At 42.5% G+C, this 288,358-nt stretch overlaps 1 protein-coding gene, 4 long non-coding RNA genes and 1 other non-coding gene across 8 annotated transcripts; 3 read left to right on the top strand and 3 right to left on the bottom strand.

Annotated features, from left to right (window-relative positions):
- Positions 1 to 3,327: 3,327 nt before the first annotated feature.
- Positions 3,328 to 95,538, bottom strand: LOC114019090. Its single transcript, XM_027820544.3, has 5 exons — positions 94,932 to 95,538; positions 64,569 to 64,784; positions 16,267 to 16,342; positions 5,259 to 7,363; positions 3,328 to 5,071 (listed from the first exon to the last, which is right to left on the bottom strand). Exons 1-4 carry the CDS (start codon positions 94,998 to 95,000, stop codon positions 7,164 to 7,166), a joined length of 561 nt encoding a protein of 186 aa, XP_027676345.2. The 5' UTR covers positions 95,001 to 95,538; the 3' UTR covers positions 3,328 to 5,071; positions 5,259 to 7,163.
- On the top strand, positions 8,574 to 177,749 carry LOC114019092. The gene is made up of 10 exons (XR_005224706.2): positions 8,574 to 10,815; positions 11,626 to 11,992; positions 12,721 to 12,792; positions 30,641 to 30,805; positions 64,594 to 64,693; positions 167,372 to 167,471; positions 174,942 to 175,085; positions 175,268 to 175,441; positions 175,734 to 175,827; positions 176,876 to 177,749. It is a non-coding gene; the product is annotated as an uncharacterized LOC114019092 (long non-coding RNA).
- Positions 159,544 to 159,616, top strand: TRNAV-AAC. Its single transcript has one exon. It is a non-coding gene; the product is annotated as a tRNA-Val (tRNA).
- A 3,619-nt stretch (positions 177,750 to 181,368) lies between the features above and the next one.
- LOC119565787 lies at positions 181,369 to 239,570 on the top strand. 2 transcript variants are annotated; one of them, XR_005224712.2, is made up of 3 exons: positions 181,369 to 181,563; positions 196,992 to 197,122; positions 238,485 to 239,570. It is a non-coding gene; the product is annotated as an uncharacterized LOC119565787 (long non-coding RNA). The 2 variants fall into 2 exon arrangements; XR_005224711.2 differs by lacking the exon at positions 238,485 to 239,570 and adding an exon at positions 197,338 to 198,950.
- Positions 191,858 to 194,323, bottom strand: LOC122465056. 2 transcript variants are annotated; one of them, XR_006289608.1, is made up of 2 exons: positions 194,190 to 194,323; positions 191,858 to 192,861 (listed from the first exon to the last, which is right to left on the bottom strand). It is a non-coding gene; the product is annotated as an uncharacterized LOC122465056 (long non-coding RNA). The 2 variants fall into 2 exon arrangements; XR_006289607.1 differs by lacking the exon at positions 194,190 to 194,323 and adding an exon at positions 192,972 to 193,218.
- On the bottom strand, positions 216,074 to 220,629 carry LOC122465055. The gene is made up of 3 exons (XR_006289606.1): positions 220,237 to 220,629; positions 218,778 to 218,888; positions 216,074 to 216,748 (listed from the first exon to the last, which is right to left on the bottom strand). It is a non-coding gene; the product is annotated as an uncharacterized LOC122465055 (long non-coding RNA).
- Positions 239,571 to 288,358: the final 48,788 nt, after the last annotated feature.

Below are 288,358 nucleotides of genomic sequence, written 5' to 3' on the forward strand. Positions count from 1 at the left end.
CAGTATGAATAAAAATTATATCCCTTCTCAGGTACTCAGGTTTCACTCTCATGGTGTCTCTGATGTCATAAACCAGCCTTTCTCAAACTTTTGAGAGCTGAGCTCTGTCACAGAGTCACCGGGGTGCTGCTCTGAAACTACTCCGTATGAAACCAGCCAGGACTCTGGGGGAGCGTGCCTCCTCTCTCTGAACATATTTCAGAGTAACAGCCGTGTTAGTCTGTATTTGCAAAAAGAAAAGGAGTACTTGTGGCACCTTAGAGACTAACCAATTTATTTGAGCATGAGCTTTCGTGAGCTACAGCATCCGATGAAGTGAGCTGTAGCTCACGAAAGCTCATGCTCAAATAAATGTGTTAGTCTCTAAGGTGCCACAAGTACTCCTTTTCTTTCTCTGAACATACTGTCTTTAGGGCAAGAAGCTTACACAGCTTCGACCTTCCTGGGTCTGACCTCGGAGCATTCAGCATCCCCTTCCACACTGTGCACTTCCCGCAGTGAGTCTGCTCAGGCAGGGCTCCTGGAAAAGCCAGAGGACCCTGCACCCCAACTCAGCAGTCAGACGTGACTCTCAGCCAGTGTAAAACGGAAGGTTTATTAGTCAACAGGAGCACAGCATAGAACAGAATTTGTTAGCATAGAAATCAGTGACTTTCACCCAAGTCCATCCTGGGGAGTCGTGGGTCAGAAGCCCTGGACTCCCCCTCTTCCAGTCCCCCTCAAGCAGACTGACAGCTTCCAGCAACCCGACCTCAGACACCCCGTTGCTCCTCCTCCTTGTCTTTGTCTTGCTTCCTGGGCAAAGGGGCACCTGGTCCTCACCTGGTTGCATCCCCCTCCTGGGTCTCAGGTTACGAAGGGCACCGGTCATAGCATATGTACAGGCAGCTGGAGCAGCTTTACCTGCCCCAGAGGTCTTAGCTAAAGTCACACGCCCCTATTCCCACCACCAAGGTATTGGTGCAGCCCACAGGGAAACTGAGGCACACACAGTATTCATGCAAACCAGTAAAACCCACATAGGCTCAACAGTAAGATCATACAACATAACAAGGGACAATCCCCACTTTGTCACAAGCTCCCTTTCAAGAAATCTATCTAAGGCCCCCATAAATATACATAGGTATGCACACCATCACTGCAGCGTCAACACTTCACAATCTTTAACGTATTTATTCTGACAACAGGTCTATGAGGTAAGGGAGTGTTGTTAGCCCCATTTTACAGATGGGGAACTGTGACACAGAGACTAAGGCTAGTTCTATACTAGAAACGTTGGCTGGGTATAGCAGTGTTGGTTAGGGATGTGATTTTTTTGGTGACATTTCTATATTGGCACAAGCCTTGGTGTAGATGCAGTTATACTGGCATAAAGCTTCTTTTGCTACTAGAGTTCATTTGCTGAATCAGTATAACCCGTTCTGGCAAAAGTACTTTTTTCCTGATGTAAACTGTGTCTACGCTAGGAGAGTTTGTCAATCCAGCTATACTGACAAACCTTTTCTAGTGTAGACCTGGCTTAAGCAATTTGCCACTTGCAGGCCCCCTGTGCAATTCCACCATGTTTTGGAATTGAATGGCGGATGTGTATACATCTTCCGTGCTCTATCCTGGATAGTTCTTCACTCCTCCTCCTTCTACGCCAACCTTTGAAAAATGCTGCCATAAACCTAACTGTCCTACAAAGACTTTTCCAGGGAAAAACAAGGTAGACAAGACTTGAATTTATAATGTTTTTAGGCCTTCTCCATTGTAAGGAAGCCAAAAGGGCGCTCACTCACTTTCGTTTCCCTGACACATTGCCTTTAAAAGAAAAAGAATTAAAAGATACAAAATATTGTACCCAATGATTTTTGTTTCTGTTTTTTTCATTCAATATGTCCTTTATTTTTATGGAGTTTTAATAGCTCACTTTTTATGAATTCTTCAGTTCCCTATAAAATACATTTTAGAATTGCAATAGATCATTTTATGGCATCAGTTATGCAATTTAACTGACCATCCAGGAGACTCATGGCATTAACCTTCCCTCTGCATCACAGTTCTCCAACAGTCATTGCATATTTCTCTTGCATGTGCCTTTGTGACTGATTGCTTAGCTACACACTGCACAGCAGGGTTACTTATGATGCCTGTCATTCTGCTCCTAAAAAATGTAACATCCTCAAATAACGGCTGGAGCTTTATTTACTGGTAAGCTTCCAGATCTCAGCTGCCTTTCCAATAGATTTACCAGAAGAAGTGTGTGTGGGGCGGGGAGGGAGGGGGGGAAATACCTGTTGGGGAGACACAACCTGGGTTAAAAAAAATAAATGTTTAATTCAGATACTGGCTGGAAAAAATAAGATTGCTAATAAACATTAGAACTGGAGCAAAGTTGAGATCTGGATCTGAATATCTCCCAAATGTGGGAGGTTTGGTTCAGAACCATGTCTATAATTAAGATGAAAAGTAAAGTCTTCCCTTCAGCTCTTCACTTGTAGCTGGTTGGTTTCACCACTGATAGTAAAGCAATATAGATAACACTTTATTATCAGTTATCGTTACACCATTCTGGGTCTCTGTTAAATAGGATCAAAGCAGGAAGAAAGTGATGGAACTTTACTCTACCCATGTCCTACACTCTAGACCAGCGTTTCTCAAATGCGGCCACCAGTGGATTTCCCTGCTGCCATGGCAGTTTCCTGGGCAGTGGGGAAGGGGAGCATCAGCTCCACTCCTTCCTCCTGGTTGCTCCTGCATGCGCCACCTCTCTGGAGACACAGGTGGGACACACAGGTGAGGAGGTGATGCGGGGGTGCGAGGAGGCGAGCGGCGAAGCAAGTGGTGGGCAGGAGCTTGGCGGGGGAGTAAGGAGGCAAGTGGCGAGCGAGCAGCAGGGTGAGGAGGTGGGCGGGGGAGCTGGCTGCGGGGGAAGAGGCAAGCGGTGAGGCAAGTGGTGGGGGGGGCCTGGTGGGGGAGTAAGGAGGTGAGTGGCAAGCCAGCAGCAGTAGGCAGGCAGGGGGGACTGGCTGTGAGCAGGGAAGTGAGGAGGCGAGTGGTGGGTGGGGGACTGAGGAGGGATGCAGGAGGCAAGCAGCGGGTTGGGTGATGAGGAGGCGAGTCGTGGGCACATGGACAGTGGGTGGAGCCCCCCTTTGGGGAGGCTAGCCCCTGACTCCACCCCTTCTTCTCGCACGTGGAGCCCCAAGACCCCTGCCTCACCCTGTGGCTGGAGCCACAAGCCCCTCCCGCCCGAGAAGCCCCAAGCACGCGCCCCTCCCCCCCTCGGCCGGAGGAGCCCCAGGATGGCCAAAGCCCCAAGGCTGTCCCTCCCTCACACACATACCCTGGGCCGGCTGAAGCCCTGAGCCCCCGCACCTGCCCAGAGGAGCCCGGGGCCAGCCGCAGCTGTGCCTCCCCTCCCCTCCACACCTTCCCCAGATCCAAGCCGCCCAGATGTGTTTTTCATTATTATTTGGACTTCTATTATTTCAAAGCATTTTTAAATTTACTTCAGAATTGTTGTGCAGACAACCACTTTTACCAAAAAAGCAAAAGAAACAATAATGAAAAAACTAAAAACGTGTAAAGCACTTTATTTGTGTTTCTATTCTGTTAGGTCCAGTAAAGAATAGGGAATACTGTGCATTATTTTTATCTACTGAGTCTGCAAAAAAAAACCAAAAAACCGTTCATAAATAAATTACAATGATTATGATGTATATATGTGCATATTACTTTATTAACTTTACGAAAAATAAATAATTTTAGGAAAAAGTGTCAGTGCGGCCACCAGCAAGAGTTGGTGGCTGCAGTCTGAAGCCACCAAAAAATTTGTTGTGAGAACCCCTGCTCTAAACGATCTTCTTTGGCAACTTCTTTTCTCTTCCCTTCTTCCCACATGCTGCTGATTCCCCAGAAGGCTTGTTTTTTGATCTTCTCCTTCCTTCAATCCCTTAGGCTATCTCCACCCTAATGGACTGCTTTACTGGTACAGCTACTCTGGCAAAGCACTCCTTTTTCAACTCAGCTATACTAGTAAAGCTGTGCTTTGACCAATATTTTAACTCCCCCTCGGCCACTCCCACCCCCCACACCCAACAAAACCAGCTATATTGGTAAAGTGCCAGTAAAACTGCATCTGTATTAAGAGTTTTTGCCAGCTCAGCTACGTTGCTCAAAGAATTACAATTTCTCCTGATTTAAGGTGTCTTCACTAGCAACATTAAGCGCTTTAATGGGGCTGTGTAGTCGTGGCACCAGTGCTGGGAGAGAGCTCTCCCAGCCCTGTAAAAAAACCACCCCCATGAATGCATCTGATGAAGTGAGCTGTAGCTGACGAAAGCTTATGCTCAAATAAATTTGTTAGTCTCTAAGGTGCCACAAGTACTCCTTTTCTTTTTGCGAATACAGACTAACATGGTTGCTACTCTGAAACATGAGGGGAGTAACTCCCAGTGCCGGTGCACAGTCTACACTGTCACTTTACAGCACTGAAACTTTTTTCACACCCCTGAACGAGAAAGTTGTAGCACTGTAAAGTGGCAGTGTAGACAAGGCCTTTGTCATGCTGGCAGAAGTCTGTAGTGTAGACCAGGCCTTAGATGGTGCTTCCTTCCCATTCATCGCAGGCTTGGTCTACACTTGAAAGTTATACTTAGGGACTGCAGGTCTTGAACCCCAATCCACAGAGTTCTTAGGCACTAGGCACATCTAACCTGCCAGTCAGTGACCTGCTAACAGATCCCAGAATAGAAGCTGAACTCTGACGGCGGACTCCAGTCCTGGGCTCTGATTGATGGAACACTGGAGGTCCAGACAGGTTTCCAGCTCTTATTTAAACCAAGCATAGGAACAGGAAGTTGTCTATGCAGCTGGGTTCCCGCTGTTTTGGACTGCTTCCCTTACAGTACCTGCTCCTACTGCCTAACTCTGATCTCCTCGTAACCTGACCCTGCCCACTTCTTCCTGGCATCTGGCTCCTGGTTTGCCCTCTGGCCTGTCTCAGATTCTGATCTGGTAATCTGACTCTGGGTGCTTACTGATGCCTGACTCCCGGTTTGCCCTCAGGCCTTTCTTGGACTCTGACCTCCTAAAAAGAAAAGGAGTACTTGTGGCACCTTAGAGACTAACCAGTTTATTTGAGCATGAGCTTTCGTGAGCTGTAGCTCACGAAAGCTCATGCTCAAATAAACTGGTTAGTCTCTAAGGTGCCACAAGTACTCCTTTTCTTTTTACGAATACAGACTAACACGGCTGTTACTCTGAAATCTGACCTCCTAGTATCTGACCTGGCTTGACTCCTTCTCTGACCAGTAGGTCAGACTGTCTACATCTTGGTTGTGACAGTCAATCAGTGGTGTGGAAAAAAACACACCCCTGACCAACATAGCTCTGCTCACCTACCCCCCAGTGTAGATGCAGCTCTATGTCAATGGAAGAATGCTTCTGTTGATGTAACTCATGTTGTTTGGTGAGGTGATATTCCTGCACAGACAGAAAAATTCCTTCCATCGGTGCAGGCTTCATCTATGTTATGGGCAGATGCCAGCATAGCTATGCTGGTATAGTCTCTGTCATGTAGACACACCCTCAGAGTCCTAAGGGATAATAGGAGGGAAAGTAAAAAAACAGGGTGGAGAAAGAATTATGCTGTAAGGTATATTGGGCTGTAGAACAGGCTCTCAAAGATAGTGGGACATTTAAAGCTGGACTGGAAAAGCACAAGAGGACTGGCCGTAAGGAAAAATCCTTATGTGGCCTCAAGGACTGGTTAAAATGACCTAATAAATCCTTTCAATCTCTAATTTGTATGACATATCCTATCACATTGGATGAGTATGCTAGCTGGATGTTTATACTAAAGCGCTCAGCAGTGAAATAGTTAACAATTCTAACATCTGAACTGTTTGCATTAAAACAAGGAGGAGTCCAGTGGCACCTTAAAGATTAATAGATTTATTTGGGCATAAGCTTTCGTGGGTAAAAACACCACTTTTTCAGATGCATGGAGTGAAAATTAGAGGGAGCCCTTCTCTTCATGTGCTGGTATATTTATGCTGTATCTGTATTTTCACTCCATGCATCTGAAGAAGTGGGGTTTTTACCCTCAAAAGTTTATGCCCAAATAAATCTGTTATTCTTTAAGGTGCCACCGGACTCCTCCTTGTTTTTGTGGATACAGACTAACAGGGCTACCCCTCTGATACTTGTTTGCATTAAGTAGTTAACATGCAGTTGAGATGAATGGGGCAATTGACACCTTTGATTGAGCTTTTTGTCCGTAGACTCAAACATTGAGTTGGTTACTTCTGGCACATAACTGTAACACTTTTTTCCTCCCAACTACAATGGCTAAAACCATAACTTTTCAAATAAAAACCTAAATTGTTTAGAAACTGACAAGTCTCCAAAGAACTTCACTTCCAGACTACAGTTTCTGGCTCACTTCAAGCCTTGCTCAAAACTGATCAACAGCTGATCAGCATGAGGCACATCCTAAAACCCCCTGAAGCTGCAAATTCAAAATCACTTCTCTCTCTTACATGCACACCTCTATCAGAATTTCTTTTTTAGCATGAACAAACTATTATATACAACAAAAGCTTTATAGTCGTTGCACTTAAACTCCATTAGACCTTTGATCTGCCACCATGTTGGTCTGCATGAATGCATGAATGAAGAGCAAATTAATTAAAATATGAAATAATTAACTTTCCTAAATTACAAAATCTGGATTCAAAATGGCATTTGATCTGGTTTATTACATTTTAATTGTTTTTTAAAAATATGGGAGAAAATGATGGAAAAAATAGCACCCAAATGCATGGTTAGGAAAAGGGATATCACTGACTTGAAAGTATGAAGAAAAAAAAGTGTCCTAGGGAATCAGAAAAGCAAACTGTTAGTTTGAGAAGTGAAATGGTAGTGTTTTGGAAATATGACAGATTGGCAATAGAAACAGATTTCATTGGACTAGAGCACTGTGTTGAAAGATATAGTTTGCCAAATGAGAGCTCTGCTTATGTTTGGTGGGTGGGGGGAGGCAAAGGGGACTTGTTCCATTCTGATCTTTAGTCTGAAAATCAAACTCTCAATTTCCACAGCCAAATTTATCAGACCAGTTGTTCCAATGCAAAGAGATAACTTGTTTTTTGTTATGTTTCAAGCCCTGTAGACTGTCACTCCACACTTCTGGAAATGGAGGAGTTTAGGAATATTTTATATCTCCCACAACAAAATGGAATGATGACTCTAGGGTTTTCCCCATTACCAGTATTTGTGGGAGCATCCGAGTTTTCTCCGAAGTAAGCTGTATTGGTGCAAATTCTGGCTTTCTTTGCATACCACAAGGGCTTGCACTGTGGAGCGTCATCAGAGGCTGTAATTGAAGCAAATCCTCAGTTTAGATAAGGCCTCAAAGTATATCACCTCCCTAAACACTGTCTGCAAGTTGTTCATGAGTGCCTATGGCATTTTCAGTGCACGAGTAGAGTCTTCAAGCTATGATAGTTTGCCAAAATACCATCACAAATAATCCATCCCAGTGCAGTGACGCAATGTAAGGAGGTAGATGTTTGTCAAAAGGCAGGTGCCCGATGGCCTGGTTTGCTTTCATTAGTGGGGGAGATGCAGCTTTGGCAGATCTTGCTGTAGGTGTACAAAGTGGGAGTGCTTCTTCTATGGTGAGTATATAGCCCCTTTTCCCTGATTCTCAGACAGATTGCTGAAAGATCTATCTGGCTTTAAAATTAAACCCAATAAGTTTATGGAGGAGATAGTATGATGGGATAACATGGTTTTGGTAATTAAATATTCATGGTAAATAGGCCCAATGGCCTGTGATGGGATATTAGATGGGGTGGGATCTGAGTTACCCAGGAAAGAATTTTCTGTAGTATCTGGCTAGTGAATCTTGCCCATATGCTCAGGGTTTAGCTGATCGCCATATTTGCGGTCGGGAAGGAATTTTCCTCCAGGGCAGATTGGAAGAGGCCCTGGAGGTTTTTCACCTTCCTCTGTAGCATGGGGCACGGGTCACTTGCTGGAGGATTCTCTGCTCCTTGAAGTCTTTAAACCACGATTTGAGGACTTCAATAGCTCAGACATAGGTGAGAGGTTTTTCGCAGGAGTGGTGGGTGAAATTTTGTGGCCTGTGTTGTGCAGGCGGTCAGACTAGATGATCATAATGGTCCCTTCTGACCTAAATATCTATGAATCTATGACACCCCACACACATTATGTCCATGTCAGTAAAACATCATGAAGGTTTTTTCTTTCTTTCTCTGGGGCTCCTTGAGAGAGCCTGGAGTGGTCTGTCATGTCCCAGTCCCTTCAATCCGTAGTAATGTCCTGTACATACGCTGAATGGTTCAAAGTTACGTACCCCTGCAGTGCCTTTATAAATTCCAGAGGGCAGAGTGTAAAGTGTCTGTATAATGTTTAGAAATTACAATTTGCCTGGCAGACAGATATGAAATAGAGCCATCTGATATGGTGCAGCACCTGTGGAAAATTTCAGGTGTTACAAAGTAGCAGTCCCTACTGTTCTGGGATTGTGCTCCAATTATTTGCTCTTCTTTACAGAATACAAACATTCAATTCAAAAATGGAACATTCCATACATTCACATTGTAAAGGTAACCTTCCATGTGTGCTAGAGAAACTGTCCACAAACAGATGCAAAAGTGGAAACTACGTCCCTCTGTTCAGTGGGCTGTTAACTTCAAAGTCTAGTTGGAATGGGAGCATTAAAATGCCAAGGTTATCAAGCAGTCTATGGAACAAACCCTCAGCTGGAACTGTGGAAAACGGACACTGGAGCTGGCTTGCACCTTCAGTCGTCATTGACACCTGTGCAAAGTGACTACAAAGCAGATGTAAAACACTACCAAATTAGGATAGCAGCATTCTGCACAGATGTAAATTATTAGGTGCCAAGTATTGGAGAATCGGGCCCTTCCTGGGCAAATGGATGCAAATTATGCCCATTCGGAGTTGCCAACTCTTCTGACTTTTGTCATGATATTTGAGGTTTTCGCTACTGAGATGAACATCAGAAACCCTCTGATCACCATAAACTGGCAGAATAAATTGTAACAACAAAACAAATGGAGGGATGCAGTGAATAAAAGAGTGTACACTTCAGAGCCATGAACTGATCACTTTGGATTTTACAACATGGGCCAAAAATTCTTCCTGCTCCAGATGCACACATGGAATTCCCATTGTCTTCAATGGGATTTGCACACACATGGCTGAGAGCAGAATCTGGCCCATGTGCATTCTTTCTTTCTTTTTTCTTTGATTTATTGTCTCATGCTTCTACAGCTGCTTTGTTTGATTGTTGCTTAACTGTTCTTTACAAAATCCTGATAGCTCTGAGGCCATCATTTATAACAGGTGAAGTATTTGCCTCTAACATTTGCTTTGTTAATGAAACAACAGGGCTAATTCAATAGGGCAGAGTAAGCCACCGATGGCCGGAGAGGAGGCTTGGCTCCAGTCCTGTGTCCAGGCCCTGGTATAGGAGTTGGCTGAAACCCCTACCCTTATCACAGTTTGACTACAGGAGTGTCACTTAGTATATAATCATTGCCTTGATTGTTATGATCAGACCTTGATGATTTTGTTTGGGATAGTTCTGTCTGTACTACACAACTTAGATTTAAATGTTTATGTAGGTCTTGATCCTGCAAGGTGTTGAGCACTCTGTCCCTGATCCAGCAAAAGCACTTAAGTCAATAGGACAACTCACATGCTTAAACTTAAGTACATACTTAAAGTGATTTGATGGATCAAGCCCTTAGCTTGCAATATCTTGGGTGCAGGGACTGTATCGTTCATAAGTGTCCATGGCCTGGTCTACAGTACAAAGTGAGGTTGACGTAAGGTGCCTTGCTTGCACCAACCTAGCTGTGCATATGTCCACACTTAAATTTGTCGCCCACCAGTGTAAGATCTCCATTATGCCAACATAGTAACACCTTCTGCCCAAGCGTTGTTGAGCCATGGTCAGTGTACTGAGGTTGGCACAGTGCAAATGTAGACACTGCATTGCCTATGTTGACCCTAACAGTCCTCCAGCAACTGTCTTGCAATGCCCAACACTGACGGTTCTGGTCTCGGTTGTGAACTCCACTGCCTGGGGCTCACAGAGACTGGAAGCCACACCCCTCCTTTAAAACCATGTGAATTTTTGATATGCTGTTTCCTGATTGTCCATTGTGGCGAGCACTCCTAGCAGCTCTCCATTGTTGTGTGCAGCTGCCCAGCTGGCAATGCTGGCTACATGCTCCAGGTGTGTTCTGGCCTGGAGTAGACAGGAGTTTTTGGATCTCCTGGGCCTGTGGGGAAAAGAAGTTGTAAAGGCACAGGTATGGACCAACCATAGATATATGGCCATCTATGAGCAGATTGCCCGGGGACGCAGGAGAAGGGTTACAATGTGGACCAGCAGCTGTGCTGTGTGAAAGCAAAGGAACTGCAGGCATATCAGAAGGCCAGGGAGGCCAACAGTTGATCTAGTGCTGAGCTGCAGCTCTGCCACTTTTACAAAGAGTTGCTTGCCAGGCTTGGTGGAGACCTCTCCCCACCCCCCATTAGCCCACACAGACCTCTGTGGATACCTCTGAAGAGCCTGAGTCACTGGCCCTTGGTGTGAACAGCAAGGACGAGGAGGAGGAGGTGAAGGAGGAATAGGAGAAGGATGGAGGAGATGTGACAGAGGGGTCTAGCTATGACACTAGCCGGGACCTGTTTGAGACTCCAACACAGTCCAGTCAATCCCAGTAGTCGAGCACCACGAAACTGACTGAGGGGAAGGAACCTCAGGTAAGTGTGCACATTTAATTTCCATTACAATGATATAGTTGGGGGCACCATTACTGCTCTTCATTCCCCTGTACAGTTAGGTGGTGAGGGAGGAGAGTACGTGGAGCAGTTTGTTTATGTACACTGGAATGTCCCTGGAACCCTCCTGAATGATCTTGATGAGACTCTCATGGAAGTACTCTGCAATGCTCTGCCAAAGGTTTCTAGGGATGGCAGCCTTATTTCTTCCTCCACGGGAGGATGTTTTCCCATGCCAGTCGCTGATAACTGCTGCAGGCACCATTGCAGTAGACAGGTTAGCAGCATGCGGGCTTGGGCGGCTGCGGGACGCCAGCACCAGCAGCTGTGCTCTCTGTGCCTTTGTTACCTTCAGGAGTGAGCTTTCACCGCCTGTGGAAAATGGTGGCAGTATTCAATGCCATTGTCCTATACCCATAGTTCTATGCAACTGAGCAATTCCCTCCTCCTTCCTTTCCCTCACCTCTGGTGGGCCATACTCACCATGGCTGTACTAAAACAACAAGGATGCATCCGATGAAGTGGGTTCTAGCCCATGAAAGCTTATGCCCAAATAAATCTGTTAGTTTTCAAAGTGCCACCGGACTCCTTGTTGTCATTGTGGATACAGACTAACACGGCTACCCCTGATACATGGCTGTACTGTGAGTGGTGCTGTATACAAGCACTCAGAAGCAGAAGTCAATGTCTTGTTTAAAACTTTAGGGGAACAAGGGAAAGGAGTTCTTGATCTTAACTTTCACTTTTCGTTGTTACTGTACTGACAATGTAACTTCTGTGTTTTATCTGCAGCTGCTGCTGTTGCAGTCTTGAGGAGTTCCCCCTCCACACCCACAGAATGCCTGAGCTAGATAAGGATGAAAAAGAAGAAGCTCAGAATGACATGTTCAGTCAGATCCTGCAACGCAGTGCTGCATCAGACCATGAACAGAGGGCCTGAAGCATGAATATTGCAGGCTGTACAGAGAAGGAAAGAGCAGCAGACAGGAGAAAGGACCAAGAATCCCAGCAGGAAAAGGAGAGGGAGGGACACAATGGAGCTCCTTTGGCAGCAAACCTACAGATTCAAAAATCCTGGGTTTGTCTCCCTTTGCAGTCCATGGAGAATTCCATTACAGCAGCTTCCTACACACACATACATCAACTGTGGTTCTCACAGGTCAGCGTGCTAATCACTTTAGATAAGCTATTGCCAGCAGGAGAGTGGAGTGGGAGGAGGTATTTTTTCATGCTTTGTGTGTATAAAAGATCTTCTACACTTTCCACAGTATGCATCCGATGAAGTGAGCTGTAGCTCACGAAAGCTTACGCTCAAATAAATTGGTTAGTCTCTAAGGTGCCACAAGTACTCCTTTTCTTTTTGCGAATACAGACTAACACAGCTGTTACTCTGAAAATTGACATGAATGTTCCTTCTCTTTCTTTAAGTTCTGTTCCACACATGTATTAAGGTTTTAATGCATTTGCTTTTAATTTGCACAGCATTTTTGAAGTGTTTTTATCACTCAGTATAGAGTATGGTTTGGAAAATAATTCACGTGCATTAGTTTCCAACATGTGCGGCAGCATGGAAAGCACCCACTTACTGGTTACTTTACACTGTGATGCAACTCGTAGGATCAGTGACAAACACAATCTAATAATCAAAAATTAGCACCACAGAATTAATAGGTGCCTTGTCAGCATCATAGTTGTGCACCAAGCACCAGGTAGTGCAGGGCCAGGTAGCGCATAGTACACCACAAGGCATTACTGTGGCTCACTGGTAAAGTGCTTTCTCAAAGTCTCCCTGAGCCATATGGCTCTTCTGATAGCCTTGTTTGGCTGTTCAAACTCAGCAGACAGCTGATCCACCCCAGTGGCAACTTTTCCTCCTCTGCTTCACAGATATTGTGACACAGCATGACACAGTGGGAAGCCATAACGAGTGGAATATCTTTGTCACTGAGATCCAGTCTTGTGAGTAAACAATGGCAGTGCACCTTCAATCTTTCAAAAGCACATTACACTGTCATTCTGCACCTGCTGAGCCGGTAGTTGAATCTTTCCTTGGTGCTGTCAAGCTGTACGGCTTCATGAGTCAGAGGAGTAAAGGGTAGGCTGGGTTCCCCAGGATCACTATTGGTATTTCAACATAACCAACAGTAATCTGCTGCTCAGGAAAGAAAGTCTTTGCCTGTAGCAGTTTTTGCCTGTAGCAGTCCTGTGTTCTTAAAGATGCAAGTGCCATGCACCGTCCTTGACCAGCCAACACTGATATCGGTGAAACATCCCCAGTGATCCACCAATGCTTTCATAACCATAGAAAAATAGCCCTTTCTGTTGATATACTCTGTGGCAAGGTGATCTGTTGCCAAAGTAGGGATATGCATTCTGTCTATTTTTCCACCATAATCATAGAATCTCAGGGTTGGAAGGGACCTCAGGAGGTCATCTAGTCCAACCCCCTGCTCAAAGCAGGACCAATCCCCAGTTATTGTCCCAGATCCCTAAATGGCCCCCTCAAGGATTGAACTCACAACCCTGGGTTTAGCAGGCCAATGCTCAAACCACTGAGCTAGCCCTCCCCTCTCCTCCAGTCTAGGAACACCATTGCTGCAAATCCATCCATTATGTCCTGGACATGGACGAGAATCACAATCCTGTGTAGCAGGAGATGATTAATGGCCCTGCATACTTGCATGACAATGGCTCCCACAGTTGATTTTCCAACTCCGAAATGATTTCCCACCGACCTGTAGTAATCCGGCAAGTTTCCACAGTTTGATTATCACTTGCCTCTTTACTGTCAGTGCAGCTCGCATTCTAATGTTCCTGTACTGGAGGGGACTTCAGCACGCAGATCCAGGAATGTGGCCTTATGCATCTAAAAGTTGTGCAGCCAGTTCTTGTCATCCCAAACCTGTGTTATGATGCAATTCCACCAGTCAGTGCTCATTGCTTGGGCCCAGAAGCAGAGCTCCATAGTTTGCAGCTGCTGTATAAACACTACTAACAACCTTGAATTGGTTCTTGCTATGTCCCACCGCAATCTGCCCTCCAGAAAGTCTTCATGTTCCCTGCAGATCTTCTTGTGGCTCTGCAAATACCAGAGGATCGTGCTGCATCTCATGCAGTGCTCATGACAATAGTGCAGAGCTGTGCAGGCTCCATGCATCTGTCAGAGATGGCAGACAGCAACAAGTCCTGGCGGGTTTGTGGGATTCTCAAAATAGGCATGAAAATTATGGATTATAGAGGGCACTCTGGGGTAGAGAAGGTTGCATGCTGGGAACCTGACCCCTTGCTCCCAGTCAGGCCTGTGTCACTCATTTCTGCAACACCATGCATTGCCATAACTTCCCGAAAGACAGAGTGCTGGATGGTGGCAAGTTGCATACTGGAATACCTAACAATGGTGCACTGCACTATGCATTGAAACAAGCATTCCTGGTGAGTATGCGCAGTGCCAAAGTATGCAAGTGCACAAGCGATATACTAACTGCAGCGGCTTCATGCTGATCAAACTTCCGTCAGCAAAAGTTTGTAGTGTAGACGTGCCCCAAAGTAGCAATGGGCAGACATTCTAGTGCAGCCTGGGCACGACTGTTTTTATCATCTCACCTTGCCTAGAGCAGTTCCAGAGGAGACAATGGTAGAAACACTGGTGGCTGGCCTGCAGAAGTGTTTCTATTTGTAGCAGTGGTGCAAGACCTCAGATGGGAGAATTCCCTACCATTTTCACAGAGGAGATCGCACAGTCTCCACTTAAAAAGAATGTAGAAAGCATTTACTGCTACAATTAGTTAATGTTCATTACAGCTCCCCCATTTTCATATATACTGAAGAGTAGCAATTGTCCAGCCCCATAGCCAATTAACATATGCCTATAAAAGTGCCACTGGAGGGCTGAAACAAAATAACCCAAGGATCAGGTTAAAACAGCATCTCTTTTCAGGTTGCTTAGGTACAGCCCTTAACAGACAGTCTTGTTTAACAGGTGAATAGAAATTCCCATCAGACAAAGCTGAGATGGTTTCCCAGATAAGACCAAGTTGCCTTAAAACAGTTGTGCTCCTCCCTTCACAGCTGGAATCCTTAAAGACAGCCGTTTCTGTAGTGCAAACAGAATGTAAAAAGACAATGCCATAGATCCTGTCTACGCTGGGCTTGGAACCACAGCGGAAAGCAAGAGTTCAAGCTCTAGTTTTCAAACCCCTGGTTCCAAGTCCTAAAGAGTAATCAAAAGCTAATATGTAACTAGAATCAAAGCAGAGTTACATCAGTCCTGTCTTAAGGGACTGGGAATCTTCACTCAGGTGTTAAACGAGACTGCCTGATATTTGTTGCTCTACCCAAGGAAATGACCTGAAAAAAGACACCGCTCAAATAAATTGGTTAGTCGCTAAGGTGCCACAAGTACTCCTTTTCTTTTTGCGAATACAGACTAACACGGCTGTTACTCTGAAAACCGTTTAACTTGTTTTTCAGTTTTCTTAGTTCTAACCCTCTGGCATTTTCACAAGAGTGTGTTGATTGGCTACAGGGCTAGACTTTTGCTATACTTTAATTGATAGGAAAAGGCAAGTGGGTTTTAATAAACTTTAGCTAACTGAAGCGGTGAGTTATTTTTAAGGTCTTATTAAATGGAACCATTGGTGGCTAGAGAACATTTACAAATTAAAAAAAAAGTTTTAACATAGTTGTTCCCTATCCAAACTGTCAGCAAAATCTACTATCTACAGTATCATTACTCTAATCATCACAACAGCTTTCTCCTGTGGACAAGGCCTATGCATATGCCAAGACAACAGGTAGAGAGGACAACAAATCAAAACAGAAGGTCAGACAGGATAACAGTGACGAGATTGTGAGTTTGGTCTAATAATGATTGGCATTCAGAGCACACCAACTGCCTGGCTATCTCACTTTATTCAGTTTATACCACCTTCACTTTCTTTCTCTTTTTGAAGCCAGTGGGGCTATTTATGTGCTTAAACCTTAACACAGTACTCTGATGCTTTGCTCAACTGGGGACAGATAGTGTCTAATTTTGACTTTGGATGTATCCTCATGACTCTTTATAGAAGTTAATGGGAACTGTATTTACACAGTGGATCAATGGTAGAATTTGGCCCAGAGTTTGTAAAACAGTTTTGCTGTAGTAATTTTGTTTTGCATCATTATGTTATGGCATTATTCCACGGGAATCATTATGTATCCAACCACATAATATGCTAAATCCTATTTTCTGGAACATTGTTTTTACCAGCAAACACTATGTGTGTGAGAGGATGTCTGTTACACTTCATTTCTGTATTAAAAATAATTGATTTTTGCTTGGCTTTAGTACAAAGTACGTAACCCTTGAAAAGAACTGTATCAAAAGGGAAAGCCCTCTTTCTGCAGAATACATCCTTGTGTGTTTACATGTACTTTGAGTTCCATCCTTACCTGAGTCAGCTCTATTCCAGAAGGTTCTTGGATCAGGTTTAGCCAGCAGGTCTCCTTTGTTACAGGACTCCTTCATCTATTAAATGGAAGGAACAAAACAAACTGTAAGAACTTCTTTTATTATTTTCAGTGTTTAAGACTGCGGCTTCCTTTCCGTTCAAAAGAACTCACTCACATGGCAATGCCAGGCTCATTTCCAGCTGTTTATAAAATCATGGGCAAATTTGAGGAGTTGGGTACAACGGTTCTTCAAATTGAAGGAAATGCTTTCTCCTGCTTGGACTTACATTTTCCACTTAAAATGTGCATGTTGGGCTTTACATCCTTCAGCCAGATTCTTAGCCCAGCTCTGCTCCTTTTGCCCTGCTCAGACAGTATAGCGTGAAGGAAGTGGAAACTGCCTGCAGCTTCCCAGCTGGGGGTGTTAGGGAGCTGTAACTGGTTTGCTGGTGCCTCCCAGCCCAGCTGCTGTGATGAGCTGACCGCCCCCTGTATTTTGACTATACTTGTACACTATAGGCTTGATTCTCCTCTCACTTAAACTGGTGTAAGACAGGAGTAGCTCCCTTAAAGCAAAAGAGTTACAGTGGTGTAAAACAGGCCTAGTAGAGGAAAAGTAAGCCCCATGTAAATTTTCCTTATACATCCATATCTTAACTGGCCTGTGCTATGTCAAAGAATGCATCCTCGATTTGCTACTGCTAAATGAGTCTTTCTTCAGTAGCAGGTCACCAGAAAGGCATTTTCCTTTATAAGTAACAGGGTCGATTCTCCTCCTGCACCACTTTATAAGGTTATAAATTCTACTGACTTCAGTGATGTTGCTTCTGATTACAACAGTATAAATGGGGATCAGACCCAATAGTATTTTACATTTACGTACCTTTCCATTTCAGGGATCCCCTACTATACATACTGAACCATTGAAATGAATCACCCAGCTCTGGGGTGGGAAGCAGCAATCAGGCAGTGAACATGCTGCACAAGTGAGGGAGGAGAGTAAAAATTTTCCAGTGGTTGCAGAACAAACCCTTACAATGAAAGGTGTCATGGGATCTTTAATGTCCACACTGAGCAGACAGTACCTTGTTTTTTAAGGTCTGATCTTAAAGAGGCTCACACAGTAAATGGCTCAATTTATCTACTTTGGAAGGATTAAAGGCCTAATGACTTTGAATCTGAGGTTCCAGTGAGTCTAGTAGCTCTTTCAAATCGGGCATTCTTCAACCAGTAAGCTATTCTTCTCCAGTTTAAGAAATGTTTTCCATCAAATGATTCCCAGTACAAACTTTTCTTTGAAACTTTACCTGCCAGTATATTTACATTGTATTACAAGTACTACAGAAGGCTTTAAAGTTGATTGGTGGAAGATTTCCAAGGTTCTAAAACTAAAGCCCAATACCACACTGAAAGATAGGGTTCTGCTTATTTGATGGGCTATTTTACAATTCGAACACCTGATTAATTACATAAAAGATATTTGCATTCAGGTCAGCTACAGCTCTAGTTACTGTATAATCCTGTGATTAAAGTTAGTACTTAGGGTGAATATAGAAAAGAAGAAACATAAGTGGGGGGCAGGGGAGCAGAGAGAGATAATTTTATTTTGCACATTCTGGGCTGAATTACGATCATATAAGAAAACATGCACGGTGAGACTGCTCCCAAAAACATGCAAAAAACAAAGCTCACAGTACACAAGAACCTCTGCCTCTGAAAAGCATGTCTCTAAGCATGTGCACAATAAGGAATGGAAGTTCATGTCAAGGGATGGAAAGAGATGTATTTTAAAGAATCCTTATTGAGGTTACATGGACAAACCATCCCGATGTGTAGAAAGAATAGTAAATATGGCAGGCGACCAGCTTGGCTTAACAGTGAAATCCTTGCTGCTCTTAAATACAAAAAAGAAGCTTACAAGAAGTGGAAGATTGGACAGATGACCAGGGATGAGTATAAAAATATTGCTCGGGCTTGCAGGAGTGAAATCAGGAAGGCCAAATCACACTTGGAGTTGCAGTTAGCAAGAGATGTTAAGAGTAACAAGAAGGGTTTCTTCAGGTATGTTAGCAACAAGAAGAAAGTCAAGGAAGTGTGGGCCCCTTACTGAATGAGGGAGGCAACCTCGTGACAGAGGATGTGGAAAAAGCTAATGTACTCAATGCTTTTTTTGCCTCTGTCTTCACGAACAAGGTCAGCTCCCAGACTACTGCACTGGGCAGCACAGCATGGGGAGGAGGTGACCAGCCCTCTGTGGAGAAAGAAGTGGTTCGGGACTATTTAGAAAAGCTGGACGAGCACAAGTCCATGGGGCTGGATGCAATGCATCTGAGGTGCTGAGGCAGTTGGCTGATGTGATTGCGGAGCCATTGGCCATTATCTTTGAAAACTCATGGCGATCGGGGGAGGTCCCGGATGACTGGAAAAAGGCTAATGTAGTGCCCATCTTTAAAAAAGGGAAGAAGGAGGATCCTGGGAACTACAGGCCAGTCAGCCTCACCTCAGTCCCTCGAAAAATCATGGAGCAGGTCCTCAAGGAATCAATTCTGAAGCACTTAGAGGAGAGGAAAGTGATCAGGAACCATCAGCATGGATTCACCAAGGGCAAGTCATGCCAGACTAATCTAATTGCCTTCTATGACGAGATAACTGGCTCTGTGGATGAGGGGAAAGCAGTGGACGTGTTGTTCCTTGACTTTAGCAAAGCTTTTGACATGGTCTCCCACAGTATTCTTGCCAGCAAGTTAAAGAAGTATGGGCTGGATGAATGGACTATAAGGTGGATAGAAAGCTGGCTAGATTGTCGGGCTCAACGGGTAGTGATCAATGGCTCCATGTCTAGTTGACAGCCGGTAACAAGTGGAGTGCCCCAGGGGTCAGTCCTGGGGCCGGTTTTGTTCAATATCTTCATAAATGATCTGGAGGATGGTGTGGATTGCACCCTCAGCAAGTTTGCAGATGACACTAAACTGGGAGGAGTGGTAGATACACTGGAGGGTAGGGATAGGATACAGAGGGACCTAGACAAATTGGAGGATTGGGCCAAAAGAAATCTGATGAGGTTCAACAAGGACAAGTGCAGAGTCCTGCACTTAGGACGGAAGAATCCAATGCACCGCTACAGACTAGGGACCGAATGGCTCAGCAGCAGTTCTGCAGAAAAGGACCTAGGGGTTACAGTGGACGAGAAGTTGGATATGAGTCAACAGTGTGCCCTTGTTGCCAAGAAGGCCAATGGCATTTTGGGATGTATAAGTAGGGGCATTGCCAGCAGATCGAGGGACGTGATCGTTCCCCTCTATTCGACATCGGTGAGGCCTCATCTGGAGTACTGTGTCCAGTTTTGGGCCCCACACTACAAGAAGGATGTGGAAAAATGGGAAAGAGTCCAGTGGAGGGCAACAAAAATGATTAGGGGACTGGAACACATGACTTATGAGGAGAGGCTGAGGGAACTGGGGATGTTTAGTCTATGGAAGAGAAGAATGAGGGGGGATTTGATAGCTGCTTTCAACTACCTGAAAGGGGGTTCCAAAGAGGATGGCTCTAGACTGTTCTCAGTGGTAGCAGATGACAGAACAAGGAGTAATGGTCTCAAGTTGCAGTGGGGAGATTTAGTCTGGATATTAGGAAAAACTTTTTCACTATGAGGGTGGTGAAACACTGGAATGCGTTACCTAGGGAGGTGGTAGAATCTCCTTCCTTGGAAGTTTTTAAGGTCAGGCTTGACAAAGCCCTGGCTGGGATGATTTAGTCGGGGATCGGTCCTGCTTTGAGCAGGGGGTTGGACTAGATGACCTCCTGAGGTCCCTTCCAACCCTGATATTCTATGATTCTATGATTCTATGTACTGATGTGCATAATGCTTGTAGAGGAGGAGCAAAGGCATTCTGATACACCAGCTGCAAAACCCTTGCACTGTTCCATCCAATAACTGTTTCCTTTCAACTTGCTATCTTGGTTCCCATTCCGTGGAGTTGGAGGCATCACAGTGACAACTCTGCAAAGTCAAGTCAGGAGTTCAGGGAAGTTTCATGGAGCAGAAGCTGCAGGAATAATTACAGCCCTACCAAATTCATGGTCCATTTTGGTAAATTTCACGGTTGTAGGATTTTAAAAATAATAAATGTCATGATTTCAGCTCTTTAAATATGAAATTTCACAGTGTTGTAATTGTAGGGGTCCTGACCCAAAAAAGAATTGTGCGGTGGTCACAAGCTTATAGTAGGGGGGGTTGCGGTACTGCTACCCTTACTTCTGCGCTGCTGCTGGAGGCGGCGCTGCCTTCAGAGCTGGGCAGTTAGAGAGCGGTGGCTGCTGGCCAGGCACCCAACTCTGAAGGCAGAGCTGCCGCCAGCAGCAGCACAGAAGTAAGGAAGCCATGGTATGGTATTGCCATCCTTACTTCCGCGCTGCTGCTTGCAGAGCTGAGCCTTAAGTCAGCAGCCACCACTCTCCAGCCACCCAGCTCTGAAGACAGCAGCGCAAGTAAGGGGGCATGGTATGATATTGCCACCCTTACTTCTGTACTGCCTTCAGAGCTGGGCAGCCAGAGATTGGTGGCTGTTGGCCAGGCGCCCAGCTCTGAAGGCAGCACAGAAGTAAGGGTGGCAATACTGCAACCCCCCTAAAATAACCTTGCGAACCCCCCCTGCAAATCCCTTTTGGGTCAGGACCCCCTAGTTTGAGAAACATTGGCCTCCCCTGTGAAATCTGTATAGTATAGGGTAAAAGTACACAAAAGACCAGATTTCATGGTCCATGACACATTTTTCATGGCCGTGAATTTGGCAGGTCCCTAGAAATAAGATATAAAATTATCCAGAACTCCTTGGTGCCTAGATTCTATGATGTTATGGTGGTGGGTACACTGGAGCTACATGCAGTAGTGAGAGATAGGCAGCTCAGATGTAGAAAGTAATACCCATGAGGAAGCAAAATACATGCTTAGACATGAGAGGCATGGCTTGGGCACGTAGTGAGCTGTGTAGGGTACATACCCCTGTAAAGGGTACATACCCTAATGTTCTAGCGTGTCTGCACTCTACTCACTGACGTAGTGCCTCACTGCCTACACTACCATTTGTACCCACGCCAGCTGGGTGTGCAGTGTCTGTACTTTACATGCCACCATAAGTGTAGACCTGCCTGTAATGTACCTGAAAGTGGCCTCTGTCAATTTTAATTTACCCTCCCCTTTGTACCTAATGGGTCACTTCAGTACGAGAGATGTAAATCTGGAGTTTGATAGAGTTATATCTGATTTAACAAGGCAATGTAGTCTAGTAAATAGCATGCTACCCTAGGACTCAGAACATCTGGGTTCTACGCTTGGCTTGGCTGGTGACCTTGGGCAAATCACTTCAACTGTCTGTGCCTCAGTTTCCTTGTCTGTAAAATGGGGATAATGATATTGTCCTCCTTTGTAAAGTACATTGAGATCTATGGATGAAAAGGTAGATATTATTATGTATATGTTGGCCCAATATCTACACATGCATGGAGTTGAATGTTCTCAGAAAATGTTTGCTTTTCCTGGTACTGTGTAACTATTCTCACTTTCTCCAGTGCGGTGTTAGAGTTGCATGCACCCGTGGCATTGTCTTGCCTGCAATTCAGTCTGTAAAATGGAGTATAACAGTCTTGTTTGCTGCACAGTGTGTATCTTTTGACAGTGCCTACAGTGATCTGTACCTTTCTTTCCTCTACTGTACAATGCACTACCAAGGCCTCTCCAGATGTGAGATTCTACCTTTTTCCTGAATAAATGCATCCATTTTTTGAATTGGTAGAATCCCTCCTTTTGGCTGATCCCATTCCCACTTCTAGAATATTCACACTTCACGGGAGAGGGACCAAAGAAAGAGGAATTTTACCCAGTGTACTGGGACTTTCTGACTATACAAATACAGCAGTGATTTCAGTGCCTTCTGTGTACTGAGAGAGGAATGGAGGTGGAATCTAATTTGACCTTTGTGAAATTGCCATGTAAGTGCTATACAAATCATTTTTCAATCAAGCCCATAAATGGCAATAGTAATATGCTCCATCTTCAATACTGACATATGTGATCACTGCTGAAGTCCAGCTATTATGCAGGATGCCTGCTACAGTGCCTTACAAATTGTTCTATTGTATGTGAAACATCACTTTCCAGTACAGATTAGGGGGTTCATGAAGTGTTAGAGGGATGAATATTCCATTTAGGGGAACGTGTTCGGCACAGTGTTGATATGAATAAGGAATGATTCTCAGCGTGGGAGAGGAATGAAAGAAAGAAGGAGGCATACTAGCAATCTCAGTGAATACTAATACAATCGCAAGTGTGTTTTATGAACGCTTAGCATGGTCTGGATTGTCACAGAAGGTTTGACGACCATGCAAAGTGTCCAGTTGCAACTGGAAGCTCCCTCAGACCTTCTGAGTTGACAATAAATTGCTTAATAGTTACAGGGTTGGCAATCTGATCCCAGGTTATTTTTCACCTCATTAGAAAATCAGGTTTTATGGAACTCAGAACACTCTGGGTTGCAAACTGTCTAATCTTTCCCCCTACTCAGTGAGTGCTAAACATCTGTAGGAATGGTTGCATATGCATATAGCCAGGTAACTAAAAATAGTGTTTACTTTTCTGTCTATATCTCTATGAGGATTAGATATAGCCAGAAGAAACTTGGTGGGTGCAACAGAATTTCGCTTTGGCCATGTCTATACAGGTAAAATAAAACATGTTTTTTTCAATTGATAGTTCAATTAAGTTAACTCGTTTGAAAATTCCTCTTAATGCTCCTGCAGACGTCTATGCTACAACATGACCACATCAAACCATCTTTAAAGTGATAAGCTGTGTCTACATGGACATTAAGGCAAATTTTTAATTGAGTTAAATTAACTCACTCAAGCTACATTGATCAAAACCACCCCCTATTTGGGCTGTGTAAATAAAGCAATCGGAGACTATCTATCAGGTTTGTCTACACAGGGCAATGAAATGGAATGGCTATTGCAGAATATGCTATTCGGAAGCAGCTCTCCATGTGATTCCAGAATAATTAGTGCACTTCAAAAGCAATGTAATTATTCCAGAATTCCGCACATGGAGAGCTGTTGCAGTCAATTTCCCCATGTAGACAAGCCCAAAGGTACTTACGTGGTCCCCATTATTACCATAATATTTGAGCACTTCACAATCCTTAATGTATTCATCCTCACAAAACCCTTGCCAGGAGGATTTTATAGATGAGGAAGTGAAGCACAGCAAGACTAAGGCTATGTCTTCACTGCCACAGTGGTGTGTTTTTACAGTGGGATAATCATGCTGTAACTCCCCCATCCCAACACACACTTGTTTGGAAGCAAAGACGTAGCCTAGATGGCTTGCCCTAGGACACACAGGAAATCTGGGGTGGAGCAGGGACTTGAACCTCGACCTCCCAAGTCCAAAAATAGCACCCTCATCTCTTTTGAGTTCATTTGACACCATTCTTTTGGCAGGCTGTTGTCCAAAGGGATGGCTAGAGTTTTTGTTCTGGTTTTAACTCAATTTAATTTATTGCCAATTAATTCAGGTTAAAAAAAACACCTTTGCAAATGCAAATGTCAGATACTTCACTTCAGAACCCAGTTTCAATGGCCCATTAGACTGAGGATCCACCAGTAGCCTAGCTGGCAATATGCACCTTCTTCTTTCTGCAGCCTCAGCATAGGCTGTGTAGCTGAGGAAGAAGGGGTGTGGCTGGAGTGGGCACTGGTGATCCTTGGCTGCCTTAACAGCTTGCACAAGTTAGAGTAGCCCTAAGGCTATCCTAAGTTGCTCCTCTGGACTGGTGCAGTGTACAGTGCCATGAAAATCAGAGACCTACATCTTCCCTCAGCTGCACTGGGTGCCAATTCCTGAGAGGAAGGATGGTCCAGTGACTGGAGTGCTGGCCTGGGACATGGAGACCTGCATTCAGTTCCTGTGTGGCCCCAGTCCTCTGTCAAATGGGATAATAGCACTTCCCTGCCTCACAGGGTATTGTACCTTAAATATTGTGAGGTACTCAGATACTACAGTAATAAGAGCCAAATAAGTAGGTTCCCCCCCTCCCCTGCTCTGCTGCTGGTAATAGCTCACCTTACCTGATCACTCTCGTTACAGTGTGTATGGTAACACCCATTGTTTCATGTCCTCTGTGTATATAAAATCTCCCCACTGTATTTTCCACTGAATGCATCTGATGAAGTGAGCTGTAGCTCTCGAAAGCTTATGCTCAAATAAATTGGTTAGTCTCTAAGGTGCCACAAGTACTCCTTTTCTTTTTGCGGATACAGACTAACACGGCTGCTACTCTGAAACCTGTCATAAGTAGATAGCTAGAGGATCTTGCCCAATAGGAGCCCTGTAGGGAGTGCTTACAGGACTGAGCACAGAGGATTTTACTATGTTTTAATTCATGAAATGACTAAATATTTATACACAGGATAATGATTTTTCCTTGCTCAGTTCCACTCTTTTTCTTCTTTAAAATGCACAACAATTATCCATCTCCACAGTGATACGGAAGAAACAAAGAGGAGTTTTTAATCTTTACTCACAATTTTTTTTGTTTTTTGTTTTGCTTTCATTGAATCAATGAAAGCAAACTCAACTGTGTCGCCTCACAAAGGAGACTCCAGCAATTCCTAAAAAAATAAAAATAGGGGATTTTTAGTGTCTGTTTTATTTTATTTACTACCTATTGAACTGAACAATCCATTATAATGATACACTGGCTATTCTATAGGTACTTCAGTTTTTATGACTCCCAAATAGAAATGTCCTAGCAAGCCAGAAAAGTTGCTATGTCCACAAATATAAAATATTTTGTGGGTGCCTTTCCTTTTTCATATTTTTCCCTTTAAAAATGTTTGTGTCCCGAAAGCTCTGCTTTGTGTTTGGACCTTAATGGAGGAACATGCTTATCACAGTGTGTGTTAAACCCTGGATTAGCTCTATTTTCAGATCAACAGTGTTAACATAAAGTTCAATTTAGGTAATCAAAGCAAATTGCTTTACATCAATGACCAAGTCTTTCTCCTTTGTGCTGTCCCAATACACTTAAGCTTTGGCAAAGAACACCTTAACTTGTCAAATATTTTTAAATAATGTCCATACAATAGTCAGTTAGACAAGAAAAAAATACAGTCTAAGAGATCATAAAACTTAATGTATCCATTCTCCTCATTTCTTCCACTCAGATGGGGTCAAGAACAAAACAGGGGCACGACCCTGAAAACCGTTCCTCACTGACTACAATGTAACTACTCCCATGAGTAAGGGTCTAGAGGATTAGGCCCTGGAATAAAAGACAGCAGTGGAAAACTATGGCCTCTACTGTGCTGGAGATAAAACCATGTTAGTGGACCCATTTCTTAATCAGAATTTAATAGGCGCTAGTCTATGTTTCTGGATAATTCTGGCCTCACTGCATAGAGACTGCGATGTTTAGGAAATATGGTGAACTGAGATAGAAAGAATCTGAAACGCATGGATTTCCCTACAAACAGCACTTGACTTCAAATGCTGATCTTAGCTTCATTTCAAAGTTTATATATATATAGTATTGTTTTACATTACCTCACTTTTGCTTGTTTTACAGGCAGAGGAAAGCTGAAAGTCTGTCCTCCACAGCACCTCAAAACCTGCATTCGCCTCATCTTCTTCCCCATGCTTACATCTGTCTCAGGCACATAGCGCTATTCAGCCCCAGATATGCCAGCCTCTACTGGCATATCCCAGGGCTGCCGGATGCCTAGGGCATGGGGAATGGATGAGTCACAGTGCTGCAAAAACACACCGAATTCCTGCTCTGTGGGGACTTGGAGCTGGCTGGAGTCAGTGTTTTACAAGTTTCAGAGTAGCAGTCGTGTTAGTCTGTATTCGCAAAAAGAAAAGGAGGACTTGTGGCACCTTAAATTGGTTAGTCTCTAAGGTGCCACTAGTACTCCTAGTGTTTTACAAGAGTGAGAGAGACCTTGAAACAGCTGATCTTCTCTTTAGCTTCCACCATTGACTCTTATGGAGCCCTGACTAAATTAAAGTTAACACCCCATTGTGGAACCCACAGGGGATGCAGGCAGTGCAAACATCTCTCTCCTTCACTCCCACCTGCTGGGGGTTCATCTTCCCTCAGACATAACTGCCCTTGTTGGAAAACAGGGCTGCAGTTTGCACCACCTGTACTGAAGGAGGGGAAAAAGAAAAGGAGGACTTGTGGCACCTTAGAGACTAACAAATTTATTTGAGCATAAGCTGTCATGAGCTATAGCTCACTTCATCGGATGCTGTAGTTCACGAAAGCTTATGCTCAAATTTGTTAGTCTCTAAGGTGCCACAAGTCCTCCTTTTCTTTTTGCGAATACAGACTAACACGGCTGCTACTCTGAAACCTGAAGGAGGGGAGAGGGTATAGGCAGGCTCTGAATTTATCTCATGGAATATAACTATACCTATATAACAATATTGGTATAGCTGCTAAAACTTTCCTCAGTAGACAAGGGATTCAGCAAAGCACTTATACATATTCTTTTAATGGGAATGCTCATATGCTTAAATGCTTAAGTGACTGTATACTGATAGGTTTCAGAGTAACAGCCGTGTTAGTCTGTATTCGTAAAAAGAAAAGGAGGACTTGTGGCACCTTAGAGACTAACCAGTTTATTTGAGCATGAGCTTTCGTGAGCTACAGCTCACTTGATCGGATGCATAGCTATGCTCAAATAAACTGGTTAGTCTCTAAGGTGCCACAAGTACTCCTTTTCTTTTTATGTATACTGATAGAGACCTACTCACATGCCTAGAGCTAAGCAAGTGCTAAAGTGGTTTGCTGAACCCAGGCCTGAAAAAAGTGTGAATTGCCCTATTCATGTCAAGGGGACTTAAACTCTGAAGCCTAGTAATCTAATGATGACTATTTTCATGTCAATATTGTTAATTTTTGCACTGTTGATGATCTTAACAGGAACATCTTGTTAATAACTGCATATTCTGTTCACTTGAAAGACATAAATAACAAGAGTGTACACAGAATACATTATCAGACCAAATACTATAGCCACTTTGTACTAAAAGGAAAAATGTTCCTCACAAACAGAAATACATTAATCTATTAAGGTTAATATCTGTCTTCCCTGCTGAAAACATCATGCTGTATAGAAAGCTACACTATGCATGTGTACATACACTGTGCCATGCACCATGAGAATTCAGTATTGTTTAGCTCATGTGCTAGCACTGTATACAACAGTTTTACCCTTACTTTTAAGGACAGTAAGAAGCGCCTCAAACATTTATATAAGCCACCGAATTCTGACACTTTGTTTATTCAAAATGTACAGCTTTATTCCTATAGACCATCCTTTCAAGTGAATTGCATGTCAGAATGCGACAGGTATGTACAGATACTAGATATGCGCATGATGTTTGTGGAATGCTGGTCAAAAGTGAAAAGGCTAATACCTGGATGACTCTTAAAAGACTGTAACTAGGCTTTAAAGTTAAAAGTCCAATCAGATAAAATGTGGGCTGGTCACATTACTCTTGATGCTATTGTTCACTATCTCTCAGACTCAAAAGCCTTGTTACACTAGAAAATTGCACCATTCGAACTTGCACCTGTTTCCAGTCTTCCAATTCCACAAACAGCCTGTTTGTGCTCTCCTTAGTTGCCACTTTCTCATGCCAAAATGCCCTTGCCAAAATGTGCACCACATCATCTCATGCCCTGTATCAACTTCCTGTCTCAAATTAAGAAATAGGTTACATTAATGCCAGCATTTGGCACAGATCATTGCTCAAAGTAGGATCCATACGTGGCATAGGGTTGCCAACTTTCTAACCTAACAAAATCGAACAGCCTTGCCCAGCCCCTTCTCTGAGGCCCTGCCCCGTTCATTCCATCCCCCTCCCCCCCCCCCCATCGCTCGCTCTCCCACACCCTCACTCCGTCACCCATTTTCAACGGGCCAGGGAGAGTCCCTTTTCGACCAGGTGTTCAGGTTGAAACCCAGTCCAGACACCCCCGGGAGAGAACAGAAAATTGTCAGATCTTTTATAAAAGCTTGTTGTATTCTGAACTTGATGATCATTATGATATATGCACAGAGACCATGAGTAAGAATTTATTTATTTGTGTATATAGAACACTGTGTTCATAAACTTCAGCTCCACCTCGCAGCAGGGCAGTGAGCAGGCAGGCGGGGTTGGGTACTTCCCAAGCCAGTTGTTTACATGAAACCAGCTTCAAGTAACTATCCAGTGTCCAGTCCAGGAAAAGATAAGGTTGGACTATTAAAATTAATGGAAAGACATTGAGACATTTCAAAAGTGAAAAGAACATTTCCCCATCTCAGAAGTCAGGAGATAATTCCCTCACTCTGATTAAGCATAAGTCATCATGGACTGGCAGAAAAATAAAAAGGAAAAAGACTTTTAAAAGAAGACTTGGAACTGAGATTTTTATCCAGAACTGGAGGGACAATCCTGAGACAGGAAGCTATCTGTGAATGCTGGATCCCTCCTATAGCTAGGAAGTAAACTGAGAAACTGTTTTAAGACAATAGGCAACCTGTATTAGAAAAGGGATTTTATCGAAGGCCTGGTCTAGCTCAACCCAGCTGTATCTCTCAGGGGTGTGAAAAATCCACACTCCTGAGCAACATAGTTAAGCCAACGTGAACCCTGGTGTAGACAGAATAATTCTGCCATCGGCCTAGCTACCAGCTCTCGGGGCGGTGGAATACCCACGCTATGGGAGAGCCCCTCCTGTTGGTGAGGTAGCGTCTACACTGAAGCACTACTGCGGCCCAGCTGCAGCACTGCAGCAGTGCCTCTGTAGCATTTCCAATGCAGACAAGCCCTAATATGGAAGTGTAAAGCCTGAGGTTGTATCTTTATGTTTATTTTCTGAGTAATTTGTAGATGTGTTCTTTCCTTTACTATTTCATCTTTGAACCTGTATTTTTTTTCTGTTAAATAACCTTTTTGTTTATTTTCATCCTAAGCAGGTCTCTGGTGTGCAAAGTGTGTGGATTGTGTGCTCCAAAGTAAGTTGGTATCTGGGAGGCTGGCTTCACACCTGTGGGGGTGACAAACCAGAAGGGAATGATCCAAGTGTCTGGTAATTAAGAACTCAGGGAGGATGTATTTGGGGAGACTCGGGACTGGAAGTGTTGTTGGTATCATCCTGCAAAGAGTAACTGGGTTGGTGAAAGCCAGTGTGAGACCTTATGTGTGTGAGCTGGCTACTGGTATCAGGGAATTGAACCATAGTTGCACAGCACGAAGGCCTCAAAACTGTGATAGAACCCATTACCAGTCTGGGTGGTCCCCAAAACATCATGCCATGCTGTGCCACTGGTCTGAAATCTGGAAACTGCTAGGCCTGAATTTCCCACTCATATGACCAGAAAAGACAGATAAGTTCTCCCACAATACACTGCAAAAGAATTCAGCTCAGATTGGTCCAGTGCAAAGAACCCTGGGATATGCCCCAAGAAGTTCTAGCATAGCACACAAATGAGGGCAGTACCAGTGTGGATGTAGTAAATTGAGTATGGTTTTGCCGTGTGGCCACTGACTTCCAAAGCCCACCAACTTGAGTGGTTGCATGTGTGTGACTTGTGTAGTGAAGGTAAGCCCATCTACTGAACCACACAAGTTTGCTGCAGTGTTTCCAGACTAGTCATCCTGTTTTGTGTGCACGCGGCTCACCGCATCCGCACACAATCCCCTGCAACGGCTGCTGGGCCTGTGGATTGTTGTGCCTATTCCACAGTTCCAGACACATCTCCTTGGATCTCCACTGGAGCAAATGCATCAAGTCAATGATATTTAACATACCTGTTTACACCTGTTCCCTCTTTTGATTTTCCCACTTCAAATGTTTATGTTCTACACAAAGATCCACGCATGAATCATGAGGAGCAAAGGCTACACCTGCCACACTGTCTCACTTGCAGGTGCTATCATAGGTGCTGGAACTAGGGGTGCTGCCACACCCCTTGAAGTGGTTTCCATTATATACAGGGTTTACAGTCTGCTTCAATGGCTCTCAGCACCCCCACTGTACAAATTGTTCCAGCACCTCTGGGTGCTATACTGGAGTATCAACATCTATGATCAGATTTGCTGCCAGAGTGACTCTGGGCAGAGAAGCCTTGGGGTATTATGATGAGCACCCAACCTTTGGGTGGTTGTGGTTGAGTTGGCAAGGAGCTGGATTTTATTATTTTCATTGCTTTATTCAGTATTTTGTCTCATGTTATTATTAATTAATTATTATAATTATTATTATTATTGGTGCTTTCCCCCCCTCTTTTTGTTATTTTTGAATATTTTGTGCTCTGTTTTCAGCTGAACTATTGGTTTCCTATCGACTGCATCTCCCTCTAGGATCCAGAGATAGGAGTCTCTGGGCCTGGGTCTGGAGAGAGGGAGGACCTAATGCAATGGGGGCTTCAAGGGATGTATCAGTCCTTGAGAAGGACTGAGGCAATGAGACTGGAGCTGCATGGAGAGGTGAATGAATTCATTTGAATGCAAGGGTTGGGGGCAGCCTTGCTTTGTATTCTTTAACTAGTACCCTTTGTTTTCTGTGTTCTTGGAATTTCTCCAAAGCAGCTTCCATTGGCAGGTCTCATATGGTGCTCCAACTGGATTTTAAAGGTGCTGTACCCTGGTTGAACCTCTAGGGAAGGCAACAGTAGAATGCCTTCCACCGGTACCTTACCTCCTCTTCAGTCATTTGCTCCAGTACAGTAATAAAGTATTTGGAACAGGGAGTTGTTGCAGGATAAGGAATTGCTCATTCAAGCTGCAACATTTATTGTCAGTAAATAACTTTCCTGCACCTTGTCATTTGTCAAGCAGCGGGAGACCATTATTGTGTATTAACGCCTAATTCCACTGACATTATTTCCTAACTAGGGAAGAGAGAGTGGTTATTACTGCTCTGAGAAATTAAACTTAAAAGAATTTCACTGGCCCAAAAAAGAGTTTTGGCCCAAACAGGAGAATAACTGATTACATAAGATTTTGTAAACATGCTATTGATCAGCATGGTGCTTGTCATATCTTAACTAAGTTAGATTTTGTCAAAATGAAGCCTGACTACAGACAGCTCCCATCTACAAAATTCAGCCAGGTTCCAGAACTGGTTTTACAATACGTTTATTCACTGCACAGCTGAAAAATCGATGGTTCTGTCTTTCAGTATAGAGAGGACTTACCTGTATTTTGACAGTGTCCTCAAACTGGGGGACTATATCCAAGGCTTTAACCAAATTCATGGACATTGTTAAAATAGGGCCAAATACCTCATGGTTCATTCCCTTCAACAGTGCAAGATAGAACTTTGTTTTAATTATGTTGAGAGACAATGAGGTTTTAACTGAATATACTGGCATAGCTTCAGAGAGCTGCGCTGGAAACCATGGGATAGGCACTCACAGGGCAATGGAACTGCAAATGCTGCTGTACAGTGTGAATGCTGGCTAAAACTGCAGCATTTTCAGCATTAGTGTGGACACACTGCACCGCCACCAGTCATACTTACATCATGGATACCCCATTGGTGCAAGTATGAGTGGTTATCAATTCCGTTGATGAAAATCATGGCTTTTCTTGTCTACACTTGGGGTTATACTAGCGCAGGTTCATCCGTGGCCAGTCTACAATACAGCTCCACTAGTGCAAAAAAAAAAAGGTTCTGAATTTTCATAGCACAGCGAAGCCCTTGCTCTGGTTATTCATTATAGAAACAGCAAGTCATCTATAATACCATTAAATGAAGAAACAAGGTGGCATCAAAATGTCAAATAAAATCCAATCTATATTTCTTCCTGATAAAATAAATTATTATTTTAATTCTGGAAACAGACCATAACCAGAACTCCAGATCCAAGTCCTTCCACCCTAACAATTTGGAGAGTTTGGATTTGAGAGAATTTGGATTAGGACTCAGATTCAGATCCAGATCTGACTTTTCCAGTGTGAGCCATTCATTAATCAATTCCCTGTCACTATAGAGGCCTTAGGCACTGGTGCACCTCAGTCCCTTCTGTTCTTTGCCTGTGGCATGCAATAGTTTAGTCTCTTGAGGGTTGTAGTACTTTGATGTACTTCTGGTTGTAAGGATTGGTGTGGGCATGACTGGACTGTGTTTAGTGGCCTGGGATGTATGGGATGTCTAGGTGGTCCCTTGTGACCTTAAACTCTATGACACTACATTGGGTTGAAAGTATTCAACCCCCTTTGAATGTTGATGAAGTTCAGATTCAGATGTGAACCAAGGTTCAGAGATTCAGTGATTTTAAGGCCATAAAGGATCATTATGTTAATCTAGTTTGACCTCTTGCATAACACTGACCATAGACTTTCACCCAGTAATTTCTGCCTCAAGCCCATAACTTCTGGTTGAGATATAGTATAGCATGTATTTTAAGAGATCTAATCTTCAAGTGATAGAGAATCCATCACATCCCTTAGTAAATTATTCCAATGGTTAATTACCCTCACTATAATTTTTTTTGCACCTTATTTCTGGTTTAAATTTCTAATCATTGCATCTTGTTATTAGAGTTAACAAATAACAAATAATTGGGGTTTTTTTTGTTTCATGCTCTGATCTGAAAAATAAATAGTTTCTGATTGACCCAAAATGAAAAATGTTTGGTACACCAAAAAGACAAAAAAAAAAATGAATTGCAGGTCGAACAAAACAGTTAATTCAAGCCAAAACCAAATGTTGTATTTTGTTTTTGAAGGCTTTTTAACCTTTTCAAAAAATAAAAATGAAGCAAATTTTGAAATGAAAAGTAACTTTAAATCCAATCATTTTGTTTCAGACGTCAAATGTTTTTATTTTTTCTGATTTTTAGTTTTTGACTGAAACAATTTGGCAAATTCTACATGAATTTGTCAAGTGTTCTGGTCAACACATATTTGCATTTTTTGGCAAAAAAGTTTTGGCTGAAGAATTTCTTGCAGTTCTACTTCTTTTGCCTTTTTTCTGCTACATCAAAGATCCCTGCTCTGTCAGAAACCTCATTCCTATATAGTACTTGTAGATCAATTAAATATATTGAGCTTGTTAAGTCTTTCACTGTAAGGTACATTTTCCAGATATCGCATCATTCTTATAACTCTTTTCTGAACCCTTTCTGATTATGCAATAAAATCTAAATTATGTGGTACAGGCTCACCTCTAGATCACCCGTGTCATTTTTATACCTGTATTGATTAACAGACAAAGATGAAGGTCTGACTTAGGGCCTGATCCAAGGCCCTTTGAAGTGAATGGGAGTTTGGCTATTAATTTCAGTGGGGGCAGAAACAGGGCCTCAATATGTGTGCATGAATGCAATTAAAATGAATGGCATGGCATCAGCACACATTTCCAGATGAATATAAAGGATGTCCTAAATCTTAAACCGGTTTGGGACTGGTCTACCTGCAAACTTGCACTGATTTAACTAAATTAGTTTCTTAAAACTAACTATGAACTGCATTGAATTTTGCCCCTTTTGTTCCAAAATAATAGTGTCCACACATACCCTTACACCAAATTATCTACATCTGTTTAAATTCATATCCATTGTAGCCCAACATTTAGGAAGTCAAAGCCTTGTATGCAAGATGCTTTAACACAATTTAACACCCTTAACTAGATTTTCAGCCTTTAGATTTTTAGATCGTTAACCTGCTAAAATGGAACTATTCTGTAACAAATGTGTTATACTTTGTCTGCATTGGTGTTAAGTGGGGTTTTTAATCAAATTAAAATAATTTGATTGAGATAACTAGATTGAAAAGAGCTCCTTTATTCTGAGTCTAGACAAAACCCAAAAAATCAGAGTATATTAATTAGTGGTGGCAGAACTTTCACAGGTTTTCGATCAATTTGATTTGTGCCTGTGTCCTAAAGTTCAGAACATGCTTCACTGAAATAGATTTTGTCTAGAAATCAGCCTGGAAATCTCATAACAGGTTTTCTGGTAGTTTCTGGTTCTGACTAGAACAGAAATGCTATATGTAAATCATCCTTTTGGTATATTGTTCCAGTCCCAGCCACCAGAAGTAAGTGCAGAAAAACAAAAAACAAAAAAGTGCAGAAAAACCCACGCAATGTTAACTGAACTTTTCTGAAGTTTAAAGAAAAGGTTCAGGTTTGGTTTAAGGCTTGGGCAAAGGTTGGAGTCACTTCTTATTGGTTCTCTGTCCCTGTGTTGAATCTTCAGAAATAGTCAGTGACCTTTGCATGCTCCTGGTTTACACTGGATTGCTTGTTGGCTACCCAAGGAGCATTCTGCCATGGCTGAACAAATTAAATGTACCAGTAACAAAAATGTACCTGACATGACTCACTTGTCATGCTCTGTCAGTTCCAGAGACACGATTCATATTGCCAAATGGATCAAAGCCTGCAAGATTCTGCTTCAAATATTAAGTACATTAACTCAGTGGGCTTTTTACTAGCTTTCTAAACAGTGTCTTTACACTGGTTACAATCATAGGTAAAATGATGGGACATAGCTGCACCATTGAATCATTCCCACTGTCTTGTTGGATCCATGAGGAAATAAGGACAGTAACATAGAACCTGATCACATGAGATGCTGAGTGCCTCCTGTGAGGTGCTGAGTGTCTTCACTTCCCATTGATGATGTTCAATACCTTGCAGGATCGGGCCCATAGAGTACGTTTTCAGCGTTAGATCTCAAAAGCACATGGAGATGGGTAAATATTAGTATCTCCATTTTACAGATGGGGACAGAGAGCCTTGGAGACTTGTCTAAGTTCACACATTGAGTCAGTGGAAGAATCTGGAATAGAATCCAGTTCTCTGTCCCCCCACCTGCTCCTCATAATGATACCATATCCTATAATAAATTATTACAGGAGTAAAATACTCTATATTTGTAGATATCTACATTTAAGAAAAGCTAGAATATCTTACACTCAAAATAGATTTTATTACTGGTAGAATAATTCTCTTTCCCGACCCTTTTTTAAAATTCATTTTTCTTGACATTCACCGAACTAGTTAGGGATTGGTTTCTTGCAGTCCATCTCCTCCCATTTGATCCTGCAGTGAATTCATATAGGATGAAACTGGCCTTCAGTCAGAGGCCCAGCACAAGGACTCAAAACAGGGTTCAAGTGAGATTTAAATAGTGCATAGGGTTTTGTGCTGGCCTTCTCCCCAGGAGTGAATTTTGACTACAGTGCTGAATTTTATTACATGACAAATATTTCTGTGGCAGCAGACTGACTCCATGGATTCATGACTGCACAGCAGGATCTAGAAAAAGAAGGAAGAAAACTTGGCTATAAGAAATAATGTCTGAGACTGTGTGCTATGCCTCATAGGGTGTCTACACGCCAATCAAAGGTGTGACTGCAGCATGCATAAACATACACAAGCTAGCTTTGATATAGCAGTAGCAGGAAAGCCAGAGCAGCACAGGAGGCAGGATGGACTGTTCAACTTCAGAGGTCCAGGTGGGGTTGTACATCCCTTGCTGGCATGGCTTAATTGCTACTATTATGTGAGCTAGCTAGATCAAAGCTCCCTCAGGTATGTCTGCGGGTGCTGCAGTCACACCTCTGATGGCAATGTAAGCACACAGCACCCACAGGCACAGCTTGCGGGAAAGTGGGGGCAAAGCTGATTTGAAGCCTAGTTTGTGCCCCTGGTATTCTGGGCTGGGTGGGGGCCAATGCAGCGTCCAGCACAATTTAGAGCGGCCCCAAGTGTGCTCTAAGATATAGCAGTAATGCTTGAGCTACCTATGGACAGTTCTGAAAACTGGAACTGCTGAGAATCTCCATTTCCATGCTCACTACAGGGCTCTTCCTCCTGCCTCCAGTCCCACCCTAACAGGCCTCCTACACAATAGGTGGCCCTGCACAGTGCCTGAACTGGGAGAATTTTCCCCGGCCCCTTGGAGCCCTGCATACCTCTGAAGTGGCATACAGGGATTGGAGTGGGCTGGTGGTGGGGTGGCTGGATGGGAATCCTTTCTATCATCTTTGTTGAAATACAAATACCTTTAAAACAGCAAAAGGAGCAGAGGAATGTATTACCCAAGTGCTTTATATTTCATACTGGCCCTTAGAGCACTAAGGCAAATATATGCCTTATTGACCAATGGAAGATGAGATTGTTGGGGAGCAGAGATGGGACTGAACTCAGGTGTCCTAATGTGACCTCTCTCCAGTGACTTTTAGGAATCTTCCACCTTCCCTGGCAGAATGCACCTAGTGGCCACTTCCAGGTCCTAAAAACAGTAGAATATGGGCACCTTCCACCACTGATGGCCATTAAGCGACATGTATCCTGAGGTGGCAGAATACAGCTCTCTCTGTGGATCAGCTATATGTGCTATCATCTTTTAAAAGGTTTATCCACCGGCAGTGCTATATTTTCTCAGTGTTTTAGTTCAGTATTTATACGACAGGATCAAGCCCATGTTTTTATAACAATGGAGTGAATTTTTGTATGAGATAACAGGCCCAAACTGTAGCAATTTACTTCCTCCACATCCTTTTTCATTTCCATGGGTAAGGAGTCACATGACCTGAAAACACAAGGCGGATAAGGGCATTTAGTAGACAAGAGATTCGATGTCTACGTGTGTTATATTTTTCACCCTGCTTCCTGCAATTACTGGCAGCACAGCAAGGCACAGTAAGGACATGATCCTGTTTTCCATTCAAGTCAATGGCAAAACTCCCACTGACTTCAGAGGGAGCAGGATCGTGCCCTAACCCTTAGGAAGAAGAAAAATGAAATGCCACATTCTAGATGGGACTGGCAATAGTTTCATTAACAGAAGGATGTGAAAATCAGTTGGGGTTTTAGCTGTTTGACCTCTGCTACAAATACCTACAGGGAAAGAAATCACTTTAGCAAAACGTCCCCTTTTTCTGTCCAGGCTTGAGATTTCAGTTTCAGGTTTGTTCAGAGAAATACATTAAGCAAACTTTATTTCTGCCATTACAATGTAGTTCTACCTGGGATGCCAACAGATACATTAGTAGTTAGTCTGTATTTAGTGTGCATGCACCACTTGAATGAAGTGAAATGAAACAGGCCAATGGCATTTTACACCCACATTTTAAAAGAGAAGATGGAGGAGAATTGATACTGGCTCTATAGCTCTCTGTGTACCAGGAATGAGTGTAGGGATTGCTCTTTGTTATTTAGAATGAGAAACAGAAACGAAAATAATCTTAGCAAATATTGACAGGTTTCAGAGTAGCAGCCATGTTAGTCTGTATTTGCAAAAAGAAAAGGAGTACTTGTGGCACCTTAGAGACTAACAAATTTATTTGAAGCGTCACTTCAGCTGTAGCTCATGAAAGCTTATGCTCAAATAAATTTGTTAGTCTCTAAGGTGCCACAAGTACGCCTTTTCTTTTAGAAAATATTGCATACTTTGGGTGTGTTTACACTAGGGAAATGACCCATTGTCAACAATGGGTGTCTCCTGGCTCTCACAACTGGGGCTGAAAATGGTTTGATAACTTGTGTCAATGAGACCAACCTAGTTATTTTACTTCCTACATAAAGTGTGCTCATTCCACCAGTCACCAGAACTATGTATATACATCTAGCCCAGCATCCTGTCATCTGACAGTGCAGTGGCCAATGCCAGATGCTTCAGAGGGAATGAACAGGGCAATTATTGAGTGATCCAGCTCCTGTCATCCAGCTTTTCGCAGTCAGAAGTTTAGGAATGCCTAGAGCAAGAAGTTGCATCCCTGACCATGTTGGCTAATAGCCATTGATGGACTTATCCTCCATGAACTTATCTAATTCTTTTTTGAAGCCATTTATAGGTTTGGCCTTCCCAAAGTTCTCTGGCAATTAGGTTGACTGCATTGTGTGAAGTCTAGTACTACCTTTTGTTTGTTTAAAACCTGCTGCCTATTAATATCATTGGGTGACCCCTGGTTCTTGTGTTCTGTTATGCGGTAGATAACACTTTCTTATTCACTTACTCCACACCAGTCATGATTTTATAGACTTCTGTCATACCCCCCTTTAGTGGTCTCATTTCCAAGCTGAATAGCCCCTAGTCTTTTTAATCTCTACTCATATGGATGCTGTTCCATACTCTTAATAATTTTTATTGCCCTTCTCTGTACATTTTCCAGTTCTAATATATCTTTTTTGAGATGGAATGACCAGAACTGCACATAGTATTCAAGATGTGGTGTTAGGATATAGATATTCAGGCCTGTCTGTAAAGGCCTATACTCTAAGAATTTAGGTGTATTCTTATCACTTGGCTACTTAGAGGTATAAAAGAAAGAATCAGAATCACTGTCTGCCAGTGTAAGGTCCTTCTCTTACTGTGACAGTCTGGGGCCCTGGTCTTAGGCTAAGGCCTTTGGCTAAGCAGCAGAGGCAGCCATAAGCTGGGAAGTGACCGGTCACCTCCTCACATTCCAAACTAGTCACATTGAAATAAAGTGGTATTGGGCTGTTAGGAATACAATCCTGTCCTGATAATGCCTATCACCTCGAGAGAAAGGGAAGTGCCTAGAAGATGTAAAAGGAAACTTAGTTTGATAGCATCCTGTGTGGCAAGAACTCACTTATCAATAGCTGGGATGTGAAATCCTCACTTCTGTATTGTTTTGTCATTATAGTTCCCACTTTGCCATTGTTTGTTTGTATAATCTCTGCCTGGTTCTGTGATTGTTTCTATCTGCTGTATAATTAATTTTGCTGGGTGTAAACTAATTAAGGTGGTGGGATATAATTGGTTAAATAATCATGTTACAATATGTTAAGATTGGTTAGTTAAATTTCAGTAAAATGATTGGTTAAGGTATAGCTAAGCAGAACTCAAGTTTTACTATATAGTCTGCAGTCAATCAGGAAGTGGGTGGGTGTGTGTGGGGGAAATGGGAACAGAGAATGGGGGTGGGGAAATTGGAATCATGTTTAGCTAAAGGGGGAAATAGGAACAGGGACACAGGTAAGCCTCTGTGGTGTCAGAGCTGGGAAGGGGGACACTAAGGAAGGAAACTGGAATCATGCTTGCTGGAAGTTCACCCCAATAAACATCGAATTGTTTGCACCTTTGGACTTTGGGTATTGTTGCTCTCTGTTCATGCGAGAAGGACCAGGGAAGTAAGTGGGTGAAGGAATAAGCCCCCTAACATGTGGGTGTACCATAAATTTATGTAGTGGCATTATGATATTTACTCTCTTATTTTCTATGCCTTTCCTAATGGTTCCTAACTGCCGCTGTACATTGAATGGATGTTTTCAGAGAACCAACCATGGTGATTCCAAGATCTCTTTCCTGAGAAATAACATCTAATTTAGCCCCTATCATTTTGAATATATAGTTGGGATTATGTTTTCCAGTGTGAATTACTTTGCATTTATCAATATGCAATTTCATCAGCCATTTTGTTGCCCAGTCACCCAGTTTTGTGAGATCCCTCTGTAGCTCTTCACAGTCTGTTTTGGACTTAACTGTCTTGAGCAGTTTTGTAATCTGCAAATTTTGCCATCTCACTGTTTACCCCTTTTTCCAGATCATTTATGAATATGCTGAATAGGACTGGTCCCAGTACAGACCGCTCAAGGACACCACTATTTACCTCTTTCCATTCTTAAAACTGACCGGTTATTCCTACCCTTTGCTTCCTATCTTTTAACCAGTTATTGAACCAGGAGAGGACCTTCCCTCTTATCTCATGACTGCTTACTTTGCTTAAGAGCCTTTGGTGATGGACTTTGTCAAAGGCTTTTAGAAAGTCCAAATATATCATATCCAATGGATTGCACTTATCCACATGTTTGTTGTCCCCTCAGAGAATTCTAAAAGACTAGTGAGGCATGATTTCCTTTCCCAAAAGCTGTGTTTACTCTTCCCCAACATATCATGTTCATCAATGTATCTGATAATTCCTTCAGAACTCTTGGGTGAATACCATCTGGTCCTAGTGACGTACTACTATTTAATTTATCAATCTGTTCCAAAATCTCCTCTATTGACACCTCAATCTGGGATAGTTCCTCAGATCTGTCAGCTAAAAAGAATGACTAAGGAGCGGGAATCTCCCTCACATTCTCTGCAGTGAAAACTGATGGAAATAATTCATTGAGCTTCTCTGCAATGGCCTTGTCTTCTGTGAGTACTCCTTTAGCACCTCAATTGTCCAGTGGCCCAATTATACTTTTACACTTGACTTGCGGCGAGAGTGTACGTTCTTTTCTAATTTCCTCATTAGGATTTGACTTCCAATTTTTAAAGGATGCCTTTTTGCCTCTAACAGCTTCTTTTACTTTGTTTAGCTATGGTGGCATTTTTTTGGTTCTCTTAATATATATTTTTTTTCATTTAGGGTGTACATTTAATTTGAGATTCTATTATGGTGTTTTTAAAAAGTTTCCATGCAGCTTGTTGACCCCTCAACAAGGCATTTCACTCTTGTTATTATACCTTTCAATTTCCATTTAACTAGCTTCCTCAGTTTTGTGTAATTCCCCTTTCTGAAGTTAAATGGTACTGTGATAAGCTTTTTCGATATTTCTCTCACACTCTCACCCTGCAAGGATGTTGAATTTGATTATGTTATGTTTGTGATTATCAGGCTGTTCAGCTATATTCACCTCTTGGATCAGATCCTGTGCTCCACTTTGGACTGAATCAAGAATTTCCTCTCCCTTTGTGGGTTCCAGGACTAGCTGCTCCAAGAAGCAGTCATTACTGGTGACTAGAAACTTCATCTCTACATCCTTTCCTGAGGTGACATATATCAAGTTAATATGGGGATAGTTGAAATCCCCCGTTATTATTGAGTTTTCTATTTTTATAGCCTCTCTAATATCTTGGAGCATTTCAGAGTCACCATCCTGGGCAGGTGGTCAGTAGTATATCCCTACTGCTACATTCTTATTATTCAATCATGGAAATTCTATCCATAGAGATTGTATGGTACAGTTTGAGTGCTTTAAGATTTTTACTATATTTAACTCTATGCTTTTCTTCATATATAGTGCCATTTGCCCTCCAGCCAGGGCCGTCACTGCGCATACGCAGAATACACAGCTGTGTAGGGCACCATGAAATTTGGGGTAGCAAATTGCCCCAAATTTCATGGTGCCCTAGGCAGCTGCATGCTGCTTTCACAGCAGCACCAGCTCCGGCGGCCAGCCCTGTCCCCCGACCGGCCCTCCGCCCCGCCTCTTAGTCCTCCCCACTGCTCTGCCCCCGGCCCGCCCCCATTCTACCTCTTCTCCCCAAGCCTCTTCCACCAGCGACCCCACAGTCACCAGCAGCAGCAGGAAGCAGAGCAACCTGGCCCCAGCCCGCTCCGCTCCACTTCCCGTTGCTGGTGAGTGCGGGGAGGAATGGACCCCTATCCCCAAACCCCCTCCCCCGAGCGACACAGCTTGGGTGAGGAGAGTGGAGCAGGCTGGGGCTGGGTTGTTCTGCTTCCTGCTGCCAGGGCCAGGCCCCTTGCTAATCTCCCAGGCCACTCTGGGCCTGTGGGGCCCCACAGAGCAGCCCCCCATAGCTCCTGCCTACCGGCCCCGCAGGTCTTGAGCACAGCCCAGACCCTCCGTGGTGAGGTCAGGGAGCAGATGCTCGGACTGCGTAGGGCACCATAATTGGTAGGGAGGGCCCTGCCTCCAGCACAACCATTGCTACCACTGGTTTAGTTCTCCAGGTGTTAGCAAAGTTGGGGCCACTAGAGTAGGGGGGCTGCTGGTGTTCTAAGCACCATGTCAGCTAGGTCTGTTCTAGGCAGTGTTAGGTGGTGCTTAAAACACCTCTTGTCTACAATGAGAAACACAACATTTCTGACACTGGTTGGACTGAACCAATGTTAGCAACAGCGGGACAATATTGCAGCATTTCCCCAGTGCAGAAAAGGCTGATGGGTATAGCACACTTTTTCTCCCTGTTTCCATTAGCAGCCCATCTGTTTCCAATCCCGTTCGGGTGAGTGAGCCAAAGTTGTGCTGTCGACACCATTGGCACCCATGAGTCATTTTCCTAGTGTGGGTAGAGTCTGGATGTTTTAAACATTCCCTAACGTTTAAGCACAGTTCTAGCTTTTCCTGTTTCTGACACACTTAATCCAGCCAGCTATATAAAAGGGCCTTTTTACACAGAAAATGTCATCATGCCAGGGGACTGTATGATAACTTGGTAGTACTTTGAGTCTGGTCTTCCCTATGGATGCAGAATCAAAGTGGATTATAATGATATGGTCACTTTGTAAGGATCATGTTTACATGGACAAGACCAAACCATATTATCTATGAACTACTTGGGGCAATATCTTATTATAAAGCAGTCCCTGAACATGATAATATTTCTAGTATAGTCAGGTTCTAATGTGTTCCAGCCTATGGGGAATGGAGACATTTAAGCTAGAAAGCATTATTTAAATAATAGTTCTGGCATGAGATGGTCTGAGCCAAGCAATGTTAATAACCAGTTTTGCTGGAACCTCATGTAAATCAGATTTAAACAGAGTCACTTAACCCTACTCCCAGCCCATTGTGGTTGGGGCTTAAAGGAGGATAGGATCTGTGTCCTTTGCTTTGGTCTTCGTAAGCTGACTTCCTGATCTGCTCATTCCTTTAACTAGTGCTGCTATTTCAAAAATGCAGCCATTAAAAAAAAAATAAAAATCTGCATTTGCAATGGGTCCAAACTCTGTGCACTTTGCAACTTGACATTTGGCTGTGTGATAATTAACAGGACTTGACCTTGCAGTAAATGGATGACACATAGTGCTGAGTTAGACTGCAGGGTAGTAGTTCAATATGTAACTATTTGCATTGCTACTAAGGAGATGGGCTGACCTTTAATCCTCTTCATCTCCAGACCGTGGAATGTCTGTGTAGCATTATATGGCCATACTGAGCTTAGCGAGTCAGAGTAGAGCAAGGGACACCTATTGCAAAGCTGATCAAACCTTTCAGATGGATTTTTTTGGAGAGTGTATCCATACTTTCTCTTCCAACATATTTTTTCCAACTTATATCACTAAAATGCCCAGCATTCACTTACTGTGCCAAAGAAAATGGGTATTATTCAAAAATTAGACACCTGTACGAATAAACAGGCACAGAAGCTTATGGGATGTCTGTTGCTGCTGCTTTAGGAGTTCAGATGTTTAGGATCAGAGGGGTAGCCGTGATAGTCTGGATCTGTAAAAGCGGCAAAGAGTCCGGTGGCATCTTATACACTAACAGATATATCGAAGCATAAGCTTTTGTGGGTGAATACCCACTTCGTTGGATGTTTAGTGATACTCAGGCCTGGTCTACATTAGGAAATTAGGTTGGTATAACTAATTCACACCCCCTGAGCGATGCAGTTAAAGTGACCTAACCCTCGGTGTAAATAGCACTAGGTCAATGGGAGAATTCTCCCGTCTACCTAGCTACCATGTCTTGGGCAGGTGGATTACCTGTGCTGACAGGAGAACCCCTCCCGTCCAAGTAGGCAGCTTCTTCACTGAAGTACTACAGTGGCACAGCTGAAGTGGTGCACCACTGTAGAGATTCGTGGCAGTTCCAAGTTGCAGAGCTGTCCATAGGTAGCCCAAGCAGGAGTGCTATATCTTATTTTGCTGAGTGCTGATTGGGCCTCACCAAGCTCAGAATACCAATAATGGTTAAAATGCTACAATGGCACAACTGCACCACTGTAGTGCTTCAGTGTAGACACTTGTAGTGTAGGTAATCCACCTCCCTGAGAGGTGGTAGCTAGGTTGACAGAATACTTCCATTGACCTAGGAGTGTCTACAAGGGGACTTTAGTTGGTTTAACTATGTTGTTCGGGGGTGTGGATTTTTCACACCCCTGATCAACATAGTTAAACTGACCTAATTGTCTAGTGTAGACCAGGCCTTGGATGCATTAGAAGATGCTAATTTCTGTCCAGAGAAGCAGGTGGTTAGCTTTTCCTAAAGCTCTATTGTACACAGGGCAACATTCTTTCAAATTGTTCACATAATTTTCAAACATATGTAGCACAACTCATCCAAGTGTTCCTCCACTGTTACTACTGAGGCCATCAAAGGGGTTAACTGATTTGCAGGCTTTGTATGTTGGTCTTAGAATGTTCTCTGTTTCTTCCAGTTTAATTTACATGGCATTCATACAGAAGTAACCAAAAGTGCTCTGAAAGCCTGCAATTTGCATAATCAAGCTGATGCCAAACTAAAAAGTGGAGTTAGATGTGTGATATTGATAACAATTCTATTTTCATCAGCCTCCACCAGAATTTTGTTGCCAAAATATGAAAAATTTAAAGTGTAACCAACAAGAGTGATATATTCGGTATATTTGACTTTTATCATTTTTCTGTGCGAGTTCATTTGAAAGCGTTGTGATTGTCCTGTTTCACCCACATTGTTGTTACTGGGGCATTTTATACTTTGGATGTGATGAATCATATGTTGTGATAAGCATGTGTAGGACCCATAGATCTTCAAAGGTATGTTGTGGGGGGTATTCATTACCACAGCAATGGAGATAGGACTGCAGATTTTGCATCTATTGTTCTGGCAGAGTCTGATGCCCCTTTAAGTTGGTGGGTCCTGGTCTGTGCAGAGCTTGCTTCTGATGATGAGCTTGGTGAAGTGTGTGGGGGGGGGGGGCAGGGGGAGGGGGAAGGGGGTTCTTTGAAGGCCAGAACAGGGAGTTTGGGAAAGATTTTTTCAGGCTATAGTTCCCATTAAATAAGGGTTGTAATTGTTTGATGATACCCAATATGGGTCCAGTGTGGCATGGTAGGTGACAACTTAGGGCGTGCAGTCAATAAGTTTCCTTTTCCTGTATTGAAGCAGCTTCTCCTGGGTCATTTGTGTGGCCTTTTCCATGAAGAGATCTACTTCTCTGGTGGCGTGTCCTTGTTTAGTAAAGGCAGTTTTAAGTGTGTTTAGGTGTGTAGCCTGGACTTTTTCTTTGAAGCAAATTCTGTGGTATCTGAGTGCCTGGCTGTAGAAAACAGATTTTTTGGTGTGTCAGGGATGGTTGCTGGATCTGTGAAGGTAAATGTGGTAACTGGTGTGTTTCTCATATTTAGTCATTTGTAGAGTTCCATTGTTTTAGCTAATCATAGTGTCCAGGAAGTTGATGCTGGTGAGGGAGTGGTCTAGAGAGATTTGATGGATGGGTGGTTGTTGTTGAAGTAGTGGTGGAAATCTCTGAGGGAGCTTAGGTTTTCTGTCTAGAGGATGAAAATATCATTGATGTATCTCAGGTATATCATTGGTTTCCGATGAAGTGAGCTGTAGCTGACGAAAGCTTATGCTCAAATAAATTGGTTAGTCTCTAAGGTGCCACAAGTACTCCTTTTCTTTTTGCAAATACAGACTAACACGGCTGTTACTCTGAAACCTGTCACTGGTTTCCTGGTGCATTTTTCCATAAATTCTTCCTTGAGGTGGACCATGAAGAGGCTGGCATATTGGAGAGTTATGCTAGTACCCATGGCTATTCCCATGCTTTGGACAAAATATTTGTTGTTAATTTTGATGTTGATGTGGGTGAGTTTGGTGGTGTGTTTTGGGTGGATTTCCAAGTGTTGTGTGTCATCTTGTATGTATGTATATCTATCTGTATTATATTACGCTGCTAAAGAAGTGTAAAGTAGCTTTAGTGTAAATGAGAAGCAGGTCCCTAATGTAGACACACTGCCCTGATGCATGCGCAGTTTTGCAGTAAGAGACTATGGTAATATCTACACTTGCCATTTTCTTCACATTTCTTCTGAGGCATCTTCAATGGCCAGCGTACTAGTTTAGATTGGCCAGCACTATTTTTACCAATAAGTCATCTAGATTTTCTCTCAAAAACACCAGTATGTAATTTACAGTAGCACTCCCAGTGTTGTTAGAATAGGTGCTAAGGGTGCTCCCAAACATTGCAAGTGTAGATAAGCCCCAAGATGACAACCAGGGGCCAAATCTGGAACAATGTTGATTGTCTTCTGACCAGGGTTATGATGTAATTCCAATGTATAGTTTAAGGTACTGTCTATAATAAAAGTAGGAAACATATTGTAAATGGATCAGGAGGCAACTGAGTCCCCCCTTTCAGTTGCATCTGTAGGGGAGATGGGCCCCTACAAGCCACAGATTGTGGAAGAAAAGTTAAATGGGCTACACAGCTTTTACTCCAGTGTTCGTGCATGTCAGGAAGATATGGATATTTATGAATATTCATACACAAATAAAAGACCTCCAACAGCTGTAGAGTGCTGAACACTTCTCTGGATGGAGGTCAGAAATTGAACATCTGTTAGTGCTGTGGATATGCTGAATGTGTGATGTGTCAACAATCATACAGCCTCTGATAAGAGCTCTGCTTAATGAGCTAATATTTCATGTGGCCCTCAGGAACTGATGTGCTGACAGAAACCCAGGTCTTCTACGGTTACCATGCAGATCAAGCAGGCATGCAGCTTCTGGTTTGAAATTCACATTCAGTGTATTGGATATCACAGTATTAGCAGAGATACAAGTGTTCCTACCATAAACAAGGTTGATCAAACTGCTAGGCTTTCTGAAAATATAAAATGTGCAGTTGCCGAGCTTTCAAGAAAAAATCTGAACCAAAGGTATTTTATTTTAGCTCTATGACATTGTTCTTGACAGTGGCCCATTCAACAGCTTCATTGTTTCATGCATTTCTCTTTGGTGTTCTGGAAAGAAAGACAGTTTTGTCCTTTCCATCTGTAGCCACTTCCTTACTAGCTATCCTTTATTATGAATAGAAGGACTGCCTTGTATTTTCATATGCATTTGACTTGATGCACAGATCTATTTTTCTTTTAGTAGATATATTCTTGGGTTTTGAGGAAAGGGGGAGTGTTTTAAGCAGAAATGTCTGTATTTGCTCTAAAGAAGTTTTGAATACTTCTCTCTTTTCATCTGGAAGGGTCGGACTTTCTCTTTCTCTTATGTTGCATAAGAAAAATACGTCTAGTCGTTGGTGATCCCTCGAGGTCAAGGACGATCTCTTTCACAGGTTTTGTTTTTTATGGGTCCTTTGGTGACTGAGGAGTCTGATCCTTAAGCCACAGGCTTGTTGGCAGACGTTGCAGGTGGTGTTGGAAGTCCGGGTTGGGCCCCGATTACTGCATGACAGTTGTCTTTCCTTTCTTTTCTGGTGTTTTTCTGGAATCAAGGCAAGGCGATTTTCCGCAAAAGAAAAATAAACCTGCATTTGTGTCACTTTTGCCTTTTGATAGCTAAATATTTCCTAATTAAGAAAACACAGATTCATTCTCAATTCCTTGAATTGGGCATTTCTAAATTAGGCATGGGACTATGGCCTAGAGCCTCAAAGGTACTTAGGCATATAGGTGCTGGAATTAGGGGTGTAGGGGGTACTGCAGCATCCCCTGGCTTGAAGTGGTTTCCATCATATACAGGGTTTACAGTTTGGTTGAATGACTCTCAGCACCGCCACGATACAAATTGTTCCAGCACCCCTGCTTGGGCATGTAACTTCCATTGATTTCAACAGGTTTTGGATCAGGTCTGATTAGTCTTTAATAGGTATGAATGACCCTTCCTGAAAGCTTATTATCACTGAAGAAAGTATAGGAGTACTTGTGGCACCTTAGAGATTAACCAATTTAGTCTCTAAGGTGCCACAAGTGCTCCTTTTCTTTTTGCGAATACAGACTAACACGGCTGCTACTCTGAAACTTGAAGAAAGTATGAGGCTGTTTCCTGCCTGCCCCCACATGCCCTGCCTTAATTGCCCAAATTCCTATATAATGATTTCCCCCCCATCAATCCTTTCCATGCTAACAGGGCTCCAAAATATATTTTGGAAATTAGAGAACGTTGCCCAATATAATTATTTCGTGGGCTTTTCTCCCCTGCCAGAATCTAAGAAGTATTAATTCCTTCCTTAAATTCCTTCATTTTGTTCCAAAACAAGTAAATTTGTTCTCATAGAAACTTTCCCATAAAAACTGAAGACTGATGCAGTGTTGCTGCCTTTGAAATAATAATCTTTCAATTAGTATAACTGGACATAAAGCAGACTTAGCCCTGGTCTACACTAGGACTTTAGGTCGAATTTAGCAGCGTTAAATCAATGTAAACCTGCACCTGTCCACACGATGAAGCCCTTTATTTCGACTTAAAGGGCTCTTAAAATCGATTTCCTTACTCCACCCCTGACAAGTGGATTAGCGTTTAAATCGGCCTTGCCGGGTCGAATTTGGGGTACTGTGGACACAATTCGACAGTATTGGCCTCCGGGAGCTATCCCAGAGTGCTCCATTGTGACTGCTCTGGACAGCACTCTCAACTCAGATGCACGATTGTTTGCCGTTGCTCTGACGCAGGGAGGGGTGACTGACGACACGGCTTACAGGGTTGCCTTACAGGGAGCTAAAATCAATAAAGGGGGTGGCTTTACATCAAGGAGTATTTCAGGCAGGCCTTCACGGAGGTTTCCAATAAGAAATGGTGCACCTAAGTTATTGTTCTTATTGGAACAAGGAGGTTAGTCTGGCCTCTGATTGATACATGGCTAGATTTACCTCGCTGCACCTTCTCTGTGAGTGACTGCAGTGTGACCTAGAGGAATGAGTCCCCTAGACGGGGGGGGGGGGGGGGGGGGGACACGGGGAAGGGGGGTTGCAAATGAGTACAAAGCAAATCTGGTCTATTTCTAGTTTTGATACACTCCATCTATCTTTTACATCTTTGGCTGGTAGCAGACGGTGCAGAAGGACTGCATGCCATCCACATCTCATGGCTGCTCGGCAGAAGATGGTACAATAGGACTGCTAGCCATCCTCATCTCTTGCCTGCCCGGCAGAAGATGATGCAGTAGGACTGCTAGCAATCCGTATCACCTGCCTGCTCACCATAAGATGGTTCAATAGGACTGACTGCAGGACTAAAGAGAATGACTTGATCAAGTCACTCCAAATTTAGTCCCTGCGCCCATGTCTGCCCAGGCACTCCTGATCGATCTCACACAGGCGACCAGGAGCACCTCGGACATGACGATGACGGCTACCAGTCCTATTGCACCGTCTGCTGCCACAAGGCAATGGGTTGCTTCTGCTGTGTAGCAATGCAGTACCACATCTGCCAGCACCCAGGAGACATACGGTGACAGTGAGCTGAGCGGGCTCCATGCTTGCCGTGGCATGGTGTCTGCACAGGTAACTCAGGAAAAAAGGCGCGAAACGATTGTCTGCCCTTGCTTTCACGGAGGGAGGGAGGGAACGGGGGCCTGATGATATGTACCCAGAACCACCCGCGACAATATTTTAGCCCCATCAGGCATTGGGATCTCAACCCAGAATTCCAATGGGCAGCGGAGACTGCGGAAACTGTGGGATAGCTACCCACAGTGCAACACTCTGGAAGTCGACTCTAGCCTCGGTACTGTGGAAGCACTCCGCCGAGTTAATGCACTTAGAGCATTTTCTGTGGGGACACACACACTCAAATATATAAAACCGATTTCTAAAAAACCGACTTCTATAAATTTGACCTAATTTCATAGTGTAGACATACCCTTATTTCCAAGTGTCTCTTAAATCCTAAGAGTGTATTATAGTAACTTGTTAGGTCACTTAAACATACTGTGCTGACTATCCAGAGGAATGGAATGTTTGACAAAATGGAATAAATATAATTGGTTACAGAACAAGTGCATTGTAGGAGGCACCAAAGACTTCTGGGATCTGGGAATTGCGTTAAATTACCTAAAATGAGCAGCATGCATCATATTAGTTAATACTCTAATAGGATTTACAGAATACATTACATTGCCCGTGACGCCTTAACCGATTATGACCTGCCTCGCAAAGGACAAAACTCTAAATGAAAGGTTACCAGGAAGTTTTAAGTCTCAGTAGATAAGCAACTACAGTAGATTATAAAGTGCAAAGGAATTCAATAACTATCACAACATAGTCCAAGAAGTGGAATGGATATTACAATGAGGACAAAGTTATTTATTATATTAACTATACCTATCACAATGTTGGGAATGCCACATAATCAGCTTCTGGGGTCTGACAATCTGGTAATTCCAGAGAATCTGGTGAACGATATAAAACACACACAAAATCTCTTTGAGTTGTAGGTTTACTTCTTGATTGAGAAACGACAAGTTGACACTTGAAGGATTTATACTAATTGATCAAAAAATTTATACTAATTGATCAAAAAATGTTAGTGTAAGAGGCCATCTATATGGGCTTCTGAACAATGTCTGACATGTTGGTCCCCTGACTGTTACAACATGGTTTAGCAAAAAGAATGAGGAGTACTTGTGGCACCTTAGAGACTAACAAATTTATTTGAGCATAAGCTTTCGTGGGCTAAAACCCACTTCATCGGATGTATACAGTGGAAAATACAGTAGGAAGATAGATATATACACAGAGAACGTGAAAAAAAATGGGTGTTGCCATACCTGCTATAATGAGAGTGATCAGTTAAAGTGAGCTATTATCGACAGGAGGAAAAAACAAAACAAAAACCTTTTGTAGTAATCATCAGGATGGCCCATTTCCAACAGTTGACAAGAAGGTGTGAGTAACAGTAGGGGGAAAAAATTAGCATCGGGAAATAGTTTTACTTAGTGTAATGACCCATCCACTCCCAGTCTTTATTCAACTCTAATTTAATGGTGTCCAGTTTGCAAATTAATTCTAATTCAGCAGTTTCTCGTTGGAGTCTGTTTTTGAAGTTTTTTTGTTGTAGTATTGCCACTTTTAGGTCTGTAATTGAGTGACCAGGGAGATTGAAGTGTTCTCCGACTGGTTTTTGAATGTTATAATTCTTGACATCTGATTTGTGTCCATTTATTCTTTTACGTAGAGACTGTCCAGTTTGACCAATGTACATGGCAGAGGGGCATTGCTGGCGCATGATATCATATATCACATTGGTAGATGTGCAGGTGAACGAGCCTCTGATAGTGTGGCTGATGTGATTAGGTCCTATGATGGTGTCCCCTGAATAGATATGTGGACAGAGTTGGCAACGGGCTTTGTTGCAAGGATAGGTTCCTGGGTTAGTGTTTTTGTTGTGTGGTGTGTGGTTGCTGGTGAGTATTTGCTTCAGGTTGGGGGACTCTCTGTAAGCAAGGACTGGCCTGTCTCCCAAGACCTATGAGAGTGAGGGATCATCCTTCAGGATAGATTGTAGATCCTTGATGATGCCCTGGAGAGGTTTTAGTTGGGGGGTTGAAGGTGACGGCTAGTGGTGTTCTGTTACTTTCTTTGTTGGGCCTGTCCTGTAGTAGGTGACTTCTGGGTACTCTTCCAGCTCTGTCAATCTGTTTCTTCACTTCAGCAGGTGGGTACTGTAGTTGTAAGAACGCTTGATAGAGATCTTGTAGGTGTTTGTCTCTGTCTGAGGGGTTGGAGGAAATACGGTTGTATCTTCGAGCTTGTCTGTAGACAATAGATCGTGTGGTGTGGTCTGGATGAAAGCTAGAGGCATGTAAGTAAGTATAGCAGTCAGTAGGTTTCTGGTATAGGGTGGTGTTTATGACAGGTTTCAGAGTAGCAGCCATGTTAGTCTGTATTCGCAAAAAGAAAAGGAGTACTTGTGGCACCTTAGAGACTAACAAATTTATTTGAGCATAAGCTTTCGTGAGGTACAGCTCACTTCATCGGATGTGACCATTGCTTATTAGCACTGTAGTGTCCAGGAAGTGGATCTCTTGTGTGGACCAGTCCAGGCTGAGTTTGATGGTGGGATGGATATTGTTGAAATCATAGTGGAATTCCTCAAGGGCTTCTTTTCCATTGGTCCAGATGATGAAGATGTCATCAATGTAGTGCAAGTGGAGTAGGGGCATTAGGGGACGAGAGCAGAGGAAGCATTGTTCTAAGTCAGCCATAAAAATGTTGGCATACTGTGGGGCCATGTGGGTACCCATAGCAGTGTCGCTGACTTGAATGTATACATGGTCCCCAAATGTGAAACAGTTCTGGGTGAGGACAAAGTCACAAAGTTCAGCCAACAGGTTTGCCGTGACATTATCGGGGACACTGTTCCTGATGGCTTGTAGTACATCTTCTGGAGCTGTGGATGGCATTGTGTTCTGCACGGCTGAGGTTATGGGGCAGGTGATGCTGCTTTTCCACAATTTCAGCCCGTGCACGCAGAACACAATGCCATCCACAGCCTCAGAAACAACTCTAACATCATAATCAAAAAGGCTGACAAAGGAGGTGCTGTTGTCATCATGAATAGGTCGGAATATGAACGAGAGGCTACTAGGCAGCTCTCTAACACCACATTTTACAAGCCATTACCCTCTGATCCCACTGAGGGTTACCAAAAGAAACTACACTATCTGCTCAAGGAACTCCCTGAAAAAACACAAGAACAAATCTGCACAGATACACCTCTAGAACCCTGACCAGGGGTATTCTATCTGCTACCCAAGATCCATAAACCTGGAAATCCTGGACACCCCATCATCTCAGGCATTGGCACCCTAACAGCAGGACTGTCTGGCTACATAGACTCCCTTCTCAGGCCCTATGCTACCAGCACTCCTAGCTATCTTCGAGACACCACTGACTTCCTGAGGAAACTACAATCCATTGGTGATCTTCCAAAAAACACCATGCTGGCCACTGTGGATGTAGAAGCCCTCTACACCAACATTCCACACAAAGATGGACTACAAGATGTCCGGAACAGTATCCCCGATAATGTCACGGCAAACCTGGTGGCTGAACTTTGTGACTTTGTCCTCACCATAACTTTGTCCTCACCCGGTCCACACAAGAGATCCACTTCCTGGGCACTACAGTGCTAATAAGTGATGGTCACATAAACACCACACTATACCGGAAACCTACTGACCGCTATACTTACTTACATGCCTCTAGCTTTCATCCAGACCACACCACACGATCTATTGTCTACAGACAAGCTCTAAGATACAACCGTATTTCTTCCAACCCCTCTGACAGAGACAAATACCTAAAAGATCTCTATCAAGCTTTCCTATAACTACAGTACCCCCCTGCTGAAGTGAAGAAACAGATTGACAGAGCCAGAGGAGTACCCAGAAGTCACCTACTACAGGACAGGCCCAACAAAGAAAGTAACAGAACACCACTAGCCATCACCTTCAGCCCCCAACTAAAACCTCTCCAGGGCATCATCAAGGATCTACAATCTATCCTGAAGGACAATCCATCATTCTCACAGATCTTGGGAGAGAGACCAGTCCTTGCTTACAGAGAGTCCCCCAACCTGAAGCAAATACTCACCAGCAACCACACACCACACAACAAAAACACTAACCCAGGAACCTATCCTTGCAACAAAGCCTGTTGCCAACTGTGTCTATTCAGGGGACACCATAGGGCCTAATCACATCAGCCACATTATCAGAGGCTCGTTCACCTGCACATCTACCAATGTGATATATGCCATCATGTGCCAGCAATGCCCCTCTGCCATGTACATTGGCCAAACCGGACAGTCTCTACGCAAAAGAATAAATGGACACAAATCAGATGTCAAGAATTATAACATTCAAAAACCAGTCGGAGAACACTTCAATCTCCCTGGTCACTCGATTACGGACCTAAGAGTCGCAATACTACAACAAAAAAACTTCAAAAACAGACTCCAACGAGAAACTGCTGAATTAGAATTAATTTGCAAACTGGACACCATTAAATTAGGCTTGAATAAAGACTGGGAGTGGATGGGTCAATACACTAAGTAAAACTATTTCTCCATGCTTATTTTCTCCTTACTCACACCTTCTTGTCAACTGTTTTCAAATGGGCCATCCTGATTATCACCACAAGAGGTTTTTGGTTTTTTTTTTCTCCTGCTGATAATAGCTCATCTTAACTGATCATTCTCATTATAGAGGGTATGGCAACACCCATTTTTTCATGTTCTCTGTGTGTATATATATATCTTCCTACTGTATTTGCCACTGCATACATCTGATGAAGTGGGTTGTAGCCCACGAAAGCTTATGCTCAAATAAATTTGTTAGTCTCTAAGGTGCCACAAGTACTCCTCATTCTTTTTGCAGATACAGAGTAACACAGCTACCACTCTGAAACCTGTAAACATGGTTTAGCTTTCCCTTTGTAGAGGAGATTGAAATGTATAACCAATACTAAAGCGTGTTACAGACCTGATATTTAATTGCTTGTTTAAGGTTCTTACACATGCATGAACGAGAGCGGATTTTTATGTTGTACCACTGTCATTCCTTTATAGGGAGGAGTATTAATTATCTGGCTGTTTATTTTTAATGAAGTATCACATGACATAACATGGGTGAGGTAATATCTTTTATTGGACCAACTTCTGTTGGCAAGAGAGACCACCTTTCGAGCATTACAGAGCTTTTCTTCAGGTCAGACAGAACTGAAGCCAGACCTGAAAAAGAGCTCTGTGTGGCTCAAAAGCGTGTCTCTCTCACCAACAGAAGATGATCCAGTAAAAGATATTACCTCACCCATCTTGTCTCTCTAATGTCTCGCGACCAACACAGCTACACCTACACTGCATACATGACACAACAGACTCATTCATCTACAAAGAACTAACCAAAAAAAAAAAAAAAAAAAAAAAAGCAGCACTACTCCAGGCAACAATGGAGAGACAGGCAATAAAATGATTAGGCATAAACTCCAATGCAAGAGGAGAAAAGCCCCAGTGGTCTTCATCCAACTGAATGCTTCAGGGAATAAGGCCAATGCATGTAGGAAGCTGGAAGAAATTTTTTCTCCCCGTGTACAGAATTAAACAAAGTGCTTTATGGTTTTAATTTTTTGTTCACCCTCCTCATAAGCATCAGGTACTGAACATTATCAGAGGCAGAACACGGAGTAGATGGGTCATTGGTCTGGTCTGTTATAGCGAATCATGTGCTTCTGTAGGGAAGGAGGCAGAACCACAAGGGTCATGTTTAGATCAAGATCCAAAGACTGCTGCAGTTTGGGGGAGACCATATTGACCTTACAGAAATCGCAACAAACCCACAAACTCTGGATCAGAACGTGCCAAAGTTCATGGCTATTCAGATCCGGGGGCTTTCTTTAATCTCATCCCTAGTTCCTATAATCCAGTCCTGGTTTGCCTCTGACCAATCAAAGACACATATCAAAGACCCATCACAAGGTGTAATAACAAGAAAAATAAACTAACATGAAATTAGTGAAATTTAAATAACTCAGTCTAAGAACAAAGGTTGATGAATCCTGGAGTTCTGTATAGACCAAACCTGCCCCAGGCCCCTGACTCAATCTCTGAAGTTAAAATACTTTGCATATGAATTTAAACACCTGCTCAGCATATTGAATACAATTCATTCAGGCATTTAGGCATCTCCCATTCGCAAACAGTCTATCTTACAGTCATTAAAGTGCCATTTTTACAGTCAGGTGGAATTGAGATTCAAATACTTTGGTTTAAATTTGAATATGTACATGGTAGTATTATCATGTAATTAATGTACACAGCGAATTGCTTTTAAAATATGATTTTCAATAGGACATCTCTGCAAAACGGCCATCTCATAGAATACCTAAAGGAAAACCGTGCCCATTTTTCTTAACCAGCAGCCTGATAGATCATGCATGGGCTTAGAAGCACTTATCACCACACCTAAACTGCGTAGGTCACATGCATACATATATTCCACTTGGCATTTCTGAACCTACTCTTGGTGGCACTCGAGGAGAAGGATGTAGTGTCAAAGCTAGTTATCACGGCTCAAGAAACAGGGCCAATGTTTTCAAAGTCGGATATTCAGGCTCCTAAATCAGCTGCCTGATTTTCAGAGGAATTGAGCATCTGTAGCGTCTGGTAAAGTCAACGAGGTGCTCAGCATCTTTGAAAATCCGCAAGGGCCCTTATTTAGGATCCTGAATATGGATTTAGGAGTCTGACTTTAGGGACCTAACTTTACATATTTGAGCTTGAGTTTTAAACACCTGTGCATGCTGAAACCATCTCTTTGTATCCAGGTGAAGTCATGACTTTTGGCTCAGCCCCTCATCCCTCCAAGTTGGATAAACTGAGTTTGACACAATTAACAGTATGGTACTCTTTCAACTAAGGACTTAAAAACTAGGGTCCTTGTCTGTACTTCATGACCATTAAAAAATCCCAAGGCATGTTTCAGAGCACCAGAAATTTGACCTAGTACTCCTGGTCAAAGTTTGCCCTCCCCATTGTGCTGTGTGCCAGCTGGTTGCTACTATGCCAGCTGGTGCTGTATGAACATCATTTGTCAAGTAATTTGCTATTTTACAGATAAAAAGGTGATCTACAAATATCCAATATTATTATCTTGCTAAAAAAGTGACATCATTTTTGATACAGGCAGTGTGGAAGCCCTATGTAAGTTACTGTAAATGGGTTTTCAACTTTCTGTAATACACTAAGGAGAACATGCTAGTGCCTGGCAAATAGTTTGTTTAAAATATTAAACCTTTGAATTATTTTTATGAGTGTTAAACTAGCATTCAAGGAGGAGGAAAACTTGTCTCTTGAAATTGGGCTAGTGTAGTTCATTTACTAAATTTATATCACTTATAAAGGTTCCAGGTTGATTTACAAATGCTTGGTGCTTCATCATTATTTATAAAGCAGGCGACTGGCATAGCACGTCACAGATTTGAGTCCTGGAACTGAATGATAAGCTCTCTTTAGTGTAGACATTTGCTTTGTCATTTAGAACTGAATGCCCCCCTCCACAGCCAATTGTGTGCTATTCAGTTTATGTTGAATGCTGACATTATACATAATTTTAGACTGTGCATTTGCAAATTGTTCTTTGCCATTTCCATTTCAAAACTCTTTTGTGCTAAACGTGTCTGACACGTCTAAATAAATATTATCCATAATAACCCTATATCAATCCATTATAAATCCATGAAAGTACATACTGTATTTAGATTTAATCCTTGAAACAAAGCCTTATCCCAGCTCACTTCCATGTTGCTTTCACAGCTGACTTTCACAGCTGCTGAGATGTCAGCAAAGAAGAAAATGGAAATTGCTTTTGCTCTTTCTAAAGCTATAGGATCTTCAATAAAACCACATTTTAATCAATGTTGTTCCTGTGTGCTCACACACATGCACATTCACAGGTACGTAACACATATGAGCAGGCATAGATACACGTGCACCCAGACACGTGCATCGGGGCATAGAGATGCACTCAGATGTACTTAGTCACAAATTCCATCAAAAACCTATTAGCAAGACATTTATATCAATAGCTAAAAAGCTTTCGTCCAGTCAGCTAGAAACCAACTATTTAGGAAATAGCTGTGAGCTATGTCTGGAAAAGTGAGTTTTCCATTTGCAGACTTAAGCCATGGCTTGCACTTATGATAATCCAGATAATGTAAATTCTTTGCAGCCAGGTTTATTGAATAAAAAGAAAAAAATAAAGTACTCTTATTGAACAGTCTAATTGCTTGTCCAAAAGCCTATTGAACACTTTACTCTTTTAAGTCTACTTTTAGATTTTATGCAACCCTGTAATATGTTTCTGGAGCACATTATTATATCTGATTTTACTTGTTGATGATAAAAGGTAAAATAAAGGCCACAGAATACGAGGAACATAAGGATTACCATGCTCAGATGTGCAATACCAGACCAAATTGTCCAGTATCCTCTCTTCAGCATTGACTGGTTACATCAGAGGAAAATGTGAAACCATCATAATGGGGAATTATTAAATTACATATTTATGGGAAGATTTTTTGCCCCTAACCTCAGGCAGCTCGGCATAGATCCTCAAAGGTATTGAGAATCTGGGCCTTAGTGGTTAGATTATGTCTTGAATTATGAGTGTTGATATCCCTTAGACATTTTCTGGCTAGTGTAACTGTTGATTATCATTTTTTTAGCCACATAAAAATGTCTAATTTTTCCCCCCATCCTACTAAATTCCTGGAGTCAATAATATTTGTGGGTCTGAGTTCTACAAGTTAATTATATGTTGTATAAAAAATATTTCCTGTATTGGTTTTAAATTTGTTCCTTTTAACTTTATTGGCTGTTCCCTTGTTCACGTATTATGAAAAGGGGCAATGGAAATGCCCAGTTGATCATCTAGATTATTTCACTCTTACGGGTCAGAGCTCTCTTTTCCAAACTAAGTAGTCCCAATATTTTCAATTTCCCCTCCTATAGCAGCCCTACGTCTGGTCTACACTACAAAATTAGGTCAACGTAAGCAACCTTGTGTTGACTTAGCTGTGCATGTGTCCATATTTAAATTTGTCTCCCACCAATGAAAGCGCCCTGTTTTGGCGATGCAGTAACACCACCTTCCCAAGTGGTGCTGAGCCATGGTCAATGTATTGATGCAGCATGAGTGTAGACACTGCATTATCTATGTGAACCCTAACAGTCCTCCGGCAGCTGTCCCACAATACCCGACACTAACCGCTCTGGTGACAATTGTGAACTCCACTGCCCAGGGCTAACAGAGACCAGTGAAGAACAGTTTGTTTTTGTACCCAGGGATGTCCCTTGAATCTTCCTGAGAAATCTCAATAAACTTTCAAGGAGGTACTATGCAATCCTCTCCTGAAGGTTTCTAGGGATGGCAGCCCTAATTTCTTCTTCTGTGGCAGGACACTTTCCCATGCCAGTCAATAATACATTGCAGTAAACAGGGTAGCAGCATATGGGTGACTTCAGGACAGCAGTAGTAGATGTGCTTTTGGTGCCTCTGTCACCCTCAGGTGTGAAAAATCAGCTAAAATCACCACCGCCTGTGGAAAATGGTGGCAATATTCAGTGCCATTGCTCTATACCCATAGTTTCATGCAACCAAGCCATTCCTTCCTCATTTCCCTCACTCCTGGTGGGCCATGCTCACCATGGTGGGTGCTGTGAGTTGCTCCATGCACAAGCACTCGGAGGCAGAAGTGTCAATAAGCACATCTTGTTTAAAACCTTAGCGGAGCAGGGGAAAGTTCTTCTGAATTTTAACTTTCACTTTCCATTGTGACTATACTGACATTGGTACCTCTGTGGGTTTTATCTACAACTGCTGCTGTTGTGGTCTTAAGGGATTTCCCCGCCACACCTGCGGAATGCGTTAGCCAGATAAGGGGGAGAAAGAAGAGGACTTGGGATGATGTGTTCAGTGAGATCCTGCAAGCAAGTGCTGCATTGGGCTGTGAACAGAGGACCTGGAGGGTGAATATTTCAGACTGTATGGAGAAGGAAAGACCAGACAGGAGAAAGGCCCAGGAGTCCAAGCAGAAAAAGGAGAGGGAGATGTACAAAGTCATAATGGTGCAAGCAAACACAGATGCTGCAGACTCTGGTGGACCTTCAGGTTAAACAATCAACCCCGGGCCTCCATTGCAGTCCACAGAGAACTCAATTACAGCACTGCCCCACACCCCCCCCTCAATATTCCATATGGCATCAAGAGGTCACCTCCCTTCCGCTACCACTCCACCCTGGGTGACAGTAAGGACAACCTCCACCCAGAAGGCGGCAACTTTTACTCCTTTGCATCACAGATGTTATACAGGACACAGCAGCAAGCTACAACAATTTTTTCACTGAGATCCAATCTTGTGAGTAAATAATGCCAGCATGCCTTCAATCTATCAAAAGCACATTCAACTGTCATTCTGCACCTGCTGAGCTGGTAGCTGAATCTTTCCTTGATGTCTCAGGGTAGTTGATGTATGACTTCCTGAGCCAGGCGAGCAATGGCTAAGCTGGGTTGCCCAGGATCATTACTGGCATTTCAACACCGCCATTGTTAAGCCACCACTAGGGAAAGAAAGTCCCTGCTTGTAGCTTTCTGAATAGTTCAGTGTTCTTAAAGATGTGAGCATCATGCACCTTTCCTGACCAGCCATTACAGTGATGTCGGTGAAGCATCCCCAGAGATCCAACAATGCTTGCAGAACCATAGAAAAAGTAGCTCAAAGATGTACTCTGTGGCAAGGTGGTCAGGTGGCAAAATAGGCATATGAGTGCCTATAGTCCAACTGCAGTTTGGAAACCCCATTGCAGGACATCCACTATGTCCTATGCATTGCCAAGATTCAGAGTCCTCCGTATCAGAAGATGATTAATAGCTCTGCGCATTTGCATGACAACAGCCCCCACAGTGGATTTTTCAACTAGAATGTTCTGGCATAAATGACGTGTGCCTGTCATTACCCATGGTTTGAGTAATGTTTACCTGAGCTGACCCAAGAGTGGTGCATCCTCACTGGAGAGATTTAAAACACACCCAAATTTTGCCACACTAGCCGTAGCCATGTACCAGAATGTTAAACTGGTTTTAAAACTTGTTTGGTCAGCTCTTTCAAAAGTGGCTTATTTACAATAACAGTTATTATACAATGCTGCAGACTCATTCTGAAAGCAAAATTATTAGTAAGCTACACTTGATTACATGATAAGCTTTATATTGATTAAAGTATGTAAAAGCATATGGAAAACTCAGTTCTATTAGAATGGATAAATGTGCCTACACAACCATTCTGGTTCGGTAACAAGAAAAACACGCACCTGTTAAAGTCTTATGTAATTTAGCTTGTTTGTCCCATGATAGTTCCTTGAGAATGATCTAGTCCACTCTGGAGTGTTCTCAAAGGATGACAAACCATTCTTGTGTTATTCAAATTATGGAGGCAATTTAGTGGTGTTAACAACAGTAGTCACATATGAGGTTCAAATGGCATGCGCCTTAGTAGAAAACCCAGGGGAATATTTAATCACTGAAATCTCAGTATTTTAAACATCCTGAGTCTCGATACTACCTCATATATGTGACTTAGCCTATAAATTATGTGGAGATAGGAACCTTATTTTCATACCTGTGTGTAAAACACCCATCACACAGTTGGCACTATACAAACAATGCACAACGTTGGTCTTTTTTTAATCTATTTTTGTGATTCGAATGGAAACAAAATACAGAACTATGTTCTGTAGTGCCATGTTGTTTACTCAGGTGTGCTTTTTAATAGCGACTTCTTGAACCTGATCAGAGTAGTTAGAGATACGGTAAAGGTATTGTCTTGAATAAGCCTTTATGGGTAGTAATTTTTCACAGCTGATCACTTTATTAACAAATTTGCCGTAGAGTAAAAGTACAGGGTGAATGGAATTCTTACTGTGTGTTTTACTGTGAATAGCATAATAACACTACAGTCATGGTTGGGGCATCTGCTAATAATACTGGGGGAGAGAGAAAGAAGAGGAAACAAATTAGAAGTTATTTGTAGCTGGCACATGACAAGCATCGATTTATACTGTTTGTAGAGTTAATAGAGACCAAGTTCTGCCCTTACTTAAACAAGGAGTAATACCATCTAAGTCTACTGGTTTAAAATCAGTGGAGTTATTCCATATTAATGCAGTGGTAAACCTGAACAGAATCTGACCCAGCAGCTTTATTTAAGCCTGAAAAGGAGTAGGTCAGATTCAGACATGGAGCTGCATGCAGCCTTTATTACTAAAAACTTACAGTGTGCTTTTGCTATAAGAAAAAGAGGCAGTGACCTTAGATTTAATCACATCAGACTCTGTGTGCAGTAAATTAGTTAAAAGACTCTTTAGGATAGCTTTATCCAAGGATTCTCTTACTGAACCACATGGTTTCCAAAGCAACATGTAAAATGTCCTTTTGCTGCAGACTCCCACTGCTGACTAAGCACCTTTTAGTGGTCTAGAGAGACAGAGAGGGCTGAGGAAATCCTCATTCAGCCAAATCTGTCCCATATGCATGTGCAAACCTAATGAAAATCAGTTGTGAGGCCCTTTCATGTAACTGCACAGGAATGCATATGATTCACTGCAGTCATAATGATTTGCACAATCCTGTCTTCATGCTTTAATTTTTTAAAGTTTCAGCCTGCACGAAATTCATTTTCAGCTAATGAAGGCAAATGAAGGAATATTTAATTTTTCAGCTTGTACATATGTTTCATTGTAACAGCCTTTGCTGGCCTTCTGTGGTATAGTATGCTTCATTATAGCTGTTATTTTAATTTTTCTCTCTCCCCTTGTCTGCATAAAGATGTCGTGCATCTGTGACGAAGAATGTTTCTGCTGTGAGCTTTTGTGATGGTGCCTGGGTATCTGCTAATCAGAGACATCCTTGTCACATTTGCTTAGCTTCCTAGTTGGAACTATGCTTATTTGTTTAGCTGTGGTCTCTGCTTTCAGATTCCTGCGGGTTCTAGGTAGTTTTTGAGTTCTGTCTGTGCAAACATTTTCATCAAAAACAATTGCTTCTGAATATGACTTTGTTTCCTGGTGTCTGGATTTTCCACATACAAATGACTTGGAACTGAAGGAGGGTCTAAATTATAGAAACTAATTTTTAATGTACTTTTCTTCACTAGAAAATAATGTTTTAAAGAAGGGTTGCATCTTTGACTGCCTAAGGTCATCTCGCTAAATCTCAGACCTACTTATTTCCTTCCCTCCTAAGCAACTAAGTACATATCTTGACAACAATCTGCACAAAATTCTACTCTCTGTTACACTGGCCCACCCCATTGCACTGACATAATTGAGAGAAAATTTGGCCCTACGTGACTACTCATTTTATCCTTATAAGAGTACACTGTATCATTCACCACATGCATTTTGATGGATAAAGTCAATTGGCAGATCATACAGGTGTGGAAAAATTCACCCCTTCTTTGATAAAGCAGCAATTTCACACAATGAGCCAAATTCTGTGCCGATTTAGACTCAGTCAGTGCAACGTTACAGTAGTCAGTGAAGTTGCATGGAGTGTAAACTACTGCACAATTTGGCACAGTGAATCAGTACATCAGCTTATGGAAAAACATCCTAAGCAAAATTCTTATTACTTATTGAATCCTGACAGTGCGTTTAGCGCAATACAGTCTATAGAGAAAATCACAGTCCCTGCTCCAGGCTGCTCAGGAGAGAAAGGATGGTCTCAAAATTAAGTCATCAGAGTGAGAATGAGGAAATCAATATTCCACTGTTCTGTTCCTAGCGCCACCAGTCTTTCCATATGAACTTAGGCAGGTTGCTTTATCTCTCCTTGCCTCACTTGCTGTAAAATAGGGAAATAGTACTTACCTAGCTTCCATGGACATTGTGAGACTAAATCAATTCACTTTGAGTTCCTCAGATGGAAGATGCTATACAAGTTTAAAGAATTATTACAATCCATGTTAGACTATATCACACAAATGTGAAATACAGCGAATTGACAGAATGTAACCTGTTGCAGCACAGATACAGGATAAAAAATTTCTCAAGTTCTCTGGGTTCTGTTCCCAGCTCATCCAAAGATGCTCTGGATGATCTTGGTCAAGTCACTTAACTTTGCTGTTCCCTCTGTAAACTGGGATAATTATACTTATTTATACCGATATCTATGGATGAAAAGTCCATATAAATATTATTTGCCTTTATTAAATAACCAGGAGAGTTATGCAATGTATGAGATCATTTCCAACAAGCACCCCCATCTTAATAATAATAAATAAACAAACACATTTCTGGAATTCTCTCTGGTCATTTCTTGTTATTATTATTCTTCAGTGTTATATCATGGGGATATTTTTAAAAATAGCCATTACAACATATAAGATCTTTAAGCACAAAAAGGAAAAGCTACTGTCTAAAATGTGTCCCTATGTATCACCACTAAATCCTGACCTTGTAAGTTTGGAGAGTCAGGAATTTGATTAAATCCTCCACAAAATTCCTGCATTTCAGGTGCTCAAATACACTTGTTCTCCTTAGATTTTCCTTAACATTTTCACAATGATAAATTATTATTTATGATTATTACTGCAATGTCTCAGAGCATGAGGACCCCAAAAGATAGTCCCTGCCCCAAAGAACTTGCAATCTATGACATCATTCCCAGTAGTTTACTCCCTTCAGTAACGAAAAAATACAGAGCCTGAGTCAAAATCCATTGAAATCTATTGAATGGGAATCTTTCCATTGACATCAGTGGTCTTTGGATCAAGCTCATAGTGACTCCTGAGTTTTGCACACACCAAATAATAATATCAGTTTGGGTTTGGTATATCAGTCCCACACCATCTACAATTGTAAGCACAATAATTGTAAGTACTCCAAATGTATTCTAAATTGGAAATTAAGATAAAAGGCTAAGATGCCACAAACCCTTCTTCCATAAATACTCTCTTGGCTTTCCCCATCAGAAATCCATCCTGCATATGCTGGATCATTATTTAGTCCTTAGTGAAGAAGTGGATAGCTTACTTTGCAACTTCTGTGGCTTTCCCAGGAACACGACTCTGCCTCCTGAGGAACAATTCCTCGTTGAAAAGAGTGGTCACCCAAGCATGTCTGGCATAGTGAAGACTCAAGTTCTGGCTCCCCTTGAGGTATGTGCATCACAGTGGACCCTGTGTATTTGAGGTTGGTATTCTGGTGCTTTTCCATGCTGACCATTGGGCTCTTAATCCATCTCCGTACCTGCAAACACAAAAGAATTTATGAGCTCCCTTCAACTTCTTTAACCTTGTAATTTCTCAGGGGTATCCTGATGTGGCTATATAGTTATCGGCCATGGACAAGAATCTGATACCATGTAGGATGTCTGGATTTTCTCTCTCTTTCTCTCTCTACTTCTATTATCTTGACTGATTCTTCTCTTTCCTCTCCTTATGACTCTCCATTACATTTGGGAGTCACTCTTTGTGCTGGCCTTTTAAACTCTGTCCCTGCCTCCCTCTGAACCATCCTCTCCTGCCTTCCTCCTTTTGTCTTTAGCTCACTGTGTAGCACTTTGCAATACTGTGCATCGAGGACCACATATAAAAGTAAATGATATTGTATTCTCAAGGTTCGATGTTTCTCATGCACACGCTATATTTACTCTACTTTGTTTCTGTTATTGCCTCCCACTTGACATGTGAATTATATTTGCAGTGTGTAATGGAATTCTTAACGTGGATTGATAAATTAGTTCTCCTTGTTGCAGAAATCAGGGATTTTTCTGGACTCCTTCCTAAATCGTTTTATATAACAAAACAAAAAAGAGTCAGCCACATGATCCATGTTCCTTTTGTGCTTGATCAGCTTAAAATACAATTAAGAGAAATGTAAAAACCCCACTGTTCCCTTTTTATTCGGCTTTTGAAAGCTTGAAGGAAATTAACATAGGAAGGTGGAAGTTTATACCAGAATTATTTAATCAATAAGAGGTTGAAAAGCTGAGACTGTCAGAGCTGACTAGGAGATTAAACTACATAGCTTCCATTGAAATTAATGGGAACTTTGTGACTGAATCCTTATTTGGCTTGGAAAGTCTCGACCCAGATGTCTGCAAAGAGCTGTAGCATGAGACTGTGCTGACTCACAACCCATTAATTGTAATCAGGTTCCACAGGCTGGAGGCCAGAATGGAACTTGGCCTCAACATAGAGATGGTTTGTAAGTAGAAGACCAGTCAAGTGCTGTAAATTAGAAAATAACACTTACATTAGTCAGGACCACCAGGCCTGTTGCTGCATTAGCAGTGAGAGTCTAAATCTCAGCAACTGGCGAATGGGTCACTTACAATAAACAAACATTATGAAACGCAGCTAGCCAGAACATCCTCTGGTAACTGGTAGGTGAGCAGTGAGCCCACAATTGCTCATGCTGTGCTAGTCTTCAGAAAATCATATGAACAACTCTCTTTCCTCTCTATGGAAACCAAACAAATAAGATGTCATTCTTGGGGCACATGTGGCACTTGTCATTGTGCTGTTTACATTTGTTTCAGAGACACTAATATACGCAGAATGTTGTAATCTATACTTCCGATACTTTGGTATTTCATTCAGACCTCAGTTACCCTCTTGTCCTTTACAATCCCTTGAATTTTGGTAGATGGCACACACAGTGTCTGCATGCCTTGGCAAAAAGGTATTAAAGTTTTAAAAAAGAGGTTAGAGTTGTTTGGAATCATTTTTCCATGATATTAAAGCCAAATGTGGTTTTGATTCAACTTTTTCTGTTTTTACAATTCTTAAATTCCTTAATAGGTAGAAAGACTGTTCTTCACCATTCTCCTTATTCATAGCTTTTCAGCTTCATGTTGCTCAGCTGGGGTTGTTGGTTTTTTGTTTCTTTTAAGAAATATATTTTGAAATTAATCTTTTGATGCTGGCAGATTTTCAACACATTTATTTTGCCAAACATAGTTGAGTCTATGATTGTTACGCACATCACTAAATATATTACTCTCCAAGTAAATTCATGGTTGTCTCAACCTAATTCCAGAACTTGACAAGAACAATTTTTTTCCAGGACAAAAAGTCATGCTTTATTTTCCAACTTAGTTTTATTATGGGAGGCAAGTATAATGTATTGAATTTCCTCTTGATGTGGTATATGTCACTTTATTTGACCTTTTCTTTTACTCTTCCAATCCTGCTTGGTGGTCAGTTAAATGTTTCTAGTGACACTCACCTGCAGTAGTTCTGTCTTTTTTCATTACACCTTTCAGCCTCTGTGTCATACGTAGGTATGAACAAATCAGTGTACATGAAAGAAGAACCTTCCTAAAACTTCTCCCCAAACATGAAACAAATCTGAAGCAGAGATGGACCTGCTCCAGATCCAAACTTCAGAATTCAAGGGTTACGTTCCAGTGCTTTGGTTCAGTAAAATATAAAGACATGGGCCAGCCAAGAAATTCAAATCTAGTTTGTATCTGAACTTTCTGTAGGTTTGACTAGTATTCAATTTTGGGATTTTGGTCTGCATTCAAAATGGGCTGATTCACGATGGCTCAGCAAGCCAGTTTGTTTCTGGGCTTCATTTTGTGCTTCAGAATCTATGCTTTCATTTAAAAAGAAAACTCTCTAGCACATGTGTTTCTAAAGAAAGTGTTCAAAATATGAACATTCCCAATTCAGCAACGTCTGCCTGAGCCAGCAAGCAGCCTGGAACAAGAGTTCCGAGAGCTATTCATGGCAATGAGATGTTCATTCAGTAGCCCAGCCTTGGGAATTTAAATATCAGCTGTCAATGTTGTTACCTATTTCAATGGCTGATTAAAGAGTGTAAGAAAGAAAGGGGACACTTGCATTGTGAAGTGCTGCACAATCTGCTGTTAGTAGCACCTCCTGATGGCCTCCTGAATAGGTGATTCTTGAATTATAGATGGCGCTTGGGAGAGTTTCACTACTCATTTTATTCCAGGCTGACTCCTGGTTTTGGTTCAGACTCATGTCACATACTGAACCTAGTTTTTACTGTTTAAAAAAGTTACATTAGCTTTGTTTTATTAAATATCTAAATAAAATTGTAAGTGCTCTTGGTAGCTACAGCCAGGACTGAAAATGGAAATACAGAAACATGATGACAAAGACTCTGCTTATAGGAATTCTTGCCTGGTTAAGACAACCAGGAAGTAAGGGAAATCTGATAAGAGAACCTGAGTGCATGAAATTTCCACAGGTTTCAGAGTGGTAGCCGAGTTAGTCTGTATCAGCAGAAAGAACGAGGAGTACTTGTGGCACCTTAGAGCAGGGGTGGGCAAACTTTTTGGCCCGAGGGCCACATCGCGGTTGCGAAACGGTATGAAGGGCCAGGTAGGGAAGGCTGTGCCTCCCCAAACAGCCTGGCCCCCGCCCTCTATCCGCTCCCTCCCACTTCCCGCCCCCTGACTGCCCCCCTCAGAATCCGCAACCCATCCAACCCCCTCTGCTCCCTGTCCCCTGACTGCCCCGACCCTTATCCACACCCCCGCCCCCTGACAGGCCCCCTGAGATCCCCGAACCATCCATCCCTCCCCCACTCCATGTCCCCTGAGCACCCCCTTCCAGAACCCCCATCCCTAACTACCCCTCAGACCCCCATCCCCTATCCAACTTCCCCTGCTCCCTGTCGTCCCTGACCCCCCGGGACCTCCGCCCCATCCAACAGCCCCCTGTGACTTCCTGCCCTCCCCCCTTCCCCTTACCATGCTGCTCAGAACAGCAGGACAGGCTTATTTGAAAGCCTGGGAGGTGGGCAAGTGCAAGCCACGCTGCCCGCATGGCAGTGCAACTATGGGGGAGGGACTGGAGACTAGCCTCCCCAGCCGGAAGCTCAGGGGCCGGGCAGGACGCTCCCGCGGGCCAGATCTGGTTTGCCCACTGTTGGAAATGGGCCATCCTGATTATCACTACAAAAGTTTTTTTTTTTCTCCTGCTGATAATAGCCCACCTTAATTGATTGGTCTCGTTAAGAGTCGGTATAGGAACCCCCATTTTTTCATGTTCTCTGTATATAGATATATCTTCCTATTGTATTTTCCACTGCATGCATCTGATGAAGTGGGCTTTAGCTCAAATAAATTTGTTAGTCTCTAAGGTGCCACAAGTACTCCTCGTTCTTTCTGCTGAAATTTCCACAGCATTCACATTTTGGTTTGAATGAATTTGCATTTTTTTTTCATCAAAACCAATTCATATAGATTGGCAGACCTTAAGGTTGGAAAAGGTCCCAATTTTTCCAAATTGGATTAGACAAAGTCCAGATGGTTTGCCATTTTGGTTGAACTAAATTAAGCTTTTCCCCACTGCTCTGTTGGAGCCCCATTTAAGTCAACTAATTCAGGGACAAATTTGGCTTAAGGTTCCTGGAAGCTGATCTGAAGACTGAGGCTTTTCTTTTCATGGGATCTGAAAAAGACATGTAGATGTAGAAATTTTTATTGATTTGTGAGTCGCAGGATGTCAGGGTTAGAAAAAGAAATATACCCTTAGGGCTTGTCTACACATGAAAGTTAATCCAGAATGAAGTAGGGTATGAATTTAAATATAAAATTAACTATTTCCAATTAACTCCATGTGTGGACTCTTTTATTCCAGAATACAGGTGCCTTATTTTGGATTAATTTAAACCAAGTGAATTAAACTGATTCAGAGTAAGGCACATTTAATCAGGATTAAGAACATCCAAAAATGAAGTTAATCAGGGATAGATATTTTGGAATAGCTCCCCATGTAGACAAGCTCTTAGTCTATTTTTTACATATCACAAACAATTCAGCATAACATGCACAGAGAAGTACAACTATTATTCCTGGTACACAGGGTGGAAAATAAAACAATTTAATATTTGATTTATGACATTTATAGCTGTCCAACGGCATTTAAAATCTTGACTTCAAACTAGAAATATGGACTGGCAACATATTTTTAACATCAGCTGTCGACTTCTAAAGAAAAAGTACTTCCCTGGGTTTAGCAGTGAAGAGCCTGGCTTGTACGAGTGAATCTCAGGTTTCCATAGAATTTTGTAAACTATATATTACCATTTTTCAGACTGACACAGTTAAGTTTATTGAAATGTTATGTATATATATTAGTCACATTAATTCTAAGTCAACACATAGGCCTTTGACCACCTATAATCCTAATGCATTTCAAAGGGTGACTATATAGTTACTAGGCTAATTTCCACTAAGAGTGTACCCCATATCTATTGTGCTTGGCTTGGGCTCTATAAAACTTTGCCACATTCCATTCAAAGTGCAAGGCACACTTCTTTGACCGTGCATCCCCTAATAAAAACACCTAGAACAGCACAAATAAACAAACTATAAAAAGAAAGTCCACAACCAATTATCTGCCTTGGTAGAGGAAGACACAAAAAAAGATTGAATCACAAGTAACTGATGCTAGCTAAATTGCCAAGTGCAGTACTAGAAGGCAGTCATATACCATGGTGCTGGGTACATTGTTACTTACATTGTAAGCTCTTTGGGGGCAGAGATTGTCTTTTTGTTCTGTGTTTGAACAGCGCTCAGCACAGTGGGGTCCTGGTATGTGACTAGGATGCCTATGCTCTAGGATAATACAAATAATAATAAAAAAAACATTGTTCTTCACATTAAAGGAGAGATTGCATTAAACAAATAGGTTCTTTTATTATTACTTTTTATCCACCTGCTCCAAACCGAGCTCTCTCTTCTGAATAATATTGACAGATCCCTGCATTGCCATGTGAAGAGTGACCCTTTGAGCTCTCCAGAAAATTTCCCTCATGCCTACATAACAGGAGCAACTGATCCACACAACTGGGCTGGCATCACTTGAATAGAATAGACCAAAATGAGAAAGTGCTCTCAGTTTAATTTTGACTAGTCTTGATAACAGGATCTGCATGCCTTTTCCTCATCTATTCCCCATCTCCACTGGAAAGTTCATAGAAATCTGGAAACGTAGGGCTGGAAGGGACCTCGAGAAGTCATTAAGTCCAGTCCCCTATGTAGAGCAGGACCAAGTAAATCATGATCATTCATGACAGGTGTTTGTTCAACCTGTTCTTAAAAACCTCCGATTTCATATTGCTACATGTCTGTAGGGGGACCTCGTCACAGTATTTGGATATAATGTTGTGAAGGCCAAAAGTATAACTGAGTTCAGAAAAGTATGAGATAAGTTCATGGAGTACAGGTCCATAGATGGCTGTTAGCCAAGATGATCAGGGATACAACTCCATGCCCTAAACCTCTGACTACTAGAAGTTGGGACTGGATGAAGGGATGGATCACATGATAAATTGTCCTGTTCTGTTCACTCCCTCTGAAGCATCTGGCCCTGGCCACTATTGGAAGACAGGATATTGGGCTAGATGGACCATTGGTCTGACCCTGTATATCCATTCTTATGTTCTGATGACATGGGTCATCTATGAAGCTTGCTTGATCACACTGTGTGATCTATATGGAATCCATCCTTCACATGATAAATCTATGAGACTTGCCAAATGTTGCCCTACATGTTTAACATTAATTAGCAAAAGATAGAGCAAATGATTTGATAAAATAATCCCCTTCGCACCTATGAGTCTTCATCCCCTGTCAGAACCAACCTTGCACATAATTTCCTTCTCACATTTTGTAATGTGTTTGCACCTCAAGGTCTGCTGGAACAGGAAATGCCATAATAGCTTGCCAAAAGCTGTTCTTGCAGTATTTCTGTAAGCAGAACTGACATACCTTTCACAAGAAAATCTTACTTATGCCAGGTTTTCAAGGTACAGATAGTTCTGGCAAACTTTGCATAAGCATCTGAGCTCCTGGATGTTTACCTGATTCCCACCTGAACTTTTGAGAGTCAGCCATCACTAACCCTAACCTGAATTAGAATTGTTCTAACCCTGACATAAACAAAATCTTTACTCCAAAGGAACTGTGCCAAACACACCTTTGTCAAGTATATTTATAATCTTACTGAAAGGTGAACACACAGTTATAAATAAAATAAATAAATAAATCAGACTCTTTATTTTCTGAGTCTAGCTTGCTCTAGTTTCTTTGTTTGATCTACTTTCTAAAAGCCTGATATCCAGCAGCGATAATCCCTCAGACTAGAATATTGCCAGATGTGATTAAATGAGGTTGCCAAATTCCAGGTTTTTTCCACTCTTGGCTTTTCCTCTTATGTAATAGTAAACAGATATAGCTTTTAATGTAATATGGTTCAGCTGTCAATGGCATCAGTTAACTCAGCACTCTTTCTACTGTAGACAGGTATTAATTCATAAATCAGTCCCATTTATTGTAATCACAAGCAATGTTTTCCATGAGGGAAACATCAACTTCTTCTACAGAGCACCCTAGCACTTACAGCTGCCCTCATTCTACTGGGCTCCCACAGGTGCCATTACTAAATTGTTACTACTGTATTTCACGGTGGTCTTTGGGGTCATCCTTGGGTTTGGGGAGTATTGATACAGTGATGCTCCTTAAGAGTCCTTCGGCCTGTTTGTTGGGTCTGCCTTTAGCCCACAGGCTTGTCTGCAAAGGGCTCCATTTTTCAGGGGTGCTGAAAAGAATGGGAGCTGAGGGTGCAGAGTAGCTGCCAGGAGAGGCTCAGCACCTGCTTCAGCCAGCCACTGTCCTGTCCCCTGCAGTCCAGATCCCCATCTTCCAAAATGAAGGACGACCTTTGGCCTCTGCAGTCTCATTGCATCAGAATGCACAACGACAGCTACTCTGTACACTAAGGCTGCCTACATTACAAGCTATGGGTGTGATCCCCCTGCCCACGTACACACACTTGCACTAGCTCCCATCAAGCCAGGGTGAGTATAAATAGCAGCGTAGCTGCAGTAGCATGGACCGTGGCAGTGGAGCCATGGCCTAGCCGTAGCAAGTACAAACCCACCTGAACCCAGTGAGTGTGTATGTCACTGTTTGCTTCCCTAAGACAACAAGGAATGGGGGGCTGCTGGACAGTTTTTTGGTGGGACTGAAAAAACTGCTTTAACTGTGTTGGTTGGAATTTTACAGAGTCAAGGTTCCCAGTACTGGTGCATGCTCCTCTTTGTATCATCTCATTGCCTTTTACACCTCTCAGTCAGCTTACTGCTTCCTCTACAGAGTCTCATTGCAGTGTCTCTGACATGAATATTCATTTTCCTACCAGACAGTATCTAATGCCTTAATTGTCATCTCATGCTGTTTGTGTGCTAGCTTTGTATCCCAGTTATATCAAATGCACTTTTCTCCTACTCCAGTTGCAGTTCATCTGATCCTTTCCTCCCTTCTCCTGGCATTATCTAATTACAACTCAGAGCAGGATTTGAATTTTCCTCCATTATATAAGACATACAGTGTTCACAGAGCTCTTGGAATCATCTCCCTGAAGCCTGGAGGGCAACTTTCAGGAAATCCATTTAAATTACAGTTATGGAGATTGTTGAATGAAAGGTTCATTGTTCAAACTGCATACAGTCAGCTAATTAAATAGAAGATGGTAAATGAGAGGGAAGCTGATTAATGTCCAAACGGAGATTTATCCCTGTTCTCTACTTGGCTTTGTCGTTTAATTTGTTATGTCCCATGGGAAAAGTAACAATGCAATAGAATCAGTTTGTCAGAGCACCTCAAACTGCTGTTTTCTTCAAAACTCTGTAATGCATCACTTTATTTATTACTAATCACATTTTATTTTAGAAAGTAAATGAAGAGCATCCCCCTTAGTAATTATCAGGTGCCATTCTCTGTGGCTGCATTACAAAAAGTGGGCTGAGGCCCAACTGTAGAGTCCAGCTGCCCTACATAAAAAAGGGAAGGGTCACCACTTTTCTGTCCCCAGTGCTATAAAATCCCTCCTGGCCAGAGGCAAAACCCTTTCACCTCTAAAGGGTTAAGAAGCTAGGATAACCTCGCTGGCACCTGACCAATATGACCAATGAGGAGACAAGATACTTTCAAAGTTGGAGGGAGCGGAACAAAGGGTTTGTCTGTTTGGGTGATGCTTTTGCTGGACCAGATCAGGAATGCAGCTCAGAACTCCTTAAAAAGTTAGTAAGTAATCTAGCTAGAAATGCATTAGATTTCCTTTTATTTAAATGGCTGATAAAATAAATTGTGCTGAATGGAATGTATATTCCTGTTTTTGTATCTTTTTGTAACTTAAGGTTTTGCCTAGAGGGATTCTCTGTTTTGAATCTGATTACCCTGTAAGGTATTTACCATCCTAATTTTACAGAGGTGATTCTTTTACCTTTTCTTTAATTAAAAGTCTTGTTTTAAGAACCTGATTGCTTTTTCATTGTTCTTAAGATCCAAGGGTTTGGGTCTGTGTTCACCTGTACAAATTGGTGAGGATTTTTATCAAGCCTTCCCCAGGAAAGGGGGTGTAAGGCTTGGGGGGATATTTTGGGGGAAGACGTCTCCAAGTGGTCTCTTTCACTGTTCTTTGTTTAACACCCTTGGTAGTGGCAGCATAGGGTTCAAGGACAAGGCAAAGTTTGTACCTTGGGGAAGTTTTTAACCTAAGCTGGTAAAAATAAGCTTAGGGGGTCTTTCATGCTGGTCCCCACATCTGTACCCTAGAGTTCAGAGTGGGGAAGGAACCTTGACACCAGCATTTCTATTCAGGCCAGGAGTATTGTTAACATGGCTCAGATTCATTAAAAATTGGGCCTTCCAAATATGCATCAGGAAATGATATGCATGTGAGAGAGAGCATGTTTGGGGGAAAACATATATCTCATGTCAACTGGGTTGAGAGATGCAGGCAAACGAGGTGTTATGGGAGGCATTTTGTACAATGGGCTAGGGATCAGGAGACTTAGAATTCTACAGCTGACTCTGCCACTGCGCTCCTGTAGCACCTTGGGCAAGTTATTTCACCTCTTTCAAGCTCTGTTTCCCCTCCAATCCTTTGTCTATCTTGTCTATTAGCTCTAAAGGGTAGGGGACGTCTCTTTGCAGGAGTTTCCTCAGTGAAATAGGGCCCTTGTTTTGATTGTGGCCTCTAGGTACTACTGTCATAAGTAAATATGATTAATAATAATTTACTAAAATTTATTGTTTTATTAAAACATGAAGGTATATGTGGATTACCTAAATGCAAGTGAGGGTTTCCTTTTGAGATGCTTTGGTGTCCCCTTCACAGCATAGAATCTGCTGAAAAATGTGAGAGCTAGTGTTGAACCACAGGGCCTGGATTTGTTCAATCCTCTTTTCATTAATTACTGTTCCTCTTTTGAAAATATTACCTGTGATCTATTTCCAGGTAGACGGGCTGGTGCCTAGCAAATAGTTTGAAATAGTTGTAAATTGCCCTAGAGCTATTGGGTCAGATCCTCTACCGGTATAAATCACCATCGCTCCATTGAGGTCAGTGAAGTGACGCTGATTTACTCTAGTTGAAGATCTGTTCCATTTTGTCTAATCACTCTGGGCAACCCCAGGCCATGTTGTAGTGTAAATGTGAAGACATCCATTGCATGTTTTTAATTCAGAACAAGATGTTTAACTGATTTTTTTCAATGTTTTGGCATTAAGGAGTTTATGGAGCTCAGCCAAGGCAGAAATCAAATATATTTGAAAAGTTTAAGAAGTAGCATATCATGTTACTTTATATCTATATATAAAATTATTTGAATGTAAGGTCAAAAAGGTAGCTATGTATATAAGAAAAGTGCAAGATATATTACTATTCTAGGGTCTGATTCAGCAAAACACTAAAACCCACACCTAGCTTTAAGCATGGGTTTAAGTAATTTCCTATTCAGTAAACCACTGAAGCATGAGTTTAAGGCACAATGAAGAGCTTTACACTTAGATGTTACAGTAATAAAACTAACAATAAATAATAGTGACACACTTCAGTGCTTTGCTCTTAGGGTTGATGCAGCTTCCAGTCAAGTCAATGGGAAAATTCTCATTGACTTGAATGGTGCAGGACAATGGTGCAGGACAAAGCATTAGTGCCTTAGGTTCATCTAGATATAGTACTCTTCTGGTTCTACTGACTTCAGCGGTCTTCTTGCTGAGCTGCTAATTTGTCTGAAATGTAAGCATACAAAGTACCCGCTCAAAGCTTTTTTCACATTCTCCTTGAAAAAAAGTGATTGTCTCAGTGGGTTCTTGTCTCACTGAATAAATAACTAACTAAACTAAACACAAATCAGACGTCAAAAATTATAACATTCAAAAACCAGTTGGAGAACACTTCAATCTCTCTGGTCACTCGATTACAGACCTAAAAGTGGCAATACTTCAACAAAAAAACTTCAAAAACAGACTCCAACGAGAGACTGCTGAATTGGAATTAATTTGCAAACTGAATACAATTAACTTAGGCTTGAATAGAGACTGGGAGTGGATGGGTCATTACACAAAGTAAAACTATTTCTCCATGTTTATCCCCCCGCCCCCCAGCTCTCCTGCTGGTAATAGCTCACCTTAAGTGATCAGTCTGGTTACAGTATGTATGGTAACACCCATTGTTTCATGTTCTCTGTGTATATAAATCTTCCCACTGTATTTTCCACTGAATGCATCCAATGAAGTGAGCTGTAGTTCACAAAAGCTTATGCTCAAATAAATTTGTTAGTCTCTGAGGTGCCACAAGTACTCCTTTTCTTTTTGCGAATACAGACTAACACGGCTGCTACTCTGAAACCTAACTAAACTTTAGTAATCAGGTAAGAGTTTCTTGGATCAATAGCAAGCACTGACAGGACTTGCTTCTGTAGGAGAAAATACAATAGATTCATTGTCCATATTGATATATAACACTGTTGCTGCAGATACCCTCTCTATGTGTATTATCTGAAAGGCAAAACAAAACAAAACAGTCTGTATTATGTATGTGCGCTAGCCTAATCTTTCCAGGCTACCAAGTTACAAATTGCTTTAAATCTAGATCTAATAAAGACAACATGAACACCACAACCCCAGATCCTTTGTATAGGGTCCTAGGTTGTTTGTATATTCTTTCTTATTCTGTGTTATATGAGCAGAGCATTGTACCTACATAATATTCATTTTAACCTCTATTCTTCTGGGCACTCCTAAAGTCCTGCCTGTAATAATAACTACCACTCATACAGCATCTTTCATACAAAGATCCCACAGCAATCTATAATAACTGAGGAATACTTGTGACACCTTAGAGTCACAAATTTATTTGAGCATAAGCTTTCGTGGGCTAAAACCCACTTCATCATGCAGTGGAAAATACAGTAGGAAGATAGATATATATATACAGAGAACATGAAAAAATGGGTGTTGCCATACAGTTAAGGTGAGCTATTATCAGCAGGAGAAAAAAAAACCTTTTGTAGTGATCATCAGGATGGCCCATTTCCAACAGTTGACAAGAAGGTGTGAGTAACAGTAGGGGGAAAAATAAACATGGGGAAATAACTTTACTTTGTGTAATGACACATCCACTCCCAGTCTCTATTCAAGCCTTTATTCAAACTGGTGTCCAGTTTGCAAATTAATTCCAATTCAGCAGTTTCTCATTGGAGTCTGTTTTTGACGTTTTTTTCTTGTAGTATTGCCACTTTTAGGTCCATAATTGAGTGACCAGGGAGATTGAAGTGTTCTCCGACTGGTTTTTGAATGTTATAATTCTTGAAATCTGATTTGTGTCCATTTATTCTTTTGCGAAGAGACTGTCCAGTTTGGCCAATGTACATGGCAGAGGGGCATTGCTGGCACATGATGGCATATATCACATTGGTAGATGTGCAGGTGAACGAGTCTCTGATAGTGTGGCTGATGTGATTAGGTCCTATGATGGTGTCCCCTGAATAGATATGTGGACAGAGTTGGCAACGGGCTTTGTTGCAAGGATAGGTTCCTGGGTTAGTGGTTTTGTTGTGTGGTGTGTGGTTGCTGGTGAGTATTTGCTTCAGGTTGGGGGACGCTCTGTAAGCAAGGACTGGCCTGTCTCCCAAGATCTGTAAGAGTGATGGGTCGTCCTTCAGGATAGGTTGTAGATCCTTGATGATGCCCCGGAGAGGTTTTAGTTGGGGGCTGAAGGTGACGGCTAGTGGTGTTCTATTACTTTCTTTGTTGGGCCTGTCCTGTAGTCGGTGACTTCAAGAAGCTGAAGGAACCAAAAGTGCCCAAACTTAGGAAGCCTTCTAGTAGTCACCTAGTTTTTTTTCTCCTGCTGATAATAGCTCATCTTAACTGTATGGCAACACCCATTTTTTCATGTTCTCTGGGTGTATATATACCTTCCTACTGTATTTTCCACTGCATGCATCCGATGAAGTGGGTTTTAGCCCACGAAAGCTTATGCTCAAATAAATTTGTTATTCTCTAAGGTTCCACAAGTACTCCTCGTTCTTTTTGCTGATGCAGACTAACACGGCCACCACTCTGAAACCTATAATAACTATGTAATTGTGTGGACATATAGGCCCAGATACTCTAGCTGAAGCCAAGAAATGCTTGGAAGTGAGGGGTTGCAAAGGTGGTTGATTCATATTTTTCAATATACATTTATCACTGTATTTTTTCCTTTTGAAATTCATTCTTCAGATTATCACTTGCAACAAATCATGTTTTGCATCCTTCAATAGTTTTGGTTGAAATAGCACTTCAAGATAAAATATAATTGCAGTATAATAATACTTGCTGCTGTATTATGTAATAATGCATGCAGAACATGATGAATTGTGAGATACAGTATCAAACATCATTTAAGTCCAATCGTTCGCTGTTAGATGAAAAGTGTTGTCATAATGAGACGCACAAAGGACATTTTGGGTGTTCTCCTAGTTTGAACCTAATGCTGCTTCTCTTGCTCTCCAAAACTGCAAAGGATAGATTTGTTATACAAGATCAGGCATTTATATCATCATAATGATTCATACACTTTAAAGCTGGAAGGGACTATTAGATCATGTAATCTGATCTTCTGTATATCACAGGCTATAAAATTTCACTCATTTACTCCTGTGTTTAGCCAAATAAACTGTGTTTGGCTAAAGAATATCTCCTGGAAAGGCATCCAGCTTTGCTCTGAAGACAGCAAGAGATGGAGTATTCACCACTTCCCTTGGTACTTTGTTCCAATTGCTAATCACCCTTGCTGCTGAGCTGATAAGAATGCTCTGAGATATACTGACCATAAGGCTTCTTCTACAGTACCTTTCAGTATTTTGTTTAGGAAAAGTTAAATTGATTTGCTTGGCAATGTCATATAAAACCAAAGAAGATTAATTTTCTGAAGATCATTCACTATCTTTTTCTTAACTATTTCCAACATGTGTGCTGACAGGTGTGAACTCATGGGTGCAGGGACCATTTGAGATTTACCTATCACTGCAGAAAAGCATTTATGAGTCTGAACAATTTGTAAAGACACTTCCACAGCACAACCTTCCCCCAAAACTTGCGTGCAGAGAGGCTGAAACTATTTAATAAGTTGACTTTATTAGGTTTGAATTTGTTGGATGGTTAAGAATCATGAGCATGACATCCTTTTCACGTTTGTGAAGAAATCTATCTGCCTGGAGGCTGGTAGATACGAAAGGGAGAGGTAGTGTTTGAGGTATTTCTTGATACAGAGCTTGATGTGACCTTATGTGCATTCCCAGAACAATGGAATATATATTAATACTTTCTAGTCACATTTTTGTCTGCTCTGAATTTTAATTCTGTTTTGACTCCCACCAAAATGCTGACTTTTGGTATACCAAGGACTCAACAGATAACAAGAATCCTCTCTGCCCCCTGTCCCTCCAAAATGACATAACCTGTAAAATAGATGCTTCAAGTAGTGAAACGTAAAGACTTTCTTTCACACCTCTCTAAGCTGCCTGGTATATCAATAAACGGTTCAACAAGTTGTTTTTCTTCACACTTTAACTATATCCCTTTGAGAGAGCTGCTCATTAAAGACGGCTAAGTGGACAAAAAACAAGTTAATAGGAGAAAAGCCACATTACATGCTATCACTCATTAACAGTCCTTCCTTTAAAAAAAAAAGTCTTCGGCAAGAGTGTAGCAACAGATACAACATGCACACACACACACACACATAAAATACGATAACAACAAAGACTTCTTCAGTTTACATGATATTCCTTCTTCTTAGGCTGGTATTTTTTCAAGGGCATGGTCACAAACCACAGTAAGTATACTGCTGAGCATTTTTATTCTCAATGGGCCTGCATATGCTTTCAGGACTATTAAAATAAAAATCTTTGTTTTGGAAACACAAGCTGAAGTGGAAGCGACCGACAATGACTCATCAGCTTCAGGGCTGGAGTCTCCCATATGTTTAGTCTGTTGGTTTTGGGATGCCTGTGACTTAGGGTATGTCTACACTCACAGGTGCCACCTTCCTCTGGGCCCCGGGGGTGCTCACCCCTCCGCTCCACCCCAGGCCCTGCCCCCAACCCTCCTTACCTGAAGCCCCCATCCCACCCCACCTCTTCCTGCCCCTGCTCCACCCCACCCTGCCTCTTTCCACCCAGTTCTTCCCCCTCCCCTGAGTGTGCCCCATTCCAGCGCCTCCCCCCTCTGCTCCAGCACCTCCTGCATGCCGCAGAACAGCTGTTCGCGGCGGGCTGGAGGAGCTGGGAGGGAGGGAGAGGAGCTGACCGTCAGGGCTGCTGGTAGACAGGAGGCTCAGGGGGTTGGGGGGGGTGGGAGAGGGAGGAGGGGAGCTGGCTGCCAGTGGGTGCTAAGCACCCACTATTTTTTTTCCGTGGGTGCTCCAGCCCTGGAACATGCGTGGAGTCGGTGCCTATGTCTACACTACAAATGTAAGTTGATCTATATTAGGTCAAATTACTGTCACCGCAATAATTACTGCAGTGGTGCTACCCTCCTTGGTTCAGTGATGTGTGTCCTCGCCAGGAGCGCTTCCACCAACCAAAGAGGGCAGTGTGGGGAACTGAGAACCCGGTCTGTCAGCTCTGCTGGAAGCTCCCTGCCGGGAGCCTGGCTGCCCCACAGGCTCCCGGGCTCCTGGCAGGCTGCTCCCCACCCGCTCCCTGTTCCCCGCCGGGAGAAGGGAGAAGCTACCCAGGGCTTCTCACCTCCCTGTTCCTCACTGGGAGCTGGGGAAAGCTGCCCAGGGCTTCTCACCACCAGGGAGTTGGGGCCAGTTGCCACGAAATTGACAAGGCTGGCTGGCTCCAGGCAGCGAGCGGGTGAGGAGGCTGCTTGGGCTTCTCACCCAAGCTCCCAGCTGGGAACAGGTCTGAAGCCACCTGAGCTTCAGCTCCCCTCTGGGCCCTCACTCCAGCTCCCAGAGGGGAGCAGGGTCCAGCTGCCTGGCTCTCCAGGGGAGCTGGGCTTTCTTGTCAATTTCATGACTTCTGCCATGAAATTGACAAGACAGTTGATGTAAGTAACATAAGGTCCACGCAGACACTGCCTCATCCTAATTACACCGACATAAACCTTTCGCCTCTCATGGAGGTGGAGTTATTACGTCAGTGTAGTACGGCACTTCTAGCAGCAGGAGGAAGGCTGTAGTTTAGTCACTGACATAATTAGGTTGACAGAAGCCGCCTTAGGTCGACCTAACTGTGTAATGTAGACCAGCCCTGAGGCAGCTTGTTTTGACTCCCTTATTCCACATGCTCAGCTTTTTTCTATCTGTGCAAACAAAATTTCCAAAGTCGTTTCGGTAAACGTCATTGGTGCTAACAATTTTTTTTTCTTCTTAGCAAGCCAACATTTTAGAAGGTCAAGGTTGATTAAGTTAAACAATGTGTATTACATCAGGGAAGAATATCCTCTCATTGAAAACCCTGCTGGTAGGCAGACATATGTGATTTCAATTTGGCAGCTGAATGATTTCACAGTCCTCATGGTCTTCAAATAGTATTTTACTCCATGTCAATGTGTGAAGGAAATAGGAAAGCAGCGGCCCACTTTGCCAAAAGAGTTATTTAGCTGAAACAAACAAAACAGCAAAGAGGGAAAGAGGCGGAGGAAATGATTGAGACAGACAAGTTACCCAGGTTTTTAAAAGGATTGGATAGCTTTCAGTTATGCAAGTGAAGTCAATGAAACAAAGGAAATCAAACCTCATACTTAAACTTATTGTTGTTGATTTGGGAAGGGAGCTTGTAACTAACGGTACCATTTTCAAAAGCACACAAGTGACTTAGGATCCTAAGTCCATTCCTATTTTCAAAGGTCACTATGGGACTTAGGTGCTTACGTCCCATTGACTTTACCCTAGGGGCCTTACCAAAGTTAATGCGAGTCCTGCCATTCACCTCAGAGAACTTGGTATCAAGAGCTACATGGATCCACCAACCAACCTGGGACTCCGAAGCCTGGGAAGGAACAGTCTGTTCCCTGGACCTCCATGGCCCTACTCAATGCACAACCTGTTTAACTGGGTGGGACCAGGAGTTAAACATTAAAGGGGGGAAATCAAGAAGAACAGAAGAAACATGAGTGGGCAGAAAATGATTTGTTTACATATTTTATTTATGGAGCACTGTCGGGGTGTTCAGAGCTGTACAAGAAGAGAGGCAGGCCTGGTTCTTATCCAATGAAGTTTATAATCCAAAATGGACAGATAATACAGTTTAGACACAAAATATCCTGGATGGCCAGAGAATGGACCATCCAGTCTCAAAATGTTTCATATGTATTTTTCCCCTCAAAGTTTCTTAATGAATCTTAAATAGAAAAGAATAAATTCATTTATGCTAAGAGATCCCACAGGAATCACCTTTGCTCCCTCAATAATCCATTCTAAATTGAAGTGGAATAGAAGAAACAAAGGCATATGGAATAAAGAAGCATATGGATCTAAAAAGAAAAATATTTCCCTTTTGAGAGGACTAGAGAAGAGTGTATTGTATAGGCCACAGCCTCAAGAAGGAACCAGCATTAAGTGTGTTAAAGGAAGCATCTAACAACATAAATCAACTCTTAGAATCCTGTTATCAAAACTGTAGTCATAGCCCATCTCCCCCAAGTGCATGGGAACCCCTGCTATTATGCACTGAGGAACCACTGTCAAACTGAAATGTACCAGCTAAAAGATAGGTCCAGGGTAATGAATTGAGAATCTCTCTCCTGAGGCTTGCACTGACGATTGGCTTCCTACTTCACAGAGAGGCTTGGTAATGATAGGGACCCTGCTCTGGGGGAGGCACTTAAGTGACACACTACATGAAATATTACTTTGAAAACAACCACAAAAAAAACTTTTCACAAATGTTTCTGAGTCTCCTTTCCACCTAGCATCCTCGAGCCCAGAGGCAATGAGACCAGTGTGTAAATTATCCTCACCGAACACATTACATGTGAACAAGTGCAGTGTTCAAACAAAGCTCGGAGTCCAATATAAGCCCCATACTGAACTCACTCCATTGTGCTCAGGAATTGCTGCACATACCATAGAGTATGAAAAATCATCCTATTGTTTGGGGCAGGAAGAGAAGTGAACGGAGGTTTGAAAGAGAACAGTTACCTATTTTGGCCCAGATCCTGTGCAGTTCAGCTAGCCAGGCTGTGCAGTGAAATTCTCCGTGGAAGGAATTCCCCAGCCCCCACCATGGAACATCTGAAATGCTGCACTGCAGCTGCTACTCCTATACTATAGGAGTCAATGGCTGGGTTGGTGGCGAATCCGTCGACACTGTTCCTGCTCTTCTCCCAGGGCTGACCGCCAGGTGACAACACAAGAGGAATCCCCATGGAGCTGGGCTCTGTGACTTATAAGAAGGTGCCGTCCCTTTGCAGGCTTCACAAATCTCACTCCATTCCTGCACAGTGGAACCATGCTGGTTCTGCTGCAGCGGGGGAAACTTCATGGCCATGGAGGGGGTAGAGGCGCACTTGCGTCTCATGCCATGCACATATTTTAGTTTGTAGGTGCAAGTTAGGTACAATGTTGGCCAAATCCTTAGCTGGTGTAACTCAACATCACTCCAATGAAGCCCAGGAGCTGGCAGCAGCGGCCACAGTGGGGTGACTCAGCGGTGCTATGCCCTGGCTCCAGGTCAAGGGTAAAATTCTTTTTCCCCAACCACATGTAGGTCCCTGTGCGGAGCGCCGTTGCTTGGGGAGGCTGGTAACATGGCTGTAAAAGAGCAGCAACACCAGGGACTATGAACTTGGTAGAGAAGCTACTGAAGAAATATAAGTAGTGGATGGATCAAAAGCCCTACTTCCACGGAGAGAATGGAAGCATCAGCATTGTTCAGTTCTTTTAAATTACCGTGAAACCAAATACCTTTTCAGCAATAAAGTCAGAGCACTTGCCTGATGATGAACAGCAAGGGAGTACAGTTACCCTGGCCTCAATCCTTAGGGAAACCAATTCATTTGCTTCATATCCCTCTGGGAACAAGGTTACTGAATAAGCATGTGAACCTGCTGATTAGTGCTCTTCTCTGGTTCAAGAACAAATCCTTTGAAAACAAAGCCCAAGTCCTCCTTAATATGAGAGAGAGAGAGAGAGAGAGAGAGAGAGAGAATTCTGAGCAGGCCGGAAAGTGAAATCTGAAACAACCTGGCTCTAAAGAAAAGAAGCTCGCTTTACACCTTCCTTTCCCTTTGCTCATCTTTTAAATCAGCTTGGATTAATTTAAAAGGATTTGGTTGAGATGAAAGTGAGCACCTGAGTAAATTAATTCAGCATGTGTCATTATGGAGGGGAACATCTGCCTGTGGAGTGGCAGAGATTATAAAATATATCCAACTCCCATATAAAATAAACCCAGACCTAGAGTTCTTTAAAGGCTTGTTCCTGATCTCACCTCAGGCTTGTTAGCATGTATAGCAAAGGGGGTTGGTTCTGAAAATAGCTGATTACTGGCATTCCTTTGATTTTATGCACAGGAGTTAAAAAAGTGCTAAATTACCTGAAAAGATTTACTGGGGTGCTCTTCACATACAGGTAGGATAATCCCCCATTTTACCCCATTGTTACGTGCTTGCTCAGTACTAGTTAGCATTTTATAGGTGCTTTTTCTGCATTTCCTTTGAGCTCATTCGTCAAGGCAAATTCTGACTTTGTGTGAGTAGTTATTAACGCAGGTTTCAGGCAAAATAAATGCATTTAAAATCTATCTATCAACACAATTCCAAGGCTCCATGCAATTGCATCAGATCATGGATTACACAGTCAGCCAGTTTGGTTCTGGCAGTGCCAACAGAATGGAGGAGTGAGATTGAAACACATTTGGAAAAATGATTTAGAGGTACATTCTGACAATGGCATATAGGTGATAATCTTAAGTATCTGATCCAAAGCACTTTAAAGTCAGTGGATAAGCTGCTAGTGATGTCAATGGTTTTTGGATCAGGCCTTTTGTGGGTGAATTTACCCCTACATTTAATGGAGATCTTGCCTGTATTTAAAGGGGAGAGGTGATTTTTTTGAGCACCATATACTGAATGATTATTATCATAATCATTTTTATTATTTAAATATTCGACACAACCTTTAATTTCAAGGATTCTTATAGGGGAAGGCAATTTTCTGAAAGTTTAAACAAGAAATACACCACAGTTCATAATTATTAGCTGCAGGTCCTAAAGTTCCTAACACTGGGCATTCTACCAACCATGTATCTTCAGTTGCAGCAGTGTCTTTAACTTTATTATAGTTTTTTTTAATACCACAGTGTGTCCTCCCTCCACCTTACTTTCTTATTATCTTTCTGTTCAGCTTCCTTTTCTTTGCACTGATCACAGTTGTGCAGTCTAGGTACTAGTCAAAAAACTTCCATACAGAGAAATCCAGTAGTGATTTTGTTCTAATGTGTAGCAACAGTCCTGCTGTGACTGTCTCAACACAGAGATTCAGTCCAAAACTCCAGCCAGGCCAGCCCATTTTACCAAATCTAGGGTGAACTATTAATTTTCTTTCCTTTGGTGACTTTTTTTTTAAACTGATCATTAATTGTACAGGAAAGATGGACCCAAAGATTTGGGTGATTCAGCCAAGCATAATGGCTTCATGAAAAGCCATTTACATTATCAGTATAAAATCTACCAATTACTTATCATTAATTGAATTCCCATTTTAAACTATTACAACTTAGTTACCATTAGGCTTGTTAAAGCTTTCCATTCTTTCATTAGACAAATGTGAGGCCATATTAGTACCAGAAGGATACAGAAAGAGCCATCTTTTCTTTCTCTAGTTCTGGGATTGCTCATAAGGTTTAACAGATTTTTAGGCCAGATTTTCAATGTGCTGAGACCTTTTGAAATATCTGCCCCTTAAAGAACAGCCCTTTCCAGCCTATTTAAGAATCTGCCAGCTGCTCCTCAACTTTGGAATGTGGCTTAATAATAATCGTTTGTTTTTCTCTCTGCCACAATTTGAAGGCCTCTTAGTGCCTCAACAAAAATTAATACACAATAACTAATGAATGAGGCAAAAGAGGCTAATTAATATAAATCCAAAGCAGAAAGTGAAATAAAAAGAACATAGCTAGCACTTCCTCCCAAACCCACCAGATCTCTCTCTCTCTCACCCCCCCCCCAACCCCGCAACCAAATTTTTTATTATTATAAGCTCCCATCAAGATTGGGGCCCCATTGTGTCAGACATTGTACAGACACATAGTAAGAGACAATACTTGCCCTAAAGAGCTTCCAGTCTAGGCAGACAAAGCTTGGGAAAGGAAACTGAGGGACAGAGTCTACGAAGAGCTACAAAAGAATCTCAGAAAACTGGGTGACAGGGCAACAAAATGGCAGATGAAATTCAATGTTGATAAATGCCAAGTAATCCACATTGGAAAACATAATCCCAACTACACATATAAAATGATGGGGTCTAAATTAGCTGTTACCACTCAAGAAAGAGATCTTGGAGTCATTGTGGATTGTTCTCTGAAAACATCCACTCACTGTGCAGCAGCAATCAAAAAAGCAAACAGAATCTTGGGCATCATTAAGAAAGGGATAGATAATAAAACAGAAAATATCATACTGCCGCTATATAAATCCATGGTACGCCCACATCTTGAATACTGCGTGCGGATGTGGTCGCCCCAACTCAAAAAAGATATATTGGCATTGGAAAAGGTTCAGAAAAGGGCAATAAAAATGATTAGGGGTATGGAACGGCTGCCACATAAGGAGAGATTAATAAGACTGGGACTTTTCAGCTTGGAAAAGAGACGACTAAGGGGAGTTATGATAGAAGTCTATAAAATCATGACTAGTGTGTAGAAAGTAAATAAGGAAGTGTTATTAACTTCTTCTCATAACACAAGAACTAGGAGGAGTCCGGTGGCACCTGAAAGACTAACAGATTTATTGGGACATAAGCTTTTGAAAGCTTATGCCCCAATAAATCTGTTAGTCTTTAAGGTGCCACCGGACTCCTCGTTGTTTTTGTGGATACAAACTAACATGACTATCCCTTTGATTCAAGAACTAGGGGTCACCAAATGAAATTAATAGGCAACAGATTTAAAACAAACAAAAGGAAGCATTTCTTCACACAACACACTGTCAACCTGTGGAACTCTTTGCCAGAGGATGTTGTGAAGGCCAAGACTATAACAGGGTTCAAAAAAGAACTAGATAAATTCATGGAGGATAGGTCCGTCAATGGCTATTAGCCAGGATGGGCAGGGAAGGTGTCCCTAGCCTCTGTGCTAGAAACTGCAAATGGGCAACAGGGGATGGATCAGTTGATGATTACCTGTTCTGTTCATTCCCTCTGGGACAGCTGGCATTGGCCATTGTCAGAAGACAGAATACTGGGGTAGATGGACCTTTAGTCTAACCCAGTATGGCCACTCTTATGTTAAATGACTTGCCCAGGATCATACAACAGATCAGTGGCAGAACCAGGAAGAGAACACAGATTGCCTGAGACCCAGTGTAGGAATCAATTTAAAAATGTCCTGAGCCCTGTCCTGAAGAAAACTAGAAATGTGCTACAGTGAATAGGCAAGGAGGAGAGAGTTCCAACATCACAGCCCCTGACTGGAAAGGTCTTTACCTTCCCTTCATGGCCATATCTTCTGCTGGTCAGCAGTGCCAATCTCAGACACTATAATAGCCCATGTGTGGGCCATCACTGGTCTTCTCTTATTTAGCATCTTACATTCAAAAATGAAAAGCCTTCCATGGACTCATTTTAAAGTTAAAGCTGCAGACATTTTCACTCAATGTTGTGTTACATAGACTCTTTACATGGTGAGATGCACCTGCCACTGTATGATGTGTGAACTGTATACACATACAGTAAAAATAAAAACATAATTATTTAATAAAAGCCTTTCTATTATTCATTTGAATTTTCTCGCCTGTTTGGCACATTTTAATATTAGTCCTTTGGGGAGATTTTTGTTTGGTTTTAATTTGCTGTAGCGTTGTTTTTAATCAACACAGTTTTCCCATTTGCAGAAGCTTTCTACTTATGTGTTTGCTTTCCTTCCATGTGCTCTGGCAAGGCCTTTCTCCCTGGCGTCAGAGCGTGTTTGATCCTACTAGTCAGACGGATGAAAGTTTCCCCCTTTGTATGAGTTCCCTGACTCTTGTCCCCAGAGACCCAACCTCCAACCAATCTGACTGAATGGCTTGGCTTCTATCCTCCAATAAAACTAAACTTAATACCGACCTATGGAGGAGTATATGCATCAAGGTACTACAAACCCTTAGCTCTCACCAGCTCCTGCAGATTACTTATCACTTTCACAGTGTGGCAGGGGAATCACATTGATTTTTTCAGGGGATCAGATGTTGCTGCCTGTTTTCCATCTGAAGCAGTGCCATGGTTTGCACCACCTCTTCTGACACAAGCTGCTAGAGATCAGAGCTCTCTCACTTTGTTCTCCCCATCCAGAACTTGTTTGGAGAGTCACATGTTGCCCTGGTTTGCAGCCAGTGCCGACCGTGTTGAGATGAGTTGTGATAGCAATGATATCATTATGTTAAGGAAAGAGCTACTCCAAGAATTTTGTCCCAGGCTCTATGACCTTTTAAAGAGTTATATCTATTGGCAGAAGACATAGACATCTCATGACCACCACCTCCCTAGATACATATCCTCCTCAGTAAGTCCCGTGACATGAAAGAGAAGGAGACCAAGGTGCTATTCAGATCCAAGAAATATCTAATCTGGTCTTCAAAGGAAAGAACCAAAGCAGGTTCTTGAAGAAATCAAAGAAATCTGCACCTCATCGTTATTCCATTGGTATTCATGTACAATGAGGTCTCGAAATGGTAGAATAACTATGAAGAGCTCTGAACGAGGAAGAAGGAGGAGAAGGAAGGGAAGATGGAGATAGAAAAAGGAGACTGAAGCTTCCCCCTCTTGTATTCTTTCTTCTCTCACTCTCCCTTTTGCTCTGATACTCTCTTTTTTTCTTTCCTGCTCTGCTTTTTCTCTTGAGTTGTTATCTCTCAAACCTCTTAAAATCCTTTCCCCTACCTCTGGAAAACCTCCATTCTTTACATTAAGCAGCAGCCTTAAAAACCCATCCTGGCCCTAACCTGACCGGTTCTGCCTCATGAAATGTTGTCCTACTTGCTACTCACTTCTCATTCAGACAAATCTCTCACTGACTTCAGGATTTGGTCCATTGTGTCTAATAAACAGGCTTGTTTGTCTGAAGGAAAGGTTAGTTAATAGCCTGTCTCAAACATATTTTGGTTCTGATTTATCTAGTCCCATTTGTTTAGTACATACAGTGCCTGCAGTAGCTGCGGTGTGCCAGACTTAGATATTTGGACTTGATCCTGAGAGGGACTGAGCACTCGCAGCTCCAGCCGATGTCGGTTCCAGTTCCAGATGCTCAGCACCTCTGAGGTGTCGAGGCAGAAAAAGTGAGATGGGAAAGAGATTTTCAGTGACATCTTATCTGGCTTGCAGTCAGCCAGATCATCTTCTCTGGAAAGCTGCTTAAAACTTTACTTACTTTTATTACACTGGCCCAAGCAATTAAGAAAATGGGCAGCTGTCCTGTAGAGTTGGCATTTTCTAAGACACATTCAGCTTCAGATCTTATTTATTTTTTCAATAGTAGAAGCACAATCATCTTAAAGAGCCTAATCTTGGAACCGATTCCTAGATCTGTGAACGTGGAGTACCAGAAGCGGGGTCCTCTTGGCAGAATTTGTCCGAAGAAACACTAGTTCACATGAAATCTGTTGTAACTATTTATGCTACAGCCTTTGGTGCTGCCCAATTACTGAAATCCCAAATACTGGCGATAGTTAGCAAAGAGGCATGTAGGTAATTCTGCAGCCTCATCAGCAGCCTGCTCCCCGAGCTATATCTTAGGCTCAGCTGTCAGTTTCATGTATGCTGCTGCTTGTGGTTTAGCCCTTCTGGCTTGTGTGCAGAGAAAGCCATCAGTGTGTTGTGAGGCAAAATATCTGCCTCGAAATGAGAAATGCACAGTTTGCATAAATACCAGTTTGAAAAGTTCATATAAACACGAAGCTGGGATTTTTCTTTCCTTCTGAGAAGTCTCTTTGGCTTGATGTAAATTATTAATTAATGTAAAATTTTCTCAGTGAAAAAGGATGATAGATATGGTTTCCCTTATGAGATTTCAGAGCCACCAATCCTGAATTCATGCCATAAACTTCCATTATAAAACATTCCCTAGATAGCTCTCTCTTTAGGATAGCGACTTTCCTGTTTCATTTATCATTCATTTATCTTCCTCACATCTTGAATAAATGTGCATTTGCTCTTGTTTCTAAAGTAATGGGTTTGCTGAGCTTACAGTATCATCAGCCTATAATTAATTGGGATGGATAGTTAAGCATTTGCACAACTATAAACTTCATTTTTTGTTTGTTTGGTTTGTTACACGTCATGTTACGTTATTTCATGAGATCACATGTCCTAAGATGTTGTCCAAAGTCTTTTCACAGAAAAGGTGGCAAGGGTAGGGGAGGAAAGCAATGCAAATACCCCAAACCAGCCCTTATTGAAACCATCTGGTAGCAATTTAGGCAGATGTAAATAAGAAGAAGGATAATGTGTCTCTCCTGGGAGGCCTGCCAGGTGAATTTCAATAGTTTATTTGTAGTTTTCAATATGCAATGACCTTATCAAATGATAGAATCAAATTCTATTTGTTATTCTGCTAGGTTCTGAAGCATAAAAGGGATCACACCTTCCACCAGGAACTGAATATTGTTAAGTCTTTATGTTTATAAAAGTTAAGATGTTGTCAGTATTGAGAAGAATGGATGTTCTTTAGTGGTATAGGCATTGCCTTACCAAACCAAACCAGTGGCCCACCTAACTGCATATCATGTCTCTGACAGAAACAGCCAGTGCATGGGTATGTCAGAGCAAAGTATAAAGTGCAGAGGACTTCTACATCCAGAGTGGCTAGGATGGTGTTTTCAGGAAGATCACCAATGGATTGTAGTTTCCTTAGGAAGTCAGTGGTATCTTTAAGATAGCTGGGACTGCTGGTAGCGTAGGGCCTGAGGAGGGAGTCTACATAGCCAGACAATCCTGCTGTCAGGGTGCCAATGCCTGAGATGATGGGGTGTCCAGGATTTCCAGGTTTATGGATCTTGGGTAGCAGATAGAATACCCCAGGTCAGGGTTGCAAGGGTGTGTCTGTACGGATTTGTTCTTGTGCTTTTTCAGGGATTTTCTTGAGCAAATGCTGTAAATTCTTTTGGTAACCCTCAGTGGGATCAGAGGGTAATGGCTTGTAGAAAGTGGTGTTGGAGAGCGGCCTAGCAGCCTCTTGTTCGTATTCCGACCTATTCATGATGACGACAGCACCTCCTTTGTCAGCCTTTTTGATTATGATGTCAGAGTTGTTTCTGAGGCTGTGGATGGCATTGTGTTCCGCACGGCTGAGGTTATGGGGCAAGTGATGCTGCTTTTCCACAATTTCAGCCCGTGCACGTCGGCGGAAGCATTCTATGTAGAAGTCCAGTCTGCGGTCTCGACCTTCAGGAGGAGTCCACCTAGAATCCTTCTTTTTGTAGTGTTGGTAGGGAGGTCTCTGTGGATTAGTATGTTGTTCAGAGGTATGTTGGAAATATTCCTTGAGTCGGGGACGTCGAATATAGGATTCTAGGTCACCACAGAACTGTATCATGTTCGTGGGGGTGGAGGGGCAGAAGGAGAGGCCCCAAGATAGGACAGATTCTTCTGCTGGGCTAAGAGTATAGCTGGAAAGATTAACAATATTGCTGGGTGGGTTAAGGGAACCACTGTTGTGGCCCCTTGTGGCATGTAGTAATTTAGATAGTTTAGTGTCCCTTTTCTTTTTTTCTTTTTCTTTTTCTTTTTCTTTTTTCTGATTATTGAATAAAAGGTAATCAAACATCTAAGTATCTATCTGTCCTCTGTCTATTTTGCTATGGATGGAATTGAGGTGCTGATTTTTCCATAACAATCGCCTTTTTTTTTTTAACCATTTCTCTACGGTTGGGCTATTTTTCTTTTTCCAATGAGAGGCTATCAATAGCCATAGCAGATGAGATTTTAATTCTTCATTTTCTTTTGTGTGACCATTTCCTCTGGGAAGTCCCAGGAGGATTACTAAAGGAGCATTTGGTAATAAATATCCAGCAATTGGTGTTATTTGGTTACAGATTGCAAATACTCTCTAATGACTGGACATATCCATCATATATGCATAAAATCTCCTCTTTCACCACAATTTTTCCAACATTTATCCCCACTCAGTCTCTATATATTCTTAACCTGACTGGTGTGAGGTACTATTGAAACAGTATCTTAAAGAAAATTTGCTTTTATCATGCTTTATGAGGTTGCTGGTCATCTTTTCCAGATCAAATCCCATTTCTCTGGGGTAATGTGTCTATCTGGGTCTTTTTCATAGCATGTCATGTATGGAAAATTTTTAATTTATGAAAGTTGTCTGCAAAGATTGATACCAATTAGGGTTTTTTTTTGTTTCCTACTTGCCCAGAAGCCATTGCTGCTATTAAAGTTCTCTTTTTATACACAACAGGGTTTCTAGAAAGTTCAGAAACATAGTGCCTAACTTGAAAGTACTGGTACCATGGGAGAGTTGGTCAGTCAAAGTTAATTTTGTCTCTAAATAAGTTAGAAAATTTTCTATGTTGAATAGCTGACCAGTCACCTGTATTCCATAGCTCTCCTAATCTTTAAAACTCTCTGGTTTGTGTTCTGGGTAGAGATCTAGATTATTTGCAATGAGGGTCCTCCAGTCCAGATGCTACTGAAATCCCAACAATAATAAATAAGAAAAAAACAGGATATCATGTTTGATTCAATGAACTTAACCCATAGGCTTCCCCAGATGTCTCATGTATTTTTCCCTTGCCATTCTTTGGTGGATTTCCGAGGATGGGTCCAGAACACCAGTTTGGCACAGAATTGGCTCTGCCTCTAACAATCTCCCAGCTAGTCAAATACAGTATGTTTAGCCAGTTCAGCATAACAGCAGCAGGTAATTTGCTGTAAGCCTGCATCATTCTCAACAACACATTCACATTAAGAACAGGCAGCTTTCTCCCCTTGTACTGCATCTCATTCAAGGACTGACGCAGGCACTTTGTAAGTGATATTTGTGTGCTGGGCTTTTTGTGAATGGGGAATGATGTGGTTAACAGACAGTTCAATGAGTACATTTACATATCGATGAAAATGATGGAGTTTTCTACCTTTGTTATTTTAAATTAGTTTTACTGATTTTTAAAAAGCCCTCATCTGGCTTTGTACCAGTAGTATCAAATATAAAACCTGATAAATTGAAACACTCAGTTATTGACAATGAAAATTTTCTGTCATTCCATTTTTCTGAGACTCTCACTGGGATATTTTCTACAGATACAACAGTCATAAAAAAAAAAAAAAAACTCCTCCTAAGGGAATTTTATTGAAGATCAGGAAGCAATAAGTTCATCCTGCAAAGACAATTCTCCCACCTCATAGACTGTAGATGCAGAAGCTTCCCACATTAAATAGTCTTATTACTGTACAGGGAAATAGGAGACAACCTGGCCGTGTTTAACTCAAATATGAACTGCAAGTGATTTCCCGCCCCCCCCCCACTTTAATAATATACTTGTTTTTATCTATAGACCTTTTGGAAGCTTTGGATCCCAGGAAAGCCTTACTAATGAGAAATGTATGAAATGTAAATGAATGAAAAATAATTTACTTAGCGTTTAAACTCTTTAGGACACAGACTTTTTTTGTAGACTGTGTTTGTACAGTGCCTAGCACCGTATCTACAATTTCTCAATACAATACAAATAATCATTAATAATAATAACAAATGTGAACAAAGATATGTTTTCTCCAAATGAGCCTTTCCATGACAAACTGCTTGTATTTTTTCCAGTTCTGCCCTTTAAATTTTGCCATTTGATGCACTTTGAATTTGTTGGTCTCTGCTCATAGTTCAGTGGTTGGGAAAGGCTTCGCTGTCTTTGATGGGAGGGTTAAATGGAGTGACCATAACACAGAGAGAGAATGAATGGGAAAGAATGAATGGAGCAGTTTATCTAGTTCTACTCCATTTCTTTAAAGTGAGAGCTTATATTTTTAATCATTCAGTAACTCCTCTCCAGTTCCTGCTGTCAGCCTGTCTCTGATGCTTAGCATCTTTGCTCCCTCTCTGCCCAGGTCTATTCAGAAACTCTATTCTTGTTGCCCATGGAAATGACTTTATTGCCATAAGCAGAGTTGAATGGAGCGTGAGCATTACTGTGTTCCTAAAGAGTAAGGGAAACACAATGAATGCTGTTAAAGTAGTGATGCGAAGCTTAAGACGTACATTTTCAAGAGGACAGTAACAGTCAAATACAGCACCCTGCAGCTTTCCACCTAAGAAATGAGCTGCAATCATTCTGCCATACTAACCAAAAGAGAAGAGGAAAAAAATCAAGAGATTTAAGTGACAGGTGTCCCGTAGATCTGCAAACTATCTGATACTTTCCTCCTGCCTTGAAGGTAAATACAGGCTGTGGCTATGTGGCAAATTATAGACTGACAGATTCTGCTGAGCACCTGAGCATCTTTATTCACAGTGATGAATGAAGAGCGTAATGCAGCACTTCAGACTAGTGAATGAAAGGTGTAGAGCAAGTCAAACCCATAAGTGGGTGTGGGGGGGAGGGAGGCAGAGAGTGAGAGATGCTGCAACATCCCTGGACTCTGATTCAGAGTGTTTTATTCTGTTCTGAATATCCAGTTCTATTACGTCAAGCTCTGTGGTACAGCTGCGATTGAGATATACGTTCCACAGCAAACATTGCTTACATCATTCGATCCCCCCCTTTGTGTACAATTTCATGGCTCTTGGTGTATAGTAAAACTCGCAGTTCATGCGTCCACTTACAGTAGGACATTGTGACTAAAACACTTTCCTCCTCCAAGGACTCCCCCTTACAATGGCATGTAAAAGAAAGAACAACCAAAAGAAAAGCCTTACCCTCTTTTTAAAAAATTGAAAGGCTGAGCACTTCTTGACTGGGAATCCATTCATGTCTTTGTTGACCATTTTCCACAATAAGGAGTACACAGTGATAGATCCAGTGTGGCACCTGCTTAGTTAGTGCATCTGTGATCCTCAGTATCTCTTCTCCAGACAGTTAATGAAGCCCGAGTAGGACTGGAGATTCACAAGCAGTGCCCAGGCGACGATCTGTCACACATTCATCCTGCTGCAACAGCTACTGCAGCAGCAGCAGCAGCAGCCTCTGCCAGCTTTCGGGTGCAATAGGCGATCAGCTGTGCTTAAACATTCCTCAAACGCATAAACGTAAACTCCTATAAAATCCAGTGACAGCCCACAAACCGCAGGCAGCAAAGCTCCGGCTAAGTGGGTCTCACATAAATCCTTGCCTTTCCTCTGGATGTGCTCCTCGTGTTCTATAAGCAACCAGGCTAGTGCATTCTTTTTGCTCCTCTTCTTCTTCAGGTGATGTGATTCACTGGTGTATGAGACAAGAGCTGTTTTTGATTGTGCAAGTTCCAGTGGGAGCTGCAGTTCAGCAACAGCAGAGAGAGAGGGAGAAAGAGAGAGAGAGAGCAAGAGAGAGATGCACAGGAAGGAGCAGCAGTGCACAAACAATCCTATCAGGGATGGGAGGAAGGCTCCGGGCACAAAGTACCAAAAGGCAATAGGATGATGCTGATAGCGCTTGTTTTACATTTGGACCACCTCAGTATACAAAGAAGGGGGGACCTGAGTCATTTAAAAAATGCTGTTCTTGTTTAGTTATCAAAGCATCAGGTTAGATGATATTATTCTGGAAAAAAGCCTTTGGATGACTTATGCCATTGCAGGGGGGGGGGGGTTAAATTGATTTTTTATGACAGGACACAATATAGAAAGAAAAGCCTTAAAGCTGCATGAGAAGTTTCAGTATAAAGAAAGCAGTGATTCCCATAAAATGCCATTGTCACATTTGCTGTAGAAATGCAGTAAATAGGTACATACAAATTCAATCAGGTTTGTGTTCCTTTCTAGATGCATAGATTCACAGACTTTAAGGCCAGAAGGGACATTAGCTCTTTGAGTCTGTCTTCCTGTAGATCACAGGCCATTAAATGACACCCAGTTATGCCTATATTGAGGTCCATAACTTGTGTTTAGCTAAAGCATACCTTCCAGAGAGGCATCCAGTCTTGACTTGACAACATCAAGGGACGGAGAATCCGCCCCTTTCCTTGGCAATGTGTTCCAATGGCTAATCACCCTCACTGTTAAAAATTGGTCCCTTATTTCTAATTTGAATTTGTCTGGCTTCAGCTTCCAGCCATTGGTTCTTGTTGTGTCTTTTCTTCACTGGATTAAAGACCCCTGTAGTACCCAGTATTCTTTCACTGTGAAGGTACTTAGACATTGTCATCAAGTCACCGCTCAGTCTTCTTTTTGATAAATTAAACAGATGGAGCTCTTTAAATCTCTCACTATAAGGAATTCTCTCCAGTCCTCAAATCATTTTTGTGGCTCTTCTCTGCTCCATCTCCAATTTTTTAACAAAAATTTGGACACTGGAGCTTTATGCAGTATTCCAGCATTGGTCTCACCAATGCTGTATACAGAGATAAAATCACCTCCGTACCCCTACTTATTACTCCCCTACTTATATATATATCCATGGATTGCATTAGCCCTTTTTGGCAAAGCATCACTCTGTGAGCTCATGTTCAGTTGTTTGCCCACTATGACCCCTGAATCCTTTTCAGAGTCACTGCTTTCCAGGATACCATCTGTGACAGTGCACTCCATATGATGTTATGAAAATATGCTTATGAGTGTGAATATAATATAACTGGAATATGCTTCATGCAGAAGGTCTCTTATAAGGTATCATTACAAAGCTTATAATCTACTGAGTGTGGTCATCCTATTTGTATAAATGTATAGTTCTTGTATCTGAAACTAAAAATATGAAATATAGCTCTGAGGTCCTATTGTAATTATGCAAAGTGTGGGCCATTAATGGTGGTTTGGAATCTTGATGGCTCCCATTAACCGGGACAATTGGTTATAAATGGCTCTGTTTACTTGTAAGTCTTCCTGTATACCTGTGTGCTGGCAAGTGGGTAATGAAGTCTTACAGTGACATGTGATCATGTCACCTGAACTGGAATCCATCTTTAACCCGGTGTTTTTCCATTGAAAAGAGGGGTGGGAACCCAGAGAGGGACAAAGGATTCCCGCCTTGTGCAAAAGATATATAAGGGGGTGGAACAGAACAAAGGGGGCTGCAGTCATGAGAAATCCCCTAGCTACCTCCTGAGCTGGAACAAGGACTGTATCAGGGGAAAGGATTGGGCCCAGACTAGGAAGGCATCCAGTCTGTGAAAGAAGCTTATTGAAACATCTCTGAGGGTGAGATTTTATCTGTATCCAGTTTTCTACTGTATTAGGCTTAGACTTGCGTGCTTTATTTTATTTTGCTTGGTAACTTACTTTGTTCTGTCTGTTATTACTTGGGACCACTTAAATCCTACTTTTTATATTTAATAAAATCATTTTTTACTTATTAATTAACCCAGAGCAAGTATTAATTCCTGGGGGAGCAAACAGCTGTGCATATCTCTCTATCAGTGTTATAAAGGGCAAACAATTTATGAGTTTACCCTGTAGAAGCTTTATACAGGGTAAAACAGATTTATTTGGGGTTTGGACCCCATTGGGAGCTGCGTATCTGAGTGCTGGAGACAGGAACACTTCTTAAGCTGTTTTCAGTTAAGCCTGCAGCTTGTGGGGGATGTGGTTCAGACTTGGATCTGTGTTTGCAGCAAGCAAGCATGTCTGGCTCAAACAAGGAAACATGCTGAAGTCCCAAGCTGGCAGGGAAAACGGGCTCAGAGGTAGTCTAGGCACATCAGGTGGCAGTCCCAAGGGGGTTTCTGTGATCCAACCCCTCACATCGTCCCCATTGTGTAGGTATGGCCTTCATTCCTTGTTCCTTGATGTATAACTTTGTATTTGGCTGTATTAAAATGAACTTTGTTTGAATTTGCCTAGCTTACCAAGTGATCCAGAACACCCTGTAGGACTGTCCTGTCCTCATCATTATCTACCATTCCACCAGTCTTTATGTTATCTGCAAATTTTATCAGCAGTGGTTTTATATTAACCTCCAGATCATTAGGAAAATATTAAATTGCATCTGTTCTTCTTCTAGTCTTTTAAACCTGGCACCCACCACACTAGTGGTATTGTTGGTTATCTTCATTATTATTATTATTATTATTAATTATTATTATTTATTTAATAATAATTGATTAATAATTAGTAGCATTATTTTATTTTACCATTCCTGGTGCCAGGGCTTCTGCCTTCAAAGTCTAATCAGAGACATACCTGACAGGTCTTTTTTTGCTCTTTATTTCTCCTCGGATTTTGGCGTATTTTCAACTGGACTTATTATCAGTTAGGCCAACCATGTTCCCATTAGAGAAGCAGCGGCTTTCAAAATAGCTTCATAGTTTTAAAATGTCTTAGGAGTTGTTCTTTTGAGCCAGGTGAGCTGCTCTCAGCTATGTAACCTGACACAGAGATGTCCAGATTTTGACAAGAATTCTTTTTATCAGAAATTCTTTTATCTCCATGGGTTCATGAGATCATATTTCCTAATGCTTTGCCAAGTTGTCCCAGGCTTCGTTGGTGATTGCAAGACTTAAAGCTATCATTGGAGTGTGAAAGTCATAAATGGCGATGGAAAAGATGCAGTTCACAGCTGTTTTTATACCAGTGTAAGCAGTGTCAGGATGAGCTCCACCCTGACATCTGGTGGTGAGGTGTGGCAAGTTGTGGAAAAAAAACTTCAGGGGCTGATCTCATTTGCATAGGCACACCCACCCCGCCTAGACTGAGGCCATAGCTGCCCAAATGGTCACTTCGGCTGCTGTGGGATCCCCAGTGTCTCTGTTATTGGGACAGGAAGAATAAATTGTTATTACCCTGATTAGGGGAACTGTGCTTGGAACTGTACTTGGCCTTTTGCTATGATGGAGGGACTCACCATCAACTAAGTAGCACTCGCTAGGCAAGGGTCATGGGTTCCAAAACTGTGTGAATGGAGAGAGACTTGAGACAGGTATTAGTACCTGGTGGTGTGGGCCCCTTTGTGAGGGCCTGAAGCACCAATTGCACCTCTGTCTCTCTCCACTGTAGAATGTCAGAGCTAATTTTGGGTCTATTAAGAGTCTTGCTACAGGTACTGTGCTGCATTCACTTTGGCCTTATGGTGCACCAGCACTAAGGCCCCCACTACTATGAGCTGAAATCACTAAGAGCTGAAATCACTGAGCACTGTGTCAAGTAGTGGGGAGCCGGAAGATCTAGAGTGCAGTGGTGCTGTTCGTGAGACGGTGAGCTGTGCAGAGCGGAGCCGTTCGTGAGACAGCGAGCTGAGCAGAGCTGTTTGTGAGACAGCGAGCTGTGCCGAGCGGAGCCGGTCGTGGTGGAGCAGAGCCGTCTGTGAGACAGCGGTGTGTTCGTGAGACGGCGAGCTGAGCAGAGCTGTTCGTGAGACGGCAGCTGTGCAGAGCGGAGCCGTTCGTGAGACAGCGAGCTGAGCGGAGCTGTTCGTGAGACAGCGAGCTGTGCAGAGCAGAGCCGGTCGTGGTGGAGCGGAGCCGTTCGTGAGACAGCGGCGTGTTCGTGAGACGGCGAGCTGAGCAGAGCTGTTCGTGAGACGGCGAGCTGTGCAGAGCGGAGCCGGTCGTGGTGGAGCGGAGCCGTTCGTGAGACAGCGTAGCAGAGCAGAGCCCTGTGGGGCAGTCAGCTTCAGGACACGTAGGGTGCCCCTTACCCCTTTCCCCCACACACAGGCACATTTCAGCCAGACTGGGGGAGTAACACTATGCAGATGAACTTTTGAACTCTGGGGCTGGACCTTTTGGACTTTGGGTGATTTGTGGATTGCTGGACTCAAGAGACGTTTGGGTGCTGGGACTCAAGAACCCGAGGGAAAGGGGCACGCCCCAATTTGCTTGGGGTGGTTTTTTTTGCTCATGGGTTGTGTTATGAATCCTGTTGGTGGTGTTTCCCCAACATAATGCCACATTGTTTCTCTCTGTTATTAAAAGGCTTTTTGCTACACTCAGACTATGTGCTTGCGAGAGGGGAAGTATTGCCTCTTGGAGGCGCCCAGGGGGGTGGTATATATTTGTCCCAGGTCACTGGGTGGGGGCTCGAGCCGGTTTGCATTGTGTTATTGGAATGGATCCCCTAGATATTGAACCCGGCCCTTGTTGCTGCCAGCTCTGATGGGCAGAAGGGTTACACCAGAATCCAGTAGTAATAAAGACTTAAGGCCCAAGAGTTTTCCTAAGAAAATCTATTCGGCTTTATTGTGAAGTCAAAGTACAGTTCCATAATTAAACCTGAAATAAACATACAACCCCTTGTTCACTGCATTTAACTTCAAATGAAAGGTATACAAATTGAGTAGGAAACCCCCTAAGGAGTTTGAACAAGTATAGTCGACGCCCTCTGCAGAGTTTCATTGTCAGTGTCCTAGAACACCAAAGCCTTTCATATACTTGGTGGCATGCCAGATGTAGCATAAAAGCAAGTACTGTAGGTACTTCAGATACTAAGCTGTAAGCTCACATGCTCACCAGCTAATAAGAGAGTTTTTATTAGGGTCGTCAGGAAAGAAATCCTACAAATACTCTAGTTACAAGATTTCAGTCAGTGAGAAAGTATAAGGTAATTCCTAAAATCCTGGAGGACAGGCCAATAGGTGGAGATCCTGATCTCTCAGATCTTCTTCAATTAGTCATGATTTATTGTTTGTATTACCATAGAACCAAGAGGCCTTCGTCACGGATCAGGACCCCATTTTGCTAGGCACAGCATAGACACAGAACAGCAAGACAGTCCCTGCACCAGACGGCTGACAGTCTGTGTATAAGACAAGAGACAACGGTAGATACAATACGGGATAAGGGAGCACTTGGAAACAGTGAGATGATATCGGTCAGCATGATGGGCAGAGGTCTCAGTACAACAGCAGCCTAACATTCTTCTTCTTTTTCGAGAGAAAATCTTAGGTATTTGGTCTAGCAGGCCTGGGTTTGATTCATTCTCCGTGTAGTGTTCTCAATGTTGCCCAAACCTATGATAAGTACAGAAAATATGCTTTGTACGCTAATGCAAATAGCTTGTCAATGTCAAACACTAGGTTCTTAAACAGGAGCTGTACAATAGCTGCTTATGGTCAACAAGCACTGTATCCTTTCCATTCCTAGTAGGGAAATGTTGATAATTTCCAACAGTTGATCCTGTACTTCCCCACTAGTCTTCATCAGCCAGAAAAGACACAGATCCCACTCAGAGCTCCTCTGAAACTGTGTAAGACTGAAACTCATACTGAAAAGACCAAACATTTGTTCCTGTAAGTCATTGTTCTGTCTCCCTGGAGTCAGATAGTTCAGTCTGACTACAGTCTCATCTTCTCAGCTCTAGGCCAGCTAATGACACATTGTGCTAAGGAGGAAGGAGCAGAGAAAGGGGAATTTCCACAGCTGTGAGAGGGAGAAATAACATCGTAGGGAGGGCTCAGAAGAGGAACAACTAGAGCAGTGTTGGGTTGGGGAACAGCCACAAGGGACTCTTGTCCTTCCTGTTCTTTAGGTGGTGATGATTTATTGACTATTCCAGTCTTTAGCAACCTACACTGGCTGACTAGTGAAGGAGATTTAATAGTTCTTTAGCACTAAAATAAGTCTTAAAATCACCTGCATACATTTATAACTGTTGCAATTTGAAGGTCTGATATTGCACGACCTTCTAGGCCTAGAAGCAATTGTTCTGTGTCTCACTGGAAATCTGGGAATCTCTTTTATTTTCAGTAGTATGTAGTTCATGTTTCCAGACTACCATGAAATATAAATATATAACATATTCTGCTGAAGGAAAACATCTCTCTATACTACAGGCCACCAAGCAATCCCCAGATGGTAATGAGCTTTGGTTGCTGCTGACCTGAACAGAATTCAGATGATGAAAATCTCCACATTCCAGCATCAATCAGCTGAGCCACAGAGTCTTCCTATTTGTATTTATAGCTGGTGTTTAATTTTTGTGTATTTGATTTCTTGTTATTTAATTACCTCAGGCATCTCTTTTCTTATGGTCCTATTTGCAAGGATTTAGCAATAATAAATAAAATAAAGTAGATCTTCACATAAAAAAAGACAAAAAAGGGCTAAATTCAGCCCAGGTGTTAAGCAGGCATAATTTTACTGAAATTGATGGAGACGTATTTACTTATACCAGTGCTGAATTTGTCCTAAAGCATTTAATCTAAAGAAACAAGGTAGAGCAAGGTCATCATTATTGTCACAGTTAATTAGATTTCCCTGCTATATCTAGATTAATCAGTAAGGTCTTAGGCTTCAAAGAGTGTGAAACCAATGTTAGAAAAAAGATAGCATTTTCTGGAAATCTTATCAGACCCATATTTCTCCTGAGCTTCTCTTTCATTTATAAAATCCATTCACAGAGAGAAACCATCATTCGGCAGCAGTCCCAGCATTCCGTATCCTTTATTACACAGGCTGTCACAGTCAACACTGACACTGAATGAATTCTCAGTGCAAACTCTGCAGCTCTGCTCCATTCATTCAGATTGTGTGTGTGTATGGTGTGTGTGTGTGACATTCCAGCATCAATGGGAATTTCATAGCTGTTAACAAAGTGCTGCTGGATGTGTAAGCACAGACTAACAGATGAAGCTAACTAAGGAGGAGGAAGCCAAATTAAAACCAAAGGGAAATACCCTACATGTTTATATATACTCATTAATAGGGTGTGAAAGTAAATATATAAATGATACTCATTAGTAGGGTGTGAAGGTAAATATATAAATGATAAAATATAATCAGCCTTGTATAAAAACAATATAAACCAATAGTGATTCCAGATGAAAAAGCACTCATGTTCAAATTAAGGTCTTATGATGAATATATTTTTCACACACACATGCAGGCACGCACACTCCCACTTCCACCACTCCCTCCCCTGGCACATTAATTTGGATAGGTCAATGTCATAACATTACTATAGAGGCTGGAGAGAAATAATGACATTATTAATGCATGGTCCATCTACAGAAAACTTTTGGTCCTTATAATAGCTGACTCCGTGGATATAGTAAATGACCTGAGTTTTGATGGATCAAAACAAAATATATGATGTTTATAGGGTTATAACAGCTGCCCAGGCTTGCAAAAAATTATGTCTGAAATAATTAATAATCATCTTTGACTAGTTGTCAACAGTATGATCACCAGTATGAAAGAGTTAATGGCTTTAGGAGACATAGGCAATCATATCCATAGATTGTGAGATGAACACACAGTCTATCATTCTGCCTAGATTCCATTTTAAGTTTGCTACAGAGATTTTGCAAGCTTGGTGTGACACTAAGAACCTCTTGATGCCAACTTGCAAAGGGTTCACTGTTGTGTAACAGGAACTTCTATCAGGCCTGACAAACTTACTACACCTAACAAATGTATGCAATGATTATATTTAAAAAGTTATGTCTGTTCTACTGAGAACATGTCCTTACAGTTTGTATTAAGGTGTTACTCCCCAGCAGAGGTAAAAACTCGTTTTGCCAGGCAGGGTGTATTTTCAGATGCCTACCTTGGTTTGTATGTAAATTAAGCATTGTAAAGCCAACACAGTGGAAGACCCATTAACATGTGCAATTCAACAGGAAAAACCGGTCAACAGAGGGATGTGAAACAAATAGGAGTATAGGTTTCAGAGTGTTGTTTCAGCTCAAACAGGAGTATAGGAAGGCACATTTGAGCCAGCACCACAGGGAAGGGACCATAGGAGTCCTTCTGTCTTAGGGAGGAGAAAACAATGAGTTTGAGGAAATATAAGGAGAAGCAAAAAGACATTTTATCAGCTTCACTGAGGAAGCAAAAAAAGGGCAGTGCTTTTTGCATTCATGAAGGTTGGATCCCGGCCATGTGGCCTAGTGAAGATAAGATGTTGCTTTCGGTTCGAAATTGCTTTAGACAAGGATTTTATCCTTAACATTAAGTGTAGTCTCTAAGAAGCGCATTATACCTATTGTTTTACCTGTAACCCATTGTTCTTATTATTCTTGGCCACTCTCTCTTAAATCTTAATCTTTGGAAATAAAATTATATATTTGTTTTTGCTATAAATAGACTTCAGGGCTGTTCTGTTAAAGAACCTGATCCTGAGTATTACCAGTCAAGCTGTGGATACACTGTCTCTTTGGGGACAGTATACCTGGTAACTGCTGTGAGTGTCCTGTGACAGTGGCTGGATACTATGGGGAGATGTTTCTGGGGAGTTCGGGGACTGGGATACACAAAGTATTAACTTACAAGGCAAAGGTGGGGCTGGCAGAGCCCAGAGGAGAGTGCGTGCGTGGCCGAAGGACTGGCCATTCAGGAGCTAACATCCAGCTACCGCAAGGAAGACTCCCTCATGCTGGAGGCAGGAGGATAACATGGTGACTCACAGTCCTGGACGCTCTGAGGCGAGACATGAAGCCAAGTGTGACACGTCGGTAAATCTGTATTGGTGACCACATTAGTCCTGACACTATTAAACAGAAGCTGCTCCATAGGAATTATCATATCAAGAGCCCATGTGGTCTATGGTAAATGCTGGCGGTTTTATGGGAGGGTATAAAATGCCCGTAAAGTAACCTTTGATGATTTCATCCATTTGATTTGGTAGGCCCAGTTTCATATTTGGCTGTTTTAGTTAACTCACATAGGTTCATTCAAATTGGCATTTAGTGTCCAAATACTAAAGATGTGGGAATCACTTCAGTAGATCTCAGAACAAACCTTAATGATCATTTTGGGGGTCTGTTATTTTCAAGAATTTCAGGCCAGGTCCAGGAAAGATTTCTGAATATAGGCTGGGGCTATCCAATTCACCTACCCACTTCCTCTAGTCCAATGTTTCTCAACGACCAGTCAGTGGACCAGCGCCGGTTCCTGAGATCTCCCTGACACAGTTTAGGAAAGCAGCAAACCGGTCCCTGGTATCAAAACACTGCTGTAGTCCAATTCCCTCAAAGAGGCAATCAACTAGTCATCCCCATGTCCTGGGCTCACAATGCCTTAACTGTCTTGTAATGTCTCTTGGAAGCCAGTAGCTGATTCTTTCTTTCATTGATGGCCCTCTCATTTTTTCGTCTGGATCATCAGAGGGCATCTGTTGACACAGGGATTTCCCCATCCTCTCTATTGAGCATGCCACAGAAATGCCTCATAATCTCTAACACTGTAATTAGAGAACCTCCAGTTTGTTTTGCAAGGGGGTATTAGGAAAGAGGAGGCAATTCCTGGGGTGTGTGAGGAGAAGAAGGGAACAGGTCTGAGTGGGTGAGCTGAGGCAAATATGGGAATGATTCTATGGGTATGTCTACACAGAAATTAAAAACCCGTGGCTGGCCCATCCCAGCTGACTTGGGATCACAGGGCTTGGGTTCAGTTAGGGTTCAGATGTTCAAACCTGGGCTCTAGGACCCTGCAGGCCTGAGCCTGAATTTCTATACAGAAATGAAATAGCCCCACAGCTGGAGCCTCCAGTCATAGGGAGGACATGGTGGATTCATTTAACCCATCTCATGTTTCTGCCAGTGGCAAGCTTGAGCTAGGAGTCCACTTGAGATTCCCCTGTTTATGCATCCCAGGATTACATTAGATCTTTTGGCCACAGCATCACCGTGGAAGCTCATGTTCATCTTATTATCCACCAGGACTCCCAAAACTTTTTTGTAGTCACTGCTTCCCAGCCTAGAGTCCCCCATGCTGTAAGTATGGCCTACATTCTTGGTTCCTAGATGTGTATATTTACATTTAATGATATTAAAATGCTTACCAAACAATCCAGATCCAACCACTACATTATCTTGTCTGGGATCGATGTCAGACTGACAGGCCTATAATTATCCACGTCATCCTGTTTAGTCTTTTAAAATATTGGCACAACATTAGCTTTCTTCCAGTCATCTGGAACTTCCCTCTGTTCCAAGACTGATTGAAAATCAACACTGATGGTGCAGTGGTCATTATTATCATTGTGAAATGTTTATAGGTGAAATTATGGGTACTCTGACATTATGTCTTGGAGACTGTGAACAGACAAAGGGGACCAAACAGCTTTTTCCATATTAAGGGGAAAGAATGTATGGTGGCAGATGCCCTGTCCAGGAAAGAGGATTCTGACCTGCTGCCTCTGGGACAGCCAGTGACTAAAACTCCTGCAGTTTTGTAAGGGGGGAAGTGTGACCCTAAGAGCACCCCCCAAATGCCAGATGGGAAGGGACTCCCTGGTATGTAGCAGTGAGTTTCAGTTGGTCTGACCAGCCTGATGTACCTCAACTATTGTCATAATCAGTATCTCAAATGTGTTGTGTAAGGTATCATATGCAAACTGGTGACACACTGGGGATTAATATAATGGTGAATTGTATGTATTAACACTCTATGATGAATTATGGATATTCACTAACTTTTACTCTTTAAAGTCTGTGAACAAAAAAAGGGAGAGACTCACAGACACTTGGGAAGTCAACCTGTGGAACTGCTTGCCAGAGGATGTTGTGAAGGCCAAGACTATAACAGGGTTCAAAAAAGAACTAGATAAATCCAGGGAGGATAGGTCCATTGATGGCTATTAGCCAGGGTGGGCAGGGATGGTGTCCCTAGCCTCTGTTTGCCAGAAGCTGGGAATGGACAACAAGGAATGGATCACTTGGTGATTACCTGTTCTGTTAATTCCCTCTGGGGCATCTGGCATTGGCCACTGTTGGAAAACAGCATACTGGACTAGATGGATCTTTGGTCTGACCCAGTATGGCCGTTCTTATGTTCTTAAAGACTGTAGCTTGTTATATCTTAGACACTAGAAAGCTCTCTCTTTTTGATTAAATAAACTTGTTATTTTTTATCTAAACCAGACTGGTGCAGTGTTTGAATTGAAGTGACTTTTAGCTCCAGTTAAAGTAGTAAGCCATGCTTTTGTCTCTTTAAAGGATAAATGAACTTTATTACTTCTCTGAGTGTTTCAGGAGAGGGCTGGCCTCTTCAGGGAAGTCATTTGGGGGGGAAATTTGAGACTGGGAGTGTGTGGGGGTTACCCTACATGTAGTAACCAAGGTTGGTGGAGACCAGGATGGGGCTGTTGTGTTGTAGGCAGGCTACTGGGGTCAGGGTGATAAACTAGCGCTGCACCACACAGACATTACAGGAATTGCATGCTTGTCTGCTTGCCAGTGTCTGGGCTGTGAGCCACAGCAGCAGAGCATTTAAGCACCCAGAATTACAGGGCAGATGGTGACACAACCCCTCACTGGGGGTTGGGTTGAAGCCCAGAACTTCACAAACCAATACTGCTTTCTTCCTTGATTGCAGCTTTTTGGGCACCTAATAAAGTGTTCTTTAAAAATTCCCAATTATCATTCACATTTTTCTGATTAAATTCTTCCTCCCAGCTGATTTGGCTCATAATTGTTTTCAGCTTTTTGCAATTGGCCCTTTTAAAGCATCAAGGATATGTATCACTGGTCTAGACTTTATTCTGTTTGTACATTATAAATATGATCCAGTCATCATCCTGCATCCTGCAGGCGCCTCATCCTGCAAAGAAGCGTGAGAGTATCTTCATGCACGTGAGTAGTGCCAGTGAACTCACTGGGATTTCTCATGTGCATAAATGTTGTCAGGATCCAGGTCTAGGACTGCAAACTCTTTGTTGCAGGGAACTCATCTTCTATGTATTTCACATGCAGGGTCTAGCACATGGTGGGGTGTATAAAATAATAATAATAAAAATCTGATCAGGGCACGTGTCTTTTACCAGCTTCCTCAGCTTCCTCTTCCTCTATCCCCGGAGAATACTATAGCTATGGAGTGACCTAAAAAGGCAACATCTCTTTAAAGCTGTTCCCAAACCATGGAAACCTCATTATGGTTAAGTGTATTTAAAACAGGGTGACTGGACCTTCAAACTGAGAAGTGTCCAGCCCCACCTAAGACCCATTTAGCTCCCCACCCCAGATGGAGAAAATGAACAATGTCAGATGACAGTCAGGTCATATGGCTAATGCAGGTCTTCTGGGGGTATAAATAGGACAGAAGTCTGTGGCTAGCTAAAGAAGACAGAAGGAAAGACTCTAGGTAGAAAACTTTGGGTGTTGCTGTTTGATAAAGAGCAGGGAGAGACTCAATGGAAAAGGAGGGCTGGATGAGGTGCTCTACACAGAGAGACAGTCCCCAGCTCACAGGTGGAAAGCCTGGGGAGTGCAAACTTGCCTGGAACAGGAGCCAGCTAAGAAGGCAGGAGTGTGGAATGCAAGTCTGGTAGAGGAAAGCCTAAGCAGGGACAGGACTAAGAGCCCTCCACCAAGGGTTTTTGAGCTCGCTATGAAGATGATGTGGGAGCTTTTGTGTTTCTTTTTGAACTTTGCTAATAAACCAAGACCCCAAGAAGGAGTGTTACCTGATGCATAAAAACCTCTGACAAAGTTTTTGGGGGGCCCAAGGTGGGGGAGTGAGGCAGTGGTCAGTCCAAAGCCAGACTAATTCTGGCATCATAGAGGATAAAAAGAGAAATATTTCTAATGTGTCAACAGATTTGGGATACAAACCAGAAGCCACACAACTTTAGCCCATAGCAGGGAGCCTAGCTGTTGAGAGTGAGAGAGGTTTTCAGTGTAATTGTTATCAATATTGTATTGCAAGCCTTATGCTCTCTCAAGTGAGCGGGATGGCAAAGAGATCTGATTTCCTCCAGAAAATCAGCATTCTGCAATCTGAAAATTTGGGGAATGTCAATCTTTCTCCATCTTCCTTTGCAAAAGTAAGGCAGAGATTTGTCCAAGATATAAGGAAAGTAATACCTGAAACTAAAGCTCTGGTTTTCAGGTTGATTTGGGTCTTTTCTTAGTTCCATTAGTCAATGTTCCTTGACAGGAGTTACATAATTCTGAATTATGGTTATTGGAGTCAGCAGGAGTAAGCTTTAGCCTTTAGCTAGCATTATTAGTCACTGTTATGTTTGATATATATCCAGATAGCAAAGATATCATGTAAACACAAAGAAGTGGAACTATTTTAGCATAATGAAATTGAAACTTTTCCTTTATAAATGTTTCAGTCTTGGGTAGCCTCATGAAATATGCACCCCACTTCCAAGATTCCCTCAAATCCTACTGATTTAAACCACACCAGCATATGTCAGTACAGTCACTTGATGGGATTATAAAGATATGTAGTTTTTAAATTATACTGTTTCAGAAAATAATTTGTTTCCAATTTTCAGACAAGGAGCATCATTTTTTTTCTTCTTTACGCTTTAGACTTAAGGTTGTCTGGTTATGACCTTTGTGACTGTGGTTGAATAGGTTTGACTTGCTATAGGAACAGACACTGAGAGTTTGTGAGTATTTGGATCTGTGTGTGTTTGAGAAGGTTATATAAGTAGGTATGTAGCTTTTCACTGTACTTCCTGGATTTTGAGGTTTCCACTTCTCTGTTATTGTTCCTTAGCAACCTTAACTAGTTCTCACAAAGTGTTTTTATTTTTGAATTTGTAATAACATCTGGGTTACAGAGAATGAATCAGCTACATCTGTGAAATATTAGTGGAATCACAGTAGGCAGTCACACATCATGAAGTTTCAGATAGGCCAGACAACTCTTCTGATCAACTACAATAAATGTCTGAGATTCAGAGAATGTTAAAAGTGGACTGTATATTAAATAATTAATATTCATGCAAAAGCACATTCAGTAACTAATTATGGTGCATCTATATTCTTCATCAAATGCATCAGGACATCCTGAAGATTTTGTATATTGGAAAAAATATAATTGGCAAATTTGGCCATAATCTCCTATCATCCAGATTAGCATACAGAGAAAATGGGTTGTCTCCTTCAACCAATATCTTAGGAATTCAGAGAGAATTCATTTTATAAATAGGGGTATCAGAATGTCATAAGCTAGGGAAAGTCTTGAGAACTGAGGGTTGGAGAAAGAACACCAAGATATCAAGGCTTGAGTATTCCAACCTTTGCCAGAGATAGACTTGGCTATGAGGGGTAAAAGAGAACCTATTTTTATAGAGCTGCCCAAAAAATATGAAATTCTGATATTTTTAGACAAAAAAGGGGGCACATTTTTCACAAAAATGTTCACAAAAAATTCATCCTATTTTTTCAACCAGCTCTACATTTTTTAAAAAAATGAAATTTTGAGGAATGTTTTCACATTTTTCAACCACTATTAAATTAATTATGGAATTATGATGTTGGGCCTTGTCTAGTGCCTCAAGTTAGGTTTTTGACTCATCAGTGTAAATTTTTAAATTTACATCATTTTGGTTTGCTGTTGTACACTTGTATAGCTAACTATGTGGATGTATTTATTTAACTATTTTGACTGTCCGCATCTTACAATAATTAATGTGTGCAATATCATATTAAAAACCACAAGTTACTAACTGAAAGGCCCCTTAAGAAGCCCTCATTAGACAATTCCTCAGCCTGTCCTCTCCCAAATGCCCAAGAATAATGATGAGGTTCACAGCTTGCTCAAAAGGATAGCAAATCTAGGCTCTGGTGAGCCATAGGGGGCTGGAGTTTCCCTCATAGAACACCCCCTGTGGGTAGGCATCTTCATTTGGAACCATGGGCTTCATTTCTTCCATCAACCTAGCTACCACAAGGAGGTGTATTAACTACAGTGATGGGAGAACCCCTCCTGTTGTGTTTACACTGAAGCACTACAGCAGTGCAACTGCAGTTGTGACACTGTAGTATTTTAAGTGTAGACATAGGTTAATTATCCAAGAGCAGATCAGAATCTAAATGGTGAATCTGTGTTATGAATGGCAGATGCAAACCTTTGGTCAGGGAGAATCTTTTCTAAGACTTCTGGTTGCTTTCTGCAGCCCACAAGTGTTACCTGAATTATAGCTGGCTGAGGCGCCATCCAGATATTTCTCAAGAAGTAAACCCCAAACCTATTCAGATACTGGGCCATTCCATTATATCAGATGGGTCTGATGAAATGGACAGAGGGAGCTAGGTCTCGTTAGCATATTGATGCATGTGCATATCTTCTTATTAATGGTTCAATGGGGTGGGGGTGGGGGAGTGGTGATAATACTGAATGTTGCATTAAGAGCTTTTTAGGGCAGAGAAACTATCTTCTGGAACTTCTCACCCTACTCGGGACAACAGTTGTATCAACAACACTTGACTGTGTTACAAAGTTGCAGGTGATACTGTTGACAATGATCATGAACACTTTTGGGCTGATTCGCCCTACACTTACAAATCAGGAGTAACTCCACTGAAGTCAATTGAGCTAGACTAGCGTAAGTGAGAGGGGAATCAAGCATTTGTCATCCATCATTAGGAGGAAGTAAATGATCAAAACCACCATTCAATTTCTGTTCATTTCCCAAACCTGACTGAGTGGGGTCTAGGAAAACTAAATTACCCTGAATACCGCAAGAGTTGTCCAGCTACATCTTCTTAATTATCTTGTCCAGAAAGGAAGGTAGCATATAGGTCTATAGCTAACAAGATTGTCAATGTCAATAGATGATTTCTTGAGAAAAGGCCTGGAAATAGCTTCCTTAAGACCAAATGGCATTCTCAAGGGAGGAATTGACAATATTATCCACCAGTGAGCCCAGTACTTCCCCACTGGCCTTCACCAGCCAAGGGTAACATATATCCAACTCACAAGTCATGGCCAAAAGCACCCCATTGCCTCCAGCATCTCAGTGAATGGCATATTAAATATTGCCTGTCCCATTGGCTACAAATCCAGAACAAACTGCATCATCAGCACCGACCTTAAGGTACAACTTCTGGCTGTCTGGGAAAGTTTCATTGAGATAAAGCAATGAATGGAGTGAAGCACAGAGAGGGTATATGGATAAGGGGGCATCTGTGTGGCAGAGTTACAGAAGATATACAATAGTTTAACACATTACTGCAGATTGTATTGTTAACAAGTGAATACGAAGCTGTGCGTCTTCAGCTTTGTACAGTTTCATCATTTGTTATACCCAGCTTCACCGCCAGCATACCAGATTGCTGTGATAGGCTGATAATGAGTCCTACTGGAGTGAAATGTGTGTCTACACTGTCAAATGTGGTCTAGAAAAACTAGTTCTAAGAGCTACTCGCGGTACCATAGAAATTATAAATGGCTTGGTATGCTCACTGCATGTCAGTATTCATAACTCACTTCTGGCTCACAGATGTTCTCAACAGAGATGAGCCTGACTAAAAACTTACTTCCAACGTCTCCCGCAACCCTTCAACCAAATTTTGGAAGTGTCTTGGGCTAGTCTAAACCCCACATCCAAATACACCAGAACTTTGAAATATTTGGATCTGGCCTCTGATCAGAACCTCGTGATTCAGTTCCATCTCCAGTGTTGAGATCCAAAGTGTGGAAATAAACAGAAAGGTCTGGGTATTTCTCAAGGGTGCACCAAGCTCTTTTCTGTGTTTTTTATATTGGATTGCAAAGCCAATCTCCCCTCTTTTTTGCTGTCCCTCCTTTTTTTAATGTTTGGTTTAAAGAGAACAACAGTGTTCCTTATGTCTGTGGGTAGGGAGAGATTCAAAGTGAAGGTGTGACATGATTGACACAATAAGTACCAAAGAGATAAGTAGACCAACATCAGATAACATGAACTACTGCTTAGGGGTCATAAAGAACGGTCCTTTTGACATTTTCTAATGTTATAGTTAAACTGATAGAATCAAATCTCTATACCTGGTTGGGTGAACTATGCTAAAGCTTAGCTGCACTCTGTTATTATGCACAGGAATTCAACTTAGCACTGATAAATACTGAACTATAAACCACTGCAGAGTTCAAGAGATTTCTTGGTTTCAGAATGTTCTTCTGATGTTCCAGCATTGTAACTTGGGACTTATTATATATTGCTGTTTCTTTTAATCTAATATATTTAGTTTCAATGTCAGTTTTAGATATTCTCTCTGGAACTACATAAAAAACCAAGGCTGGATCATCACCCAGCTTTATGGAAATTCAGTGTGAGCAATTATGAGCTGAACCTTGACAAGGTTGCATTTATAAGGCAGAACAAATAGGGGAGTTTATTGAGAGTGACTGTTCACTGAGCAGCACAAACAAAACAAAATGCAAATCTGCTCACTTAGCTGCTGCTTGCATTGTGCTTTCTGCACTGATGGCACATGATCTGAACTCCAGTATCTCTTCTACATGCCACTCGGCAGGGAATATTGCTAAAGACTTGCATATTATACTGCTGCTTCTCGTGAGCATAGTCAGTCAGGGGAACAGCCATATTAATGTAGCCAGGTTAATCCCCTTTTTAAATGAATGTGCTTCCATCCTACACTGATTCTTACACTGTCACAGAACGCTCGTGTTGGGCGGTCTCTCTCCATCCTTGAAAGCGTTTAGCTTTTTAAAAGTTTTGTTTTCTCACTGAAATGGATCGTTTTAAAATTTATCTCCTTTATCTCCCTTTTTCCTTTTTGTGCCACTGAATGCAATTGAAAGTCCTATGTCTGCTTTCTTTGGGAGAGGGTTGACCCTCTTCTTCTCCCCCCTCCACTTGTTAATTTTGACCCTATGGTTTACTATTTTGTAACTTGTCAAAACTTCCTCAGTTTAGGAACTCTTACAGAGAAGCAAAAGCAAAAGTGAAACATTGTAACTCTGCCAGGGTTTGGACCTTGCAGAAAAGGAAACATCTTTGAAATTTCAATTTTTTTCCATAATATTTTCCATTTTTGATGACCTCTACTGGAGACGCACACAGTTCTAACATAGCTCTTAAGTAAATTTTCAAGTTGAGGTGTGTAAATCTCATTGATTTTCAATGAGCCTTAAGCTTTTCAGTTCCTAAATCACTTCTGAAAATAGACTTTAAGCTCTTAAATCACATGGGCACTTTAAAATAGTATCCTTTGTCTACATGCAGTAGTTGCACTAGTTGGAAAAGGATGCCTCACAGTCACAGAACAGTCTGGTTGAACCATGAGCTTGGATTGAAAAAGATGCATTGTTTAATATATTTTTTGTCCAAATACAGAGAAATTAAGATTATCAATAGCTTTGTTATTTTCATTCTCATCTGCATTTTATGAGTGTTGTTTGCTTCCAAAGAGGCTCTAATGAACTGGATAGCAGACACAGGTATCACTAGTCTCTGTCAGATTAAATCAGAACCACTCATTTGTGTATCATAGGCCCTATCAAGCTAATGGTGATCACCATAGGCTCACTGGTGCTTTTAGAGTAGGAGAGTCTGAGTTCTAGTCTCACTCACACTGGGAAGTTCTCAGTGACCGTGGAAGTTCTAGGTGGCCAGGGATTTGTTGCAAATGGACCTTATTTAATTATGTCCATATTATACACAAAAGACCTAATTACATAACTGTCTGTGGGCCTGACTCCGTTTCCCTACACCTTGTCTTGTTGCTTACGCCCATGCAAAGTGAACTCAAAGTGGATGTAAAATGCTCCCATTCTGATCTGGAAGCATTTCTGTTACTAAGACTATATCTACACTAGAGAGCTTAGAGCAGCACAGCTGTACCAATGCAGCTGCCCCACTGTAAGGTCGCTCTATGGCAATGGGAGACAGCTCTCCCATCGGCATAATTAAACAACCCCCAACGAGTGGTGGTAGCTTTGTCGGCGGGAGAAGCTCTCCCACTAACATAGCACTGTGCACACTACCACTTTTGCTGGTGAAACGTATGTTGCTCAAGGGTGTGTTTTTTCACATCCCTGAGCAACAGAAGTTTTGCCAATATAAGTGGTAATGTAGACGTGACCTAACTTTTTATGGAAGATAAACAGAATGACTGACAGTCTATCTTATGGCATTTTGCTTAATTATTAAAAGACAGATTGAGAAATACAAAAAAAGTAAAGGAATGCAGTGAAGTTCAGACAGTATAGGTCGGGGTAGGCAATCTATGGCATGCGAGCTGATTTTCAGTGGTACTCTGCGCGGGTCCTGGCCAACGGTCCGGAGGGCTCTGCATTTTAATTTAATTTTAAATGAAGTTCCTTAAACATTTTAAAAACCTTATTTACTTTAAATACAATAATAGTTTAGTTATATATTCTAGACTTTTAGAAAGAGACCTTCTTAAAACGTTAAAATGTATTACTAGCACGCAAAACCTTAAATTAGAGTGAATAAATGAAGACTCGGCACACCACTTCTGAAAGGTTGCCGACCCCTGGTATAGATTATGAATTACAACAGGTATACACACACTTTGTAAACATTGTCAGCTATTCTATTTATAAATGCACCTAATTTGGCTCATTGTTCCTCAAATAGGTGAGTTGCTAATCTAATAGAGGAAGTGAGTCATTCCATCTTTCTTAATTGCAGTCAACTACACTTCTATAGTTGGGATATGTTTTGCCAGCCCTGATGACGAAATTGACTGAAGTCACAACTGTTCTAAATGGGAAACTCATCTTTGTCTCTTCTGTGATTTGTCCCACATCAAAAGCCTTTTGGTTTGATGTTCTACAATTGATTTGGAAGCATTTTACACAAGGTGATAAATCCAGGCCTGAGATTGACTGCTAAATAATATATTACATTTCCACCCTCCCCAATATACTCTCCAGATCAGGTATAATTTTGTAACAGGATGTGCTGCAGATATATATTTTATCATCATTAATGTCTAACAATGATCCTTGCTACAGCAATGAATGGATCTGCACGTCCTCTTTGTGCTATCTAAGCACTCCTTCAGATGTGTTCTGGAAAGCTATTACAAGAAAGAACTTTTTATTTTGTTTGTTGGGTTTATGGCTTGCTTCCCTTAGCCTTTATTTGATGTCACAGGGTAGTTATATTTGCCCTCTGTATAATAAACTGGGAATAGAGCTGATGAAAGCCAGGAGGGTATTAAAAAAACCACAGTGCTGTGGTACTGAAAAGAAAGCTACTAAGCAGTCCATTTGTGCAATATACTGAAAGGAAAACACAAAGTGTAATCAGAGAAATTAATGAGTTTTGACCAGTGGAATCTGCTAGATAAGACTCAAAATGCTATTGAAATTCATTGAGCCATGGTGTAGTGAACAAAGTCAAATTCTTAGAGTTAGATTTGGGCCTAAAAGGCTGAGCTAATTAAAATCACTGGGCATGATCTTATTCGTGCAATGCCAGTTCATTTAATCTTTATTGAAATAAATGATTGGTAAATTTTGCTGAGGTGACAAATGCTGAGATTATTTTATCAAACGAATAAGAACATCAAAGTACAAAACCTTTTCTTATTTCTTTTTAATTATTATTAATCTTTTCTCCCCTCTATGCAGTGACTGTGCCCTACAGATTTAACTCAGATCACACTGGTGGGATGAGGCAGCCATGAGAGTTAGCTCATTGTGTACCTGCAAAATACGGATGATACAAAGCTCTAGGCAAGTTCAGCAGATGTCTGCTAGCATTTGATGCATGACTGGGTGCACATCTCCATTGCAAACACCTCCAAGACACATCTACTCTTCAAATAACAGAAGGTTGCCTTTTTACAGCGAGCAGTGCTAAAAGTTTTGGCAATTAAATTGCAGGTACAAAAAACCAAGCAATGAGAAAACAGGACACTGGCACCAATAATTAATTCCACACCTTACAATTCATTCTCCTCTTCAGGCTTTTTGCAACAGGGACATTCACAAATAACCACACAGGCACTTCAACTCTGAGCTAGAAAGGACATTCACAGATATGTGTTCGTTAGGCATTCATATGTTTCCTTTAAACATGTTACCACTTTGTTCTGTTCATTCACTTTCAAATAGCTACATGTCCATGTGGTGTTTTATCTGACATGGTACTGGAGATTAGAATATCAGGGTTAGAAGGGACCTCAGGAGGTCATCTAGTCCCACCCCCTGCAGGACCAATTCCAAATTTTTGGCCTAGATCCCTAAATGGCCCCCTCAAGGATTGAGCTCACAATCCTGGGTTTAGCAGGCCAATGCTCAAACCACTGAGCTATCTCTCCCCCCCGATTGAGTTCTTTGTTTCCTGCGCTCAAGGATTGTCAGTTATGTTCATAGCCTTTCTGCCAACTAATGAGACAAAAAGAGGGATGGCTTATGTTGGCAACATTTCTTTGAAGTTAAAATCTTTAGTAGGGCCCTATCATTTCTAACAGCCCATAGGGTATGTTAATATTCTTGATTGGAAGTTAGGTTTGGGCTGTATTTCACTTTCTTCCTTATCATGCTCTTTCAGTGTAGTACAGGTAGCTATGAAACTGTGATGCTTTTGTTTTCTGTGCTTCACCTTTACTTTTAGAAGAACTCTTGACGGTGTGGAGTCTGGTGGCACCTTAAAGACTAACAGATTTATTTGGACATAAGCTTTCGTGGGTAAAAAACCCACTTCTTCAGATGCATGAAAATTACAGATGCAGGCGTAAATATATATAGTAGCACATGAAGAGAAAGGAGTTACCTTACAAGTGGAGAACCAGTGTTGACAGGGCCAATTCAATCAGAATGGATGTGGTCCACTCCCAATAACTGAGGAGGAGGGTGTCAATACCAAGAGAGGGAAAATTGTTTTTGTAGTGATCCAGCCACTCCCAGTCCCTATTCAAGCCCAAATTAATGGTGTTAAATTTGCAAATGAATTGTAGTTCTGCAGTTTCTCTTTGAAGTTTTTTTTGTTGAAGGATGGCTACTTTTAAATCTGTTATAGAATGTCCAGGGAGATTGAAGTGTTCTCCTACTGGCTTTTGTATGTTACCATTCCTGATGTCTGATTTGTGTCCATTTATTCTTTTATGTAGAGACTGTCCAGTTTGGCCAATGTACATGGCAGAGGGGCATTGCTGGCACATGATGGCATATATCACATTTGTAGATGTGCAGGTGAATGAGCCCCTGATAGTGTGGCTGATGTGGTTGAGTCCAATGATGGTGTCACTAGAGTAGATATGGGGACAGAGTAGGCAACGGGGTTTGTTACAGGGATTGGTTCCTGGGTTAGTGTTTCTGTGGTGTGGTGTGTAGTTTCTGGTATTTGCTTCAGGATGGGGGGCTGTCTGTAAGCGGGGACTGGCCTGCCTTCCAAGGTCTGTGAGAGTAAGGGATTGTTTTCCAGGATACGTTGTAGATCATTGGTGATGTGCTGGAGAGGTTTTAGCTGGGGGCTGTAGGTGAAGGCCAGTGGTATTCTGTTATTTTCCTTGTTGGGCCTGTCCTGTAGCAGGTGACTTCTGGGTACCCGTCTCACTCTGTCAATCTGTTTCCTCACTTCCCCAGGTGGGTATTGTAGTTTTAAGAATGCTTGATAGAGATCTTATAGGTGTTTGTCTCTGTCTGAGGGATTGGAGCAAATCTGATTGTATTTTAGGGCTTGGCTGCAGACAAGGGATCATGTGATGTGTCCTGGATGGAAACTGGAGGCATGTAGCTAAGTATAGCGGTTAGCAGGTTTCCAGTATAGGGTGGTGTTTATTAAATAAGTGATGGTCACATAAACTACAATTCATTTGCAAATTTAACACCATTAATTTGGGCTTGAATATGGACTGGGAGTGGCTGGATCACTATAAAAGCAATTTTCCCTCTCTTGGTATTGGCACCCTCCTCATCAATTATTGGGAGCGGACCACATCCATCCTGATTGAATTGGCCCTATCAGCACTGGTTCTCCACTTGTAAGGTAACCTCCTTCTCTTCATGTGTCAGTATAATAATGCCTGCATCTGTAATTTTCATTCCATGCATCTAAAGAAGTGGGTTTTTTACCCATGAAAGCTTATGCCCAAATAAATCTGTTAGTCTTTAAGTTACCACCAGACTCCTCGTTGTTTTTGTGGATACAGAGTAAAACGGCTACCCCTCTGATTCTTGACTGTGTGTGGACAGCAGCCATTTTGCTCTCAGAATTGGTGCAGCCTATGTAAAGGAGATGTGCGCGCACACAGTGCTTTGCCATGGAGATTTACTTTTGTGTTTGTTTTCCATGAACATTCTAGCAATTGAGTTGTATAGGCCCAAATGTTTGTGCAAAAGCAATTTACATGCACATAATCATGGATACCAAGTTTTAAACATGCACACTTTGCCCTTGAAATGCTTCTATCCCCCAGTCAGGGAAGAAAATCTGTGACTAATCTGACCACTCACAACTAAGTAGTGCAGTTTACAATTCTGCATGATCGATCCCTAATATACAAAATTTAATCAACTAAATCAATTCTAATATGTACAAATAACAAGTACATTTCAGGAAAATGCAAATTGCTGAGGATGTTCTGCAAGCCGAAAGAAAACAAATTAGTCAAATACATTACTACTTATGAACCATTCTCTCTGTTCTAATGTTTTTATGTACTTTAACACTTCACATCCCCCCCATCCATATACTTTATAATCATCTTCATTTGAGTAAAATCTGTTTGTAATGCTCAAAATTGTTTTGTGATGAACATAGTGCAAATGGTTCTTGTTACTATATAAACTGAAGGGTTTGTTTGGCATCAGAGCACATGTCTGGGGACATTTTCAGCAATCCTGTTGCAACCCACATTTTTTTTCACATAGAGAAACAAAGGTGAAATCCTGGCCTCCTTGAAGTCATTAGGAGTTTTTTCATTGACTTCAATGGGACCAGGATTTCACCCCAAGTCTTTATCCAGTTAGGTCATATTGCAGCTGTTCCTCTGCTGGAGAACAGAGTTGAAGAGTGTAGAAGACACCTTTTACCCTCACATAGTGCAGGGCAGTCAGGTTACTGATGCCGCTGCTAACGTTACACCCCAAAGTGGGGGTAACTGGATGACAGTGGGGATGGTCAAACCTTCTTCCTTTCAGTTAATGGATGGGAAGCGCATACTGCGTCCTTTTACAGATGGTTAGTATGCTACTTCCAGGACGCAGAGGCATTCTGCCTGCCTCTAAACTCTCCTTTGTCCTGTGACTGTAGAGGTGTTAATGGTCTCCTGCAACACGTGAAGGAGTACTTGTGGCACCTTAGAGACTAAATAATTTATTTAAGCATAAGCCTTCGTGAGCTACAGCTCACTTCATCAGATGCATGCAGTGGAAAATACTCACGAAAGCTTATGCTCAAATAAATTTGTTAGTCTCTAAGGTGCCACAAGTACTCCTTTTCTTTTTGCAGATACAGACTAACACGGTTGCTACTCTGAAACCTGCAACATGTGCTAACCCTTTATGATTAACAATCTGTCCCACCTTGTATTTAGCTGTGACACTCTGGATACCTTTCCCAGACCTGAAGAAGAGCTCTGTGTAGTTGAAAGCTTCCACCAATAGAAGTTGGTCCAATAAAAGATTTAATAATTTTATTAAGATGATTTTAAAATAAAAAGAAAACGGTACAGAGTTTAAGCATAGAAGTTTCTGGTTATCAGGGAAAAAGGTACAGATTATCAACGGGTGCGAAGTTCAGTTTAGGATCGTGTGGCGTAAGGAATACATAATCTGCAATATCCCCGATTGGGGGTAAAAGGTTAACGGGTCAAAGTACAGACACTGAGATATCGGGGTATGTTGTTCATATAATGGCTATGTTCAGGTGTGGAGTATAATGAGTGGATACGATGATGAGGGTGGATTTACCCTCATTTGGTGGGATTTAATGTTCAGTGAGTTTATGGTTCCAGTTCATATGGTCCAATGGAAAAAGTCACTCGGTCCCTTTCTCGTAGTCGATGCACGATGTCGTACCGGCTCACACCTCCTGGTACTGTCGGTGGCCGGTGATGTGTTCGCTGTAGATGTCCTTGGATCATCGGATGGTGTCCGAGACCATGAGGTGTCACATGAGCTGTGCGTAGTGTCGACCGATCCCACGGGTCCGCAGCACATGCTTGTTGCAGGGGTCTCAAGCCCCCAGGGCTCCGACGATCAGGGCATCCATCTGCACCTCATAGCCCTTCACTCTCAGGGTATCGGCAAGGGGGGTGTATTTTTCCATCTTACGAGCTCAGGCTTCGCGGAAGGCCGGGGTCCTGTTCTCAAAGGAGACCGTGACGTCAGCGAGGATGATTTTTTTCTCAGCCTCGTCGGTGACTACCACGTCAGGTCACAACTGGCTGTCAGTACCGGGGATGGCGCAGTTCACGACGACCTCCCACAGGCGCGGTGCGATGGCTTTCACCAGGCGGTTCTGGACGGCATTGTGGCGCAGCTGCCAGGCTCTGGAGTGGGGCTTGCAGCTGCACAGGACGTGGAGCAGGGTCTCGTTGGAGTAGCCGCACTTCCTGCAATGCTTGTCTCGGTTCCCATGGCGGACGGCTCCGTTGAGTGGGACGCATCTGAGCCGGGCACGGTGGATGAACCGCCAGTCAGCGAAACGGGTGAATCCGCCCCCAGCAAGGAAGTGGTTGCTGGCGTCCCACTTGCTGGTCAGTTCGAAGGCTTTACCCTGGTCCAGTTTACGCTTCAGGGTTTCCATGTACAGTGAGTGGATGGCTGCCTTCAGGGTCCTCTCCAGCATGCCCCTGGCACTCGGGGTGACCATGGTGTTGTCGTCGGACCTGATCTGCGGCACCAGGACTCCCAGCTCCTGGCGCTCCTCGCACCACTCCCAGCGGCAGCACTTCACCCACCTCATCTCTCTCTGTCCTACACAAGCAGAATGCCTCAGGCTACCCCTTGTCAGCAACTACTTTGCATGTTCCCATCTCACTCATACCCTGCAGCTACTACGCTTAAAAGCACAATTTATCTCTTAAAGAAGATCTTCCATGCATGTCACTAAAAGAATTAGCTTTTACTTTTAGCTCCTCAAGTGTTTCAAGACAAACACTCTATAGATAAGTACAAAGTACTATTGCTAATATTAATACTGACATGCATTTTCTGGTCAGCTGGCAATAATGCTGGGCTTGCTATTAAAAAGCAAAGCTCCAGGTTATGTCAGGAGGTGAGGAATTCAAAGCATGTAATATCGGTGTGTGACACAGCATGACTCTTGCTAATTCTACTGAGTAAATTGCGGGAGCAGTGGATGGAAGTTGTGGAAAAAATGGGCACTATAATCCTTGATCAATAATACCACAAAGCAATTGACAGGTAGCAACACTACCCACTTTTTTCACAAGTGTAACAGGCTGTTCAGATGACATTGGCAAAGACTCTACAACCTACCATGATGGAAGCATTGAGTGGCAATGCAATAAGATACTAGACAGATCTACTGTGTATGGAGGTGAGTCTACAGGCCCAAAGCCAAAGGGATGTTCCACTTCATCCATAGATTTCTGGCAATCCAGGCCTAGCATTTTGTATTTGTTAACATAACTTGAGCATATCCACCTAAATACCAGAACATGTTGTTAATTAATGATGAGTCCACGACATAAGAGTTAGAAAAAATTAAAGTCACAAAGAGAAGAAATTATTGGCCAGACCATGGCCTGTCCTGTATGTCCAAGGGGAGGAGAAGGGGGACCAAAGAGACTCTTAGCTCCCCTGCACTCATTACCCACATTGTGGATAGCAGCATGGGGTGAGGGATAAAAGGAAGCAGCACCCGTGGAGTTGCTGGGTGAGTGGGTGGGTGGAAATGGGGAGTGGACAGAGCCTTTGGCTCCATCCTCACTTCATGTCAGGGGCCCTGCAGCTGAGCCAGCATGCCAGGTAACATAAGTAGTGGAAAATATATGGTTAGTACAGGGTATGTTCTTCCGCACACCAAAGAGCAGAGAGAAACCAGGAGGCAGATTGAGATTGAGTCACAATTTGCTCCCTAGGCTACTCATAGACAGGGCTTGTAGCAAAGCCACAATTTATCCTTATGAGTCTAGGCTGGTACATCAGTCATAACAAAGGCAAAAAAAAAAAAATGGGGTGAGAGCAGGGGGGAAGAAAGGATGAAAATTACAATAAAATGTATTATTTGGGGAAGAAAAGTGTAAGGAATTCTGCTGTCTATCCATATAATTTGGCTTGGCAACATTTTATTTTTATTTTTTAATTCTGACAGCTAATATTGATGATTTATTTTTAAGTAGTGTTCAATTTTCATATAAATGTTCACAGTTGCAAAAAAATCTGAGGGTGTCAGACTGGGGGGATCAGATAATTATCTAATGGCAGTAGATGCTGAGATTTAAAAAGTTAAAGCTTTATAACTCTTAAAACAAATTGTCAATATCATGTGTCAAAATATACAAAGTAGGTAGCCTTAAATCAAACTCTATTAAGTTCTCGAGCAGCATTTTCCTTACTTGCTTCTCTAATTTTCAATTATTGTTGTATGAAAATATTGTTCCACCGGTTTGTGTGTATGGTGAAATCATTTTATTGGCATTTATCATTAAAATTGAAGCCTTTGAAGCCAACATTCATACAATGGTGGCAGTTGCTAATATAATTATCATAGAATCGACTTCTCAAGTAAGGACTATGTACTTTTTCTTCCAAGCATGTTGTATGGTAACACAAATCTACAGAAGCTGTTGATTGGTGAGACTTTTGCCCTAAATCTGCAGAAATCAACAGTTCAGTAACTTGCTGTCACTGGATTAAAGCAGTCACAGCATTGCAATGGTAGCAGCCTTGTATACCTTGTTCCCTACAGCACCTCTGCTAAGCACAGATGTAATTAAATGAACAACTTTCCCATATTCCTGGGTGAAGGCCTGGAGGGCTGTTGGCCTGTCTCCCCATTACCCAGGAAGACTAATGCCACACCCAGGACTTTTAGGCCCTTCCCTGAGGCCACAATTAAATAACTCAAACAAAAAACTCACAAAGTAACACCAAACATAGCTATTCCTCTGACCACCATGGACCGCAGAGGCCTGTAGGCCTTTCACTGACAATGCCTCTCTTTCTGGTCCAGGGCTAGTCATGCGATCCAAGCTCCCTCCTGTACCTCTCTCAGCCCTTTTTGGAAACTACCTGCCCATTTCTCAGCTGGGTCTGATAATCAAGTAGGGTTGGCTGATCGGATTTATTCATTCTGTGCGGAAGATGAGGTGAAGAACATTTGCATGACTAATCCCTCATGCAACGAGCAAGTCTGATTAATGGTTTACAAAATGTTCTGGAGAAAGTAACTCTTTTATCCCTTAGGGTTCTAGGTGAGCCTGTGAAGGGTCTCTTAGTAGCACTGCAGTGTAGGCACACGTTGCTTATTTAGACTTATAGCCCTAAGGACTATAAGTCTATAGTGATTTAATGTCATCAGAGCATTTTTAGATCAGGTTTCTTTCCAGTGTGGGCAATTTGCGAACAGCCTTTTTGAGGGAAAAAGAAAAGGAGGACTTGTGGCACCTTAGAGACTAACAAATTTATTTGAGCATAAGCTTTCGTGAGCTACAGCTCACTTCATCGGATGCATTCAGTGGAAAATACAGTGGGGAGATTTTATATACACAGAGAACATGAAACAATGGGTGTTACCATACACACCTTAACGAGAGTGATCAGGTAAGGTGAGCTATTACCAGCAGGATGGGGGGGGGGGGGGAAGAGATTGAAATGTTCTCTGACTGGTTTTTCAATGTTTTGAATGTTATAATTCTTGACGTCTGATTTGTGTCCCTTTATTCTTTTACGTAGAGACTGTCCAGTTTGGCCACTCGATTACAGACCTAAAAGTGGCAATTCTTCAACAAAAAAACTTCAAAAACAGACTCCAACGAGAGACTGCTGAATTGGAATTAATTTGCAAACTGGATACAATTAACTTAGGCTTGAATAAAGACTGGGAGTGGATCTGTCATTACACAAAGCAAAACTATTTCCCCATGTTTATTTCCCGCCCCTCCCCCATACTGTCAGCTGCTGGAAATGGCCCACCTTGATTGTCACTACAAAAGGTTCCCCCCGCCTACCACCGCTCTCCTGCTGGTAATAGCTCACCTTACCTGATCACTCTTGTTACAGTCTGTATAGTAAAACCCATTGTTTCATGTTCTCTGTGTATATAAATCTCCCCACTGTATTTTCCACTGCATGCATCCAATGAAGTGAGCTGTAGCTCATGGAAGCTTATGCTCAAATAAATTTGTTAGTTGCTAAGGTGCCCAAGTCCTCCTGTTCTTTTTGTGGATACAGACTAACACGGCTGTTACTCTGAAACCTGTCATTTTTGAGGGAAGTTTGACTTATTCTTTCCTTAACTTTCACATCTTATGCACTGTTTCTGAGAGAATGTAAACAATTTTTTTTTATATAAACACCATAGTTTGCTATGCTCTTTTAGATCCTTAAAGATCAGAAGCTACAGACTCCATCCTGGGAGGTGCTGAGCACCTAAACTTTAATTGTCTTCACTGAGAGTTGAGGTAGCACAGCTCCTCCTAGGAGTCCTTGAAGGATCGAGACCCATGACAGTATAATACATTAATTATTAGTATAGCCCTTTTGGCTCAGGCAGTTAGCCAATATTCAGGGCTTCAAAGGGCTGTTTCCATTAGTGGGGAGACATTGATTATACAAGGCAGGCATTTCTTTGGTAAGATCCTGTTTATTTACAAAGAATGTACACAAAGCCCTGTTTTCCTGAACACAGTAGAAACAAGCAACAGCAGGCAGTTTCCTTGCTCACAATTTACAAGCTTGTCTTTCCAGCCAGCCCTGTGTCCCAAGGAGCTCCCGCTCAGGGCCACTTTCACAGATGCTTCTCTTGCTGTCTGCTGACTTTTTGGTGTCTTTCTCCTACTCTCTCACACAGCTTTTGAAACAACTCCCTAGTTTCTACATTTTCAATAAGTCCTAGGAAAACCTCTCAGACCACATGACTTGCTCAGGCTTTGCTGTGTGAGGCCAGTTACCGTGGACAGTAGCGTCTATTGTCTCTCATTTTCTCACTCTATGAAGAGATTTATTTTTTCCTTCCCATTAGCCTGAAAGAAGTGTCATCCACTTTAATGAGGTCTATGATTGTCTATAGATCAAAGATGTGCTTGATGGTAACCATTAAAACCTTCCAGCATAACATTACTTTATTAATAGATTCCATAGCATCTAGCATTCTATGCATTAGAGTCTAGAATTTCATTAAAAAATGTATCCCAAAATACTTTACAGAGTTACATTTTATATACACAGACTTAGGGCCTGAGCCAGCTCTCTTTAATGTCACTGTACAGATCCTATTGACGTCCATGAGAGTTGGATCGGGCTCCTTAATAATTAATAATAGCAAAGGGAGAAAGAAATTAAGAAGTATGCACACGGGCAGGATCACTGAGATAGTTTAGGCCCAACAGTGAGATTTCTGAAAAGATTTTACAAACCTGAACATTCGCAGAAAGTTTCCATTAAATTATTGTTATATGTTGCACCAGAAAGAGGTTTTCTAAAATAAACATTCCTTATGCACTGTTTACAAGCTAACCACATGACTGGCCAAAACTTGCTGCAAGGTTGGGGGTAAGGAGCCTTGCCCTGCCCTGCCCTTCAACCCACACAGTCTGCATAACCATGTCTTAGATTATAGCAATGGTACAAGGAGACCACAGAGCCTGCTGCTGAGTGACTGAAGGAGCAACAAAGGAAGGTTGAAGCTATCCACTGCTTTACTCACAAAGCACATTTGAAACAAGTGTCAAAGTAGATGTGGGTTTAGTGGGGCAGGGAGCTACTGAAATGTTACAAGAACAGCCCTTGAAAATATATGGCCAAACTCAGTTCTCATTCACACCAGTGTAGCTCCAGGAGAATTGTCCCATTGTAACAAGAACACATTTCTTCTGTTTTTTTCATAGGATAATTATAATAAATTGTGATTCACCAGGCAGGTCACAACAAAGCCAGTTTGGAGTTTGTATTTCAACTATACTCCCAATTATTCACTTGCCTTGTCATGTAAGACAACTGACAGCATATTTATGGCAAATTAATCTAAATTATGTCCAAAAATACGTGTACAAAACAGCTAGGGAAAGGTGTGGTGGTTAACTTCACACACAATGTTTAAATTCCTGGGCTCAGATCTTGAATACAAACAACCAATCCCTTCCCTAAAACACCTTTAGCTCAAATGTGAGTTAGGATTATTAGTCTAATCCTCAGGATATTTATCTGTATCACAAAATAACTAGTTCATCTGTCTCAGTTGGTATTGCCTATGCAGGAGAGACACAGTACTGCAATATATACTAGACTGTGGATCAGAATCCAGGTGCATGGCATAGTGACATGCAGAGGTGTGCAAGGAGATCATACCAAGCTGTTAGTTACATTTGCTTTCTTGTGCAGTAAAATGCCCTGGTCTATACTACACATCAGGTGATTTTCATGAATCTACTAAGGTGTTTTTAAATTAGGAAAGTCAAGGAGGCTAAATCATAATGTTATTTACGGTATGCGGACAAGAAGCCCAAATTAGGACCATAAATTACCCTCGATCCACAACCGTTGACTAGAGTTCACACAAAGATCAAGTGTAGAATATGGCCTTAGTGAAGTTCATAAATGTTTGTTTTGGCCCTTTGCACATACAGTCACCCATCTGCACACAACTGTGGTAATTGTGTAGCATAGGTGCACAGTGGCAGACCTACATTATTCGGAAGTGGCTATTAAAGCCTCTGCCATTGGCTTAAGTGTTAATACTCCATTAAGATGAAAGGCAGAGTTCACATCTATCTGAAGTTGTCTGCAGATTCTCTGCATTGGCTACATTTGGATTGTGTTTGGGAGGTTTTCTTTACAACAGTAAAGGCTAGCACCTTACTTGGAGGGGGAAGAGAGAGGTAAAAGAAGAAAGAACGCACACTTGGAATCTGCAAAATCTAAATCTGTCATAGAAGCTGGATAAATACCTGTGGGGGGGGGGCGTGGGGAACGGCTGTGACCTTGCCCCTCCTCAACACTGCCCCGGTCGCCTTGACAGAGTCCTGCTCTGAGCAGACAGCTCAGGAGCGTCTATTGCTGGAGCCGCTTGGCAGGCTGGCCACACAATGTTTTAGTATCATTTATAGTTGTATATAATTCTATATACTATTATAATTTATAGATCTATATTAATTGTCATTTTATTATAAGATTTGCATAAAATGGGGCAAGAGAAGGAGAACTCGCACAATGAGGGCCCTGTTTGTATCCCTTCCACACCTAACGGACGTGCCAGGAATTGTGATACAGATATGAAGACAGACAGACACTGCCCTGGGCGGGTGGGAGCGGGGCACCTGTGTGAGAACGCCTCACCGTCACTGGAAAGAGAAATGCTGTTGTGTCCCAGTGGAGTTACCCTGATGGGATGTGGAGGCAGCGCAGTCTCAGATGTGGAAACAAAAAGCTTCTTCAATAGCACAAATTAGTTACCTAACAGACTGAATGAATGGACTCTGTCAATTTTTAAGGGGTTATTTATTTATTTTTTAATGACAGATCCCTAGGGTGGGAAATCCATGGAAGAGGAAGAAGTGCCTAGAATAATGGGGTCTTGGTTTATGACTAGGGCTCCTGTGCACCACAGTAATAATCATAATAATTACAAATGAGAGGTTTAATGTGAAGAGAAAAAAAGAGAGTGACCCAAGAGATCGGGACATCAAAGCCCTTAGTCTTCTGAGTGCATTAGTAGGGATGGGAAGCACAAACAACGTTTACATTTACAAGAGCCTCCCAAAAAGAATCAGTTCAATTCCCTGCCACACTTCACAGTAAACTATTCAGCACCTCCCATTTGGTTTTTTCCCCTTTAGTTCCAACACACTCAGATCTTTAGCAGTAATGAACTACAGGACCTGCTTCTCTGTTTTGTTGCTCCAGTGGAACTCCTGTCCAGGCAAATAGGCCAAATTCATCGAAGTCAGTAGAGTTATAATAGGGATGAATTTGGCTAAATAGGTATAGAAGTGCAGTCACAGGCTACGCTATGCAGTGGTTCTCAATCGGTGGGCCGCTTGTGGCCCAATCAGCGCACAGCTGCGGCCCATGTGACATCCTCAGGGCCATATAGGTAGTATATATGTTGTATGGATGCAGCCAACATAACACACATAGAGAGCTGGATATGCGGCCCACAATGGTAAAGAGGTTGAGAACCACTGCATATAGCAGCACTGCTATAACGCCATTACAGCTATGCCGCTATACTTCTGTAGTGTAGTAGACACTTCCTAAGTTGACAAAAGGGGTTTTTCCATCAATGTAGGTAATCCACCTCCCGGAGAAGTGGTAGCTAGGTTGACAGAATCTGGTTGACAACCTTGTGGTGTCTACATTGGGGGGTTCGGCTGACCTAACTATGTCACACAGGGCATGAAATTTTTGACAGCCTTGAATGATGTAGCTAGGTTGACCTAAGTTTTAGGTGTAAACCAGGCCAGAGTCACAGGATAACTAGAAAACAGAATTACAGATGTACTGTATGTTATTCTACAAGTCACATCCCATCAGCATTATTTATTTATATTCCCGCAACACCTAGTTGCCCCAGCCAAGATCTGGCTCTATTATGCTAGGTATGGTACAACCACATAACAACTGTCACTGCTGCAAAGCGTTTACAACTGACATAGACAAGACAGACAACGTGTAGGAGAAAGGAAGTATTATTATCCCAGTTTCACAGATGGGGAGCCACAGAGAGACTAAATTATTTGCCCAAGGTCACACAAGAAGTCTGTGACTGACCCAGGAACTGAACATTTGTATCCCAAGTCCCAGTATAGTGCAAGATCCTTCCTCAGCCATCTATACAGGTAACATTTTCAAAAGCACTTAAATGTCCAATTGACTTTCAATGAGACTCATGATCCTAAGTCACATAGGCACTTTTGAAAAGTCCACTTTATATCATTTAGGCAAAAGATGCCCTGTGTTTTCTGAAGACAGAGAAACAGAGCATGGGAAAACATGAAAAAAAATCTAATATTGCACAAATACAGCACATGGCCATCGCTGCACTTTATAATCATTACTAACTGGGTTTTACAAAGCCTTTTGTTGTGAAAGAAGTAAGCAATAGAAGTGAAGCTTCTCAGTAGAACCAGAAGTACTGGGTTAGTTCTTTCAATCAAATTATTTCTTTGTACTGTTGCCTTCTTGTATGAAAATAATAGTGAGATAATGTAAACAATTCCTCTAGGTTCGAGCCCTACCTAGCATATCCTCAATAGTAATGATTGTTAAAGAGGGGAAAATATCTTGCCTCCTCTAGCTCTAATAGTGGATCGGGAACCATGCTTGTAGAAACTTGCTTGCAAATACTCCAGTTGGTTCTGTGATTCATCAACAGAAGAACAGCCTGGAGCACTCAGGGGGGTTTGTTTTGCCAGTTATGACTTTGAGCAAGTCCAGACAGATGTAACTAGTCATCACCTTCTGACCGTTAACACATCCATGCAGGGCTCACTGCACACAGTTGTTGTTCCTGAGCAGAGTTGGTGGAGGTGGTAGTTCCAAGAAAGTGGATGGAGTAGAAGTTCCAGGAAAGTGAGCATCACTTGATCAGTGCATGGATTGACATGGGAGAGTAGCATATGTAATATAGTATCACATTTAGCGACCATTATATCATGTGTGTCTGTATATTATAGAAGCTTTCAACAGATGACTAAGTGGCACAATCACTTTTCAGGTTCCCACTGAACTAGAATCTTGACATTCAGTGCATTCATTATGGCTGCCAAGTCAGATTAAAACAATCACATTTGCTCTTTCTACTGGAAGGTCTTAAACTCTTCAGATTTTGACCATTCAAGTGCCTTTCAAACGTATTAGGCAAAATAACAACAACAATTATATTAATTTATTTTTTGAGCAAGCCCTATTAGGTATGGTCCCTCCTATATGGAGAATGAAGGTCATGTGATGTCTCTGGTTCAGCTATTAGCCAAGGAAGTTACTCTAAATTATCAATTTAATAGTAAATGATTGGAGGGTAATTATATAACTTACATTAGTTCAGTGTCACGTGTTGTCATCTAATCCATTCAGTATTTGTTCATGGATTAATATGTTGCACTACAGCATATCTGATCATAGTTTGCAATGAGATGTTTAATAGGAAATGCAAATATAATTTACTCCCACATTAAGGCCCATTTAAACTACTGAAACATTGTAAGGCCCCTTTCTGTAAATGAGAATCAGGCCCTTGTGTAAAGGAAGTGACCTCATTCCATAAATGACTAATACAATACAGCACTTCCAAAATGTTTAAAGACACAGAAGCAATATGTTTTGTGATGTCAGCATAATCCATGTACCACTTCAATAAAGATGCATTTTATCACAGTAGACATAAACAGGCAGCTTAAAGGTAGAGTGGAATCACTCTATTTTCTCCATGAATATTAAAATCACAAGCAGTGTGGCTAGAAGGCAGAAAATCTGCATATTTATGAATAAAAGACTGGCAAGTATGATAAAAGCATACCTTTATTGATCACAAGCTGCTCTATTAGATTCAAATAATAAAGCCAAATAATGTTACAACCTTTAAATGCTGGAGTTCACCAAATGTGAGAGGCTGCATGCAGGCACTGATATTGGTAATCCAAAGGGCAAGCTGTTATCAGCTCATGTTACCTGCGTAAGTACATGTGGCACTGTGATTACAAATGGATAAGAAGCAGGAGGCAGGGATGAAAATGAGAAAAAGAGAAGAAAAAGCCCTTATGAAAATAAACACTCTATAATAAATATTAAATATGACCCACGGCTGGAGCTTTTCCTTTTCAAAGGTGCATGGCATGGGGTGTGCCTGTTGTGAGCATGATGGGGTTGTTGATGGTAAAACCCAGTATAATACAAAGAATTCCTTGTTATACTTCTTGAGGATTTATCCTTAGTGACCGTAGCACGGGCTTTGATCAGTTGATCATTTGCCCACTGGTTTATCCCTGCCTACATTCCTGGTGATTTTAGTCAAATCCAAATAGCTTAACTATTGAAAACAAATGTTATGGCAGGGTAGTGGGCAACCGCCACAGTTCAATCAGTGCTGCATTCTACCATGCTGTGCCTAGGAAAACGTGGGTAGGCAGATGAGGGGCAAAGCATACTGGGCCAAATCCAACTCTCAGTGGCATGTGACACCCAGCTGAAGCCTGAGACAGGAGTCTGGCCCTCCAGGTGTACATTTTAAACCCCCATTTACAAAACTAAAGGATCCTGCTTCCCAGAATGAGGCCACAGCTATGCTTCATGCCCACAGGGCACTGATAGAATCCCAATGGGAGAACGCCCTCCCTAAGCAGCAGCATCACTGCCCATCCCCCACTTGAATTCACAGTCCCATACTCAGCCTCCCTTTCTTGATATATATGTCAGTGGAGCAGCACGGAGGAATGATGCTGGCAGGGAGGTGGTGCATCCTTCAGTGTCCCTGCATAATGAGTGGGGTCTCCCTGGCTGAGAGATAACAAGGGGCTGAGCAGCCTCCTTCTCTGGCACTGGACCAGGCTGACCATTCTGAAGTGGCCCAAAAGATATCCCCAGGGAAAGGTAGCAGAGGGTGAACCTCTCAGCACCCTTTACCTCCCAAGCCCCCTCACCTCAAACACCTGATTTTGGTGCCACAGCCTTTCTGCCCCACACAGGTGGATCAGTGGGAGTTAATGGCTGCTAGGAGAGAGGGAGATTCAGAATCAGTGGAGGGGGCAAGGAGCTCATGTGCTCCCTGTCTCCTTCGGGGCCCCTGCAGATTCCAGTCACAGAGTGGCTGACCAGCAGCTCTGTGCTCCCTGCCAGACTATCCTGACCAGCCTTAGGATCAGTAAAGCCAGCCCAGATCCACAGTCAGTAGGAGGAGCGGGCCTGAGTGGGCTCTAAAGCACTAGCTGAACCACTACAAATACATTTGCAGTTTAAAATGTTGGGATCTCTCTTTTTCATTCTATTACCTCCCAGACTGTGCTTTCAGGAATCAAGTTTCCAATGCAAAAGACATTGACTTCACTACTGAGGATACAATGATATGGGCTATGTATCCTCGTGTTTCAGGGTACAAAATTATCACCAGCTGGGGACAGGAGACATTCCCCTCCCCCAATAATATACATTGCAGTTAGGTTTCAGAGTAGCAGCCGTGTTAGTCTGTATTCGCAAAAAGAAAAGGAGTACTTGTGGCACCTTAGAGACTAACCAATTTATTTGAGCATAAGCTTTCGTGAGCTACAGCTCACTTCATCGGATGCATAAAGTGGAAAATGCAGTGAGGATGTTTTATACACACAGACCATGAAAAAATGGGTGTTTATCACTTCAAAAGGTTTTCTCTCCCCCCACCCCACTCTCATGCTGGTAATAGCTTATCTAAAGTGATCACTCTCCTTACAATGTGTATGATAATCAAGATGGGCCATTTCCAGCACAAATCCAGGGTTTAACAAGAACGTCTGGGGGGGGGGGAAGAAAAAAGAAGGGGAAATAGGTTACCTTGCATAATGACTTAACCACTCCCAGTCTCTATTCAAGCCAAAGTTAATTGTATCCAATTTGCAAATGAATTCCAATTCAGCAGTCTCTCGCTGGAGTCTGGTTTTGAAGTTTTTCTGTTGTAATATCGCAACTTTCATGTCTGTAATCGCGTGACCAGAGAGACTGAAGTGTTCTCCGACTGGTTTATGAATGTTATAATTCTTGACATCTGATTTGTGCCCATTTATTCTTTTACGTAGAGACTGTCCAGTTTGACCAATGTACATGGCAGAGGGGCATTGCTGGCACATGATGGCATATATCACATTGGTAGATGTGCAGGTGAACGAGCCTCTGATAGTGCGGCTGATGTGATTAGGCCCTGTGATGGTGTTCCCTGAATATTTATGTGGGCACAGTTGGCAACGGGCTTTGTTGCAAGGATAGGTTCCTGGGTTAGTGGTTCTGTTGTGTGGTATGTAGTTGCTGGTGAGTATTTGCTTCAGGTTGAAGGGCTGTCTGTAGGCAAGGACTGGCCTGTCTCCCAAGATTTGTGAGAGTGATGGGTCGTCCTTCAGGATAGGTTGTAGATCCCTGATGATGCGTTGGAGAGGTTTTAGTTGGGGGCTGAAGGTGACGGCTAGTGGCGTTCTGTTATTTTCTTTGTTAGGCCTGTCCTGTAGTAGGTGACTTCTGGGTACTCTTCTGGCTCTGTCAATCTGTTTCTTCACTTCAGCAGGTGTGTATTATAGCTGTAAGAACACTTGATAGAGATCCTGTAGGTGTTTGTCTCTGTCTGAGGGGTTGGAGCAAATGTGGTTGTATCATAGAGCTTGGCTGTAGACAATGGACCGTGTGGTGTGGTCTGGGTGAAAGCTGGAGGCATGTAGGTAGGAATAGCGGTCAGTAGGTTTCCGGTATAGGATGGTGTTTATGTGACCATCGCTTATCATGGTGAAATTCCTCAAGGGCTTCTTTTCCATGGGTCCAGATGATGAAGATGTCATCAATATAGCGCAAGTAGGGTAGGGGAATTAGGGGACGAGAGCTGAGGAAGCGTTGTTCTAAGTCAGCCATAAAAATGTTGGCATACTGTGGGGCCATGCGGGTACCCATAGCAGTGCCGCTGATTTGAAGGTATACATTGTCCTCAAATGTGAAATAGTTCTGGGTGAGGACAAAGTCACAAAGTTCAGCCACCAGGTTTGCCGTGACATTATCGGGGATAGTGTTCCTGACAGTTTGTAGTCCATCTTTGTGCGGAATGTTGGTGTAGAGGGCTTCTACATCCATAGTGGCCAAGATTGTATTGACTTTGTCCTCACCCATAACTATTCCACCATGATTTCAACAATTTCCATCCCACCATCAACCTCAGCCTGGACCAGTCCACACAAGAAATCCACTTCCTGGACACTACGGTGCTAACAAGCGATGGTCACATAAACACCACCCTATACCGGAAACCTACTGACCACTATTCCTACCTACATGCCTCCAGCTTTCACCCAGACCACACCACACGGTCCATTGTCTACAGCCAAGCTCTATGATACAACCGCATTTGCTCCAACCCCTCAGACAGAGACAAACACCTACAAGATCTCTATCAAGTGTTCTTACAACTACAATACCCACCTGCGCAAGTGAAGAAACAGATTGACAGAGCCAGAAGAGTACCCAGAAGTCACCTACTACAGGACAGGCCTAACAAAGAAAATAACAGAACGCCACTAGCCGTCACCTTCAGCCCCCAACTAAAACCTCTCCAACGCATTATCAAGGATCTACAACCTATCCTGAAGGACGACCCATCACTCTCACAAATCTTGGGAGACAGGCCAGTACTTGCCTACAGACAGCCCCCCAACCTGAAGCAAATACTCACCAGCAACTACATACCACACAACAGAATCACTAACCTAGGAACCTATCCTTGCAACAAAGCCCGTTGCCAACTGTGCCCACATAAATATTCAGGGGACACCATCACAGGGCCTAATCACATCAGCCACACTATCAGAGGCTCGTTCACCTGCACATCTACCAATGTGATATATGCCATCATGTGCCAGCAATGCCCCTCTGCCATGTACATTGGCCAAACTGGACAGTCTCTACGTAAAAGAATAAATGGACACAAATCAGATGTCAAGAATTATAACATTCATAAACTAGTCGGAGAACACTTCAGTCTCTCTGGTCACGCGATTACAGACATGAAAGTTGTGACATTACAACAGAAAAACTTCAAAACCGGACTCCAGCGAGAGACTGCTGAATTGGAATTCATTTGCAAATTGGATACAATTAACTTTGGCTTGAATAGAGACTGGGAGTGGTTAAGTCATTATGCAAGGTAACCTATTTCCCCTTCTTTTTTTCCTACCCTCCCCCCCCACTGTTCCTCAGACGTTTTTGTTAAGCCCTGGATTTGTGCTGGAAATGGCCCATCTTGATTATCATACACATTGTAAGGAGAGTGATCACTTTAGATAAGCTATTACCAGCATGAGAGTGGGGTGGGGGGAGAGAAAACCTTTTGAAGTGATAAACACCCATTTTTTCATGGTCTGTGTGTATAAAACATCCTCACTGCATTTTCCACTTTATGCATCCGATGAAGTGAGCTGTAGCTCACGAAAGCTTATGCTCAAATAAATTGATTGGAGTTAGGTGTATCATCGGATTTTACATCTTCCTCTGAAGCAGTCAGCACTTGCCACTCCCAGCGATAGGATGCCAGATTAGAAGGAGCCTTGATCTGTTCCAGTATCTTTTGTTACTACAGTATGTCACATTTAAACAAGTTCAGAGTGTGCAGGAAAATGCTTTGGTTTAGGAGCTGGAAAGCCATCAAGACAGTACTCTGAACTTAAAAACTGGCAGGCAAGTGAGGCAAAAACTGGCTTATACCTACAATTATTTATTTAAAAAGGTAAATGTACAGGGAAATATTACTGGGCCTAATTGCAGCATTTAGCCACTGGCCTGAGTGGCGTAGCTCATCTTTACGGAGAGCTCAAGGGGAATTTGGTCAGTCCATTTTTAATATCTCAACCAGAGATGAAAAAATGACACCTGTGTCTGATGGGATAATTGGATCTTTTCCTGAGCTTTTCCTTCCCCTCTCCTTTTCACCTCCAAATAGTCAGGCTGAAGTTTAATATAGACCTTTCAGTTCATTAATCCTCTGTGTTCATTAAGTTTATTCATTAGCTGTGATTAACAGGGGAAAGCTTGTACTGATGGGGGATTTATCCAAGCATTACTAAAACTTGCTAACGGCTCATACAGAAACCTAGAGTAGACCCCCAAAATGACAGTGCTGCACTCATTATATTACATTTTAGCTCCCCAATTATCATTTCATGGTAAGGAGGGGAAGCACTTATACAGCACATTGTGTAATGCTGACAGATGCCGATCAGGGGGATTGAACCTGGGAACTCTCTGAAGCTTACTGTATGAGCCTCAGCTGCATAAGCTAAAAGCCACGTGCCTCTAACTCAAGGCTGTAGCAGACTCATCAATCTCTAGATGGTCGAGGTGTCACTAGAGGGGAAACAGAGCATCACATCAAGCAGGCATGGGTTACACTTCACTTTTTCACAAAGATGTATCAATATTAACTAATTAATGACTGCCCAATAAATATTTTATGTTTAATACAGACGCTGGCCTCAGCATTTGAATTGTAAATCTGCCATTATGTGATGTAATATATTCACTCCACAGTCATAAAACTCTAATTACACACAAAAAGGCTACATTAACATAACATTATTAAATTTGAAAAGTCAGGTATTCAAAAGTTAGGAAATGCCAGAATTAAAGTGGTTGGTGTGCTGTATCAGGCCATCACATGTCACAGTTGTTAGAGCACCCTCCTGAGACATGGGAGACCCCCATTCAAAACGGAGTTTTGAGCCTGCAAAGTATTCTATACCTCTTAATATGTCCAAAGCGCTGCTCTTATTGACTTCAGTTACAGGTGTGAGTGCTCAGCTCTCCTGCAAATCAAACCCATGGCCTCATCCTATTGGGATCCGAGAAGAGCTAAAGGATCCCCCGCCCAGCCTAAGAGGGGAATCCACAGGACCTGGAAACCAAATGAATACGGGGGACAACTAATGAAATAACAGGGACAGGAGCGTGGTCAAAGCGTCAAACGAAGGGAACCAGATGGGGACACCGAGCAGAGAACCCAGGACAGCGCCCACTGCTCCTCAAAGGCATCAAGGGAGTCAGTGGACGCTGCCCAGAGGAACTCTGCCCTGATACATGAACGGACGGAGGATCGGAAATAGGCCCCACAGTCATAGGAGACTCCATCGGCCAACCTCCTCACCCTGGTTTTATAGGTGGCCAATTTAGGCAGGGCCAGGAGGAGGTTGCCCAGGCGGTCCCGTGACTTTGTGGAGCCATGGATAGGGAGTGCATAAATAAGAAGGTGAGGGGAAAAGTGCAACCAAAACCTTAACAAAATGTCTAAGAGAAGCCGGAATAGGGGCTGCAGCCTGGCACCCTCTAAGTAAATGTGTGCCAGGGTTTCCCTCACACCGCAAAAGGGGCAGGTGTCCGGGATAGGGGTGAACCGCGCCAAGTACACACCCAAGCTCACGGTCCCGTGGCGGAGCCACCAACTTATATCCCCAGCGGGCCTTGGGACCAGGGTAAAGTATAGGCTGGCCCACCAGGGCTCCTCACCCTCGAGAGTTGGCAGGAGGTCCCACCACTGTGTCAGGGCAGGACATGAGGGTGAGGACATGAAGGGTGTGGAGCACGAACATGTATAGATGCTTCCTTGGCGTGGTCTGGAAGCAGACCGGCTGCAGATCGTGCAGCCAGCTCACAGTGAGGGGCCAGGGGGTTGGGGGGGGCGGTCATTTGGGTCCACAGGGCAGGGGCCCGATTAAAAGGTCCAGAGGGTCTGGGGTGGAGGGTGGGCGGGGCGTGCCCTCGTGCAGGACCCGGTTGAGGTAAACCTGAGCAGTGGGCGGCAAAGCGGCCCTCACCTCTTGAAGTACGTGCCGAGGAGTACAAGGGCTGAAGAGCCCCATGCGCTGAACGAGTGTCTGGGGATCCAGCCAGTCTCCCCGGTCATAGTCCAGGAGGTCTCTGACTCTTGTGACTTCTGCCAGGACCAACCTCTGGTGCATCGAGGGGGACTCCGCCATCTGCACACGGAGCTGGGGGTTGTGTAGCAGGGGCTCCATGAGGAGATCTTCCCCCATGGTGGCCGCCATGGACCTGGTCACTGAGAACAGTTTCCAGGTCTGGAGGAGGTCCTGGTAGAAGACCAGCAGCGCAGAGGGGTTTCGCAAAAGACCTCTCGGATGGAGATAAAGGAGCTGCTGGTCATATTGGAGCCCTCGGAAGCAGTGCAGGAAGGTGTGCGCCAGTACGCTCCACGCCGGACTTCCTGCACCATAAAGGAGCCTCTGCAGGGACTGGAGGCGGAAGACATGGACCTGAGTGTATACACACTTCAGGCCCTGCCCTCCCTCCTCCAGGGGTAGATGGAGAACCCCCGCAGAGACCCAGTGCAGTCCTGACCAGAAGAACTCCAGAATCGATGTCCAGAGGTTGGCCAGGAAACCCGGGGCTGGGACCAGGGTGTTGAGCCGGTACCAGAGCATGGACAGGACTAGTTGATTAAGCACCAGCGCTCTCACTTGAAGGGAGAGGCACCGGAGTAGTCCTGTCCATTTCCAGAGCCGCTCTGTCACCCTGCCCTCTAAATCATGCCAATTCTCTGCCGGAGACGGATGCATGGCAGAAAGGTGAATGCTGAAATAGAGCAGCTGACCCATGCTCCACTGGATGGCCTGAAGTGCGGGTGGGAGGGAGCTCACCTGCCACCCGTCCCTGACCACCAGGCCAGAGCTCTTGACACAGTTGACCCGGATGGAGGATGCTGCTGAATAGATGGCCTGGCAAGCCTCCACCCACGCCAAGTTGCCCAGGTCCTGGACCACGAGGAGCACATCGTCAGTGTTCGCCAACAGGACCAGCCACAGCTCCGGCTCCTGCAGCACCAACCCCATCACCCTCCTAAGGAGGAGACAGAGGAAGGGCTCGATCGCCAGAGCGTACAGCTGGCCCGAGAGGGGGCACCCCTGCCGTACTCCTCGTCCAAAGCTGACCGGTTTGGTCAGGGTCCAGTTGAGCCTGACCAAACACTCTGAGGAGGCATACAGCACCTGGAGAAAACCCACAAACTGGGGTCCAAAGCCAAACGCTCGCAGAGTGCTCAGGAGGTATCCATGGTCAACCCTGTAGAATGCCTTCTCCTGATCCAAGGACAGGAGGACGAATGACAGACCATCCCTACACCTGAGCTCCAAGAGGTCCCAGACCAGATACAGGTTGTCAAAGATGGTGCGGCCCGGGACGGTGTAGATCTGGTCTGGGTGGACTACGTCCCCCAGCATGGACCCTAGCTGCAGCGAGATGGCTTCCGCTACGACTTTGTAGTCCATGCTGAGGAGAGAGACAGGACGCCAATTTCGTAAATCGTGGAGGTCCCCCTTCTTTGGTAATAAGGCGAGCATGGCTTGCCTGCACGAAAGAGGGAGGACCCCATTCTGCAAAGACTTAGCCCAGACAGTGACTAGGTCTGGGCCGAAGACGTCCCAGAACACACAGTAGAGCTCCACGGTCAGCCCGTCCATGCCCGGAGATTTATTCGTGGGCATATGGCAGAGGGCTTCCAAGAACTCGGCAAGAGTGAGGCAGCTGAAGCCGGTCTCAGTCGCCCATGCTGACCATAGGGAGGTAATCCCAGAGCACTCTGCAAGCGTTAGGATCCGTCGGATCTGGGAAGAAAAGGCTTGCGTAGAAGGCCCTGGCCCTCCCGCACATCTCCACCGGATCCGTGACGGGGGTGCTGTCCTCTGCTGGAAGGCAGGTGACATGCTTCTTGGCCCCCCTCCTTTTCTCCAGGGCACAGAAGAAGCGGGAGCCGCTATCCATCTCCTGAAGGAGACGGATGCGGGATCGAACAAAGGCGCCCCGGGCCCGATGGTCTTCGAGGGCCCGGAGCTCCTCCCACTTCTCCCGGCATGCTCTGCAGAGGGATGGATCCTCGGGGCTGGTGGCCAGACACCTCTCCAGCTCTAAGACCTCCTGTTCCAACTGCTCTATCGCTGCATCCCTCCATCAGCTGGTGCCCCGGGTGTAGTCATGGCAGAAGAGCCTGGCGTGCACCTTCCCCAGGTCCCACCACCACCGTGCCGAGGGAAAGGCACGCCGCTGCCCCCCCAGGGCCTCCTGTCAAGCATTCAACTCTCTCCTCCTGCAGATCTCTGCCTCATTCACTACATGTGATGGTTCTTTGGTATTCAGGACTATGAGCCACCCGGTTACCCCCTGCCTCCAGGCAGTCTTGCTTGCAGTGGCTTGCGCCCGCCCACTTCCTAGCACCCAATAAGACCACTGCCTTTCAGTCATTCAAGCACTCTCCTCTGGTCTATGCCAGCCCTGTCTTCACCTTGCAGGTTAACAAGAGGTGAACTGCAGTCCCCGAGTCCCATTGAATCATTCCTCTGTGATATCCAGCCACTATCACCGGCTACTCAGAACGAATAAAGTTTTAACTGACAGGCGGTGGTGGAAGCAAATGGTCACAACAGCAAACAAAATAATAAAATGTGAACCTTGGCCTACACTTAGTAATAGTTAGCTTTCCTTTCTAATAAAGTAGGTTTCCCCCACAAAGTTCAGCCTGTTGCACAGGAATCAGAATCCAAACTTTCATCAGAATCTCCCCACTCCCAAGATGTCTCCTCGGTGAATGGATTCAGGGTACCTCTCCCTCCTCTGTGTTATACTGAAACAGTCTTTGGTTTGCCCTGTTTAGAAATAGAAACAAATGTCTTGTTATGTCGCTTTTTTTAACCTTCAAGAGGTTTCAGTTGTTTTCAGTTGTCTCTGATGGTTTTCCATGGAAAGTCTTGGTATTGAGTAAGTCTAAACAAATGAGACTTGCATTGCATCACCAGCTAAATCGGGCAGGATGATACCACCATCTTGCCTGAATGGGCCATCATTGAGGCACAGTGTCCCCTGGTGATTAAGTTTTACTCCAAGTCCATAACGCATCATTGTACCTTAAATAGTACCCATAAATGCATCTTGCAAGTCACAATGATTATGATTCTTGACAAGTTACAATCTTTCTGTAGATACCATACGTGTTACTCTTTATGGATAAGTATCCTGTAGAAAGGATATGTTTGGGGTAGTTTGTCAGATCTGAGTTGTTTGCAAAGAACAGGGGGCCCTTGCACTACCCACCTTCCAGGTCCTCCCAATGGGGCCTGATGATGGTGGGTGGGCTCAGCACTGCACAGGTCACCTTCAGAGGTTCCTCTTTCCTCCTTTCCCTGGAGGTCTTTGACTCCCAGTTTTTATTTTACATAATTAATATAATGAATTAATTTTACCCACTGAATTTACTTATTGAGTGGGTCCCAGTCATTTATATCCAATGAACATCTTTTGGGGCAGAATTTTTAATATAGATGCCTGAAGTTAAGCATCTATATTCAAATTTAGGCATACAAATAAAAGTGGGCTGATTTTCATAGGTACTGAGCACCAACAATAGGCGCTATGCCTGGTCAGCACTTCTAAAAATAGGCTGGATTCATTTAAGTTCCTGGCTTTAGGTATTGTTAGAGACTTTTGACCTATAACTCGGTATACTCTCTAGGCAAGAGTGCAGGAGGCCCTTGCTCAGATATTATTCTACATCAGTGGTTTTCAAACTTTTTTTCTGGGGACCAAGTTGAAGAAAATTGTTGATGCCTGTGACCTAACGGAGCTGGGGATGTGAACCAGCCAATGGGAGTGCCGAGCCAGTGCTCGGGGAGGAGCTTGTAGGCAGCACGCGAAGACCCGTGGACCACCTGCCTACAAGCTGGACCTGCTGCTGGCCGCTTCTGTGGCACAGCGCAGTGTCGGAACAGGTAAGCACTAGCCTGCCTCAGTTGGTCAGCACCGCCGACGGGACTTTTAACACCGCTAGGATCCCTGGGTGCTGAGCCAGCCAACCCAAAGCCTTATATGCCACGACCCAGTACTTTGAAAAACACTGTTCTACACAATCAAATGTCTTTATGTTTTGTTAAATATACTGAATTTGACACCAGGAGTGTTTGGGTTGTTGCACTGTAAATTAAAGTGTGTACAGGAGGCTGCTTTACTCTCCTGCTAGATGCTTTTCTTGTGACATCTTGTTTATACCTCCTTGCCCCTTAATACATATGCTACACTAATTTTACACTCCCTTGCATACCTAATTTGGTATAAGTTACACTACTTTTCTACTCTACACTCTGCACCTGTTTCCTATGCACACCAGTGTTTATGTCACCACTGAACTTCCACTGACCTTCACTGTCTTTCACATCACATCTGAATTTGGCATCTAGTCAATTAAAATTGAATTTAAAAAAACCCACACATTTAGAAATATTGAACACCTGAAATTCTTTCTTAAAAAAAATTTTTTTTGGCACGTTTTTGTTAAAAGTAAACAGCTATTTTTGAAGCATGGGCAAGACCTTAGGCTAAAATTTTCAATAACATCTAAGGGACTTAGAAGGACAAGTCTAACTGAAAACTAATGGCATTATGACAGGTTTCAGAGTAACAGCCGTGTTAGTCTGTATTCGCAAAAAGAAAAGGAGTACTTGTGGCACCTTGGAGACTAACCAATTTATTTGAGCATAAGCTTTCGTGAGCTACAGCTCACTTCATCGGATGCATACTGTGGAAAATACAGCAGATGTTTGTTTTTATACACACAAATCATGAAAAAATGGGTGTTTATCACTACAAAAGGTTTTCTCTCCCCCCACCCCACTCTCCTGCTGGCATCCGATGAAGTGAGCTGTAGCTCACGAAAGCTTATGCTCAGATAAATTGGTTAGTCTCTAAGGTGCCCCAAGTACTCCTTTTCTTTTTTCTAATGGCATTAGTGCTCCTAAATTCTTATACACTTTTGGAAATCCTACTTCTAGTGCCAACCATGGTGGTCTTCTGATGTGGCATTTGTTATTATGATTAATGATTGCTATATTGTTGTTTATTTATACAGCTCCACAAAATGCAAATGGCATAGAAATAAAAGACAATGAAGGTATGTCTACGCTAGAATCCTACAGCAGCACAGCTACGGTGCTGAAGCTGTGCGGTTGTATCCTGTGGCATGCCGTGACATTTTTACTCAGGCACACAGCAACCTTTAGTGAACAAATTTTGCACTAAACTTTCCATCCTGACACAGAATAATTTGTCCTGCTAGCTCTGTTCTATCATGGAAGATTCAGTTCTACTCTTGGCTGTCCTAGGTGGTCCAGACTTTCTAGTGACATTCCACAAGATGGTGTCTTCCAGCTGGTATGACCTGGCACATGAGGTCTGTGAGAGGTCACGCTGTGTAGAAGATGCTACTTTGTTCTACAGTGTGCATTCGGTGGCTGGATGGAATTGTCACATGGGCCAGATCCAGCCTGCAGGCCGCCAGATTGACCACATTTTTGTGAATTCTGGGACATGCAATGCATGCACTGCATATATAGCCACTGGCTGTAGTGCTATAGTGCAGACACTTACTGCAGTGATAGAAGGGGTTCTTCCCCAGCTGTAGAAAATCCACCTCTCCACAAGGGGTAGCTTGGTCAATGAACCTAGCAATGTCTACCCTGAGGCTTAACTCAGCTTAATTACATCATACCGGGTGTGACATTTTTCGCAGCCTTGAGTGATGTAGTTAAGACAACCTAACTTTGTAGTGTAGACCAGTCTTTAGTCTGATTTTCACCTTGCTTACACTGCTTTTACACTGGTGTAAGCCCACTGACTTTACACCTAACTCATACTACGATGAGAAGACAATTGAACCCAAAGTCACTATCTCAAAGACTTAAGGGCCCCTGATCCTGCAACTTGTAGTGTGCAAGTGAATTTCTGTGCCTGCGTGGAATCCCTGTGGACGCAGTAGTCCACCTGCATGCCCCACATGGCAGGATTGGGCCTTAAAGTAAGAGGGTGAGAAATTCAGTGGGGGAAGGCAGACAAGCATTACAGAAACATGATTATGAAGATGCTGAACTTAAGAACATAGGCATCATGAGGGTTATCGGTGGGATTTATCTCTCTCTCAGAACTTATTTCCTTGATTCACTAACACCTCCGTGAGCGCAGCAAGTTTCAGTGCTGTAAAGCGCCAGTGTGGACAGTGCACCAGCACTGGGAGCCGCGCCCCCCGTGGAGGTGGGGTTTTTAGAGCACGGCAGCACTTTAGCATTGCCAGTGTAGACAAGCCCTCTGAGTTGCTTCTGACTTATTAAGGTCATGTGGTCAAAGTGGGCTGGTGGGGGTTGGAAATCTTTAGTGAAGCTGACCCATTTTCCCCTCCTTAAGTGGAGTTTTGCATTTACTCACATCAACAGCCATAAGATAATTAAAATGTAAAATCTAATTAAAATTAAGATGATCTAAAGCATTCATCTAAAAAGAGGTCTGTGAATCAAATACCTTATATCTTTCTTTAGAAGACATGACTTCTATCACATTTAATTACTTTCCCCTGTGGCTGGCCTAGTAATGATCCGGCTTCTAAAGGAGGACAGCTTCTATTAAAAAACTGCATGGTAAAGATTCAGACACTAAGAGCTTCACCTGCAAGGTGTTCAACACCTGGCTTTAATCCAGCAAAACATTTAAGCACATACTTAATTTAAAGCACATGAATAGTCCCATCCACTCCATTGGGATTACTCATGTGCTTAAAGTTAAGCACATTTTTAAATACTTTGTTGGATCATCATCAGCTTGCTCATTAGTAGGGGAGGTTCCCCAGTTATGGTGCAAGCCTATGCCTTGGAGGTGTGGGTTCAAGTCCATGTTCTGCAACAGACTTCTTGTGAGATCCTGTACGAGGTACTAAACTTCTCTGGTCTCTGCCTGTAAATGGCGATACTAATAACTCCCTATCTCACCAGGGTGTTGTGAGGCTAAGTACATTAAAGATTGTGAGGTGCTCAGATACTACAGTAATGGAGACTTTATAATTATCACAGGTAAACCATGCAAGCCCTACAGGAAGGCAACTTCTAAGGTCCCTTCTGCTCCACAAACACAATGCAGTTGCTGGGGGACCTGGGAATGTGGTTGCCCCTGAACTTGGCAGAAGCCAAAGTATGGTTCTGTAAGGCAGTGATCTAACTCTGTTAGGAGTCACTTATGTATGTGCCATGTTTGTAGTTAGAGCTGAGAAAATCACCATGTCTGTAGTTAGAGTTGAGAAAAGAACGCAAGGGATTTCTTTCCAGTAATATTTACTTGAGCTTTTCCTTATGAATTCACTTTGGTTCTGCTCACATACCTTTTGGGTTCTTGTTCTGCAAACATTAGATCACTTAGGTTTTATAGGTAAAATTGTTCACAGAAAGGAATTTGCAAAGTCCCATGCTTGAATATTCATGGAGCAAAAATTTTAAATTTGCACATACGAGTATTCATGCGGGAATTATTATTATTATTGATCACATTTATTATGGCAGTGCCTAAGGACTAACAAGAATGGGACCCCATTGTGCTAGGCATGGTACAGACACAGAGTAGTAGACAGCTCCTGCCCCGAATAGCTTGCAATCTAAATAAACAAGACAGACACAGGTTGTGTGAGGGGTAGAACATACAGAATGAACTACTGATGGCAGCAATTGCCATGTTAGTTCCATACTTTTTATTTATTTATTTATTGTGGGGTGGGTTTATTTAAGAGAGAATAAGGTACATGGAAGTAAAAGTGAAGGGAGAGGGGACACTGAAGGGAGGGAGAGTGAGGGGGTCAGGGCAGGGAGGAAGAGGGGTAGGTGTGGATGAAGCTAAGGTGAAGAGACCCGTGAGGGAGTGGGAGAACTGGAGCAAACAGCCAATCAGCACAGGGTACAGAAAGTCCTATCTAAACTGTAGGAAGTTCTCTGAATGTCTGAAGGTCCTGGCCTTGGCTGCTTCTGCAGGCTGTTCCTACTAGCTGGAATTCCTGGCTGATTCCTTGATTGCACGCTCATCCAATCAAGGAGGAGGGACATGTAGCTTGTTTTGACCAGTCACAACTAAGCAGCACAGCTCAGGTGTTGAATAGTCACTATTTGTCCCTAGACTAAAGAATTTTTTTTTAAATGTTAAATATATTCAAATCATGAATAAAACTAAGCAAATTAAAATCTGTTCATGGATATTTTCTGAACAAAAAAAGAACTACATTCACTGAATAAAGCACTCATTGCAAATTATTTGGAGTAGAGACAGAACCTAAATATACGTATGTGTATGTAGCTATGTCAGAATATTAAATATATAACATTTTTCTTGCTGGCTGCCTGTGCATGTAATATATCAGCATGTCCAGCAAGGCAGCAATGAGCGTTGTATCATCCCTTTAGTTTTCATATCATGAGTGATAAATGACTATATTGGAATGCATAACATCAGCCTTGCTAACTTTAACCTACAGTACATCAGAGGAGAGCAATCCAATTCACAGAACTCTCAACACTTCAAAAGGAAGTGAGAGATACAGGCCATTAGGAAGAATGGGCTCTCATTTCAGAGTAACAGCCGTGTTAGTCTGTATTCGCAAAAAGAAAAGGAGTACTTGTGGCACCTTAGAGACTAACCAATTTATTTGAGCATAAGCTTTCGTGAGCTACAGCTCACTTCATCGCTGTAGCTCATGAAAGCTTATGCTCAAATAAATTGGTTAGTCTCTAAGGTGCCACAAGTACTCCTTTTCTTTTTGGGCTCTCATTGTTTTCCTGTGCTGATTTAGCAGGGTGCCAATAATACCCCCCGTCCCCGTCCCCCCCAAGTACAGCCTGCTTGGGTTCATTTAATCAAAAGAAAGCAGCAAGCAGCATCCATATTCTTCAGTAATATAGTTTGCACAGTGGTACACAGAAGAATTTTCATCTGCTTTTTCACCCTTAAAGGAATTTGAGCATATGTGGCAAGACTTCGCAGTTATAGCAGTATGAGTTTCCTAGAGGGAACTCTGCTTTCTACCTGCATGCTCATCAATTATGACTTAGATTCATCAGTGACCGAAGCACCAAAAATCAGTTAAAATCCAGCCTTTGAGAGGAAAGCTCATGGAATGATATTCTGAAAAGACCTGAGACAATTAATTCAGTTATTCTCTTTGTTGGGTTTTATGAGGTGAATTAATTGAATTCTGCAAGACTCCCATTTTATTGCATTACTGGGGAGCTGGTGAAGATGCTGCAAACACTTTGTGCCATACCATCACAACTGAGTGTCCTTATAGAATCTGAGTGTGTGAGTTGGTGCTGAGATCACCATGAGAATAACTTTCCTCAGGAAGGTATCTTCCTCACTTGGGGCCAGATGGGGACCTCCATACTCCCACTGGTAACCAGTTACTTACACAAGCAGCCCCATTGACTGCACTGTGATTATCCGCTCACCAGTGAATAAAATGGTTATAGTCTGGGCATATGGTGATTCCTTCCATGGGTGGCATGTGACTCCAGCATCTAGGGAGTCAGGGCCTGAGCACTGGAAGCTCCCTAGAAGTGGGAGGGGGAGGGGAGAGACACGGGGGCCTGGACTGTGGCCCCACCCCCTGCTTCAATACTGTTAAAAGAGAATTGCAAAGCTTTGTCTAGTATTTTTGTCTACATTTTGAAGATTCTAAAAGAGTAACAGAACATACTTGTTGACTTAAGGCTAAATACTTACTTGAATTTCCTTTTATTTTTAAATAAATAGCTTTGGCTGGTATAGAGATCGTTGGTGGAAAATATTCTCCATGAGTATGTTATTTTCCCTGTCAGTATCATTAACAGAGAATCATGCCTAGTTTTCGCTTTAAAGAGTTTACAACTCTGCCCCTGTCCACATGCCTCTTACATAAGTCAATATAAAGATCTGTACAAAGTGCATTTCAATTTTTGTGGTGTAATTGATTTTGCTGGGCAGACCTGGAGGTGCAGAAAAAAATTGACGCTGCACAGTTTTCAGAAAGAAGCCTTTTTAAAATCTTTAAAACTACTCAGTCAATTTAATAAAACATTTCAGAAAAACCTGGCAATTTTCAAGTCCAGTGGATTTGCCAAGTTAAGATTACAGTTGGGGAAAATATATGGTTTTATAATGAAGGTTGCTTGCAACTTTAATATGGAGAAGCTAATACCCATTATCTCCCTTCTTAATTATCATAGTATCTGACTGCCTCCTGCCATTATCTAACTCCCTATTTCTCCATCTCCCTATGTGTTTATATGGACCTTAATATTGCTTGTTTCTTTCAAATACTTGGGAGGAGGTCAGATTATGATAAGGGCTATGAAGGCAGGTAAGTAGGTAGCTGGATAGATAGATTAGATAATGGCAGGAGGCTGTGAAGTTTTCTCTCCCAGCTGCACCTGTGCTCTCCATGTAGAGAGAAGGAAGGGAGGTTTCTGGACCAAGTGCCTCAGGTGTGTCCCTATGTTCTTGTTTTACCTGTTCGCTCACTAACAAATGTAATTGTGATTTATCAGAAACCCTGGGGTAGAAATACAAACGGATAATTTTGGTTGAAAGAATGAGGCCCTGGTCTCTTAAAATGCAGAACATGCTGTGACCAAAGGTTATTTTTTGTATATAAGTTAGTGAAAGGTGGCAGCCTGTCAATGTTAGGAGTGAAACCCACAGTTTATCCATAGAAATGCTTTAGCAAAGGCTCCAGCAGTACAAGCTTTCCCATCAATGTGCCTCAACTATGAGCTGGAGCAATAACTTCTGGGGACGGAAGGGTAGTTCATTCTCCATGATCATTTAGTCTTTTGCCTTTCTGCTGAGAATACCAATAAGGTTAAACACTCGACCCAGATCCTCCCTTTGATTTCATCTTCAAAACAGCTGTGCTCCAGATATAAACTGTTTAGAAAAATAGAGCAGAAAAAGACTGGTTAATGAGGTGATTCATATCCTGGGCAAAAAGGCCTCATGGCCTCTCTCCCCTTCCTGGTTAACTTGTGCTTTGTAAAAAAAGTTTGAGAGAGAGAGATAAAACCTTCTCAATGACTCTTTCTTTTAAATGAATTTTTAAGGACCCTCAAAACCAAAATCCTTTGAATTTGGGCAGTTCATATTTGAACTCCCAGCTACAATGAGGGGTGGCATTATAAAACACTAAAAACCTGTCCCTAAGGCTTTCGTTCCAAACAGGTTTGTTTTCCAGTTACAGCCAAAATTTCACAGGAATAGTTGTTTTAGCAAGGGTTCAACCCATCGTGGTAAGAATCTGAAAAGAACAGTTGATTTTGTAAGATGTTTTTCCCACCATGCAAATGGCAGAAATCTTTCAAGATCAGCTGAGGCCCAACATCACTGAGATTTTGGAGCCACTGAATCCAAAGACAAAAGAAACCGTGATCTGGCCTGAAACCCAAGCCTCAAACTCTATCCTAAAAGTAATTTTGATCACTAGCCCGATTGGAACTCCACCTCTTTGGTATATCCATATCCATATGTATTACTCAGCCAGAAAAGTGGGAGCTGCCTCTGAGTAAATGGAAGCAGATGTCTTTCCAGAGAAGTTTGAAAGTATAGAATGGAACTATAAGGTCATGAAACTAGATGTTATCCCTCTTCAGTAAGCTCTACCTTTTCCCAAAACAAAACAAAAGAAAAAACCTCATATACTATACTCTCAGAAAACTACAGGCTAGTAACACAGACCCACAGATTACTAGGCAACATCTCACACATCCAGAGATTGTACCCTCACTGCTTACACAGTTCTAGAGATTTTGAAGTTCATTTGCCTTTGAGTTCAAAAATAATGGTCCTAAATGGACTCTGTCAGGAGGAAGGAAACAAACTCACCTTGACACCTGAAAATTCCTTTGGGGTGGTGCTGGTGATGATGGTGATGGTGATGATGATTATAGTGATGGTGCCTGGAGGTCTCAGTAAGGGATTAGGAAGCATTGTACACCTGACTAAAACAAAGATATTTCTCCTTCCAGAGAGCTAAAATTATGACAAGACGAAACAGGTGGATAAACAGAACAAAAAGTGGTGAAGTGGGGAGGGGGAGACAAGATAACAGTAAAGATTGGATATGTTTGCATAAATTAATCGTCTCAGTGGTCGTAATAGCAGCAGGGGGCTGCCAGTCCAAAGGCAGTTTTCAAAGAAGGATTTAAAAGAGGAGGAGGTGGCAGCTTTCTAATTCTGACAGCGCGTTGTCCTTCCCCCACCCCCCGCCCCATGCATTGGGGTCAGCCTGACACGAACATTACTAGAGTGGGTATTATTTGAAAAGAAATGTGTATGGAATCAGCAGTTATATTGCCTAATATGTCATATGCACTTGCTAGAGGGGGTGTTTAAATACATTATTGTAGATTGACCATAATATTGTAAGTGGAGAGAGTAAATGAAGAGCAATGTAATGACCAAGGATGTTTATTTTGTAGAGTTACTGTATGTTCCCACATCACTTCTCCAAACTCATTTCAAAAGCTCATCTGCTCTTCCATTTCCTGCTAGGAGACACCCTCTGCCCTCAGAGTTACACCCCAAGTGTCATGAGTCATTGTGCTCTTATATCTTTCCTCTTTATTTCCATATATTTTTGGAATGCCTCCAAAACAACCCTTCCCTGAAAGCTCCACTCAGGGAGTCTGATTAAAACACATATTGCCATGATAATACATCAGGGCTTATTTGAATGCAGGTGGATATTTTTCAAAGTAAAAGCTGTTAGTCACAGGGTAATAGGCCTCCATGTTGGAATGCATTTGAGAAAAGATGGCAGGAGTTTGCTTTTCTGTCTCTATCTGCCAGGGCAAGAATCACAGCTCTGATAACAAGGAGATTATTTCCTGTTCTCCACATGCCAGGGATGGCCTCATAGGGCATCACATTTTTTAAATACCACAAGGACCTTGCATTTAATAAATGCATTAAAATGGTTGATCAACAGGCACAAAGTACATACATGCATATGCTGAAAGTCATTTCTGATCTGATTCTAAATTAGTAAACAGAAGAGCTATTCTGCACTCTCTGGACTGTAGGTATCTTTTGGCATTTGTTGTAGCACAATAGGAATAATACAGCAGGGAAATTGTTGTTTTTATATCTATAGAATTGGTATTGGGAAGTAAGATCCTGAAGCTGGAAAGAGGACTGAGGAAGTGAGAGGCATAAGGCTCTACCGTTATTGGCTGTGTGTACACTTGCATTGAATTTCTTCCAGTAACTAGATGTTGTTCTCATAAATTGAATGTTTTGTTACAAGAACCAAGAACCTCATCCAATTTCCACTGAAGTAAAGAGTCCTTTAGATTTTCATGGGAGTTGGGTTTTGCCTCAGTTGTGTTTTTCTTTCTGTACCTAGCAGACACGCAAATGCTACAAATGTGGTCTCAGTTGTCATTCAGTGTGCTTTAGATGAGGTGCTCTCTTCAGGCCAGCGCTATCTTGGGAAACACTTGTTTTCCATAGATTTGCTCAGAACTGATGTCACCTGTTCTGCTCCCACATGAAACACTGTGGGAGGCAAAGATGGTCTCCTTGAGAAGAGGGAAAGGATCTGACTTTTGAGATTATGGACGTACAAAAGTAAGGAGGATAGCAATCAAATATCAGGGACACAACATTACCATTTTGAAAAAGGAAGAATTTTTTCATCAGTGGTTTATACTGTTAGGGGGCTTATTCCTTTACCCACTTACTTCCCTGGTCCTTCTCGGATGAACAGAAAGCAACAATACCCGAAGTCCAAAGGTGCAAACAATTCAATGTTTATTGGGGTGAACTTCCAGCAAGCATGATTCCAGTTTCCTTCCTTAGTATCCTCCTTCCCAGCTCTGACACCACAGAGCCTTACACCTGTGTCCCTGTTCCCATTCCTGCCCTTAGCCAAACATTATTCCAATTTCCTTACCCCCATTCCCTGTTCCCGTCTCCCCCACCCACACACCCATCCCCTCCCACCCACACCCACTCACTTCCTCATTGACTACAGATTATATAGTAAAACTTGAGTTCTGCTTAGCTATACCTTAACCAATCATTTTCCTGAAATTTAACTAACCAATCCTAACATATTGTAACATGATTATGTAACCAATTATATCCCACCACCTTAATTAGTTTACACCCAGCAAAATTAATTATACAGCAGACAGGAACAATCACAGAACCAGACAAACAATAGCAAAGTGGGAACTATAATGACAAGACAATACAGAAGTGAGGATTTCACATCCCAGCTATTGATAAGTGAGTTCTTGCCAGACAGGATGCTATCAAACTGTTTCCTTTTACATTTTCTAGGCACTTCCCTTTCTCTGAAGGTGATAGGAATACAATCCTGTCCTGATAGTGCCTAACAGCCCAATAGCACCTTATTTCAATGTGACTAGTTTGGAATGTGAGGATGTGACTGTTCGCGTCCTAGCTTATGGCTGCCTCTGCTGCTTAGCCAAAGGCCTTAGCCTAAGAACAGGGCCTCAGACTGTCACAGTAAGAGAAGGCCCTTACACCAGCAGACAGTGATTTTGATTCTTTCTTTTATACCTCTAGAACTAGCCAAGTGATAAGAATACACCTAAATTCTTAAAGTATAGGCCTTTGCAGACAGGCCTAAATATCTATATCCTAACATATACCTCCCCACCCCCAGCCTTTAAAACGCTCTAGTAGAGCTGGTCATCATTTTCCTTCAACCAGCTCTAGGCACTATATTGCTTTTAAGAAATTGAATCACACTAGGGCTATTGCGAGGCATCCATAACTCACTGAAAGCTATGGGAGACCTTGTGTGACACATTGAGGAACTGTCTGGTGTTGAGGGGGATCACGGTCCTTGCTACAGGGTTCAAAGCGTGCTCCCTGATGTAAGCAGTGTCAGGATGAGCTCCACCCTGACATCTGGTGGTGAGGTGTGGCAAGTTGTGAAAAAAAAAACTTCAGGGGCTGATCTCATTTGCATAGGCACACCCACCCCGCCTAGACTGAGGCCATAGCTGCCCAAATGGTCACTTCGGCTGCTGTGGGATCACCAGTGTCTCTGTTATTGGGGCGGGAAGAATAAATTGTTATTACCCTGATTAGGGGAACTGTGCTTGGAACTGTACTTGGCCTTTTGCTATGATGGAGGGACTCACCATCAACTAAGTAGCACTCGCTAGGCAAGGGTCATGGGTTCCAAAACTGTGTGAATGGAGAGAGACTTGAGACAGGTATTAGTACCTGGTGGTGTGGGCCCCTTTGTGAGGGCCTGAAGCACCAATTGCACCTCTGTCTCTCTCCACTGTGGAATGTCAGAGCTAATTTTGGGTCTATTAAGAGTCTTGCTACAGGTACTGTGCTGCATTCACTTTGGCCTTATGGTGCACCAGCACTAAGGCCCCCACTACTATGAGCTGAAATCACTAAGAGCTGAAATCACTGAGCACTGTGTCAAGTAGTGGGGAGCCGGAAGATCTAGACTGCAGTGGTGCTGTTCGTGAGACGGTGAGCTGTGCAGAGCGGAGCCGTTCGTGAGACAGCGAGCTGAGCAGAGCTGTTTGTGAGACAGCGAGCTGTGCCGAGCAGAGCCGGTCGTGGTGGAGCGGAGCCGTCCGTGAGACAGCGGTGTGTTCGTGAGACGGCGAGCTGAGCAGAGCTGTTCGTGAGACGGCGAGCTGTGCAGAGCAGAGCTGTTCGTGAGACAGCAAGCTGTGCAGAGCGGAGCCGTTCGTGAGACAGCGAGCTGAGCAGAGCAGAGCCGGTCGTGGTGGAGCGGAGCCGTTCGTGAGACAGCGGCGTGTTCGTGAGACGGCGAGCTGAGCAGAGCTGTTCGTGAGACGGCGAGCTGTGCAGCGCGGAGCCGGTCGTGGTGGAGCGGAGCCGTTCGTGAGACAGCGGCGTGTTCGTGAGACGGCGAGCTGTGCAAAGCGGAGCCGGTCGTGGTGGAGCAGAGCCGTTCGTGAGACAGCGTAGCAGAGCAGAGCCCTGTGGGGCAGTCAGCTTCAGGACACGTAAGGTGCCCCTTACCCCTTTCCCCCACACACAGGCACATTTTAGCCAGACTGGGGGAGTAACACTATGCAGATGAACTTTTGAACTCTGGGGCTGGACCTTTTGGACTTTGGGTGATTTGTGGATTGCTGGACTCGAGACGTTTGGGTGCTGGGACTCAAGAACCCGAGGGAAAGGGGCATGCCCCAATTTGCTTAGGGTGGGTTTTTTTTGCTCATGGGTTGTGTTATGAATCCTGTTGGTGGTGTTTCCCCAACATAATGCCACATTGTTTCTCTCTGTTATTAAAAGGCTTTTTGCTACACTCAGACTATGTGCTTGCGAGAGGGGAAGTATTGCCTCTTGGAGGTGCCCAGGGGGGTGGTATATATTTGTCCCAGGTCACTGGGTGGGGGCTCGAGCCGGTTTGCATTGTGTTATTGGAATGGATCCCCTAGATATTGAACCCGGCCCTTGTTGCTGCCAGCTCTGATGGGCAGAAGGGTTACACTTACATGGCTGATCTGAGTGTGGTCTCCTCTCTGGCTGAACATCTATTCTATCTGGATTTTTCCCATTCTTGTTAGCCTCACACAGCCCTTGTGCTCAAGGGCTACAGTTGTGACTGGTCCTTGATTGTGAAGAGCATAAGGTGAGGAAAGACTATCCTTCCCCATCCATACTAGTGCAGAGGACAGTCAAAAGCTGGTTCTGCAGAACTGGAAACAAGGAAAAGAGGTGGACTTACATGAGGTAAAACTGCATCTTTGGCAGGTTTAACTTGCAGTGACTGTTTCTTAGGTTATCAAGCAAGAGGGAAGAATACAATGGATTTGCTCATTTGGGCAAGATGTTTCTATTGCTTACTAGTGGTAGGTGAGCCTTATAAACTCTGAGCTTTTGAGAACCTCACAAAATATTTTAGGCTTGTAAAACTGTTTCTAGTCTTCAAAACTTCCACCTGTAATTTAAACCCATTTTCACCAGGGATGATTCACCTTTTAAAAATATATCATGCCAGAAATCAGTGGCACTAGACCAGTTTACACTAGCTGAGGATCTAGCCCATGTTTGTTATCTGGAGGGAAGCCTATGATATGTATTAGGACAGAAGAACATCCCCAAGAAGGTAGGCCGCCACAAATGGGTCGGGGGGGAGAGGACAGTGGGGGGGGGGTATGTGCTGCATACTGTATCTATTTTTCCCAGGAGAATGTTTATCACTCCAATCTCTGCTGCCTTTTTTACAGTCTCTTCTAATGGAGCACAAAACCAACTGCATTTGAATTCAGGCTGAATTTTTAAATCCACAGCATGAGTGAGTTCAAAATTAGGCAATATGTACTTTCCCAGACTTGATTTATTCATGTTCTCCACCCTCCTCACCCCCTTTTGCACTGATTTGCATACCTGTATTTTGATGGTGGTTGTGGGAGAAGCATGAACATGTATATCTGATATGTGAGAAAGATGTAAACATTTATCACTGAATTTACAAGAAAATCCACAATCTCTGAGTAGGTGTGTGAATGCATGTGTGTCTAACTTCGATCTCTTCTGGATGGCATCAGATTCTCTCATGCTTTTAGCCACTTTATAAGGTTCTGCTATTAATGTGGATACGTTTCTGTAAAATATCAGTCCCTATGTGTTTCCTGTCAAAAGCCTCATTGTATAGCACAATTGCTTTCCTGTTCTGGGTGTTATTGCTGCCTGTCAATATATCCACGGAAACAGCAAATCTTGGTCCCCACTCCGTGCTTGTAGAAGACCACTTGGCAGCAGTGATCTCTGGGGAGGTCTTGTATTTGATATGGCCATTTGCAAGGCATGGCTAATATTGCAACATTCTCCTCTCTTGCCATCCTGATCCATCATTCCTTTTCAGACTGTCCAAAAATGGTGCCGCTAAAATCATCTTCCTCCCCCCACTGGCTTGTCATTGCCCAGCACATCTGAGTTCAAACTACTTATTCTGGCTTTCCTGGCTTTGTGACTCAGCCTGGTCTACCTCTTTGAGCTTCTCTCCTATTTGGTACCCCATTCTGCTCCTCAACCCCATCAATAACAAGAGCTTTGATGAGCTCTTCATTCACTTCTCCCATTCCTGACTTCATCCATCTTCTCACACTGTCCCATATGGAAGGAAAGACATCCTCTCCTCATACCTTCTAATCACTTCTGCTGTGTCACCTCATTTGTAATGTCATGTCTAAATTTAGATTGTAAATTATTCAGGACAGGAAATTTGTCTCTTAATTTATTCTGCCAAGTGCCTTGCACAATTTGAACACTGCAAAATTTGGCTACACTCTAAGACTCTTTGGAAATTATAACTGGAGCAAAGCATAGCTGTTGGCTTGTTGCCTGGGGCTCCTCCCAGGGCATACATTACCGCAATGCTCCATGAGCTGCATTGGCTTCCACTTCATTCCTGGGTGCAATTCAAGGTGTTGCTTTTGACCTTTAAGTCCCAAAGGCTGAACATGAATGGTTTAGAGCCTTCCCATCTCTTCATGTGATACTACAGCTGTAGAGGTCAATTGAGGTCCTTGTAGCTAGGAGCCCTCAGTTTTATATGGAAAGAGTATTTCTAGGAAGGAGCTCTCAGTGAGAGACCCTCAACTGGAGCACACTTCTCCCCTTGGTTTCACAGAGCTTGAATTTGTTGACCTTTGTGTCATTCTCTGTTTCCCCAGGCTGTTGAGGGAGGGTGTGAGTGGGTTGAGGTAAGTAAAGTTACTGTTGGGTTGGGTTGGATGAGTGGAGAGGATTTAGTGGTTATATGGATCAAATCTGTAATTTTTGGAATGTATGTTTATATTTGTTGTACCGGTGTTTAGATCATTCTACAAAAGAAAACAAATAAATAAATACACTAAATAAAGTACAATAAATATATGGGGGGTAACACATAGTGTAAACTCTGATCTCTGTGCTTAACACAACTGCAAACCTTTCACACTGCTCCTCCACCTGAGAATCCCAGTGGCCTCAGATTCTGCCCAGCACTCCCCACACTCAGATGAAGAGGGGACTAGGACCCAGGTGGTGTCGCCCATCCTGCCAGCAATGTGACCTTTGGAAAGAAACTGCAGGGAGGAGCCAGACAGACACTGAACCTGGCAGAGCAGCTGCAAAACAGTTTCATTAGGGACCCATGGATACTGATAATATTTTCTACAGTTTCGACTTGCTTATGCTGATTGGCTGTTTGCTACAACCGCCTCCCACCGCTTTGCTCACAGTCCCTTCATCTCACTACCCCTCCGAATATCTTCCCCCTCCCTCGTAACCCCACTCTGTCCCTGTCCCCCCACCCCCCAATCCCCTCCCTTCTTTTGTCTTTCTGTTTAGTTTATCCCACCCTCTACTAAATCCAGCCCAAAAAAATTAAACCAACTGTGGAACTAACGTGATATTTTCTGCCATCACGTCGATCGCTCTGGTCCATCCCTTTTCCTTACCCTTCTTCTGTCTTGACTATTTAGATTGTAAGCTCTTCAGGGGCAGGAACCAGCTACTATTCTGTGTTTGTGCAATGTCTAGCACAATGGGGCCCATTCTTGGTTAGTCCCTGGCAAGAACATGCAGAAGGGACAACAAGCATGTGTATCCCCCTCCCCCCAGTATTCATCTAAATATATATATATTTCTGCTCCAGCCCCAGACCTAGTCCCAGCTGCTGCTCCGGCCCTGGACCCAGTCTCCAGCTGCTGCCCCAGGCCCAGGGACTGACTGCTGTTCACTGCCCCAGCCTCAGCCGCTGCTCCAGCGCCAGCCCCAGCTGCTGTTCTAGCCCTGGACCCAGCCCCTGTCCGCTGCTCTAACGGTCAAATTTAAATTCCAGAGCATGCCCTTAGTCCCTAGGCACATCACCGAATAAACATGATTAATAATAACAACTAACTACGTGACCAGTTAGAGTATGTAACCAAGTACAAATCTTGCCTGAAAATGTTCTCCTCAGTTTGATGCTGTGAACTCATTTTTTATCCTCCCATAGCTAGATTCCTCTCCACTTACTTTCCCTTCAGTTAGTTTCACGTATTTATTTGCCATTGTGCTCCATCACAACGTTTTTATTGCAATAGATCCTCTTCCTATTTTATTTTTCTCTCCTAAACACCAAGTTCAATTCTCCAGATCTCATTGAAATCTATGGTTTGATATAAATTTTCCTTTCTATCCTGGTACTTCTTTGCAAATCAGCAATTATCCCTGTGAGAAATCAGCGTTCGCAGTATATGGAATAGTCTCCTGCATTGGGATTTCTTTCTGTGTAACTGTGAAATCAACTAGACACAGTACGCTTGTCTGTTACTGGGTTTCCCCTTATTTCCTGTCAGTACTGTCTCGTCAGTGGCTGCTTGCCAGCGTTTCTCTGTCTTGTTCAGCAAAGCTCTGATGGGCACAAATTGAAACAAACCTAGTTTCTAGGCTTTAATTCTGATGCCCTACATATAGTTCCCAATCAGTGCTAAAGGGGCTTTCCTTCTTTTTTTCCGTCTGTGAAACATCTTTTATAAATGCTTGCCTGGAGCTCTCAAAAATCATTTCATGATGATTCAGTCATCTGTAATCTTTAATAAGCTCTCAGCACTGTATGTTGACAGCTTAGAAATTTGAGGAGGCGTATGACTGTTAGAGGGAAAATACTTCTGCAGGGTCAGTTATAGCTCCAAATCAGCAAAAGATGAAGCATAAATATAGTAGTGTCTCAATTTTATGTATTTGTCTGGAGTGATGCAAGAAAGTTGTAAATCAATCATATCTTCTTGTTTGTTTTGTTTTCGTTTTGTTACACTTCTAATAACCTGCTGCAAATAAGCTACGACCAGCTGGTGCTGGATATGGTAAGTCCAGAGATGCCCTTGACACTTTGCTTGGCTATTTTGATTCTGTCCTGCTCAGTTGTTGCTAGTTACATAACAGCTTTGCTTAACCTGTAATAAACCTCATGTTAATCTGAGGTTGAGGTTAGCTCGGAGCTACATAACTGTAGGAAAAAGGAACAGTTCCTTACTCCCATTTTGTTTCTGTAGTGTAGTGGTTATCATGTTCGCCTCACACGTGAAAGGTCCCTGGTTCGGAACGAGGCAGAAACAGCCCTGTTTTTAAGTTGGGTTTCCGTAGTGTAGTGGTTATCACATTCGCCTAACACGTGAAAGGTTCCCAGTTTGAAACTGGGGGGAAACAGGTCACTGTTTCTTTCTCTGACTCCACTCCTGTGTTTGGGGGAGGGGTAGCTCAGTGGTTTGAGCATTAGCCTGTTAAACATAGGGTTGTGAGTTCAAGCCTTGAGGGGGCCATTTAGGGATCTGGGGCAAAAATTGGGGAGTGGTCCTGCTTTGAGCAGGGGGTTGAACTAGATGACCTCCTGAGGTCCCTTCCGACTCTATGTTGTGACACTGGTATCAGAAGTCTAGTTTCTCTGAGTTCTATTAATCCAGCTCCAGATCTAAACATGATGCAGAGACTATACTGGTCCCATTGTTCTTTAACCTCTCTGTAGTGATGGAGTAAAGTCAGGGGTCTGTGCTGATTCTTCTAGATTTTAGCATTCTTTGTCATCTTTGATCATTAGGTGTTGTGCACTTGCTTGAGGATCGTAGGGAGTGGATGCAGTAAGCTTGCATGGCTTTGTCCCTGTATCTTGAATGTAGCCAGAGATAGAACATGCTCTCCATGGTCTATAGATTTGTATTTCCGAAGGAGGGGGGCATTTTTCAAGGTGGCTTGCCAATTCTTTTCTTTATCAAGCCTTTCTCTTGGTTTCACACACACCTTTATGGACATAATTTTTTTTAACTGGGTGCCTAGAGTAAAGCATCTAAGTCCCTATTTAGGTTTCTAAAGAAGAAATAGACCATGTCCTTATTATTACCTACCTCTGATATAGTATTCTTCATCACTAGACCTCATAGCACTTTACAAAGGAGGTCAATATCATTATTACCACTTTACAGCTGGGGAAACTGAGTCACAGAGAGATGAAGTGGCTTGCCCACAGTCACCCAGCAGGCCAGCCAGGACTAGAACTCAGGTCTCCTGGGTCCCACTGCAGTGCTTAGGAAGTAGTAGCATGCTATTGTGCTGCTCCAAGAGCAGTGCATAGTGGGAAAAGTGGCTTTCTTGTCATCATAGAATCAGTGTTCCAGCCCCTGATGTCTGTGAAGTTCAGTCTTTCTGAAAGCGGTTCCCACGAGAGCTAGTGGGGAATTTTTAGACCTTTTTTTTTGGGTCAGAACACACTGATTCTTTTAAACAGAAACTGTTTGCAGGAAAGGGTCACTTTTGACGAATCTCCCGGGTTTTGGAAAACAAACAGCAAACAACAACAAAACCCCCCAAATAAAAAACAAAACAAACACAAAATGGAGTGCATTTTGAAACTGTTGAAACATCCCATATCGACTTTTAAATGAAATTTCTGGTTTTTCAGGTTGAAATGATGTTTGTTTTGAAATTTGTTACTTTATAGTAAAAAATAAAATAAAAAGGTCAAAATCACAATGAAACATTTCAGAATTATGGAAATGTAATGTTCGATTGACCCAATCAAAAAAAAAATCTGATTTTTGGTTTGCCAAATTTTTTCAAAGTTTTGACTTTTTGTCCTGCTCTGGAATGGGAAAAAATTCAAAATCTCAAAAATTCTCATGAGCAAACCACTTCCCCCACAACTCTATCCCTGATCCACACTACAAACTTATGTGGGTCTACCTATGTTGCTCAGAGGTGTGGAAAATCTACCCCCCTGCGTGACGTAGTTATACCGATCTAACCCCTGGTGTAGACAGCGCTGTGTCGACCAGTGAGCTACCACCCCTTGGGGAGGTGGAGTAACTAGAAGAGCTACAGGGCGCAGCTGACTGGTGCAGCTGCAGTGCTGTCAGTATAGACAAGTCCCTTGTCTCCATTTCTCTCCCTAGAATCTCTCTTTTTTGCTTTGCAGACCTGCCAGTTTTATTCTTTGCTCCCTGTGAAGTGGTCAGGTGTTAATCGGCATTGTCATATATCAGCCATGGAGTGCTCAGTTTTACCTGAATAGGGATGGTGATATTTGCACAGGTGCTCTAGCTGAGCGAAGTAATTAATATCCATTTTCTCTGCCCAATAGGTTTGTTTTCCATCTCCTGTCTGTTAACAAACATTAATGCAAAATCTCCTTTGAACTCACATATACAATTACCTGTCTTGGATGGTGGTCTTTCTCTTCCACTGCTGCTGCTATGTAAATAGCTCTTAATGTCCTCGCTAAGGGCCCAATCCTGCTCCCACTGAAGTTTTTCTATTTGCTTCCTTGGAAGCAAGATCAGGCTCTGCATTAGCCTATGCCCTGCACCCCCAGAGGTGTTTGCTTTCCTGTGCTTAATTACTAGACAGCAGATCGTTCTCCTTCAGTCACAGTCTTAAGGTTCCCAAGTTTTCCATAATTCCATATTTCTCAATAATCTCATTCTTATCAAGTATGATTTCCCAAGTTTTCCGTAATTCCATATTTCTCAATAATCTCATTCTTATCAAATATGATTTCCCAATCTGACATAGTCCCCAGGCTTGTACCATACTTTTCATAGAACTTTGGGTTTCACAGATCCGAAACTCAATGTGACACCTCCCAGATTCTCTCTCTCTCTGTCTCTCTCTCTCATCAGTACTATAGTATTTGAGCATCTCCCAAGGAATTAAAATTGTTCAAATATTTTTCTTTCTTTCCTATGTTTGTAGGATCTTTGTTTCTCTTTTTCTCTCTCTGCACAAATTATTGTGGGAAAGCAACTTTAGTCTGGGAGGTGGTGTGTTCATGGTCACTCTTATCTCTCGCTCCATAGTTTAGCACCAGCTCCTGTGAAACTTCTGTTTCTCACACTCAGGAGCTCCCCTTATTGGCTGACAGTTTCATGGTTTTAATGGATCATAGCAGTTGTAGGAGGACATGGTGGATGGAGAGACAATCTCTCAAGTAGCTAGGAACAATTAAATGGAAGGTTTTGACTATCAGGACAGACCTTGAACTGGACTCTGCATTTTATTGGGATGCAGAGATAGTCTGACCCAAACCGCACTAAAGTCAATGGAAAGGCTCCCATTGGTTTCAGTGGGCTTTGGATCAAGTCCCGAGTGGAGCACAGGTTTACTGAGCAAATGGTCTTTTTCAGGGTGTGTGGCTTTGTTCCTAGATATAAATTCCAGTAATCAAGCCCAAGAGTCACAAATACATTGGTCACCCTGGCCAGGTCTGTATCTGATAAGATGAGGTGCAATCTTCTGGCCAGTAGAGCATGGATATGTACATTTTTTGTCACCATGGCTATTTACACATCAATAGCATAATGGCCCAAAGGACCTAAAGGCTACAACCTATCCTGAAGGACGACCCATCACTCTCACAAATCTTGGGAGACAGGCCAGTCCTTGCCTACAGACAGCCCCCCAACCTGAAGCAAATACTCACCAGGAACCACACACCACACAACAGAACCACAAACCCAGGAACCTATCCTTGCAAAAAAGCCCGTTGCTCACTGTGTCCACATATCTATTCAGGGGACACCATCATAGGGCCCAGTCACATCAGCCACACTATCAGAGGCTCGTTCACCTGCACATTTACCAATGTGATATATGCCATCATGTGCCAGCAATGCCCCTCTGCCATGTACATTGGTCAAACTGGGCAGTCTCTACGTAAAAGAATAAATGGACACAAATCAGATGTCAAGAATTATAACATTCATAAACCAGTCGGAGAACACTTCAATCTCTCTGGTCACTCGATTTCAGACCTAAAGGTCGCAATATTACAACAAAAAGACTTCAAAAACAGACTCCAATGAGAGACTGCTGAATTGGAATTAATTTGCAAACTGGATACAATTAACTTAGGCTTGAATAGAGACTGGGAGTGGATGTGTCATTACACAAAGTAAAACTATTTCCCCACCCTCCACCGCCCCACTGCTCCTCGGATGTTCCTGTTAACTGCTGGAAATGGCCCACCTTGATTATCACTACAAAAAGTTTTCTCCCCCTGGCTCTCCTGCTGGTAATAGCTCATCTTAAGTGATCACTCTCCTTACAGTGTGTATGATAACACCCATTTTTTCATGTTCTGTGTGTATATAAATCTCCTCACTGTATTTTCCACTGAATGCATCCAATGAAGTGAGCTGTAGCTCACAAAAGCTTATGCTCAAATAAATTGGTTAGTCTCTAAGGTGCCACTAGTACTCCTTTTCTTTTTGCGAATAGAGACTAACATGGCTGCTACTATGAAACCTAAAGGCTACAGAGTGACATAACAATCAGAAGCATACCTCTCCTCCTTTCCAAACCCAAAAGTGGGGTGCAGGGTGTGACAAAGAACCAACTGAAGAACAAAAGTGATTATGCATGCAGGAAAGTTTAACTGCTGTGGGTTCCCTCATGTAAATAACTCTTTGTCCGTGAACATTTCCTTATTCTTACCTGCATTCAGTTTTAACTAGCTGCTTTTCATTCAGGTGCTGGATTCAGCTAGGCATTGAGAGAGTATTTGGGGATGGACCATGGTGGTGGTTTCTTCTGACCTTGCAATGGGAAGAGTTTCTGCCTGGGGGTAGAAATGATCTGACCAGGATAGGATGGTGGTTCTTGCATTTCTTATGTCCATGCCCAGTCCAAAAATTCATTCTAGTAACAGCCAGCTGGGGGGCAAATAAAACCTAGGAGAAACCAAAGTGGAGTGTTTGGGTAAAGGGCTTTGGACTGTCATAACAGAGGCTTCATCTATGTGGATACTGAAGTCTACCAAGACAATGGGTCTGATGTTGATTCTTAAGAACTTCATCACCTTGTCAGAAAGTGTATTTTACCAGCTCCTCTGGGAAGCCAGTGATATCTTGTGGTTTATAGATTAGCAGGATGTCCAGTTCAGTTTTGTCTCCGTGGTCTCATAGATTAAATGGACATATTCAAATCATTTTAATTTTAGTGGGGTTTTCCTGCATTTGAGCTGGAAGGGAATACAATGGCTACTCCACCTCCTTCTGCAGGCTGGCTGGATGTAAAGTGGTTGAACTAGTTGCAGTTTAAAGCAGAAAGTGAAATTTCTAAGTCGCTGTTTTCCCCAGGGATTGTGTCTGGTAAACCCTTTGAAAATCAGTGCCTGTAAGTGCTGTTAAGAATTCCATTCAGATAGTGTAAGTAGTTTTTGGAATTACATTCAAATAATAGAGGAAAGTTGGGGAAATTTTTCCAGTATACTAGAAATCCAGTTAATAAATAGAAAATAAATGAGTGACCCATCTCTATTTTTATTGAAAGAGTCCACTGGCATAGAAAAACCACAAGCACGAGCAATGGATCGACACCATCCACGAATTACCATTTGCTGCTGCTGCATTACCCTCCTCCATCCTCCACCTGTTCTCCTCCCAGCTGCTTCTCTCCATCCTTGTTTTATTCCTGTAACCTCTTAACTCTCAATCCTCATACAAAGTGGTTCTCACTTCTCAGCCTAGTGGCTATCTCCTGACTGGCATAAAATCATCTGTTACAAGAATTTTTTTAGCATGGATTGCAGAGTGAGTAACACACCTATCCATGTGTTATTTAGATGACACAATGTGAGTGTTTCCTATTCATAAAATACTATAACAACAATCTCCTGGGATAAACAAACTCTGAGGCGGAAACCTCAGCTTTTGCAGGATTATCCAAGATTTTATCACATTCCGGAAGCTATAATTGTAGGAGCTTTTAACTATCCTGAAAAATTGTTTCCTCACAAATAAGAACAGGTTTCAGAGTAACAGCCGTGTTAGTCTGTATTCGCAAAAAGAAAAGGAGTACTTGTGGCACCTTAGAGACTAACCAATTGATTTGAGCATAGCTTTAAGTGAGCTGTAGCTCACGAAAGCTTATGCTCAAATAAATTGGTTAGTCTCTAAGGTGCCACAAGTACTCCTTTTCTTTTTACAGATAAGAACATAATCATTCCACGATGTCTTGGTATATTTTTGTGATGTCTGCACCATGGGATGTTTTGTTGTGATGTCACAATGTTGCAGAATGATCCTACAGCACCTGTAGAGCCAACCAAGTCCAAATCTAAGTCATTTATTACTAGAGCTGATGGAACAATAATAAGTGAATGCTTTAATGCAGTAGTTCCCAAACTTGTTCCGCCACTTGTGCAGGGAAAGCCCCTGCCGGGCCGGGCCGGTTTGTTTACCTGCCGCGTCCGCAGGTTCAGCCAATCACGGCTCCCACGGCTCCCATGGTTTGCTGCTCCAGGCCAATGGGAGCTGCTGGAAGCAGCGCGGGCCGAGGGACTTACTGGCTGCTGCTTCCAGCAGCTCCCATTGGCCTGGAGCAGCGAACCATGGCCAGTGGGAGGCACAATTAGCCGAACCTACCGACGCAGCAGGTAAACAAATCGGCCCGGCCCGGCAGGGGCTTTCCCTGCACAAGCGATGGAACAAGTTTGGGAGCCACTGCTTTAATGTGACACATTTCAAATATCCAGCAAAATGTTTGTCATTAATCATTCATCTCAGTTATTAACCCATGAGATAATTATTGCTGAGCTAACAGGAAGCATCCTAATTGTTATTATACTGAAATGTCTAATGAGTAAATATTTGGCGCAACTAAATGATGATAGGTTAAGAGATGGCATGTTCTGACATGACATAAATAGCTGACTTTGTTATGGGTATATACACAGTTCATTTTAAGGCAGTAGTGAATCAAAGTGAAAATGTAGTGCATGGTTATTGAAAATTACCATACAGCATCCCAGAAGTCTATTTCTGAAGCCATTCCATTACAGTGCAATTCCTGACAATATCACACTGAAAAAAAATCTCCTTTCCTAGATGCAATCTTGATACAGCTAATGCTTCTAGAGTTCTTAAATGTATAATTATTTCCATAGTGATGATAGAGCTGGATGATAGGTACTGTCTATTCTTATTACATTACATGTAGAGGATTCACTTACTACCTTATGCCTACAGTGAACAAGGCACCTCAGGAGGAATTGCCTGCTTTCCAAGGGATATTTCAGTTTCTATTTTGATAAGGTGAAGTCTTTATTTTAAGCACTGAATGACATCAGACCTGAACTAATTCTGGAGACTGGTAAGGATTAGTAGTTCCCTGTCTAGTAATCTAACTGGGCTACTAAACCTAAAGATTAACAGTCTTCCTTCCTCCCATAAATGTCCTTATTTTCTATGCATGCAAACTCTTCCCAGTTAAAAGACCAAGCTGATGACAACGTTACCCTGGAGAATACAAATTGGATGATTGAGTTTGTTAGTCTAAATTAATCACTGTAAGGAAATAGTTGCATGAAGAATGCTGTACTATCTCCATTTGTTCATTGTGTTACCTCTAATAAGATACAGTGATTCCTTACTGTGACATTCAGTCCATGTTTTAAAGATTACAAGCTAACTACAATGGCATATAGGTTAACAAATTAACAATATTTCAATTTACTCTTCAAATTAAAACATGTGAAATGGACAAATGGATCAATTAATCACATCAGAAGTTGGTCCCAGGGCATCACATTTCAGTGACCCAGGTGGTTTAACAAATGAATTGGATCATTTAATTGATTCAGCTATGGACTCCAAGATATCGTGTTTCCAGATGGCTATTTTAAACATTTATGCGGACCCTATTAGATGGTACCAGGTGAAGTATTAGCTGGGTGCCTGTTAAAATTCACAAAATATTGTAGTCCAAGGGCAGCAGCTTGCAAGATCTCAGCAGGGTGGCATACAAGAAACACTTCCCATAAAAGCAGTATAAGGAGAGGGAAGAGACATCTCTAAAGCTATTTCAAATATACATATATAACGAGTATACCAACGCACCTTGTGATTATAGAAAAAGAACTGATCTCACCCTTCTCATTTAGAATGTCACTTATTGTGTTCCTTTATGAAACAGTTAAAAAGGATCTTTTACAACTGAGAGAAAAATGGAAGGGGCGGACTCTGATCCTGAATGAGTGAAGTCGATGGGAGCTTTGTCAGGATTGAGCCTGGAGGTACTATGCTGAGAAGTAGTATAAATACATTCTGTTTTTTATGCATTATAGCTTGGGCTATGCTGAACCTGCAAGACCCTTCACATGCCAATTTTCTTGCTCTATATGGGACTACAGTTGACAACAAAAACCCAAACAACTTCATCCTTTAAACCAGTTCTTTCTATTTCTTTACAAAAACGGTAGAACAAACAATATTATTCTTACTAAGGAGTGTTAGCCCTGATTTCCTGTCTAAATTCTAATTTGGGTTATTACATTCTATCTAAATTCCCTTTGCAATTTCAATTGAATATGGTGTCCTTCACTTCCAGTACTAAACTCTTGTAATAATACCATGTACTGTTAAACAGCTGCCTCTTTCCACTGCAGCAGTGGCAGCATTTAGATGGTGGGAGAAGTTATTATTATATGGTATATCCTAGTAATTCATAAAATGCTCTCGGATTCTTCATCAGGAACGGTGCTGTATAAATATAGGTTAAACATTTTATTTTATACTCCTGAATTCCTTTATCATTTATGTTTCTGTTCACCCAGGGAGAAAGAATTTTTAAATATTGTGCAGTAGTATTTTATATTTCTGTTTTTGAAAGAAAGGGTTTCCAATATGATTGAAGTTGGCATCTGAGCTTAGAGTCAAATCTAAGGACTCTAGACTAGTGGTTTTCAATCTCTGGTCCATGGACTCATGGGGGTCCTCAGACTATATCTAAGATTTTCAAAAGGGGCCACACCTCCGTTTGAAATTTTTTTCGGGGTCCCCCAGTGAAAAAGGGTTGAAGGCACTGCTTTAGACCCTAGAGCAGGGGTGGGCAAACTTTTTGGCCCAAGGGCCACATCGGGGTATGGAAATTGTATGGCGGGCCATGAATGCTCACAAAATTGGGGTTGGGGTGCAGGAGGGGATGAGGGGTCTGGCTGGGGGTGCGGGCTGGGGATAAGGGGTTTGGGGTGTAGGAATGCGCTCTGGGCTGGGACCGAGGGGTTCGGAGTACAGGAGGGGGATTAGGGCTGGGGAAGGGGGTTGGGGCATGGAGGGGGGAGGTGAGGGGTCCAGCTGGGCATGCAGGCTCTGGGGTGGGGCTGGGGATGAGGGGTTTGGGGTGCAGGAGGGTGCCCCGGGCTGGGACCGAGGGGTTCAGAGGGCGAGAGGGGGATCAGGGCTGGGGCAGAGGGTTGGGGCATAGCGGGGTGGCTCAGGGGTGCAGACTCCGGGTGGTGCTTACCTCAAACAGCTCCTAGAAGCAGCAGCATATCCCTCCTCCAGCTCCTACGTGGAGACACAGCCAGGCGGCTCTGCTGTGTGCTGCCCCGTCCACAGGCGTCGCTCCTGCAGCTCCCGCTGGCCATGGTTCCCGGCCAATGGGAGCTGTGGGGCAGTGCTTGGGGCGGGGACAGCATGCGGAGTGGAGCCCCCTGGCTGTCCCTACACGAAGGATCCATATTATGCAGTATTATGGCTTTTCCAAATATAGAATTTTGACACATTTTTTGTTAAACTGAAGCATTTTAACCTTAAAAAAAATTAAGTCTGTCCTTTAAAACATTTCTATAACTATGTAGTAGAAAGAGTGTGCCTTGATGATCTGTTAAGGAACTCATAGACTCACAGGCTTTATGGTCAGAAGGGACCATCGTGATCATCTAGTCTAACCTCCTGCATGTTGCAGGCCACAGAACCTCACCCACTCCTGAAGTAGACCCCTAATCTCTGGCTGAGTTAATGAACTCTCCTGGAACTCCTCTTTCATAGATTAAAAATAGCAATGGAGGAACCTCCAAAGGTTCAGGCCTCATTCCTCAGACACAGTGAGTTTACATTGTATATGAGTAGTTCAAAATATTCCTTACAGTGTTATTTCCTTGCACTTGTCTGTAATTAATTTAATCTGCCATCGTGTTAGGTCCCTCTGGAGTTCCTCGCAGTCTGCTCCAGTGCTGACTAAATTAAACAATTTTGTATTGTCCGCAGATTTTTTTCCACCTGAATGTTCACTCTCTTATCCAGATCATTAGCAAATACATTAAACAATGTTTCCGGTACCGATCTTTGGGGCACTTAATTGTTAATCTCTTCCCATATGGCAAATTGAATGCATTTATCCTTACTCTTTATTTTCTATCTCTTGGCTAGTTTCTAATCCATGGTAATACTTTACCTCTGACCTCCTGACTACTAGTTTCTTTAATAGCCTCTTGTGAGGATTTTGTAAAAAGCTTTGTGAAAGTTCAAATAAATTGTGAGCTGGTTTATCCACTTGTCTCTTTTTCTGCTCTGCGTTACTATTCACAAGTAGAAAATAAAGGACTCTTCTCCAAAGACACCTAATATCTCACCCAGACATATCTAGTATTTTGTTGGAATGGTGAAGATGTTTTATATCTAAGGTAATTGTAGAGTTTCATTATAATAGCATCTAACCACCTCACAATTTGTAACACACACTGATCTTTACCACACTCCTGAAAGGAAAGTGTATTCCCTATAAATATATATAAGGTGGGGAACAGTCAGAGAGACAATGTGACCTTTCTGAGGTCAGACGGGGATCCTGTGGCAGTGCAAGTACTTGAACCCTGGTCTGTAGAACCCTTATTTTTAGTGCTTTAACCACTAGACCATCCTTCCCATCATCTGTTTTATTATGGTTGAGAAACTCAGATTAGCCTTGCACGAGTTCTGTGCAATTTGCAATGCACACAAATAGTATGGTAAGTATTACCAGGGCTGTGATAAATAAAATGACCCTTTCTACAGAATTTACTGATGAGAAATACTCCAAGGATACAGAAGATAATGCTGTCCTTTTTCATTACAAGTGAGATTAAGACAGAATGCATACAACCAGAGCAAGTAGTGGGAGTTTGGCTTTGTTTAGGGTTTAGAATTTTGAGCGTTGTTTTTTTTTCCTGGGCCCTTTTGTTAGATGATGCTTGTGCTTAGGTCTGATTTTCAGGGTCATCCATGAGGCAGTTCTTATTACTAATGCTCCCACTAAATGCCTTGTTATTCAGAGGTTCTCATTCACAGTCATTAATATCCACATCACTGTTAAAGTTGATAGGGATTTGTTGCAGAATTCTTGGCGTCTTTGAAAAATATATATGCTAACAGCGGATACTGCAAATTTGTGGCACATCACTACAATGTGTGGTGCCAGTTGGAGCTTTTACTCTTGTTATTGCTCTTGCTGATTTTTGATGGACTTTTGCTCCTCAGCATTTGTTTCAGCTATTGGTATCTTATACCTTCATTCAGTTTTAAGGGAGGACAAGCCGTTTCTTTCTCCATAGCCAACCCCACCTCATCATTGTCAGTGTTGCCAACTTTCATGGTTTTGTCATGAGTCTCATGATAATTATTGCTTTCCTTAAGCCCCAGCTCCTGGATATGTGATGATTTCAGCCTTCATTCTTAAAGGAAAAGTTAGTTTCTAGCTCTCGTGCCTGTGGAGAAAGCTTAAAATGTGCACCCTAGAGGCTCAGAGAAAAGCAAAAGGCAAATAAAGAGAACACCAAAACTATTATTTTTACATATTCTCATGTTTTTAAAGCCAAGCTCATGACTATTTTGAGCCCGACTCATGACTTTTGAACATTTGGAGTTGGCAATACTGCCATTCTCACCTGCCGGCTTCCATGGCTTTATGGAGCTGCAATAGAGGTCATTAAGAAGAAGCTGAAATGGAGAGAACACCAAAACTTGTTTCCACATGTCTGCAATGGTAGGCAGGTCCTTAGCTTTTATCTGTTCTGCCCTAAAGACAGACTCAAATTGCATATTATAACTGAATGTCCACCAGTCAGAAGAACTGATGGAACCAATCATCATTTTTCTATGATTGTACATTGGTATTTGGGGAGAATTTTATCTCTGATTGTCCCAGGAGAAAAATTCTAAGCAACTAAGTCTATGCAAACATTGATCACATTGGAGGATCAAGTTCTAAAACAATGAATCCTGGGCAGTGTTATACGGTGATATGGTCTTCCCCATGTAGACAGGACCAAAGGTGCTTTAACCATTGTTAAGGTTCCTTCCCCACTCTGAACTCTAGGGTACAGATGTGGGGACCTGCATGAAACACCCCCTAAGCTTATTCTTACCAGCTTAGGTTAAAAACTTCCCAAGGTACAAACTTTGCCTTGTCCTTGAACCCTATGCTGTCACCACCAAGCGTTTTAAACAAAGGACAGGGAAAGAGACCACTTGGAGACGTCTTCCCCCAAAATATCCCCCCAAGCCCTACACCCCCTTTCCTGGGGAAGGCTTAATAATAATCCTCACCAGTTGGTACAGGTGAACACAGACCCAAACCCTTGGATGTTAAGAACAATGAACAGTCAATCAGGTTCTTAAAAGAAGAATTTTAATTAAAGAAAAGGTAAAATAATCACCTCTGTAAAATCAGGATGGTAAATACTTTACAGGGTTATCAGATTCAAAACACAGAGAATCCCTCTAGGCAAAACTTAAGTTACAAAAAGACACAAAAACAGGAATATACATTCCCTCCAGCACAGCTTATTTTACAAGCCATTAAACAAAAGAAAATCTAACACATTTTCTAGCTAGATTACTTACTAACTTTACAGGAGTTGTAAGGCTTGCATTCCTGATCTGATCCCGGCAAAAGCATCACACAGACAGACAAACCCTTTGTTCCACCCCCACCCCCCCAGATTTGAAAGAATCTTGTCCCCTCATTGGCCATTTTGGGTCAGGTGCCAGTGGGGTTACCTTAGCTTCTTAACCCTTTACAGGTGAAAGGATTTTGCCTCTGTCCAGGAGAGATTTTACAGCACTGTATAGAGAAAGGTGGTTACCCTTCCCTTTATATTTATGACAACCATGCTGCCATATTGTGTTACAAATCTGGTACCAGGTTCATTAGTGCTCATGCAGGGAAATGGTCTAAATGTCACGTCCTTGCATTCTGGGCACATTCACCCAATAGTCACCCAAACAGGGCCATATGTTCTTACTGCTAGCATCTTCTCTCAGGATTTCTACAGGTTATGGCTGGAGCTCCATGGAAGCCCCACTGGCAGAGGCTGATGAGGGGATATTCTGAATCAATGGTCCCGTAGCCATCCTGGTTAAGCCCTTTTTCCAGCAGTGCCACCCACCTTTGGGACTTCCCTGGCCCACTGTGGTACAAGGGAAGTTGTGTTTCTGTACCATTCCAGGCTCTTCTGGCATAATTTCCATCTCAGGGACGTCTGCCTGGGTTTATGTTGGAAGCAAACCCTGAGTGAATTTCTCTCCTGATGTTTACAGGGCTAACCATGATGTTTACATGCTTCAGTAACATGGTTGAAACCCAGTTTGCTTCCATCTGCACAGGCAAAAGAAACCAGTTTTAGTAGACAATCAGGATGAGCTTCACCCAACATGCTCCATTTGCCTGTGTGTATAGGCCCACAACCTAAATCAAATTAATTCCTTCAGAGTCTTGATTCACTAAGACAACCTCATTATTTATTTATCCTTTTTTTTTTTCCATCTGTGATAGGGCCAGAGTGGTAAAGCCCAGACTGCTTTGAATACTCCTCTCTCTCCTGCACTGAATGAACTTCAGTCACACACACACACACACACACACATGATATCCCCATTAATTATTCGTCATTATTTATTGGCTACTAGACTAAAACACAGGTGACATGTCTGAATGGTACTTCCTTGACCCAATACACATTTAAAGGACATTTTCTTTGCTGAATTAGATGCAAAATTTTCCTTAATTATCAGAAGCCTGATCACTACTCCAGCCTTCCCCACCCGATCAATAAAGTTTCTTTGAGTTATGGATGCAGCGTCACATTGGGAGCAGTAGATTTTAGTCAACCATCTTTGACCAAATGAAACAGTGTGTTCCTAAGCAGGCTAAGAGAGATCTAGGTGCTTGCTTCACTTCCCCACTGGCTCTGTCTTGTTTTGCTTGTTTAACCCCCCTCCCCCCTGCCCCACAAAAAACAACAACCGAGGGAATAGACTAAAAGGGCATGGCCCCTTTAAACAAGGAGGATTAAGTCACTCCCAGTTAGACCTGAGTCCCATTGCGAATGGAAGTATTATAGGATTAGTGAGTCATTTATACTTACTGATAACTATAAAACATCAGGGTGGTTTTCATTTCAATTCAGGGACATTGTTGGCGGGGAGCACCCCCTGTGATCACCACCCCAGGAAAAATGTTAGCTAATGACTTATTCAAAGTGAATTAACAGACTAAGGGAATCCTCTGTCCAAGCAGCTGCTTTAGATAACACTGTTTGTTTACTTGCTGTGATAGCAAATCTTTGAGTATAGTTTTGTGTTCTCTCTGCCACCTGGCTTTTTATTTCCTCCACCACCCAGCCAAACAAACAAAAATAGCAATAACAATAACACTACAATGATTTTTCCTTCCTCTGACATGGATTATTTAGCATTGGTGTCTAGAAAGCTGCATTTTAGCTAGATCAAGTTATATGCAAAGGAAAGGCCAAATTCTAAAGCTCATTGATGTTAATGAGGGTTTTGCCTGAGTACAACCTGATTTGGTCTAAAATTCAACATATGTTGTATTTGTTTTGTAACTTCATCTATTAAGGTGAAGACACGAAGAGCTCAGTTCTATTTTGCATTACACCACTCTCCACTGTATATTGTTAGATAACGTAAGTACTGTCCTCCTAGCATTAAATCTAAAACAACCGCTCTGTTTTCTGTTTCACAAGCAATTTGATTGCTGAGCAACAGAATACTAACAACGCTTCAGGACCATGTTTGGTTACCTCCCTACAAGACTCAAAGACAATTTCATAATGCATCTTATAGTGTGGACATAAACTGTTGCTTCTGACTTTAAATTTACCATGATTTAGACAGTGCTTTACAGGTGCAGCACCCCTTTGAAATTTGACACCATGTGAGCACTACTTCATGTAGTTCAAATGGCTCCATTTGCTCCATCGATACTTTTTTTATTTTCCACTGAATGCATCCGATGAAGTGAGCTGTAGCTCACGAAAGCTTGTGCTCAAATAAATTTGTTAGTCTCTAAGGTGCCACAAGTCCTCCTTTTCTCTTTTCACCTATACTTAGTTTATCTCTTAAAATGTGTGCTAGCTAATGCCCATTCTCCAATATGTGTCTCTGGGGTTTGTATGTAGTTTCATCCGCACTGCTAAATCATGATAAATAATATGAGAAAATATCAACATACCCTGAATATGGGAAAGAGAATGGGAATATGCAACCTATTACCTAAATTTCCTCACTCTTCACAGTTAATCTGTGTGAATAAACAATGACTCACTAATTGCTTTGCTCATTAGATTGCAAGAGAAGCATGGGGTGGGGGAGGTCTCACACCATGAGCCTGTTGTGACTGTCCCATACATTTAAGAGCCAAGCCATCTGCACCACTGCAGAACATACCCCCTGCCAATGAATCCATGTCCTCATTGTCCTTGCAGCTGGCCTGCCTGCTGTGCTGAAACAGCAGTAGGAGACAGTGACTGCTCACAAAATGGAGACGGGATGCAGAAGGAAGCTACTTCAGGACAGGCTTTGCCAGTAAAAAGCTGAGCACCTAAGAGGAACAGAAGAAATAAGGGAGGGTGAGCAATTAAAAAAAGATTCATTTAATGTAATATATTTATTTAAGGTGCCCATCACACTTATCTCTGGAATTACAGGCAGAAAAATTTCTTAAAACTCTACAAAATTAGTTCACCAATAGCAAGCTGAATGTTATAGAGTCAATAACAGAGTTCTAAACATAAGCCACCATTTCTCCCAGCAGTTATAAGAAACTCTCAGCTAAAAGCCTGAGCAAACAGTCAGGCAGTTCATGTGTCCTGAAGGTCAACAGACTCAGGCTCTGTCAAACCAGGGGAGGAAGAGAATTTGGGACTCAAGAGACCTCTGCTGAACATGCCTACCCTGAGACATTCTACTCCAAGATCTGTATCAGGTAATCTCAACTTTGTGGAGGTGCTCAGGAAGACACTTTGTCAACTGTGAAATAATCTCTCTTACAGAGAGCAACTCTCACCAGCATACTTAATGGCCTATAAGGTTCCCATCACATCTTATAAGTCCCATTTCTCATGGTTGTGTAATATGACAATGAATGTTTATTCTGGATATGAGTTAACTGGTTTGGAAACCCACCAAACCTTCACCCAAAACTGTGTGTTGTATAAGGGTTGAAAAAGGTAGGCTAACTTTCATTTTTTCCTTATTTTTAATTTACACACATCTAGATGCTTCCATGTTATGTTCACTGACACCCCATGAGAAATGGCTGTGATCTGGATGGACTACAAGCAGGAAGTATTAAAAACCTCTCGACAAGCTGTAAGTTTTCCACAAGGGGATCAGATAGCTTGGAGAAGCTTCCAAATTTATGGGTGTTTATCCAAACAGTCTCAAGCATTTTGAGGGTCGTCTCTCATTAATTCATTCAGTGCTTAGATTTGTCATAGAATCATAGAACTGGAAGGGACCTCGACAGGTCATCTAGTCCAGTCCCCTGCACTCAAGGCAGGACTAAGTATTATCTAGACCATCCCTGACCAGTGTTTGTCCAATCTGCTCTTAAAAATCCCCAATGATGGAGATTCCACAACCTCCCTAGGCAAATTATTCCAGTGCTTTACCACTCTGACAATTAGGAAGTTCTTCCTAATGTCCAACCTAAATTGCCCTTGCTGCAATTTAAGCCCATTGTGTCTTGTCCTATCTTCAGAGGTTAAGAACAATTTTTCTCCCTCCTCCTTGTAACAACCTTTTATGTACTTGAAAACTGTTATCATGTCCCCTCTGTCTTCTCTTCTCCAGACTAAACAAACCCAATTTTTTCAATCTTCCCTCATAGGTCATGTTTGAGGGAAGATTGAAAAAACTGGGTTTGTTTAGTCTGGAAAGGAGAAGTCTTCATTAGTACAGGGCATTGCTCATCATTTTGGGTAAGCTCAGGTACTAGGGTGAGAAGTGAAGTATAAGAACCTAAACTGAATACAAATTTCAAATGCTGAACATTCAGTCTGAGTAAACTTATATTTTTAAAAAAGAAAAGGAGTACTTGTGGCACCTTAGAGACTAACCAATTTATTTGAGCATACGCTTTTGTGAGCTACAGCTCACTTCATCGGATGCATACTGTGGAAAATACAGAAGATGTTCTTATACATACAAACCATGAAAAAATGGGTGTTTACCACTACAAAAGGTTTTCTCTCCCCCCACCCCACTCTCCTGCTGGTAATAGCTTATCTAAAGTGATCACTCTCCTTACAATGTGTATGATAATCAAATTTAGTCTCTAAGGTGCCACAAGTACTCCTTTTCTTTTTGCGAATACAGACTAACACGGCTGTTACTCTGAAACCTTACATTTTTACAGGGTTGGTGGTGTGTAAGAAGTCTATAAAAAAGAGGGTACTTCTTGATTCATCAGAAGCCAAAGCATGAAGTCCTTTCCCAATATCTACTCATTCCTTACCTAGACATTGATGCAAATTTGCCTGAATAAGGACTGAGTAAGAACTTCAGCATCTGGATGCACAAAGCTGTAAAGATTTCTACACAACCCTGTACCAATTAAATAAAATTGGGCAAATGGCTCAGGCAGGAATCAGAATCTGTCCAAATCAACAGTGTTTAAGGAGCTGAATGCTATGAATTGCTTTTCAGGATAGGCAATATGGCCTACTCTGTTTTTGCAGAAAGTTGTGTAAATCTCTGGTACTATGTAGGTTTAATAACAAGTAGTAATGACAGTTAACAATAACAGATGTTTGCATTGTGTCACAAACATCATATACGGTACTATGGAGTTGAGACCCACATGCTTCACTGTAGCTGTCCCAGAAAAATCTCATGTTCTAGAAGCCCATGTCTGGAGCATGAAAAATAGGAGAGGGACAACAATTTCCCAGCAGTAATCCAGAAGAGCTTGTCTTTGGGACACAGGCTGGAGTTTATGTCAATAAAACCATACAGACACTAATTGAATCTCAGCTTCTCTGGGTTTACTCACCTAGAGTAATAAGCTGCAATTTACTATGACTACATGCCATTAATGCCCTATCTAAATGAAAAATTATAATTAATTCATTAATAGGAACATAGTGTGATGGTGCACCCCATAAGGCTTTATGGAAATATGCTTATGAATGTATATATGACATAACTGGAATATGTTTTATGCTACATATGCCATGTAACATATCTATGTAAAGGTTATGATCTACTGAATATATTCATCCTATTTGTATGCATGTGTCATTGTATTCAAAGTCATGAATATTGGCTGTATACTTGTTTGATTTTAAATAGCCTTAGTAAGGCATTTGGTCAGCTTCTTTAGAGAGGAATTTGCAAGTTAAGTGCCCAATCAAGAAGCACTTAATGGACAATGGATCTTGGAAGGCTCCCATCCACATAAGAAGTCTACATGAGGACGTTCAAGGTAGCATGTGAACCATGGCTGCTACCTGTAAATTCTGAGTCATGCAGGACATGTGACTTGCCCATGTGACTCCAAAACGCCATCTTGTAGCTGGAATTCTACACAAGGGGAGGGAGGGATATCCACCCACAAGAGAAAGTCTGTTTAAACCCGTGGGAGACCCCTCCATTTTGTCTTCAGCTGGCTCAAGTGATAGCCTCTCCATCCCCAAGGATACCTGAAAGAAACTGGAACAAAGGACAGTAACTACAGGGGGTGCGAGTGATTGCTGGACCCACACTAGAAGGAGACTAGTCTGTAAAAGGAAGTGTACTGGAATACCTCTGAGGGTGAGGTTTTATCTGTATTCAGTTTTCTTGCTGTATTAGGCATAGGCTTGTGTGTTTTATTTTATTTTGTTTGGCAATTCACTTTGTTCTGTCTGCTATTACTTGGAACCACTTGAATCCTACTTTTCTGGTATTTAATAAAATTACTTTTTACTTATTAATTAACCCAGAGTCTGTATTAATACCTGGGGTGGGGGGAACAGCTGTGCATACCTCTATCAGTGTTATAGAGGACGAACAGTTTATGAGTTTACCCTGTATAAGCTTTATTAAAGACAGGAACACTTCTTAAGCTGCTTTCAGTTTAAGCCTACAGCTGTTAGGGGACATGGTTCAGACCTGGGTCTAGGTTTGCAGCAGCCTAGCGGGTCTGGCTCAAACCAGGCAGGGCACTGAAGTCCTAAGCTGCCAGGGCAAGAAAGCAGAGGCAGAAGTAGTCTTGGCACATCAGTTGGCAGCCCCCAGGGGGTTTCTGTGATCCAACCCATCACACATAGGAATTGACACACCTGACCAGACCCAAAGTCCATCTAGTCCAATATCCTGTCTTTGACGGTGGCCAATACCAGAAGTTTTTGAGGAAGACGCAAGAGCCCCACAGTCAGCAGATGTGGGATAATCTTCGCCCCCTCATCCTGATCTTAAAGAATAAGAGATTGGCTTAAGTTTTGAAGCCTAAGGTTTGATATGCCTTCCAAAATTTTGTTAGCATTCATTATTCTAATGCTTCATATTCTTGATAGCCAAATGAATGTCCCATCGCTTTCTGAATCTTGCTAAATTCTTGGCCTCAACAACATCCTGTGGCAATGAGTTCCACAGTCTAATTGTATGTTCTGAGAAAAAGTATTTCCTTTTTTTGCTTTTGAATTTGAACAATAATACTTTACATCTATACTTGTTAGGACCCAGTCCAAGGCCCATTGCAATCAATGGAACTGCAGCACATCATCAGGCCCCTGCCCCCAGAGCCTCCCCACTGCCCCTGACACACAACTTGAGTAGACTGAATGCCATCCAGCCATTCCATCTTTGAACCACACCAGAGAACATCTGTACATCTTCATACCATCCACTTCCTTGCCCTTGTGTCCCACTCCAGCACCAAGTTGCGGAACTTACTGCCATCTGCAGAGGGCAGGGAGCCCCAGTCGGCCAGTCTGTTTTCCACTCTGGTTCCATGACCCACAGGGGATTTCAGCTGGCAGTTCCTCCATGGAGCCATGAGCATGGGCATGTACCTGGCATGGTTCACAGAATCCCCAGACACCTGTTCCTTCTGCAGCAAGAGGGAAACCCTGGCACATGTCTCTGTAGAGTGTGTCAGGCTGCAGCCACTCTTCTAATGCCTCCAGAACCTCTTACTGAGGAGCTGGCTACACTTTTCCCCTCACATGTTTGTCTTTGCACATCCCACCCATGTCCCCACAAGGTCAAGACGAGACATCCTTGTCAACCTCCTCCTGGTGCTGGCCAAGGTGGCCATCCATCACACGAGGAGGAGGAAGATGGACAGGGGAGGGGTATTCTGTGACTGTGGGGCCTATTTCCAGTTCCTGGTCAAATCACATCTCCAAGAAGAGTTCCTCTGGGCAGTGTCCACTGACTCCTTAGCTGCCTTTGAGGAGTAGTGAGCACTGTCGAGGGTTCTCTGCTTAGTGTCCCCTTCTGGTTCCCGGATTTTTAACCTTTGATCTCACTCTCATTCCTGTTTTATTATTTGTTGCCTCAATAATTCATTTGTGGTCTGAGTTCAGTGGTTCTTCCCCCTGGGGTGAGGGGGTGGGTGTTTAGTTCTAAGTGAGCCTAAGCCAGGGGCAAGCAAACTTTTTGGCCTGAGGGCCACATCAGGTTTTGGAAATTGTATAGAGGGCTATTAAGGGAGGCTCTGCCTCCCCAAACAGCCAGGCATGGCCCGGCCCCAGCTCCGTATCCGCCCCCCCCCCCAGACTACTGCCCCATCCAACCCCCCTGTTCTCTGACAGCCCCCCCGAGACCCCTGCCCTCATTCAACCCCCCAGTTCCCTGCCCTCTGACCGCCCCAACCCCTATTCACACCCCTGCCCCCTGACCACCACCCTGAACTCCCCCACCCTCTATCCAACCCTCCCTGCTGCCTGACCCCTTACCACGCTGTCTAGAGCACCAGTGGCTGGCGGTGCTACAACTGCGCCGCCCAGCTGGAGCCAGCCATGCCACCGCACAGCACAGAGCACCGGGTAAGGCCCCGGCTCTGCAGCTGAGCTGCCCCAGGAGCTCGCCGCCCAACTGCCCAGAGCATTGCGCCGGTGGCACCATGAGCTGAGGCTGCGGGGGAGGGGGAACAGTAGGGGAGGGGCCAGGGGCTAGCCTCCCGGGCCAGGAGCTCAGGGGCCGGGCAGGAGGGTCCTGAGGGCTGGATGTGGCCCACGGGCCATAGTTTGCCCACTTCTGGCCTAGGCCCACTCATCCCAGTACCTGCAACAGGTACAGTCAGTGGGATTATCACCATTGATTTCAGTGGGCATTGCATCAGGCCATTTCTGAGAGGTTTTTCAGATGAGCCAATCCTCTGGTCTCAGTTTTCAAATACAAAAATTAAACCATATCAAATCGACTATACAAGGAGTAGACCGCCTAAGGAAACGCGCTTTGTAGTTCCAAGGTGGATTCCCAACAACCCACTCTATCCTCCATGCAACCCTCCTACCAGGGTAAACCTGGAGAAACAGAATAATAATACCTTCTTGTTATACAGGACTTTTCATCAGTAGATCTCAAAGTGCTTTACAAAGGAGGCCAGTATCATTATCCCCATTTTATAGATGTGGACTCTTCACAGCTGACTCTGTCAGTGTGTTCTGAACCTAGCCTCTGGCAAACTAATGAGACAAGTGGTTGAATTATAAGGCCAAGGACCAAGAATGTCCTACTCCCTCCCCCATCCTCTTCTAAGTAAGGAGGTGTCTGTTAATGGGAACAGGATGGATGATTGTAATAGTAGCACATGGGGAACGACGCAGTTTCTCAAGCAGTTCATTTTGGCTTTTATAGGTTAAAACCAGCCCTTTGGACTTCACCCTGTAATCAGCTGTCTGGCAGCACAGAATTCATGTGCTCCTGGCAAGAAAGCTGAGCCATTGTGCTCTGCACTAGCTCTAGTTTCCAAATGGTTTGAAGGTTTAATTCCACACAGAGCACGTTGCAGAAATCTAACCTCAAGGTGACAGATAATCAGAGAGGTCCGTAGCCAAGAGAAAGGGACACAACCTTCTTGCCAGTCACAGCTAACAAAGAGCTTGGCAAGCAGAGGTAACAAAAACAGTCTCTGCATTTCATATATTGTGTGTTACTTGATAGAGGGTAACGCTCTTTTGGACTTTCTTTGTACGATCTGAATGTGGATTTGAACTGTTGGGTGCATTCTTCATTATTATTCCTTAATACATTTAAGGATATTTTGGTTTATTAGAGCAAGTTAATCCATTTCAGGTTTTTCATCATAAAAACACAAAAGGAGGCACAAGTCCAATTTTTCCACACGTGCAGGTCATCTTTCATATGTATTATGGCTCATTTGAAGATTCATAAGACATATGTTTGCACATTGTGATTCCATTGGTAACATGTTTAGACTGATAATCCTTAGAAACAAGACGTATTCTATTCGTAGATGTTTCAAAATCTCAGCTGCTTTGCTTATTTTTTAATATAGAAAAAAACATGCAACCTGCATTAGGAAGTAGTTAAAAAGGCAGTCAGTTGTTGACAGTTTTATCATTTTAAAAGAGCCAAATGGATGTTTAATTTTTTTTAATGTACTCCTGGCCTGAGAATTTATGTGCCAGATTTCAGCTAGCAGCACATTTTTAAGGGCAAGTTATAAACTCCCTATCTTGCAGGCATAGCTGTAATTGTATTTGATCCCAGACTTGGATTTATTCTCTACCTCAACTTGCATCTGTAAAGAATGATCAGGTTGGCTCTATATTTCTACTTGTAGAGTGGCAATGGGAAATGCAGGTTAGGAGAAATCACTGCTTTATTTAGACGTGGTGGATTAATTTTTCACAGTCTAAAGCTCTGTAACAATTAAAAGCCTGAACGCTGTCTACTTCTTTTTGACTGACAAACTGGATTTTACTAGCTGGGCCCTTGTCACTCAGGACAACATCAGTATGGAATGGCTTTGTTAATGCAGTCAGTTTCAGTGTCAAGGAACCCCATGTGGGACAGATAAAAGATAATCTGAGATGGCAAGCAGCCAGGAAATTAAAGATACAAAACTTCAAGGTGTACATATTTCTCAAACTTTTTAAAGAGACTGGTAACCTTATAGTCTTTCTACTTTGGGACTTTAAGTTTGTTCCATTAACCACAGTTAGAATCAAAATCACTTGTTGTTCTGTTTGTGAGTGTGTGAGGGTAGGGTAATAACCAAATCATTTTGCAGCCACACCTACAATTTCTTGGTGATTTCTTATCTTTTTTTAGTGCAAAGCACACTCCAATATTAAATATTTGAAAAAATAGCCTCTAAAGTTCTCTTTGGGCTATTTCTTGTTGAAACTTCTGTAAGCTGTGCTGCTAGTTAATTATTTGCACTGGAATGAATATGCATGTTTGTGCTTCTCTTGTTAATGTTTTATACATAAAATGATGGGCCTGATTCTCTTTCCCTGAATCCTGTGTAGCCATCTACACCAGTGCAAAGTGACTACAAAATACTGCCACATCAGAATAAAAACATTTCATCATGTTTGTCACTATGGGCTAGAGTCACAAAGGGATTTAGGCAATGTGACACTGAGCATGGCATGAATGCATCCGATGAAGTGAGCTGTAGCTCACGAAAGCTTATGCTCAAATAAATTGGTTAGTCTCTAAGGTGCCACAAGTCCTCCTTTTCTTTTTGCGAATACAGACTAACACGGCTGCTACTCTGAACCCTAACTTTTAGGTGCTTAGGCATTCACTGGAACAACACTGCAATTCACCAGTGTTAAGCACCTCGGCTCCCTAGCCAATGCCTGGAGAGAGCCTGGTGCCACAGAATGCAATTCACAAAAGCCAGCACGTTAAGTGGGGAGCTGCCTAAGCTAACCAATGGGAGATGCTGATGAGAGGGATGTATGCTAAGGCCTGCTCCCTCACAGTGATAGGCACCTAAGTCCAGGCTGTAAGGAGGTGCCTCGCTCTGCTAGTGATCCATGAATGGGAATGTCTCTTCTGGAGGCAGGTGGCTTAGTCACCGAAGGCATTTCTTGTGAGAATGAGTTAAGCAGCTGCCTCATTCCACACAAAATGGCTGGAGGAGGAGGTGCCACCACCTGTTTTATAACTTTTAGCCAAGAGATGTGGGAGACCCAGGTTCAGTTCCCCCTGTGTGCCAGCGGGGAAGAAAGGATTGATAAGGGGTGTCCTAGGAACATTTGCTAACCACTGAGTTATGGGATGTTCTGTTGTAGGGGCTCCCTCAGTTTCTCCTTCTCAATAAATTGTTTCCACTGTAGATCAATAATGAAAGAGTGATTGGAGCACTGGGGTTGGGCACCAGGGTCTTCCACCTCTGAGGAAGGTTCCCTAACCAGCAGGCTACAGCACTTTTTTTCTCTGGCCCAATGATTCTTTAATTATTTACCTCCAAATAATGGCTTGTAGTAGCTGACCACAGAGAGAGAGAGTCTAGAATAATAATTGGGGAAGGAGGTGCCCTATTCCCATTTCAGATGATTTCTCCCTGCCCCAGTGTAAATGTCCTAGCCTGGTCCACTATTTTTATGACTTAGTGAGGCTGCTGGGAGCCATTAAGACCTGGCTGGAGAGATTGGCATCAGAGCTTCTAAACAATTTTTTAAAAATAATTTCTGTTCAAGCCACTAACGTCACCAAAAGAGTCTGGAGGCTCAGCACGCTCCCCAAGGGTCAGAAACCCCATAGGTAATTTTTGTAATTATTTCTTTTGGGGGTGGGGAACACAGCCACTTTTTTTTTTTCACTAGCTAAGCAGAGCTTGTAATGTTTGGATTATTCATATTCAATTCAAAACTGCCCTGAGAGCTAAAAAGGAATGCAAATATTATCCCCTCCACGGAGTCCTAGAAAACATCACCTTTATTATGCTCAGCAGAATTTATTTGTATTCATATCTTTTAATATGATTTAGTCCACAATCTTCAAAAATTTATCCAAATGTGGAACTCACTCTCTATGTGCAGCCTTAGTGTACACTACATTCCAAGGCCTATACAAGGCTGTTTCAGGCTAAATAGGATTGCTATGCACACATTCCAGTTATTGCTTCTGGGGTGAAATTTACCTCCATACCAAAGGGCAGAACAAAACTTTTACACCACATAAGCTCTATTTTGAGGGTGTAAGTGGGACATAAGTCATGTGTGGTTGACTTGTGCTGGCCTTTTCCATATGGAGGATTTTGACCCTGTGTTAATAAGCAATACATACTATTCATGGGGGGAGGGGTAAATCACCTACATGCATGATGTGATATGAATGTATACTACATGCTAGATGCCACATGCATGGTACATGGGATGAAACTGTACAAAGGGTCAGATAGTTTGTATTGAGTGTGCTGTATGACTATATCTCAAACTTGCTTCAAACTCACAAAAGCAATGGGAAATGTACCACCTACACACACGTTATTAATGCACACAGTGCACCTTCTTGCTCATCTCTGGGTTACAGCAGTAATATAAAATCCCATCAAGTTGTTATTACACAATCTTTCTTGCAAAAATGATACTTTACTGCGGTAATCATTTTCCTCCAGGAGACTGCACTAGAAGCTTTCATCTCCATTACTTGTGATTTATAAAGTAGACTTTGCACACACACCAAAAGCTTTCCTGTGACCGGCTGCAACACAATTAATGGAAGCTGTAATAAGCAGGGATGGGTGAATTCAACCTCTTGAATTATGAACTTACTCAAACAATGTATGTTTCAAAGTTTGACATGTACTACAGTACTGTTGGGTTCCTGCTTTGCTCAGGAAAAAAAGAGTGGGAGCTGAGAAGGGTAGGGAGAAAATAATAGGGTGAAAATGAAGCAGAAGAAGAGGGGCAGTGTAAAATAAAAACAGTTAGAGGGAGTCTGAAAAGAAGAGCAGAAATCTGGAGAATGATACACTGTGATACTCTTCGCTCCCTCCCTCCCCCCCATATATACACACTTTAAACAGGACACTCATTTTGGCACAGGTTTCCCTTTAGGTAGAAAAACACATTGGCATTGTTTCTAAAACCTGTTCACCATATGGAACATAATGGGCTTAAAATAGTGGGAAAAGTCTTGTTGAACTCAAACTTAGACTTAGATCCTGTCATGAGAAACATGTGAACAGGTTCATGTACAAATGCAGAGCCCCATCAACATCAATGGGATTCTACACTGGTGCAGGGGTCTGCCTGTGTGGTTCTTACTGAAGGATCAGGGCCTAATTTGGAGGGGGGGAAATATATTTTGCCAGAATCATTAACCTAAGACAACCTTACTGATAAGGTCATAACTCGGTGCTCTGAAGCTTTCGTGACAAAGTCAAATTGAATGGAATGCAATAAAAGTTCTGCTGGACATGATGTTCTGCATTTCCTGTTCTGTTCTTCCATCGGGCAATACTGCCCTTCCTCATTATCACCTACAAATAAAGCCGTGTGGCAAGAGAGAAGTTTATGTGCAGTAACTGCTTATAACAAAGCTAACTATGCTAAAGAGGAAGTATCACTTAAAGCAGCCCACTCATTTTAAGGCCTGTCACGTTCGTTGCTCAGCCTCTGTAAAACCACCAGATTTTGTTTGAAGCCTACTGAAGCACCTCCAGCTTTGCAATAGTTCCATTGCTATGCTGCTTACAGCCTCTTGTAAGGGACATTCCCCGTTCTTCAGTATTATATTTTAAGATAAAATTGGAATTAGCTACCAGGAAGAAGTCTGTGCTGGCCTTTAATTAAACCCTCCTTTGGGAGTGGGCTCCATGTAGGAAGTTTCTGTAGGCATCCATGAGAGTGACATGATTAGTTATGGAACGAAAAGAGATCTGTTTTTCTTTACTTTCGTGTAGCTTTTTTTGAATTTTGGGCATTTTATTAACTTTATTTGTGCGCTTTTTTTTTTTTTTTTTTGCCTTGAAATTGATAGACAGAGGCCTGAGTAGGGAAGGCTCAATGATGGATCTTAGTGACTAAGTAAACAATATGTTTTGCAGAGCTGCAGCTCAAGGCCAAGGTGGCTTAGAGGCATAAAGACCAAGTTCTCTTGTTTTACTGGGGTGCTGGATTTCAACCGTTAAGGCAGGGTAGTGACAGCTAAATGGATAGACCTTTATTATTGGCATGAGTAGTATAGCAGTGTGTACCTGATCCCATGGCATTAGTGAGAAGGGCTGTTAACCCCTGTAGTTGTGGGGGTTTATTGTGTGTGTGTGTGTGTCTTACACGGCTACTAACTTGTGAACTGAATATCTGAGTGTAAGCGATTGCATATTTCGAATCACCACCCATTACGCCTCTGAGTACTAAGAAATGGCTCAGATGGAAAGATAGCAGCAATTAAATTTACCATGACATGTATTGCTCTAGCTGTATAAAGATATACTGCACCTGTATATAAAATGTTACAAAGTTAACCCCTTTATGCTGTTTAGAATACACAAAAGACAATACATATTCTCCTTTACGTCCTTTGCACCAGTTGAATATATACTATATTCAATTTCAGTGAATGTGTGTGTGTGTGTGTACAGAAAACTATTGCAAAAGGAAACAATGTACATAACTGAAAGGGGAATAGAAATGGTTGTTACACTGACTATTATAAATAGAATACAAATATATATATGTGTGTGTGTGTGAATTATATATATGTAATGCATATGTATGCCCTTCTTTTTATGAAACATATATACCCATATGCACAGTTAATGTATTTGCTATAAATATGTGTACAGTAAAAAAGTACTAATTTAATCATTACAGCTCATTAAAGGGTTAGAAATTGTTCCAGCTAAGACTTTATCTCAATGAACACACTTGTCCTTTTCCACGGAAAAGATAAGCTCTTTTCTGGGTCATAAGTTGTAACTCTTTTCCAAGAACATCACCTCCTGCATATCACATGATTATGGTCTGGTATCCAAATTCAACATTTTAGAGAGAGAGAGATCAAGAAGGAAGGAAATTTACCAGCAAATGAAGTAGTTACTGTCTAAACGTTTTCAGTGTTTTGATAAATTAGTTCGTTGCATGCCAAGGCACATTCTGAATAGGTGTCAAAAGTCCACTCAGATTCAATCTAAAAATAACCTCAAAGTACATTATGTGCCAGCTTTTTGTTGATTATAGCAGTTCAATATGTTTCAAAACCTGAGCTGAATTTTCATTACATATGGTTGGTAAGATCTCAGACTGTCAGTGGAGGCTAGAGCTTTAATTTCCTGACCTGAATTGTTTTCAGCCGTGCTGCCATTGCCGGCAGGGTGGAAGGTGCAGCTGCCAGACTCCTAATGCTCAGCTGATGAAGAATATAGCAAGTATTTTTTGGATTATAATAAATATACACACAATGCAAGGAAAGATAGAGCGTTGAAATTAGATATGAGGAAATAGTTAGGTATGTGGTGAGTGCCAAAGGATTACCCAACTCTGTCTTTCCTATCTTTCAACAGAAGCAACTAAAAGAAATTATGAGTCCAGTTCCCTGTAGTGCTGCTGTCCCTTCATGCTGTTCCGGAGGCATAAAGGGGCCACAAAGGAGGAAGGAAGCTCCCAGGGGACACCTCTTCAGATACAGAGCAGTTCTAGACCCATCCCTCCTTGCATGCCCTCTGGTGTAAGGAGGATAATGTGTGTCTGTGTGTGTATTAGGGCAGGGAGGGAGTATGGGATTCGCAGCCACTCAAGGTGGCAATGCATAAATTTGCACAACACTGAGATTGCTCTCACTTCCTTTGGTAGGAAAGCAGTCCCTGGCAGACCTAGAATAAAAGTGGTGTAAAAGCTAAGAATATGAACAAAGCAACTGTCAGTCAGGGCTCGTGGGTATATGTAGACATATGGGATTTACTCAGCAGTGTACAGTATTTAATATTCTGGAGGCAACACTTTTGTGATGACTGGCAGACTATCTTTGTTTTTCGCCTCAGTCTTTTATTAAGACTTTGCTAGTTCTCTCAGCCTAACAGCACCTTAAAAAGGTGGTGTGTCAGAGATCTATCAAGAATAGCAGTATTGTGTAAAATCATGGGCTGAGCATCCAGTGGAGAAGGATCAGCAGGCATCTGTCCAGCCTGTCCTTCATTATTTGTGCTAGCACATTCTGAAATAATGAGAAGTAAGAACAGAAGCATGAAAACTGTCCATAGGATTGAGAATGGCTTTCCTGCCTCTTGCACTAAAATGCACTGTGTTCCTCTGATATAGTTTCATGTATGTTTGTTATGATTGGAAACTTGTCTTTCCTAAATGATTGCATACATGATCCCAACGTTTTAAGTCCCACTGATGAACGACCAAGCTGTCTGCAGACAGAAGAAATAAATGTTTTTAAAGCAGAAAAGCTCATTTCAAAGCCTGCTGACAACAAACTTTCAGTATATATCCATAAAGCATCTCAATGCTTGTGGGTGAGCAGAATATAAATAACTTTTTCAATACAATGTCATGGTCATATCATGTAAGGAACCAGTTGACTCAGAATGGGCTTACTGTGGCTAAGTACAACATTGATTCATCCAAATATTATCCTCCTTATGTATATTTATTTCTAAATGGAAAAAGTAGGTAATAGTCAGAATCTAATGAAAGTGTCCTGATCTCTATTTTGTGGCATCTCTGTACTCAGAACATATTATGTTTCTGAACATTGTTTGAAATAAGGGCAATGAAACCAGGAAAATCCCATTGCGCTAGCTAGGTACAAAGGTCTTGGTTGTAAAACATGGATATCTCCATTCCAATTGGATATACAGTAAAATACCATATTCTATTAGGACAGAACATCATGCTTTAAGGATATAGGCAAGATAACTCAGGCTGCAAACTTACTCTCCTCTCCTCCATCACTACAGAGCTTTACCTTAACCAGAATGTACCTAACCCCCACGCACTTAAACATTGCTAAGGCTAAGTTTTAGAACCTAATGAGAGGGCAAAATGAGAATAAAGAAAAAAATTCCCTTTCAGGAAGCTTTGAAAGGATGCTGAATGACTTTTTTCAGCACAAATGTGTCACTTAGATCCGTTTTCTAATTCAGCGTGTCTCATAGGGTACGATCCAAAGCCCACACAAATTAGTGGAAAGATTCCCATTGACATCAGTGAGCTCTGGATCAGGCCCATTAAGAATACTTTAAAAGTAATATGAGGGACCGAATCAATATGAAGTCAACTGGAAATGGACACTCATCCACCAAGAAGATAATCCCTCAAGTGATTAAGGATTTAAAAATAAAGACAGAAAATGTCCATGCCCTCCATTTGTTTGCTACTCCCACTGGTTGCATCTTGTCTTGAACTCAGTTGGGCAGCAACTTGTTTCTTGCTGAGTCTGCAGAATGTCTAGCACAATGGTGCCTCCAATCATGATTGGGGCCTTTGCCCACTACTATGATACAAACAAAAGGTCATTTTAAATTATTTTATGGAGCCCTATCATTGAGACCTTTGTTAAATTGTGTTTAGTATAGTGGTCCAAACAGAACAATGTTGGTCTTGCAGTTAAGGCATTGGATTAGGACTCAGAAAATCTGCATTCAGTCCATGGATCAGGTACAGACTTCCTTTCTGACCTTCAGCAAACCCCTGTGTGCCTCAATTCACCATCTGCAGAAGCTGAATAATAATATTTACCTTCTCCCACCCTTTGTCTGCTTTGTCTATTTAGATTGTAAGCTCTTCGGGGCAGCAACTGTCTCTGGTTTTGTTTATACACAGCACCTAGCACAATGAGGCTCTGATCTCAGCTGGGTTCTTTAGATGCTATTGTAGAACAAATAATAATAATAAAAAAACATATTTCTCAACTACAAATGCTTTAATAAACATTCCTAATTTGAGCTCATAATGTCTCTCTTCCCCTCCTTTCCCCTCCACATTTATCTCTCATAAGATGAAACACTGCCCTTTTCTGCCAAATGTGCTTGGGCCTTTCTTGGAAACCTCTCTTCCTCCCCTGTGGTGTTCGCTCATTTCTTTATACAGAGAACTGAGAAGCATGCAATTAGTGAAAAGCAAGACAGACCTTGTCAGCTGACATTAGCTTTAGAAGTCTCAACAGTCTCCTGATCAGGACAGAGACCATCATCTACTGTTAAATGATTTCTGGAAAAAAACCCAACAGGATGACTTCCAAGATCCTTTCTCTCTCTCTCTCTCTCTCTCTCTGTAAATAACATTAATGGTTGTAACGGTGTATAAAATCTGTCTCAATGGATAGTCTCCTTTTCCATAACCTTCACAATATTTGTTTAAATTCTGGCTATGAGGGAATAAGGCTCTAGGGGCCTCAGGGACTGCTCAAAGAAACTTAACTCTCTCTTAGAGGGAGAGCACCTTCCTAAGAGGATCACAATGTCTTGGTGCAGTGTTCTGTTGGCAAAATCCTGGGGGGGGGGGGGGGGGGGAGGGCTACATAATGCTATACCACCTCCCACCTAATCTTTCTAGCATCATGCATGAGGACATGAGAAGGAACTCCTTTCCCCACAACAATACACATAGGACAAACTAGGACTGAAATTATATTAAGCACAAATATTCTAAACAGTTAGTGATTGTAAATGGGCTATAGAATGCAATAGAGAGGAGTTACACCATTCCCTGGGAACACAGAGATATTGTGTCTTAGGCTCCAGAGTTTCTCTGTGCTCCCAAACAGGCAAGGAACACAGGAACTGTCAGACTGGATCAGACCCAAGGTTCATCTAGCCCAGTATCCTGTCTCTGACAGTGGCTACAATCAGATGTTTCAGAGGCAGGTGTAAGAATCCCACAATAGTCAGATGAGGGATAAAACTGTCCCTCACATTAGGTCTCATGCTCATCTCTTAGAGATAGGCTTAAACCCTGAAACATAAGGTTAAATATTCCTTCCAACATTTTTATTGTAATTAATTATGATAATTCTTGATATCCACATACATGTCCAATCCCTTATGAATCTTACTAAGTTCTTGGCCTGAGTGATTTCTGTAGCACTGAGTTCCACAGTCCAATAATGCATTGTATGAAAAAAGTATTTCCTTTTGTCAGTTTTGAATTTGCTACCTTTTAATTTCATTGGATGTCCTCTTTTTCTTGTGTTATGAGACAGGGAGAACAGATGTTCCTATTCTATCTTCGTTGTACCATTCATTATTTTACATACTTTACTCATCTCCTTTCTAAGGTAAACCATCCCAATCTTTCCAATCTCTCTTCATCTGAGTTTTTTTCATACCCTTGGCCATTCTGGTCACCTGTCTCCAAACCCCCTCCAGCTCTGCAATATTCCTTTAGAAATACAGCCATTTTACAAACAGGTTGACCAGTATGGCACACAGTATTCCAGGTCAGACTGCACCATTGATATATAAAAAAGTATTATCAGATTCTCCATATTATTTTCCATCCCATTCCTTTTTCATCCTAACATCTTAGCTTTTTTTTTTTTTTTTTTTTTGTTACCACAGCAGTACGCTGGTTTTATTGAGCTGCTTACAATGAGTCCAGGTCCCTTTCTTGACGGTAGGGGAGCGTGCTACATCCTGCTGTGGCCAGCTAGCTTCACTGGCAGGTGCTGGGTGTGGGATGAGTGCCAGGGATAGGTCTCCTCACACACTATGTCCCCAATCACACTCTAAGCACGAACAAGAGTCCAGGTGAGCGTTCCTCCCAGAAGGCAAATGAAGCATGTAATTGGAAACGTTTGCACATAGCTCACACCTTCCTGGTTCCTGATCACTAGATGTTCTTTTGCTAACTCAGGCTATACTGACAAGGTCTTGGCATGGGCAGCAAAAGCCAAATAAGAGAATTAAAGAAAAGAGACAGAACACAGTTATATAACACAACTCAAACCAAGCCTCTCCTAAGATACCAGCTGTCTACAGACAAAGTTCAGTAGATATTATTTCACACAGCCTTCAGAAAGGATTTTTCCTCCCGATTACTTATCAGCTAGTTCTGAAAGTGAACTTAGTGCTAGTGAAAGGTGCCAAATCAACAGCTGCGGGGACTGAAGTCCTCTCTTCACACAACAGGTACACAGCATGGGCTAGTCGACTTCTTCACCACCTGGCTCAGTTCAGAGGGAGCATTTCATCAGGAGGGAGTTCATTCTTTCTCGAGCTGACAGCTATGTGGCCCTCATTACCATAATATCTAACTGACTCACAATCATTAATGGAATTTATCTTTACAGCAGTCCTCTGAGACAGGGAAATGTTATTTTCATTTTATAGACAGCTGACTGAGGTGAAGGATAGATGAAATTACTTGTTCAATGCCACAGAGGAAGTCTGAGCCAGCAAGTGAATGCCAGTCGTCCAAGTCCCAGTCTGATGCTGTCTCCACAAGAACCATCTTTCTTCTCTTGGATTGTCTGCTGAGACTGGCAAATAATGCAAAGTATGAGAGTGTTTTGGTGTTCAAGTTTTTTTAATGTGGACATCTGTTAGCTAGCACAGGGCGGAGACCGCCATCTCAGTGCCTATAACTCACCAGATACTAAGGCCTTTCCATCACTGCTGATCAAGGCTGCACTGACTCAAGTTGCTGAAAGGCTCCTTATCCCTTTGCCCACTCAGTCCCCCAGCCACTGCTCTTATTTTCTTTTAATTCTTTCCAGGTTTGTTTCCTCCACCAGCCAGTAACACAGCAGAACCCATTTCAGTGAACATAGTTACAATAGTAAAACACTGCCTATAGAGGAGTGGAGGGAAAATCCCCAATTACTCAGTTCACTTCAGTGGCCTGTCAATCCTCTGCTCTGAGCAGCTTTTGTGATGTAGATGCCAGTGGCCACCTATAAGCCCCCTTTTGCCCACACATACTTTGATGCACACTGTCTGCAGTTCAGCTGTAGCCTGGGATCTGATCTACCTGGGGCTGCACTCAGCCCCACTCTTTGCCCTGCACTTTAGTCACAGGGCAAAGGAGCCAGCCAGTGGGCGGATTAATGATTTTGCCACCCCTAGGCCCTGAAATAATTGCCGCCCCACCCCCAGCAGCTCCCCGTGACCCCCGTCCCAGCTCACCTCCGCTCCACCTCCGCCTACTCCCCTGAGCACGCCGCTGGGTCCTGCTTCTCCCCGCTCCCTGCCAGTGCTTGTGCTCGAAACAGGTTTGTGAAGGAAGGGGGAACGTGGCGCGCTCAGGAGAGGAGGCGGGGCCGGGGCGGGGATTTGGGGAAGGGGACCAATAGGGGCAGGGAGGGGGCGGGGAAGGGGTGGAGTTGGGGCGGGGCCAGGGGTGGAGGGCGCGAACCGGCACCGGGGAAAGCAGCCTCTGGCTGCTGTTATAAATTTGCCGCCCCTGCAAATTTGCTGCCCTAGGCCTAGGCCTTGTCGGCCTTGGCGTTAATATGCCACTGGAGCCAGCAACAGTAATGAGGGTTCTCAAGCAAGCACAAGCTGTGTCAGTAGGGCAGAGATGAAAGTGCAGCAGCTGATCTGCAAGGGCATGTCAAATATCTATGAGTGTGGGCAGCACTTTGGCGATTAAAGAGCAGCTCAAGCATTTCATATGTCCATTAGATCTGGGAATGCTTCATGTGTGCCACATACTCAGAGGACTCAGGACAGCATGGGTTTAGCCTCATGCATATCTTTTTTTAATGGTACTTCATGTGTATGTGAACATCTCCTACCTCCCTCAGGAAATACTGCCAGATGCCAGGTTCACAATCCCAGCATCACTGATCGCCAGGATTTACATTACCTGCTTCTCTTGGTGGCAGGTGTAATCAATCAGGATGATTGTATCAGCCAACCTTCTTTCTTATATGACCATGGTGTGCTACGCCATGCTGCTGGTTATGCCGCTAGTTATGCACTTGTCCATTTGAGTTGCCTGTAAGATATAGTGTTTGCTCAGTTTGAGTGCAGTCAAGCTCTGCCTTTTTTTCCCTTTTGCATCCTGGAGAACAGCGAGGCACTAAACATGTGCAGTTCTTCTGTCTGTCTCTCTCACACACTCACAAACCCACATACTTTGCTTCTTCTTAATTTATGGGTTTTGGGCTATACTGGTGAGCAAGTGGGAAAAAAGCCTCTTTTCTCTGCATAAACAGCTGCCAGGATCACTCCACATTGCACAGGAATGCATTGGAGTTGGGCCCTGCTAATGTGCCAGCCAGATCTCTACGCCCTCAAGGGCAGGGGTTCTCCACCTTTTTCTTTCCATGCCTCCCCTCCCCCAACATGCCATAACAATTCCACAGCCCACCTATGCCACAACAACTGTTTTTCAGTAGGTGAAAAGCCAGGGCCGGCATTAGGGGGTATCGATCAGAGCAATTGCCCAGGGCCCCATACCATAGGGATCCCTACAAAGCCAAGTTGCTCAGGCTTCAGCTTCATCCCCGGGCAGTGGGGCTCAGGATTTGGCTTTCTGCCCTGGGCCCCAGTAAGTCTATCACTGGCCTGCTCTTTCATTTATTTTGGTGGACCCCCTGAAACCTGCTCGCAGCCCCCCAGTGGGCCCCAGACTCCTGGCTGAGAACCCCTGCTCAAGGGGATGTGGTCTGGGATGGTATTCACTGCTTAGTATGTATGTGTCCATCAGTTCAAACCCTAGATTGAAGATTGTCCAAGCCTTCTCAAAGAAGTAGCAAAGTATCTCCCAGCGTTGTGCTTTGGCTTTCCCCTATGAATCCCCTTTCAGCAGCAGACACACTGGACTGCCACACTAAAGCTAACCTGTCCAGAGCAGAATTTTACCCTAATAACTGATCACTATAAAATACAATCGCCTCGTATTTAGCAGTAATATGGGTAAATTGCTAAGGTAAGGTTACATAAATCATGTCTACATTTGGCAGCAGTAATCAGGTTTTTCCCTGATGTCTCCAGTCTGCAACTGTGAAAAGTATTACTAACCAAAGCTTCTTGCAGGATGAGTCCCAACTGGATTTCTGTGTTCTATTTGAAGCTTTTTGCAAGCCTGCCTGTCCCAAGATGCTCTCATTTATTACTGACAGTTCTTCAGAGGCAGGCTTCATTATAAGAGAATGCCTGTGTGATGCTTTTGTGGGTTTTTCACATTATATGTAAGCAGGGCTTTGGAGCTGTGCTCTGGCTCGGCTCCAGCTCCAGGCAAAAACCTGCAGCTCCACTGCTCCAGAGCTGCTCCGCGGGCTCTGCTCCAAAGCCCTATATGTAAGCCTTGCATACACTTTCCCTATTTCTCACTCCAGGAGGAGAGAGAGAGGAAATTACTTTCTGCCAGACACCCTACCCCCTTGGCAGATGGGACCAGATGGAGGAAAATTATAGCCTAATTCTTCCTCCTTCCCATTTCTGGGAGCTTGCGGTCTTGTACTTGCATCAGGCACTAAAGATATTAAAGTTGTCTGCCTGGTTGTCTAGAATTAACACAGCATTCAGTATTGAGGCTGTCAGTCTCTTTTTATGATATGCTCACATTCCAGGTTAACAGGCTTGTAAACTGTATTTTGGATTTTCCCCCAGTCCCCTATAACAGCCTACTACCGCTGCCAGCTAATGGAGTTAGTCAAGTGGTCTGTGCTTTGGAGCTAAAGGTCATGGCTTGTAACCCTTCTCATGGGCTATAGTGGACATCATCATTATACCAGCAGTGAAGAGCCTCAGCTCACAATGACTTTTCTAATTTGTGTCTATTTATTTTAGAGTCTGCTCATGGGCAATATACGTCTCATTGTTGTGAGTGTCCCAGCAGGGGACAGCCATCATCCAATCCCTGTTTCAGCATAAACCAATAAAATACAAACAATTAATGACATAATTGTCATTCTAAGAAATAGCACACACCAACAATGAACCATCACAATGCGAGTTCATTTTATTTTATGGTCAGATGAGTAGCGATGCATCACACGCCTCTCATTAATTGCCAACGCGATCAGCAAAAACATCCTTTTAAAAAAGAAAGCAAACACCACTTCATTATTTACAGCAAAGTATAATGTACATAACTTGATAAAAATTAAGTTCTAAACAGTTTTTTAATGTCAATGCTATTTTGTAAGTACTGTACTAGTAATAGGGACAAATGTTAATTGTGCCACATGGACTAGTATATCTTGTTCTTATGTGTGCAGCGTGTTAATAACTATGCACTTATTAAATTTGACTCTTTTCCGCTGATGGAGAATAGTGAATCAGACTTTAAGTGTTCATTGGCTCTGTGAAGCAGTGGGACTTTATCCACTGCTACATCAATTAAAAACTAACAAATTCTTCATGGTCATTTTAGAAGAAGATTAAAGTAGAAGTTTGTGAACAGTGCCAGCATAGTGCTCTCTTAAAGTAGGAAAACACAGGACCAAACTCAAATAGTATAACTCCATTGAAATGAACAGAATTATACAAGGGATGAAGTTGGCCAGTATGTGTATGTGTGTCTCAGAGTGGAACGGGAATCTGGTGCGGTCCAGGTGGGGCGGATGGCAGATTGCAATGCCTGATGGGTAGAGGACACAAAGCACCTAGCATTTCTAATGTCACATGCCCACTTATACTTTACTTGCTATCTTTTTAGATTCCATCTTGGACTCAATGAACACCACGAGACTAACAAGACTTTACAGATTTGTAGGCCTTGATTTACGGCAGAACAATACAGAGCCTGAGAGCAAAAACTATGATAACTACTTCATCATTCTACTTAAGGTAAGGCTACTTTATTCAAAATGCAGGGAAATAAGGTCAAGAAAAGCCACAAAATGTTAACAAACAGGAAGGAGAAGGGCAGCACTTGTCACTTAGTATATTCCATCTGCTGCCACAAACCTAAAGAAAATGTGCTTCATGCAAGATTAGCTGGAGCTGTGATGGGGTAGTGACACAGAAAATAAACAGGTAAATTGGCTGCTCCTCTTCCACAGAACAACTCGATTGAGCCAGTGAGTCCCCTCTCTGAATCTGCTGGAAATAGAAGAATGTTTGCAGGAACTGGGTGAGGTATTTTTCCTGTGAAAAAAGTATGTGTGTGAACTAGTTATGTTAACTGAATTTTGGAACTTAATTCCAATTTACAATTGGGGTTAGTGCAGATGAACCGTGGAGGCAACACAGTGTGAGTACCATGAAAACAAACTAGCACCACTAAAACCTAACTCTGAACACATTTATGTCATGATTCAGATTTCATAAATACACGGCAAGGCCCCAGATTGCACAGGGAAACATAACTTGACAATGGAGGAGCCTCAGACTCCGGTACACAACAAAAGAGACAAAGAGAGGTTTGACTTTATATTTGTAAAGGCACTCACCCGCAATGTGTTGCAGGGTTTGCAAAGTGAGTGGCAATGGAGGTTATTTAAAGCTGTGGCTAGCCTGATGGGTGAGATATTAGTTTAGCTTCATACACCATGGTGGGGGATCTGAGCACAATATCAGCCTGGGCATTCCTGTTATGGAGCGGATACCCTCACTCCTGGAACAGGTAATGGGGATAAGGAAGGAATGTTTTGCAACGTCTCGGGACAAAGTCCCCCGTGCCAAGTCGCATGTGGAAAAAAACATCAGCTTTGGAGAAATCCAATTGCTCTAATTTCCTAGACTTGGGTAAAATGCTATGACTACATAAGATGAGAAACAAATCTAGGCAGCAAAAGTAGGCCACAAGGAAGGGAAATGGTGGGACCGAAATAACGTTGCTTGTCTGGGAAGCTGAGCCTGGGCCTACAGCTGGGTGCCCAGTGCATCCCCACGTGGTGCCCCTTGCCTGTGGTGTTCCCTTTGGTGTTCAGAGCTCTAGGGCTGGGATTTCATGGCAATAAAGCCATACTTTTAAAAAAATAGTAAGATTAGAGAATGGGATGAGATTGGTGAAAATCTCATGGAAAGAAGCAGAAGCTTCCAGATAGGGGAGACAAGGAGGGAGATATTTAACAACATGTAAGGCCAGCACAGCTGAATCCTGATCTAGACTGGCTCATTTTCCCTCACAGCACATAGAAGCTTCTAAAAAGACCAGGAGAGGTGAGAAACTTACATGCATTCTTGTTACGTAGTTTACCATCACAGGACCAGAATGTTCTTTGTGGCTTTTTTATGGTGCCGTGTCTCATCACAATATTATGCTTTATGCCTATTCCCGCTCATAAAACTTTGAGTACATAGTTTCCACACAACAAAAGCAAGCTTTGGGTAAAGGTCAGGGCATTCCTTGTATCATACAGATAAGCCTGGCTGTTTGTGGTACAAGCTTTACCCATTTCAATAAACAAAAATATTCAGCATTTGCAAACATGCAGCTTCCAAACTTGAGTAAAAGGCAGCATCCCAGACCCTCTCTTGTGTGGAAGGCTATTATTTGAATGGTTCTTTTTCAAGGAATGATTATGAAAAGTGGGACCAAAGGAGCCAGATAAGATTTGTGCCTCTCTATCAGTGAAAGAGGAAGGTGAACCCCATGCTCCAGGACAGAAGGAGGATTTTTTAATGTATTGTTTGTTAAGCACCAACCATGTGCTCAGCATTGTACAGGGTTGTGAAGGTTCTTTCCCCATTCTGAACTCTAGGGTGCAGATGTGGGGACCTGCATGAAAGACCCCCCTAAGCTTATTCTTACCAGCTTAGGTTAAAAACTTCCTCAAGGTACAAACTTTGCCTTGTCCTTGAACCCTATGCTGCAACCACCAAGCGTGTTAAACAAAGACCAGGGAAAGAGCCCACTTGGAGACGTATTCCCCCCAAAATATCCCCCAAGCCCTATACCCCCTTTCCTGGGGAAGGCTTGATAAAAATCCTCACAAATTTGCATAGGTGAACACAGACCCAAACCCTTGGATCTTAAGAACAATGAAAAAGCAATCAGGTTCTTAAAAGAAGAATTTTAATTAAAGAAAAAGTAAAAGAATCACCTCTGTAAAATCAGGATGGTAAATACCTTACAGGGTAATCAGATTCAAAACATAGAGAATCCCTCTAGGCAAAACCTTAAGTTACAAAAAGACACGAAAACAGGAATATACATTCCATTCAGCACAGCTATTTTACCAGCCATTAAACAAAAGAAAATCTAACGCATTTCTAGCTAGATTGCTTACTAACTTTTTACAAGAGTTCTGAAGAGATTCCTGATCTGGTCCCGGCAAAAGCATCACTCAGACAACGACAGACCCTTTGTTCCGCCCCTCCCCCAACCCATCCAGCTTTGCAAGTAATTTGTCTCCTCATTGGTCATTTTGGTCAGGTGCCAGCGAGGTTATCCTAGCTTCTTAACCTTTTACAGGTGAAAAGGTTTTGCCTCTGGCCAGGAGGGATTTTATAGTTCTATATACAGAAAGGTGGGTTACCCTTCCCTTTATGTATGACAAGGGTAAACAGCAAGACACTGTCAGGCTAACACAATCTCTTACGGAGCTGGAGGAGGCTTCTGTTGTCTAATTTCATCCGGCACCAGTTACAAACAGTGCCAGCCAGCATTGTTCATGTATGGTCACTATCTACCAAAGCCAAGGGTCTATGATCCTCATGCTTAATGCCAGTGATGTGACAATAGGTCCCAACAGAAAAAATATTGCATCAAAGAGAAACATGTTAATAATGATAGAGGTGTGGAAGTGTTCACTTGGCACCCACCAAGTTCACATCTCTTACAGCCACCACTAGATCACACCAACATCTTCTCCCTTCTTGCACCTACTGTCTCTCTGGCACAATTACTATTGTTATTATTTCTTAAGAACATAAGAATGGCCATACTGGGTCAGACCAAAAGTCCATCTAGCTCAGTATCCTGTCTTCCAACAGTGGCCAATGCCAGGTGCTCCAGAGGAAATGAACAGAACAGGTAATCATCAAGTGACCCATCCCATCACCTATTTCCAGCTTCTGGCAAACAGAGGCTAGGAACACCATCCCTGTCCATCTTGGCTAACAGCCCTTGATGGACCTATCCTCCATGAACTTATCTAGTTCTTTTTTGAACCCTGTTGTAGTCTTGGCCTTCACAACATCCTCTGGCAAAGAGTTCCACAGGTTCACTGTGCGTTGTGTGAAAAAATACTTCCTTTTGTTTGTTTTAAATCTGCTGCCTATTAATTTCATTTGGTGACCCCTAGTTCTTATGTTATGAGAAGGAATAAATAACACTTCCTTATTTACTTTCTCCACACCAGTCATGATTTTATAGACCTTTATAGTATCCCCCCTTAGTCGTCTATTTTCCAAGCTGAAAAGTCCAAGTCTTATTAATCTCTCCATATATTGCAGATGTTCCATGCCCCTAATCATTTTTGTTGCCCTTTTCTGAACCTTTTCCAATTCCAATATATCTTTTTTGAGATGGGGTGACCACATCTGCACGCAGTATTCAAGATGTGGGCGTACCATAGATTTATATAGAGGCAATATGATATTTTCTGTCTTATTATCTATCTCTCTCTTAATGATGCCCAACATTCTGTTTGCTTTTTTGACTGCCGCTGCACAGTGAGTGGATGTTTTCCAAGAACTATCCACAATGACTCCAAGATCTCTTTCTTGAGCGGTAACAGCTATTTTAGACCCCATCATTTCATATGTATAGTTGGGATTATGTTTTCCAATGTGCATTACTTTGCATTTATCAACATTGAATTTTATCTGCCATTTTGTTGCCCAGTCACACAGTTTTGAGAGATCCATTTGTAGCTCTTCGCAGTCTGCCTGGGACTTAACTATTTTAAGTAGTTTTGTATCATCTGCAAATTTTGCCAACTCACTGTTTATCCCTTTTTCCAGATCATTTAGGAATATGTTGAATAGGACTGGGCTCAGTACAGAGCCCTGGGGGATACCACTATTTACCTTTCTCCATTCTGAAAACTGACCATTTATTCCTACCCTTTGTTTCCTATCTTTTAACTAGTTACCAAGCCATATGAGGACCTTCCCTGTTATCCCATAACAGCTTACCTTGCTTAAGAGCCTTTGGTGAAGGACCTTGTCAAAGGCTTTCTAAAAATCTAAGTACACTATATCCACTGGATCCTTCTTGTCCATATGCTTGTTGACCCCCTCAAAGAATTCTAGTAGATTGGTGAGGCATAATTTCCCTTTACAAAAGCCGTGTTGACTCTTCCCCAACAAATTTTGTTCATCTATATGTATGACAATTTTGTTGTTTACTATTGGTTCAACCAGTTTGCATGGTACTGAAGTCAGGCTTACAGACCTGTAACTGCCAAGATCACCTCTGGAGCCCTTTTTAAAAATTAGTGTCACATTAGCTACCCTCCAGTCATTTGGTACAGAAGCTGATTTAAATGATAGGTTACAGACTACAGTTAGTAGTTCTGCAATTTCACATTTGAGTTCCTTCAGAACTCTTGGGTGAATACCAACTGGTACTGGTGACTTATTACTGTTTAGTTTATCAGTTTCTTCCAAAACCTCCTCTAATGACACCTCACCTTAACAATGATGATGGTCAGGAAATAAGATTCCATTTTTGCAAAAAGTTTCTAAACTTTTTATTTCCAATTTTTGAAAAAAATATTCCTTTTTAGCACAATTTTCTGACCAGCTTTTGTTTCTGGTAATGCCTCAAATGTGCCAGGTGCTGTACAAACTCAAAAGGAGGTACAGTGCATGACCCAAAGAGCTTACAGTCTAGAAAGACAAAATAGACAGAAATGGGTTGTAAGGGAAAGGAGAACAACAATCAAGTAAGGAGGCCCGGAGTGATCAGCTCATGCCCCAGTGATATCAAGTCCACCTTTACACACACAGCCTTTCTGGGTTACGTTGTAACCCCCTTTGGCTACAGCTGAGGATCACGGTCTACATTCCTACTCTGAGAAGGTGAAAGAAATCCTGTTCCCATTGCCCAGGTTAGGTACCCAGACTAGATGCTGATTGGTTTCTTCATCGTTTGGGGTTGGGGGTTAGGGGAAGGTTACCACTATAATTTCAGGGCTGCAAAAGCCCCTAGAGCCACTGGGCCCCCTTCACAGAGGGAAGTGCCTGACCGATCCAGGGGTCTCCTCCCTAAACCCCAAATCTTCCCTCTGTATTAATACAAAGGGAGCCCCTTTACAGCACAGCTCAGCAGTGTAGTATCAATCACAGGCAAATTTGGCTATGATCAACTAGGCTGTGCCACTGTAGACAATAATAATAGAAGAATCTTTTTTGAAAAGATGAATTCATCTTACTATGGACCTTGAGAAGTAACTTTTAGAGTGGTAATTTATACAATTAATATGAAGCTAAAGTTTGATGAATCAAAGACATAGGCTCACAATTCATTTTGGAAGATGCCAGTAGAACGTTATACAGACTCAAGGTTCAGCATTGTTTACATTTATATGCCACATGCCAAAACAGCTGTTAACCTTACAGGAAGTCTCTTGCTAGGTTATAAACCCAGGAATATCTATAACAAGAATACCTGAAACGTACAAAGGGTCACTCACCTCATGAAGAAACAGAAAGTAATTGCAAGATGTCTAAGGAGGGACTTGTATTAAAGAAGGTAAAGGGAACGCGATGCTTCAGGTGACTAATGTTTTATTATGTTTGTACAAGGGCACAGTCTCATTACAGAGTGTACAGTAATCCAGGCCGTTCAGTAGTTTAAAGTGAACTGATATGTCCTCCCAAACTGTATGTGTGAAAGCCAGACACAAGGGAAAACTGACAAGTGAACTTTTCCATTACTTTTGAAAGAGTGAGTGAAATAGGAGTTGGTGCAATGAAATTAATACATTCAGGATAAAATAGGGACAATGAACCAGTATAGAGTATGTTTTTTTATTTAATAATTTTAAAGTATTTTGCAATCCTGGCTCTTTAAAATTCTTCTTGCCTCTCCATGGTGAATTACATTGAATAATACTGAGCACCCATGGGAAATACACTTCCTTGCTGCAAGACAGGAGGAATTTTAAAGGGCCAGACTGTGAATGTACATAGTGCTCTAAAACCACCTAGAAGACAAGATCTTTGCCCTGAAGAGTTTACGGATGGTCGAATTCAGATACATACAATGCACACTTCTAATGCAAAGAGATGCAGGAACTGAGTGTATGAAATAAATGTGTTTTAAGGAGGAATTTGAAGGATAAAAGGAAAGTTACTTGGTTCATGAGGAAAGGGAGATCATTCCAGGTATGAGTAAAAACATGAAGGAAGTCCAAACACAACAGCAGGAAGAGGACACAAAGGAGCAATTATCCAGAAGGTAGGTCTATGTAGCAAGCAAGATGGTGGGCAGCCAGAAATGAAAGTAGGTGTGTGGCCAGGGACAGAGTTGTGCAGACAAAAGACTTACACTTGTTATAGAAAAGGAAAAGGAGCCAGAGGCGAGATGTGGAGAGGAGGCAGAAGTGGCCAGATGACATGACCAGATTTTTACAATGGAGATGGAGAGGAAAATGGACATTTTAAATACCTTGTAGAGGGATAAAAGTATCAAGACTGTTTGAAATGGCAATGGGGCATCAGAATAGATGCTGGAAGGACAGTCAGAGATATGAAACTGGACAGTGAGGGTGAGGCTGACAGTAGAGAGAGAATTTGTGAGTCATCATAGAGGTAATAGCTGAAATTAATGGAGCAGATGAAGTCACTCAGACATTTTTAGAAGGAAACCTCTAGTACATCTTCATTCTCCTTGACCTCTCGTTTGCTTTGACCAACCTTACGTCTTGAAATTTTGTCCTTCCTCGGTTTTCAAGTCTGTCCTCTTCCTACCTCTGATTGTTCCTTCAGTGTCTCCTTGATAGATCCTCCTCTTCCTCCTTCCCATTTCATGTGTGATTTCCACAGGGCTGTACCCTGGCCCCCTCCTCTTTTCCCACTAAACTCTCTTTCTGGGTGACCGTATCTGTTTACATGGCTCCAGCTACAATCTATACACTGACTCAAAAATCTTTCTCTCTATTCCAGACATGTCTCCCCAACCTCAGCCTCTCTCTCTCTCCCTGATATCCCCTCATGGATGTCTTCCCATTAACTTAAGCCAGGGATTCTCAAACTGGGAGTTGTGACCCATCAGGCAGTTGCAAGGTGGTTACAAGGGGGTCATGAGCCAGGCCACGTGTGGGACTGACAGCCCCAATCCCCCGTTAAATTAAATTAAAATTAAATTAAATTAAAACCCCCTTTTTTATTTATAAGGGGGGCTTACACTCAGAGGCTTGCTGCGTGAAAGGGGTCACCAATACAAAAAGTTTGAGAACCACTGACTTCAGCTCACCATGATCAAAACTGAACTCCTTGTTTTTCTTCCCGTTTACTCCATACTCCCCTATTTCTTTTCAGCTGTTGACAAAACCACCATCCATCCCTGTTAATCCGGCCAGTGACCCAGGTGTCATCTTTGCTTCTGTCCTCCATCTAGCTTCACATGTCCAGATTGTGTCCAGGTTTTGTTGCTTCTTCCTCCACAGCATTTACAAGATAGAAACATTTCTTTCATGGGTGGTGGGTGGAGCCCAGCTTTGGGGTGGCTAGCCCATGGATCCACCCCTTATGCCTCCCCCCCCCACGCTTGAAGCTGGAGCCCTAAGACCCCCTGTCCCCCCGCAGCTGGAATAATGAGCCCCCCTCCGCCTGGAGGAGCCCCAAGCACCCCACCCCTTTGACTAGAAGAGCCCCGGGTTGGCCGACGCCCCGGGTGCTGAGCCCTCTCCCACCCCTGCACCTGCCCAGAGGAGCCCTGAGCCTTGCCTGGAGGAGCCTTGAACTAGCCTCAGCCGCACCGCACCTCCCCTCCTCTCCCCAGACCCCAAGCTGCCTGGGAAACACCATAGCGTGACAATGTCTCTTCCTGAAGAAGAACCTGAGCTTCTGACATGCCCCAGGCAGGTTCCAGGAGGCAGTATCTGCTACTCAGTTTTCTGGGTTCATCAGTAATCTTTCTGAAATCCAGGGAGATTACTGATGAACTCAGGAAAATGAATACCACATACTGCCTCCTCACTGCCCCGGAACCTGCAAGTAAAGCAAAAACTTCCCCTGCCAAACCCGCAATCAGGCGTCCAGCAGCAGCTCCAGGGAAGACAGAGCCTCGCCTGGCCTATTGTACCCGCCACCCATGATTTCTTTCTGGCTTCACTGCCAAAATTCTTGTCCAGGTCGTCATCTCCTGTCTTGACAGCTGCAACCTCCTCTTTCTCCCTGGCCTTTCTGGCACACATCGCACCTCTCCAGGGACATGTGGGGGGGGAGAAAGAGCTAAAAAGGGGGTAGTGTAGAGCCCACTATGCTGCCTCTGCCACCTGGGTATTCCCCCACACTGGGAGAAATTCTCATTTAGTTTGTTAAGCTGTCTTTTTGGTATACTGGTACCATCAGAGCAGCACTAACAGACTGGAACTGCGTCGAGACTCTGGCCCATTATGTTTAGTGAATGATTTAGGCTGTTCTGGATGGTGTCTGTGTGTGTATTATATATATATTATTATATAATATAATATATATTAGCTGCTGCCCTAAAGGGCATCTGTAGGGCAGGGGTTCTTTTATTTTATGTTTTTACAGCACCCAGCACAATAGAACCCCAGTCTTGATCCACCTGTAATATGATTCCTACAACAAGTACAACTAGAGTAGTTGGTTGATAGGCAATAGCAGGAATGACAGAAATGCAGAAGACATGTTTGACTGGAACTGGACAAGACACTAGTGGTCTTGTGGTTTGAAGAGGATCCGATTAGTAAATGTGTAATAAAGCTTTAAACCTTAGAAAAGCTTTAAACCTTCCTGCCACTTCACCCCCAAATGGGATAACTTCTCTTACAATATCTTGAGAATTTAGAAAATGTTAGGGACACACTGATCTTTTGGAAGGAAATAAGAAACATTTGTTGTGTGCTCTGCCTGAGCATGCTGGAGTTTTTTCATTAACTGTAGGATACAAGGAAGTCTTTGTCTACGGACAGCAGGATACATGTTTAGTCTATGGAGTCCTTCAAGGTTATTCGGGTAAGGAAGTCTAGATTAACAAAACACTTCATCCACCTTGGCTTTTGAAATAAAAGAAAAACCAATATGGTTCCAGCTGGCATCACGTCAGAAGAACTCCCCCACTGTTAGTACTTGAGCCTGAGTGGCATTTATTAGTTTTACAGCTGAGAAGAACATTGGCCATTTTTTAGAAAGTCTAGATGGCAAATTCACACAGAGTAAACTGTCCTGGGTATGTGGCTATCACTATTAATGAAAGAAGGGTTACTATATAAGAAGAAAACTCTTTTGATTTTGCACACCTTTGACATAATCTGATAGGGTCATTCACTGTGTCTAGCACAGACGGCAACTTTTCAAAATGCAGTGGGGGGCTCCACTCCCGGCTCTGCCCCAGACCCCACCCCGACTCCATCCCTTCCCCCAAGGCCCCACCTCCACCCCACCTCTTCCCGCCCAGTTCCGTCCCCTCCTCCGAGTGCACTGCATCCTCCCCCTTCCCCCTCTTCCCCAGAGCCTCCTGAACGAACCACCACAATCACAGCGGGCGGGAGGTCCAGGGAAGGAGGGGGAGGTGCTGACGGGCGGGGCCATCTGAAAGAGGATGAGCTCAGTTTTGCAGGTTTGTGGAGGAAGGTCAGGGCTCTTGGACTGGAAAGATCCTTAGAGTACGTCTACATTGAAATAAAAGACCTGCGACTAAGCCCTGTTCCAAGATGGAACAGAATATTGAAATATCAACAAATAATCAAAATTTCTATTAGAAATGTTAAAACAAAAGATTTTTTTTTTGAGTAAAGCAGCAAAAATTGTTGTTTTGACAAAAATGTCACTTAGTTTCTTTTTTAAAACCAAAATGACATTTTATGATGGAACATTGTTGCTTTGTTTCTAAATGTCAATTCAAAATGACAATTATTGTTAAGAAAATTTTGAAAATATTCATCGGAATCAACAATTCTGTCTGAAAAAAATCATTTTCAATGAAACTGCATTTTTCAGCAGGAATACTTTCCAAATAATAAATGTTGAGCAGCTCTCAAAATAATATTCATCTTCTTACTATTACTGATGGAGCATTCAAAAGTGTATTAGCTGCGTGACAGAGCATAACAACAAAAAGACGGTTGCAGCTGGCTTGGAGAACACAAAATGTAAATATTAGACAAAGTGGAGCAAACATGGAAGTGAGCAGGGAGGGTAGAGAGGATGAGAGCAGTGCTTCATTTTGCCAGGGCTGAGCCCTGGCACCTCTAGGCTTGGCAGTTCACAGCCCGGGCAGCTTGCTGCATCAGTTATGAATGGAAAAAAGATTGCTTGAGCCGTGGCACCTAATTGCTTGAGCACTGAATGAGGGTGCATCTACACATGCTCCAGAAAGTCCATTACAGCCTGCATAAGTGGCCAGCTTTTGTTTCTGCTAATGCCTCAAATGTGCCAGGTGCTGTACAAACTCCACAGGAGGCACAGCGTCTGCCCCAAGAAAGACAAAACAGACAGAGAAATAGCTTGTAAGGGGGAACTCCAAGAAGTCAGTTTCCAAGTCATAAGTGAAGAAGAGGGTGACTGGCTGGTATTACTCAACTTGAACACACAGGCACATACAGTGCGGATAGGAAACCATAAGTATTAATTCCTAGGTGTCTTAGAAATTGTTATGTCCAAGTTTCAGTCCTAGCTGACACCAGGACCAATCATGTGAAAAGCTCCAAGAAAGTACTGGGTATCCCCAACTCCCTCTGCAGCCAACTCAGTGCCTCACAGAATGGGCCCACCACATGTGTCTGACAATCACCTCCAACCACGGTCTTACACAATTATTACACATATTACAATATCCCCGCTCTAGATGACCTGACTTCTAAATTATATTACATGGAAATTATAGAGAAAGACAGCAGACAAAATGATGGGCTGTACCATTAGCTTCCGCAGTATCAGACTACATCATTGTAACCATGCCAAGTTAGACCTGGGCAAATTCAACAGCATTTTGTTAAGAGCTTCACTTTAATACAATTATTTGACGCCTGAGTGCATTAAGACCCAGGCAAATACAGACTCTCCAGCTGTTAACCATACGATACATTGCAAGAAGTGATGACTGCACCCCATAGTTCTGGTTTTCTGTCTCAGCCCCAGGGAGAACAAATGACAGCATAATCAAAATCAGGAAGCTAGCTATTTGAATGCAAACAGTCAGTAGCATAAAGACACAGCAGTCCAAAGAGTGGCTCAGAGACATTAGTGGCCTGAATTTCTTCATCAGGGTGCCTGCACTATACTTTACAGTGTTGTGTGGTATAAATAACTCTTACATGAGTGTGAAATCACACACAGGTTCTGCTGTGTTGTTTTGGTCACTTCATGTATCATGTGACTGTTTCCTTCTGTTGAGTGCTGAAACCACTTGGGGAAGTTTTGGGATCAAACAGACATGTTGCATAATTTAAATGAGCTAATTAAAACACTGACATGTGAGGGTGACATTCCATCCTTAGGTGTTTCCTGACCCACGGCACTTAACCGAATGTATGATGTTAAGAGTCTGGCCATAGCTGTAGGTACAAAATGACCAATTCAGGATGTTGTGTCACCCTGCACTTCGAATAATTTGCTTCCTAGAGTATTGGTGGTTTATGACACAGCCTTAAACATAGTGACTGGAATGCGTGTTTCCTTTGGTTACAGAACACAAAAACAACACTGTATTGTTGCAGCAGGAAGCTAGTGATGTGTGGACCTCCAAAGATCAAGATTTTATTTCAGATTAACAGCCAGAAGTCCATATGCTTATTGCAGCCTTATTTAAAACTCCAAATCTTTTGACCTCCAGAAATACTACCCAAGTAATTCTGCATCAGGTTTATGATCATTGATCTCCCATCCCTAGCTCATTCTCTGACCATACAACATATTCATTTCCATCCCCTCCACAACCTCCAAAACCTGTTCCTGGTCCCTCTCCCAACCCATTCCACTTCGAAGATCCAGGAAATCATAGTCACTTTAAGGAACTGTTGCTGTAGGAAAAATAGGCCCAAGGGTCCCTAATATGTGTTGGTATGAAAACAAGACAACTGTTATCCTTTGGAGGGGTATCCCTCTACTCCTCTGTCTCTGGACAGCTCTACCCTCTCCCTGGCTGACAGCTCTATTTCAAAGCTGTCTTCTTAGGGACACTTGATTCAGGCTATGGGTATGTCTATTCTGGAAGCAAACACCCATGGCTGACCTGAGTCAGCTGACTCAGGTTTACGGGGCTCGGGCTGTGGTGCTGTAAAATTGCAGTCGAGACCTTTGAGCTCAAATCGGAGCCCAGGTTCTGAGACCCTCCCTCTTCATGGGGTCTCAGGGTTTGGGCTCCAGCCCTAGCCTGAATATCAACGCCACAGTTTTACAGCCCTGTAACTCAAGACCCGTGAGCCTGAGTCAGCTGACACTGGCTAGTTGTGGGTCTTTAATTGTAGTGTAGACATGCCCTATGTGTGTTCCCTATTCTCTCCCCACTTCTCACTCAGCTTGGGAGGAGTACATCCACATCAAATATTTGAGAGGTCTATTCAGCAGTCACAAAGAATCACTATCTGAGTATCCCTTTATTTGCATAAAGAGAATATAACACATCCAAAGTTTGGGGCAGAGAAGAGCAGTAGGATTCAGGAACTGGAAGAGCTGAGACAGACAGACTGTAAAGGGAACTGTGGAAACTAAAGAAGCTGAGAAGTAGAACAACATGTCCAGTTTTTTGTCCTGATTTGGCTCCAGAGTATTAAGTGTTGATTGATTCCTGAGACTTAGACTGCAACTGTATGTGTGTGCGCCAGAAGAGTTTGTGGTATGTGCACAACACCTGTAACTTGATTTGTTTTCTGATTCAAGCTAGCTTTAGTCTCCTGCTTGTGCACCGCTGCAATACTTTCCCACCCTGCGGTGGACTTTCTATTGCTATGGGCTCTATGCCCCGGTTTCTACTGGCAGGACTTGGTGTGTGGTTACAGCTCCTAGTATTCTAAAGTAAATATCTTTACTGTGAACTTTTTGGGCCTGGTTTTCATTTATATTAAGGCCCCTTAACACTGTTTTGACAGTGAGCATAAGTTACATTGTACCTACTTCAAGGCTCCTTTATGCTGCCAGAGCAGTGTGAATGGGCTTTAGTGTAAATGAGAATTTGACCCTGACTATTACAGTTCAAACTGAAGCTGCATTATTCCATCTGGACTTTTGCCTTTAGCAACAAAGGAACTGTGCCCTGCCAGAGAATCTTAAACTTATGAGAAACAGGTAACTAATTGGTGACAATGGGTTACAGTATTGATTAATTCTTAACTACTTTTGATAGAACAGAGGGGAAGGACATAGCACACACTATACAAGGTCAACCCAGTAACGGCCTGAAGATGTTAATTCATGATCAGATCTGGGCGCTTGGGGTTTGGGTGACAGATATATTGATAAGGTGGGAGAGGTAATATCTTTTATTGGATCAATTTCTGTTGGTGAAAGAGACAAGCTTTTGAGCTATGCAGAGTGTACACTCAGAGTGTCACAGCTAAACATAAGGTTTGAGTCAGTATGAATGAGTGTGACAATGGCACTGTGGAATTCCATGTTTATTTCCATATCAAATCTGTTCAGATGCCAAGCAAAAGGATGTTTTTTTCCAACATGGGTTTTAGGTGGCAAGCTCAGTTTGGCCTATTGGATTAACAGTTTGGAGATCAAAAGGGCTGCAGCCCAGAGATTCACTGCTTGTGTTCACTGCAACCATTAGCTCGAGGACTTGAGGTACTCCACCCGAGCTAGCCTAGTGCAAGTGAGAATGACAACTCTGCAAAACGCTGGAACCACACAGAGTTATTGGATTAGCACAGTGATTTCATTAGCAGCTGGAGAGCTGCATATCACAAGGGACAGCAGTACATGCTAGCTAGTGCAAGCTAAAAGTGCCACATAATTGGAGCTCCAGGATTTTGTGAGTGGATGGGAGCAGGGTTAGGATAAAACTAGAGTTATGGCTTGAGCTAACAATACAGTGAAGACAAACCCTAAGAGAGGCGGGACCTCTTGGTTCCACCCTTGAGGGAAATGTCACCTGAGGGGGGCACTCAAGAAGGCCTAAAGTACAGCTTGCCTGGTAACCAGGACAGTCCTCAGTGACACCTGTGCAACCTTCAGAGAGGCTTGCACAGGTGTAACTAATAGGCACTATCAGAATTCAGAAAACCAGTTCTTTTAACGAGGCACAAAGTAGACTGAAATGAGGCTCCCTCTCCTGTAGCTGTACTGACTCTGCAGTGCAAAAGTGACTACAAAATAGCATGGGCGGTGGGTATCATAGGCCAGGGGAGGGTAAGCCTCCCCTAACCCAGGCTGTGGTCCCACCCACGGCCTGGCCCGAGGCCCTGTCCTGGCTCCTGCTCTCCCCTGAAGCTGGCAGGATCTTAGCTCAGGCTGGTAGCCTGGAGCTAGGGCTTGGCCAGCTGGCTGCTTCGGCTGGCAGCCAGGGGTGGTCCGGGGCGGTTTGAGGCTGGCCAGCAGCCTCGGGGTTGGGCCAGCACTTGGGGGCTGACGGGCAGCCAGGGGTTATGGCGGTTTGGCCAGGGCTCCTCCGACTATGGTGTGTGTGGGGCCTTTGGGTTCGGGTGTGTGGGGTTGGCGGGGGGTCTGGGGGCTAACCTCCCTGAAGAGGGCATTCACGTGCTGCCTATGCAAAATAGTAAAATAAACTGCCACTGACATCAGTAAATGCCACTCTGGCTGCTCACAGGGAGAAGGTATGTCAAAAGAGAGAAGGTGCCATTTTTACTGAGTTACTTTTCAGGTCAGAGTTGAATTTTAAGCGATGTGAGATGGTAGAACTCCTCTATATATAAAGCTAGAGTGGCAAGGAGATTCATAAGTGTATGCAAACTATATGATGATGAAACCAGGATCTCAGGAGATGTGCACAGAAGGTTTAAACATTCAAATCAGGAAACTAGCAATTGTGACAAGCCTCTAAGTGGGAAACCTGCATCAGCAACAGCACACATGCATGCTGAAAAGGAAGAACAGCGCATTAGGGGAGACTGATGAATAATCCCTGGTGACCTTGTTGCTTATTTGGACTGCAATTCTGCTCAAGCATGCAGAATCATACACAAAATGGACTTTTCTAGAGTTTGTGAGTGCCGGGTCCCAGGAAGAATCGACAAGGAACACAAAACCAGCAAAGAGCGATGGTACCTGGGAAATGCCCCTCCTACAGATAGGAATAATATTAAATATGGAAGATATTAAAAACTAAAAAACAACCTTGGATGATCCTTCCAAAGTGACCTCAATGTTTTGTTCAGAGTTTTGTTTGAAGATTGTGAGCTGGCTTCTCCTTTGCATCCTGGCCCCTTGTGTCACCTGAGCAATTCAAAGGACTTGAAAAGAAGCTAGTTCTGCCCAGATGAGAATTTCCCCAATGCAGGGGGGACTGTCAGCTGGTGCAGAGCCAGCACAGGTGGCTCTTGCTCTGCCATACCCCCAACTGACCCTAGGAGAGAAGACACATTGATGGCCTGTCAAGGCAGGAGTCGGTATGGCCAGACTATGAGCCCTAGGGACAGTAGCCTGTAATCAGGAGTTAGAACAGCCTTTGCTGAGCTACAGGGAGGCAAGACCCCATCCTGAGAATCAGGAATCTGTAAGTAGTTCCCTGATGTCCCTACCCCTGGCCACACTGAGGGGAAGATTAGCACAGCAGAGACTCTGGACCACTCGGATTTCAGTAGCTGCATTTTTTGTTCAACATGGGCCTGTTCCAGTCCCCATTAAATCAGTGGGAGTCTTTCCATTCACTTGCATGGGGTTTGGATCAGGCCCCATCTGATTGAGAAAAGTGACATAGGCCAACAACATTATTAATAATAGCAATAGAACTAATGATAGATTATGTTTATGTAGCATCTTTCTACGGAAGGATTGTGTACTCCATCTATGCACACAGGAACTACTTCACCAACCATTGAGATGCAACCACTGCTGGGGTGGAATGTGGCAGTGGTTGAAGAGTTCACAGCAATGCTATATAAGGAGAATACTTCCAGTTTTTCTGGCTCCAGTGCAGCACATAACCTCATAGCAAAATTTTATGTAGAAGCAGGGTGAAAAAGCATGACCTGCAGGAAGGTTGGCCCACTTCCCATACTGGCATTTCTGCTGAGAGAAGCTCACTAAATATTTTCCTCTATCTTTTTTTATCCTCAGCTGCGCTCCACGAACTTTTGAGCCTAACTTAATTTAGTTTCAGCTATGCTGTTAATCTTCTTTTTATATTTATCGCCCCCTTGCATTTCTTCCAGAGGAGAATTAACTGTGGTGTATACTCAGTATATGTACAAAATCCTGCCAACATGACAGGTGATTCAATGGTGCACATTCAAAGGCAAAAGAAAAGAGAGTGTTTCAGATCACGAAGATGTCTCTCTGGAGCAAAGTTAGGAAGAACTGCTGAATAATTTAGTGATATGCTCGAAATCCAAGGGAATATCTTGGCTCTAAAGAGAATTTTTTGTCCCTCGAGAATGTCTAATATTGAGCAGGCTTAAAGATAAAAATTCCTGCTCTGCCCTCCATCTCTCAGGCAGCATATGTTTCAGAGCAGTAATGCTGAACTATCAGATTTTATCTACCCGTTGACACACGCTTTTTGTTTTCTTGTTTGAATCTTAATAATTGCTACTGCATTTCCTACAGATGCTATATAGTGAACAACTGCTAATGGGGGTAACACTGAAATATACAGGAAGGAAATGGAGCTTTTCTCCCAAAAAGCTCTCGCTGAGTAGACAAGGATAGTTCTGTACCAAATATTACACTGCAATTAAGGATTAATATTAGGCAGAGCAGAACATCCAGTGCTATGAGGGAGACAAGTTCAGCATGCCCAGTAACAGGGCTGAGCTAATGGGAAGAATTTATAGAAGGGATTTTCACTTGCAGGATGAAAGCTATAGGATTTCATTTCAGATAAAAGATGTCAGTAGAAGCACATCCTCTCCTACACACAATTAATGCAATTGACTTGTACAAGCATCAGATAAGCACAGTCATAGACAGTGTGTGTTGGAAGATCAAGATGAGTGAGCAGTGTCTGTTGTTAGAGGTAGCGTAATCTACAGCACACTCCACCCTTTTAGCCCTCCTGAGGGTCTTGGGGGGGTTCTCCAAACTCACTAGCTAGGGAGAATCAATTAATGCTCAGAACATTATTACGATTCTGAGATTAAGGATCAAAGCTGAGGAGTCAGCTCTGGAAAGATCAACGGAAAGGGGTGCTGAAAAAAAGGCTATCTTTAGGCAATTGCTTAACTCCCTGGCTCTTAGACTTTTTCCATATTAAAGCCATCTCCCTTCTACAGGCTAATTTCACATCTTACCCCATAGTAGGTGGGAGTTGCTTGGTTACATGAAAAAGTGATATTAGGATAGGAGGAAAATATACGCTCTAATGTGATGGATGTGATTGCCAGGTTACATTTATTTGTTAGTGTTTCTGAGGTTTGTTTGCTCACCAAACCTCTGGGACTTTCAGGTTATTACTTCCAAGCCTCTCTTCATTGCTAGCTTGCTCTGTTCCGCTCTCTAGATCACTTAACAGTGAAGTTTCTTCTCCTGTGTTTGCTACCATTCCAACTTTTGACTCACCCACACATTTGACCACAAATAAACTTACATTTGAAAATATTTTTTACTTCCCTTAGTCTTTATCTGTTTGGTCGTCTACAGAGATTGCAAGCTTTGTAGAGCAAGTACTCCCACTGCCTTCAGTGGGACCAGGATTTCACCAACACTTGGCATATAATGGACTCTGCTGGAGCAAATGATAACGAAGAGAAATACCTGACAACACAGTGCATTGAGCAATCGTGCAGGCTACTAAGAGGGGGTGTTCTGTGTGTTTCAATTCTAGGCGGTCAAAAGAGAGATTCTCAGAAATCAAGATACCAAACTAAACAGACTTCAAGGTCAGTTGCAGTCTGACCATTCTTACATTTAGTCAACAGTTGATGCTGCCTGAGAGACAGAGGTAACCTGAGGGACCCTGAGCCCACTCTCTACCACAGGTTTCCAGCCCCGGGACCCTAAACAATTGGGCTGGAAACACAAACTGCTCTCTGTCCTTCCCAAAGTTTCTTCCTGTGGGCTCAGCCTGGACCTAATCCTGTACCCTTTCCTCCTGGTTTCTCAGTCTTTCTGGAGCATTGACTCCCAGTCTACTTTCCCTGGAATCTCCTCCAATTGGCCACAGGCCACTTGTCTATCTCCCAGCAGGAAGGTGGGCTAAATCTCGCTTAGGTGAGGCTGAGTCCCAACCCCCTTTAAAGGGCCAGCTAACCATGTGACACAGAGCAAAAAAAAAAATGCATGAAAGGCTGCTGTTGTGTACTAGAATAATGAAACTCAAAGCTTGCAAACATTCAGAGGAAGGTTTTAAGGTATGAAATGCACACTTCTCAAATGACCAAGGATTATCAGTATCCTGTATTTTCTCATAATTAAACATTTGGGGACGTTTTGCATAATCCATGGCATCTAAAAGTTAATTACTGATACAACAGTGAAAAATAATCATATTTTTATAACCAGTTAAAACTTTTCTTAATCACATTTCATGAGACCAATTACATTTGCATTTCCATAGCAACCTGAAGCTCTTCTTCATCAGCATGACCCCTATCTGGCTATTTTCAGTATTTTTTAAAAAAAAAACACTCTGAGGAGAGATTCATAAATGGCCTACTCCTTGCTGAGGCAGAAGTAGTGTAGCCTCATTGACTTCCAGTCATCAGTACTTCATATTATTTCCATTAGGAAAGATTATTTAGGGCAAACATCTGGGGTTTGTAAGTGTCTTGCAGGGAGCAACTTGCAAAATGGTATGCATAAGGAAATATATCCTAAGACTATAGATGGCAGCTGCCAGCAACAATGACCTTGCAGGGCTTATGTAGAATCACTATTAATGTGTTCTGCCATGGGCAGCGATTTTACTATCCAGGTGGGTCAAAGTTTAGAGATGGCTGCATTTGAGGATTAGATTCAGTACTGGATGACTCATGAAATTCCCTTATCTTTTTTTCCTTATTTATCCTTATCACTTATCTTTTTATGTGATCTCTGATTCTAATGCAGCCACCTCTATACTTTGACTCTCTTGGACAGTAAAGTTGTATGCATACCAAACCATGTTATCTTTTAACTTGGAGTAAGGGACCTGAGCTTGACTTACTGTTAATAAGCCCTTCAAGTCGAGTGCTCTAACTTTGTTGGCAGCAGTTGCAGTCTCTAATCCATTTCCTTTTCTCTCTGTGTTCAGTATTTTGCATGATTCTCCCTTCCCTTTAAGTCAATCTTTAAAAAACAAAAGTGAAATTAGATCTTAAGCATTAGGTACATAACAGAGGTCACTGTGTGTGTGTGTGGGTGGAGAATGTGCAAATGAAAGCAGTAACTGAGTTTGTGAAGGAGTTTGCTGTGGATACAGGATGGGCCTCCTCTCTTGTCACTTACATGGATTTAGTGTAAATGTAATCAGAATAAGGTTCAGGGGAGTATAGTTATTAAACAGGCCACAGGAGACAAGCATTAATTGAACTATTGAAGAGCAAGGGGAGAAGTTTGAACTAATACTTTCCCCGATTGTTTTTAGATGGCTTTTTTTTTCTATTTATGTGACATGAGGTAAATTTAAAAGAACTAAATATGTACTATTTGGCTAAATGGCTTAGCAATATGGGGTCACAACCCGTTACAAAGTAAATGAAGGGTAACAACAGAAAGGAGGGAGAAGAATTGCTTGGGTGCTGCTGCCTAGCTAGGAGTAATGACATAAAGTTAAGTAAAGGAAAAAAGAGGCTGAGTAATAACAAAAGCTTTCTATAGTCTGTTAGATCATAGATCAGATACCCAGGGTAAGTGGTGGAGAGCTTATCACTTGAGATATTTGAAATTTGTCTTCACAAAGTACTGGAGAATATACCGTAGGGAACAATCTTTCCTAGATTCCATAGATTCTAAGGCCATAAGGTACTATAGTGATCATCTATCTGACCTCCTGCATAACACAGGCCATGGAACTCCCCCCCGAACAATTCCTACAGCATATCTTTTAGAAGAACATCCAATCTTGATTTAAAAATTACCTGTCATGGACCCATGGTGGATTGTTCCACTGGTTAGTTACTAGAACTGTTAAAAATATATGACTTGTGCATTATTATAGAGATGGATTAAATGACCTAACCATTTCAAGATTCTCTGAATCTATGACTTTATTAGTTTTATCTTCTATAAATACAGCAAAATTTATCTTCTGCTGGAGAGCTTATTCTGGGTGAACAACACTGGGCCAGATTTAACCTTGGTGCAAACCCACTGAATATAATAGAATTTACTCCAGAGATGAATATAGTGCAAAAGTTGTAACTGTGTAATCAATATTTGAGTTTTTTAAAACCCTGCTAAGTATATAGTCACTGTTTACAAGAAACACGTTACAAAAGAAGCCTTTGAATTTCTGGGGGAAATGGGTATGTAACTCACATAGACTCCTTTGAAACTCTTAGACTAAGTCTCTCATTATACTGGAAAGAATTTTGTGTAAGATACAATATAGGCATTTATTAAAAACCCAATTCTGTAGCCCGAGATCCTCAAAGGTACATAAGTGCCATAGTCCTAAATTTGTGCCATAGTCCTTACTGAGCCAAGATTCCCATCAAAGTCAATGGATGCTTTAGCTGAGTAAGGACATTAGAACTGGGTCCAGTTCTTTGTAGTATCATATGAAGGGCTGATTGAAAGATGGCAATTCACTTCTGCAAGAAATTTAGGAGAAAACAATACAATTTTCAGTTTGTTCACAATTTTTCACTGATCTTTTCAAATTTTCATCAAGACAAAATTTTTCATTTGCATTCAATTTGAAATGAAAATTTTCATTTTGCTTATGTCCTAAATGGAAAAAGTTCATTTTGATTGGGTTTGATTCTAATCAAAATGAAACAAAAATCAGTTTTCAGTTTTTTTCTCCTATCTGTTTTGTTTCTCCCCATTTTTTCCACTGGAAAAGCAATGGGATGAGGGAATGAGGAGAGGGACCAAACCCCCCCTCCTCCCCCCCCCAAAAAACCCCAACACCTGAAAAGCAAAAATATTGAATTTCAATTAGAATTTTTTTTCCATTTGGATGTAAAATGGGACTATTTTGCACGATACAAACAGTTTGTAACATTTTTCATAAAAGACAAAAAACTATTTTTCAGTGGAAAAAAACCCTTAGTGTTATACCAAACTCAGAAAAAAGTATTAAAAAGGGTTACCAATGAGAGCAAAAGTGTGATTTCATGAGTAGCAATGACACAAAGACTCATTTACGTACCTCTGCTTTGCATGTTAAACTATGACGAGGAGGAAATGCACTTGGCCCAGATCCATCCAACACAGCTTCTGACAACAATATCATTAGCCATCAGGCATGCATCACAGGTATCTGAAATTAGAGAGACAAGGCGGGTGAGGAAATATCTTTTATTGGACTAGCTTCTTTTGGTGAAAGAGACAAGCTATTGAGCTACTCAGAGCTCCTTTTCAGGTCTGAAGAAGTTCTTCACAGCTAAATACAAGATGGAACAAATTGTTTATCATAAGTTATTAACACATTAATGGGCCACTTCACCTAAGTTTGTCTCTCTCACCAACAGAAGTTAGTTCAATAAAAGATATTACCTTACCCACCCTATCTTTCTAAATTTATACTAGCTAGCCATTGTCCTGCACAAATGTTAATATATAAGAAAGATAATTTATCCTGTGCCTTGTGAAATGATTCTCTTGGGCCGCAGCAGCAAGCACTTAATATTCAGAAAGGTCTGTCACTATAACAACATTGGGATGGGACCAATCTCTACAGATACACAGGCAGCTTTCCCCACTTCTGCATAGCAAAGGAGATCTTCCACTCCCACAGCTCCATGTTCTCCATCCTTCCGACCTACAGGCTAGGGAGCTGGTTCAATGCTACACACATGTAAAAGGCAGCTACTTATAAACCCACTCCATAAACACAAGGCTGTAAAAATTCTGAAAAAAAAAAAGGAACTCAGTTTCAGACCTTCTTTAAACTGCTGATACTGTTCTCTTTATTTCTGATGAAAAAGCTAAACTTTCTCCAGAAAGCCAAAACTTTTCATGAAATGCTCAGTTTTTTATCCCAAAAAAGTGCACATGGATTTTTTTTTTGAGCCCCACCTGTTTACCGAGTGCTTTGTAGGCACCACGACAAAGGGGAGTTTGAAGGAGAGGATGGTGCAGTGGCTTTGTGGATTTTATTGGGGAGCTCTGTCAGTGCATAAGAGGCAATAAAGGAGACAATCCGAGGGGATGCTGCTTGGAAAATTTTACAGATACCAAGGATTTCCCTAAGTAACATTTAATAAAATGTAAACTTCAGGCTACAGTAACAGTCAAAGTGCAAAACATTGATGACCAGCTGAGGGGAGCTGATGACCTCAGGTCAGAGGCATAGCCAGCAAATGCCAGTGACCCCAACAAATGTTCATTGCCACCGTCATTAATGTTAGTATAAGATTTTTTTTTTAAATAAAGCTTTAAAATGTTATTTTCCCTTATTACCACATGTACCGGGTCATTCTAGAAAATGAACACCTTGTATGTTAGCCAGTCACAGCATCAGATAATTGCCATTTTTTGAGGTTTACTTTAGATCATAAAATGAACGGCAAGGAGTATAATCCTGGTCCCATTAAAGTCAATGGCAAAGCTCCCATTGACTTCAGCAGGGCCAGGATTTCATCACAGGTATCTTCAGTTTTACTTACTTGTTTATGTTCTGCATAAATGGAACCACTGAGTGTTTGCTGATTGTTTTAAAATGTCTTCAGTCCTATTTCCCTCAATGGGTTGGCCTTTCCTTCTTCTCTTGTTGGGTTTATGATGCCAGACTCCCAGTAAGAGTACGTTTCAGCCACAGTTGTTTACAATGCAGTCTGTAAATAATGGATTTCCATTGTTTATTCAAAGTAAAAAGGAAGACCTGCAACTAAGGTTTCAATATCTGGCGTCAGGCTCCCCACACACAGCCCGTGAGCCTCTTTTAAGAAGCCAGGAGTATCCACCCATCTTGTAAATAGTCTCTGTCAAAAGCACATAAGAAAAAAGCTTGGCCAAAGGGAAATGTACAAAATGAATTGTTGTTAAGGATGAGGAAACAGGCAAAAAGGAAAGGTTTTGGAACTCTGAAGTTAAAGTCTTGCCATTTAGCTAATGCTACCAGTACTTGGGGCACAGGCCTGTAAACGGTTATTCCCACACATAGAGTTACTCCTGTGTAGTAGTCAACATTTATATTATGGTATGCCCAAAGGATTCTCTCTGGACGAGGGACCCCATTGTGCTGAGTACTGCACAGACATAGCTAAGAGTGCATTTTTGCTGCAGCTGGGAGGTGTAATTCCCTGCTGAAGTAGATGTACACACGTTAGCGCCGCCTCTGGTAGAACTAATGCACACGAAGTAGCCATATGGTGACGACATCAAGGTGGTGGCTCAGGCTAGCTCCTTTAGTGCAATCTCATCTGAGACCCTTAGGTACTTGAGTAACTAGCCCAGAGCCACACTACTGTTTTTAGAAGATGTATCTCTACTGAGCTGGGAACTACACCTCCTAGCTGCAGTGGAGATTAAGAGACAATTCCTGGCCCAAAGCTGATCAGCTGGGGAAAATGCAGTTACCATTTCCACACCTGTCTGACAGTAGTGTTACTATTTGGAGGCTGTATTACCATTTCTAATACTCTCTCCTTACCCTGTAACTACCTTCAGAATCCTGTGCACGCTAAAGTTGACAAGCTCCCTTTCCAGCACAAACCTCCTGAGTTTGTTATCGACTTGTTTGAAAAAAGACCACACCCAACAAGCTATTTTCAAGCTTTTCTTCATTCAAGAAGGACTGATGTCTATGTGGTGACCTCATAAAGTTTTCATACATGACGCTGTTTCTCAGCTTCGCCACGCAAGGCGCGCCACAAATAATAATATTTCCATGGCAACATAAGAACAACTCTCCTGATTCTACTTTTGCAACAGCTGGCAAGCACATTGGTCTGTAGGGTAATAGATGCACAGTGTGACACCAAGCACAAGATGTGTGTGTCATGAGTCTGGCCCTGCATCACAGAAGGAAAGGTGGGCCCCCATATTTATATGTATTTATTCATTTTTCTTAAAAAGCACCTATCCAGAGCTTTGGGTAAACATTAAAACACACATAATCAGAGCATAAAATTTCCACAAGACCAATCAGAACTGAATAAGCATCCAAACATGTGGGATGCTCACCGAGGGTCTGATCCAAAGCCCATTGAAATTAATGGGAAAAGTCTCACTGGTTTTTAATGGGCTTTGGATCAGGGCCCAAGGTACTCATCTAAAAAAGCACTAAAAAACCTGTGCTTAACTTTAAGCATATGGGTGGTCCTATTTCAGTCAGGGGCTATTCAAATGCATAAAGGTAAGTATACGCTTAAGTTATTTATTGGATCTGGGCCTTAAAGCTCAAAAACCTTTCAAAAGTAACAGTGCCCTTCTAGAATTCCTTTCATATGAGTGTGACAACACACATTACAGGCCCTTGTTTAACATTCCTGACTTGTTTAATATCTAGAAGAGGAAGTAAATTGCATGTTAGGGAAATTAACAGCTTATACTAATTTGAGAGAAGCTACAATCATCAGCAAATAATACAACGTATGTGAAAATTACACACTAGCACTCAGTATAGAAAAATGGGGGCTACTATGTCTGGGGCAAAATAATCCAAAACACAGACATTCAGTGAGAGGGAGAAACCTTTGAACCAATGTTGGGAGTGATACAGGACAGTAACTGGACAAGACTTGAGGCAGGTGGTGGGAGGGGAGGGAGGAGACAGTGAAGTTTTGAGCTGCAAGTGCAGAAGTATCTCATCACAGCACACTGAGGTAATAATCTCTCTGCCAATGCATTTCCTCAGTTGCATTAGTGGAAGGTGGCATAACCCAGGTTGTGGGTCCATTGCAGCAGTACCTGGAGTGGGGATGTACCCAAACAAGCCACCTACAAAATTCCATTTTGCCTAAAAAGTGGCCACGGGAAACTGTGAAACATGCTGATTCAGCACGTCTCACAGGAAGCTTCATCTCATGGAGTGCGAAGCAGATTTCAAAGATGTGCTCCCTAGGTGGAAGCCACAGGATGAATCACCACCCCTTCCACAGCAGCCTCCGTTCTCCCACATGACAGAGATTGCCAATAAGAGGTTCAAACAGAGGCACAGAGAAATTAAGTGACTTGCTCAAGGTCACACATTAGCAATCAGATAGTTATGAACAAAGGGCTGATTTCCAGACTCCCAATCCTGTGTTTTAGCCATTGGACAATGCTCCTTCCCAGATCTCACAATAACCCTAATCTGTTTTTTATGTGTCTAATATTTTAACTGCAGATTGAAAATGTAACACAAGTATAAAGTAGTTACATAATATTACTGTAATTCCTGTAAACCAAGACAGGAAGCAACTCCTCACAGAATCAATAAAACTGCACTGGGATCATAGTGTTCTTTCAGTTTCCAATCCAACAGCACCCTTAACCCAATTACATTGTTTATCTTACATAGGAGGATCCACATTGTTGCTATACCTTGGTATTAATCTCACTTCGCATATTTCCAGCTGGCTTTGAAGAGCATAGACTTTACAGCCCACATTTAACTTATGTCTCCATGAGCACTGAATACCTAGCTCTGACTCAATGCCATCTCTAGTTATGGGTCAATGCTTCCAGAAAAGCAGCCAATCAGCAAGTATCTTGGCAGTTCCCCCTTAATCTTTCTAGCTAGACTAACAAACATATTGAACCAGCCAGGTCACAAGGAAATATCACTGGACCCGCATCTAGTGTTTATGCATTTTCAGTTGACTTGTAGGAATGAAAAATAATACTTGCATATACTGGCCAAAATGCAATGCCATGTCTTCCCTATCCTTTTTATATTTATAACTGTAGTGTGAAATGTTCCATGGGCTCATTTTTGTATAACTTGAGAAAGTAATTCACAGTTCAGCTCTGCCATAGAAGTCCATGCTATTATAAGAGCTTATTCTCAAGCTCTTCTCCCACCCTACATGAGGCAAACAGCACTATAATAACACAATTTCAATCAAGAGCGAGTGGCATGTTTAGTTCCAGCATCACACAGCAGTCAGGTCTGTTGCATGTGTTCCCTTAATAGACGTTGATTCTATCTCATTTTTTTTGGTTTGGTTCTGTAATTTTGATTTCCCGCCGAGACTGAAAATGTTTAATTTTTCCTTAGAAAACAAAACAAAAATAAAAAAGGAATGAGGTAAAGGCTTTATGACTTGCGTTGACTAAATAATTGCAGCTTTAAATAACCATAAATGAAAGAACAAGTTTAGCTGCAGGCTGGACCATAAAAGGCTGTTCCATTTTCTAATGGTAATCTGATTTATGTAATCTGATTGAAGTATATCCTTAAAAAAACACCCAAAAAAGCAAACATACTGAAGTTAGGAGCACCACTGAATGTGGTGCCCTCTAATCATGCTGGAAAACTAGCATGAACTGGCAGATCAAGGGAGATGTATTACACTTTTGATGATCTAATGAGCTTAGTTTTAGAGGGTAGATAAATATAGGCTAGCATGCAAAGGAAGTAGCTCTGCAGCCAGTGATTAAGTGATAACTCTGGGGGGAAAATCACCATAATTTGTAGGAGCCAAGGGGACTTTATTAAAGCATACCTACTGCTGCTTGTGTTCCTTGCTTGTGGGACACTGGGATATACCTTACCTGATTCTCCACATCTCATTCAATAGATGTTTTCAGCACTTACAGCTAAGGACAAACAACCTCTGGGATTTCTAAATAACTTACATCTCTGCTCACATTTCTTCTTACTCCTTTTTCCCCTGACTATGCAAGATGGACACCTGAAGGCAAGTGAAAATGAGGCTGCCCAAAAACAACATGGTGAAGAGCTGTGGAAGCCGAGCTGAAAAACTTGGGGCACAGCTGGGGAACCATTGAAAGATTTGCCAGAAACAGACAGGAGTGGAGGAGCTTCATCACTGTGCTAAATGCCAGAGGCATAATGGGAACATGATGATGATGATGATGCTCTTCCTAGTTTTCCTTTCTGCTCACCTCTTTTGTTTCCTTCCCACACTCTCACTTTTCCGCCCTTTCTTTCCTGCCACGCCCTACTTTTGTGACGCTTCTTCCTCTGTGTGTGTTTGACAGAAAACTGCAGGGTCTGTTGCTAGTAATGGTTATGCATAGGTGTTGGAACTAGAGGTGCTGGGGGTGCTGTCACACCCCCTGGCTTGAAGTGGTTTCCATCATATACAGGGTTTGCAGTTTGATTCAATGGCTCTCAGCACCCCCACTGTACACATTGTTCCAGTGCCCCTGTGGTTATGTGTTCATTTTCATGCAGTCAGTGGCTCATGTGTACCTATATACCATACTTATAAAACCATTGACTGCATGAGGGCCCAACCATCAACCTGTGTATCATGCATATTTTGGGCTAAATTGTGCCTAGCCCTGCACAGAAAAGGGTGAAAGGAAAAGACACCAGAAGTCTTCACTTTCTTCACCCCTGCATAGAAACTATTCACCATATTTATTCTTGAATTCTGTAAGCATAAGAAGGATTGTGCCTCACCAGTACTAGCCTTCCCAAAGGAGACTGGGAGGAGCATCCATCCTCTCTTGCACCAGCCAGTAAAGAATAACCAATGCTGCATTCTTTCAAAGGTCTAAGTACTGAGTTGGACACAATGTATTCTGGTTTCAGAGTAGCAGCCGTGTTAGTCTGTATCCGCAAAAAGAAAAGGAGGACTTGTGGCACCTTAGAGACTAACAAATTTATTTGAGCATAAGCTTTTGTGAGCTACAGCTCACTTCATCGGATGCATCCAGTGGAAAATACAGTGGGGAGATTTATATACACAGAGAACATGAAACAGCGGGTGTTACCATACACACTGTAACGAGAGTGATCAGGTAAGGTGAGCTATTACCAGCAGGAGAGATGGGGGGCGGGGAGGACCTTTTGTAGTGATAATCAAGGTGGGCCATTTCCAGCAGTTGACAAGAACATCTGAGGAACAGCGGGGCAGGGGCGGGGGAGGAATAAACATGGGGAAATAGTTTTACTTTGTGTAATAACCCATCCACTCCAGTCCCAGTATTCTGGAGCATCTACATCAGCCAGTGGCTTAAAGTCACTATCAGGCCCTTTATGTTTGTATATATAATATCGTTGGTCAATTTTTCAATCAAATTTTTATTAATTAAAAAAATTTTTTTTTTCAAAATAAAATGTTTGCAAAAAATTATTTACACCCCCCCACACACACATTTTTAGTTTCTTCAGAAAATTAAAAATGTATCAATCTAATGTCTTCAAGTATAATACTAGGTTCAGAGCTGGCCCATTTCTGCTCCCACAGTGGTGGAAATCTGTAAGTGTGCTATTCCACACTTACACCACTATAGCTGACAACAGAATTTGGTCCTTTGTGTTTAACATAGATGTTAGCTCCTTGGGGCATGGCTCCATTATTGCCAACTTTTGTGATCTTATTGCCAGTCTGATAATAGCTGGTCTTTTCTTTTTTTAAAGCCTCAGCTTCTTTGGTCATGCAATTATGTGAGAATCTCATCTTTCATTTAAAAGAAAACAATGAGTTTCAAAACCTCGTGATTGCAAAGAAAAAGTTGAAAGCATGAATCTGAAAGACTCAAAATCCAGAAAGCAATTAAAAAAACCTTTTGAAATCTCATGATTTTAAAATTATCTCATTTTTGAATGTCTGAGATTGGCAATACTGGATTCTGTTTTCTTCTGTGTTTTATACAGCATTACACTTGTACTGGGTAGTAGTAACAAACCAATAATAAAATAATAATGCAATATATAGTTATAGCACAATTATCAGACTCGCAGTATAATGTATATTGGGGTAGGTTTATAACAGAGGTCTTCCTAAAGCAGGTGCCTGAGTTGGTGGTCTCAGTCCATTTGCAAATAATGATCAGGGGCTTACCTCACAAAAATTACTGTCTTCAATGGCAGCCTTAGACAAGAAAGTCCAGACTGAATAATAGCAGTAAAGAGAACAAACTCCCCTCTTGAGCTCTAAAGTGATCCTTCCAAGTTAGATTTGAAATATAATGGCATGTGACTGTAGGTGAAACTTGCACTGCTTTTGTACATATTCTGTTGGATTAATAGAGGATGGCAGTTTCTAGGGTTGTCAAGTCAACACCTTTCTTGAACTCTAAATTCTTTTTCAGAACAGTGGAAGGTACTGTGTAGAGAGATTGTTTTAAGATTTTGTTTTTCTTCCCCAGAACATAACATTCAGAAGATTAGATTCTAGGACCTATACATTATTGGTTTTGAGATGGATTTAATTTTTGAAGCTATCCCTTATTTCTGTAATGGACCTACTGGGAAAGTTCAGATATTCAGATAACTGTATATTCCAGTTCTGGCTCATCTCTACTTTTGCTTTTCTGACAACTAAAAGTATATTTTAAGTTAAGAAACCACGATGAAAACCAGTGTTTTCAGAAACACTTAAAATCTCTAAATGTGACGAGACCAGTTTATATAGCAGTGAATGCTGCATTAAGGTATTTGGTGGGTTTGAATCACTACTGAATTACTTCAGTTATATGCTCATGTAACTCTTCTGATTTTAGTTTTGTTTCAAACTGGCATAAAACTGGAGTAAGACAGTGGTGAATCAGGCCCAGTGTTTTGGTTTGTTTGCAGATATGAAATCCTTAGGAGTTACAGGATGAGTCCCTGCTGTGTTTATGAAGAGAAAATAGTTTTCATGCACTATTCAACATAATATTCTTCCATTAAACAAAGGTTGTCTCTGTCACCAGAATCTCTGATATGCTAAGCTTCTAGAGAAGCAGGAAGAGCTGGCTCCAGCGAATTCCCCTTCCTTCTTAAAAAAAATACCTCATTTGTAGTCAAAGATTTATTTTCCCTGACAGACAAGAAACAAAAACAAACAAACAAAAAAAGGCTAACATTGTGCCAAAGGAGGAATGTGAGTAATAGTAATTGCATTATTGGCTCATTAGGTGTCCGTGAACAGAAAGCAATAGAGGCTATAATTTCAAAACAGGATAGCAAGACAGTTGAAAAAACAAGGAAAAAGAAGTACCCAGAAATATGATCTCTTTCTCTCTGGGGAAAATTTAGCAGAGAGCTACTCAGTACAGAGCTTATGGCTCCATGCATCAAAAGGGGTGAATGACTCTTACTAGATTTATCGTCCTGCATTGTTTTCAGGTTATGTGGTTTGACTGTTTCTATAGAAGTCGGCAAGATTCCACCACTCCCTAAAGAAACCAGAAATCAGATGAGCTTTCGCAGGCTCTTTGGTCAGCCATGAAGGTGCTATTCTAGCAATCAGGGAGCATTCCTCCAACACAGCAGAGGGAGACTGCACTTTTGACATCATGTTTGTTTGTTTTTTCCACAGAGGCACTAAGCAACATTATGGAGGCAAAGAAACCCTTTGGCTAAACTCTGACTCTTTCATTTATATTGACAATACAGCTACAACGAAAATGTTAATGCAACTTTGGCCACCCTAGATTTAATCACTTAGGCCCAGATACTCAAAGTATTTAGGCACCTAACTCCCCCTGAAATACCTTTGAGGATCTGGACTCTAGTGTTTGTATGGGGCTTTGTGGAGCCTCGGGCAGACATCCATCACATCTGGTTATCAGCAGGAAAGATCTGGAAGCAAAATCTGAGTTTCTTCTGGGATGGCTGCATGGGGGAAGGCCTCCTCTTTTCTCTAACTCTGAGGTGGCTTTCTTTAATTTGGAGTCCATATAAGTACCCCAGGCTATCATCTGCCCCCACTTCTGCATAGAACTACGGTGGCCTAGATTGCCACCTGTATCACCCTTGCTTTGATTAACCCTTCACTTACAGAATTCACTTACAATAAATACACATCCTTAGGTTCTATAGCCTTCAAAAGCAAACATGTAACATTCACATGATAGGTTTCAGAGTAGCAGCCGTGTTAGTCTGTATTCGCAAAAAGAAAAGGAGTACTTGTGGCACCTTAGAGACTAACCAATTTATTTGAGCATAAGCTTTTGTGAGCTACAGTTCACATCCAATGAAGTGAGCTGTAGCTCACGAAAGCTTATACTCAAATAAATTGGTTAGTCTCTAAGGTGCCACAAGTACTCCTTTTCTATTCACATGATCGTTCACCTTCAGCAGATGTGTTTTTAAAGGAAAGCCCTGAGAGAATCAGCAGAGCAATTCTAACCTCCAACACAGGAAGACTGGGGGGAAAGTACGGTGGATTTTTAAAGCAAACAGCCAACCCTCAAAACTGACTTCAGTGGAGTTAAGCTGATTTACACCAGCTGGCCCTCTGCATAGGGCTGAATTTCACCCTCAGTTTATGTTTCATTGGTATTCTAAGCATAAGAGCCTCTCTGTAGCATTATAATAAATCCTTTTTATTGAAATCTAGGACATTCCAAACTTCTTAAAAGCTCCCACATTTGCTCAAAACTCAAGAAGATTCCAACTAAGAAATATCTAGGACTCTCACCTTTCACTGACTCATTTTTCTGTTAGATGCCAACTGTCAGTCAGACTGACATACAGGACTAGGGAACAAGGTTCCCTACCAGCACACATGAGGAAATAGCCATTGACTCTTTTGTACCATTTCTGTGGATAAATAGAAGACTTCAGTCTTCAGGCTGTCAGTCAGTGACTTTCTGAAACACTCCACAGACAACCTGCAGGCCAAAGTAATGCTTCAGCACTTAGGGGGATTCATATTCAGATCTAAATTCTCACTAACACAGACTGTGAATGTGTTTCAATATAGGGGTTTGGTTCAGCCTGTCACAGAGATAGGAGTCAGCTGCGAAACGCAGATCCAGGTCTGGATTCAGATTCCAAACCCTCCAAAGTTCGGTTGTTTCTGACCTGTCTCTAGTATTTATAGTGTGCGCGTGCACGCACACACACACACACAACTTGTTGCATAATCAAGCACCAAAAGTTAAGACATTCCAGCATTAAGGCTGTTGGTACAATATTAATTCAGCCCTCTAGTGCACATGTATTATGGTGCAGTCTTCAATTACATGCTGACATACCATTTTTTTCCACAGGAGGAAGCCTGCTTCATTCAGTGCATGGGATGGATGGTGTTCACTTAATAAGCAACTATTAAAGATTTCATTTTACCCTCACTGTCCAACGTGTGGTCCCAGGCCTTATCAAATATGCACTCTTCAATCCCTGCACTGATGACAGAATTATTACTGTCCTCTTGGGCTTTTCTATGGGAGGCATGACTATAGCACTTGGGTGCTTTACTACAATTAATAAATTTAATTTTACAACACCCCTATACAGTTGGGAACTGAGGCGCAGAGAGATTAAGGTAAAATGTATCCACTAATTTTTGGTGCCCGATTTGAGATGCCTAGTACCTGATTTTTCACAATCCTTACCATTTATGGCACTTTATCTGCTCAAAGCACAGCTCTTGTGAGTATTCAGGGTCCCAGGTCAGACATCCAGGAAATGATGAACATACAGTTAGTGACCAGGTGTGAAAAGTGTGGCTTAAGTGACTTGCCAAGCACCACTCAGGAACTGTGTGGCAAAGGCAGGGATGGAAGGGACGGTGCTCACTCTTCTGCCTGTTCACCCCAAAGTTTGACCCCTTCTTAGCCATGCCCTGCAACCTGTCCTTATCCCAGTTCTGCCTCTTCCCCATCCTTGGCTCCTCATCCCAGTACTGTTCACAGCTAATCAGTCTCAGACTCTATTCCTCAGGCTTCTCATCCCCATCTTCTTGGCCAGCAAGTTCTAACCTCACCCATCTGGTCTTCCTGTCCCAGTCTCCACACACCCTAATTCCCAGTCCCAGTTTCCCTTGCTCCCTCTACTAGCCCCCAATCCCAGTCTCTTCATTCTAGGCTCCTTGTTGTAATCTACTCCCACCCTCGCCCGCAGCAGGCCCAGATTGTGTGCCCTCTGCATTAAAAAAACCAGGCAGCTTCTTCTTCCACGCTGCCTTGGCCCAGTAGGGAGGTCATTGAAAGCACAGGAGAGAGAGGCTCCTGCTGTTAGTTCAGGTGCCAACAGGGCCAACTCCAGGCACCAGCGTTCCAAGCAGGTGCTTGGGGCGGCAGTTAGAAAGGGGCGGCAGTTCCTCCGCCCGCGACGGCAATTCGGCAGCAGCTTCTCTGTTCTGCCCGGCACGGCGGCAATTCGGCGGCAGCTTCTTCCCTTTGCCGGCTGCGGTTTTTTCACTGCTTGGGGCGGCAAAAACTGTAGAGCCGGCCCTGGGGGCCAAAACCCAGATCTCGCATACCCCACAACATGTTCAGTATGGACAGAATCATCACGGAATTTAACTGCTAAAATCTAAGACGTCTCTCGTGCAATTTTTCAAAGGCTTATAACCTGGCCAAATTTGGGTGGATTTTCATGAGGATAGCAGAAGGCACATCCCTGACATAGAGGCCATGCCCTTGCCAAATTTCAGGTCCATGCTCCAAAGCTTGGAGTAGAGCTTTTCAACATGGCCGAAAGAATGTATTTTTTTGTAGCCACTCTTAGAAGAGACTGGATGGTTTTGGCTGAAATTATATATATCAGCTCGAAGCAGACATCCAGCATGGAAAATTTCAGCCCAAATGGTTAAAGTTTGGCAAAGCTATAAGCAGCTGAAATGGGAAATGTCAGGCAACTTTAATAATAGGCAGGGCTACCAGCATCTTCTATAATAAATATTCATTCGTCATTCATTATTTTATACAGAATCATAGAATATCAGGGTTGGAAGGGACCTCAGGAGGTCATCCAGTCCAACCCCCTGCTCAAAGCAGGACCAATCCCCAATCAAATCATCCCAGCCAAGGCTTTGTCAAGCCTGACCTTAAAAACCTCCAAGGAAGGAGATTCCACCACCTCCCTAGGCAACGCATTCCAGTGTTTCACCACCCTCCTAGTGAAAAAGTTTTTCCTAATATCCAATCTAAACCTCCCCCACTGCAACTTGAGACCATTACTCCTTGTCCTGTCCTCTTCTACCACTGAGAATAGTCTAGAACCATCCTCTCTGGAACCACCTCTCAGGTAGTTGAAAGCAGCTATCAAATCCCCCCTCAGTCTTCTCTTCTGCAGACTAAACAACCCCAGTTCCCTCAGCCTCTCCTCATAAGTCATGTGTTCCAGACCCCTAATCATTTTTGTTGCCCTTCGCTGGACTCTCTCCAATTTATCCACGTCCTTCTTGTAGTGTGGGGCCCAAAACTGGACACAGTACTCCAGATGAGGCCTCACCAATGTCAAATAGAGGGGAACGATCACGTCCCTCGATCTGCTCGCTATGCCCCTACTTATACATCCCAAAATGCCATTGGCCTTCTTGGCAACAAGGGCACACTGCTGACTCATATCCAGCTTCTCGTCCACTGTAACCCCTAGGTCCTTTTCCGCAGAACTGCTGCCTAGCCATTCGGTCCCTAGTCTGTAGCTGTGCATTGGGTTCTTCCGTCCTAAGTGCAGGACCCTGCACTTATCCTTATTGAACCGCATCAGGTTTCTTTTGGCCCAATCCTCCAATTTGTCTAGGTCCCTCTGAATCCTATCCCTGCCCTCCAGGGTATCTACCACTCCTCCCAGTTTAGTATCATCCGCAAATTTGCTGAGAGTGCAATCCACACCATCCTCCAGATCATTTATGAAGATATTGAACAAAACCGGCCCCAGGACCGACCCCTGGGGCACTCCACTTGACACCGGCTGCCAACTAGACATGGAGCCATTGATCACTACCCGTTGAGCCCGACAATCTAGCCAACTTTCTACCCACCTTATAGTGCATTCATCCAGCCCATACTTCCTTAACTTGCTGACAAGAATACTGTGGGAGACCGTGTCAAAAGCTTTGCTAAAGTCAAGAAACAATACATCCACTGCTTTCCCTTCATCCACAGAACCAGTAATCTCATCATAAAAGGCGATTAGATTAGTCAGGCATGACCTTCCCTTGGTGAATCCATGCTGACTGTTCCTGATCACTTTCCTCTCATGTAAGTGCTTCAGGATTGATTCTTTGAGGACCTGCTCCATGACTTCTAAACTTAATCCATAGACACTCAGGTTTTTCTGCAGTTTCGTACCGGAGCTCTGAGCAGTCATACTGCTCCCTTACAAACAGTGCTACTCCACCAACTTTTCTGCCCTGCCTGTCCTTCCTGAACAGTTTATAACCATCCATGACAGTACTCCAGTCATGTGAGTTATCCCACCAAGTCTCTGTTATTCCAATCACGTCATAATTCCTTGACATCACCAGGACCTCCAATTCACCCTGCTTGTTTCCAAGGCTTTGTGCATTTGTATATAAGCACTTGAGATAACCTGCTGATCGCCCCTCCTTCTCAGTATGAGGCAGGAGCCCGTCCCTCACAGACGTTCCTGCCTGTGTTTCCTCCCGGTATCCCGCTTTCCCACTTACCTCAGGGCTTTGGTCTCCTTCCCCCGGTGAACCTAGATTAAAGCCCTCCTCACTAGGTTAGCCAGCCTGCTCGCAAAGATGCTCTTCCCTCTCTTCGTAAGATGGAGCCCGTCTCTGCCCAGCACTGCTCCTTCATGGAACACCATCCCATGGTCAAAGAATCCAAAGCCTTCTCTCCGACACCACCTGTGTAGCCATTCGTTGACTTCCACGATCCGACGGTCCCTGCCCCGTCCTTTTCCTTCCACGGGGAGGATGGACGAGAACACCACTTGCGCCTCAAACTCCTTTATCCTTCTTCCCAGAGCCACGTAGTCCGCAGTGATCCGCTCAAGGTCATTCTTGGCAGTATCATTGGTGCCCACGTGGAGAAGAAGGAAGGGGTAGCGATCCGAGGGCTTGATGAGTCTCGGCAGTCTCTCCGTCACATCACGAATCTTAGCCCCTGGCAAGCAGCAGACTTCTCAGTTTTCCCGGTCAGGGCGGCAGATAGATGACTCAGTCCCCCGGAGGAGAGAGTCCCTGATCACCACCACCCGCCTCCTTCTCTTGCGAGTGGTGGTCGTGGAACCCCCCATCTCAGGACAGTGCATCTCATGCCTTCCAACCAGCGGAGTCTCCTTCTGCTCCCTTCCCTCAGACGTATCATCTGGTCCACTCTCTGCATTAGTACCTGTGGAGAGAACATGAAAGCGGTTAGTTACCTGTGTCTGCGTTGCTGAAACCCGGACATCCCCCCTTCTTCTTCTGGAGGTCACATGTTGCCAAGCCTCTTCACTGGCCTCTTGGCTCCGCTGTGCAACCTGCTCTAAATTTTTAGAGCTTTGTGCCCGTAGAAGCATATCCTGACTTTTGTCCAGAAAATCCTCAGTTTCTCGTACGCATCGCAGGGTTGTTATCTGTTGCTCCAAACCTTCAATCTTCTCTTCCAATATGGAGACCAGCTTGCACTTTGTACAGACAAAGTCGCTTCTGTCCTGTGGAAGAAAGACAAACATGGCACATCCAGTGCAGGTCACAATAGCTGAACCCCCCCCCCCTTCCATATCACCTTCCTACTATGAGCTTCCTCAGAGAAGTTGGCAAGATGTAAGCCTCACTGGGCTCACTCCAGGAGAACTCCCAGGCAAACTCCTGCTGTGTGCTGCTCTGCTGTCCCCCGTTGCTCAGCTGGTATGCAATTATAAACCACCCCCACCTCCCCCACTTTTCAAACTCAGTCTTTTTACTACAGTAATGATATCGTGGAGCATATAACGAGAACTTTCCAGTCCTTTTACCTTGGTAGAAGCCCATCAGGCTCAGACAGATCTACAAGAAAATTTCTTAGGAGAGCTGAGGATATGCAGGCCCCTCAAGATTACTTCATGCACTGACGGATTAAGCATTAATAATTTATTTACTTCATTTATTTATTTGTAATGTAGTAGCACCCAGGAGCCCCAGGCATCAATGCCCCACTGTGCGTTGATCTGTATATCCAAATTTTGGCTGGAAGGAGTCCAAGGCCCAAAAGAGTTTAGACCTACAGCTCCATTCATGTGTATTGAAAGGGCACAACTGGAGAAAAGTTGGTCCAGATAGTGGGGATTTAGATAGGAATGTGATCTTATAATGGAAGTATCGGGCAACCTCAATAGCAGTGCTACCAGCCCCACCTATAATATATACAAATCCAACTCCAAAGGGTTAAGAGCTTGATTTTTTTCAGCAGTGCTAAACATCTTCAGCTCTCATTTGATTTCATTTCAAGTTGTGAGTGCATAGACTTCTGAAAAATCAGGTCCTAAGACTGCTGCCCTCCCTGCTTTGCTGATGCTGTGGATACAGACCTCAGCTATGAATAGTTAGCACTGTTATACTTGCAGACTTCAGCCAGGAATGCTACATGTGAGGACAAGGGGAACGGGAACAGAAAGTCCTTAACAGGTACTAAAACTTAATGAGCTTCCAGTGCATTTGGCAAGTTGGTAAATACAAAGTCAGACCAATGAACAAATAGCTGTAGAAAGTTTCCAAAGCAGAAAGTTTATAAGACAATTATTTACATTGTCTGGATGGCTTTAATTACAGGACAATTCAGACTGGCTGCTTAAGCATTCCCAGGGGGTAAATTAATCAGTCACCCTGCCAACTTGCATATTTTCCATTGCTGCACTGAGGCAAATCAGCTGTGGCTATCATGAGACTGACATGACAAGCTCCATCTTTTGTCAATTGTAGAGACTGCCAGTTATGTCTTTAATTTCATCCTGACCATCTCTCGTAAACTAATGAACGTTCCATTCCATTCCTAGGCACAATAGTGAATAAAACTCTTTCCAGATTACAGGGATATCCTCCTCATTCCATGTTGTAAGAGAGCTACAGTAGAGATACCAAAGGGAGACTGTAATCACCAGTATTTATGAAACCTGCAATTATATTACCTGTGTACCAAATCAATGGAATCCAGAGTCCGCTTTCTCAGCCTACTCTTAATATAATAATTACTTATTACACTTGGTTGTATTTTTTCCATGTTGTAATTAAACTGTACTATCTAGTTGTTAACTGATTTACAATGGGACAGATTCATCCTCAGTGTAAATCCACTGAAGTCAGTAGGGTTACACCAGGGATAAATGTGGCCTAGACCATTTTAAATCACTCTCTCTTTTTAGTTTTTCAGCATGATGGTCAGCTAGTATAACTCAACATGGCTCCTTTGGCTTCAGCCAATGAACATAGATTTCAGTGGAGCCATAGAGAATTAAACCAGTTGAAAATCTGGCCCTTTTTATATAACTATCACAAACCCTTGTATGACTAGTCAAATTAATAAATAAATGTATTAAATAATAATCTCCGGTTCTGAACACTTCTCAGAATGGAGCACAGTTAGCCTCACACTGGCACCAGCACCTGCTGCAGTTGCGATGCAGCAACACAGAATGCTGTCCTAGGGAGAGAGACTGCCAACCAGAGGGCAGCTTGAGTTGGGGGTGTGGGCTCTGAATCCACCCGAAGGGGCAGTTGGAAAAAGCTGTTAGACAAGAAGAGGCTAGATGCTGAGCTAGTGGATAAACTAGAGCTTTGGTATGTGGTGAGGGGATAAGCTAGAAGAAGAACAGGAGAATAAAAGTAGGGGACTGGGAAGTGAGAAGGAGGAAAGAAGGAAAATTGGAAAGGAGAAGCAGAAAAAAAGAACAGGCATCGGTATATGAGCAGGCACTCCAAGAAGGAAAATAGCGGGAAATTAAATCTACAGGCATACCGGAGAGAGAGCAAGGGAAAAGAAAACTGAAAGGAAATAGGTGAAAAAGGGAATTGTTCAAAAAGTGGTGTGAGATGAAAACAGATCCCGAAAACAGTAACGGAGATGTCCACCCACAAAGGACCTACAGTGTGTGAACAGAGAGAATGACTCTTTGAAATCTATTGCTGGAATACAGTTCAAAGGTGCCTAATGGACAAGTGAGGGCTCAGTAGGTGAAGAAACCCCACTTGTGGATAAACTCAGTGCAAAGAGGTACAGTCACAAGAACACCCAATCTAAGGAGCACTTCAAGCCAAAGAGAAGTAAAGAACAGGACAGCAAGAGTGGAGCTGGATTTACAGCCAAAGAGACAAAAAATTGATTCTTCTCTGAAGCAATACAGTATATTGTAGAGTAATCTCTTTTGTTCTTGTTAATAACACTGCATTTGATAGTAAATGCACAGCATGAACAAGCTCACAAATGTTAATGAGTTGGTAACCTATAGTTTATTATTATAAGTAGTAAGTCTTTGGTAATGTTCTATTTATGCTCCTGGTACAATTTTGGGGTTTCCCTTCTAAAGTTCTAAACAATTAAAAGTATCCCTTTTGTCTTGGTTTGCCTCTGCCTCTCCTTACAGTTACCATAGCCTAGCCTAGCTGGGTCACCACCGGCCTAAAATATAATTTTTTTTAGAGTGGGTTTACAACAAGCTGCATTTTAAAACTGCTTAAAATAATTTCTAAAGTAGAAAGAAAAACTGATGGAAAATGTGAATAAAGCTAATCCCCATTGTAGTGAGCAGTGAGTGCTTTAGCTAAGAAAAGGTGATAGTGGTGCATAAACCACAGTAAACTGAAAATGTGATAGACATTTTAGAAAGCAAATTACATTCTTTCAAAAGGTCTACAAGTTAGTACTTTAGCAAAATGAAAGATTAAATTATTATTTGCCTTATTCAAGTGCCATCTAGTCTAGCTAGATAATTCAACCCATATCTATGTATACTTGTGTTATGAACTGAAATACCAGCTAATTATCAGACAAACTAGATTTTTTTTTCTAGTTTTAGGTTAAGGTTGCTATTTAACATTGAAGTTGAAATATATGTGTGCTGAGAAATAAGAAAACAGTAAGCATTTAAAAGTGTGCAAAGGAACAGTTAAGGAAAGGCAGATACATTGTCAAATATCCTTATGGTAATTACAATATCCTAAAATCATGGACATGTACAATATTGCATGAAAAGTTTGTGTATGTTAATTTTCTTTTATTTTAAAACCTAAAATTTGAAAATGTGGGCTTCCTTCTCTGATCAGCTCTTTTTCTTTGTGTGGAATTTAGGTAAACTTGAGATCAGTGGGTTCCATCTCTTCTCATCTAGGGCAGATTATATGCTTTGTGCTGTGCAGATCAGACTACATAATCATAATGGTCCCTTCTGGCCTTAAAAATCTATGAATCTCTCTTAGCTGAGTTCTGTAGTGGAGCTTTCAGACAGAAAGAGACACAGGGCCAGATTCTCTGTGGCAGATGAGCTCCACAAAGATCTCTACCAAAAAGAGGAAGAAGGGGTCATCAGGCAGCTGGTTACAGCTCCCTGATCCTGATGGTCAGTAGCCAGCTGTGGCAAGTTACAGAAATTCAGGGGCTGCTCTTATCACTCATACCACTAGCACAGAGTCTATAGTGGACCCTTGGCCAGCAGAGGCTAGTTACAGTAGAACTGTGCTCTGCCAAACCCCTTACATGCTTTGTTCCTCTCCTGGCATATTATTTACTCCAGAGAAAGGGGTGGAAGGAGCCACCACTGCCAGCTTTGTGCACCACAGGCTGCTGGCCACTTATGACCCCATTCTGGTTCCAGTGTATTATCTTGAGTGACACAAAGAGGCCAGATCTCTGCTGCTTGATACATCACATACTACTAATGAATGAGTTACAATCAAGTACAAAAATTTAATCAGCATATTTAAATCAGGACAATAACATACCATGATCAGCAGTGGCCAACAGATGTATACACTTTCAGTGGTTAACATGAAGATAAATTACATTGACGGCCTATTTTGGGAGTCATAACCTAATCTGTACCATGCTATAGAGAGAAGCTCATAGGTCCTGTACTCACGGCAGTGGTTCTCTGATTCCCACAGTGTAATATTTAGATGGACGCTGTAACTATTAATTTCATTTTTCCTAGATACTTATAAAGTGTGGCCCCACCCATTTATGGCTTTCTATGGCAGTGGAGCTGGTGTGCAGAAAGGCTGAAGATATAGGAAAAGTCACGGAAGAGATTCTTCAACTGTCATGCACTGTGAAAGTGAGCTCCTGAAGCCTACCTCCACATCAGGGTGGAGGGACAGGGAAGAGACAGGGAGGGTGTGCAAGCATGTTCAGTTTCTCTACAATGCAGATACCCTGCCAACCTACACACTCAGATGCAGGGTGCTTGGCAGCCACAATGGAGGGAACTGAAATTACAGAAAATATTTAGTGTGCTAAAGAAACATTGAATTTCTACCATTCTTTTTCTTTTGCCCTTCAATTCATATTTTTGTACCACCTACAGACAGAGCCCTGGCAGTAAAATTATCCATTTACCTCTTCCTTGGGTTTAAAACCTATGTATGCAGTAGCTATTCTTAGCCAATACATCATCTGCCAAGTGTAACCTATTTTTAAATTCACAAACTACCCACAATCAGACTTTTACATTGGCATAAATATTCATTGTTTCTAATGGTTTGAACATTTTATGCAAACGCATTTCTATGGGTTGTTCACAAGCCAGTCATTGCTATTATTCATGGTGCGTGGTTGCCCTCTCCCCAAGTCACATGTTATTGTTTCTGCTGCCTGATTAGATGTCTGAAATTGTACAAACAGGATTAGCGCTCTTCGGGTTAAATAGCACATACCTGTATTTCCCCCTGAGTCCCCTTCTTCACATATGAATATGGCTATTTGTGTGAAGATTGTACTTAGACTGTAAGCTCTTGGGGCAGGGATCATCTTTTAGTTCTGTGTTTGTACAGCACCTAACACAGTAGAGTTCTGATCCTGACAGGGACTTTTAGATGCAACTGCAATACAAATAAACAAAATAAATAATAATAATATGAATATGAAAAAAATAAAATAAATGCAAATAAAAGCCTACTCACAGAAGTGTTCGTGAAGAAGTGGAAAAACAAGGGGTAAATAACATTATGGAACTGAAAAGCAAACAAGTATTCACAAAAAATATTTGTCAAGGTTTGAGCAATTCATCCAGCTCTAGCACTCAGCAAGACTTAGCCCCGGTCTACATTACAAACTTATGGCAGTATAACTACGTTGCTCAGGGGGGTGGAAATGGGTTGAACTGGTTTGGAGAAAAAAAATCCATATCATGAATGTAAATTTCTTGTACATAAGCAGGTATGTAATAGAGATTATACACAGGTATAAAATACACTGTTTAACCACTTATTTAATTAAGGAGGCAAAAAAAAAATCCCCACTTTTTGCCAGCTGTGAATGCTGCCAGTACAATCTATGTTGTTGATTTCCCTCTTTTAAATATCAGAATCCTCATTCCACAGTAGCAGCCACTGCTTTCTGATGCCTTTTCATGTAGCCATTCATGGAACACTTCAATCTTCAATCCCAAAAGGAAACACAACACACTAGGCCCTGGTCTACACTAGGACTTTAGGTCGAATTTAGCAGCGTTAAATCGATGTAAACCTGCACCCGTCCACACGATGAAGCCCTTTATTTTGACTTAAAGGGCTCTTAAAATCGATTTCCTTACTCCACCCCTGACAAGTGGATTAGCACTTAAATCGGCCTTGCCGGCTCAAATTTGGGGTACTGTGGACACAATTCGATGGTATTGGCCTCCGGGAGCTATCCCAGAGTGCTCCATTGTGACTGCTCTGGACAGCATTCTCAACTCAGATGCACGATTGTTTGCCGTTGCTCTGACGGAGGGAGGGGCGACTAACGACACGGCTTACAGGGTTGGCTTACAGGGAGTTAAAATCAACAAAGGGGGTGACTTTACATCAAGGAGTATTTCAGGCAGGACTTCACGGAGAGTTCCAATAAGAAATGGTGCACCTAAGTTATTGTTCTTATTGGAACAAGGAGGTTAGTCTGGCCTCTGATTGATACATGGCTAGATTTACCTCGCTGCACCTTCTCTGTGAGTGACTACAGTGTGACCTAGAGGAATGAGTCCCTTAGACGGGGGGCGGGGGGAGGAGGTTTGCAAATGAGTACAAAACAAATCTGGTCTATTTCTTGTTTTGATCCACTCCATCTATCTTTTACATCTTTGGCTGGCAGCAGACGATGCAGAAGGACTGCATGCCATCCACATCTCATAGCTGCTCGGCAGAAGATGGTACAATAGGACTGCTAGCCATCCTCATCTCTTGCCTGCCGGCAGAAGATGATGCAATAGGACTGCTAGCAATCCGTATCACCTGCCTGCTCACCATAAGATGGTTCAATAGGACTGATTGCAGGACTAAAGAGAATGACCTGATCAAGTCACTCCAAATTTAGTCCCTGCGCCCATGTCTGCCCAGGCGCTCCTGATCGATCTCACACAGGCGACCAGGAGCACCTCAGACATGACGATGACGGCTACCAGTCCTATTGCACCGTCTGCTGCCACAAGGCAATGGGTTGCTGCTGCTGTGTAGCAATGCAGTACCGCGTCTGCCAGCACCCAGGAGACATACGGTGACAGTGAGCTGAGCGGGCTCCATGCTTGCCGTGGTATGGCGTCTGCACAGGTAACTCAGGGAAAAAGGGGCGAAACAATTGTCTGCTGCTGCTTTCACGGAGGGAGGGAGGGAACGGGGGCCTGACGATATGTACCCAGAACCACCCGCGACAATGTTTTAGCCCCATCAGGCATTGGGATCTCAACCCAGAATTCCAATGGGCAGCGGAGACTGCGGGAACTGTGGGATAGCTACCCACAGTGCAACACTCCAGAAGTCGACTCTAGCCTCAGTACTGTGGAAGCACTCCGCCGAGTTAATGCACTTAATGCACTTAGAGCATTTTCTGTGGGGGGACACACACTCGAATATATAAAACCGATTTCTAAAAAAACGACTTCTATAAATTCGACCTAATTTCGTAGTGTGGACATACCCTAGGACACAAGCACCAGCTAACTGCAGGTGAGAAAGTGGGAGTGGGTTCGGGGAGAAGAGAATCTTGAAGTGGTCTTAATTTAGAATCAATCAGGCTTAAAAACCCAGGAAATAGGTTTTCAATTTGCCTTCTCAAGCAAGGGACAATGAAGGTATGAAGTTTTTACAACAGAATTGAGAAAAGACTCCCTCCCTTTTTCCTTACCCTATGTCCAACTGGCAGAACACATCTGCAGCAGGAGAAAGCTTTCAATGCCCTCTGTGTGATATAGGTAGTATATCCATTTCTAAAATTGCTACTGCCATGACCTGCTATTTGCCAATGTTTATAAATGGAAGTCATTTTAGTATCAGGATCCCAAAAATAAAGGGAAAACCCAGCCACCTAGTTCACTGTCTCTTTAATGCACTGGGCTGCTCTCTGTTCTGGTCAGTTTACAAAGATAAAGACTAAGACTTTCCTTAGCCTGATGCACCAGGTAAAGCTCATTGCCAAATATAGGTAGGCTCATTGCAGTGGAGGGATAATCAAAGCAAAAGGAGAATATGGAGTTTTATCTGGGAGTGAGAAGTTTTAATCTCTGGTTGCCAGTCTATCTCCCAGAGTCTACAGGACCCCTAAGCCTGGTTTGAGAATCTCCTGCTTCTTGTTCCCCTTTTGGGAAGAGTAAGCACCGTTTTTTGGTATGCATATAAAACAATCCCTGCTGCAGAAACACCAGGCCACCTGTTCAGTATCAGACATGGCAGTGGCATGCTAGGCTCTATTATCTCCCTAGATTGGGGGAAGAGAGAAACAAGACACTTTCTGTACTCCTTTGAGTGCCTTGCCCCCAAGCCCTTCATTTGCCTCATGGAAAGAAACCCTTTCTCTCTCCAACTGGCAGACTTAGCAGATTGTCTCTGGTGGGGCATGATCTTCACTTAGCCCCTTTGACAAGGAGTTAACCCCTTCCTTCGCTGTCTTTGCAGGGTTCTGTAAACCCTCGCCAATTCCCCCCTTCTACCCAAAGCCAGTTTTCTTCTATAAATATGCTGATGAGATTCAGATGGCTGCATTTTCAACATAGCTAACAACCATCATACAGACAATAAAAACAAGATAGATTGGTGGGCAAATTATTTGTGCAAAAGCACTTCAGATTTGTTTCTTCACGTTGTCACTTTAGAAGCCTGTGACAAAACCTTTCCAGCAGCCAGGATTTCCATGAGTCAGTTCCAGGCTATCACTAAACACTACAAATAAATAGACACAGGAGCACCATATTATGTTTGATGTTTCCATGGTGAATTGCCGTGGTAAAGTGCCTCTGACTACCTCCTGTTGTTTATGGGACCCACCCTCCTTCATTCTAGTATATATTACATTGTGTTAACCACTTGGGATATAAATACTTCAGAAAGGAAAGTGGATCCAATGGAACTTTAAGCTTACATGGCGAAAAGTGCTCTCACGGGGAGGAAAGAACATACAAATTCCCCCTTCGCAGGGGAGGGATTTACAGCAGCATTAGTTTCAACTTGCTTAGTCACTGCTGAGCAAAAAGCCACATTTTTGTAGTTGGTGTGGCAACTTTTCCAAATACAAAACCAGAAAAGTAAAATCAGCTAAAGCATTAGTCTTCTCCATGTGATCACCGCTTGGCAAAAACTTCTGCAGTTCAGTTATAAATGACAGTAGAGTACATAGGGGGGAAAACCAACTAGCAAAGAGATGAATCTAGATTATACATAATGAGAACACTTTAAAACAAACTTTGGTCAAATCAAAGAGCCCTCGATATAAGCAGACATTCTAATGTTTTGTTAAGTTAATTGTACTACATAACTTCTGGTCAAAAAATTGCCAATCCTGGCCCTTTTCATGAACTCCTGTGCAATATCAGTAGGAACATGTAATTGGTTGATGCTGAATAACCAGTGTTATGAGATGAACTTGTAGTCTTCCAAAAGTGTGGTACTATTATTTTAATTTAAAGAGAGAGAGAGAGAGGGTACATTAGCTAACAAGATTAGGGATCCAATGGCACTAAACAATTTGAACAATACATTTTTGATAATATTCAAGTTGGTATGCCTTGTTAACTAAAAAGAGATGTCAAAAAATCTAATCAGGCACTGTAGTAAAAAAATAAATGAGATTCCACAAATACTAAGAAGAAATTTTTCATTAAAAGTCCTTCCCCGTTAGCAAGGGAGACAGCTGTTGAGAACCATCAGCAGAACTCATTGAAAATTTTCTCAGAGAACAGCTTTTCATTGGAAAATGCTGATTTGACAAAATCAAACTATTTCATGGGAATTTATTGGGTTTTTCAAAATTTTCCATTAAAAATTCTCTAAAGATTTTATTTCAATAAGGTTGAAGTATTTCTGTTTGAGTTTTTCGTTTTGAATGATATAAGTTAAATGTCAAAACAATAAAGTAAAAATGAAGCTCTTTGATCTTATTGAAACAAAACATTTTGATATTATTGAGTTAAAACGCTGACAAAATCAATACCCACAAAACATTTCAATTTTGAAATCATCATTTTGCAGATAAGTTCCTGTGAAACATTTCAATATTTCCCAAAATTAATTTTTTTGGAATTTTTATTTTAAGAGAAATTTTGACTTTTTGTTCTGATTTTGGATGAAAGGAAATTTCGAAATGTTGGAATTTCTCATGGAACAGAAATTCTGAGTTTCACCCATCTCTAATCAAGTGGAGGACAGGGTATGTTTGTCACCCGTCTACGCCAGACAGCAGAGTCTTTAGCGTCCTTGGAAGAGTAGAAGGACAGAGGAGAAAATGTTTCCAATACTGTTAGTGCACTATGCTATTCAAAGAGTAGCACCTAATGGTAGATGACATGGTTGACATTTCAAAGCCGACTAATGGATTTAGCCACAGGTTGTGCAGCAAAATTCTCTACAGCTTTGAAAATCTCACCCTATATTATATAACCAAACATCTTGCGCTGAGTTAAAAAATAACAAATAATAAGCATATAATCATACTAATAACTACTCTGCTAATCCTTGTCTCAGAAACTTTCTGTTTAAGAAGACAGCTACACTGATCTTTCTGGAAGAGCACACCACCATGTCAGCTTCAGAATGTGCAAACCATGCACCTGGCAGCTGCTACAGTACCAATCCTCTTACCAGTAACACAAATACATTGAAGAGAAAAACAGGAAATTCTCAAATATCTTTTGTTTATTGGCTATGACTATTGCTAGCTTCATAGTATGCCATTTACTTTAGGTTGTAAGACCTGTTGGGTGGAGACCTAGCTAAATAATGAGTCAATTATGCACACAAGTTTTGTGTACAAATTTTTGAACAGTGAACACAAATCAGATATTTGCACACATACAGAAGAAACATTGATATATCAAAATAATATGAAAGATACAAAGCGTAAAACATAAAAATTGACTGCTTGCTGTTCCCCAAAATCATATTTCTATCCAAATCTTTCGTAACTCACCAAATTATGTTAAATTGATTTAAACAATGGTCAATCCAATGGGGCTTTGCCCCAGTTTAATTAGATAGATTTAAACTCAATTCAGTTAAACCACTACATCTTTTCTAGGCTAGACAAGGCCACATAGTAGCTTCCCCAAAATATCCCAGTAGTACAGTTCTGCAGCAGGCTTTCTGCAACAGGATCAACGGGGGGCATGCTGCAGGGTTAGGAGTGTGATGATCACCATGCTTTGTATGTATGCTACCCGAGCCAGCAATAGTCTCTCTGCACAGACCCACTTTGCAGGTTATTTGCATTCAAATAGAAATAGACTGTCTGAGGGTGCTCTGCTTCAGACTGCACTTTCCAAAGGTATAAACTAACGCTGTTTTTGCTGCATATCTGTGAATTCATTTACTGATCCATTTGTTTTTATGTCTAGACGTCCACCAGATTTTGGTCCAAAACCTTTGGACAAAATTCCTCTCTGTTCTAAAACTGACAGAAATCAACAGGATTATACCAGGATTGAATTTAGCCCTTCATGATAAACAGTTATAAATCAAACTATTGCTGTTCATGCTTTAATGGAATTCCTAGAAAAGAAGCTTTTCAAAAGAGGGTTAAGACTAAGTTTATAAAACTTAACTATGTACCTAATCTGTCTGGAAAAATTCTTACCTCACTTTGCACATTCTTAAGGCTCCCTCCAACAGCAATGCTGAACAAGCAATTTTTAGATTTAAAACAAATAATTGCATAGATATCAAAATAACACTGTTTAATTAACACTGAGGCAGTCATGTTTACTGGCAAAATTCAACCCAGGAAATTCCATTGCCAAATCTCATGGACCTCTCTACCAAGAATGTGGGTGCTTTAATGGTAATAAATAGTCAGAGGATAAGGAAATTAGTTTTTCATCAGAAAGACACAGAGTCAAATCCTGAGCTGGTGAAAATTATCATAGCTTCATGGAGCTGTGGTAATTTACACCAGCTGAGGATCTGCTGCATAGGGTCTGATTCTGCCGTTACTTATTTTGGTTTTACATCAGCGTGACTCCATTGATTTCCGGGGAGTTAATTCTGATTTACAGCAGTGTAACTGTGAGGAGAATCAGGCCGACAGCCTGCAGCTTCCCAGCAGCCATGTGCCATGCTGGGGAAACATTCCCATATTGACTCATAGGCAAAAAACACTTAACCATCAAGCCTATTTTATACTGCAACCAACTGTTTCCCATCCAAGTAATAACCTCATCTGATGCCACTTAATTTGTGAGTGCCGACGGTGTCAGAACATAGAGTAATATGCTACAGGCTTTTATAGTCTGGCCTGCTGGTAATCAACAGATGAGACCCACTGTGCTATTCATCTACATGGCCCTGCAAATTAAAGTTGTTACATAAACCCCTTTTCGTGCTGCCTACATGGTGAGCCAGCGGGCTTGGGACTGGATGAATGGCAGAGAGGAGTCTAGGCAGCAGCCACAGAAAAGGCAGAAAGCAGCTTTGTGAGGCAGCACCTGCTCTGGAACAGAGCCCCTTCCTCCTAGCCACCTTCAGAACTTCCCCAGGGCAGAGGCAGGGTATGGAGCAGGTGACTGAGTGTAGCTGTGCCCTTATCTGCACACATTAGGAGCTCCATAGCTTTCTTCTGCAGGATCTGCCCTGGCACAATTTCCTTTTGCGCATATGTATCAAGGACAGGGAGTTAATTGTATATAGCTCTATGGGGTTCATTTGTTTTGCTACTTACATAATTTGAAAGGGATACAGCCAACTGATTGTCCGTGTAACAATGGTGCCTATCGCTCCAGCTTCCAGTAGTTTCCTGTAGGGTTTCTGATGGCTCTGAAGCTATGCAAATAGCCAAGCTAGCAGAACAACATGATCCAAACCCCTGAATGCCCTCCCCTCCTCCTCCGCCCCTTCCACTTTGCCTACTACTTTTTTAGTCAATGATGGTTCGGTAATAAGAAGTTCATCCATTTATTACAAATTCCTTGATTTTTTTTTAATTGAAAGACCTGCCTCTGTTGGGTCTCTGAGTTTAGTCAGAGAAAATGTACTTGGAATCTGATAGCAGATGAGTTTGTAGGAGGTCTCATTTAGCACTCTTGCAGATCTTCACTTTTCTCACATTGTCTGATGCACCAGGGGTATTAACCATTATTCACAATTGATATTCCATCCAAATGGCAGAGTGCCCTGGAGACTGCTTGACGTTTTGATCTGTTAAACAGAAGAATCCCTTTATAACCACATCTCAGAAACACAAAGTATGAAGGACTCCAGCTCCCAGTCACACAATACACAGGAAACAGGGCCTGCAGGGAGTGGGGGTTGTACCAACTCAGGCCAGCATAAACAGCTAGTGTGCATCCTCCTGCTTGAAGGAGGGAAGAAGAGTGCACAGATGTGATGGGACAGTTCAAAACTAGAATGGCTCCTAGATTCAACTATGTGGTGGAGGAAGGAAGGAGAGAGGGGCTGGCTGGTAGCACAGAGAAACTGGCAGCTCACTTCACAGATGCACCAAGATCTGTTTGGATGTGGACAGGTTTCTCTGCCTATCACTGGTCCCCCTTTGCAAATCTCCACCTCTGGGTGGAACCTGTATCAGGATCTCCACGGGTATGTCTACATTTGGAGAAGGGGATGTTATTCCCAGCTTGAGGAGACATATTCACCTCTCATCGAACTACCATGCTAAAATTAGAATGGAGCTGCGGCTGAGCAAGCTGCGGGAGGGGCAAGCCTCCCTGAAGATGTACCTGTCAGAGATCCTAGGCATGGACTCAGGAAGGATAACCTATCCCACTGCTCATATTGCCATGGCTACATTCTATTTTTAGTGCACTGGCTTGAATAGAGCTGGTGCGAGTATATCGCCTCAAGCTAGGCATCAGACCCCCAGCTCCAAGAATGGGCAGTCTATAAGTGAAAAGCCTTGGAGTTTTTTGCGTGCTTGTTTGTTTAATTGATTGATTGTTTGTTTCTTCCATGGGCTTTTCTATGGAGGCAGGGAATTTATGACCAGATTTATTTTAAGGTATTTAGGCACCTTATTCCCCTTGAAATCAGTACGGGTCCGGTCCTTTATACCATAAACATCAATAGGAGTTTGGTGCATCAAAACCTTAAAAAATCTGGTCCTTTGTCCAACAATTTGCAGTTTATTTGCTCTCAAGAAAAAATTTCATGAAAGAATATGGTAGAACATATAGTGCAAGCAAGCTCCAGCACATGAAAGAAAGCAGCTATTTCTGAACAGTGGCAAATTACAAAGGTTACATCTGCTAGATGGAGACTGGATATTTTCAATCATAGATATTTCAGTACAATAGGACTGAACCTATACAGTCAGCTCCAGTGAAACTTCCAAGAGGGGTTAAACGGCCATTTCATTCCCATTAAGGCACAACATGCTTCTTCAGGTGCTAAAATCCAGTCAAACCTTGAAAAAATAAAGGTGATTGACAATGGAGACTGCAGTGTATTTTTCTCAATGATGCCCTGGGGAATGTTTGTATAGGTTAGCGATATGGCACAACCTAGCGGGAATCGAATTGGTTGACTAATATCATTTAGGGGAAAGTGTGTTTTTATACTATGTTTTTGTATTCTATCTCTTCAAATAGCATGCCTCTTTGTGCATACTTTGATTAAATAAAAGGAACATTTATTAATAAATGATACTACTGGTTCTGGTTTTGTGCTAGATCTTCCCAGAGAACCTGATTTTGTTATCAGAGGGGTAGCCGTGTTAGTCTGTATCCACAAAAACAATGAGGAGTTCGGTGGCACCTTAAAGACTAACATTTATTTGGGCATACGTTTTCATGGGTAAAAAACCCACTTCTTCAAAAAAACCCACTTTGTGCATGCATCTGAAGAAGTGGGTTTTTTACCCACGAAAACTTATGCCCAAATAAATCTGTTGTCTTTAAGGTGCCTCCGGACTCCACATAGTTTTTGATTTTGTTATTCTATTTCTCACTCCATTCTGATTGCTTCTGTTATTTCTGAGATTCTTTACACCTGTTGTTACATAGGTCTTTCCCATTACATTCCATATGGCTACTTAGAGCCAGATTGTGATACTTTCAGTCACATTAGGCCAGACTGGGAACTCCTTACTCCCACGTGTGAGCTGTCGCTCACACGAGTCCCAGTGACTTCAGTGGGAGTGTTCGTGTAAGTCATTACTTACCAGCTGGAGTGAGAGTTCCACAAGTCAGCACACTGTATAGTATTTTGCTTTACCACAAGTCCGACTGAAGTCAGCAGGGTGTCTCACACTACAGGATTAATCAACATGAGTAAGGACAGCAGAATCTGGCTCTTGGCAATTGGTCCCAAGAATGTTTGGGCCAGGTTCGGTCTCCTTTACTTATTCTGGGTATATATTTTTACAGACCCTAGCACAATGAATGGGGCCCCAATCAGGGACTCTGGGAGCTACTGTAATAAAAATAATAATTTATTCCTGGGATGTGATTCATCGCAAGTTAGAAGTGTAATTCAGTTAAGTAAGCTAAGTAATTGCTGCCTGAGCCACCCACCCCAAAAACTTACTGCATTTCAAAATGTGAAACAGTTTTCTCTGCAGGCATTATATAGGGTTTGTAAAGTCAATTTGTATCTTTAAACCTAATTTGGCATCAGGCTAATGCATAAAGTTCACTCTTAGTGCAAACACAGAGGAATAAGGCAAGTCATTCAGAAAAGGATCTGTATATTAGGCCAATGCTATGCTTTCACCATATGCTTTCAGACTAATGGAAATTAATTGATTCACCCTACACGTGCTCACAAGAACACTGGCTGTTACTAACACAAGCCCTAATGGGTTTTCTCACTGTTCAATTCCAGAGGGGAAAAATGAGAAGTGGGGAGAAGGCAAAATCTGATATGTATTGGACTGGATACATTTAAACAAAGGTTTGGCTCAGAGACATTAAAGGCTGCATTGTAACTTTACAATGCTGCCCTGAGCACATCCCTTGGCCCATGCCGCTTCCTGCAGCCCCCATTGGCCTGGAGCGGCGAACCGCGGCCAGTGGGAGCTGCGATCAGCCAAACCCGCGGATGCTGCAGCTAAACAAACCACCTCGGCCCGCCAGTAGATTTCCCTGATGGGCTGTGTGCCAAAGGTTGCTGATCCCTGATCTAGCCCTTCAGCTTCATAGCTAACATTTTAATTACATTGTATTATGTTTATTCATGTATAGGGTAATTATTCTGAATGAAAACCTTGCACTTGAAACCATCGCTGTGTTTTGGAATCTAAACAGGTTCATCTAACTATTGAAATTTGGCCCATATCTTTTTCATTGGCCTCAATTAAAATGCCACATCTGAACACCCCTAAACTTTAGAGTGTTTAAAATCAGGATCCAAATCTAAAATTTGCAGCTCCAGCCCATTTCTAGTTTGAAACTGTTAAGGCTATGTGCCAAAGGCACATACCTAATTACCAGGTTATGTAGAGTATTCCTTCTTCTGTATTTTTCTCAGTAAATGTACAATAAATTATATCTTTGGTAAATTAAACAATGAGATCATTATAAGTTTAATTGGAATTTTACCTCTCATTTTCTGCATGCAGTTGTAACTAGTACTAATTGCAGGAACCTATAATGGCTTTTCTACTGGGCCAAATTTTCTCACGCTGAAATTTGGAGAATAGAAACTGAAGCTTTTGGCTAAAGGAATATTTATACCATATTCAGCTTTTCTCTTCCTTTAATGTGAAAATGAATAGTAATAATGTCTGGCCTATTTGCAATCCATTGGAAATGTATATTAGAGGAAAATACATAATTTATTAAATGTACCTCTTAGGGCGAGAACCTTTACATTTGGTTTTGTAAATTTGGGGTTATGCTTGGCATAGGCTACTGAATCTGCTGAATTATTCAAAGCAAAAAGCTGCAAGTGGGAAAAACATTGAAACCAGTGTGGGACTTTAAATGTGCTTTAATTTTGTTTAAAAATAAAGGGTTTAAAAATTAAATAGAGCGATGTTACACTCAGAAAAACTTTATTTCCTCTTCATGAAAACAGCAGTTTCCGATGGGTAGTTACTCATTCTGTTAGTCTAATACTAGTCGTTTTTTTTAACTCTCCCCCTTGAGTGATATTAAAGCAGAATCCTAGAGGGGCCTGTACTGTCCGCTGAGCTAACAGAAATGAAATATAATAGTAAGCTACTTCCCAGACCCATTTTTTAATTTCCCAATAACCAATGGACTCCTTTTAAGGATGGGATTGAGGGCAGCCTAGATTCTGAAAATCCTTTCAAAGATTTGGAGAAATCAGTTTAAAATGGAAGCTCATCTTCATTCTTAGCTGCCATGGCTGTTACTGCTCCATAAAATAAATGCGTTAAGTGAATAAAGTGCTCTGGGATTCTTACTATGCAAATAAGTAACTGTTATTACTGTAGCTGGGCACAGCCAAAGGAAAATCTATAATATTCAATTAAAGCTAAATCCAGTTTGCTGTTATCAAAGGCTCAGATTACCCTAGTGTCTGAAAAGAAACCTCTTACATATACAAAGAAGAGATTTTTCTTGGCAGCAAATTTCTTCACCTGCTCTGATGAGAAAGCTGCTCAGGACCTGAAATGAAACCCAAGTATTTGCTTAGGCCCTATTTTCTTATCAGATAATATGGGCAACTCCCATTGATTGAAATGGGCTTTACTCACATCCTGTAGTAGGGGGACAGGACCTCTGCAGGGTAGGTTGTAGGGACAGGAAAGATCAAAAGCCAGATTTACGAACATATTGAAGGATTTCACACTGAGTCAATCCCTTCCAAGCGCAGTTCTCCCTTTCACTTTTTTTTCCTGTTTAGTTTAGTTGGAAACACTAGAATGATGATGTGAAAGAAAACGTCTTTAAAAAATAACCCCGGCTGCCCCCTACAGCTCTCCCAACCATCTACATATGCCTCAGCCCGCTCTACAGGAGGAGGAACAGGGCACTGACTGGGTCTCCTGGAGTGTCCTGTTTGGATCTCTGCCCTCCTGAACTGCATTTGCTCATCAAATGAACTCACAAGAACAACAAAAGAAACCAAGAAAGCAAAACAACCACTCAACAAAACATAAAATCATCGCATGAATGAAAAGAACAGCAGAAATGAAACTATCCGTTCTTTTCCCCCTTGAGCACTGCTACTCAGAGGTGCTGGTGCTCATCGTAGAAAGCCATGGATCTCCAGGCCAAGAGTAATTTGGGCATCAGGTGAGGCAGGAGCTGATGACTCTCCAACATGCCAATATGAGCTTGCTTGCATGTGCGTCCTTGCACAGGGCAGTGTCAATCAAAGCATCTATTGAAATAAATCAAATTCTGAACAGACATTATATCCCATATACTGTACATTACGTCCCTGTACCTGGGACTTGAGTCAGGAATCGGGGGGGAAAGACAACCACCTATATCCACCCAAGCATCTATAAGGAGTGCTGTGTGTGGACGTGGGGCAGTACTGCACCTGAAATGGGCTGGTAAGTGCGGACACACTGCGCTGCTATGTCTTGCACTGGCTCAACCACACAGGGGAAAGTAGCAAGGATGCAGTTCTCTAGGACAAACGAAGCTCATCAGACCTAATTCATCTCTAGTGTAACTACTCCAGTAACTTCAATGGGATGTCACCATGGATGAATTAGGCCTTTCATATTCACTGAAAAGCTTCATTGCTTACTGATACCTTCCATCTTTGATTATTACCTTCATATCATGCTGCATCAGCTGACAGACAACTTGATATTGTTGACCCAGTGTCTTCATTAAAAAGACAGAGCTAAATGTTACTGCAAGGCAGACATGTAATCACTGGAAAGCCACTTCCTCAAAACTCAGGAACTAATTGGGTCCCATTATGAGACTGATTTTGCAGTCTGCTTCATATGCTCTTTCTCTGAACCACTGATTCTGTCATTTTATTTAATATTTCAGAAAGTCTTTCAACAACTGACTGACATATAGCATGGGATCATAAATCTTTTAATAAGATATCATGTGTCTAGGCTTCATCATGTACTGGGTAAAAAGAGGAATGGTCTTTGTTCTTACTTTGATTTTCCCCCCTTTCTCCACACAACAAAGGGAGCAGTTGTCACACTTAAAAACTGTCCTTTTGGAGAAAAAAAAGGCTTGGAGAAAATGCCAGAGTTTGCCCAATTAGAGGACTTCCACTCTTCTCATAGCTAGTTAAAATGAAAACATCTCATCCTGGATGAATTTTGAAAATACTTGAAAAAATATCAATCTGTGACTACTTTTGGGGTCAAAAGCTGCACCTTTTAATAAAAAATAAAATAATTATAGATTTTTCCTGTTCAAAGTATTTTACAAACATTGACTAATGAGCTAATACTTTTGCACTGTTACAAAAGAGTTCCCTTGATATGGTGGTAGAAGACAAATAGTTATGAGAACTGAGTATGTTGAGGTTATTCAGACACAAAGAAGTAGTTTCTATGAGTACTGTACAAATAGTGGGAAACGGCATCCCCCAGTGTTGGAGAAATATCTAAAAACAGACTAGTGATCCTGATTCTTTCTTTGTTTCTTTCTCTCAAAATCCAGCACATCCAAGGGAATGGATAGATATGTGGGACACACAAGTGGACGGCAGCTCAACCCCACCTGTAAGAAAATCCAGTTTACCCACAAAGAGTTTTCTGCTGTCCAAGGAAGACAGATTACCTTTGTTGAGGATTCAGTACTCTGAAGAATTGAAAGAACATTCTACAAGGGTCAGGTGGACAATAGGAAAGTGTGCTACCTTCCCAGAGTCAAGACACAAAATATCACTCCAAGATTGGATAGGCTTCTGCACAGGTGCCGACTCTGTGGGTGCTCCAAGGCAGGTGCCGACTCTGTGGGTGCTCTCAGCTGCACGTGAGATCCCAGTGTGACGCTGTGGCCAAAAGAGCTAGGGAGTATATTAAGGTATGAGAGAAAATAAAGATGCCTTTTAAGCAGTTTGGGAGTTTTCCTCTATGCTTACTATAGGAACACCATTCATGCTGAGCACTTTTTTAGCTGCATATTATGTCAGTGCTACTCACTGATTAAATTTCTGGTATTCAGAGTAGTTGCATCTGCATCACACAGCTCTTCATAACTCAGCCAGAGCCTTTTGTGTGCTCACAGCACTTGACACTGAATGCAAAGCTGTATGGATAGTTTCCTTTGCAGTGCCTTGCCTTTCCCATTGTAACAGTCCCTCTGAGCATCCACTGTATACAACACGGCAATAAAAGTACAAAGGACCAAGAGGAAGTCAGCAGCCAGCAGGGTGAGGCAGATTCCTGCTTCACAGGAAGTGCTCACTCCATGACCTGTCATTTCTACTGTCTGGGCTAGTGTCTCCTCACTTCCTAGAGTAAAACAAAACAGCAACAAAAGAGAGTGCTAGTTTTCCTTTGTTTTGCATTTATGTTCTACAAAAGCATTCTAAATCTGTCAGCCCAGCTGGGATGAATGCACAGAGAGGATTCACTGAGTAGGCTTGGTAGGGGGAAGGAGGGCAAAAGGGTAGTGTGGATATCCAATAAACCAGAATATCAATTACAACCCTGTCAACCCAGAATTTCTGGGGTAGGGAATTATGTCCTGATCCCTGGATCTAAACCTGCAACTATGAGTTTGGACCCAGGCTGGGTCTTCAACCAAATTCTAGTTCTAGAATCAAAATCTAGGATTCCCTTTCCAGGTCTAGTTCAGCTACTCTTCAAAAAGGTGGAAAATTCTTGTAAAAATTGGTAAACTTGCATGATATCTGCTATTTTTCCCTCTAAAACTGAAGGTGAACATCTCATTAGAATTTGGCACCATTGAATTCAAACCAAACCTTAGCTTTAACTTAATGTTGATCTGAGTACAAACCCCTTGGTCCATCTCTCATCATACGTTTCAATAAATCCTTTTAAACTTGATTCATTCAATTTATCAATTACCCGTCCTAGAAAAAAAGTCAACAAGAGAGGTTTCAAACAGTACACTCATAATCCTTCTCCCCACACCTACAAAGAGGCCTAGATTGGCAGCCAAACTGATTGATGTTTCATTCTACAGTAGATTACTTTCTAGCTGTTTTAATGAAAACACATTTAGAGCGGTTTTCTGAATATGAATATTTTAAACTCTTTTGAATAATGTCAGGTTTGGATCTCAACCAAGAATGAGCTTTCATTTAATCTTCTGTACATATTCAGATATTGCAACAGAGTGGGGAAATCATTTTCTTGTACAGAACTTTCAGTGACATACAAGCTTTACCTTACTGCGTAATGACATCTATGCTCCATATACTGTGATGATCTGGATTTAAGAGGATACTGGAATTGCCTGAGACATTTTTCTACCCTTTATCAAGTTATAAAGTCAAAGTCAGACTCTCAGGGCCTGAATTCAGCCTTAGTTGAAAGATTACTTAACTAAAGCATTAACTATTATTAATAATAATTAGAGCTGGTCAGAACTTTCTTTTTCTGTGAAAAATATGATGAAATGAACATTTGTTTGATACTGTCAATTTTTCTTTAATTTTGCGGGGATTTTTTTTATTGAAAACCCAAATACTAAATTTGGGAGGAGGAATTCTTTTTTTCAGCAATGCTCCCAAAAATTAATTTTAAAACGACATTTCTTGCGTAAATTTCCATTTCAACAAAAAAAGACTTTGGCAGAAAATATTCTACCAGTTCTATTAATTATTATAGTAGCAACCCTGACACCCACTGTATTGCCTTACAGGGCTGAAGACTGTGGCCTTGATGGAATTGATCCCTGGGTTTGATTCTTAATTAGCATCTGGTGCCTGCACCTGGAAATAGCCAGGAAATAAGCACAGGGCCAGATTCTCAAACTGGGTTTTTGGGCAAGAGGGCTCTAATCCAGCCACAAATGCCCAGCAGAAAATACTGGGGAACTCCCTGCAGGTGCATCTGCATTGCAACCAAGCCCTGGCTTCTGTCTTTGTGTACCCACAACTTACCCTGAAGTAGGTGTGTGTTAAGGGAGAGAGGGAGCATGTCAGTGAAGGGATGGTGCATGCCAGAGCTCTGCTCCCCCATGTCAATCCTCTACTGGTACAGGGTCCATTGAGTACTCTCTTCTAGCGATGCAATTTAGCAGTACCTGGCAGAAGCTCTGCGTTACTTTGAGGCTGCATAGAGCCTCATGCCCACTGACTCTTCCCTGCACTAAGCACAGCTTTGCACAGGAGACAAGCAAGCCCAATAATTAGTGCATATGCAGAACCAGGAAAACTCAGTGGGCGGCACATATCTGAGGAAAAGGTCGGGAGGATAAAAAAGGGCCCAGCGTTCCTGAGCAGGATTGGGCTCCTGCTGTGCCAGAGCTTTGTCTAAAAAAACAAATGCATCAAGAGATTAAAGAAAGGGAGACATTCAGTTCATATGAGTTCTAGATACATTTATAACTTTTTTTTTAAAAAGAAAGTTTTGCAATTGCTTCAGTTTCTACAAGTCCATAAAATTACATTTCCCCAACTGCCCACCAGCCTTGGCATCATACACTGGCTGATTTCTTGAAAATGTCATGATAGGAATGGGTTTTGAGGAGGGATTTGAAGGCAAAGAGGTTAAGGAGCCTTATGGATCAGTCCAGGGAAGGAGCTGTGTGCTCCTTAGAATGTGGTAGACACACAAAGACATTTGTAGGAGTGGACAAATGGATGGTCAAAGTAGCCATTGCTGGTAAAAATGGAGGGAACAGGCTGGAAGCAAAAGGATAGTAGAGAAGAGTAGGTAAGTAGGGAGGGGCATACTGAGAATAGCCTTTGAGGTAAAGACAAAGGAAGTTAGGCACCTAAATGCTTTTGAGGATCTGGGCCAAGAAGTTTGAATTTCACATGGTGGGAGAAAGGGGAGCTGTCACCGGTTTGTTTTGTTAAAAATTAATATTGTTATTCTGGAACACAGATTTGCAAGACAGGCTGACAACACTAGCCAGTCCAGTCCGGTATTTTGCCTGTGGAAGTACCAAATAGTACCCAACGCTCCAAAGGAAGTTGAAACAAAACATGCTGTAGCTAGCTAATTGTACAGTGCTGTGCATGAAGTGAAAAATATTTTAATGCCTCTCACCAGTGACAACTTTATGCCATGAAGTATGAGGCTGGATTACTCTGATCACATTGCAAAGTTACCAATGTTAGTTAGTACTCATAAAATCTGGCATTAGGGTCATACATATGTTAACCTTGGGGCTGGGATATAGGGCTTTCCCAAAGCTGCTAACACTGGTAAATATTGTAAAAATACCATAGGTGGCCTTGACCCTGCTTTGAAGACATTTGGAAAGCCACAGTCCTTGGGATACTCTTGGAACAAGATGTGGCATTGCCTTCCAGGCAACCAAATGTTCCAGGTTGTTTCAGGTGCAGCGCAAATCAGGACAATGATCTCTAAAATACAGACCCTGAGGTGCCCCAGGAACGCTACCATACAGGAGGACACAGCAGTAATAGTGACGATGCCAGCAAGTCAATTGAAAGTAGAATTGGGCAGGGAGGTGGGAATTTTTAGTCAGGAGGAGATTTTCAAAATGGGAGACGGGTGCCCAACCCCAGTACAGGGGGCATAACTGCATCACGCTCGTTATCCTCAGCTGGTGTATGACCTCTTGAGGATCTTGTAAAGTGGTGTAGGTAAGAGCAGCCTGAGGGGTTGCTCTAACATATGCAGGGGCTGGTGGGGAGGCAAGCAGAGAAACAAGGAATCAGAAATGACTCCCTGACAGCTCCCCTTTGTTCGTTGCACTGAATAGATTTCAGACACAGCAGAAAATCTTGCTTCAAATTCTAGCTTTGCCTTTGAGATATATAGATGGACCTAAGGGCTTTGCATTGCCACTCCACTCTATAGTTTGTTACTTAGAATAGCACTTCGTAGTATTTATTGGGAGGAAAAATAGTCAGTTTGTTCCTGGGCTCTACAGTGCATTGCTTTAAGGCCACACATGTGTTTTGTGCTAAAGTGGTGTAACTGACTTGTGGAAGAGGCCAGCTGACCATTTTTCTCTCCGCTAACTGAAAATGGAAGACTCAGTCAGCATCACAGCTGCTGAGATATCATCTATCTCATCTGAGAGTGCAAGACTTCTGGACCAGACAAAAGACCTATGAAAATTCAGGCAAAAGAGTGGGTTTCCTTCAATTCATCATACGAGGCACTGCATGCTGAAAGCAGTAAAAAATGGTTTGTGTCATCATTAGGTCTTGGGGGTGGACAGAGCAGAGGTACATTTTTAACCAAAGAAATATTTAGCTAGAATGGTCATTTTAGGGGCATTTTCCAGAATTTTATGCAACACTGTTAAAAATCAGTGCCTGGCCTGTCTCCTTCCATCGTCAGGCCTGTGAAGCTCACTAGTTTGAAATTGCCTTGCAGTCACTTTGAGCTGGCATCCTCGGATGTGAAGATCAGGAGCAGTGACAAAAGTGTTTATGTTTCTCAGAATAAGACTATAGGAAGTCAGTTTTTCAGCAGCTCTTTAGATTGGTCCAAAACCTGTCAGCATTTATCACTCTCTTACTAAAGACATGTGCAGCTCTCAGAGATTTCCGCTAACTCAGTAAAGCTGCTGCTCCCTCGTTGTCGGTATGCCCAAGGCAAGCAGCTAATACTGCTCAGTGGTGAGGTTATGGAGCCTCAATACCTCGAAATGAGTTCTTCCAGGTGGAACAGATGGGTTTGCCTTTGAGATAAAGTAGGGAGACCAGTTAATAAAAGCTGCTTTCAAATATATAGCTTTCGCCTTGTTCCGTTTCACCTTGAGTATCAGCCTTTGCTCTAATTCTAAGAGCTAGACACTGTGGGCCAGATTTTTGAAAGCATTTAGGCACCTTCAAATGCAGATAGGCACCCAGTGGGATTTTCAAAAGTAACCAGGTACTTAATATCTAAAGCAATGAATTAGGTGACTAGTTGGTTTTGAAAATCCCACTAGGCACCTACTTTCATCTGAAGTTGCCTAAATACCTTTGAAAATCTGGCCCTGCATTGCTAGTGAAGGACTTCAGATTTTTTTTCACTCACGTTTTAGACTCAGTTGATCAAATTCTGCCCTCAGCTACATACACTCACCCCCACTGATCCTAGGGACTACCTGGATGTAGGGCAGAACTGCTCTCAATGACAGGTGCAGATTGCCAGGTTACCTCAACACATAGTGGATTTGTCAGGGCCTATAGACCCTGCTCTCCTGTCTGCTGCCAGAGGGTGTAACCAGAGGAAAGGGGATATGGCCAGAACTCCCTTATGCCCCACTTTTCCCTGGCTACTGGACTGGCCCCTTGAGGCTAATGGCAGCTGCTATCATTGGGATCCTTCAGCAGCCAACTGTAGTTTGTACCAACCACCAGCCTGACACAGAGCAGTTCAAGACTGGGGGAGAGCACGAATGTGGTTTTGTGCCTTCCCCTCCCACTGAACCATTCATCAGTTGCAACCCTGGATATGGACCACTGATTTCATTCTGGAGTGTCTTGTGTTCTCCTGCCACACTTTCTAATTATTTCCTTATGTTTTATACAATATCCAGTTGCCACTGTGTCAGCTGTTAGTGATACCTTCCTTACTCCACGGTAGGTACTCCACGGTAGGTAGCTTAACACACAGTTTCACAATTTCAATTTAATGGTGTCTGAGTGTCACAGGTTTTGTCCCACTCCTCCACAGAGATGGCATAAACCCTATTAGAATGGCTTGAACATATCCATGAGTCCCATTCATCCCTGATGTAAGTGCTGAAGCAAAAAATTACAACCAGGTCACATTTCACCATATATGCCCACAATTCTCTCAGAAGCAAATGCATGTATGTCCCTTCTCTCTCTCTCTCTCTCTCTCACTCTCACTCTCTCTTCCTAGTTAGCTGATGGCAACATGCCATAGGGGGTCTGACTAGGCTGGCAACACATTCAGTAATGGGGACATGAGCATTATCAGGCAATAATGTGGCACTGTTGTCACAATTTAGTCACCATCTTTTTCAGTGGGGTTGCCATGGAGTTATTGCATAGTTTTCACAAAATAACAGTGTTATTTTAGGCTAACTATGCAGTTAACTCATGTTACTAGTTCACGGGGCTCACTTAGTCATTAAGGATGCTGTTTATTGGGGGCGGTAGCTGGGGCTTACAGCATTCCCACTGATGGCAACTTGCAAGTTCATATTTTACTGGATGATAACAAGATATTTCTTTGGCACAAGCACAAGTATTCAATACTGATACTAACTGAATGCACATATTCTAGGCCTTAGCAGAAAATTGCCACTGTCCCCAAATGTGCTTTAGTGGCTTTGTCTCATTCCTCTCACAAGAGTGATAGAATTACAAGAGGATTTTTTTCCATGTAGTTAGCCAACAGTGTGGTACATTTGCCTATAGCACAATGTCTAAACTTGGAAATTGCTATCCTTTGAAGATAGGCTAAATGTTTTCCTTTTGGAAAGCCTGTATTTGTTTCCCTCCTTCAGCCCCACAAAAAAAATGTGTTTTTAATCTTTATCCTTTTGATGCAAAAAGTCTCCTTTGGCAGATGACGCTTTCGTTTTTATTTCACCATTTAAGTTTCACTGGCCTCCTTAAACATAGTGTGTGCTAAAGGCAGGAATAGGAGGGGTGATTTAAAAAAAATTAAAATACCTGCACATTTGAGAATCCAACTGAAAACAATTTTTTACTGAGGCCCTGAAATATCTAGATCTTTCTTTCTTTTCCACTTTGTATCTATGCACTTTCAAGTTCTATCTGGGAGCATAAGTGCCAAAATACTATGAGAAAAACTGCTGTTCACACAATATCTCTAGCCAGAAGTGGAAGCTCAAGTACTAGAAATCTCACAAGGGAGCCTCTTATGATACTTCCCAGTCTAATTTTGGTAACTGAAGTGGTTTAGATAATTTGAATATGCATCCACATTTGGAGAGGCTGTTAGGAACTGAACTTGAAGGCAGAGTCTTTAGAGGTTTGCCTAGTACTACTTGAAAGCTTCTGCCCTCAAATCAAGTTATTTTAAAAACCATGATCCCTATTCTCCCATTGCACCTATAGTCAGAGCATTGGGCCCCAGACTGCAAATTAGGCCAAACTGTTTGTAGGAATTAATATTGCCTTTGAAAACGAAGAGAAAACAGGCCGAACAAGGCTGTCTCAGTTTCAGAAAGTGGCTTTTAACATTATCCAATTACGTTTTTATTCCTAACTATATTTAAAAAAACATAAGAGGCTGCATTTTATGAATCAATCTATGATTACTAAGAGCTCTGTTGACTTGGCTTCAATATTTGGCTCCTCTGTAGCCAGAGATCTGTGTCATGCGCCTGGCTGACCGCCCAACGCCACCCACTTCCACTGAGTTAGATGCCATTGGGACCCCACCCGAAGGAGTCAGTCCTCCCCTGAAACAATGAGTAATTCTTGCGAGACACAACTGGAGCGCTGTTGCAGTGGCACAGGAAGGCCTGATAACATCTCTCAAGCCACAGCATTCCTTTGTGTCGGCAGACAGAAGTGGGATGTTCCTTCTTAAGCTTTGAGGGGCAAAAGGAAGTGGGCTTTGAAACACAATGTTCATTGAAATCGGTTTTCATCTGAGGAATCTTATGGTGTGACTCCCGCTTGGTGATGTGCATTCCATCTGTAGCTGTGAGCTCCTGATGCATTTCCTTTGTTTGCTGCAGACGGAAGGCAGCACCTTTAGGCAGACATACAATAGAATTAGGCAAAGAGCATTATTCTTTACTTTGGAAAAGAATAGTGCTAGGTAATCAAGGTTCCCCAGTGAGCATGACAGGACAAGGAGCCAAGGTCTCAAGTTGCAGTGGGGGAGGTTTAGGTTGGATAGTAGGAAAAACTTTTTCCCTAGGAGGGTGGTGAAACACTGGAATGGGTTACCTAGGGAGGTGGTGGAATCCCCTTCCTTAGAAGTTTTTAAGGTCAGGCTTGACAAAGCCCTGGCTAGGATGATTTAGTTGGGGATTGGTCCTGCTCTGGGCAGGGGGTTGGACTAGATGGCCTCCAGAGGTCCCTTCCAACTCTGTTATTCTATGATTCTATGATAGTGGAAGTAGACTGTATTTTTATTTATCTCCCCCTTGCCTCCCCATCACACGTGTTATAAAACTGTCTAAAAGCATACAAATCTATCACCAGTGATCCTATGAGAATCAGTGCTTTCACTTCAAGAAAAGATCATGTACACCCACGATGTGGTAAGATTTAAATGGTACACTCTTTTGAGCGGCAAAGAGTCCTGTGGCACCTTATAGACCAGCAGACGTATTGCAGCATAAGCATTGGCACATCCGACGAAGTGGGTATTCACCCATGAAAGCTTATGCTCCAATACGTTTGCTAGTCTAGAAGGTGCCACCGGACTCTTTGCCACTTTTACAGATCCAGACTCACACGGCTACCCCTCTGATACTCTTTTGAGGATACCGCTGGAAATGTGGGTAAACTACAGCTGTTAGGAGACTACTGTGATTCACATACAGTATGTTCTGTACAATAGAAATCTGATTATTAAAGGAATGCAGTATAAAAAAAACAGTGTCATTAAGAAAAAGACACTTTAGCCATGAAAAGAATCAGCGTTTTTCTTGTCACTGTGCCTCAAGTAAAAGTTCTGTTTCAGCTTTTGCGTTTTTTTGTTGGCTTTGCTCTTGTTATTTTTGGCAAAGTTTTATAATTAAATGCACTTGTAGGTGTTTAGCAAAGATTGAAGTAAAGGTTATTTTCATGTACATATGAGTAATTTATGTGTTATTGTCTGCATGCAACACCTGTAGCTACATAATTGAACCTCACAGTATAAGGGCAAATAGTAAAAAGCAAATGTTCTCTCTGAATTCTGGGGAATACATTACCTTCCCTTTTACAGGGCATCATATAAAGAGTGAAGCAAATTTACTTCTTCTTTTGGCATCCTTTGCCCTGAAATATGTCATGAAGATTCAAACTACAGCAGGATGACATTGGTGAAGGGACTCTGCTGCAATGAACTACTTATTAGATCTAGGCCAGATCCCAAACTATAGATCTGAACACCCTTACATTTTAAGGGGCTTGCAGTCCAGATCTGGAGACATATTTTTTACCTTTGGGATTTTCGCCACTAGCTATCATACTGACAGTTTAGCTAAAGGTGGCAGCTTCCATATTTCCCCAGGGGTGCTCAACCCCCACTCAGGCCCAGGTCCCACCCCCACTCCACCCCTTCCCCCAATCCCATAACCTCACCCTATCTCTTCCCGCCCAGTTCTGCCCCCTCCCCTAAGCATGCCCCATCTCCCACTCCTCCCCATCCCTCCCAACGCCTCCTGCATGCCACGGAACAGCTCATCCACAGCAGGCGGGAGGCACTGCGGGGGGAGGGAGGAGAGCTTGGCTGCCAGTGGGTGCTAAGCACCCACTAATATTTTTCTGAGAGTGCTCCAGCCCTGGAGCACCCATGGAGTCAGTGCCTATGACTTTATCAGTCAGTGGCAGTTAAATTGGCTTAAGTACGCCTCTCAGGGGTGTGAAAAATCCACACCCCCGAGAGACGTAGCTATGCTGATGAAATTTTTCAGCGTAAACCAGCCCTCAGGACCTGACAGGACAATTGAGCACCTAAGTCCCCCTTGTGAATCTAATCATAAGGCCATATCTACACTAGCACTTATTTCAGAGTAGCAGCCGTGTTAGTCTGTATTCGCAAAAAGAAAAGGAGTACTTGTGGCACCTTAGAGACTAACAAATTTATTTGAGCATAAGCTTTCATGAGCATAAGCTTTCGTAAATGCATCCGATGAAGTGAGCTGTAGCTCACGAAAGCTCATGCTCAAATAAATTTGTTAGTCTCTAAGGTGCCACAAGTCCTCCTTTTCTTTTTACTAGCACTTATGTCGACACAACTTTTCTCACTCAGGAGTGTGAAAAAAAACACCCCCCGAGAGCGACATACATTTTGCCGGCCTAAGCACTCATGTGCACAGTGCTATGTCGCCTCTCATTGAGCTGGTTTTATTATGTCAACCGGAGAGCTCTCTCTCGTCGGCATAACATGGCTACACAAGCGTTCTTACAGATGTACAGCTGTGTCACTCAGCTTGTAAGTGTAGATATGGCCTAAGTGTAAAAGGAGCATGCACGCTTTCCTTTCCTTTTCCTGCCCCATCCTCTCTTTTGTTCATGCCTATTATCTACGTTTGATTTGGAGCTATCAATTGAACAAAACTAAGGGCCTGTGAGTAAGCCTATGACTTTTTATATATCCCACGTGGAAGCAGTTCAATTTGGTTCTGTGACTTGCCATTTTCCCTGCGTGTCGAAGTCAGCCAAGGCAGAAGCCTTTCACCATTTTGAGTTACTACTGAGGAGCTAACCCTGAAGCTGAGACAAGGGTCTGCCTAGCACTACTTTAACTTCTAACTAATCAATACACCATGGCAGTCCTGCGAGTCAAATCAAAGATTGGGAGGTCTGGTAGGAAGGAAAGTAAAGGTTAAAAACAAAATTCCTGCTTTGACTGTGACATTCTGGGATTAACTCAAGTCAGAAAAACAGAAAGCCAGATCTTCAACTGGTGTAAATTCGTGTAGCTCTATCTAGTACTAGAGCAGAGAATCTGGCCCACAAAGTTTCTGACCAAGTATAGGTATGTGGCAATGCTTCAAGCATGCATCAGTGGGGAGAGAGTGGCGCAGGGGCAGGGCACGTGGGAGGAAATATAAAGCATATCAGATGGCAGTGGCAGGCAAAAGAGTACTGGACTAAAAAGGGCAGAATAAGAATATTCTCCTAAAATTACATTCCTTGGATATACTGCCATAACTACAGATGCTGTAGATGAGCAGAGGTGCCCATGAAGGTGTCTATTGATTCATAGAAGGACTATTGGTGCAAACGTTAATGTAGCAGATAAGGATGAAATTCGAGGCAGGGGTTTTGCAATCTCTAATCAACAGGGATTGCTTCCTGTGCAAAAGTCAGCTGTTCCCACACAATAGACAAGCTGTTCAGCTGCCTGGCGCCATCCCAAGGTCATGGCTTTTCTATTGTTGTTTCCACCGCATGGAAAATTCCTGGGCTTTTTTATCTATATACTGAATTTTCTCAGTGAAAAATCCCTTTGCTTGACTGCCTCTTGTGGTTACCAAAGAGTTCGGCAATTGGTCCAGGTCTGAATTTGGTTATTCAAGGCTTGCCTTTCTTTGGAGAACATCAGTTCCTGAAGTGTACTCTATCTCAACAACTCATAAGTATTTGGCTTTACAAATATTAATCTGTACTGTGTTATGAGTACGATGTAAATCAAATTCAAAACTCATATTTTTTCCCTCTTCTTGCTTTTCTCGGAATTACATAACAGGTCCCACTCAGAGAGTAAGAAATGATACCATGTCAGTTCCTAAATGTTTTCTTCCTCATAAAATATTTATCTTTTACAAAAAAAAAAATTCACTGCTTACAAAACAATCTCATCTAGAAGACCTGGGCAAGTAAATATATGATATGTGTATATATCTAAAAACCCTCCCGAACTATCATGTCTTGTGGAAGAGAATTGATGGGAAAAGCTTGAAAGCACCAGAGATCAGGTTTCTTTTTGAAAAGCATCCTGCAGTTCAAGTGCTTGTGTGACGCTCATCCAGACTTTCTGAACCTCCCAAGTTTGTAAAACTGGGCTGGAGATCTCACTCAAGGGAGAGGAGAGAAAGAACCAAGAACCAACAACCAGTTACAGTCTACTCACGGCCCCAATGCAGGTTACCTGCATCAGCTAGTGATGGCTCTCCAAGGGAGTATCCCCCTGCTGAGGAGAGCCAGCATGCAGCACACTTTACCAGCAGCCCCTAGCCCAGGAGATGAATCAGGGGATGCGAGTGGAGAGGCCTAGGAACTAGTTGTGCTGGCTATTCCCCCGTTGGGATCCCTTATGCCAGGGCAATCCCAAATAGACTTGTGGATAGATTCCTTTCCTTTTGTGCTGCCTGACTGATGAAAATGGAATGGAAAGGGCAGAGATTCTGCTTCCTAGTATTGGTTGCGGCTCTTTGGCCTTTTTGAAAGAATTCAGCCATTAATCTGAAAAGGTTGGACACCACTGATATGTAGGACAGCTTTACTAAATGTTGTATATTGGATATACAAACTTATTGTGTATACACATTCACATAACCGTGGATAGCATCTAAAATAGTTTACCATTTAATTTCTCTCTGGGTGACTGTTTTGTTCGGTGCGTCTCAAGTTCTCCTGGAAGCACAGACATCTACAGTGTAGCTGCCAGAGGAGTACATAAACATCCATGCTTCTCAGATTCCTTTTATAAAGAAATGGCTAAACAGACTTCCCCAGCTCTGCCGGGAATATTTTGCAATAAAATACTTTGTTTAGAGCTTTCCCCCGCCGTGACCTATAGGCTTTCCAGTTCTTTCCCTTCCCACCCATTATTGCATTGTGGAAGTTTCTTTGAGGCGATTTCAAGTTATCACAGGGGCTAACACTGTAGCCTTGAAAGAAAAGATAACCACAGTCTCTCTGGAGCACTGTGTCACTCAAACTCCTGAGTGAGTTACCGTATGGTGTGAAGACAAAATGCTATGTATGGGTTCAGAAGGTAAATTATATGATCCACTAGCCTCTATGGATATATTTCATTTTTATGACTTTAGGATTTTTTCTTGACAAAAAAATAAAATGTTTGTTTTGACTATATGACAGCTCTGTCATGTCAGCTCTGTTTTAAAGCAACAAATACTAATTGAGCCAGGAACCTTAAATTTTAATGTAAGGTATTCATAGAAATGTATATACTACCCTTTCACAGATGACAGTCACTGCAATATTTTTGTAAGTGCCAACAGTACTGTCATCATTACATTGAAATATTGTCACTTTGTTCTCATACACAGGACTTTAAATTAAAGATCCCCTTTCCTATGTCTGGACCAGGACATTAACTCTGGAGATTATTTCCCACTATATAGACTCCCTCTTTCTTTTCAGTGCTGATGTGAGGGCAGTTCCTGCTGCCCTCGCTGAAGGGTGTTCTCTCAGAAGAAGGCACAAGCATGTTCTGGTGGATATAGTATTATTTGTCATTTCCCATGGCAAACTATGGAGTATACTTGACTTCCATTGTTAAGCATTTGCATCATCACAGGGAACATGCTGTGACTTCCCACAACTCATAGGGGGCCTGGCTGTCCATAAGAAGATTTAATATAAAGAAAAGGAGTACTTGTGGCACCTTAGAGACTAACTAATTTATTTGAGCATAAGCTTTCGTGAGCTACAGCACACCATACTCCTTTTCTTTTTGCGAATACAGACTAACACAGCTGCTACTCTGAAGATTTAATATAGTACACTTAAAAAGCATACGATAAATTTCTACAATAATGACCCAAAACACTATAGTTTACGATAATGCAGCCACAGTGTTTTGGATCAGAGTACTGCAACATCATGTGTCTTGATTTGATTTGTAATGAAGAACTTTCAAGTGCATGTACAAATACCCCAGCAAAAAAGAACAATAGAATAATCTTTTGCAATAGTAAAAGGCATTAAATAATAATATAAATATAATAAGAATAATAAATACTGTCAGAGTCCACATTTCTCTTTTCTTGCAAATAAAACAAAATAAGATATTATTTCTGTTCCACTGAATCTTATTCTAATCAGGTTTGTGCACCCCACACAGCTCCATGGTATTTGGGTACCTTCCTGTAGTGTGAAAGGCAATTTGATTCGCATCTGTCATATGCGGTTCTTTCCTTCTTTCTCCCTTCCTCTCCCTGGGAGAAAACTGCATAAGCATTACCAAAAAAAAAAAAAAAAGATTTGACCAAAACAATATCCAGTTCTAACAGCACCTTCTATTTAATTTCCCAAGTGACAGAGCCAATATCAATGGCACATTTTTTCCCCAAATGGGTTGTGTATGGTTTCCTTTTCCTATTACTTCTTCTTTTGCTTCAGGATACTACATTACTTAAGGCTAAGAAGCCCTACAGTTTTCAATTATTCATTGGTTCAGTGGTGTTCATTAGGACAAATAATGTGATCAAGTGAGGGGGACCAAAATGACAAGAATTGGGGGGGGGGTGTTTTATTTTGTGTTTTTAATGATAGGTGAGTTCCCCTTTACCTACCCACAACACACATTTTTATTACATGTTGTAACCAAGTTCTGTGAGAAAGCAGTCAGTCACGCTGATTTCCATACGCCTATTCTGAGGTATTTCTCAGCTAGAAATAACATCCTAAGCAGTTTTTTTGTTTCTTTGTCTTCTCTTCCTGTATCTCAGTGTTATCTGTCACAAAGGTTATTTCTTCTTCCAGATAAAATTTAATAACTAGTTCACTAATAATCTTCCCCATTACCTTGATTACTTTTACCCCAAAAGTGCTATGGGAGTAATGTCCCATGAAACAATGACCATGACATCATAACATTTAGAACCCTCAAAATAACACTGGCTATTTATAGTGTTAACAACCTTATCCTGAGTTCTAATAGTCAATATTAAGGTAATGAGCGTTCTGGAAGAGTATAAGCCAAACTTTAACTACTGGGGGTTGCTTGGGAGGAAACTTTTCCTGGAGCAGATTATCCAATGCCTGATTGTAAGCTCTTTGTAGAAGAGGGTGTCTTTTTGTTCTGTGATTGTACCGCACCTAGCACAACACAGTCCCAATCCATGACTGGAGGTCTTTGGTGCGGTCACGTTAATAAGAATTAAGAAGCTTATTGCACAGTTTCTTGAACCTTTCTTTTGGCAGCTGTTCCTGGTGTGGTAAACCCAGGACAAACAGCTACAAAAAAGGGAGGGGTAGTAATTAGTCCCAGGGGATTAAAAGGCCTCTCCCTGTCTACTGAGGAGAACCAGTGGGAAATAAGGTTCAGCTGGAAAAGGGGTTGCTAGGGAGCTAATTAGGTTCAGCTGGCTCCAACTGCTGGAGACCTTTTAAAACCCTCCCCTGTGTGGAAGGAGGGGGGTTGAGAGAGTGAGAGAAGCAGGGAAGCTGCCAGTAGGTTAAGGGCAGCAAGATACCAAACCCTTCCAGGAAGGAAGGCTGTACTCCCTCCCCAGAAGGAAAGGAAAGCAAGCACAAGGGATTGATTAGGAAAAGGAATAACTGAACGCTGTGCTACCTGTAAGGATTTGCCTTGCCCAAGCCAGTGTCACCAAGGCTAAAAAGGACTGAGTCTGCTGAGGGGAGCAAGGTACTTTGCCACACTGGCCTCTGTTGGAAACAGGATACCGGACTACACACAACAATAAGGGCTTCTCTATGCTTAAAATGCTCCACCATAGTGTAACCCACACACCTCCTGGATGTGGTTTTCTGTCCCCTCTATTGGCACTGATACCACATAGAGATTAATGAGTCTGCTACAGGCTAAGCTAAGGGCCATGTAGCTTTTAGCTCATGCATTTAGCTCCAGAGGTCCGAGGTTCAATCCTGACTGGGGTCTGTCAGTGTTACAAGTGGGGGCTCGTCTCGGATTTCAACTGGGATGTCTCTGAAGCTCGGGACACACTTCCTCAGCTAGGGGAAGTATGTAACCCACACGCTTCCTGGGTGTTGTGCTCTGTCCCCTCTAGCGGCACCAAGACCACTTAGGGCTTGTCTACGCTACAAAATTAAGTTGACGTTATCTAATTCAACCTTGAGCCTCTGAATTAAGTCAATTGTGCGTGGCCACACCATGCTCATTGTCTTAATGGAGTGTGTCCTCACTAGCAGCGCCTGCATCGATGCACAAAGCAGTGCATTGTGGGTAGCAATCCCAAAGTGCAACTTGCCACAGTGTGTTTTGGGAAGTTTGTGCACAGCCTCATGGGACCAAAACATTGCCACAGGGGAGAATGGGAACATTGTGTCGGCATCCCATGATGCACTGTGCTCCCTCCCTTATATCAACGGCAAACCACCCAGTGGTTTTCGCGCCTTAAAACCACCGCGTGTACGCCATAACCCCAGAAACATGGAGCCTGCTCAGTTGTGCACTCTTGCTGTCAGCATCTCAAACACCTCGCGCCTTCTCCTGCAGTATTTCCAGAGCCTAAGTAGGGTCCGCCCCGCAGAACATAGCGATGTCTTGCAAGCAGCCCGGCTGCAAGCCATTGAAAAAAACAATTCACAGTTGCTGCTGGCAGTCACAGAGCAGCTGCACTCTGTTGAGCGCTGTTTCTGGTCCCAGGAAACAAGCAGTGACTGGTGGGACCGCATCGTTTTGCGGGTATGGGATGACGAGAAGTGGCTGCAGAACTTTCAAATGCGGAAGGCCACCTTCCAGGAACTTTGTGCAGAGCTTTCCCCTGCTCTCTAGTTCCGCAACACAAAAACGAGAGCTGCTCTGACAGTGGAGAAGCGAGTGGCGATCACTATTTGGAAGCTTGTAAAGCCAGACAGTTACCGGTCAGTGGGGAATCAATTTGGAGTAGGTAAAATCAACCATGGGAGCTGCTGTGCTCCAAGTGTGCAGGGCCATTAATCGACTTCTGCTACAAAGGGTAGCGAGTCTGGGAAATGTGCAGGACACAGTGGATGGTTTTGCCACGATGGGGTTCCCTAATTGCGGTGGGGTGATAGATGGCATGCATTTCCCCATCTTGGCACCAGACCACCTTGCCAAAGACTATATAAACTGAAAGGGATACTTTTCAATGGTGTTGCAAGTGCTGGTGGATCACAGGGGGCGTTTCATGACATCAACATAGGATGGTCGGGAAAGATTCATGACGGGCGCATCTTTAGGAACTCGGATCTGTTCAAAAAGCTGCAATCCGGGACTTTCTTTCCAGACCACAAAATGAACATTGACAACGTTGAGATGCCTATAGTTACCCTGGGGGACCCAACCTACTCCTTGCTCCCATGGCTCATGAAGCCGTACACCGGCTGTCTGGACAGTAGTAAGGAGCAGTTCACCTATAGGCTCAACAAGTGCCTTTGGTCATTTGAAAGGGCGCGGGAGAAGTTTACTAACAAAGTTGGACCTTAGTGAGGAGAACATCCCAATGGTTATAGCTGCCTGCTGTGTGCTCCATAATATCTGAGAAAAAAAGGGGGAAAATTTTCCACAGGGATGGGCAGTTGAGACAGATTGCATGGAAGCCATTTTTATGCAGCCAGACACCAGGGCAATAAGAAGAGCACAGCAAGGGGTGTTGCATATCTGCGAGGTTTTGAAAAGCCATTTCAGTAATGAGTCACAGTAATGTGGACTGCTTGTCTGCATTGTGCTTTCTCAAACCTTCACCTGGCTTGTATCACTGTCCCTGTAAAGCCAACCCTCCCCACCCAACCCACTGCTTCTACTCAATAAAGAACATTTATTTCTCGAATCCATTTACTTTATTTAACAAACATAAGTAAAGAGGGAGAACAGAAAGAAAAGGTAACCTTGGGGAAAGGGGGTTGTAAAGTTGGAACGGGAGAAACATTTTCAGCTGTGTAACATAACACCGCATTTCAGACAATCAAAGGTCTGTGAATGGCCTCCTTCTGTTCTTTGTATCCTCCCCCTGAGTTAAGCAAAAGGGATAATGCACTTTGCGCCCACGCCTCATGGAACGCTTGGGGGAGAGTGATTCTGTGCCAGGCAATGCTGGCTGGCTGTCCACCAGGGGTCTGCAAAGGGACTCTACCCTCCTGCTTCTGTTCCTGCAGTTCAACCAGATGCCTCAACATATCTGATTGGTCCCTCATAATCCGAAACATCTCAGCCCGCGCCGCACGCTTTCGCTCATTGGAAGCTTTCCTGCTCTCCATGTCCATTTCTAACTTCTCAGACAGTGAAATTCTCCATGCTCTCAGCTCTGTGTCAGCTGTCCCAGAGGCGTTCATTATCTCAGTGAACATGTCCTCCCGCATTCTCTTTCTCCTCCTTCTAATCAGCGAAAGTCTGCTTTCAGGTGTTGATGACATGCTGAAGGACACATTTCCAGCTGTCAGTCATGGGAAAAAATAAAGGAGCCATTGTACATGCATAAAATGTTTCTACAGCAAGGCTATTTTCATAAAAACACCAATCCTTATTACACTAGGTGCAAGCCATAACATAATCAGAATCCGCAACTGTTCACTGTGCCGTTTTGTACTCCAGCCATGGTGAGTAGGCCCCCCGGGTCATGGGTGACCGCACTTTTAATGAAGTTTATAGCAGCCTTATGTCGGGAGCAGAGGTAGCTAGTCAAATAATGGCCCTTCACCATAGCACCACAGGAAATTTTACGAATGCGGCGGGGGAAACTTTTCACTCCCAAATTGCAGAATCTCACATGTGAAGCCCCAGTCCTTATCAGCCACATAAACTACTTGCTAACCCATGCCTAGCACAGTAAAGGCACATTAGCGGCTGCGTGATTTGGTGATCCGGAATGTGTGTGGGTGGGGTGGGTCTACATGCCATTTTTTTTCTTGTAAGAGCACTTTTAATGAGAACTTCCCCTGTTTCCCCTAGGAGACCCTATGTGATCTCAGTCTCCTTTGGGTAACAGAGGCAGAAAGGAAGGAGATGCTGCAAGTGTCTGGGTATAAGGCCTGGTCCTTATGTTCCTATGCTGTGTACTGCAATGATGCCAGCAGAATTCATTCAGGAGTTGCGTGTGAAAGTATTCTACCGTGGTGGAAGAAATAAGACTCTCCTGCCCAGAAAACTTGTGCAAAGGATTGCAGAGTACCTCCATGAAAGTTTCCCAGAGATCTCCATGGAGGATTCCCGGGCTATCCCAGTCCACATCAACAGTCTTTTCCGGGGACCACCCTCTGCATACCTGGAGCGGCCTCTTGTAAGCAAAGAACCACAGCACCTCGCCACATGCAATACCACCAAATACGTGTGTGCCCACTAAAGTTTACCTGGATTTGATTGTAACTGTATACTCACCAAAGGTACCTTCCCCGGCATCACTGTCGGCCACCATGATGTCCTGCAACCCACAGGGCTCCAGGGTTAAAAAATATTTCCTGGCTCTCGGGGAGAATGGACCCACTGCTCGCCTATCTCCCATTCTCCTCCTCCTCTTCCTCATCCACCATATCATCCTCCTTGTTGTCCCTAGACTCACACACCTGTGAGGTGTCCATGTTGCTTGTGGGGCTGCTGGTAGGGTCACCCCTGAGAATCACATGCAGCTCGTTGTGGAACCAGCATGTGTGAGGTTCAGCACAAAGAACAACAGTTCACCTCCCTTGCCTTCTGGTACGCTTGGCGAAGTTCTTTTATTTTCACATGGCACTGCTGTGTGTCCCTCGTGTAGCCCTTCTCCCCCATTCCACGAGTGATCTTTGCATAGAAGTCAGCGTTTCTTCTGTTGGATCAGAGCTCTGCCTGCACAGACTCTTCTCCCCACACAGCGATGAGATCCACCACCTCCTCTGCAGCTCAGGCTGGAGCGCATTTGGGGAGTGTAGTCTCCATGATCAGCTGTGCTCAAGCTGGCATGCTCCCAATGCTGATCAAACAGGAAATGGGAAATCAAAAATTCCCGGGGCCTTTAGCAGGGGAGGGGCTGTTTCCTGTGTACCTGGCTGCAGTGCAGCAGAGTTGAGAATGATCTCCAGAGCGGTCACAGGTGAGCATCGTGGGACACCACCTGGAGGCCAATTAAGTCGAATTACACAATGCTGCATCTGCACTACTTCACAGTCGACCCATGAAAATCGAACTAAAGTGCTACGCCTCTCACAGAGATGGATTACAGAAGTCGACATTAGAGGCGACTTAAGTCAGCGTAAAGGACCCAGTAGTGTAGACACATACATTAACAGGTTGACTTAAGGAGGCTTCCTATGCCACAGCCTTCGCTAATAGGCATGTGACTTTTAGCTCATGCCTTTAGCTCCAGAGGTCCAAGGTTTGATCCCACCCACCATCAACCATGGTCTGTCAGTGTTAAAGTAGCACTTCAGTGAAGACACTATCGACATTGACAGGAGGTTCTGCCATCAGTGTAGGTATTCTACTCCCCTGAGAGGCCATAGCTGGATCAGCGGGGGTTTGGGCAGTGTAACTACATAGCTCGGGGGTGTGGATTTTTCATGCACCTGAGTGACATACTTATACCAACCTAATTTCCTAGTGTATGCCAGGCCTGATTTAATCAAATATGGCAATTCCTGTGTTCCTAGCCAGGGCTTCAGAGCCCATACTCCATCAATTTAACACTGATACAAAGAATTATGAAACACTCCTAAAAAGCCTCCTGCTTTTTAGAAACTCCATGGCATGATGAGTTCCTGGGTGGCACTTAAAATCTAATCTTGCTTTTGTTTCTGGACTTGTGTTTCTCTTCCAGAGAAAAGAAGCTTATTTTACCACCATTTAAAAATAAAGAAAACTAATGAAACAGAACGATAAAAAATGACTCATTCATCAGCTGAACTATTTGTCTGTGTTGCTGCTGTGCATGTGAGAGCCATTACACAGGGAAAGAGGGAAGGCTGTGAATAGAATTAGTGTTTAAATAGTACCAAAGTATTGGGTTGCTCCCTGTCACCAAGCAGCAATAAACTCTTCTGGTGCAGTAATATGTGCGTGGTAGCCTATGACAAATTGGTGGGTGCTGCCTACATGAGAACAGCAAAGACGCTTTGTTCTCTGATGTCATGAGCTATGAGTTCAGGGGATTCAGCCACTGACTCAGCCACAATGAACTGTTGTGAGATTCCTCTTGAAAGGAGAAAAGGAGTAAAATAGAAAGGCTTTCCCCTTTCTCTGGCATTTCAGAAGTACTGTTTCGCACTGGGAGTTGTTAACTCATTGGCCCAGGAAAATTACTCCTGTTAATATTAGTGAGAGCTATGCAGGCACATTGAGAGAAATTTGAGTCCCTGGTACCTCATGGTTGTTGCAGCCCCAATCCCTCCCATTTCATTTTATTTACATAGACATTACAGATGTTCTCCTCCGCCCCTCTCCCCCAAGCTCAGGGGCCCAATACAATTGTCCCCCGCTTTGTTCCCCTCTTGTCAGCCCTGGAGTTATGCCTATGCATCAGTGGGAGAAAAGGCTAGTAAGCTACCCCAAACTGAGCCATGATGTGCTTTTACTGAGCCCATATATTTATTTCCCACATAAAAACCTTCATTAAATTGGCTACAACCAATCCTTACTTGGAGCTCAGCACACGTGCAAATCAGAGCACTTATTTAGGTGCCCAAAAATGGACTTAGAGGTCCTAACTTTAGGTACCCACTTTTTAAAATTCTTGGCCATAGAGGTTGCATAAATCCTGGCCTTTGTATAGTTGTGCGGAATACACTGTCCTCAGAAAAAGTTATAGTGTATAACATCCTGTTTAAATAACCATACAGAAAGCCATCATTCCACCTTCTTCATTAAGTGACATCAGTTGTACAAGTGAATCAGTAAATATTGGACTACTGTATCTACTCTGGTGCATACTTAGGTAGCTGGGAGTAAGTCTTTTTGTGTGTGTGTGTGTGTGTGTCTGTGTGTGCACGCGCGCGCGCTTTTGATTATTTCAAAGCATTTTACAATGATTAAGGAATTAAACCTCATACCACGCCTGCAAAGTAGGTAAGTATTATTATACAATTGTGATAGACAGGAAAACGGAGGCACAGAGAAATTATATGCTGCCCAAGTTCACACAGGAAATCAGTGTCAGACCCAATAAGAGAAAACATATTTCCTAGGTCCCAGTCTTAAATACAAGACCACTCTCTGCCATACATTCTAGACTCTGGCACTCAGTGAGCCATCCTGCAAACCCAGCAGACCCAATTTTCTGATGCGTTTCACGGGCGGTTGACCAACAACAGGACTCACAGGCCTTTCTACCACTAGCCTTTTTTTGTGAAAGTTCCCCATCCTTCCAACTCCACCAGTGGTAGAGCTAGCATAGACAGAGCGCAAGTGACAACGAACATTTTAACCACTGTGCCGTGTAGCCCTGTTCTGAGCAGAGGTAGACAGCTCCGTGATTAAAATGCTAGTAATTGGTCTACATTAGTACGTCCTCCAGTGATGGCAACAGAGGGCAATTTTAAAGAAGATAAGGCTAATGTAGACACAGCCTTCGATATCACATATGTCAAGGGTGAATGCTGAGATAATGTTCAGTTTCTCTCCCCTGTGATGTCCCAGCGAGCTGGCAAAGAAAACATCAGTATCTGAGGGAAATATATGTTCACGTGACATGTCTTTAATCCATTCTCAACTTGATCCCTATCATCATCTGCTGCCAGCACTACATATAATTAAAGGGTTTCTTTTTGTGTTAGAAAACCTCTCCCTAATTATGTAGCACTTGTAAATGCAGCATTTCTGTGTCTATATCTGAGGAAGTGGGGGTCCTCTATTCTCTCTGTCTCTCATCATATCACTTACGTTTTCCTTTCCACCCACATACGCCCCTGAAATAGCTTCACACAGATGTAAAAAGTGGCTTGTTAAGTACTTTGCTATTCTTTGAGCCATGAAGCTTGTCAGGGCCAATTCTGCCCTCCTGTCATCTTTCCCATGTGTAAGATGAGGCATTTGGAGATATAGTGAATGTGAAATGGAGTTCTGAGCAATGGGAGACTGTTCTCAACGTGGGACTGTTCTCAAGAATGGGTAGTTTGCCCTCAGAAACATGTACACAGCTGTTAAGTGAAGTTCTGTTAACCTTATTCTGCACAGAAAGGAGCAACTGAAATCAAAGATTACAGTTAAGGCTGTAATGGAGGTCTGGAAGCTCTCTTTCACTCTCTCTCCTTCGCTGAAAGACGCTGGAATAAGGAGGACGTTCTCACATAAAATAGTCAAAGCAATGTTAATATTCTCAGAAAACCCTGCCAAAGCCAGGAAATTGAGAACCGGGCAGCCCATCTTCATCCCATATAACCATTTCATATGACAATATGACAGTTTATTGGCTGCACAAGTACACATGTTCTGAGACTCCCACAAAAAAAAGTAATATTAACTCATAAAACATGTATCTGTTACTTTTGTTTATGTCATTTGCCTTATATTATCTATCTCGACTGTAAACTCCCTGGGGCCGAGACTGCATCACCCTGTTAGCACAGTGGCTATCGAAAAGGAGCATTGGATTCTACTATACCATTAATAATAAACAGGTAGCATCATGTAATAATAACCTGGCTTCATCTCTTAAGGTGCAGAGAAGAATCGAAAACAGAGCTATATTTTATTTAGTTCAAGTTTAAAAATATCAAAGTCATGCTTTATTAGGGTAACCTACATGTTCTTGGCAAAAACGAAGCATCCTTGTGGCAACTTAAAGACTAACAAGGTGCCACAAGGACTCCTCGTTATTTTTGCTGATACAGACTAACATGGCTACCCCTCTGAAACCTGTCTACATGTTCTCAGGTGTTTTTTGTTTTCTAGTTGAACTGCAAAGCTATTATGGAAACTTTGTAAGTCCCTGTTTTCTGAGCTGATGACCCCACTAGCAAAGCTGATGGGAGAATTCAGCACAGAAATCGGTTTTCATTTACTTTTTTAAAATTTCATTTCTTCCTCCACTTGCGAGACTTCTGGGATCTGTGATGCCAGAGAATATACACTTTTCTAGTGAGACCTATGCATCATTCCCACTGCTAGTAGATCTGATAAAGTTATGTTGATGGCTTTATCTACAAAAAGAAAAAGTAGTATTTTAAATGTGGCCTCCTAAAGCATCAAGTATTGCCCATCCTACTACAAAGTGTTTTCTTCTGAAGCAATATAACAACTAGCATAACTCACAGATGGTATAACTATGTATTATCTATTGTTGTTCTTTTGGGTTTTGTACTACTATTTATACCTTAATGTGGTTCCTTCCTATTATTGAGGTTACCATTTTCAACCAGTCATTTGTAACTCTTTGACCTGAATACAAAAAAAATTACCTAATTATCTTTTAACTGGAAGAAGGTATAACTAATTAACATTCTTTTCTGACAAGGAAAAAAGAAATATAGACCTGTGGTTCTCAACCCGTGGCCCACAGGCCACTTACAGCCCAGTCAGCACACAGCTGCGGCCCATGTGACATCTACAGGGCTATAAAGCTAATATATATATATATATATATATATATATATATATATTAGCTTTATAGCCCTGTGTATATATACACACACACACATACATACACACACATACATTGTATGGATGCGGCCCACATAACACATAGAGAGCTGCATATGCAGCCCACAATGATAAATAGGTTGAGAACAGTATAGACAAATCCTCCAGCACAAAGATAAGGAAATACAGCGGTAAGGGAATACCTGTAAAACTTAAAAAGACTGCATTTTCCCATAGCATATAAAAATTTCTGAGTCTCCTCTGCAAAGCAACTAATCTCATTACAGAACATCTGTATGGTGAAAAGAAACACACTGCTGGGCAGAACAGTGCTGCCTTTGAGAACATTCCTCTGGATGTACACATTTCAATTGATGCGAACGTCACTGAAGTCAGCTGGGACCCTGCTAAACAGTTACAAGACAATATATCCTGTGCTCTGTAATTTCTGTGACACACATGTAATTTCACCCCAGGATAGCTTTCCCAGGCCCTCTTCAGCTGCATGAGAAAAATACACCATGAAACTGCTGATTGCTCATACGTCAAACTATCTATAATTTTCAGCCTTATAAACGCAGCTGCCCACAGGCCTTAGGAAGGTTAAGCAGATGGAGTGGTTGTGGGCAGAAAAAAAAAACAGTATCAAAGCATTTGCAATGACATCTTTTTAATGCAAGAGTACAACCGTATCATGCACAGAATGTTCATTTTATGTACCAACGTAATACCATGGGTTGAAACATTTGGGGCTGGGGGGAAGAAGGGTGACCCTAAACATAAGACTAAAAATACCCAGATTATTACTGAACCCAATAAAGAAACCTAGTAATTCTCAGGGGATATCAAAGGCCCCCAATCCAAATACATTGCAGCCTTTTGCTTTTCTGCATTGTAATTTCTAAATGATCCTGATTTGACTCCATAAACTTTAAATGCATGCACACTAAAAATCAGCATCAAAGAGTATTTGACAAATGAAAATAATCAAAGGGCATTAAGAAGGGCCCTGTCATGAACACCACAATACCAATGTCCCCAATGTCACTTCTTCAGAAAGTGGTCAAAACATTTCAGGACTGATTCTCCATTGCTCTGCACTTTGCATCTGCACTTACCACAGTGCAAAGCAGGAGTAAAATGTTACCAGATGAGAATGGAGGGGTTTTATCCTCCCTTTGCACTGACTTTGCTCCTGTGTAAATGACTTCACAGGGTGCAAGGTAATGGAGGATCAGGCTCTTCATTTCTGTTCATTCTGTGAAAGGAGCTTTCTAAATTCTAATTTCTGTCCAGAGGAGAGTCTTTGTTTGATTTCCTTTCACTTCTTGCCCATACCTCTTCTTCCTCCTCCATCTTTTCACTCAATTTAACTAGCTTTTAAACAGAGCATGGGCAATAAAGCAAAATGTAGTTCTCAATTATTATTCAAATTGCAATGAATCTGTTCTGGACATGTTTGTACCTGTTTTGTGTTCATTTCTTTTGTGTTCACTTTCAGTTTGTGGGCATAAATTTTGTGGGAAATGAATTTCAGTGTTTGTGTTAGAAGGGTTTGTATGCTTATCCAATCAGGGAACAAAAATACCACGTGACTTATCAAGAATAACAATAATAATGAATAATCATCTAGCGACAGACTTCAAATATTCTAAATGTGAGATCTCAAATTTAGAACGTTTGCAGTCTGTCCATAGATGATTATTCGTTATTATTGTTATTGTTCCAGTAGTGCTTAGACGTCTGAATCAGGACTGGGGCCTCATTGCGCTGCACACAGAACAAAAGATGGTCCCTACCCTGAAGAGTTTACAGTCTAATTAGACAAGACAGACAAAGATAGCCAGACCACAAACAGACTGTTAAAGAGGCAAAGACTTGTTAGCTACAATCTAAAAATACAAACAGTCTCTTAGCTGTCCCTCATCCAGTTGTGTAGGAGCCCCAACCAAACTGTTTCACCACAGCTGAGCAAATGTGCTATCCTTGTTCCTTCCTGCCCACCCCAACCCAAAAGCTGAAGGGGGAAGAAAAAAAACAAGCTCAGTGAAAAAGAATTTTAAAATACAGTTAAATGTTTCAGAAAAAAGGTACTTGTCAAATAAACTGATACTTTACACCAGCTGAGGATCTGGCCCAGTGTATACATATATAGATAAATAAGAAAAAAAGGCTTGCCCAAGTTTGGTGTGGGAGAGAGGATTGTGGGATTTCAGTGGAAATTTGTACTTTTCCAGATGTGTTTGTTCATTCCTAGCAACTGCATTATGAATTTTGTCATTGAAGAGTTTCACACAATCTGATTATTGAATAAGGCCATTCCTTCCCTTCCATTGCATACACAGCAAGCCTGTGAATGATGTGACTTTCATGCCAGGATCATCAGCAGGTTTGGGGGGTTTATTTGACTGGTTGGTTGGTTTCCTTTGTTTTTTGTATAGCAGCAGTTATATTACTAGAACATATTATTAGCCGCTTTTTATCTATCCAGTTGGCTTGATATGAACTGATAAAAATCAAGAAGATGAAATCTTCAACACTATTGCAGGTGGTTAAGGATATAGACTTTTAACTTGACTCCTCAGATATCCTGTCTTCTCTAGTCCAGATTGTAATCACCTCTGGGCCGGAACAATGTCTGTAAAGTTCCAGGCATTTATGTCACTATATATATAAACAATAATAATCTTCATATATTCTAATATCATGAAAAGAATCAGATAATTATGTTTGATAATTCATTATAAACGTGGAAGCTCTCAACCAATCAGTATGTAGTGGCAGATTGTTCCTTATTATAAAACAAGGGAATGCATCTCAACAAGGGATGCACCAACTACCTAAGCACTTCTTTCTTGCCAAGGCTATGAGGAACAGGTTTTCAAAAGAGTCCAGCGGACCTCTTAGCTCACACTGGGAGCTGATATCTTTGGAAAACTGAGCCATGAGCATTTCATGGTAGCCATTAGTTGTTGAGCACTTTTGAAAATGTGGTCTCACCTATTTAAATCAATGGGAGTTTTGCAATTAACCTCACTTGGGCCTGGGTTTTACCCCGCCCTTTAGTTAACTGCCTGAATAAGAACCGGGCTTGAACATCTGCACCCCCAACTCCATATTACAGAAACTTCATACTGCAATTACTGCAAAGACTATCAGCCAAAGTCAGTAGCTGTTAAACAAATACCCTTAAATATCTACAACTATTCGACATCCTTCCACAAGGAAGGCAAATCTTTACAAAATATCCAAGGCAGATAATGGAGGGGGAAATGGGGAAAGGGCACAAAATACCTTCTGTGTGCGAGTTCTGTGGCAGCAAAAGAAAGGGCCCTAATAGGAGACACTGGAGAAATAAACAAGTGGAGACATTCAATTACAGCTTTGGCTACAAGGGCAATATTGTTCTCTAGCTCCAGCTGGGTCTATATGCATATTTTGCTTCTTGCCTGTTCATAAATATAAATTTAATCCCATTCTTACGGATTTCAAAACTAATTATACATTTGCAAGGATTCCCTTGGCCTGTCTGTTTCTGGAATTACAGTGTCATATTTTTATAAGAGAAGGCTAAGTTATGGGTGCAGAACTTTGGGCACAGTCAAGTAACTGTGTGGAAATCTTTATGACTGAACACACAACAGGCTAGTTAGGCACCTAATTTACTTCTGTATTTGTATGTGCAATTTAATTAGGCCTCGACCCTGCAACTAATTCCATTCAGGAGAATCCCTGAACCTGCATGGAGTCCCATTCAACGGGGCTTCATGCAAGGTGTAGTGGTCTGCTTGCATGCAACAGTTTGCCAGAAAGGAGCCTTGATATGTAGTAATTGTGTGCCCAAATATAAGAGCTAATTGCTCATGCCTGTTTGCATGCAAATCTTGCACCTGTCCTTAAAAAAATCTGCCCAATAAAGTACTTTTACTCTCTCCCTACAAACTTTTACTCAATTTTTTAAACTATCCATTGATCTCTTCCAGATAATAAATACATGCTAAAGAGGCAAGAGGAAGAGAAAGGATGTTCCAGGGGTGCTGTTCTGGGATTCAGGAGACCTGGATTCAATTCCCTGCTCTGCTTCAAATTTTCGGCTTGACCACAGGCAAGTCACTTAGCCTGTGTGTGTCTCTTTCTGCCTTACAGCAACTTCAAATTTATCATAGTCAAATTATATTCTTTTACCTTGTTAATGGGCTATGCAGAATAATGCTGATCCCAGTAGTGAATACTGATCTCGGTGGAGCCCCTCTTCTATTCTGATGTAACACCATTGGTAATCACATCTTGTTTCCAACAAGTTTTATCCACCGGTTTTTGTATTGTTATCAAGGCATTATTCATCCAAACTCTCTATAAGCTTCCTGTGTGTTGCTGTGTCAAAGGACTTGCTAAAATCCAGATAAACTGTGTCCACTGCATTTCCCTTATCTGCCCATCTGTTGCTAAAAAGCCAGTCAAGTTGGTTTGGCAGAGATCCGTGGTTCACAAATGCAAGTCCCTTCCCTTTCTCTGCAATTATAACAGGCCACATTCATCCCTGGTGGAACTCCACTGGAGTCAGTGAAGTTCCTCCAGGAATGAATTTCGTATTAGATATATTTTGCAATACTTTTCCCGGAATTAAAATTTGACTCACCTGGGTTGTCATGTCCATTTCTAAAATGGATAGGGGAAATAGGAGGAGGGGAGCGCAGGACATGAAATGAAAAAGGATCTGTTCCGATGATTCCTTGATAGTTGTAACATGAAGCAGCACTAGGAAAACCTCACCCCACCCCACCCCATCCCAATTGCTGCCAATGTCATGTGCTGTAATTTGCGTGTATCACAGGAGCTCCGTGTAGCCAGAATTTCATGTTTACACGAGGAAAAATAATAAGCAGAAGTGATAACTCACAGCAACCCATGGGAATTCATTTGCATTCCCTCCCAGTAACACAGAAGATAATTTGCAACACTGCTGCCTAAACGGACCTATGTTAGCCTAAAATCAGGTTGATGACATCTCTAGTCCACAACAATAAGAATATCTTGTAGCCTTCCATCCCTGGAACCCAACCCTCAGCATCATACCTCAAGCTGGAAAACTTGTCAGGCGAGTGGGAAATCCTGACTTGTTTAGAACCAGAGCCAATTAGAGGTCAGGGCAGGGAACAGTGGGAGCTGGAACACTGGGTTCTTTTCCCAGCAACTCCACAAGCTCATCACATGACCTTGGGGAAGTCAGTTAATCTCCCAGTGCCACAGTTCCTCCATCTGACCTATGGGGATACAGATAAATCCCTGTCCTATATCGGTGGTGTAAGGTTTAGTTCATTAACATTTGCCTTGAAATCCTCAGGTGAATTTTCTATAGGTAGTTTACATTTTCCACATAGGGACAGAAACAAAAAGGGGAGAAAAGTAGTGCTGGGAAGAAAAATGAGAGCAAATAAACCTCTCTCTTTTAAAAGAAAGGGTAAGCCTCTCTCCACTGAGGACAGCTGTAATTAATGGCACTACTCATAGAGTCAGACACTCCTCCAGGTGAGTGAGGGTATCCAAGTCTGGCCATGAGGGAACAGGCTCTGGATCATTAGGTCAGGCTCAAAGAGGTAGATGGTGCTGTGTCTGTGTTTTTTTACAAAAGGCAATGGCATAGGGAGTGGAGAGATGCTTCAGCACACCGGCTGCTAGCTGATCTCTGGAGAATCATTATGGCTGCACCACGCCACCATAGGCTGCACCTGAAAAGCTGGGGCCTGATTCTGATCTCCCACAACCAATGTACAGTGGTGTTAGTAAGTGAGATCAGAGTCAAGCCCCTAATTGCCTCCTGCAGGAAAGAGAGTGGAGTGAGGAATGGAATCCAAAGGAGTAAGAACACAACAATAATCCATTCAAAAGAGCTGAAGTGAAACTAGGAATAGTAAATCCTGTCATCTGTTTGGCTTCTGTTATAGAATATAGAATATCAGGGTTGGAAGGGACCCCAGAAGGTCATCTAGTCCAACCCCCTGCTCAAAGCAGGACCAAGTCCCAGTTAAATCATCCCAGCCAGGGCTTTGTCAAGCCTGACCTTAAAAACCTGTAAGGAAGGAGATTCTACCACCTCCCTAGGTAACGCATTCCAGTGTTTCACCACCCTCTTAGTGAAAAAGTTTTTCCTAATATCCAATCTAAACCTCCCCCATTGCAACTTATTTTTATGAGGCCACTATTTCAAGATGTGCAAGACTTCTACATTCAGATGTGAGCTTGTTTTCTGCAGCTGTTTGAGTCCACAATCTACAGAGAGAGCTTCTGCAACCTCAGAAGGAAATAATTAGCTTCCCGATAAATTCTCCTATACCTCTGAATCATGCCTTAGTCACTTGTCTGTGTGCCAAGACCATCCAGTCTCCTTTCTGGGGAAACAGCAAACTCACTGGTTTAGACAACAAGATTAACCAAAAGGACAGGTGGAGCAACCAGTGTGTTTGTGCCAACTTTGGTTGCCAACTGATTAAACCACCAATGCTTAGCAACGACTTGGAGGCTGCATTACATTAGATACTTTTTTGCAGTTGCTTTTATTTTGCTTTTCAGCTTCAAACAGGAAGTTCTCAGCAACCAAAGTCTGAAGGAGCCCTGACCGAAGATTAGAGACAGCTGTTGTCAGCGCCAAGCCCCTGTACTGCCAGATCAAAGTACTAAAGTCATGCGATATTAACAGTGCCCTCTAGGAAGTCACAAGGGAACACCTTTCTTCAGAATGGACAAACAGGTCAGCCAATACTTTTTGTTGGTCTGTTTCAAATGGATTCCAAAAATCTCAGGCCATGCTCTATAAACTTTGTGAGGGTATGTATTTCAGCAACAAACTCCTAACTCTTTAAGCAAGTTCCCTATTTCAGAATGAACTCAATGTTGTGGGCCAAAATTTGCTCTGATTTCCGCTGGGGTAAATTCAGAGAAGCTGCAAAGTAATCAGCAGGATTAGTCTATATTTAGACCAGGGCAGCTTCCCATTAGCCTCCAACCTCTCCAATGAGGAAACTAGAGAAAAGAGTCCCCGTGTTATGCTCTCAGTAACACTGGAGCAAATACAGAGTGACCTTCTTGACCACTATGAAGCTACTCAGAATTTACCTCAGTGTAAGTGACAGCAAACGTTACATTTCAGAATGGAGACTAAAACGTGAGATCTGTGAAATGTTTATATTGCCCCAGGGTCCCTATCCTAATCCTGATTCACAGAATTACTGAAAATGTGCCCTCTCTTCTCCTTCCAGTGTGACTGGTCTGAATTCGTGAGGAGCCCACATGTTGGTTCTCGCGCACAGGTGAACACAGACAGGGAATGTGCCGTTGTCTTTCCTGTATTTGGCCATTAAAGTGGCCACAGCAGGGAGAGAATGCCAACGGCCTGTAAACACTGTGATTGTTTCACAGTAGCTGTGCAAAGCAATGATGATCGCAATCTTGCAGAGCTTTGGTAAGAAGACGACTTCTAAAAAGTATGACTTGAAAAATGGGAACTGTGCTGTAGTGTTTCATCTTCGCTCTTTTGATGAAGAATTTCAGGCTCAAGCAACGTCAAACAGTCCATCCGCCTTACATGTGACCCTCAGGGTAGCTCCCTTACTGGGTTAGTTGCAGGTCCTCTTGCTCTGTCTGTCAGAAATGCTGACACACTTTCTTCCTGCTTGTCTGAGAAATAAACTTGAACTCCTTATTGCTCACTAGACCAGGGTTGCTGCCCAGTCTGAAATAGGCACCAAACTTACTGGCTTCAGCCCTCATTTGTGCCTCTAACTGAAAGAAAACCACATTGCCAAATGAGGGTATTCAAGTGCTTCATCAGCGAGGTGGAAGCACTGTCGTTAGACACGCCTCTGTCCATCAGATAAAAAGGTCAGATTTCCCTTTCACCCGGACTGATGCACACTTGTAGCTCCCATTAGTGTTGCGAGAAGTAACATAATGCCTCCAAATCGAACTCCTGTGAAGTAAAGAAGATTAGCAGTTCCATTTTAAAGTGGGGAAACTGAGGCATGAAAAGTTTTGGTGACTTGCACATGATGACATAACAAAGCCAGGAACATGGCCCAGAACTGGAGACTCTTAGTCCCTTGCTTTAATCAACACATATGCTGTCTTCCTAAAATGCTGCTCCTCATGTCGCAATAATAACTGTCAAAATGAAGGTTTCAGAGTAGCAGCCGTGTTAGTCTGTATCCGCAAAAAGAAAAGGAGGACTTGTGGATGAAGATGCTATTAGACCTGTACCTTTACCAGGAGTTCCTCCTGAATGATAACATTACTCCTAAGGATTTAATTGTATCAGTGCAATCAGAGGCACACTTTTCCAGAGTAGGGAAAAGACATAATTTATTCTGTGCTGTCCAGCAAGATGAAAGTAATTACAATTCATCCTCCATACCCATACAACTAAGCATCTATTAATTTTCATCAAGCACAACTGGGAAAGCAGGGCCTGGGTTCAAAGGCTCACATTGCAATCATTTGGTATCAAAGCAAATGACTATACACCATACCTGACCTGATTAGATTAGGAGTAGCTATAAAGCTGAATGCTAACCAGGCTATAAATAAAATGTATTTGCTTATTTTAGCTAAGCTACTCAGGGCCAGAAGCTTACATCACAGGGCTCACCATCATCCAGGAAATCTGTACAGTGGGACAAGGCATTCAGATGTATCCAGCTTCATTTTTTCTATCTTCTTATAGAACTAGCACTGCATGTGGTTGCGATTTGGAATCAATCTTGTGTCTCTAACAGTCATCCCAAAGAGCACTGGAGTGAGGCATTATTTATTTTTTAGGGTAAAGAGTTAGATTTTTAAATATCTCCACAGTTTAAAGGTAAAGGATGATGAAAGGGTAGAGGGCATAGGGAACATTTTCTCTCTGGCTGTCTAGTTAGGCATTTATACCACACTCATCAACACGTGTGTGGTGAATCATGTTTGCCACCACTATTACCATTTAAAGAACTGAGCCTTTGATGAGCTCTCTTCATACTTTTCATTCTGGGAAAGTTCCCTAGATTCTTTCTGCAAGAAACACTGCACTGTAAATTAACTCAGTTTTCCTTCCGTCCATTCCACACAGGGTCTCTTGCGCAGAGCATTTCACTTCAGAAAACCTGCCACTGCAAATGAAAGCTACTGTGTATTGGTACAGAGCTAACTGCATAGTGCCACAGTCCAACATGTAGTCTGAAACACTGCTCATTATCAGTGCTACAGTCACTAGTGTGGGGAGAGTGACTCCTATTTCAATGCAGGTGAGTTCCTCATCCCTTCCTGTGTGTGTGTGTGTGTAAAAAAAACTTGTCACCAGTTTCACACAACCTGAAAGCACTGTGAATATTTATCTGTACCTTTGCTGTGGTTCTCTGTCCCTATGAAATCGGAGAGGGTCCTTGAATCCCATCATCCTGCTGTCATCACACACAGTTTTTGTTTCAAGAGGAGTTACAACAGCCCAGTGAAACTAAGAGGGAAAATACCATACTTAGAAATAAATCTCAGTAAAGTCCAATACCTTCTCCATTTAGCTCCAACAGGCTATCAAGGGAACAGGCAATTCTATGATGTCAAAGACTCCAACAGCCTCTCCTACTTTTCTGGAGGAAGGGACAGCTAAGGGCGTGAATGAACTTTTCTTAAGTTACACCTGCCTAGCAGCAGGGAAAGACTAAGAGAAAACTACCTTTCATAACTAAGCCCTGGATTGACACAAGGAGGGTCACATTTACACACATGTACCCTCATATACACCCCCCCCCCTTTTTTTTTTTTTTTGCCACAACAACAGATGCTGAGAGGAGATATCTGGCCATCTACCTACCAGCCACAAGCCCAACATTTTCTAAATCAGGAATTGAATTGTTTCAGTGCAGTCTGTTGCAGTGGGATTTTACCTCACTCTGTGTTTGGGACCAAATACTGCTCTCTTTGAATTCAGTGGAGATATTTCAGTTTTTACATTGGTGCCAAAAAGAGAGGACACTCTGGTCCTTGGTCATTCAGAGGCTTCAAAGCTGCACAAACTGAGTATCGGCGCTAGGACCAACACCATATGTCCTTACACTCAGACACCAGCAAAAACCATGAGACACAGAGGCAATTTAGAGAAGTTATCCAGTCTGCTTCAGTGCTCATGGATAATCCTCAAACAGTTGGCTTTGTCAGCCCACTTTGGTGGAGGCGTGGCTGGCCTGGCCTGACACGTTTGTTACATCATTCCTTTAGGGATCACCACAGACACGAGGTGATTCTGTGGTGCTGTATGTGATGTTTGCCAAGCTACGTAAGCCCTCGTTTGATGCGGAG

Source organism: Chelonia mydas, chromosome 3 (genome assembly GCF_015237465.2).
Source record: "Chelonia mydas isolate rCheMyd1 chromosome 3, rCheMyd1.pri.v2, whole genome shotgun sequence".
Taxonomy (NCBI): Eukaryota; Metazoa; Chordata; order Testudines; family Cheloniidae; genus Chelonia; species Chelonia mydas.

Excerpts from the sequence above, each read along its gene's own strand:
- LOC114019090 (XM_027820544.3), bottom strand. The coding sequence starts at position 95,000 with ATGGTCAACAAAGACATGAATGGATTCCCAGTCAAGAAGTGCTCAGCC. Across the intron at positions 64,785-94,931 it reads TTCAATTTTTTAAAAAGAGG|GTACGGAGATGGATTAAGAG; the intron begins GTAAGGCTTTTC and ends TTGTGTTTGCAG. Across the intron at positions 7,364-16,266 it reads CTGGAATAGAGCTGACTCAG|CCTCTGATGACGCTCCACAG; the intron begins GTAAGGATGGAA and ends CTTCAATTACAG.